This window comes from Pelophylax lessonae (assembly GCF_965119305.1).
Source record: "Pelophylax lessonae genome assembly, chromosome: 3".
Classification (NCBI taxonomy): Eukaryota; Metazoa; Chordata; class Amphibia; order Anura; family Ranidae; genus Pelophylax; species Pelophylax lessonae.
Window position 1 is genome coordinate 605,435,264 of NC_138770.1, and position 265,943 is coordinate 605,701,206.

General features: G+C 45.3%; 1 protein-coding gene across 1 annotated transcript; it reads right to left on the bottom strand.

Moving 5' to 3' along the window:
• Window positions 1–77,907: 77,907 nt before the first annotated feature.
• Window positions 77,908–192,318, bottom strand: DISP1 (dispatched RND transporter family member 1). Its single transcript, XM_082251466.1, has 8 exons — window positions 192,252–192,318; window positions 136,049–136,566; window positions 118,679–118,708; window positions 107,857–107,980; window positions 105,524–105,654; window positions 93,171–93,268; window positions 89,702–89,799; window positions 77,908–80,931 (listed from the first exon to the last, which is right to left on the bottom strand). Exons 2-8 carry the CDS (start codon window positions 136,531–136,533, stop codon window positions 78,298–78,300), a joined length of 3,600 nt encoding a protein of 1,199 aa, XP_082107592.1. The 5' UTR covers window positions 136,534–136,566; window positions 192,252–192,318; the 3' UTR covers window positions 77,908–78,297.
• Between the last annotated feature and the right edge of the window lie 73,625 nt (window positions 192,319–265,943).

Sequence of the window (265,943 nt, forward strand, 5' to 3'; positions counted from 1 at the left end):
GTCTCTCTGCATTGAAGGGGGGCACAGCATGCTGGTTTCTCTGCATTGAAGGGGGCACACTCTACCTTGATTACTGAAGGCCCCTTTCACACTTTTGTGACCTCAAAGTCACGCATTTTTTAACAGCGTTTTTTGCCGCAAAGCAATGCCTATTTTTCTGTTTGCGCCCCCCAAAAGGGGGTATTTGGGTTGGATGGAGCTGGGGTGGGCATTTGGAGTGTTTGGAGGTTGGATGGGTGTTTGGGATAGATAGTGCTAGGGAGGGCATTTGGGGTGGATGGAGCTAGGGTGGGCATTTGAGGTGGATAGAGCTGCTGGGGGCATTTGGGGTGGATGGGGGGGTGTATGGAGCTGGGGGGGCATTTGGAGTGTATAGAGCTGGGGGGGTGGATGGTGCAGAGTCTGACCCTTACATTCTGTACATTACATACTCCTGTCTCCTGCATTCTGTACATTACACACTCCTGTCTCCTGCATTCTGTACATTACATACTCCTGTCTCCTGCATTCTGTACATTACACTCTCCTGTCTCCTGCATTCTGTACATTACATACTCCTGTCTCCTGCATTCTGTACATTACATACTCCTGTCTCCTGCATTCTGTACATTACACTCTCCTGTCTCCTGCATTCTGTACATTACATACTGCTGTCTCCTGCATTGTGTACATTACATACTCCTGTCTCCTGCATTCTATACATTACATACTCCTGTCCCCTGCATTCTGTACATTACATACTCCTGTCTCCTGCATTCTGTACATTACACTCTCCTGTCTCCTGCATTCTGTACATTACATACTGCTGTCTCCTGCATTGTGTACATTACATACTCCTGTCTCCTGCATTCTATATATTACATACTCCTGTCCCCTGCATTCTGTACATTACATACTCCTGTCTCCTGCATTCTGTACATTACACTCTCCTGTCTCCTGCATTCTGTACATTACATACTGCTGTCTCCTGCATTGTGTACATTACATACTCCTGTCTCCTGCATTCTATACATTACATACTCCTGTCCCCTGCATTCTGTACATTACACTCTCCTACACTATATACACAATACTGTACATTATATACTTCTCACCAAAGTCTTCATTGTCCCAACAGTTGCTGGTTGCTATGCAGTCTCTGACTATTTTAATGAAGTTCTTCTTTAAGGTAGGCTGAGCAATCAAAGCATATTTTTGATATTTTTTTCATATTTTCAGTACTAGGAAGTCTGGGTTTTGTTTACCCTATCCCTTAAGCCCCTCCCACTGCTAAGCAATTGGCCACACCCATAATTTGCTGCGGCGCGCTGCGCGCGCCGCACGTTTGTTTCTCTTTCAGTGTCCCTCATTGCGAAGTTCAAAAGTTGGGAGGTATGTATGCTGTTTTACCAACATAGAAATACAAATCCACGAGGACTGTTTATGTGGAAAACTGGTATTGCTCTGATGATGTAACATCCATCACAAGGATGGAATTTGACATCAAACATAACCTAAATCTAAAGAATGGATGGTGTGCCTTCAGCCACAGGCTTTGTCATTATCTAATTGGTCACAATCAAGTCAAAATCAGTGTTAAGTAACACAACCCACAAGAATATGAAACATTCCCTACACAACTGGACCATGGAAAACTTCTGCCACAAAATGTTAAAAAATTACTTCAAAGAGTTTGAAAAAACACTTGTAAGCATTGTATCCTGCGGCATTTAATAAACTAAGGTATATGTTTTCCAAAGTTCAGTTTTGCGGTAGATTCTTCATATTCTTGGTATCAATCTGCTGGCAAAACAAACTGGACTAGTGCTAGGCTATATTGGATGGGCTTGAGGACATTCTCTGCATTAACCGTTTGCCGACCGCCGCACGACTATATACTGCGGCGGTCAGCCCCGGCCAGGCAGAGTGACGTATGGATACGTCACTCGCCTGTCACTGACTTGCGAGCCAATTGCGAGCGGGCGCGCCCCCGCCGAGGCTCGTTCACAGACAAGTCAGTGCGTGTGACCGGCGGACTCGATGTCCGCCAGTCACACTACGATCGCTCCTGTGAAGGGAGAAAGACAGAGCGGCTTATGTAAACAAGCCGCCCGTCATTCTCCCTGTGTAAAAGTGAAGATCAGACGGTTCTACTATGTAGAACCGTTGATCTTTGTTTTTACACCAATAGCAATGTCCCTGCACAGTTAGAAGCACGCCCCTAGGACACACTTAACCCCTCCCTGTCTAATAAAGTTAACCCCTTCCCTGCCAGTGTCATTTTTGCAGTAACAGTGCATATATATAGCACTGATTACTGCAGTAATGTCACTGGTACCCCCAAAAGTGTCAAAAATGTCAGTCAAGGGTCCGATCTGTCCGCCGCAATGTCGCAGTACCGAAAAAAAATCGCAGATCGCCGCCATTACGCGTTAAAAAAAAGAACACCAAAAATGACAAAAATCTTTCCCTTTGTTAGTAAACGCAATAACTTTTGCGCAAACCAATCAAAATACGCTTTTTGCGATTTTTTTTTACCAAACATATGTAGCATAAAACAAATTGGCCAAAAATGTTAAAAAATTTAGATTTTTACATTTTTTTGGGGGGGAATTTCATATAAAAAAATGTGAAAAATATTGTTATTTTTGCAAAATTGACGCTCTTTTTTTGTTTATAGCGCATGATCAAAAAATCGCACAGGTGATCAAATACCACCAAAAGAAAGCTCTGTTTGTGGGAAAAAAGGACATCAAATTCGTTTAGGTACAGCGTCGCACGACCGCGCAATTGTCCGTTAAAGTCACGCAGTAAAAAATCGCAAAAAAACCCCTGGTCTTTTAGCAGCCAAATCCTCCGGGGCTTAAGTGGTTAAGATAAAAAATCTCTCAAAAGTTGAACCCACCACTAGTGCCCAGCGTCTCATTAACACTTACCTGAGCCCGATCTTGATCCAGTGTTGTGCCTGTCTGCAGCTGCTCTTTTCCCCTCTCCCCTCTCAGGAGACTCAACAGCAATGGGAGACATTGGCTCCTTCCCCTTCTTTTGCCCTGTAGGGATGGGAACTATATCTTTTCAAACCTGTCGCTTTATCTTTTGCTATGGAAATGTCTGTGTCATGTGGTATAAACACGGTATGTTGTGATGACTGGACCAGTCAAGGCCAGGACAAAAATTTGAAAATGTATTTTATACCAACTAGACACCTGCGAAGCACAAGCAGAAGTAGAACATGAACAATACAAATTGGAGCCTTTTCCATCACAAAACTTGAGCACATCTTGACGGATGGTTTACAGAAAAACAGATTCTTAGACTTTTACTGTTCCTGTTCAATGGTCTGTGAAATCGCTCTTACACATAATTACTGTAGCATTTTACAGAAGGTTAAGGAACCAAGAGACATGCCTATTGAAAATTGAAACATTTTTTCTTTGGTCAATTAAATAAATACAAGTACCCCTATGCGGAATCATCCAATTACAGTTGACCTCTTTTAGCAAAGTGTCTAATGGAAGATTTGCTTTCTCCGTAAAAAAAAAAAAGTAAAATCAGTTTGTTTGAACGTAATAAACTTAAAGTGAATGTAAACCCCATTCATGAAATTTGACCTGGGCACATCTATCTGTAGTGTTTACTTATCTCTCTCCAAAGCTCTAAATCCTGTGTCTTTCTGCTGCTCCGTTCCTCTGTTATCAGCATGATAACTTCTGACAAATTCTCTGACACAGGAGATAAAAGCAGCTGGAAATTTGTGTCAGAATGAGATAGATTAGTAGAGAGCTGGTCTATTCACAGCATAGGTCTGCATGTTTCTTCCTTCCTCTGCCTATGTGTAGGTGGGGGGGGTGTGCCTTTCCTCCAATGAGCTGTCACACAGTGTATGCCAAGATTCCACACCAGTGGCGGCCTGTGCATAGGGGGCGCCAGGGCGCCGCCCCCCCCCTAAAAAAAGAAAAAAAGAAAAAAAAATTACAAAAAGAGCAATAAAGTTTCTAAAAAAAAAAATTGCGTTCGCCGGCCTATGTGGAGGCTGGGGGGGTGGGGTTTACGACCCAGAAGAGGCGCCGATTGGCTGCCTTCTGGGGGCGTAACCTGGGCGCAGGAAAGAGCGCTTGGCCACCCCCACCTTCGTGATATCCTGGCTGTGATTGGTCCAGTCTCCAGCCTGGACCAATCATCATCCAGGACATCCGATGCTGACCCCGCTGACGTGCGTCGCGTGCGTCAGTCACTGGAGTGGACGGTGGAGTCGGGTGGACGGACGGGACTGACGGCGGCACCGGCACTGCAGAGCGGAGAGGAGACCAGGATCCAGACGACCAATCACCTGACTGGAGTGGACCGTGGAGTCGGGTGGACGGACGGGAGTGACGGTGGCACCGGCACTGCAGAGCGGAGAGGAGACCAGGATCTAGACGACCAGTCACCTCACCAGGCCGCAGCGGCAGCGTCTCGAGGAGCGGAGGTCATCTGGAAGTGAAGACACGAACCAGTCAGTCGGGACTCAGTCACCACCGGTAAGTGAGTCCTCCTCTCAGTCCTGTCCTGTCAGTCCTCCTCTCCTCCAGTCTTCTCCTCACAAAAATCCTGGGCAGTGTGGGCAGCACTGTGGGCACTGGGCAGCCATTGCCATCCATTCCATGCCAAATTAGATTGCCATCCATGCCTTGTCAATTTTCCATCACCAATGCCATCCATGCCTGCTGTACCTACCTGTCCTGCCATGGGCTGGGTCCATCCATCATGGATGGTTGGATGGACCCAGGCCAGGCCAGAACAGGTAGGTACAGGCATGTGAGGTCACGGTGCAAGAAGACTCTGCAATCTCTGCACTCTGCAATCATTGGGGTACAATGCTGTGGGCACTCTGCAATCATTGGGGACAATGCTGTGGCACTCTGCAATCATTGGGTACAATGCTGTGGCACTCTGCAATCATTGGGGTACAATGCTGTGGGCACTCTGCAATCATTGGGGTACAATGCTGTGGGCACTCTGTAATCATTGGGGACAATGCTGTGGCACTCTGCAATCATTAGGGGAAAATGATGTGGGCACTCTGATATCATTGGGGTACAATGCTGTGGCACTCTGCAATCATTGGGGTACAATGCTGTGGGCACTCTGCAATCATTGGGGACAATGCTGTGGCACTCTGCAATCATTGGGGTACAATGCTGTGGGCACTCTGCAATCATTGGGGACAATGCTGTGGCACTCTGCAATCATTGGGGGACAATGCTGTGGCACTCTGCAATCATTGGGGGACAATGCTGTGGGCACTCTTCAATCATTGGGGACAATGCTGTGGGCACTCTGCAATCATTGGGGGACAATGCTGTGGCACTCTGCAATCATTGGGGGACAATGCTGTGGGCACTCTGCCATCATTGGGGACAATGCTGTGGCACTCTGCAATCATTGGGGGACAATGCTGTGGCACTCTGCAATCATTGGGGACAATGCTGTGGCACTCTGCAATCATTGGGGACAATGCTGGGGCACTCTGCAGTGATTGGGGACAATGCTGTGGTGCTCTGCAGTGATTGGGGACAATGCTGTGGCGCTCTGCATTGAAAGGGGCTCACACGCTGAACTCTGCATTGATGGGGGCACGGAACAGTGTTCATTGCATTGAAGGGGGCACAGCACAGTTGCATTGAAGGGGGCACGCACGCTGAACTCTGCATTGTGGGGGCACAGCACAGTGTTCATTGCATAGAAGGGGGCACAGAACAGTGTTTATTGCATTGAAGGGGGCACAGCACAGTGTTTATTGCATTGAAGGGGTCACAGCATAGTGTTTATTGCATTGAAGGGGGCACAGCACATTGTTCATTGCATTGAAGGGGGCACAGCACAGTTGCATTGAAGGGGGCATGCACGCTGAACTCTGCATTGTGGGGGCACAGCACAGTGTTCATTGCATTGAAGGGGGCACAGCACAGTGTTTATTGCATTGAAGGGGGCACAGCACAGTGTTTATTGCATTGAAGGGGGCATAACAGTGTTCATTGCATTGAAGGGGGCACAGCACAGTGCTCATTGCATTGAAGGGGGCACGCACGCTGATCTCTGCATTAAAGGGGGCACGCACGCTGGTCTCTGCATTGAAAGGGGGCATGTACACTGGTCTCTGCATTGAAAGGGGGCATGTACGCTGGTCTCTGCATTGAAAGGGGGCATATACCATCTCCTGTACCATGACCTGTGCCATGCCTATACCATATCTGTGCCATGCCTATACCATCTCCTGTACCATCACCTGTGCCATGCCTGTACCATCACCTGTGCCATGCCTGTACCATGACTTCAAAGTCACGCAATTTTTTACTGCGTTTTTTGACGCGAAGCAATACCTATTACATTTTACTTTTTGCGCCCCCCCAAAAATTTTGAGCACCAGCCGCCACTGCTCCACACCCAGTGCTGGAACAGGAACAAAACAATGTTCACTTTCTAAAGAGTGTAGAAAGAAGACAGCAGATATACAGATAAAACTTAGGTAGGGAGATTTGTTTCCTCTCTGTGTATCATCTGAGGCTGTTCACTTCACTGGATATAAGTGATGGTTTACATTCACTTTAAAGCTGACCTCCAGCTTTCTCTTCAGTCTTGCACTGTTGTGTAGGCTTCTGTCCTGTACTAAAAATGCTTACTCAGATTTCACTGCATGCTCTGTGCATTATAAATCAGAACCTGCTATATTTTCTGTCTGGAGGATGTCTAGTATCATCTAACCCTTTCCTCCCACCCTGACAGTATTTAACCCAGATCAAATGTATTCAAATCATGAAGGCTTTAGCATCATATGTGAATAATAAGTGTCTAATATATGTACATAGGGGCAGCCATATTTGCCCATTACATATGCAGGTGTTACTTCTTCCTTAGTAGTTCTGCATAGTGAAGGTACTTTATTTTCAATTGATTGCTCCAAGTTTTTAGTTTGCATTGTGCTTGCAACTTTATTAGATACCAGGGCCGGATCTAGCCTGTCTATTGTGGGGGTACAGTACAAAATGTCAGGGGGGCAGAGGATGGAAGGTCAGCAGGAAAAAATCAGTGGGTCAACAGGGCAGAGGATAGGATCAGGAGTTTGTAGGCCAGTGTACTGGTGTATTCGTTTTTAGGACATCGTACAGAGAATTTAATTTCAGCTATGTGTTGTGTGGGGAAGAGCTGAGGAGGAGATCTTGCTGCTTGTTCATTGGTGAATCACCGGGATATTTGTGCTGCATGTACAGAGAATAGGGATTAAAGTGTACCTAAAACTGAAGCCAACAATGTCATATATTGCATATTACTAGTTTTTCGATGTGATCGCTGCATTCATTTTTTTTTTTTTCAGGCTTTTTCCCTTTATTTGTGACCCTGCCAGTAATACACTTCCTGTCCTGAGATGACAATGTCCATCTATCACCCTAGTATAGGCAGTGTGTTAGGACTACAGAACACCTAACCCTCTCCTCATCTCCATAGGAGGTGTTCTGGAAGGTGAACTAGGTGTTTCGTTCCTGGACAGAGGCTGCCTGCATCTGGGGCTGATCATTCGCATGTGATCTCTGCATGAGAGATTACATGAGAGTGGCTTCGATTACCTGCGAGATCTGGCAGCCCCCATTGCTTTTACTGGGGCTGCAGCTCGCAGCTAATCCTGGGAACCCCCCCTGAGGTTCTCAAATATAAACAGAGGCGGAGTGTCTTTGCAGCTGTGAATGCACCCTTAAGCTGGCTGTAAATTGATAAAATTCCAAATGTAAATTCTTAGGAAAAGAATGTTCTAAGAAAGTTTGTTAGTTTTTCTAATCAGTGGGTCAAATTGACATTCATTTTCAACCGCAGCGACACAAATATTCAAAGGAGCAAGATGGAAAATCTTTCTCGAATGAACGAACTTCTAACAGAGTATGTGGTTTTCGTTTGGTAAAGCCCATTCATTCCAAAATCAAATGTTAAAAGCAAGCAAAAATCTTTTGAATGACAGCCAAATGCTCTGAGAATTTTTGTACAAATTTTCCTAAGAATTTCCTTTTCGAAATTCTATCCATCTAGGGTCATAATTAGCCCCAATCAAATCTGACATTCTGGAAAAAAAAAAACACGCAGGATCACCTCCTGAATAGGTGTGTAGTGATGGCTTCCTGGCGGGATTGCTTAGGTTGGTTATGACTACGATCCGAACACGCCTGAGCCCATCCTTACTCCTGAAAACCAGAACACAGCTGCTTAGCCACACTGAAAAGTGATCTTTTCAGGTTTTACTGACCCCATCCCCCCCCCCCCAAAACACACACACACTTTAAAAAGAAAAAAGAAATGTGGTCTGATGGTGTCCTTCTGTTTTCCCATCAGCAGTGGGCAGCCTTTACTGCTGCCCTGCAAGGCTCTAATGTAATGACCTATTAGTGCTGTTCAGTGCAATTATAAATTGAGCACAGGCCCACCTCCCCCCTCCATTTACCTAGGACACTGTGCTCCAGGGTTTGGCCATTCCCTGCACTGCACGCAGTCTTGCACAAGCCGCCAAGCTCCTCTTCCCACAGGCTGCTGATACCAGATGTGCACAGGGAGGGTGATTGGAGCGGTAAGGGGTGCAATTACAGAACTGATCCTCTGTGTGGTTCTCTTTCTTCTGATGGCTTTCAGTTGTTGCAGAGAGAGCCAGAGCTCTGTAATTGCCCCCATCGCCCCAATCAACCTCCCTGTCCACCATCCTCCTGTCCTTGCTACCCCCCCCCCCCCCCTGCATCCATACACCTGTCAAATAGGGACCTGCAGCTGTGTTTGTACAGCCACTGCATCCCATAGTGTTACATAGCCACAGCCATAATGAATCGCACAGTACAGGCCAGAGCACCCGTGTGAATGAGTCCCAAAACGTCAAACACACACAGAGCTTTATTTATTAACTCAGAAATACAGGTTTCGTTTTAAGATTTAGCAGAAACTTTGTATATTATGTTGTGTTTGTGTTAGCTAATAATGATTTTAGTGTATTTTTAGCAAAAATATAATTTTGATATTTGAGGGGGGTTCTCTCAGGTAACTGACCCGTCCTCTGCCCTGCTGACCCCTGTACACTGCCCTGCTGACCACTGTCCTCCACCTTGCCCTACCCTGTACACTGCCCTGCTTACCCCTGTCCTCCACCTTGCCCTCCCCTGTACACTGCCCTGCTGACCCCTGTCCACCGCCCTGCTGACCCCTGTCCACCACCCTGCTGACCCCTGTCTACTGCCCTGCTGACCCCTGTCCTCCACCCTGCTGACCCCTGTCCTCCACCCTGCTGACCCCTGTCCACTGCCCTGCTGACCCCTGTACACTGCCCTTCTGACCCCTGTTCTGCACTCTGCTGATTCCTGTCCATGCCATGCAAACCTCTGTATACTGCCCTGGTAACCCCTGTACTCTGCCCTGATGAACCCCTATCCTCTGCCTTACTGACCCCCTGTAAACTGCATTCCCAATACCTGTATACTCCCCTGCTGACCTACGATCCTTTGCCCTGCTGACCCCCTGTACACTGGTCTGCTGGCACTGGCCTGCTGCCCCTGTCCTCTTCCCTGCTGACATCCTGTGCACTGCCCTACAAACTAATAGCCTCTGTACACTGCTGTACAAACTGATAACCTTGTCCTCTGCCCTGCTGATCTTCCATCATGTGCCCCCTTGACATTTTTTTATCGCACCCCAACATCAAACAGGCTAGATCCGGCCCCAAATTACGGAAAAAGCACCTTTGTTTTTTTTTTACTTTTACTGGACTTTTTTTATCTGGAGTTCTACTCTAACAATATGTAGACATGGCCTATTTCAATATCTACAGAACCAAAGCAGACAAGCATGTGAAAAGAGGTTTGTTAAAGAGTAACTCCGCTTTTGTTGAGAAAAAAAACATTCCCCTCTGGGTGATCTCTGTACTGTACAAGGATTTTAACAACCTTTGTTGCGGATTCATACCGGTCATTGTAAAGAAATCACTGTTTGTTCTTCTGTGGCCATGTGGGAAAGTGAGTCTAATGGGAGTGGTTTCATAATTATCAATCAGCTGTGAACCTGCAGAGCACTAATGAGGAAATCTGCTGGGTCTGCATCCCTTTAGACATGTTTCTATTGGGAGTAACTCACCAAAAATGACATTTTTGTTGCAGGGGATGCCAGAAATCTGACATGTATCTTAGGGCAGACTTCTGGGAAAATTGGTGAGCCAATCACACAAGCAGGAAATTATGTTTCTGGGGTGTGGTCAGTACACATTCTGTGTACAGAACAGCTCCAGGTAGCCATATTGCATTGCCTTTTCAGAAAATTACAGTGGCTGCAGATTGACATTTTTTATCAAATTAAATTACAATATGACTTGTGTTTTCCCCCAGGAAAGTGGAGTTACCCTTTAAAATTCTTATATTGTATATAGCTGACCTGGAGGGGGTAATGTTTCCTCAAGATAAGTGGATTTTCATTGTGCGGGAGGCTGCAGGTGATCACTATTGCACAATCTGCTGAACACAGGACAACAATAAGCCTGCCCCCTTGGAACTCATCCAAAACCAGCTAAAATAATTTGTTACTGTAGTAGTTTTGTTATATTAATTTTGGTTGTGATTTTTTTAAGCCTTCCTGGATATTTTAACAAGTCGGATGTGTGTATTCTAGGATAACACTTAATTGAAACCACAGCGCTAAACTGTTTTACATAGCCTTTGTGTCCACAGCGAGCCATATATCCCGAACATGTGGAAAACATTTGCTGTCTTTAGTCATGATCAGCAAAGAATATTAAGGCAAAGCAGATTTACCCAAACTGCTAAAATTATCAAAACTTTGCTGTTTTTTCAGATCTCTTTTAAAGCCCAGCTGTGTAACTCAGCAGTTTAGGAAAGCCTAAGGTCTTGTTCACAGCAGGACTGAAAAATACACGCTTGGAAGATGAACAGCAAACAGCTAAATGCATAAATAGAATATAGAGTATATGGGAACAGTTTTAGCCATGGTTCAGGTACCCCTACCAGATAACATAACCAAGTCGGTGACCTTAGCTGCAATTATAAAATATAAACCTGCCCTTTAACTACTGGAGAATGAAGGCGCATCACCTCGCTAGGTCAACCTTATACATTGCAAGTTTTTGAGTAGGTGTGATGCAAGTGTCCACAAACATTTGGCTCTATAGGGAAGAAATAAAGGGTCCCTTGAGAAAGTCACATGTTTGAGTGATGCAATGCGTTGGTAGGAGCCAGGTGACGTCACTTCCGGTCTACAGCCGTGACCGGAAGTTCGGATTCTGCTACAACGCTATTGCGGGGACCGAGGATTATCGCTGCTCTACAATATTACTGCAACTTTACTGTAAGTTTTACTATATTTCCCTAATAAATTTTATCTGATATTGTTAGGAACGCTCCCTGAGCACACTGATGTGCTGTCATGAGTCTGCCATATAAAGGGTTAACCCAGTGCAGACTAATTGCAGTAATTGGCAACAGGCTGCCTTATTTAAACACCTCAGCAGCACTGTGTCTTTGCTGTCTTGTCTACAGCTCCTGCTGTTGTTCCTAAACCTGTGACCTGTTTCCTGCTGATTTCCTGTTGACCTTTTGGCTCGTCCCTGACTCCGCTTGTCTGCTGCCTGTCCTGACCCCGGCTTGTTTGACCATTCTCTCGGATCTTCCTTGTCTGTTTATCTGCCTTTGGACCTTGGCCGGCTCACCCTTGGTGGGACGACCCTGAGGACCGCGACCTGGTATTCACACCCAGCAAAGTCCATCCTCACCATCAGAGGCTCTGGCAAAAACCGGTGGATACTTAGATTTCGCACCTCAGGCTAGCCTGTGTCACTTACCTTGGGGGTTCCCGTCCAAGCTCCACCCTCTAGCGAACATCGGGGCCTTCCTCTGCCGTCAGGTTACCACCAGCAACCTAACAGATATACTGCACCATGAAGCCCTTTTTCTACTTTATCCTCATATGAGGAAACACCAAGGAAGATTTCTTTCATCCACATTTTGGGCTAGCGATTTATTACCTCTGATTAGCTGCCATAGTGCAACTGGAGCTATGTGGAGATGCTTGTGATTTATGAACAACGTTTGATTTATTCATTCCTGAGGTGAGCACTGCAGCCATTGCACTCAATGTTGGATTCCTTGGTTTGGGAATGCTCACATCAGTGACACGTTTGGATTGAAGTTTTTTTACTAAATTGTCAAGTTCACCATTGTCTGATATTTTCCTGCACTTGCACATGGACTTTTGATGAACTTTATATATTTATTGTCTCACAGTTTTTCATCATTTGCACTTGCATTTTATATGGACTTTATATATGAAGTTATTTTTTGCCTTTTGGCACTACATTATTTGATTTTTGCACATCATATTTGATATACATTTATTCATTTTATTATTTATTTTGTTTTATGAGATCATTTATCTGGAATTAGCGCCAATTTATTTGCATTATTTATTTTTTGGCCCTATAGGGTACCTTCTTTGCACTCTTGCTACTTTACCGCAAGACCTCTGGAAGACATACCCCTTTCCTGACCAGGACATTTTTTTGCGATATGGCACTGTTTTACTTTAACTGACAATTGCGCAGTCATGCGACACTGTACCCAAATACAATTTATGTCCAAAGAGAACAGAATATTTTTTCATAGAAGTACATGGTAAAGCAGCCACATATCAGGAATATGCAATGCTGGGGTAACAAACACAATGTGTTATTGCTGTGCTTTAAGAAAGCAAGAGTGGGAAGAAGGTACCCTATAGGGCCAAAAAATAAATAATGCAAATAAATTACTACAAAAAGTGCTTACAAATATATGATTTAAAATCTAGAAGAGATGTTGCATACAAAATTTCCAGATACAAGATGGTGAATAATTGTGCAAAAAATGCTGCGCTGCCCCTTAAAATGTTTGTAAACCCCCATCTCTGACTTGTACCTATAGGTAAACCTATAATAAGGCTTACCTACAGTATAGGTACTGTAAATATCTCCTAAACTTGCACCGTTTAGGATATTTTTACTGTATCGTGCACCAATGACGTCATTGGCGCATGAACTCTGAAGGGACGGTTGCCTGTGCTGTTCCTTCAGAGCCCTGTGCCGTTACCGGCGGCTCAGGTGGCGTCACGCGGCTAAGGCCTGTAGCACAGCCGGAGTCTGCGGACCCCGAAGAAAGACAGGTGAAGATGGATGCGGCCTCCAGCGGGGACAACGAGGGCTTCGTTTGGAGGTAAGTGTCACATAATGTGCTAATATGCGATGCATACTAACACATTATGCCTTTACTTTTCAGGTAACAAAAAAGAAAAAAAAAACACTGACTTTATTTCCTCTTTAACCACTTACCGCATACTAACGTAGGTCTACGTCAGTAAACTTTGCGGTAGTGTACCGGGATGATGCCTCTAGCTAGAGGCATCATTCCGGTACCGTGGTTTGAAGCCGACGGTTGGCTTTCCGTCGGTACCGACCGATGCGGCTCGGGAGCCGCTCGATCGGTACCCGGGGGGGCGGGAGGGGACGTCCCCCCCCCTCCCGCCGCCTTCCGTGGCTTTGCTCGGGGCTCCCGTCCCACCGGGAGCCCCGAGCACCCAGCCGGCGCGTCCGCCGGCTGGATGGAGTCCCGATGAATGCCGGAAACAGCATCGATCGGGGCTCCGTTGACGTAACCCGGAGGCGGCGTCCATGACGTCACTTCCGGGTTACTGTGCCGCAAAAGGCGGCAAATTTGAAAATCGGCTGTATGCAAAAACGCCGTTTTTGGCATTTTGCATACAGGGAAGTGTAGTGGAGGGGTCTAGGGTCTTTTAGACCCTCGATCCCTCCATAAAGTGTACCTGCCACGACATATTGCTGTCACAAGGGATGTTTACATTGCTTGTGACAGCAATAAAAGTGATCAGATTTTTTTTTTTTTTTTAAAACTGTAATAAAGTTAAAAAAATAAATAAAATAAATGGGAAAAAAAAAAAAAAAATTTAGCTGCCCCCGTCACCGTTAGCTCGCGCACAAAAAAAAACGTATATGCAAGTCGAGCCGCAAATGAAATCGCTGTTCAAACCACACATGTGAGGTATCGCCGCGATCGCCAGAGTGTGAGCAATAATTTAAAAAAAAGAGCTACACTCTACCTCTAAACTGGTAACCGTTAAATAAATTTAAAGCGTCGCAGATTGAGATCTCTATTGACCGTAGTTTGTCGACATCCCACGGGGGGGCGCAATTTTAAACCGTAACATGTTGGGTATCTATTTACTCGGCGTGACATGTTCTTTCACAATATACAAAAAAAATGGGCTAACTTTACTGTTTAGTATTTTTTAAATGCAGTGAAATGTGATTTTTCAAAATTTTTCCAAAAAAATGGCGCTTTATAGACCGCTGCGCAAATACCGCGTGACAAAAATTATTGCAATGACCGACATTTTATTCTCCAGAGTCTTTGCTAAAATAATATATATAATGTTTGGGGGTTCTAAGTTGTTTTCTAGGAAAAAATACTGATTTTAACTTGTGAACAAAATGTGTCAAAAATAGGCTCGGTCCTTAAGTGGTTAAAACTCTATGACCAAATGTGCAATACAATACAATACAAAAAGAGTAGATGGCACCTGTGTATCGCTACACATAAATCAACAAAATAACATGAAAAGTCCACATCCAATATAGGTCTTGACAAACAAAAATGACCCTGGCGGAAATATGGAACAAAATCTTGTGTGCCAGCTCCTGTTCACCACCACCAACAGATCCCTATGACCCCCCACTTACATGAGGTCATAAGCACATACAAAACTCAGAGGTCATCTCTGGGGTACTGGTAAACTGCTTCTGTCACATAAATGACTATTGGATACCTCAAACCATGTGACTCAACATGGACGATCAAACAGGGAAGAAAACACTCCACTTAGTGTAATCCAGTAAAATGATATTGGATGTATTAAAACTGATGCATACTCACAAACACAGAAGTATTCAAGCATTAAAATCCATGCTGCTTGCTCCAGCAGGCATGATGACAGCAGCTAGCTATCTCTGTTTGACGCGTTTCGTAACAATGTCATCAGCCCTGACCCAATTGTGATGAAAATTCTGTACTTCTGTGTTTGTGAGTATGCACCGTTTTTTTAATAAATCCCACACAATTTTATTGGATTATACTACGAGAAGTGTTTTCTTTCCTCTTTTATGGTCCATGTTAAGTCACATGTATTGTCCAGTAGTCCAGTAGTCCTTGGTGATCATCACAGGAGCGGTAAACCAGTACCCTAGAGATGACCTCTGAGTTTTGTATGTGCTTCTGACCTCATAGGGGGTATAAAATATCTGATAAGAGGCTTGATATTCTGTTGGTGGTGGTGCATAGGAACTGACACAAGATCTTTGTTCCATATTTTCACCAGACCAATTCTTATTTCAAAAACCTATTTTGGATGTAAACCTTTCACATTATTTTGTAAATTTACGCTGTTGAAATAGACAGGTGTCACCTATTTTTTTGTATTGTATTGTTTTGATTTGGGTTCTGGTGGCGTGGTCTAGTGCAATTGTCTCTAAACTTTTCAGTATATGGACCACACTGCATATTTTACAAATATTAGCTGGCTGAAAAAAAATGAGTTTTATCAATGAATGAAAATTTTAATAAAATTATTATGTTATGTCTTAAAGGAAAAGTACAGCCAAAGCTCCTTTGGCTGTATTTCCCCTGTGGATCACAGGAGTGCAGTTAGTTTTGCACTCCTGTGACGCGTTTTCATCACACAGTGGGCTGATGTCCGCTCTCTGCTGACGTCACAGAGCCAGTCAGAAGCTTGGGCGTCATCATGACCATAGAGTCAGGGACAGAGTCCACCCACATGCCTGGACCCGCACCCGGCTCAGCCTCTCAGCAAGCCGCTGAGAGCCTGAGTCCGCTGCTCCCATCGCCTCCACAGCCCAGTGCACCCGGGGGGAGGGGGGGGAAGAGCAGAGAGCTGCTGACTGACATTGGCGGTTTTTGATCACTCAGGATCTCGGTGTTAGAGGCGCCGGGGGACAGATGCAGCATCGGATCGAAATTTAAATACAGAAGTACCCATCAGAGTCCTCCCTTACATCAAGGAGTGCCCATCAGAGTCCCCCCTTACATCATAGAGTGCCCATCAGAGTCCCCACTTACATCAAGGAGTGCCCATCAGAGTCCCCCTTAAATCAAGGAGTTCCCATCAGATCCCCCTTACATCAAGGAGTTCCCATCAGAGCCCCCTCTTACATCAAAGAGTGCCCATCAGAGCTGGGGCGGATCCAGAGTCTAGTCTCTGGAGGGGCACTGCTAGAAAATAAAGTGTTGCTTACAGAACTGAATGTAGAACTGTGTTGCTGTAGAACGGCTGCAGCACACCTCTCCATCTGGGACTCATGCCCCTACAGCCCTCCTTCATTGGTTTTGCCGCGGTGAGGTGGCGGAGGCAGGGCCATCCTTAATAGTGACTGGACCCTGAGCAAACATTTTTTAGGTTCCCTCCCCCCCCCCATTTTGAGGCAAACAAAATAAATAGCAGGTAGATTTAAATCAGTTTACTGCAGCAGATCACACAGCGATTGCAATTGGTTGTCAAAGGTCACAGTCTGCCATTACCGCTCACTCACTGGTTGTTAGAGGTTACAACACATAATATCTGCTTGCTGATTGGTTGCTAGAGGTTACAACACATTATTAGTGCTTGCTTATTGGTTTCTAAAGGTTACAGCACATCATTACTGCTCACTGATTGGTTGCTAGAGGTTACAGCACATCATTACTGCTCACTGAGCAATCCCAAATAATTGAGCAAGTAAAGCGGCAAATTAATATACATACTACAGGAGATGATCAGAGACTGCAGACATAGTACAGGAGACGGTCAGAGGCTGTGGACATACTACAGGAGACTGTCAGAGATGGCAGACACAGTAGAGATGAAGGTCAGAGGCTGTGGACACACTCCAGGAGATGGTCAGAGGCTGTTGACACACTCCAGGAGATGGTCAGAGGCTATGGACACACTCCAGGAGATGGTCAGAGGCAGCGGACATACTACAGGAGGCGGTCAGAGGCTGCAGACATACTACAGGAGGCGGTCAGAGGCTGCAGACATGGTACAGGAGACAGAAAGAGATGGCAGACACAGTACAGGAGACGGTCAGAGACTGCAGGCACGGTACAGGAGATGGTCAGAGATGGCGGACACAGTACAGGAGATGGTCAGAGACTGCAGACATGGTACAGGAGATGTTCAGAGATGGGGGACACAGTACATTAGACAGTCAGAGATGGGGGACACAGTACATTAGACAGTCAGAGATATTGGAAACAGTACAGGACACAGTCAGAGATGGAGGACACAGTACTGGAGACGGTCAGAGATGTGGGACACACAGTACTGGAGATGGTCAGAGATGGGGCACACAGTACAGGAGATGGTCAGAGATGGGGGACACAGTACAGGAGACGGTCAGAGATGGGGACACAGTACAGGAGACAGTCAGAGATGGGGGACACAGTACAGGAGACAGTCAGAAATGGGGGACACAGTACAGGAGACAGCCAGAGACCTTTCAGAAATGCACAGATTGCACTTGAACAGCTCAGGGTTTCAGGATAGCAGTCATGCTGTCTATGGAGGGAAATACATACCTGGCCATCATGCACTTTTAGAGGTCTGGGGGCGGGGCATCCACTCAAATCTTCTCTCCTTCTACTCCATCTATCTCATTACCGAGTGCACAGGCTGAAAGGGGTGGAGTCAGAGCGTCAGTGGAGCTCCCGGCCCCACCCTCTCTCTGCTGGCTGTATAATACAGCGCTGCTTCCTGTGTCCCTGTCCCCAGTGAGCTCTGCGGTGCTATTATCAGGGCCACTATCAGGTTAACAAGTTCACTTATGTATTTATACATGTTGATCATATCCCCCCCTTAATCTCCTCTTCTCAAGAGAGAATAAATTCAGTTCCTCTAATCTTTTCTCATAGCTGAGGTCTTCCATGCCTCTTATCAGTTTGGTTGCCCTTCTATGCACTTTCTCCTGTTCCCCGATATCCTTTTTAAGAACTGGTGCCCAAAACTGAACTGCATATTCCAGATGAGGTCTTACTAATGATCTGTACAGGGGCAACATGATATCTCTTTCTCTGGAGTCCATGCCTCTGTTAATACAAGAAAGGACTTTGCTTGCTTTGGAAACAGCAGCTTGGCATTGCATGCTATTATTAAACTTATGATCTACCAGAACACCCAGATCCTTCTCCACTATGGATTCCCCCAGTTCTACTCCACCTAGTATGTATGATGCATGCATATTCTTAGCCCCCAAATGCATAACTTTACATTTATCAACATTGAACCTCATTTGCCACATTGTTGCCCAATGAAACAGTGCATTGAGGTAAGCTTGTAAGTTGGAGACATCCTGTAAAGAAGTTATTCCACTGCAAAGCTTGGTGTCATCTGCAAAGACTGAAATGCTACTTTTAATCCCAGACCCTATATCATTTATAAAGACATTAAAAAGTAAGGGTCCTTAACCTTGGAGTGCCCATCAGAGCCCCCCTTACATCTAGGAGTGCCCATTAGAGCCCCCTCTTACATCAAGGAGTGCCCATCAGAGCCCACCCTTCCATCCATGTGTGCCCAGCAAAGACCAGATGGCGGAGGTTTAGTCCTGGACTTGAAAATTCTATGAATTCCTATCTGTAAACATTGCACCGTTGGCATGGTGACACAGAAGTTAGCAGTTTTCAAAAATAATAGATGTTTGCAGGTTAAATGGAACTTTAAAATCTACTGAATTCCAAAATGTCTTTTCTTGCGGTTACATACTCAATATAATTTTATTTTTAAAGATAACTTTCCACCCGACTATTCGTTTCCAACAAAAATCTTTCCATTCGATTATATGTGCATTCAATGTAATTTATGAATGCTTTTTTACTTGTAAAAGCCCCCCCTTGTGTAGATTTCCAAAACCCCTAAGGCTGCTGCTTGGCCTTGCCATCCTGGATGTGATGTCAGCAGCCCCAGTGGACTCAGAGCTGCCATTTAAGCTTCATTACAAGCAGAACTCCAAGGAAAAGAAAAATCCTTTAATGCAAGTTGGTCTGCTTCTGTGCTGCAAGGGTTAAAGTGGTTGTAAACGATCACCTTGTAAAACAACCCATTCAGTTTGAAACATGAAAGGCAAAACATTTTTGTATAGATATAAAAAAAATTATAAATACCTTTTTTCCCTTTTTAATAAGTGATCACATTCCCTCTGTTCTCAGCTGCATAAGATCTGGGGGGGGGGGGGAGAAATAGCAGGGCACTGAGCTTCCCAGTGACAGTCTGAGAAGGAGGGGGGGACAAGTCTGATCATTGGAGGAGAGCATGGCTAGAGAACTGAACAAGTTGTGCTCTCCTGCTTGGTGTGGTCAGTTTTTAATAGGAAAGAAATGGGAATGGCAGGATTTTCACACAAAGGAAGCAATACAAAGAGAACAAGATATTTTCTTATAAAAGTACATGGTACAGCAGGCACATATCAAGATTATGAAATGTTGGGGTAACATAACAAACTCTTTAAATGTGCTGCAAAGCTTCAGTATACGGCACCAGAAAAAAACAAAACAAAAAACAAACAAGCAAAAAAACGATTTTGCTTAACTAGTCCTCCAGTCCCTCTGCACTATTATACTGGTCTCCGCAAACTCTTTTCCCCTACGCTCTAACGATCGCAGGTCCTCTGACATCATCAACTACAATGCAGGGCCCATAGCCTTGTATTAGATGTGAGGATGCAGAGGAACAGGCAACTGCCAGATTGTAGGCGAAAAGAGAATTATGGCTGCTGTGGGGGAGGGGATCAGGTAAGTAAAACTGCTTTTTCCAGTACCCTAGACATAAATTAGCAATTAACCCTTGCAGTGCAGGGGTTGCATTTTTCACACATCACTGCACTGCACACTGCTGTGTTGTGATGTGAAGAACATAGAAAACAATTGTTTTCTGTATGCCATAGCCGTAACATGCATTGTATTATGCAGAAAAACACAGGTAGCCATGTATAATCATGGGAGTCCGCAAGGGGGGGCAAGTGCCCCCCCCCCCCTGGAAATTTCCTGTCCTGCTCTAAGAGGGGAATATATGGGGACCCTGCTCTAAAGGGGGATCTATGGGGGACCCTGGCCTGCTATTAAGGGGGATTGTTGGGGACCCTGCTCTAAAGGGGATCTATGGGGGACCCTGGCCTGGTCCGCTTTAAAGGGGGATTTATGGGGACCCTGGCCTGCCCTAAAGGGGGATCTATGGGGACCCTGGCCTTCCCTAAGGGGATCTATTGGGATCCTGGCCTGCTCTAAAGGGGGTCATTTTGGCTATATATATATATATATATATATATATTCTTTGCAGGGAGTGCCTGGAGTACCTGGGGGGGGGGGGCAGGAAAACCTGGTAGCACGGGGAATATAGGTGAAAAGGTAAGACTAAAGAGGGATCTATGGGGACCTTGGCCTGCTCTAAAGGGTTATCTATGGGGACCCTGCTCCAAAGGGGATCTATGGGGGACCCTGGCCTGGCCTGCTCTAAAGGGGGATCTATGGGACAAAAAGGGGCGGAAGAAAGGGTGACCTTAAAATGATGCCCTGAAAAAAGTTCTGCGGACGCCCATGTATATAATGTGTATATAGAGGCTGGGTTTCTTTAAAATGTGTTTCCTTGAAATAACAAGGCAAATTTTCCTGGAAAAATGCAGAATGTTGAAGTCCATCTGTCTCTCTTATCAGTGATATGGGGGGAGTAGTAATGATTCCTTTGGGTGTTACAGCTAAGTTAAACTACTGGAATTCTTCCTTAATGAGGTGAGGGCTGAGTTTGGCCTGGTGAGACTGGATCATGGACAGAGAGAATTCCACAGACATGCAGAAATCAATCCAGGAGGATTTACATGTGGCAGGTAGGATGATAACCATCGACTCAGCAGATGGAGGAGGCTGTCACAGCCCAAATGTAGGAGGACCCGAGCCATGGATGGCCTGAAACACATTGGAAAAATGTGAGAACCTCTACCAATATCACAGGTGTTTAAATTTAGGGCTGCGGGATGAGCGCGCATATTTCACATATTGAATGGACTGGGGGAGAAAATAAACGTGTCATATAAATGAATACACAGGGGAATATTTGCTGAAATGCCAGTTGGAAAATATGCAAGCTTGAAAGAACGAGGGAGAAATTTAAGGTCTAAATTATTAGAGCACTTTCTGCAAAAAGGGACATAATATATATATATTTTTAAAGTGTATCTAAACCTACCAAAATATATTGCAGTTTACTGGTCCTTAGTGTTGGCTGCACTAGTTTTCTTTTTTTTTTTTTTTTTCAGGCTTTTTTTTCTTAATTTCACTTGGTGGAACTGTCAGTAACACACGTTCTATCATAGGGTCACAACCCTCCTGAGGCTCACTGTACAGTGAGGTCTCCCCACTCTGCACAGTCATGTTACAGAGCTTACAATCAGTCACATCACCGACACCCGCACAGAAATCACCTCTCTCTCTGCTCACATTGCCAGAGATACAGCCTGAAGAGGACATGGCTGACTGCCAGCAAGATTCTTTGCTGCTGCTGCCATCTCCTCAATAGCCTGCTCTCTGAGCCCTGACCGCATACACACTACATTCAGGTGTCAGATTATACAGTGCACTCAGGGGTAAGGTAACACAGCGCAGTCAGATGTCAGCTACAGTCAGGGGTCAGGTTAAAGAGTAAAGTCAGGGGTCAGGTTACACAGTACAGTCAGGGGTCAAGTTACATTGTACAGCCAGAGGTAAGGTTACACAGTACAGCCAGGGGTAAGGTTACACAGTACAGCCAGGGGTCAGGTTACACAGTACAGTCAGGGGTCAGGTTACATTGTACAGCCAGGGGTCAGGTTACATTGTACAGCCAGGGGTAAGGTTACACAGTACATCCAGGGGTCAGGTTACATTGTACAGCCAGGGGTAAGGTTACACAGTACATCCAGGGGTCAGGTTACATTGTACAGCCAGGGGTAAGGTTACACAGTACAGCCAGAGCTCAGGTTACATTGTACAGTCAGGGTACAGGTTACACAGTATAGCCAGGGGTAAGGTTACAGTACAGCCAGAGGTAATATTACACAGTACAGCCAGAGGTAATATTACACAGTACAGCCAGAGGTAATATTACACAGTACAGCCAGAGGTCAGGTTACATTGTACATTCAGGGGTCAGGTTACACAGTATCATAGGTGTGCGCAGCCTATTGCATTAGGGTGTGCACCTCAAAGCTCCAACACATGCATGTGTGACATATTTATTAGCCTCTTCCCCGCTCTCCATCATGAAACAATGGAGGGGGGGGGGGGGGAACAGGAGGACCCGGGCAGGAGAAAGAAGAGGAACAGGGACATGAGGGGTGGCATATGTTGGTACAGATCACCTGCATTTTCCTCCTGTAACAGTAACAGATGAATGTCGGCGACAGGGAGAGGAGGAGAAGGTTACTTTCTGCTGCTGTAGCAGGAAAATGCCCATCTGTTCCACTAAATTCAGCCCCCACCGCCTTTCCAGTCCAGGTTCTTGGGGACAGCAAGGAAGAATCACGGTTTACCTAACACCTGGCTGTGTTAGACGGGTAGATCGCGATTGACGAGTTGCCAACCTTAGGATTAGGGTACCTGGGTGTGCCTGGGCACACCTGGCACACCCCTTGCGCACGCCTATGCACAGTATAGTCAGAAGTCAGGCTACACAGTACAGCCAGAGGTCATGTTAAACAGTACAGTCAGAGGTCAAGTTACATTGTACAGTCAGGGGCCAGGTTACATTGTATAGTCAGGGGTCAGGTAAAACAGTAAAGTCAGAGGTCAGATTACACAGTACAGCCAAGGGTAAGGCTACACAGTACAGCAAGAGGTTAGGTTACATTGTACAGTCAGGGGTCAGGTTAAACAATAAAGTCAGGGGTCAGGTTACACAGTACAGCCAGGGGTAAGGTTACACAGTACAGCAAGAGGTTAGGTTACATTGTACAGTCAGGGGTCAGGTTAAACAATAAAGTCAGGGGTCAGGTTACACAGTACAGCCAGAGGTCAGGTTATATTGTACAGTCAGGGGTCAGGTTAAACAGTAAACTCAGGTGTCCGTTTACACAGTACAGCCATGGATAAGGTTACACAGTACAGCCAGGGGTCAGGTTACACAGTACAGCCAGGGGTAAGGTTACACAGTACAGCCAGAGGTCAGGTTACACAGTACAGCCAGAGGTCAGATTACATTGTAAAGTCAGGGGTCAGGTTAAACAGTAAAGTCAGGGGTCAGGTTACACAGTACAGCCAGGGGTAAGGTTACATTGTACAGTCAAGGGTCAGGTTACACAGTATAGTCAGAAGTCAGGCTACACAGTACAGCCAGAGGTCATGTTACACAGTACAGTCAGAGGTCAGGTTACATTGTAAGTCAGGGGTCAGGTTACATTGTACAATCAGGGGTCAGGTTAAACAGTAACGTCAGAGGTAAGGTTACACAGTACAGCCAGAGGTCAGGTTTCATTGTACAGTCAGGGGTCAGGTTAAACAGTAAAGTCAGAGGTCAGGTTGCACAGTACAGCCAGGGGTAAGGTTACACAGTACAGCAAGAGGCTAGGTTACATTGTACAGTCAGGGGTCAGGTTACACGGTACAGCCAGAGGTCAGGTTACACAGTACAGCCAGAGGTCAGGTTACATTGTACAGTCAGGGGTCAGGTTACACAGTATAGTTAGAAGTAAGGCTACACAGTACAGCTAGAGGTCAGGTTACATCGTACAGTCAGGGGTCAGGATACATGTTACAGTCAGGGTAAACAGTGTAGTCAGGGGTCAGGTTACTTGGTATAGTCAGGGGTTAGGTTAAACAGTATGGTCTGAAGTTAGGCTATACAGTACAGTCTGGATATACAGTACTGTCAGGTTACACAGTACAGTCAGAGGTTAGATTACACAGTACAGTAAGAGGTCAGATTACACAGTACAGTCAGGTGTCAGGTTAAACAGTAAAGTCAGGAGTTAGGTTATATGGTGTAGTCAAGGGTCAGGTTACAAGGTATATTAACACCTTCCCGCCTGGCATATAGCAGACTGACGGCCAGGCAGGACTTTCCTCCTTTGAAGTGGATGTCATGTGACGTCCTCTCAGAAGGTGTCGCTCGTGCAGCCATGGGGTCGCGCACCAGTGCAATCTGTCATTGGACACAGCCGATGACTGATCACTATACCAGCCCACTGCCAGTGTCATGTGATCGCTGTGATCAATCACAGCCGATCACATGACAGTTTTAAACAATGGATGGCTTCCTTTGATGCCATTCAATGTAAACATATGTGTTTCTAGCTGTGATTGGTCACAGTGATTACATGATACATACAGGGCCAAGTACAGGCCATCAGTACCATGTGATTGGCTTTGGCCAATCACAGCAAAAGACGCTGAATGAATCAGTTTCATTCACTAAAAATAGTTGCTTATACCAATGTAATTCACTGGTATAAGCGATCATAAATCGTAAAAAGAAAAAAAAAAAAAAAAGATTACATTTTTTTTTTTCCATGCGGTCACCAGTCAGTTTCCCTGATAACTGCTGCACGTTATATGATAACGCTGTACTGCACTGGTAACAGTATGTGAAAGATTTAAAAAAAATGTGAAAATATATTTTTTTTAATTTTCCAAAAAATTGTGACAAAAAATTACAACTTCAAAAAACCTGCCACTTACTAAATACCTTGGACTGTCTACTTTCCAAACAGGGGTTATTTAGGGGATTTTTGTACTCTCCTGGCGTTTGTAATCGATTTTCAGATATATAATGTATACCATATGTAGCACCCTTCTAGGTAGGTAGGTGCTAGGAAAAGCATATGTATGGCCCTGTCTGCTTATCAGGGGGGCCTGATCATCCAGTTAGGCTGTCATGTGTTCCCAGGTGTGGTCTGTTGAGTCTGGGGAGTCTCCCCGCTGTATCCAATGAGGGCTCTTGTTGGACAGTGGAGGAAACCTGGCCAATAGCACACCAGGGCTTATAGCTGTCTCAGTGGGCGGAGTTTGCCGCAAAGCACCCTGGGATTCGATATAAGCCTGAGGGGAGCATGTGACAGAGTGTCTTTGGCGGGAAACAGAGTCCCAGGAGGAGGCTGATGGCTGTCTCTCATCCTGTCAGAGCAAATGAGGGTGTCCTGGGCAGTCGGCCTAGAGGACGGAAGTTTAGCTGGGCTGCAGAAAAGGATCCAGAGTGCCGTGGACTGAGTAGAGCTGCTGAAGTTTCCAGGCAAAACAGTGTTGTGAGTATTTGAAACTGCCCAGGAGTCTGCCTATGAGAGGGGACCACTCCAGAAGGTCAAAGGGATCCAGGAGCCAGCTAAGCAGTAGTGGAGGCTTAGAAAGGGGGTGCCAGTGTCTAAGCCCTGAAGATAAGAGAGAGAAAGGGGGCGCCGGTGCAGGCCCTGAATTGTTCAGCAGTGCAGCAGTGTACACAAGTAGCTACCTCAGCGAGAGTGCTTAAGGGAGCTCAAAGAGGACTTCTTTAGTCAGAAAGCAGTCACAAGTCAGTTCAGCGTTAACCAGCATTTAGCCAGTGTTAACCAGCATCAAGTCAGCGTTGATAGGCATCCAGCCAGCGTCAAGTCAGCGCCAGACAGCATTTTTCAAGTGTCTCCGCAAAGTTGTGTATAGTTGAGCCAAAGAAGTATCCCACTCATTCCTTCTCCTATCCAAGTTAGATAATAAATACAAAACCCAAAGATACTGGACTGGTCATTGTCTCAGTGCTCACATTTGGAGAACATGCTTAACCACTTAAGCCCCGGAAGATTTTACCCCCTTCCTGACCAGGGCCTATTTTGCGATTCGGCACTGTGTGACTTTAACGGTAGCGGTAGTGCGACTCTGTGCCCAAATGAAATTGACGTCCTTTTTTTCCCACAAACAGAGCTTTCTTTTGGTGGTATTTGATCACCTGTGCGACTTTTTGATCATTCGCTATAAACAAAAAAAGAGCGACAATTTTGCAAAAATAACAATATTTTTCACATTTTTTTATATGAAATTCCCCATTTAGATTGGTTTGTGCAAAAGTTATAGCGTTTACTAACTAAGGGAAAGATTTTTGTAATTTTTAGTGTTTTTTTTTAACAAGTAATGGCGGCAATCTGCGATTTTTTTTGCGGGACTGCGACATTGCGGCGCCAGATCGGACCCTTGACTGACATTTTTGACACTTTTGGGGGTACCAGTGACATTACTACAGTAATCAGTGCTATACATATGCACTGTTACTGTAAAAATGACACTGGGAGGGAAGGGGGTTAACTTTATTGGAGAGGGAGGGGTTAAGTGTGTCCCTAGGGGCATGCTTCTAACTGTGGTTGGATGTGGCTTTGTGTGTAACAGGACAGATCAAGGGTCCTACATAGCAGGACCGTATGATCTGTGCTTTTACACAGGGAAGAATGACAGGCGGCTTTGTTTACATTAGACACCTTCCTTTCTCCCTCTCCACCCGAGGATCGCGAGTGACCGGCGGACATCGGGTCCACCGGTCACACGCGCGGGCTTCTTAGAGTACAAGCGGGGGCGGGAGCGCGCCTCCGGCGGCGCGCGCTCGTCCCCCTATTGGCTCCAAGGCTAGTGAATTACCGGTACGTCACTTTGCCTGGGAGGGGCTGACCACCGCCATATATAGTCGGGCGGCGGTCGACAAGTGGTTAAATGTGCTGTTGTTACTAGCGGTAGCCCAGGGGGACCCATATCCAGCAAAACAGCTGGGAATTGTGCTATATTTGAGTGCTCGTCCGGGATTTCACCCTGGGTTACTGGGTCAGTTGCCCATGGCAAAGGCCTAAGAAAAAGCTCAAAATCTCAATTTTTGTGTCCGGGACTTAACTCCAAAACTCAATCAATGGTGTGAGGTCAGCTCTGCAGGAGAGAGGGAGAGTGGGATGAAGATTGATGTGCACATGGAAGGTTGCCCGCGGCAACACCAGTGTTCCAGTCAGTACTGAAAAATGGCGGGAACCTTCCATTTCAGTTATGAAATGTACTTTGCTATCAAGTATTGGAGAGCAGGGAAGAGGTCTATGTCAATGAATAAAAGCTGCAGCTGCTTAACAGAAAACGGTCCAGGTGTGGACGAAGAAAATGGTGGCCAGGGGCACAAGAAGCAGGGTGCCAGGGGCTAAGTTTGTGTGCAGGCTATATGGACTGATGTTAACCGTGCATATGACAGTGGGACATTTGTTCTATACAGCAATTGCAGTGATACTGTGAAGATTGTAGTCGGCCATGCCAGGAGGGGCAGTGGAGCTATCTTCGGAGACAGTATGGTGGGCCTTACTTGCACGTGTGTCGGAGAGAGGACTGTTGCCTGTGCATGTGACAGCAGGACAATTTTCTTGCCTGGTAAAGAGGGACAGCTGGCTCAGGGAGAGGAAGGCACAACTGGGGCCCTGTTGCAAGTAAGAAGAGTGGATGCATGTCTGGCGAGGGACATGGTCCGCTTTGCAGTAACTTCCTTGCGGGCTAGAGAGAGAGAGCATGGCATTGGAAGAGTTACTGCACCGTGCGGGAAAGCGCAATCCAGAAAGCACTGCCCAGCAGGAGGAGCCACCACCAAACAAGGAGTATGGGTGGGGACATAGGTCACGCCCAGCCAATCAGGAGTGACTATGGGAGTCCATATAATACTCCCCCCTTTGGGTGTGGCTGAGAGGGAGACACGGCGAGGAGGAGCACTATGGAGTTTGTTGGAGAGCAGAAGTGCGCTACCTTGATCGCTTCACCGAATGGCGGAGAACCTGCTGGACAGATCAAGGAGCAGACCGGAAAGCCAAGCCAGACCTTTGCATGGGACATAGACATACGGATGGTGCCCGAGAGAGGACTGGCGCTGTGCACAGGAGGAGGCCTGGAGTACCTTGACACGGTATGTCCTCAGTGTGAAAGAGTCACAATGAAAGTGCAAGCGTGGAATCAGTGCAGGCATTGCGGCTACCTGCTGCTGCGGGGGGAGAAGAGTAAGGGCCGGCCCAGGCAGATGTGTGTGGCCTGGGAGTCCAGGCTCACTTGGGAAGTGACAGGCTCAGAGTCCAGGTTCCTTCACGGAGGCGGGAGGGGCATGATCAGAGTACTGATGAAGCTGGAGGCCATGCAGTCTGACAGTAGTCCAGCTTTGTCAATAAGAGGGACTCAGTCACTGGGAAGAGGGTGCATGCCAGTCCAGAGGGCTGGGAAGTGGCCAGAGGATGCACCAAGCTCCGCCGCAGCAGAAACAAAGTCTGCCCCTGTTCCTATATCTCAACGAAAATGGCCTGCGGCCATTGAGGCCTCAACAACCAGTGTCAGCAGTGAGGAAGAGGCCAGGGTCATTAATGTGGGGTCGCCTAGTTTGCAATACAAATATGGACCATAGAGTAGGGAATTGATGATTGGAGATCCGTAGATGAGATGGAATGGGACTGGGGTTCTGAAGCTGGGAGCAGCTCACCAGGTCCTGATGTTGTTACTGTGCCTGATAAGAGACTCAGGAGTCTATTGAGAGAGGAGAGCTGGCCCAAAAACTGGGGTCCTGTGAGGCCTACACAAAAAGGGTCCCAGATCTAACCCCACCCACAAACTATGCCCGGGCTCGGGATCAGAATGAGATGTACAGCTCCCTGATCAGAAGAGAGGAGACCCCTTTTTTTTTGCCTGGGAGAGGTAACAGGAAAACCCTCCCCAGGCTTTCAAGAATGAATAGATGGATGCAGCGTAAAGTGGCTATGGAGTATAGATATGATTATCCATATGCTCCCAGGAAGGTCATGTTGAATACTGAAGCAAAAAGAGACTTCTGGTGTGATGAAGCCATTTGGGATTTCCTTTTTGTCCCCAAGCCTTTTTGGGATTCACCTCAGGCTGACCTCCGGGAAAAGTTTGATGCTGTCAAAACACAGTGGTTGTATGGACGGTCTATTTACATTGATCAGGTGGAAGTTCGTCGTCCAGATGGGTTAGGCCAGGCTTGGTCCATCCGAGTTCTGGACAGCCAGGGAGCCCTTGTCAGGGTCCCCCACCCAGAGTACTATATTTAAAAGGAGTTCTTCACCTACAAGACTGTAACAGTAAGGCTGACTAGCCATCAAGAAAAAAAAATATAATGCTGAATTTTGAAGTTTACAGTTCAAGTTGTTACCCTTCTTTTGAAAGAGATTGTTATTCGGGCCAGGGTCCTAAAGAGGAACCTCAACCTCGCAGATCCCTTGGGCCAACAGGCCAGGATCTCTGGATTACAATTACCTGCCTAAATAAGAACTGGATCGCAACGGGTGGCCGTTGCAATAATGGGCGGTGCATTTAGGAAGTTTAGTGGAGGGTGCTCTAAAGACCCCCAAAGTTTCCCTGACTCAGCAGGACTGCAGGCCACTCAGGCTCCAGTGGTTTGCCCTGTTTCCAAAAGGAGAAGTGTCGTGAGTGACAGCAGGAAGATGCTGTAGTTGTCTTCTCCAAGGACTCTGCAAAAAAGGTAGTCAGTGGTAGGGCACAGATTCCCCCAGGAGGAAATCCAACATATATTGTATTATAAATATAAAAAATGTACTTACAAACAAGCAAGATAAACGTGCTCTCAGAGAGATATCGAAGCTGCCGGTCGGCTCAACTCGCCTGTAACTTCCTAGACGCTAGGAGTTGACGTCAGCACGCCGTGATCCGACACGTTTCGTCACAGATGACGTTGTCAAAGGTACGGGCGGCGTGCTGACGCCACCTATTTATACAAGTAACACAACTAGAGACGCCCAGACTTGATGGTCATTTTGCTGAAGGGAGATTATCACATTCAACTTAGGCCTAAGGAACACTATGTCAGAACCGGAAATCCCCCGTCAGCCATTATTGTGAAGGCAAAATAAACCACAAATGACCAGAAGTCAGCACGTTCACCGTGACAATTCAGGAGATCTCAAGATAACCAATTATATTTAAATGAGGTATATCCACGACATATATCTATGCCAAATAAATAACCAAAATCGTGTTAACTACATATATGGAAGATCCGATCATCAAGTCAGGGTACAATATATAGCAGAAGATCTAGAGTGATCAAGATATAAATTTGCCAAGCAGTTAACACATAATAATATTAATATTAAAAATTTAAATTAAATTTAAATGAAAATAAAAAATTACCCATAAAATAAAATTCAAGCATTATCAATAAAGGCATTGAGCTCGATATCAACATTAAGACCAAAGGGCGTGTATGTTTTAGCCAGGTATATCCAGGACATCTCTAATTTTGACAAACCCCTAATGAAGGGTTGGCCCCTCCAATGAGGTGTAAACTTGTCTATGCCCAAAAATAAAGTATTCTTGGGGTCTTTGTTATTAACTAGTGCATAGTGTTTTGATACAGAATGTTTTTGGAATCCCTTTCTAATATTTGCTACATGTTCATTTAATCTTACATGTAAGGGACGTTTGGTTCTCCCAATGTATTGGTAACCACACGAACACTGGAGCAGATATACTACCCCAGTATTCGTGCAAGAAATAAAGGGCTCAATAGTATAGGTTCTCCCTGTACTATGAGAAATAAAGTTTTGAGTATTATGTTGTCTGATGGTATTCAGAGAGCACATCTGACATCTGGTGCACCTATAAAACCCAGTTAATTGATGTAAGAAACAAGGTTTGGGTTGTGGTGGTTCCAAAACATTAGGAGCCAAACGATTCCTTAAGGAGGGAGCCCCTTTAAACACAACCCTAGGCCGATGAGGAAGAGATTTTCGAAGAACCGGGTCATTATTGAGAATGTGCCAATGGCGGCAAATCTAATTCTTGATAATCATGTGCTGTCTGGAGAAGTAATAAAAGGTAAAACGGGGGGGGGGGGGAGTTTCACAATTATTACGGTTTTGAGTGTCCAACAATTGAGCTCTAACGGTCTGACTCACTTCTAAAAGAATTTAGTGAAGGAATTCTTGATTATATCCCTTGTCCAAAAACCTGTCTGTCAGAGTCTGGGCCTGTGTCATAAAATCCTGAAAATTTGAACAGTTCCTTCTGATACGAAGGTACTGTCCCTTGAGTACCGCACGCAACCAAGCATAATGACAACTATCGACAGGAATATAGGAATTTCTGTATGTTACTTTGAAATAAGTGGAAGTAATAAATTGATTGTTTTTAATGGTTATAACGATATCCAAAAAATTAATGGTAGATTGACTACATTCATAATTCAGCTGTATACCCCTGGAGTTGGAATTAGGTAACTCCATAAAGGACAGCAAATCATGGTGATGACCATCCCAGAGGAGGAGGACATCATCTATGTACCTAGTCCACAGCAGAATTTGGGGTCTGCGGTGGGCATAGATGACGTCCTCCTCCCACTGGGCCATGAACAAATTGGCAAGGGACGGGGCATATTTCGCACCCATGGCCACACCGGCGACCTGGCGGAAAAAGTGCCCATTAAACCAAAAATAATTGTGATGAGTCGCATATTCAAGCAATTCCATAATAAAAGAAATTTGGGTTCTAGGGAACTGTAAGTCTCTATTGAGATACAGTGCCTTGCGAAAGTATTCAGCCCCCTTGAACTTTGCGTCCTTTTGCCACATTTCAGGCTTCAAACATAAAGATATAAAACTGTAATTTTTTGTGAAGAATCAACAACAAGTGGGACACAATCATGAAGTGGAACGAAATTTATTGGATATTTCAAACTTTTTTAACAAATAAAAAACTGAAAAATTGGGAGTGCAAAATTATTCAGCCCACTTAAGTTAATAATTTGTAGCGCCACCTTTTGCTGCGATTACAGCTGTAAGTCGCTTGGGGTATGTCTCTGTCAGTTTTGCACATCGAGAGACTGAAATTTTTGCCCATTCCTCCTTGCAAAACAGCTCAAGCTCAGTGAGGTTGGATGGAGAGCGTTTGTGAAGAGCAGTTTTCAGTTCTTTCTACAGATTCTCGATTGGATTCAGGTCTGGACTTTAACTTGGCCATTCTAACACCTGGATATGTTTATTTGTGAACCATTCCATTGTAGATTTTGCTTTATGTTTTGGATCATTGTCTTGTTGGAAGACAAATCTCCGTCCCAGTCTCAGGTCTTTTGCAGACTCCATCAGGTTTTCATCCAGAATGGTCCTATATTTGGCTCCATCCATCTTCCCATCAATTTTAACCATCTTCCCTGTCCCTGCTGAAGAAAATCAGGCCCAAACCATAATGCTGCCACCACCATGTTTGACAGTGGGGATGGTGTGTTCAGGGTGATGAGCTGTGTTGCTTTTACGCCAAACATAACGTTTTGCATTGTTGCCAAAAAGTTCGATTTTGGTTTCATCTGACCAGAGCACCTTCTTCCACATGTTTGGTGTTTCTCCCAGGTGGCTTGTGGCAAACTTTAAACTACACTTTTTATGGATATCTTTAAGAAATGGCTTTCTTCTTGCCACTCTTCCATAAAGGCCAGATTTGTGCAGTATACGACTGATTGTTGTCCTATGGACAGAGTCTCCCACCTCAGCTGTAGATCTCTGCAGTTCATCAAGAGTGATCATGGGCCTCTTGGCTGCAGCTCTGATCAGTCTTCTCCTTGTATGAGCTGAAAGCTTAGAGGGACGACCATGTCTTCGTAGATTTGCAGTGGTCTGATACTCCTTCCATTTCAATATTATCGCTTGCCCAGTGCTCCTTGGGATGTTTAAAGGTTGGGAAATCTTTTTGTATCCAAATCCGGCTTTAAACTTCTCCACAACAGTATCTCGGACCTGCCTGGTGTGTTCCTTGTTCTTCATGATGCTCTCTGCGCTTTAAACGGACCTCTGAGACTATCACAGTGCAGGTGCATTTATACGGAGACTTGATTACACACAGGTGGATTCTATTTATCATCATTAGTCATTTAGGTCAACATTGGATCATTCAGAGATCCTCACTGAACTTCTGGAGAGAGTTTGCTGCACTGAAAGTAAAGGACGCCCAATTTTTCAGTTTTTTATTTGTTAAAAAAGTTTGAAATATTCAATAATTTTCGTTCCACTTCATGATTGTGTCCCACTTGTTGTTGATTCTTCACAAAAAATTACAGTTTTATATCTTTATGTTTGAAGCCTGAAATGTGGCAAAAGGTCGAAAAATTTCAAGGGGGCCGAATACTTTCGCAAGGCACTGTAAATATTGACAGCATCCAAACCTACATCATGTGGTATAATGGTGTACAACGAGGACACATCTGCTGTCACCATTCACAAATTATCAGTCGGAGTCAGACCTGACAATAAATTAATAATATGTCTAGTGTCCTTGACATAAGAAGGTGTGTTCTGGACTATAGGTTGCAAATAAGAGTCAATGTACTTCCCCACCCGGGATGTCACAGAATCAATCCCACTGACGATGGGAGGACCCGGGGGGGAAATCAGACTCTCATGCAGTTTGGGGAGATAATATATGACAGGGGTACGAGGGCACTTGGGGAGTAAAATTGCCTTTTCTTTTTTATTAAGTATATTGAGCTTATAAACAAGCAAAAAGTTGGGGGAGCAAACCCTGAACATGTATTTCTAAAGCTGGTGCAGCTATGAACCAAGCGACATGCATATTAAAAAAGAATAGCGCGTACATGCAAACGAAATGAATATCAAATATGAAGACAATCCATAAATAAAAATGGGGATTTGGTCCCACCATATGGCCATATCGTGCTCAAGCCCACCACTACGTCAAAGTACCCCATTGTCAGTGGGTCCTACACTATCCATAAAAAAGGATGAATTGGGGAGATAATATATGACAGGGGTACGAGGGCACTTGGGGAGTAAAATTGCCTTTTCTTTTTTATTAAGTATATTGAGCTTATAACCCCTATCGACAATTTTAGGGTCCATAGGTAACAAAGTATAAGTTTGTCTGTCCCCCAGAATCCTTTTCATTTCAGTCATATAGAATAAAAAAAGCTACCTTTTGATAACGTCACAGGAAGTGACGAAACGCATCAAGGTATTGGAACGCACGCCGGCTCGCACGCTACGCACACGTGGAACGCAAGCCGGAACACTCCGCTCGCCACTCTGCCAGGAAGTGCTAGATAGCGATTGCCTGTATTCCGGAGCTATCTCTTTGCTCCTATTTTTAACTCTGCTTGAAAAATAAACTTTTACAAAACGGTATTATACTATCTGGAGCCTTTCTTTCTTAACCCCATAGCCTGAGGATTGAAACCAGATGAGGAGGGACCCGACCCGCATCCCACCAGGAGCATTCAAAAGGGGATCCCTTATTGGCCTGGAAGGCCTCCAAGCGCTGTAGGTTTTAGTGTTATACAGCACATAAGAGCCAATATTTCCGGTAAGTCATTCAATTTTACCACAAGCCACTGGAAAAAGGAATCCATGTCACGAAAGTCACAAACTTTTGTTTATTGAGCATGAAGCACTTTGCACCTGATCACCATTTGAAGAGACTTTATCTATTTACAATTTTCATAATTTATTCATTTTGGGACTATACAAGATATTCATTTTTTATTTTTATATGCTTTTAATTGCTTTGAATCTTCACTTTATATTGCACTGAATTATTGTCATTATTTGTATATTAATATTTATAAGTCATTTGATTAGTTTGGGGGCAAGCGCTGTATATAGCCTAGGCTATTTTTCTTGTCATTTCAGTCATATAGTCACCTCTATCAAGGACTGCTATTCCACCACCCTTGTCTGCTGGTCTAATGACCAGATTCTTATTGTTACATAAAGAGCATAAAGAGCCCAACCCTTTTTGCAGGTCATTAGACAAGGAGGTTTTATGTACTTGGATTTTATCCAAATCCAGATAGATTAAAAAGAGAAGCATTAATGCTTATTTATCAAATCTAAAAAAAGTCAAAACGTAGGGGGGGCTGGTATTTTTAATTTAAGCAAGGTTGTGTTGAATGATTCTGAAATACGAATTTTAGATAAAGGTCTCAAATTTGCTCCTCGGAAACGTCTAAACAAGTTTCAGACTTATATGGACGTTCATACGTTTGTAAGAAAAATGAACATTAAAAGATACCTAATGAGTAATCCTATCAAGGACAATCGCACTGGATCCACGGCATTTCACCATTCTGGGTTAACCAATGCTTCTCTTTTTAATCCATCTGGATCCCTGGCACCTTCTCTTAAGGGATGTTGTACTTAGAGAAGGGTGGTGGAATAGCAGTCCTTGATAGAGATGACTATATGACTGAAATGCAATGGATTCTGGGGGAAAGACAAACTTATACTTTGTTACCTATGGACCCTAAAATTAATTATAAAAAGGTATTGGAAGAGATTGTCAATAGGGGTTATAAGCTCAATATACTTAATAAAAAAGAAAAGGCATTTTTAGTCCCCAAGTGCCCTCGTACCCCTGTCATATATTATCTCCCCAAACTGCATAAGAGTCTGACTTCCCCCCCAGGTCGTCCCATCGTCAGTGGGATTGATTCTGTGACGTCCCGGGTGGGGAAAAACATTGACTCTTATTTGCAACCTATAGTCCAGAACACACCTTCTTATGTCAAGGACACTAGACATATTATTAATTTATTGTCAGGTCTGACTCCAACTGATAATTTGTGGATGGTGACAGCAGATGTGTCCTCGTTGTACACCATTATACCACACGATGTAGGTTTGGATGCTGTCAATATGTATCACAATAGAGACTTACAGATCCCTAGAACCCAAATTTCTTTTAATATGGAATTGCTTGAATATGCAACTCATCACAATTATTTTTGGTTAAATGGGCACTTTTTCCACCAGGTCACCGGTGTGGGCATGTTTGAAGCCTGAAATGTGGCAAAAGGATGCAAAGTTCAAGGGGGCCGAATACTTTAGCAAGGCACTGTATCTCAATAGAGACTTACAGTTCCCTAGAACCCAAATTTCTTTTATTATGGAATTGCTTGAATATGCGACTCATCACAATTATTTTTGGTTTAATGGGCACTTTTTCCGCCAGGTCACCGGTGTGGCCATGGGTGCGAAATATGCCCCGTCCCTTGCCAATTTGTTCATGGCCCAGTGGGAGGAGGACGTCATCTATGCCCACCGCAGACCCCAAATTCTGCTGTGGGCTAGTTACATAGATGACGTCCTCCTCCTCTGGGATGGTTATCACCATGATTTGCTGTCCTTCATGGAGTTACTTAATTCCAACTCCAGGGGTATACAGCTGAATCATGAATGTAGTCAATCTACCATTAATTTTTTGGATATCGTTATAACCATTAAAAACAATTACTTCCACTTATTTCAAAGCAACAGACAGAAATTCCTGTATTCCTGTCGATAGTTGTCATTATGCTTGGTTGCGTGCGGTACCCAAGGATCAGTACCTTCGTATCAGAAGAAACTGTTCAAATTTTCAGGATTTTATGACACAGGCCCAGACTCTGACTAATAGGTTTTTGGACAAGGGATATAATCAAGAATTCCTTCACTAAATTCTGTTAGAAGTGAGTCAGACCGATAGAGCTCAATTGTTGAACACGCAAAACCGTAATAATTGTGACACTTCCCCCCCCCCATTTTACCTTTTATTACTTCCTTCTCCAGTCAGCATATGATTATCAAGAATTAGATTTGCCGCCATTGGCACATTCTCAATAATGACCCGATTCTTCGAAAATCTGTTCCTGATCGGCCTAGGGTTGTGTTTAAAGGGGCTCCCTCCTTAAGGAATCATTTGGCTCCTAATGTTTTGGAACCACCACAACCCAAACCTTGTTTCTTACATCAATGTGACGAAATGCGTCGGGTCACGGCGTGCTGACGTCACCCCCTAGCATCTAGGAAGTTACAGGCGAGTTGAGCCGACCGGCCGGCGGCTTCGATATCTCTCTGAGAGCATGTTTATCTTGCTTGTTTGTAAGTGCATTTTTTATATTTATAATAAAATATATGTTGGATTTTATGCTATGGCGCCTTTCTCCATTTAATATTGCTGATACATGCCCGAGCCTGTTACCCCTTGAGTCTCTACCCGGAACCATCTGAGGCTTATCTGCCCCGATTGGGAGGTCACATTGTTCATCTGCTTACCTGGATACATGTGTAATTCCAGTTTGGATCTGGTAAGGAGCGTCTAGGTTGGTGGTGGATATCACTGGCCCCTGTTTGTTGGCTCTACCTTGGCATATCCTGATGTCATATTTCTATAAGCGGTGTTTATTTAACTTCTGGTAAGAAGTACCCACACATGTTTGATACACCCTTGATGTTTCTTATGCTATCATTGGTGAAGGTGTTACATTTTCAATTGTGAGTGCACTTCTCACCTACCTCCTTTTTGTTTGGTTTTACGCTATGGGGTTTATGTTTTTATTTCATGAATCTCAATGTACCATTGTCCCCTAAGAGTCTTCATTGCAACTTCGTTAGAGGCTTCCAGGCTTTCATCCTCAGTGGGACATCTTGATTTCTATTGGCACCATTATCACAGCTTTCTGGTAAGCACATTACTATAGGAATTCCAGTGTGGACATCTATATTCATCTGAATTTTTCACTACTATATGGACATTTATATGGTCACTCAATTTAGTTCATTTGTTACACATTTTTAGCGCGACTTAATTTATTTACATTGCTTCTGGGTGCGGTCACACTTGAAGTTGCTGCTATTTTGCACTAGCGCAGTTATTTTTTTGTTTTTTTTTCACAGTAGAGATAGTTAGTCAGGAATATGTGTATTTGCTTAAACCTTACCAAATTAAGTTTGTTTGGTGGGGGGTGCATCTTCCATGCACCTAAAAGAAATGTATATATGTGTACCATACAAAGATGTCTCTAAATATATTTTTGCACTTAATTTATTTATACATTTGTTTCTTTCCCCCTTTTCCAAGTTTGTGGGATACTCCTGATTTTTTGGCAGATTTTTTTGTAGGAGGTGGCTGCCTCAGAGCCAATGGGGACATGGCTCATTTTTGGTGGGGGTGGATGTAGCACCCTCCTAGGAAGGTGCTAGGAAAAGCATATGTATGGCCCTGTCTGCTTATCAGGGGGGCCTGATCATCCAGTTAGGCTGTCATGTGTTCCCAGGTGTGGTCTGTTGAGTCTGGGGAGTCTCCCCACTGTATCCAATGAGGGCTCTTGTTGGACAGTGGAGGAAAACTGGCTAATAGCACACCAGGGCTTATAACTGTCTCAGTGGGCGGAGTTTTCCGCAAAGCACCCTGGGATTGGATATAAGCCTGGGGGAGCATGTGACAGAGTGTCTTTGGCAGGAAGCAGAGTCCCAGGAGGAGGCTGACGGCTGTCTCTCCTCCTGTCAGGGCAAGTAAGGGTGTCCTGGGCAATCGGCCAAGAAGACAGATTTGCTGCGCAAATACTGTGTGACATAATAAATTGCAACACACACCATTTTATTCTATAGGATCTCTGCTAAAAAAAATCTATAATGTTTGGGGATTCTAAGTAATTTTCTAGCAAAAGAAAAGTAGATTTTTACATGTCGGAGTGAAGTTTCCGAATAGGCTTGAGAAGGAGGTGGTTAAAATGGTGTGGGCACCCCAAACTGCTCTATGTATTGCATAATTGCCCTACAAAAATTCCACATATCTGGTTCTTGTGAAAAGATTTGCAGTTCAGAGAATTAATCTGGAAAAAGGGATGTGCTAGTATCAAGCTCTCTACCCTAAAATACCCCAAAGATCAGGGAGGTATGGCAGTGCCTCATACACAATTTTTTTTTATGCAGCTCCACCTTAGCACTTGGTGAGTTAGGCTTTGCCTAACACCGCAGATCCATGCATAATCTGCTTATAGGTTCAGACACAGTCTATTCTGCTCTCTCACACTTAGAAATGGGTCTGTCAGCTGTCCCTCCCATTGTCCCACAATGAACCTGCTTCTCTATTTATGGAGAGTGGTTAAATGACAATTAGGGTTGATAGGGTTCCTCTGCTGTACCCCTGTTTGGAGAAATAGACTCTATGCCGAACTGTACAAATTGGCAGACACTCAACACTGGGCATTGGCCAGAATTACATTTTTATCTCAACTCTATCGGGGGGAAATGTCCTGAAATCCTTTGAACAGATGGAGGAAGAATACAATATTCCTAGACGCTCCTTTAACCAGTACATACAATTACGGCATGCGTTAAAAACGCAGGCTGGGGATTCGGCTCTCCCTTTGATTGAGTCTCATTTCTTGAGCTCTCTCATGTCAGAAACTGATAAAAGGGGTTCCATATCTAACATCTACTCACATATTCTGATGCAGACTCAGGACTCAGCTTTGCTGTGGAGTAGAGGGAAGTGGGAGGCTGATATAGGATCCATAGATGGAGAAAGTTGGGAAGCAGCCTTGGCGGCTGTACCATTGGTGTCAGTGTCAGCTGCACAAAAGCTGTCGCAGTTGTTAATTTTTCACAGCACTTATCGTACACTGAAACAGCTGTTCACCTGGGGAAGAAGAGAATCTCCTATTTGTCCCAAGTGTAAAGCCCATGCTGGAGACTTTATGATCTGAAAATGTCCTAAACTTGTACGTTATTGGGGAGAGATACTTACAGTAATTAACCAGACATATGATGTACGCCTCATTATGGAACCACTTATCTGCCTTTTAGGGGCACTTCATGTGGAACAATACACCCCAGGCACTTATATAGCTGTAGCACCCTCCTAGGTAAGTGCTAGGTAACCTATATGGGAGACCCTGTCTGCTTATCAGCAGGGTACAATTGTTCAGCTAGGCTGTCATGTGCTCTCAGGTGAGTCTGTTGTGTTGGGGAGTCTCCCCACTGCATCCAATGGGGGCTCTCATTGGACGGTGGAGGAAACCTGACCAATAGCACACCAAGGCTTGTATCTATCCCAGAGGGCAGATTCTGCCACAATGCATGCTGGGAGGGGGGTATAAGTCTGTGGGGAGCACATGACAGGATGTCTTTGGCGGGAAGCAGAGTCCCAGTAGGGAGGTGACAGCTGTCTCGACTCCTGTAGAGAAAGGATGGGTGTCCTAGGTGGCTGGCCTAAGAGGACAGAAGGCTGAGCTGGGCTGCAGAGAGGGATCCAGTGTGCTGAGGACCAAGCAGAGCTGTTGGGGCTGGAGTTTCCAGGAAAGCATTCCGAGTCGTGAGTACTGTAAACTGCTCCTGGGGTCTGCCTAGGAGAGGGGACCACTCCGAAAGGTCAGAGGGATCAAGGAGCTAGCTAGCCTGAGCGGAAGTGTCAGCAAAGGGGATGCCAGTGTTTAACCCTGAAGAGTAGAGAGGGCGCCAGCGGTTGGGCCCTGAAGAGTTAAGAGTTGCAGCAGAGTTTACAAGTAGCTACCTCAGCCAATGAAGGCTAAAGGGAGCAGTGCAAAGGACTTTTGAGTCACAAGGAAGTGTCAGAAGTCAGTTTAAGTTCACAGACAGCAAGTCAGTGTTAACCACTTGCCGACCGCCGCACGCCGATCTACGTCGGCGGTCAGCCCCTCACAGGCAAAGTGACGTAGGGCTACGTCACTAGCTTGTGAGGGTCTAGGAAACGAACGCGCGCCGCCGGAGGCGCGCTCCCGCTCCCGCGTGGTCACGGACCCCCCCGTGCGTGTGACCGGCGGACCCGATGTCCGCTGGCCACTCTGCGATCGGCGGGGGAGAGGGAGAAAGTCAGGCAGCTTGTGTAAACAAGCTGCCTGTCATTCTCCCCTCTGTATGAGAGCTGATCATATGGATCTACTATGTAGATCCGTTGATCACTCTGCATACAGCTGAAGCCACAGCCAATCACAGTAAGAATCACGCCCCTAGGGACACACACAGCCCCTCCCTCTCAAATAAAGTTAACCCCTTCACTACCAGTGTATTTTTACATCAACAGTGCATATATATAGCACTGATTACTGTAGAAATGTCACTGGTAACCCCAAAAGTGTCAAAAATGTCAGTCAAGGGTCCGATCTGTCCCCCCAATGTCGCAGTACCGCAAAAAAAAAATCGCAGATCGCCGCCATTACGCGTTAAAAAAAAAAACAACAAAAAAGACAAAAATCTTTCCCTTAGTCAGTAAACGCAATAACTTTTGCGCAAACCAATCAAAATACGCTTTTTGTGATTTTTTTTACCAAACATAGGTAGCATAAAACAAATTGGCCGAAAATGTTAAAAAATTTTGATTTTTACATTTTTTTTGGGGGAATTTCATATAAAAAAAAGGGAAAAATATTGCTATTTTTGCAAAATTGACGCTCTTTTTTTGTTTATAGCGCGTGATCAAAAAATCGCACAGGTGATCAAATACCGCCAAAAGAAAGCTCTGTTTGTGGGAAAAAAAGGACGCCAAATTCGTTTAGGTACAGCGTGGCACGACCGCGCAATTGTCCGTTAAAGTCACGCAGTGCCGAATCGCAAAATACCCCCTGGTCGTTTAGCAGCCAAATCCTCCGGGGCTTAAGTGGTTAACAAGCGCCAACGGGCGTTGACCGGCATTTAGCCAGCGTCAAGTCAGTATCAAGAGGCATTTTTCTCAGTGTCCCTTCCTATGTGTATAGTTGAGCCAGAGGAGTATCCCACTCATTCCCTTCTCCCATCCAAGTTCCTAAAATAAATATTAAAACTAAAGATGCCAGACTGTTTTATGTCTCAGTGCTCACACTTGGAGAACATGCTTAAATGTGCTGTTGTTGTTAGCAGTAACCCTGGCAGACCCACTTCCAGCAAAACGGCTGGGAATCCTGCTACATAGCAATTACCCATCTCCTGTATTTGGCTAGAAAGCGTGTTGCACACTTCTGGATCTCCTCCACCACGAGTCGCACACAATGGATTCAACAAGTAAACCATATCCTTATTAGGGGAAAGAACACAAATCAATATAGACGTTCACCCAAGGAATTCCAGTCCATATGGCAATGTTGGCTTGATGTCCCAGGTTTAGCCCCTAAACAACTTATTTTAGATAGACTATTGCAAATTTAAGTTCCACTGATGTCTTATGGTCATAACCGATTATGATTACACTTTTGTCACGTAGAATTGAATTCGCACCAAGGGCTTACTCCTTTTAAGCCAAAGGATAACTTTCTGAGAGCATTTTTGCTCCTTAATGCCACACTTCAACCGTTTGTTGCTCTATAGTATGTTAGTTGTTTTTTTTTTTTTCCCACAATTTGAAATGAGGGTTATTAGCTCTGATGTACATTCTTTATTGTATGACATGTAACATACTTCATGTATATTGTAACCCTTTATGATATCAATAATATCAATAAACCTTTTTTTATTGATTAAAAAGTAAATATACACCCTTGAGAAAAAAAAATATATTTCTGAAACGCGTCGGTATCTCTCCATGGTTGTCCGGCCGTGGTGTCATTCATGGCGGTAGCCTGTGGAATATATAGAATTTGTTTGCACCTATGTATTTTGTATTTTGTTTACCGGGTTGCACATCAGCCCTTAATTGATTTTAATACATTTTTTCTAATAAAACGTGTATTGAATTTTTAAAATGTCCTTGATAAATTACTTTCCACTATAATTTAAGTATTATTACAGTTAAGTCCCTCTAGGGAGTTTTCTTCCTTTTGTTCCTTCTGTAAATAGGGATGTTGGCCTGATCCACATATCGATCTTACCTTATTTTCCCATACTTTGTGTCAGATTTGTCACAGTCCCGCTCAAAATTGCTTATCGCTGCCATTACTATTAAAAAAAAAAAAAGATCCATAAATCTGTCCCATAATTTGTAGATGCTATAAATTTTGTGCAAACCAATCAATATACGCCTATTGGGATTTTTTTTAACAAAAAATATGTAGCAGAATACATTATTGGCCTAAATTAATGAATAAATTAATTTTTTTTTTAAATCTTCAAAAAAATGTATTATTTTTTTAAATTTAAATTTTTTGTTTATAGCACAAAAAATAAAAACCGCAGAGGTGATCAAATACCACCAAAATAAAGCTCTATTTTTTTTTGGAGAAAAAGGACGTCAATTTTATTTGGGTACAGTGTTGCTTGACCGCGCAATTGTGAGTTAAATTAACGCAGTGCCGTATCACAAAACATGGCCTAGTCGTGAAGGGGGTAAAACCTTCCAGGGCTGAAGAGGTAAACAACCAATGACTCATCCCGGTTGTTGATAGCAGGGATAAGTTACTAGTTGTTAGGACGCCAACGGGTGCTGGATCCTAACAACCAGTGCAAAAATGGGCAGTTTGTCTGTTTATGTTCATTTAGGTCTGCTTCCTTTATTTTAAATGGACCAAAAATGGAGACATGTTCTGTTTAAAAATACGGACCTGAATGGATGCAGATGTAAACGGATGATGATCCCCTTATATCTGTTTTCCCATAGAAATGCATTGCGGTCCATTTTTCATCCGTCAACAAATGGATGAAAAACGGAGGGATGGCATGCTTGTGTGAAAGGGGCCTTAAAACAAACATTCTACAGTTGGTTTCAGTCATTCTAAAGCCCCGTACACACGTACCGATGGTCGGCTTACAAATGTTCCTCTTTTCTCCCCGGGATGTCGGTGTCTGCTGAAAAGTGCAAAGACAGCACAAGGACAGCACAAGAATTTTGTCCGCCGACTGCAGAAGTGATGTCATGTAATGGTTAACTTTCCCTGTGTTTTCTATTTTCTGAGCATGCCCAGTCTTGCAAATCTGCGGTCTGTCGGCCGAATTGTGTACTGACAGGCGAACAATCGTCCGTTCTGGTGTCGGCATACAAATATTTTCATGTTTGCACGAAAGACTTTTGTCCGCGGATTGTGCGCAGACATCTGTCGGAGGCACCATACTAACACGCGTACAATCGGCAGATCCTTCGTCCACCGACGTTTGTATGCCGACGATCGGTACGTGTGTACGGGCCTTTACAGTCAAACCATATCAAAATGTAACAAGGACTATTAGGGGAATCTTTAATAGGTTACTAACCACACGCTGTGTATTTACTGCGGCAGTATGGCTCCCCCAGGCAAACCAACGTAAGGCTACGTCTGTCACGAGCAGGGAGCTAGGGGGCGAGCGCGCACCGCCGGCGGCGCGCTCCTGCCCCCAGTTGGCAGCAGGAAAACTGATGCACGGGTCAGGCGGCTCCAATTGCCGCCTGACACCTGTGATCGTTCCCCGCTGAGAGAGAAGGACGGTTGGCTGTTGTAAACACAGCTGACCGTTCTTCTCCCTGAACTAATCACAGAGCCCCTGTGATCCTTCTATATAGGATCACAGATCTCTAAGGTCATTTCAGAAGCCACACCCCCCCCACAGTTAGACTCACTCCCCTAGGCTCACATTTAATCCCTTGATCACCCACAATGTTAACCCCTTCCCTGCCAGTGTCATTATTACAGTAACAGTGCATATTTTTAGCACTGATTACTGTAGTAATGTCACTGGTCCCCCAAAAGTGTCAGAAAATGTCAGTTAGGGGTCCGATCTGTCCGCCGCAATGTCGCAGCCCCGCTAAAAATCGCAGATCGCTGCCATTACTAGTAAAAAAAATGACATAAATCTTTCCCGTAGTAAGTAGATGCTATAACTTTTGCGCAAAACCAATCAAACTACGCCTATTGCAATTTTTTTTACCAAAAATATGTAGCAGAAAACAAATTGGCCTAAAATGTTAAAAAATTTAGATTTTTTTTTTTTTGAGAATGTTATATAGCAGAATATGAAAAATATAGTTTTTTTTTTTCCAGAATTGTCACTCTTTTTTTGTTTATAGCACAAAAAATAACAATCGCACAGGTGATCAAATAGAACCAAAAGAAAGCTCTATTTGGACATCAATTTTATTTAGGCTCCGTTCACATGTCAGCGTATGGGTCGCGGGCAGAACCGCCGCGGTTCCGCCCGCGATCCGGAGATTATTGCAAATCGCGGGACGCCTGTGCGTTGCCCGTTGATTTGCAATAGCCCCCCAAACGCTGAGCGATGTTGCCTCGATTTCCGCCTGCCGAATCGCGGTAACATCGCGCAAAAAAAATCGCGGGACGCAATACGCTCCAAAGAAGCTCTTGTACTTTTTTGGCCGTAATGCGTCCGGCAGGCGGAAATCGCGGCAACATCGCTCAGCGTTTGGGGGGCTATTGCAAATCAACGGGCAACGCACAGACGTCCCGCGATTTGCAATAATCTCCGGATCGTGGGCGGAACCGCGGCGGTTCTGCCCGCGATCCATACGCTGACATGTGAACTGAGCCTTAGGTACAGCGTCGCACGATCGCGCAATGGTCCATTAAAGTAATGCAGTGCCGAATGGCAAAATATGGCCTGGTCATTAAGGGGGAAAATCTTCCAGTCCAGAAGTGGTTAAAGGTGAATATCACAGCAGAAGCTGGTTTTATTTTATCTTTGAACTGGCTATTTGTTTTTATTTTGCTAGTTTTGGCTGAAGCTGTGCTTTAAACCCTGAGAAAAAAAAATAAGTTGCATACACTTTGTCTTTTTTCAATAGCTAGAATTCAGACTTCAGTAAATCGTCTTTTTTTATGTAAAACATTTTTGTTCTGGTCTTGCCATATATATTTTCATGACGCCACAGGGATCTGGGTCACATCCAGTTCAGTACAAGTGTGTTAATATAACTCGTTGACGCGAGTAGATTCTGGGAGGAAATTTATCATCTCCTGCTGGGTAACATCAGCCTGAAAGGAATGTGGGGCCGGATAAACAGTTACTGGTAACATCTCCACTCCTAGATGTTTTATGTGGCCTCCATAATGGAGGCGCTGCTTGGCCAGGCTTTTAAATGAGACCGGTCACCTCCTTTATGACCGCATTAAGGTCTTGAGTATATCAAGAATAGATTTGTCTAAATGATTGGATGAATAAGAAAGGAATCTGGGTAAATATTACAATTACAGCATCATCCCTCTTCCCAAAGTTCCAGCAGACGGGAGAGGTTTTCATTCCACGCAGCTTCTGCAGAATTCTGTCCTCATGGTGAGTGCACTATTTTTGGGGAATTCTAGCCAATCAGCTAAAGGCCTAGTAAAATATTTATCGCTAATTGTTAGTTGTATTTCTAATTCGGATCAGCCAGTTTTGTGATTCAATAAAGCACAAGAAAAAAAAGAAGATAAATAGATAGATGTTATGCTGGGAAGTTTTTGTATTTGTCAGTATTGTGATTTATTGTATAGACAAGGGGGTGACACCATAATCCTGGTACATCAGTTTTTACTCCTGGAAGTCTGGCACTGTTAGATCACAGGGCAGGTCTTCAACCATGAAAAGTAAGTATTAAACAATATGTTTGTCTAAGTCCCGATTCACACTACCGCGACTTGTCAGGCTACTGGTCAGCCTGACAAGTCGCGGTCCATTCTGTGCTACGGGAACCGTTCTAATAGGAGCTCCGACTTAGAAAATAGTTCCTGTACTACTTCGGGGCGACATCGGAGCGACTTGCATTGACTTCCATTATGTGAAGTCCGTGCAAGTCGCGCTGAAGTCGCGGTGCACGCGACTTCACAGGTCGCCCCCGAAGTCGGATCGCCATAGTGTGAACCGACACTAACACTTCTACCAGACACTTGTTAACTTGAACCCAACACTGAAAGTGATTGTAAATGTAGCAATATTTCCAGGCATTGGGCATGATGTGGGTCTGCCATGGTCACCGGTAACACCAACAGCACATTTAAGCTGATTGCCCAAGTGTGAGATCTGAGACAAGAATAGTCCGGCATCTTTGGTTTGTTTTGTTTATTTTATATGGGGATGAGAGAAGGGAATGAGTGGGATACTCCTCTGGCTCAACTAGGTACAAATTGGGACAACTTGAAAAATGCCTTTCAGCGCTGACTTGACGCGGGCTGGATGCCGACCAACGCTTGCTGGTGCTTTAAATCACTGACTTGCTGTACTGTATTGAAAACTGTCTTCTGACACTCTGGTTAGCTCAAAAGTCCTTGACTGTACAGAAGACTGACTTCTGACGCTCTGGTTAGCTCAAAAGTCTTCAACACTGCTCCCTCCAGTCCTCCCTGACTGTGTTAGCCTTTTGTAACACTGCTGCAACTCTCAACACTGTACACTGCACACTGTACACTTCCACTGTACACTTAATACTTCAGGGCCCAACCCCTGGCACCCCCTTTACTCTTCAGGGTCAACACTGGCACCCCCTTTCCTTTGCTCCTGCACCAGCTAGCTGGCTCCCGGATCTCTCTGACCTTCTCCGGAGTGGTCCCCTCTCACTAGGCAGACCCCCAGGGGAAGTTTGCAGTACTCACCACTGGGAATGCTTTCCTGAAATTGGACCCCTCTCAGCTCCGCTGGTCCTCGGCACACCGGATCCTCTCTGCAGCTCAGCTCAGCCCTCTGTCCCCTCAGGCAAGCCACCCGGGACACCCGATTCCTCTGACAGGAGGAGAGACAGCCGTACTCTCCCTCCTGGGACTCTGCTTCTCACCAAAGACGCTGTGTCATGTGCTCCTCTCAAACTTGTACCCACTCCCAGAATGCTGTGCGGCAGAATCTGCCTTTCTGGGGTAGATACAGGCCTGAGTGACCCATTGGCTGAGTTTCCTCCACTGCCCAATGAGAGCCCTCACTGAGCACAGTGGGAGACTCCCCAGTCTCAACAGCCACACCTGGAAACCATGACAGAACAGCTGAAAATATGGCCCTGCTGATAAGCAGACAAGGCCCACTATACTTTTACCTAGCATCTACCTTGTAGGGTGCTACATAAACAATACATTTTTTTGTTTAAAATAAAAAAGATGTTAAACCTGCTCTGCACAATGATAAGGCACAGTGGTCCCTTACCTCTTCGTCTGGAGTCATGCACCTGTGCAGTCTGCTCCTTCTCCTTACAAGTGCCCCCTCAGCTAAGGGGGCACCTGTGTGGGTTCGGTCCGGATCCAGGCTGTGTGTATCCATAAATACACACAGCAAAGCTTGACTACACCCCCTCTCCTCACAAGACCTGACTGAAAGCAACTGGAGCCTATGGCTTCTGCTGCTGCCTTTGTCTCTTGTGAATAGAGAAAGAGAGGAGAGCAGTGCTGCAGACAGGAGTGTGCTGGATCGTTGGAGGAGTCAGGTGAGGGTTTAGGGATGGGGAAGACAGGTATCTTATTGCATAGAATGCAAAGCACCTTTTCCCAATGTTGATGAGACAAGGGCTTCTTCCCCAAAACGCTAGCCCAGTGGTTGTTGGGGTGCAGGGGGTAGCTTATCGCAATCTGGAAGCCTCCCAGAGCCCGGTCCTCATATGTGAATGAATAGGGGGTCCATAATACCCCTATTCATTCACCATAAGGCTTCTTGCACACAATACTCCTGTTTGAGCATCTACTTTTTCCAGACTTTTTTTTTTTTTTTTTTATGTATTTGCGTGCATTGAGGCTTAAATTACTGACCAAAAATGCAGATTTTTCTATTTTGTTATTACTGAAGATTGCTCAGCGCTTGTTTACGTGCCTGTGTGCACAGGCACATTACAATTAATGGGCTGTATTTTAGCTCAGAAAAAAAAAAAAAGCTGTACGGAGCTTTTTCAAACTGCGAGATGCTCAAACAGGAGTATCGTGTGCAAGAGGCCTAAAAAGTCAAAAGTAAATAAAAAACACAAATAGTTTTTGACAAGTCCTTTATTAAACAAAATTTAGTCCCATCAAAGTAAATCTATTGAATCATGAACGCTGGCCACTGACCTGCACGGAAAACACTGTTTTTTCCTGTCACTTGATACACTCTGACTGACGGGGGACCACTAAATAAACAAAGGGGCAGGGTCACCCTATTCCACCCCCCTGTGACGACACATGCCCTCCCAGAGGCCCCACCCTTTGAATTCATAGGGTGCAGAATCACCGGTTGACCCTGCCCTCTATGCCATCATGGGGTGGGGAAATTTGTCATCCCAGGGGGCAGAGCCACAGTGATGTCACAAGTGACCCCACCTTCTATGACGCCATGGAGCAAGGTCCCGAGTAACATCGTGGGGGGAGTGACCCTGCCTGTTTTTACTTACCTTAGCGTGGGGAAGAGGCCCATGTCTTCATCAACACAGTGCCCCCCTATAAGGGCATGTGGCCTGGTATGGTTCAGGAAGGAGGGCAGTCACACAAGTGTGGTGTAAACTGGCCCTCAAGAAGAACGCCATCTTTCTTTAGGCATCATCTAGGGTCAGCACCAATGTCCTGTCTTACACCTGGACGAATCCAGGAACTTGCACAACATTTTAAAATAAATGCATTCATTTTGCATCGATTGGCATTTTTGTATGTGTCTGCCCAGAGTTCAGCTTTTAAAGGAAGGCTTGATGCATCCAGGCTGTTTTGATGTATTTATAAAGCCATGATCTGACATTTCCAGAAAAGGCAAGTCACAAACATCCACTAGAAAAGCAAGTTCTTCCTAACTGCGGACCTTTGGAAGTTTCTGTTAACCACAGTTGGGCGTTAATTGTCCGGTGTGGTTCTGGAAGTGGTGGTGCAGAGACTGGAGGCTCCTGTGCTTGGCGAGGAAGACGAGGCGACTGCTAAAGGTTGCAGCACAATAGAGCTCAGTGTCACCTCCAAAGCTCAGCACACACTGCTTATTCAGACATGCCAAAAATGCCAGAGCTCCAAAATATCCCGCTTCTGTACCGAGCTGTAAACAGGACGTGGGAGACACATTCATGGGAGACACATTCATTTACAGCCAACAGATCTGATGGCTTGTAAGAAAACATGGTGACCACAATGTGCCTTCCCCACCGCTCTTCTCATCACACTGATGTACTCCTCCAGAGGAGAGAAATCCCCCTTAATATACCTGAATTACTGGGGAATTATGCCTTTAGACCCCTCTTCTACGCTCACATGTATTTCACATGTAAATACGTGTTGGCCCAGCTCCTCACCTCCCTACATAATCTTTTATGTAGCTGCCAGAAGACAAGCAAAGGGGAATAGAGTGAAAGCTCTGAGTCTGCTGACATCACATCCAGCAAAAGCAAACTGAAGGAAACCTACATTTTTTTTTCAATTTTGAACTCTACAAACTTAACTTTGTGGTGTGCGGCAGCACAGGTTCATCAGCACCTTATTTACTTGTTTGTGGGGTGGCAATCTAACCGGGATTGCATAGTGCAGTGTACCATGTGTTACTACATGTTGTAGTAACGTGTTACCACAATCATATACACAATATTGTCAAAAGTATTGGGACATCTGTCTTTACATGCATGTGATTTTTAATGGCATCCCAGTCTTAGCCCGTAGGGTTCAATATTGAGCTGGCCCACCCTTTGCAGCTATAACAGCTTCAACTCTTTTGCAAAGGCTTTCCACAAGGTTTAGGAGTGTGTCTATGGGAATGTTTGACCATTCTTCCAGAAGCACTTTTGTGAGGTCAGGCACTGATGTGGACAAGAAGGCCTGGGTCACAGTGTCCGCTCTAAATCATCCCAAAGGTGTTCTATCAGGTTGAAGTCAGGACTCTGTGCAGGCCAGTCAAGTTCCTCCACCCCAAACTGGTGCGCAGTCATGTTGGAACAGGAAGGGGCCATCCCCAAATCGTTCCCACAAAGTTGAGAGCATGAAAAATGTCTTGGTATGCTGAGGCCTTAAGAGTTCCCTTCACTGGAACTAAGGGGCCAAGCCCAACCCCTGAAAAACAACCCCACGCCATAATCCCCCCTCTACTAAATGATTTGGTCCAGTGCACAAAACAAGGTCTATAAAGACATGGATGAGTGAGTTTGGGGTGGGGGAACTTGATTGGCCTGCACAGAATCCTGACCTCAACCCTATAGAACACCTTTGGGAGGAATTAGAGCGTGGACTGCGAGCCAGGCCTTCAGCCCATCATCAGTGCCTGGCCTCACAAATGCGTTCTGGAAGAATGGTCAAACATTCCCATAGACACAAAACCTAAAGCCTCGTACACATGTACCGATCGTCGGCCGAACGATCGGCCGTCTTTTGTCCAGGGCTGTCGTGTCTGTTGAAAACTGCAAAAGACTGCACACGAATTTAGTCGGCCAACAACAGCCGACTGCAGAAGTGATGTCATGTGATGGTTAACTTTACTTGTCTTTTTTCTTTTCTGAGCATGTCCAGTCTTGCTCATCTGCTGTCTGTCGGCCGAAATCTGTACTGACTGGCGAACAATCGGCCGTTCTGGTGACGGCCAACAAAAATTTTAATGCCTGCACGACAGATTCTGTTCGGCCGAAAATGCGCTGTCGGCTGTCGGAAGCATCATACTAACAAGCCTACAATCGGCCGATTGGTCGTCGGCCGAATATTTACGGCCGACAATCGGTACGTGTGTACAGGGCTTTAAACCTCTTCAACCTTGTGGACAGCCTTCCCAGAAGAGTTGAAGCTGTTATAGCTGCAAAGGGTGGTCCAAATCTATATTGAACCCTACGAACTAAAACTGGGATGCCATTGAAATTAATGTGTGTGTAAAGGCAGGCGCCCCAAAACTTTTGACAATATAGTGTAGTATGACCAGATCCTTAAAGGAAACCTGTCATGAAGGAAATCAGAAGGCTGCCATTACTTTCTCATTTCTCAACTTTCTCTCATGAAAATTCCAGTTCCCTGGATGACTCTGGATTACACCCAGTTCACATTGAATGTGGCTTTGAAATCTGGTTTGGTTTTTTTGGTTTTCTTTAGGCTAGATTCGCATGTGTGCATGAGCAGTTGATGCAGGTGTGTCGTGTTTTGCATTTTTTCGTGAGCATATTTGATTTTGCTAGAAGGAGGTGTCTGCTGTCATGCAGTTTTTCATGTATTTTTGTTGCAATTCCATTGAAGTTAATGCAGCTGAAAACCCACCATGCTGCGTGTAAAAAAAAAAAAAAAAAGAGGGGGGAAAAAAAAAAAAAAAAAAGGAGGAGGAAAAAAAAAAAAAAGAAATCCCTGCACCTTTCCAAAAAAATGGATTGTAGAAAACTGCATAGATATAAACGGGACCTATAGGAAATAAGGCTAAATTGATTGTAGTGCATATGTAAAAAAAAAAAAAAATGCTTAGATGTGAACCTAGCCTTAGTGTTGACACTTCACAGCAGTCCTTCACAACTCTTATTAGCCACCACCATTACCATCATCTTCTCCAGGTCTTCTTCTGAATTTGTGCTTTCAGCCATTGGGCAGCCACTGAATATCTATCTCCGGTTATAGCGTCCTCGACACCCAGCTCCATTCTCAGCATCTTCCAGTGCACACTAGAAGAAATACATTGCTAGAAGCGAGGAAAAAGGGTTTGTCTTTAAAGAAATGTAGAAATGTTTTCAAACTGAAGTTCTGCTTTAAATCAGGCTTCATGTGCACCCTGCCTACATTTACTGCGGCAAAACGTGGCAAAATTCATGCAGTGGTTTTGCCACATTTTGCACTTTCCTGCGGCTGGCGGTCAAAACGTTCCTATCCTGAATGAGATTCTTCTGTGTTCAGGACTCAGGAGAGAGGTTGAAGCTGCCCAAACTGCGGTAGCTCCTAAACTCTGCTATAAGCCTATGTATACAGACACAGGCTTTTATGGAGTTGAGTTTAGGAACACAAAAAGCTCCTAAATTCAGGTTTAGGAGCTGCCAGTGTACACGAAGCCTTAGGCAGCCCAGAAAAGTGTATTTTCAACATCAATCTTTCTGTGAGATTCTATGTGCATTTAAGATATTTTCTGCATGTTATTTACCTATAAAAGGCTCTCTGGTGTAGGCAGCCAAAAGCCCAGAACCCTGCCAAAGGGTGTGGTGTCAGCAGCCCCGGGAGAGTTACCTGCTATTGTACTTTCCTTCACACCTCCTCTGGCTGCTAGCTCCACAAAAGGTAATGTAGGGGCGTGGGTTGGGGGGCAAAAGACCTGGGTCAGCACAAAGGGCAATTAGGCACCAGATGAGGAGAGGACCACACTGTGGAAAAAAGAAAGGAGCTGTGCTAGAGATTCAAAAAAGCTCTTCTGGCCCTACTTCTGTAGGTCACAGGAGTGCACTTAGTTTTGCACTCCTGTGACCCATATTCAGCCGATGTCACTCAGCTGGTCCAGGCTCTGGAGCGATCGCAACTTTAATGTTGGAATGCACGCAGATGTCTGACTGGCAGCTGACTCAGCTTCTAAGCACACAGCTGGGAGACTGATCCACTCCCACCCCCTCCACAGCCCCGCACTCTAGTGAGCGCTGGAGGGGCAGAGCAGAGAGCCAGCAACTGATGGTCACTACTCTCTGCTCACTGAAGACTGAGAACTGGGCAATCAGCATTCATGCGATTGCTCAGTTCTTGGGTCTTCAAGGAGGTGGGGGACCGATGCTGCATCCACCTAGGTGAGTATAATTTCCCATACTTCTCTTTTAAAGGTGTAGTAAAGGCAATCAGCATACTTAAAAATGATACCCCCTTTTTCTTCTTATTTCCTATTGCTGCATAGCAGTGTTAATTTTGGCAGCAAATTTCAATTTAGTTTTAGTCTTAGTCTTAGGACTAAAATGGCATTTTAGTTTTAGTCCCATTTTAGTCTTCTGCAAGTGTTTTAGTTTTAGTCGTATTTAGTCGACTAAAACTCCAGTATATTTTAGTCGACTAAAACGCCCTACATTTTAGTCGACTAAAACTCATTTTAGTCATCTATAATCAAATGGGTGTAGTTCAATTGTAATTTGTAATGCATTATTTAAGCATTTCTCTACAATTTCCAAACTCATTATATACTACTGCTGGTCCTGGAGTGAAAAATCTAATATGTTATTATTTATGCTTTGAGCATGCACCAGTGTTAATTTTTGGCAGCAAATTTCGATTCAGTTTTAGTTATAGTCTTTTGACTAAAATGCCATTTTAGTTTTAGTCATATTTTAGGCTAAAGACTAAAATGCCATTTTAGTTTTAGTCATATTTTAGTCATCTGAATTGTGTTAGTCGACGAAAACGTTTTAGTCAGTTTTAGTCGACGAAATTAACACTGCTGCATAGCATGTATTAAAAAAAGATCTGTATACTTACTTTTTTTTAAAATCTGCTGTGGTGCAGTCAAATGGTCCAGCAGCTCTGCCTCCCCTGTGTAAGGAATCACTTGACAATGGTTCTGAACTCCCAGAGCCGTGATGTCACCAACCAGCTCCCATTGCCCCTCTGTGGTCAGTGCTCCTTCCTCTCCACTGCAGCAGCCGCACTCTGATACATGGGAGACAGAGCTGCTGGATTAGGTGACCAGACCGGAGAGGATTGAAAAAGGCATTTACATTGATCTTTTTTTTATAAAGGCAAATGTAGAATGGGTAGGAGAAGGGAGAGGCAGCATTTTTAGGCTGGGTTCACACTGATGCGAATTGGATGTGGGTTTCCCCGCATCAAATTTGCATGATAGGAGAGTAGGCCCGGCTCTCACTGAAGCAGGTTCACACATCTCCGGGGCGGCTGCGGAGTGGATTGAACAGGGGTCCTGTGCATCTTTGGCTCCATTTCAGGTCCAAATTCGGGCAAATATTTGGGCCCGATTCTCTTTCTACTCTGCGGCATGCCTGTGTAAGATAGAAAAGTGCTACCTACACACTGATGTAGGTTTGTGTCAGTGAATGATATATAAAGGGGCAACGAAAACTGAGTTGGACGAGGCATGATGTGAAGGGAAAAGTGGTGGACACTGCTATGAGGAGGGGGGAGGAGGACACTATAGTGAGAGGGTGATGTGAAAAGACACTACTGTATGGGTGGTGGGGGGGGGGGGGGAGGCAAAGGGCACTAATGTAAGGGTGACAAAAGACACTTCTGTGTGCTGGTGGGGATGACGTGAGTAAGGGAAACAGGCCACTACTATGGGGAAATGTGAGGGAGGGCATGGGGCACCACTGTGATACACTATGTGTTCTTCCTACCATCCTTTTATTGGGGGCTTTTTTTTTTTTTTTTTTTTTTTAAGGTTGCCTACCCCTGCTATAAGGGCCCTCCTGTTCATCTTTCTCTCTTGTTTTTGTTCCATGAGTTCCTCTTATACTGTTGTAACAGGAGGCTACGAGCCTGTAGCATCTTTTACAATGAATAGCTAAACCTCCATGTTCCACGCCTCCCCCTTCTGCATTTTCTCTTCCATCTCTTCCTCCTTCCAGCTTCCTCTTTTGGTTGCTAATGCTGTCCATCACAGTGATTGGTCAATTTTGAGGCACTGGACTTTGGTGTTGACAGTCTGCAACTTCCCAGTCTAGCAAGGCATGTAGATAGATTTTCCACTTTCTGTCTATAATTTTCAAAGGTGGCTCAAGGCATCTTTACCAGCACATTATGTTAATCTTTTTATCTTATGCTGCCATTTATAAGAAGAAAAAAAAAAAAAAGCGTTATTTTATTTTTAGCACTTAGATTTTACTGTTGTGGTAATACTTTATCTATAGATGAAGAATGGGATGCTGGTTATACTCACTGTGAAACTTATGTGATTATTTTCTGCATTGTGTACAAAAGGCTGTGTGATCCTGTATGCAAGGATCCTCCACCTCCTGCAAGTTCACTCTGGACAAGTCCATATAAGCACAGTAAGTGTAGTTCAGCTGCACATGCTCAGTTTGGTCTCCATTGCTCAGAGAACACTTCCTGGTTTTAGCTGAGCTATTCAAGTCACATGGTATTACCATCACACATGTGGGCGTGTATACAGATCCTAAATGACAGCCCAGACCCTCCCTCCTCCTCCCATAACTAAAAAAAGAACAGTAACTGGGATGTCACATCTTGATTGATGGATGGCCTAGGCTATAATAAGATTGCCAAAACCCTGAAACTGAGCTGCAACACAGTGGCCAAGACCATACAGCAGTTTAACAGGTCAGGTTCCACTCAGAACAGGCCTCGCCATCGTCGACCAAAGAAGTTGAGCGCACGTGCTCAGCGTCATATCCAGAGGTTATTTTTGGGAAACAGATGTAGGAGTGCTGCCAGCATTGCTGCAGACTTTGAAGGGGGGGGGGGGGGGTCAGCCTGTCAGTACTCAGACCATACGCCACACACTGCATCAAATTGGTCTGCATGGCTGTTGTTCAAGAAGGATGCCTCCTCTAAAGATGATGCAGGACATGGATTACTGGAACCATGTCCTGTGGTCTGATGAGACCAAGATAAGCTTATTTGGTTCAGAAAGTGTCAAGAGCATGTGGTGACAAGCAAGTGAGGAGTACAAAGACAACTGTGTCTTGCCAACAGTAAAGCACGGTAGTGGGAGTGTCATGGTCGGGGGCTGCATGAGTGCTTCCGGCACTGGGGAGCTAAAGTTCATTGAGGGAACCATGAATGCCAACATTGGGCAATACTGGGTTGGAATACTGGGCCGCATAATATGGACCCCAAACACACCTCCACGATTACAACTGCCTTGCTAAAGAAGCTGAGGGTAAAGGTGACAGACTGGCCAAGCATGGCTCCAGACCTAAACACTATTGAGCATCTGTGGGGCATCCTCAAATGGAAGGTGGAGGAGCGCAAGGTCTCTAACATCCACCAGCTCCATGATGTCATTATGGAGAAGTGAAGGAGGACTCCAGTGACAACCTGTGAAGCTCTGGTGAACTCCCATACCCAAGAGGGTTAAGGCAGTACTGGAAAATAATGGTGGCCACACAAATTATTGACACTTTGGGCCCAATTTGTACATTTTCACTTAGGGGTGTACTCACTTTTGTTGCCAGCGGTTTAGACATTAATGGCTGTGTGTTGAGTTATTTTGAGGGAACAGCAAATTTACACTGTTATACAAGCTGTACACTCACTACTTTATATTGCAGCAAAGTGTCATTTCTTCAGTGCTGTCACACAAAAAGATGTAATAAAATATTTACAAAAATGTGAGGGATGTACTCACTTTTGTGACATACTGTAGCTTAATAATTATTAATGTAGCACCCTACAAGGTAGGTGCTAGGCAAAGTATACTGGGCCTTGGCTGCCTAACAGCAGGACCATGATTTCAGCTGGGCTGTCATGTCTCCCAGGTGTTGCTATTGAGACTGGGGAGTCTCCCCACAGGCTCCATGAGAAGGGTTCTCATCAGGCAGTGGAGGAAACCCAATCAGTGGCACATTCAGGCCTGTATTTACCCCAGAAAGGTAGATTCTGCCACACAGGATTGTGGGAGTGGGTATAAGTTTTAGGGGAACACATGACGCAGCGTCTTTGGCACAAAGCAGAGTCCTGTACGGCTGTCTCCTCTCCTGTCAGAAGGATTGGGTGTTCACGGCAGCTTGCCTGAGAGTACAGAGAGAGCTGAGCTGCAGAGAGGATCCAGTGTGCCGAGGACCAGCGGAGTTGAGGGGGCCCAGTTTCAGGAAAGCATTCCAAGTTTGTAAATAATGTAAACGGCCCCTGGGGTCTGCCTAGCTGAAAGGGGAACGCTCCGGTGAAGTTCCAAGGGATCCAGGAGCTATCTAGCGGTAAAGAGGGTGCCAGTGTGACCCTGAAGTGTCAGAGGGGGTGCCTAGTGAGAGGACCCTGAAAGTGTAAAGGGGGCGCCAGCGGTTGGGCCCTGAAGAGTTAAGTGTACAGTGTGCAGTGTGCGGTGTACGGTGTTGAGAGTTGCAGCAGCACAAGCAGTTACAAGGAGCTACCTCAGTCAGTGAAGGGCTGAAGGGAGTTGTTCACAGGACTTTTGAGCTAAACGCAGTGTCAAGAATCAATTCTTACTACAGTCCAGGATCTTTTGAGTTAACCAGAGGGTTAAAAGCCAAGTTCTAGCACAGTCCAGCAAGACAGCATTTTTTAAGCGCCAGTAAGCATTGGTCGGCATTCAAGACAGGCATTTTTCTGCAAAGTGTCCCAGTTTACCTAGTTGAGCGGAGGAGTATCCCACTCATTCCCTTCTCCCATCCCCAATATAAAATAAACAAAACAAACCAAAGATGCCGGACTGGTCTTTGACTTAAATATCACACTTGGGTATTCAGCTTAAATGTGCTGAAGGTGTTACCGGTGACAATGACAGACCCACATCAGGCCTAATGCCTGGAAATCCTGCTACACTAATCTCAGTATTTTATTACATAACAAAAATGAGCTGAAATATTCTCCATTTTGTTTCTTTAAAAAGACCAAAAACGTGGACATCTTAACTGCAGTTTATATACAAAAATGTCAGCAGACATACTGCCTCCGGGCTTGGATAGGTGTGGTGAGGTGGGTAATATTTTCCCAATGCACACCGCTCACTTTTACCTGAGGGAGTTAGTAAACAGTTTAAAAACTTGTTGGAATACCCACCACTACTCACTGTGAATTTTAAGGGTTAATCTTCCACATCGTGTAAAAAGGCTGCCTGATCCTGTCTTCTCTGATCCTCCCCTTCTTCCACTGTCCCCAATGCATATCCTGATATTACAGAGTCAGGGGACAAGCTGCACATGCTGTTTGGTGTGATTTGATAGTTTCTTTTTTCCCTTGGGAGGGTGCATGTGATCGACAAAGGGCCAATCAACACTGTCCAGACAGAGGTTCAGGGCTCCTGCTCACTCACAGAACAATAAGAGAATGAAAACCCCTCCTACAGGCTTTAACCAGACATTGATAGAAGTGACAAGACTGCTACAGTTGTGTTCAAAATATTAGCAATCCAACATCACTAACCAGATCAATCACTGTTTTTGATATACAGTACATTATTTTTCTACATGGCAAATCATTTACTAGTAGGTGGAGTAAAAGAAAACCAACAGACGCAACCATCATGACATGCATGCTGCTGATTCTGTGTACAAACAAGTGGGTACTGCCCTCACCTGTAACTGGTCAACGCATCAAGGAGCATTGGAAAAAACAAAGACATTTCCAAGCTCAGCTTATCGACCAGCCTGCGACCAACCGAACTGACCTGTCCAACAATTTGCGTTAAAAACAGGGATTTAGTTTCACGCATTTGCAAATACATGCGTAAGCCACAGAGCCCCAGCAAGGCACCCCATTTTCTGTAGGGCTAACTCTAATTTCTGAATCTCCAACAATGGAAGCACATGCATTTAAATGGACAGGTGTAGGGCAGATATACCTGAAGGGAGCCCACCCCTTCTTAAAGGCACAATGAAAACCCTGCTCAAAGCACTGTGGCAACAAAGGGGTCAGTGCGTTGCCTGGCCAATATCGTTCATACCGTAGTACAAACGTTCAGTAATAATTCTGTGTAATTGAAAGGGGTGTGTTCAAAATAAGAGCAGTGTGGAATTCAATAAGTGAGGTCATTCAGTCTGTGAAAAAACAGGTGGCCCTTATTTAAGGACGAAAGCAACAAATGTTGTACATGCTGGATCTCGTGCATTTCTCTCTGAAAATCTGGGTCGTTCCAGACATTGTTCAGAGGAACAGCTTATTTTAAATAAAACGATGAAAAACAAAGAAGTGCAGAAACTGATATGCTGATCAGTTAAAATGATCTCAAATGGCAACAAAACCAGAAAGATATGGAAGAAAATTGAAAACTACCATTCGAATGGATTGAAGAATAGCTAAAATGGCAAAGATTCAGTCAATGATCAGCTCCAGGGTGATCAAAGAAGATCTAAAGTTACCAGTGCGTACTTTAACAATTAGAAGACGCCTATGTGAAGCCACGCGATCAGTGGAAAGCCCTTGCAAAGTCTCATTGTGGAAAGGATGACGTGCTAAAGAGGTTACAATTTGCCAAAGAACACATTGACTAACCTAAAGAGAAATGGCGCAACATTTTGTGGACTGATGGAAGCAAGATTGTTCTTTTTTGGGTCTGGGGGGCTGCAGACAGTTTGTCAGACGACCCCCAAACCCTGAATTCAAGCCACAGTACACTGAAGACATTGAAGCATGGTGACGCACAGGGGTTGACTGGAAATTTTCGGCCCAGGGGGCAAGTACAAACCAGAGGCCCATGGTGCAGCAACTTGGCCCTCCTCCTACTCTCCCTCTTCTCAGCCTCGTCCTGACCCCCCATTCCAGGCTGAAGCTCCACTCCTGGTTTTCTCTACTCACTGGCCGAACTCAGGGCTGGCTGGGAGAAGAGAGTCTCCAGTGGGTGGGGAACCGGCCTCTGCTTAGACACAGTTTACACCATTCATGCCTGTGCTCTGTCCTTGTCTTCAACCCACACTCAGCAGGTTAGCAAGCAGGTTAGCAGTGGGGAATTTTTACTTCTCTTCACCAGGAATACTTTAGGCATGTCTGTGGCAGAAGTGGTGCAGCCTTTTTATGGGGCATCAGAGCAGCCTGGGGGGAAACTGCCCCCCTGGCCCAGTCCTCCCCTGTGACCCAAGCATCATGATCTTGGGATGTTTCTCATATTATGGTTTTAGGCCTATTTATTACATAACAGGGATCATGGATCAGTTCAAAATACTGGAAGAGGTCATGTTTAAACAAGACAACCACACCGGTAAGCGAGCAGCATCTTGGCTCCAGACCAACAATAATAATGTTATGGAGTGGCCAGCCAAATGCTTGGACCTTAATCCAATAGAAAACTTGTTTGGTGACATCAAAAATGCTGTTTCTGGGGTAAAATCAAGAAATGCAGAGAAATTGTGAAATGTAGTGCAATTGTCCTCGGCTGGAATACCTGTTCACAGGTGCCAGAAGTTGGTCGACTCCATACAATAGCGATGTGAAGCAGGTCTCAGAAAGCATGGTTATACAACTAAATATTAGTTCAGCGATTCACAGGAAAGCAAATTCTTCAAGCATTTTTCAGTTTACACAGTAAATGAGTTTGTAAAGAAACATGCAGACATTGCTATTTTTTTTGTAGAAAAGCCTACTATTCCTTTTTCTTCACTCTCTGTAAAGTAATAACAAATTTGAAAAGTTTCTCTTCAAACTTTGATTTGGAAAAGACTGTGCAGTGTTTCCAATGCATTTGTGTGTATGGAAATAAAAGCTATTATAAGGATTTTGAGCTTTACTCACTTTTTCGAACACAACTGTATATACTGCTGATGAGAAAATGTATTTAGCAGTTTATATTTACTAAAACTATTGCATTTCCCTGTTCTGTGGGAGACCAGATATAGTGAATGCAGGGTCCTAGGTTTAGTAACACTAACTTTAAAGCGCTTGTATACCCCGCTTTCCTATTTATACCTACAGGTAAGCCTATAATAGGGCTTACGTGTAGGTAAAATGAATATCTCCTAAACCTGCACAGTTTAGTAGATATTCACCCTGCATGCAGCCGCTAACATCAGCAGCACATGCGCTCTGAAAGTCTGGCGTGCCGGAATTTCAGAGCTTCTTGCCGGAACAGAGGGCTCCCACACACATGCGCGAGAGTGATGTCATTGCGGCTCCGGTCATTCATAGCGCCAGAGCCCACGATCCTGGAAGAAAGGATGGGAGAAGATGTCAGCCCTCTTAGTGGTGACCAGGTGCCGCTGGGATGGCTTAGTTCTAAGGGGAGTATTTCATAATGTGCTAGTATGCGATGCATATTAGCACATTATGCCTTGATCTTGCAGTTTTTTTTTTCTCCCGCAGGTTTGCAACCGCTTTAAAGTACCTTCTATGCAGTCATATTTGAGACAGTGGGGATTTTTTTATATACAGTTATATAATAAAGTACTTGGAGTTTTACACAAAATATTTTTATCTTGAGGCAGCCGTTTTTTGCGAAATGCATTGACAAGAATGGAATGTATGTAATCTGTAGTTGATATGTCCATCTTCTTGGTCAGTTTAAAGAAACAACATGGAGCAAGTTTGCGGCTCTTCTGTAATAAAATCATTACAGAGATTTGTTTTTAGTGATGACTCAAATACTCCATTTTAAAGTTCCTTGTGGACTGGGATTTTTTTTTTTTTATGGGGTTTTATTTTTAGCATGTTAGTCACCTCTCTAAACATGACGGGTAGAGTGCCAATAGCACAGAGTTGACCACCAGCCTCAAAATACCACAGTTCTGTTCCATCAGTATATCCGATTGTGGAAATAACCTTCCCAGTGTTCTAAATTCTTCCTTGGACAGCTGGGATGTTTCTGATATAACTATACTCAGGTACTATGATATAAGTGAAGATCCATCTATTGCTAAAAAACAATCCAACTAGGTCAGATTTGCCCCCTCTCTTTATAGAACAGTTGGCCAAAAATAAAAGCTATAGGACAAGCCCCAAAATTTTCCAGGCAGAAGAAAAGTGGCAACCACCTCAAACTATAAATAACCATTTGTAATTCTATATAGAAACTGGCTAAATATCTAGTATATTCAGTAAATATCTATTGGTCTAAACATATATACCTCCTAGACTATAAGTGTAGATGGAAATATCCAAGCATATTAGAAAACCTTTTGATAGTAGTTTACAAAAAAAAAAAATGCATTTTTTCTAAAGAAGTGCTGATCACTGGAGGAGAGTAGACCAGTGATGGCGAACCTTGGTACCCCAGATGTTTTGGAACTACATTTCCCATGATGCTCAACTACACTGCAGAGTGCATGAGCCTCATGGGAATTGTAGTTCCAAAACATCTGCAGTGCCAAGGTTCACCATCACTGGCTTAGACAAAGTCACTGGCCCAGGAACAGTCATGCTGGGGGGGGGGGGGGGAGATAGATCATAGTGGACAGTCGCCAGCAGGAGTTGAGGTGAGACTATCGGACTTGCTGCATTTTCTAATGCACATTGTGAAATGAGCACAGTGTGCAGTGAATTCAGAGTGAGAAATTTCAGTACAGAAGAGAAACCTAAAAAAAAAAAAATGTAGCCACATCTGAGGACTGGTACGCTGCTATGCATGACATTTTTGTTTTTGTGGTAGATCTCCTGTAAACCAGGCTGAAAAGCCAACAGCAGCTCCCATATCTCCGTCCTGACGCGTACACTTGGAACAAAAATTCATAGTTATTTCATAGAAAAAAAAAATCCATATTGGACAGATTCCTATGACATCAGAGCAATTTCCTTTCAGGCCCTTATGGAAATGGCATTGGAAGTGCATTGACATGGCGCAGTCAGAGAGAAATATTATTTCCTGGTTTTAGATGTGAGCCGTCTCCTTCAGCCGGTAATCAGACAATGACAGCGGAAGGAAGGCTCTCTGTAATAACCCGCACAGCAAGCTCAGAATGGGAGTTTGAGCATCGACGCCGCAGCAGGATCAAGATATTATCTGTAGCATATTTACACCCAACAGGAAACCCTAATGATGGGTATAAATAGCAAATATAGGATAAGAGACTCTGCCATGCCCGATTTCCTTTTGTGGCAACATGACCATGCACAAACAAATCTGTATGTTAAAGAAAAACCCCAGTCTAAAATGAATATAAATTTATAATGGCAATTAAAAAAGAATTTCAGGAAATTAAACTTTCCCCATTGAGTGTGGCTGTGCCCGCACTGCATGTGTTAATGGCTTGTTTTTGTCTAGGGGTGAGGAGAGAGGCGATATACTTCCATATTTCGCCAATCCTCTGAGTGCAAGACTGACCCCTGCCCCCTTTTACAGTAATGGCCTTGTGCATAGACTGTTCCTGACATCATCACACCCATAAATCCGCTCTCGATGGGAGGACGGCAAGAAAAGCCCACCACTGAGTGTGTGTGTGTGTGTGTGTGTGTGGGGTGGGGGTGCTGTTTTCCAAAGGTAAGTATAGAATTTTATGTGTGCCCCTGGACCAAACCAGCAGTTAACCCACGCAGTTCTGCTTTAAAGACCTTGTAATGATGTCTCAGGACCACACAGGGACCCTTCATCAGTCATCACATGCCTGATGAAGGATCACTACATAAGTGCCTGTTTTTTTTTTTTTTTTAAGTGATCATGCAATAAAGAAGAGATTTGAAATAAGCCTGTCTGTGTTCTAATCACACATCCATGACCAAATCTTAAACCTTTGCAGCAAACTTTTAACCATGTGGTTCATTCCAGGATGGCATACAAAAGATATATACTCCATGACTCCCCCCCCCCCCCCCGCCACCTTTGGTCCCGGAGTGGTCATGTCAAGTGAACAGGGCTGTGCTGTTGCACAGTGATGCAGGTTTTTAGAGGTTAAAAACAGGCGGTGAGGTGGTGCGACATAACATCTCCTCGCCAGCTGCCAAACACCCTCTCAAAAGGGCCAAAGAGAAGTGTAAACAAGCTTATTGGAGCTTTCATTTGGTAGCCAAGATGGGACATATTTTTATTTCCTAGTTTTTAATTTAGAAGAAATACAACTAAAGAAAAATTAGACAAAAAAAAATTCTTTACTGTACTTTTTCCCCAAGTAGTATTTTATAATCCCAGATAAAATTTACCCAGCACTCATTGCAGTTGGGTCCAGCTACAGTCAACAAGACCGGGTATGGTTTTAAAATGACATTGGGACAAATAACCACTAACCCAACACTGTAAAAGCATTTGGGACACAAGTTAAGAAAACCTGATTTTAGACCTCCTGTAACTAATAAAACATTACATTTTAGGCAAATTAACCTTTAAAAAAATAAAAATGCAGTTTTAAGATTACTCAAAATGATAAAAAGCAAGTCAGCCTTAACTTATATAATAATGGCCAGCCCAACAGTTTTGCTGTGTAAGGGAATCTGAAGTAGAAATGCAGATGAGATTTTCAATTTTCTAAATTGCTTAACCACTTAAGCCGCGGAGGATTTGGCTGCTAAAAGACCAGGGGGTATTTTGCGATTCGGCACTACGTGACTTTAACGGACAATTGCGCGGTCGTGCGACGCTGTACCTAAACGAATTTGAAGTCCTTTTTTTTTCCACAAACAGAGCTTTCTTTTGGTGGTATTTGATCACCTGTGCGATTTTTTGATCATGCGCTATAAACAAAAAAAGAGCGTCAATTTTGCAAAAATAACAATATTTTTCACATTTTTTTATCTGAAATTCCCCAAAATTGCGGTACTGCGACATTGGGGCGGACAGATCGGACCCTTGACTGACATTTTTGGGGTTACCAGTGACATTTCTACCGTAATCAGTGCTATATATATGCACTGTTACTGTAAAATTACACTGGCAGTGAAGGGGTTAACTTTATTTGAGAGGGAGGGGCTGTGTGTGTCCCTAGGGGCGTGATTCTAACTGTGATTGGCTGTGACTTGAGCTGTAGGAACACTGATCAATGGTCCTACATAGTAGAACCGTATGATCAGTGCTTCTACACAGGGGAGTATGACAGGCAGCTTGTTTACACAAGCTGCCTGCCTTTCTCCCTCTCCCCCGACGATCGCAGAGTGAGCAGCGGACATCGGCGGCGCGCGCTCGCTCCCCAGAGCCTCACAGGCTAGTGACGTATATATACGTCACTTTTCCTGTGAGGGGCTGACCGCCGCAGTATATCTACTTGCAGCGGTCGGCAAGCGGTTAAAAGAAAATAAAACTCTATATGAAATGCCTCATGCACATTAGACGTTTAACCCGTGATGCACAAGACTCTGGGGCTTAGGTAAGGGTGGAAGGTACAGGTGCACCATCAAGCCCCGCTGTCGGCAGCCAATAAAAGTCTGTGCACTGTCTAGCCTCATCAGCTGTCAGCCTCTCAAACATTTTTGGGGAGTATGTGCCCAGGGATAAATGCCTAGAAGGCAGATGGCATGTGCTCCAGGCATTCTGCCCTAAATGTTAATAACTCACCAAGTGTTAGGCTGGGTTCCCACATATGTGGCCGCAAGTTCATGCCTGGGGTTCGGTGCGTCCCAGTTCAGGTTCAAATCCGGTCAGAATTTTTGCTTGAATTTGCACCTGATTTGGACCCAAAGACGTACCCTGATTTCGCACCTGATTTGGACCAAAAGACGCACCCTGAATTTGCACCTGATTTGGACCTTTTCTGAATGCAGACCCCGGCCGCCCCGGACCTCTGTGAACCGGCTCCATTGAGAGACGGTTGCACCTTGCCCGTCATGCGAATTCCATGCGGGGAAACCCAGATCCAATTTTCATATGTGTGAACCCAACCTTATGGAAGCAGTCAGCCTTCTCAGGCTTTTAAAGGCTGCCAGCAACGGACTGGGTGGTGCACCGGTCTCCTGCCTGCACTTAACACCAGAGTCTCATGCACCAGGAATAAGAGCCCAGTGTACATAAGGCATAACACAGCTTGTATTAACAAAAAACCAGCATATATATGAATAAATGGAGGGCTGCATTAATTTGTACATTTTATATAGGGAGTTCCACTTTAATGGAAATGTCAATGATCAATCATGACACAGAAAATGGACAGAAATCATCAAGGCATAAAGCACAGGAAATACACAATACTCTATATAGCTTTATTGACTTAAACTTTGATATCTCTCTCAATACAGCAGGCACGTTGGCGTCAATGTTTGGCATAAGACAATCAAAAGAATTGCACTTGAAACCTACATAGCTCACATCATTAAAGGGTTCTGTGGTTTATCGTTTGCCTCTCACCATTATGGGCTAATGCAGGGTTGGGCTGCCTTCAGCTACTCTAGCTGCTGAGAAACCACAACTCCCAGCAAGCCCAGTCAGGCAGCAGTTTCTCAGCAGCAGAAAGAGACAAAGCACAATTGACACAAATGACATTCATATGGGAGTTCTGAGGGACAATATTAACATTTTAAGGTGGAAAGAGTCTCTGGAAGTGCTATTTGTTCCACTCACACAGATCAGCAATCAAACAACTTCAGCATTATGGTTTTCATACACTTTTTGGGGATGAAAAAAAATAAATAAAAAGGGTTTCATACAATCCTATTATATTGGGTCATAGTCAGTCTCTGGAATGACCAGTCAAATTTCCCCTTCCATTCTTCTCCATACTGCACCGGAAAAAGCCAAGAACCACCATGCCCGTCCCTTCTTCATAGATGCTCATGAATCAAGACCTGTTTTATGTTACACTAAGATGCTGAATTAGGCTCGTTTTTTTTGCAGCCATGTACTACAGTATATTTAACATGGGTTCCTATGAGACATGTTCACATCCAGGTTTTTTTTTTCCAGCCGCTGCGTTTTTTAGAAAGGGTCAGGGATTTTTTTTTTTTTAAACACAAAGCGATGCTATTTTTACTTTCCTGACAGACTCCATGGCAGCATACGTTCGGGTAGGCCCCGCCTCCTCTCCTACCTCATAGGACCCCACTCCCATAAATCTTTGCTCCCTTTCAGCATCAGTGTTCTTTTTTCGTCCTCCTCATTCATACATGTGATGTTCCTACTAGATACGGTCCTATATACACGGAAGCAGGATTGGGTCTTGGAGCCTCCGCTAAGCCCTGGCTATTAGCAGGGTATGGAGGGGGCAATAGAAGAGACCCTTTGCAGGGAGCTCTGTGGTCTGGCCGAGAGAGCCCTGCTGCGGTGGGTGGCCCATCATTGCCCGAAGTTTCAGCTGGTGGTGCGTCTCTGGACCCGTCTCTGCTCCGGGCAGGGTGGTAAGCCCTGTTATGGGACCATTTTCTATCTTTATTATGTGTTTTTACTGACCGTGTACTATTTACTTTCCTTCCCCTGTCAGGCATTTTTTTGTTTCAGCCCATTTTGTAGGTGTGTTTTGTAGCTATCTTCTCTTTTGTTTGGTCGCCGGGAGTATTCCGTTTTACCTTATCCCTCCGGTATCGGCAGCGGCCGCCATCCTGGCCGTCTCTTCCGGGTTGCGCCGTCGTCTGCGCATGCGCAGTAGCTGCCGGCGGGTTAGGACGGCGCGCGTGCGCGGGATGACGCGTGACGTCACTCGCGCATGCGCAGTGCCGCTCACGGACCGCAGAGCGGTCTATTTAAACAGCAGAAGTGTCAGAAACTGGTGGGACGGTCGGTTCGGTTGTTATAGCCTCCCCCAGTTTCTGGCTTTGTCATTTTAGGTGAGTTATCATGCATATAATGATTTTTTATTCATGTTGTCTGCTAGGATTCTATAGCCTATAGCCTGCCTTTCTTTTACATGCTAGCTGATAGAGCCCTGTCTGTTGAAGAGTATGGATTCTTCTCCGCCCCCTAGTGGCCAGCCCGCTCATACAAGGTATGTGCTGGGCAATTTTTGGGGGTAGGGAAACTGCAGGTTCCTTTAGCTGATGTCTTTCCCTGTCCTGTGTGTCTGTCTCCAGCTCTTCTAGGTCTGACCAGCAGCCTCATGCACGCACTGAAGACAGACATTCTAAGTCGCACCACCGGCGCTCCTCGTCTAGGTCCAGACGCAGCTCTCCCCACGATAAGGGACGCAGTGGTCAGTCATCTTCCAAACATCATGGCCACTCAGAGCGTCCACATGGGAAGAAGTGCTGGGGGTGTAGTACCCTAATAACAGATGGATCCTCGTTGTGTAAACCCTGCTATGCCCAAGCTACGGGTGAACGGGAAAAGTCGGACCAACATATCGAGGAAGTTGTGCGTAGAGTCCTGAAAGACTCTCTGGCTGAGCTACACAGACCAAGTACTGCTGCAAGGCCATCCCGCTCTCCTGAAAGGGATTTTTTATTGCAGGATCCGTCTGATTCTCCTCAACCCATCCATCCTTCCATTCTTCCTTCGGATTCTGAATCTGATTCGGATGACTCCGGTACTGGGTTTGAGTTCAACCTTGTCTCTCCTTTGGTCAAGGCAGTGAGAGAGGCCCTTGAATGGGAAGATCCGGCTGTTTCCTCCCCGAAGCAGAAAAAATTCTTTAAACAGTTGTGCAAAGAGCGTTTGAACTTTCCCTTTTTAGGGGAACTGGGAGATATAATTTCCGAAGAGTGGAGCAAGGTGGAGAAGAAAAATTCCTTGACCACGAAAATGGCAAAGCTGTATCCATTCAAACAGGAGGAGGTAAAACACCTCGAGTCCCCTCCTTTGGTGGACGCAGCGGTGATGCGACTAGTTAAGCATGTCACTCTCCCATTGGAGGATACGGTATCTTTTAGAGATCCTTTGGATAGAAGGATTGACGCCGATCTCAAACGGGCGTATCTTTCAGCTGGTATGGCCTGCAAACCAGCATTGGCTCTGGCTACAATTTCGAAGGCCATGGAAGTTTGGATCAACGCCCTGGATGACACTCTTAGAGGTATCTCGGAGGAAACTCTTCAACGTTCTCCGATACAGGAGTTGAAGATGGCTGCGGGCTTCTTGGGGGAGGCGTCTATAGACACCATTCGCCTCTTGGCCCGAGTTATGCTGTCTTCAGTTACGGCTAAACGAGCTCTTTGGCTTCGTTCTTGGGTAGCCGACGCTGCATCAAAACAGGCGTGGTGCCGGATTCCCTTTGAGGGTTCTTCCCTCTTTGGGAATAAATTGGATGCAGCTATAACTCGGGCCACGGGTGGAAAATCTGGGTTCCTCCCTCAGGATAAACGCCCAGGCGCTCAGAAGCGCTCTTTCCCGAGAAGACAAACTACCAATCGTGCCAGGGAAGCACGCAGCTACAGACCAGGAAAGTCCTACGGAAGAGGCTGGAAGTCAAGGCAGTCCACATTCCAGAAAGGCTCTAAGGGCTCTTCGTCTGGTGACCGGGAGGCCACCAAATCCTTTTGAGGTTGGGCCCGTCCAGGCCGTCCCGGTAGGGGCCAGGTTGCTCCAATTTCGGGAGGTCTGGGCGGCCTCGATCCAGGATCCCTGGGTGATAAACATCGTGTCCCAGGGACATTCGTGGGCGTTCGACAAGGTTCCCAAACCCAGGTTTGTCGCAACATCACTTCCTCCTTCAGCAGAGAAAAAGGAGGTTCTTCTCGCCTATGTGGACACTCTACTGGCTCAGCGAGCTGTTGTGCCAGTTCCCGATGCAGAACGAGGTCTAGGAGTCTATTCACCTCTATTCCTCGTTCAGAAGAAAAACGGCACATGGCGCCCGGTAATAGACCTTACATATCTCAACAGGTCTATACATCAAGAGAGATTCAAAATGGAGTCCCTAGTCACAATACAACACTCAATTCTCCCAGGAGATTGGTTGGCATCGATCGATCTAAAAGACGCATACTTCCACGTTCCTGTGGCAAGAGAGTATCATCAGTTCCTCCGGTTTGCTGTAGGTCCTGCCCACATGCAATTTACGTGTCTTCCCTTCGGGCTCTCAACTTCGCCTCGCACGTTCTCCAAGACCTTGCTGGCAGTTGTAGCCTTCATCAGGACCAAAGGAGTCAGATTGCATCATTATCTGGACGATCTCCTCCTTCTGTCTCTAGACAGACGTCAGTTAATCTTGCATCTGGACCTAGTGATCTCTACACTTCAGGGATTCGGTTGGATTCTGAATCTAGAAAAGAGCCATCTGGTGCCTACACAGTCGCTGGTGTTTCTTGGGGCACTATTCAACACGGTGGAGTGCACCATTTCCCTGCCAGAAGAGAAAATTCCAGTAGTCCAGAGCAGGGTGGCTTGCGCTCTAGCTGCCTCTCGTCTCACTGCTCGTCAGTGTCTAAAGGTAGTAGGGACGCTTGTGGCTACCTCACCCATGGTGAAGTGGGCTATGTGGAAGCTGAGACCCTTCCAGAGGGGGTTTCTCCAACAGTGGACGACGGAGAATCTGTCTCAAGTTATTCACCTGACCCCGTTCATGAAGGGATGCCTTCCCTGGTGGTTACGCCGTACAAATCTGTCCAACTGCCACTCAATCGCTCCGATTTCCTGGATAACGATAACCTCCGATGCCAGCAGTACCGGTTGGGGAGCCCACTGTCTGTCCGAAGTGGCACAAGGCAGATGGAACTTTCCCGGTCATGGAGTGGTGTCCAACATTCTAGAGCTTCGGGCTGCCTTCAAAGCCCTTCAGGCGTTTCACCATCTAACGCAAGGGGCTTCAGTCCTGCTAAGGATGGACAACACCACGGCAGTGGCTTATGTCAAGAGGCAAGGAGGAACACGCAGCATGTCTCTTCTCCAAGAAACAGAGCCGATCATGACATGGGCCCAACATCATCTGGCCAATCTTTCAGCGGTCTTTGTTCCGGGAGTGTTGAATGTGGAAGCAGACTTCCTATCCCGTTTCCAACTAGACAACAACGAGTGGTCCCTCCATCAGGAGGTGTTCGACTGGGTCCTGTCCCTGGGGATTTCGCCAGAGGTGGATCTGTTTGCGAGTCCACGCAACAAGAAACTTCGGAAGTACTACACGAGGTTCAGAGATCCTCGAGCCTTCGGAGTGGATGCCCTCACGGACAGATGGAACTTCCAGTCGGCTTATGCTTTTCCACCAGTACCAATAGTACTCCAATTCCTGCGGAGATTGAAGATGGAGGAAGTAGAGATTGTAGCAATAATCCCCTTCTGGCCCAACAGGCCATGGTTTCCCTTGCTGACCCTTCTCAGCTTCAGGGATCCAGTCCCTCTACCTCTCAGGCCGGACCTTCTATCTCAGGGTCCTACTCTGCACCCATGCCCTGCACGTCTGCACCTCAGGGCCTGGTTCTTGAGAGGGGGAGGTTGGAAGCTCTCGGATGTCCAGAAGAGGTGATTCCGACTCTCTTGAGTTCAAGAAGACCTAGCACCAACAGGGTATATGAGAGGATATGGGCCAGGTTCATGAGTCATCAGGCCCAGAGGTCAGGTCCAGTAGGTACGCCTACTATTCAGCAGATTCTAAGTTTTTTGCAATCTGGTCTGGATCTGCCCCTCTCAGTTAGTTCTCTCCGGGTGCAAGTTTCCGCCATTTCAGCCTTCACCGGAATTCAGTGGGCAAGCCATCATCTGATTCAGCAATTCTTTAAGGGCGCAGTCAGGCTCAGGCCTCAGAGAAAACCGAGATTCCCAAAATGGGATCTTCCATTAGTTTTGGACCTTTTTTCCTCAAAGGAAGTCGCCTCCATGTCAATCAAGGAGCTTACGATGAAGACAGCATTTTTGGTGGCCATTACCTCCGCTAAGAGGGTTTCTGAGATACACAATTTAGGTTACAAAGAGCCTTTTTTGACCTTCTTTCAAGACAGAGTAGTTCTAATCCCTATGCTGGGGTCAAATCCAAAAGTGACCTCTGTCTTCCATGAGAATGCTGAGATAGTTCTTCCCACCTTCAAAACTGATGAGGAATCTCCAGTCCATCCTCTAGACGTGGGCAACACTCTAAGTCAATATCTGGAGGCCACATCCTCCTTCCGCCAATCGGATTTCCTTTTTGTTCTTCTCCATGGCAAAAAGAAGGGTATGCGTGCATCTTCCAGAGCAGTGGCTGCGTGGATTGTCCAGGCTATCCAATGGGCGTATAGAGCAAAGGGCTTGGCTCCTCCAGAGGCGGTTACAGCTCACTCTACAAGAAGCGTCGCTACATCTTGGGCGGCTTCCAAACACGTCGCGCCCGACGTGATCTGCAAGGCAGCATCCTGGTCGTCTGTCAATACTTTCCTTTCCCATTATTGTATTGAGCCTGCTGCCTTATCTTCTGTTAATTTTGGCGTTCAAGTCTTGTCTGTTGACAATGCCAATTAAAGTTTTCTTTGTTCAGCATCTTCCCACCCGGGAGTGTATAGCGAGTTATTTCCCGAACGTATGCTGCCATGGAGTCTGTCAGGAAAATGGAAAATTGTTATCAAATACTTACCGTAATTTTCCTTTCCTGATGGACTCCATGGCAGCAGGAGTCCCCTCCCAATTCCTGAGTAGGCTAGTTACAGAACACTGATGCTGAAAGGGAGCAAAGATTTATGGGAGTGGGGTCCTATGAGGTAGGAGAGGAGGCGGGGCCTACCCGAACGTATGCTGCCATGGAGTCCATCAGGAAAGGAAAATTACGGTAAGTATTTGATAACAATTTTCCATTTTTATGGTTCAATAGACTTCAATGAAGAAGCATGTAATGCATTTTTGCTACGATTGACATTTTTTAATCTGCCCAAATTGTCCAAAAAAAACACCATAAAATTGCAAATCGCAGCAAAAAATAGCATGTGCACAAACTCACTGCAGAAACAGATCAAAAGCAAACTGCATAGATGTGAACCAAGCCTAAGGCCACGTTCACACTAAGTCCATTGAGCTGTGTTATTTCACACCGATTTCCCTATTCGTACCATACATGTGCATTGCAAAAAAAAAAAATAAAAATGCGTTGTGACAACACATCACACCACCATTACACATTGCATACCAGCGCGGCCTCATTATATGAAGGATAACCTGCTTAGGTTGGTGTGAACGCACCCTAAAAGTCAGTAAAACCAAAAAGCTATGGTGTTCCCATGAAACTATATTAATAGAACAGTTTGAAGAAACGGATATCTTGCACTACCAGTCAGATTTTCCCTTTCATTTTCTATGCAGGGGTGGGAAATCAGCCCATAGCATGTCCGTGTCTGCACATTTCTGTGCTCTCCATTTACAAATCTTGGTGCACCATTATGTAAATTTTACCCACCAGGCCCAGAGTTTTGTGGCACAAAGCTCCCTGTACTTTACAGTACACGTCTATGGGATTCAGGATGTGCCACAGCTCTAAATCCAGTCAAAATTGAAATACTGTAAGGTTTGGGTTTAACCGGTTGCCGACTGCGCACAGTATATTTACTGCAGCAGTCGGCCCCGGCCAGGCAGAGTGACGTAGGTCTACGTCGCTCGCCTGTCACTCCTTCTAGAGCCAATAGCGGGCGGGCGCGCGCCCGCTGAGGCGCGCGCCCGCCTCGGCTCGTTCACGGAGGAGTGCGGGAGTGTGACTAGCGGACCCGATGTCCGCCGGTCACACTACGATCGCCGGTACAGCGGGAGAAAGACAGAGCGGCTTATGTAAACAAGCCGCCTGTCAGTTCTCCCTGTGTAAGTTCTCCCTGTGTAAAAGTGAAGATCAGACAGTTCTACTATGTAGAACTGTTGATCTTTGTTTTTACACTAGTAGACCTGTCCCTGCACAGTTAGAATCACGCCCCTAGGACACACTTAACCCCTCCCTGTCCAATACTGTTAACCCCTTCCCTGCCAGTGTCATTTTTGCAGTAACAGTGCATATATATAGCACTGATTACTGCAGTAATGTCACTTGTACCCCCAAAAGTGTCAAAAATGTCAGTCAAGGGTCCGATCTGTCCGCCGCAATGTCGCAGTACCGCAAAAAAAAAAAATCGCAGATCGCCGCCATTACTCGTTAAAAAAAAAAACACCAAAAATGACAAAAATCTTTCCCTTTGTTAGTAAACGCGATAACTTTTGCGCAAACCAATTAAAATACGCTTTTTGCGATTTTTTTTACCAAACATAGGTAGCATAAAACAATTTGGCCGAAAATGTTAAAAAATTGATTTTTACATTTTTTTTTTGGGGTAATTTCATATAAAAAAAAAAAGTGAAAAATATTGTTGTTTTTGCAAAAACTACGCTCTTTTTTTGTTTATAGCGCGTGATCAAAAAATCGCACAGGTGATCAAATACCACCAAAAGAAAGCTCTGTTTGTGGGAAAAAAAGGACGTGAAATTCGTTTAGGTACAGCGTCGCACGACCGCGCAATTGTCCGTTAAAGTCACGCAGTAAAAAAAAAAAAAAAAATCGCAAAAAACCCCCTGGTCTTTTAGCAGGAAAATCCTCCGGTGGTAAAGTGGTTAAAAGAGCTTTGCAAAAGGGAAGTGGGTAACCCATAGCGTTTTAAAATGATAGATCTGGGCAAAAAAAATAAAAAAATAAAATCTGTACCTCTCTCCAATGCATGCATCACTTGACCAGGGCATTATTTGCTATTCAGCACTGTGCTAATTTAACTGGCATTTGCTTAGTCATGCAACACTGTACCCCAATTAAATTTATATATATTTTTTCACTTTTTTTGGTGGTATTAATTCAATACTAGCTTTATTTTTTGCTATATGAATAATGAAAAAAGGCTGAAAATTTCGAAAAAAAACAAAAAAAAAACACCCCGCATTCTTAGTTTTGGTTTTAAAATTTTGCAAACCAATAATCTTTCTTCATATATTTAGGCCAAATGTAAATGGTAAACATGTAAATGTATTTTGCTACATTTCTTTAGTAAAAATAATCCAAATCCGTATATCCTCATGTATAGCCTATCATTTGAGGCCCTAAATTGCCAAGACAATACAAATACCTCCAAAATAACCCCTTTTTGGAAGGCAGGCAGTTGAAGGCATTTAGTAAAACGCATAGCGAGTTTTTGGAAGTTGTACATTTTTGCCACCATTTTTTGGAAAATGAAAATAAATAAAGTTTGTTTTCTTCAAAACCTTTTTCTTTTCACATACAGTCATCAGTTAAGTACAGCGTTCCCATATGACTGCTGTGGCAGTGATCAGGGATAATGTCTAGTGATAGTAAGTAAAAAATTATTAAAAACATTTCAATCATTTTTTTATAACTTTTTTTCCTTTTAGGATTTTTTTTACCTTTTACACTGTACTACTCTGGAGGGGTCAATCAGGATTTTTTTTTAGATTTTTTTACACTGCTATTGCTTGTAACAGTGATGATTACTGTTACAAGCAATAGTTTTAATGGTCATGAATGGACTTCATTCATCACCGTTTGCTTACTTATGTGATGCTGTTGATGGCTAGAGCTAATCACATGGTACGGGGTGCTGTGATTGGCCCAGGTACCATGTGATAGCTGTGGGCCAATTACAGCTTTAAAATAGTAAGCAAGCTGTCATGAATGGAAGCCATTCATGACAGTTTTGCTTACATTTAATCATGTGATCGCTATGATTAATCATAGAGATCACATGATACAGTGGCCGGGTACCAAGTATCACAAGCTGCTGTGTCCACTAGAAACAGCTGACACTGGATCATGCTGCAGTAAAAAGTACTGTGGGTGGCCGGCGAATCGTTAAAAATTCACTGCAAGTTCACCTGTTGATGCTTCTAACTTCTTGTAGTGAACTAAAAATATGCCTCTGCTGTACTGGAGCCCTAAGTAGTATTAGTCAACCCTGCCTAAATTCTTCCCCCCTGGAAGATAAAACTATGCAATGGAGAAGAGGAGATGTTCTGTAGTTCAGCAGCAAAGAATGGGTCAGGGCTGACAACACTGGCTGGGGTGTCAGTGCAGCAGAGGCAGCATTGTCTGCTTAAAGTAGAAAACAGGAGCTCACTGGATTTCTGGCAGATTAACAGGAATTTATTTTTATTATTATGGTTTTGAAGGGATAAACCATGGGTAAATGTGCATGTATTGCAGAGATGTTCTGCATAGGTTTTTCTTTTATTTTGTCCAATAAAAAAAAAAAAAAAAAAAAAAAAAAAAAGATACACTAAAGTTAAGAACACCCAAAATTGGTATTCTAGGAGCGGATAGGCTGATTCACCCACCAGATTTGTACATTGTTCAGGGACATGGGTAACAAGCAGACCTGTTTGTAGTTGTCCTCCCCACCCCACCTCAGAGACCAATAGAGAGGGAGTCACATTCCATACAAGCTGGTTGAATGAAAGAAACAGGATTTTTATTACTCACCATAAAATCTCTTTCTTTGAGTTCATTGATAGACACAGCCTCTCTTCTTACTCTTGAAGAAACAGGGTTTAGAGTGCCACCTACAGGAGTAGGACACTAGGCTCAATAGAACTTGGCATATTCTATGGGCAGCCCTTTGGTATAAAACCCCCTCTCTGATCTAAGCAAGCCAGTTAGTCAAAGCATGATCAGAAATATAAACCCCAAAAGCGGGGTGGGTCCTGTGTCTGCCAATTAACGCAGAGAAAGGGATTTTACGGGATCAAAAATCCCGTTCTCGCTTATGTTTATTGACGGACATGGCCTTTCTTTTTAATCTTGACCAAACAGGGATGTCAAAAAACAGTGCCACAACAAGGGGTGTGCAAACCAAAAAACAACTGGAGCATCCAAGTGACATTTTGACAGTTCTCACAAAATGGTTCCTTGGAAAGTATGCAAAAGATAATTGGAATTTAAAGGTGGTTTTTAACTTTAAGCTAAAAGTCAGCTTTAGGCCCTGGAGTATATTTACACTTATGATGAGGAGCCACATTCTAAACCATACTTAAAAAATAAATAAAAAAATGTGAGTCATACCAGAAACCGTCACACCTATAGTTAAAGATTGTGTTAGACCTTAATGCCCAATAAATGGCCAGTATAATGGGTGCATCCAACGTTCAAGGCTGACAGACATCCCTCTCTGGGATTAAGGATGCTGTTGCACAAGGGTTGCTTGAGTGGGTGAATGCTATTCTTGGCCACCCACGTATTTGGTCCCTTGTCTATAAGTTGAACTGCAGGCAAACTGGTAAATACAGAGATAAAATACATACTGTATATTTAGGTGTTTATCGGCATTTTGGAGATACATTTCTTAGATTTACACAGCTCTGCCACTCAGCACAGTCCTGGCTAGCAAAGCAGGAGACCTGATTTTTCTCTTCTACAGTTTACTAACACTTTTAGATCCCCTTCCCTCCCCACCCCATGTCTCAAAACTGAGAGGCAGCAGACTGATTAATTTTTCGTTCTGTACACAATATCAATTTTTTTTTTTTTTTTGTTCAACCCAGCGGGCTGAACAAATAAAGACTTGAGGAGCTAGGGAGGAGCTTGCTGTGCTAAGTATCCAATATTAGTACAGTGATCTACCCTCTGAGCTATTATGTTCTGACAGAGGGACTGCCCACCACCAGAACACACCAGTCAGCACTCAGAACCCATGGCTGCCAGTGCTGATCGGATGCTGCTTTTCCAGCACGCTTGTTCGACAGAAGCCAGCCCTTTGGCTGGTTTTGGTTGGACAGGCTGGTGTACACACAGGCCGAATGTCAGACGGTTTCTGTAGAAATGGCAGATACTGGCCAATATTCAGCCGTGTGTACCAGGCTTAACTCTGCTGTGTCCCATTAGCATGTTCCTTATTAGCACGTGTCCTACAGTACAACTGATTCCTTGTGCCGCTTCTTTTCCTAAACTGAGTCCTGCTGCATAGGGAGCGTGTTCCAAGTTCAAATTCTGGAATTGCACTAATTGTATTGAAAAACAATTGCAATGTAATAATGAATACACAGCTGAACTAAATTGTTCCTTTTGAATCTGCCTGAAGTTTAACTTTAAAATTTGAGTTTTGGATCAGTATTGGACCCACACATTTATCAGATCCTTCTATTCCAGGACAGCCCACAGGTCTGCAACGTAATGGCAAGTTATGAAGACATGGAAGGGCAATAGGTGGACTTGGCTATCTGTAGACTGAAACAACATCCAATGAGAACCCAAATGTTTACACCTCATGCATTCAGAGATGCTGTCTCTTTGTGGCTGATTATACCGGTATACATATGGCCAACCTAAAAATAACCAGTTTGTTGGTCCCTGTCTTTATGTAAATAGCTGTAGAGAATGTTAAAATAACAATAATAATAATAAAAATAATAAGTTAGTGAATTTACACAGGGCAGTGAAGACACATCAGTTTTCTGTGCAGCCAATCTCTCACCATAACAAGAGAAATGATTTGCCAAAAATCCATTTGTCAAGATGTGCTAGAATTATGTGAAGCTAAAGGCTCCAATTCATAATGTTCATGTTCTATTTCTTCTTTTGCACCTCGAGTGTCTAACTGGTATTTGTTAACATGATTCATTTTGATCTGTCCTCTTTCTGAACTGTTTGAAGATAAGGCTTCAGAAAAGGCTTTGAACTGTAACTTTTTTGGCAACGGTATTTGGCCGCAGGTTCCCTGCGGGCCGAGACAACGGCACATGCATTGGAAGAAGAAGGTTGCAAAAGCCCAGCTAATGCACATAATTAACATCATGAAGGTACCCAGTTGGGTGTAAGCTAGAACTGTTGAAGGCATCATCATTGCTCCAGCAACAAAAGTAGTCAGGGCAGCCATGGCTATAGCAGATCCCATGCGACTTAGAGAGAAGACCACTTTCCCTTCTCTGTCTGGATCTGGAGCAAGGCGATAGGCAACGCCATAATGTACGGCAAAATCCACAGAGAGCCCCACAGCAACGGATATTGTTACAGACTCTAAAACATTTAGCTCCCATCCCAATAAGACAAGAGAACCGACGGTGACAAATATTGTGCCAGCTATGGAAATTATCGCATAGAAACTAATGATTATGTTCCATGTCGTCAGGAGCATGACACTAAAAGCTACAGCGACAGACAATCCCATAGCGATTAATGTCCCATCGGAAAGACTATCTTGCAAGTCATAAAACTCGAGACTGCTGACGAACCAGCCATTGCTGAGACCAGCTGGAGCAGTTTTCAGTTCCTCTGAGATCCAAGCATCCACCTCCCTGTAGAAATGGTGCATCTTCTCGTAGGCAAAAGTAAAAAGGTAAGTACTTTTGAATTCCAAAACGACAGCCCTGATTGTGTCATTGATGTCAAACCTTGGTCCTGGAGTCTTGCTGTCTAAGTGGTACCCGGTGCTTCTTTCCAGCTCCATAATGGCACGCTTAATGCAGAGCTCAAAGACTTCCTGTTTATAAGGAAAACCTGACTGGCTACAGCATGGATAAAGAGCAGGTTCGTCACAGTCCTGGTTTTCCATCCACTGTTTAAAGGTTTCTATGAAACAACTAGTAAAGTCCTGTTCATCGGTTTGGTAGAAGAATGTTTGGTTTTTTAACTTTTGGCAAAAGTTTAAAAGCCATCTTTGTGAGGAAGGGCTGGCAATATTAAAGCTACTGTCCAGTTTGAGTTTGCCCTTGCTCTTTGGATTGAGGGGATCCCCATTATCTTCCGCTGAGATCCCCCAAACGATTGTGATGGGCATGTGGAGCTCTTCACCATGGTGAACTCTCTCAAACATGAAAATCTTTTTGTACTCTGCATCATAACGCTCGAAAGGATGGGAAGACCGAAACACCTGGAATTCGGACAGTTCTAATGATGGGAGTTTCATCTTTGGATTAACACACACTATATAGGCCCCACCAATGGTCAATGCGAGGAAACCGAACACCCAAATAAATCTAAACTTGATAACAATACATGGCAATACTTTCTCAAAGAATATCCTCGATGCTTCCGAAATGGAAAAAAGCAGTTTCTTTAATTTCTGGCACGTTATGCTCCAACAGCTTTTCTTATTGTTGTAAGGCCGCTGTTGAGATCCTTTGAAGCATGTGAAGATGTTTAGTAGATAGCGTTCATGTAGAACAACTACAGCGGGCAGCCACGTGACCATGAGAAGATAGTTCACCAGTATGGCAGTACCAGCGTAGACCCCGAAACACCGGATGGCTGTAATATTACTGACGTAGTTAGCATAGAAGGCAGCGGCGGTGGTGAAGCTGGTGACGAACATTGAAAGAGCAGCATGTTGTAGTGTGATGCTGACCGTCTCTGAGGTCTCTGCATGGGGTTTGTCGAACTTTGTGTAATTCCAGACATCACATAAGACAAATGCGTCATCTGCTCCTATTCCGACCAGAATAATCAGTGCAGTGAGGTTCATGAAGGGAAAGAACTCAAAGTTAAATACTATGCGATACAAGAAATATGATACAATCAGCGAACTTATTATGGCAAACATGGTCATCAGCGTAATGAATATTGATCTTGTGTAGACACACATGACCAAAAGGACAATGACGATAGCAATGGCCGGATACACAGTATCCATTAAGAGATAGTCTTGAAACAGGCTATGTTTGATACCAAACTCAATTCCGGTGATGGTTGTCACGCCATCAGAACAATTCCAGTTCTCAAAATTGTCCAGATAAATGTTCATCATGGAGTCACCTTTCTCTGTTGGTGAGAAAAGCATGCTGTGCCGTAAAACTGGAGGACTGACGTCCACATTCTTTGGATTTAAGAAGTCTTTATCTACCAGGTAGTGAATAATTTGGTAGACGGCATTGTACTTGGTACATTTACGAGGCACATTCGTACACTTCAGCTGGTCCTTCCTCTTGGCCACCATATCCCAACAATCTGGTCCCAATGTCCCATTGTAATAGAACTTGGCACAGGTACGGATAAGCTTTAGTGTGTGCGAGACATCACGCTCTATTATCTTCTGGCATGAAGACCTATTGTTAAGGATGGCAATATAATTCCCTAAAGTCCAGCTTGGGCAACAGGAATCTGCAGTAGTGCGCTGGCAGAGGTCTGCAAACTGGTGGTGGGAGCGAATCTGTAAAACAGAACAAGTGTAATTATAACCAGAGCCTTTTAAAAATGATCTATAGCAAAAAGCTGACTTAGTAATATAACATCATCCTTTTAAAGTTCCTATGTCATGTCTGTTTCACTTTAATGTTTAAATTGTCACTAGAAGAAGTAAGGGAAAATTGACCAATGAAGACAATTGTTCTAGTGACAACTGTCTAAGGTCGGGTACACACAGGCCAGATATCTGTTGAACCAGCCAACATTCAGTCAGTGTGTACAGCTGCCTTTTAGACAGAAGCCCATTTAATGTTCAACTTTTGTCAAAATGGACATGCTGGAAAACCAGCATCCAATCAGCGCTTGGAGCCAATGGTTGTGAGCACTGATCAGTGTGTTCTGGTTAGGGGGACAGTACCACTGTCAGAACACAAAGGCACAGTGGGGGAGATCACCACACCAATAATACTTGTGTTAGTATAAGCTCTCATTCAGTCCACTGGGTTGACCAAAAAAAAAAAGAAACTTCTGGTGTGTACCCAGCTAAGTGTATTTTTGTTCATTGTGGGAACATTTTTTACCTTCCTTTTAGGTTTCAAAAATAGTAAGTGACAATAAATATTCCTAACAAAATGGGATTTTTGTACTTACTGTGAAATCCACTTCTCTTAGTTTGACAGACGCAGTACTGCATAAATCATAACTAGTGGGTTTTATTGCCTCCTCCAGGAGTAGGAACTAGGCAGAACAAAAAACATCTGGCTATGCCCATGGGCCGTCCCCAGCTGGTATACAACCCCCCACTCTGCTCTAGGTAATCAGTTTAGTAGCAAGCAGTATTAGAAGTATCAAAACTCCATAGAGGGGTGGGTGCTGTGTCCGTCGAACTCAGAAAAATGGATTTTACGGTAATTACAAAAATCCCTTTTTCTCTTTCGTTTATCGACGGACACATCGCTCCATAAATCATAACTACTGGGACGTCCAAAAGCAGTGCCAAAACAAAAATGAGGGGTGGGGAAAATAACACAAGGCTAAACATAACAGCCCTTAACACAGGAGCCTTAACCGGGTCACAGGAACCCAGTCTGAAAAATAAAAATTTAAAGAAAAAAAGACACCTCAAGAGGGAACAGCCCCCCTAAATAGCAGGCTGCAAAACTTTGCAGCCAAAAGAAGCATCCGCAGATGCCAAAGTATCTACCTTATAGAATTTTGTGAAAGTATCCACCGACGACCAAGTGGCCACATTGCAAACTTGCAATATTGATGCCCAATGATGGAAGGCCCAAGAAGCATTCAGTGCCCGAGTAGAATGCCCTGTGATAGGGAAAAGTGGAACCTGACCTTTAATGGAATAGGCTTGAGTCACCGGCTGTCTGATCCATCTGGAGATAGTAGCCGAAGAAGCGGCCAGCCCCGTTCTTGGTCCGTCCGTAACCACAAAAAGCGAGTTTGACCTCTGAAAGGACTCCGTAGCTGTCAGATACACCAGAATCGCACGTACCACATCCAGGGTATGCAAAGTGAATCCTTTGGATGAGCTGGCTTAGGACACAAGGAAGGCAACACAATGTCCTCATTCAAATGGAAATCAGAGACAACTTTGGGCAGGAATGAAGAACCACATTATCCCTATGGACCACTAAATCGAGACTGCAACAGGATAATGCCGCCAATTCCGATGTAATAGCCACCAAGAATATCACCTTCTGGGATAAAGTAGGCAAGGGAATTTCCCGAATATTCTCAAACGGAGGTTCTGGAGAACCGAAAGTACTTAATTTTAATCTCATGGCAGCAAAAGAGACCGCACAGGTGGAGCCACACGTCAAACCCCCTGAATGAAGCTACGAACTAAAGAGTGCATGGCTTGGGGTCACTGAAAGAAGATTGCCAAACTCAAAGGCAACTTCTGATCAACGCCCTGTTGAAGGAAGGTTAAGATCCAAGCCACAGAAAATGATCGAGGATGGAGCACCAATCAACTCACACCAAGAAATGTACGCTTTCCACGTACGATGGAATATCTTGCTGGAAGAGGACTTCCGCGCCTTCACCATAGTAGGGATCACTGATCCAGACAGACCTCTATCTCCCAGTACCTGCTTTCAATAGCTAAGCCAATAAAACCAGCGACTGTAAAAAGCAGGATGGTAAATCAGACCTTGGGACAACAGGTCTTCTCTGAGAGGAAGCCCCCAGGGGACATTTATGGCCACCAGACTGATTGAAGATCCTCAACCTTGATTCCTCACAGGAATTGCAGAAGAAGCCTGAGCCGAGAGGAACCCGTGATTTCGCCACAAACTTTGGTATTCTCCTGTGGAGCCGAACCTGCTAAAAGAGTTGCATATAGGACTGTGCAAACAGAACCGTTTTGAAGGTGGATACCACCAGATTTAGAAACTGTATGCAAAAATGAGAGAGAGAACTAGCTGTGTGACAGCAGCCGGTGAATCAATGTCTGTGGTTCCTGAAGTTTGTCCAGAGCAAGGACAACCCTGGTCAGAATTAGAATCCTACCTAGGTAAATCAATTCCTTGGACAGGGATAGGGGGGTACCCCCAAAATAATTTTGTGGATCCCCTTGATGCTCATGGAGGTCCACAAGGCCAAAAAACAGTGTATAAGTCCCCCACCCCAATAATGGGTGAGAGCAGATCTTCATGTTGAAGGGGTCTTGTCTGTGGGTCCAGAGAAGCTGGCTCTAGGCTCTGGGGTGCCAAGGTTCGCCATCACTGCTCTAGGCTTACCAGACCAAGGATGCTTGGAACCTCCTGGGGAAGATTTAAAAGATCTATTTCCCTTATTTTCCATCCCAGAAGTACAAAATAATATTCTATGTGCTGAGAAGGAGGGCCTCTGTCTGCAACAAGGCTCCTTCCCTTTCCTAGACTATGGCAGGGAGGTACTCTTCCCCCCCGCGATACCCTTAATGATGTCATCCAGGGTAGCGCCAAACAGGGTATCACCTTGAAAGGGCAGATCAATGAGAGCTTTCTTAGATGTTTGGTCTGCGGAAAAATTCTTAAGCCACAGCACGCACCTAACCACCACAGCAGAAACAGAAAGTTTGGACAGCACAGGAGCTGTATCCATAGCTCCATTACAAATAAACTGCAGCCCATGGACCAACTGGTCCGCTAAATCAGGACTAACCGAGGAGGAAGAGGAGAAGCTTCAGCTGTCTCCGGCATCTCCCAGACTAAGGGAAAATGGCCCCTAAGACATCATCGGGCAACACAAACATGGCCACCAACCAGAGACCAGCCAGACTAAGGGAAAATGCCCCCCTATGACATTGGGCTACACAAACCTGGCTGTCAACCGGAGACCAGCCAGACTAAGGGAAAATGCCCCCCTATGACATTGGGCTACACAAACCTGGCTGCCAACCGGAGACCAGCCAGACTAAGGGAAAATGGCCGCCAACAGCTACAGCATGCTGACAGGATCTTCTCTGTGCCCTCTGCAACACTGCAAGGGAACCTCCCCCCCGAAGGTAGGTAGGACACACGTTAGGGGAGACTCCGCTGCACACTCTGCGCCAGTCTTTTGCACTGGGACCCCCCTGCACTATACCCACACTGCAAACAGTGGGGCATGCACCTTGGGGTCTCCTACACTGGGACCCTTCCAGACTACCAGGGCAGGACACATCATCCCAGGACCCTTACAGAGTGGGGGATAGCTGGGGAGACCCCAGGGGTCTCCGCTGCATCCTCTGCCCCTGGACCCCCACCAGACTCCAGGTCCAGACGGGGGAAAGGGAGTGGGGGGGGGGGGAGCCCAGCTCACTTGAGGGATTTTTTAAGGATGGGAGGAGGGAACCTGCAGGCAGGTCTGACCGTCCCTGAAGGTTACACGCAGGTCTACCCCCCAAAAAAAAAACACCAAAGGGGGGGGGGGGGGGAGAAGGACTGTACTTACCCTTCCATGGTGCGGGTAACTCTCCAGACAGAATCCTCACCACCGAAGGAGGGAAGCTGTCGGCCAAGGGACCGCTGTGACTCAGACAAAAGCCCGGTCGTATGCGACCCTGCGAGACGTTTAACTCGCGGGCCAGCTTCTGTCTGTGAGACTATGTCGCGGGCGACCTATCGCTTAGCTGCGGTGTGCACGCGCTCGCTGACTGGGCTGGGGGGGGGGGCACTGGATGTAGATTATCCAGCCTGTCGCCCAGCCTGCCAGTTGATTTTAGATCGCCCAAGAGAAAAAACAAAAAAAGATGTAAGGAAAGAGAAAAAAATTACTAGGACCAGAGATCCTAGCCGGGAGCCTAGGTCTTTACTCCTGACTAGACAGATTAAAACGGATTACCTAGAGCAGAGAAGAGGGTTATATACCAAGCCGTGGACGGCCCATGGGCGTAGCCAGGTGTTTGTTCTGCCTAGTCCTACTCCTGGAGGAGGCAACATAACCCAGTAGTTATGATTTATGGAGCGCTGTGTCCGTCGAACGAAAGAGAAATATACATTAAGCTATCCCCAAATAATAAACCACCATCTCAGCTATCAGTCGGATACTTGGCACTGAATAATATCAATGCCTACAAGTTTCTCTCTCTCTCAACATAAGTCTATGGGTCAGGTCTGACCTAACTGAAAACAAAAAGCCTTTCTATATTGTGGAGTAGAGATGGGATCGGGCGTGTTCAAGTTTTCACGTGGCCGATCCCTCCAGGAAGCGGACGCTGCACTCTGCTAATCACAGGCAGTGACATTTACTGATCCACCGCTGCACAGATCGGGAAATGTCTCAGTGCCTGTGATTAGCGAAGTGCAGTTTTAGCTTCCTGGCGGCATTAGGCACAGGGGGAGTCGAACACGCCCATGCCTATCTCTATTGTGGAGATCTCAGCAGTCATTAACCCCTTCCCATCTGCCTCAGGCATCCCTTTAAACAGCTCGGAACGCCTGGGAGGCAGGATTGAGGATCATGTGACCAGTCACTGTGGTCACAGGATTAGTAGCCAGTCCCACCAGATACTGATCTTTAGCCCAGATAAAAAATGGTATTTGATAACTTGGTCTTTGTGCTGGGAGGACACTCTTATGGGCCACCCTGCAATGCGTAAGTGCACTGTCAAAGCCCACCCTCTTGCCACCACACGTGTTGGGTGGTTGTAAGTGGGTTAAGCAGACTTGGGAGATCTTGGCTGATCAGGGTAAAGTGACAGGTTCTCTTGTAAGAACCCCCACCTAGTGATGCCTGCCTCCCTCATTCCTCTGCTGCTAAACCTTGTAAAAGTTCTAGGAAGGAGAGGTTGTAGTCTACCACAAGAGAACTGGACAATGTTCAGTATTTCAGAGCAGTAGAGGCAACGCTGTCTGTTCTAACAGGAAGTTGGCAGCTCATTGGATTTCTGGCAGAAATAGTTTCTGTACCACAAAAATTGGGGAAAATGTGTGCATGTATTGCAGGCATGTACTACTTTTTATTATTTTTCCCAGCATACGCTTTAAGCAGGGATGGGAATTGCATTCCAAATAATTAGAAAGGGAAGTAGTTTCAAAGCTGCACATGAAATCATACAAACAAATAATGGAAGAAGCAAATCAAAAAGCGAAAGTAGTAACATAAAAGCTACTTTCAAAAAAATGTTAAACTAGGTCAGAATATGTGCTCACTGAAATGCACTACATTTTCATTGTAATATAGAAACAGATTACAGATAAATACTTCTAGTGTAGTATAGTAGCTTATTTTAATACATATTATAGCCTGTAATTTTCTTTTAACGGTAAAAAAAAAAAAAAAAAAATCGTAATCTCTACAATCTTTTCCTTCCGCAGTTCATTTTGCGTACAACCCAATACATCTCCTGCTGGCAGCACTGAGAGGATTTAAATGCCTACGCGTACTGGGTCTAAAGCTTTGCTTACCCAAATCATTAAGTCTTCCATAAACAGATTACAGCTCCATTTTTACAGCTTTAATGAGGCTGTTTTTACTGCTCGGCGTGAACCGTAACCAAAGGGCTCCAACAGTTTGTATTTCATGTTTAATTGTCTTCGTGCCCTACAGTGATTAAACCGTAGGATGAGAAAACTCCTGCCATATGAAATTCATTAGTTGGCCGGCCACAATTACCCTGGATATAAAAGGAGAGAGAGTATTTCCTCATGCTGACATCAAACCCTGCAAAGCGTAATAGCCACAGAACACGGGCAGGAAATCCTGAATGATCACGTCTAAGAATGTAATATTAATGAGGAAAAAAAAAAAAAGAAATAAAGACCTGCAAACCCCATAATCCACTATCATGAGCTATAAATTAAAGTGGACAAAATTAAAAAAATAACATGAGATCCGTTGTATGAAGACAGTGGTTTTTGTTTTTCTGCGCCTCTAGAAAAGTTTGATTTCCTGTTGGTCCTGCCAGTAAATCTGTCATAGTTATGCTTCCTGTAACAGCAGTGGTGCTTACAATGGTCAGTTGTTATTCATTTGGTTTAAACCAAGAAGAAAAAAAAAAGGTGTTAGCTGGAGTTGTTCGAAAAGGGTTTATAAACTCTTATTTAAAAGTCCACTTAAAGCGACGCATACATCTAAAACTATTTTATCCACAGGATGACAACACTGCTGTGCAATTTCATGGAACAACAAAGCCTTCTCCGATAAAGAAAGCAGAAAAATAACACTTACTGGCAGGATCAACAGATAATACAATTATCTTATGGGGTAATAAAAATCTAATGTGTTAATGCTGGTGACAGACTGCATTATTTATGTATTTTTAATATTTTTCCCATAGTTTCACTTTAAAAGAGAAGTTAGGTTTTTTTTTTTGTATAAGGTTGTTGGTACCTCAAACCAATGTTGGGTGGGACTTTTAAGGCAAGTATAGAAAGATTCAACAAAGAATGTATAAGAAATAAAAATAGTATAACATTTAATGATAGGAATAACATGTACAGGGTAAGTACAAAGGTGATGGGGTTATAGACCCTTGTGAAGGGGTAAAATAGATAGAAAGTTGTGACACATGGTTAAGGTGACTATTAGGATAGCTCTCCGTTATTCAAGGCCTTCTGCTTGGATTTTCACTCCCATCTCGGACGAGGAGCAGAGAGGACAGAGAGCGGCGATCACCAGGAAGCCTAACTGGGCCAATCTATGAAAACAGGGATCTCACTGAAAGGGAACCTTCTGGTCACCTTCCAGGAAATACGCTTAACCCGATCTTACTGAAAGGGAAACCTCTGGTCACCCTCCAAGAAACACGGGCAACCCGGGAAAAGACAAGAAAGGGGCTGAACCTACTGACCTTCTCATCAGAGTGGTATAAACCCTACTATGAGGGACAAATCCAGGATTATGACCTGACCTATACCACCGCTTGATGAGACTTGCAGTACCTACTCCTCCCCCATAGAACCATATGTATATATAGCCGCATGGATTCTCGTTGTGCTAAGAAGGGAACCACCCCAACACTTTAGGATTTAAAAATACAAATATATAACTGGTGACTGACACCCTTGAGAAAGACCCTATATGAGCCGAAACGCGTTGGGAATATAGTAAAACACTCTCTGAAAATCCAAGCAGAAGGCCTTGAATAACAGAGAGATATCCTAATAGTCACCTTAACCACGTGTCACAACTTTCTATCTATTTCACCCCTTCACAAGGGTCTATAACCCCATCACCTTTGTACTTACCCTGTACATGTTATTCCTATCATTAAATGTTATACTATTTTTATTTCTTATACATTCTTTGTTGAATCTTTCTATACTTGCCTTAAAAGTCCCACCCAACATTGGTTTGAGGTACCAACAACCTTGTACAATAATTACCCAGGGACGACGGCAAAACCCTACTATGACAGGATAATAGAGATCAAATCTTTTCCAGGTTTTTTTTTTTTAACCATTCCTGCCTAGGTGGATGCAGCATCAGTCCCCCGCCGGCTCTAAGACTGAGAACTGAGCGGTCAAACACCGCTGATCGATTGTACACACTACAAGTTTTTTTTTTGTTTAACCCAGCAGGCTGAACGTAAAAAAAAAAAAAAACTGACAGCTCAAATCAGAGCAGCTGTACATCTGTAAATCCAGTGTTAGTACAGCAATCTCCCCGCTGTTCTATTGGTGTTCTGACAGGGGTGCGGCCCCCATGCCACAATAATCCGGTCAGTGCTCTCAGCCATTCTACAAGCATTATTCAAAAAGAAGGAAAATAATTTAAAACCGGGATATTGTTTTATAGGCCAATGCATAAAAAGTTTGACAGGTGTGATATTCCTCCTGGTGACACACTCTATACTAAACATTTGGGGTCAAGAACATGTGCTGCAACAGCATGAAAAGGGAGCCTAAAAAGTAACAACATATTTTGCCAACAAAACAAAACATCTCTGCATAGTATAGCAGGGGAAAAGCTAGCAATTTCCCAAAGTGATGCTCAGATCAAAAATTCTAATCGGTTTCATCACTGGTTTTGCCTGGGGGTGATTGCTATGGAATGTCACATCGCACTGGGAATTTACAATCTAAAAAGGAAGAGAGGCTTGGGCAGCACACGTTTCTGAAAAAGCAGCTGAATTTATGTCCTGGAGACATACTGCAGGACCAACAAAGGAAATTCCTCCAATTGTAACTTCCAATCATTCTGGTGATCCAGAAAAAGCATTGCCTGTCCAAACACCACACATCCATGAGACACCAATAATAGAGCTGTTTGTGGATGGTGACCTGGGTGTTGTCATGTTTGTTCAGTAGTGTCCAATCATTATTAAAAAGAATGTTAAGAATTTCAGAAATATTTGGTGTCGCTGCACTTACCCGGTTATGGTCTATATTACACATGGACTTGATGGCTTGCAAATTCCACAAGCTCTCTTCATTCACAGGGGTGAAGACCACTCGGGAGTAGTGCTCATCTGGAAACAAAAAATATGAAGGTTAAAATATTGTAACTGATTTGGAGACTTGTTCAGTTAGGGCCATGTTGCCCTGACAAATCTGCAGATTCACTAAAATGTTGTAAAAAGGATTTACATCTGTGTTCTGAGGCACTGCACAAAACCAAACTCACTGTGCCATTAATTTAATATAGCACCCCTAACGAACTTTGGACTTCTATCTTGGGCTCATTCCCCTCTACTTTCTCCACATCAAACACTTGCAAAGCTTCCCAATAAAATTTTAGCCCCAGTAAGGTAGCTGGTGATTTACATGGATGATACCCTGCTATAAATCGGGAGGATTGTGCTATAGCTATTCGAGCATCGCTTGATATTAATCAATTTGGGCTTTATTCTGGAGTGCACATAAATTGGGGGAAATAACTGCTCTTTCCTCTTGTCCCTTTTGCCCCAGTCTAGACTGTCTCTAAATTTAATTATCTGGGGGTGGAAGTGCAGCGTGACCTTAACGTGTGTGTGTGTGTTTCAGACAACCTTCTTCCCCTTTTGCAACTCATGCAGATTATGTGTACTGCTTGGACCTCTTTGCTCCTTAGCACCATTGGCCACAAATCTCCTCAAAATGATTTTCCTACCTAAATATCTATAATTTTTCCAACAGAGCCCTATTCATTTTCTGCGATCCTTCTTTCGTTGTATAGATTGTATTGTCTCTGGGTTGGGGATTAATCATGGAGGTCTGGTGTTGCCTAATTTCTTACTGTACTACTGGGCAGCTGTTTTAGTTACAGTACCTTGGTGGTTCTCCCAGCCTAGGGATAATGTGGCAGCGATCTCGGAGGCGGCTGTACTGGGCTCTTATGTTGAACTCCGTATCCTTGGTATAAAGGGGCCAGCATCCAATCCAGCTATTACAACCCCTGGGAGGACAATCCTGAGAGTTTGAAACAGGCCAGGGTCCAACATGGTATGAATTCTACCTATTCTCCCTATACTCCTCTATGGGGCAACCCTGCACTCCCTCGCCTGCTCACTGTGCTGGATCCTGTCATATGGGCTAGATATGGCATAAAAACATTGCAAAATATATATCACAGGAGACTTCCCTTTGATTAACTTAAAAGTAACTACAACCTACCCAATAGGACGATCTTCTATTTTCTACAACTGCAGCATGGGGTTGCTGCTCAATTCCAAAACATACCCAACCATTAAGACTGACCCTTTGGAAAGTGTGTTAATAGAAGAGGACCTACCTAAACCTCTGACCTATTTACTCCTTACCATCTCTTGACCACTCCCGAATTAGACTCCCTATATAATAAATGACATGTGGACATTCCATCCCTCTGGGAAGACTGAGAGGACTGCCTTCTGCAATATGCCCCTACCATTATATCTATCTGTCAGAGATCGCTTTATCCAACTGAAATGTATTCATAGAGTGCACTATACCCCTCAGCAATTGGCTGCAATTTATCCTGGCAGACTGACAGTTTGCCCTCGTTGGGATATGGCAGATGGCACGTTTGTACACGGTTGTGTATTTCTAGTCAGGGGTATTGAATACCATTAACACAGCAGACAACCTGTGTCCCTATGGACCCATTGGTGCTGCTGCTAGAACTCACTGATTTTGTGTAGGCCTCTAAACATGTCAAACTATTATTTTTTTGGCCTATTATGCCAGAAAGAAAATCCTGTGGAAATGGAAGCTGCCTACTACGGCAATGGTGTCCGGCTGAATGGTGGCAGTCGACGGAAATCTTCCCCTATATAAGCTTACGTACATCAGCCGAAACTTTCCTGCTAAATTTGACAAAACAGGCTGGCTGGATAGAGGTGCAGGGTATCACTGTTTAGGTGTTGATATCTCACGGTATATAACTGAGGGTTATGTAATGTAACTTGTGGTACCTATGGCATGGTACCTCCCGGTATGGTTCTATGGTATTCTACCTATTCACACTACTCCTTTTCCAGTGTCTCTCTCTGTCTCCCCCCCCCCCCCCCCCTCCTGCGATCCTCCCTTCCCTCCATTTTCCTCTTATTTACCATAGCCCTCCATTCTCTTTGTCCCTCTCTTTTTTTTTTTTTTTTTAAGCTCTGACCCAATTCATGGTAATGTCAGATTTTTGGTTGCCACATTTCCCTAGGCTGTTTCTCAGACTAAATCACAGAACTGTTTTGGATTAATGTTTGTATGACTTCTATGACCATTTATCTATGGTGTTTATTTTGTTGTTCACTGCTGGATTTGGTTTATGTGTACCTTTACTTGTTCATGCTGCTGATCACGTTAAATTAAGGGAACGGTTAGAAAACAAAAAAAAAAAAAAAAAAGTAGCTGGTGATGGCAGTGACACTTTCTGATGCATCCTTGGCTTTTTGTCATGTGATCTGACATGTCACCTAGGATGAGCCCAGCCACTGTCTGCTTGGTGGGAATTACAAGCAGATTACCCTCAATGCAGGAGAGGTACAGGACAAATCTTGCACCCCAAGTCTATACTGTGTATTTGGTTAAAGTTCACTAAATTAAGGTCTATTACCGCAGGTTCACACTTGTACAGAAAACAAACCAACACACACAAATTACAACAGCTGCAAACCCGCGTATAACCCATGTAGGGCAAAGTAACAGGTTCACTCTAATGCCACCCTGCCCAAGCAACACATACCGTTCCCATTACTTCTCTGCACATCAGCTGCCGGAAGTCAGGAAAGGATGCCCTGTGTATGCTTCAAGTCACTCTAGTTTTGGGCTTGTATAGGACTTTGGCCCACCCCCATGTGGCAGTGCTAGTCCAATCACCAAGCTACAGAGCTATCACAGTATCAGTAGAAAGTGAGTGAGTCACATGCTTGGCAGAGGAACAAAGTAAAGCCAAAGTGCCGATCTCATTGCATTACACTGTTCACTTTTTTTTTAATGAACTTTATTGAAGTGTCATAGAGACAACAGCTGTTGGGGTGGTGCGAGGCAGTGAGTTGCCTCGAACCCTGCTGCGTTGTAAAAAAAAGCACTGCCCGCAATGTTTGAACTGGGCACACTGAAAACCAGGCATTTTACATTGTCATGTGATGGGTCGGTGCTGAAATAGCTGCCCAGCGCAGTCCCACCGCATCTGATGTAAATATACCCTTACCCTGCAAGGACACTGGTTTTCTTTAGAAATACTATTTTCCTTAAAAACACATGCATCGTTTACACACACTTTTTTCATCTTCAATACCTTGGGCCCTTTTTAGTCTATTAAGCAAAACTGGGCCATCATTATCAATGTTTTAATGTGAAAATGTACAATACTGGAACAGCAAACTAGTTTCGGTACAGCTCTCATGATCATAGCTAGCAGAAAACAAAGGAAGGGTAAAAAACTCACTTGGCACAGCACAGAAGAAACTGTCTTTGTGGAAGTCCCAGTCTGCTTGTCTTCTCTCCCTTTCATAGTGATCGTCTGACCATCTGTCAACCTGGTGGCTATGATAACAACACAATCCCATAATTACATTAAATGGCAGAGACACCTGATGGCTTCATTCACCAAGTCATTTTTGTGTCTTCTACAGCAGATAAAACAGAAATGGACTAATAGGGTAAAAGCTTAAATTAGTTAAGATATCAGGACTACTGGACAAAGCCCGCAGATGCCTGAAGATGGGAGAGATACTCTAATGGAAAAGCTGGGCAGAGGAACGGACAATCTTTTACAACAAGAGAGGAATGATGGTCTAAATGGTACAGGAAGCTAAAGAGATTTAGGTTTGCAGCAGTCACTTCAGCAAAGGAGAAACTATCTTTGGTTGCCATAGGCAGACAGATTCCCTTTCTTTCATTTCATGAGCTGATGGTTACAAACTCTCCTCTCCTGTACAAAAAAAGGCTTAATCCAATTTCAAAGCACACTGTGAGCTTGCATTAAAAATGGATTTTTGTAAAATCTTACCGTAAAATCCTTTTCTCTTAAGCTCATTGACAGACGTAGTCCTCCTTGATTAATATCAACTCGGGTTATACTGCCCTCTACAGGAGTAGGACTAGACAGGAAAGAAAACGTTCTGGCCACACCCTAGGGGCAGTCCCAGAGGGTGTATCCTCTCACTTCCTGCTACAGCAAATCAGTTATGTCACAAAGCAGTGTTTAGAGAATTTAACCCAACCCAACTCAAAAACAGAGGGGCGGGTACTACGTCTGTCAATGAGCTTAAGAGAAAAGGATTTTACGGTAAGATTTTACAAAAATCCATTTTTCTCGGTCGCTCATTGACAGACGTAGTCCTCCTTGATTACTATCAACTCGGGACGTCCCAAAGCAGTGCCACAAATGAAGGGTGGGAAAATGGAAATCAAAATCCAATCTAGAAGGCCCAACCGGTGCCAACTAGAAGTTTTAAAGGCTCATCAATCACACGATGAGACTCAACTGAAATTCCAACGGAAAAAAACCCTCGAGGTAGACCACCGGTCTCCTCAAATTGCGGCCTGCAAAACCTTGCGGCCAAATGAGGCATCCGCCGATGCCATCACATCAACTTTATAAAATTTTGTAAAGGTATGAACCGACGACCAGGTAGCCGCCTTGCACACCTGGACCACTGACGCCCGATGGCGGTAGGCCCAGGAAGTACTGAGCGCCCTAAGAGTGGAGGGTGCCTTAACAGGGAACGGAGGATTCCGGCCCTTAATAGAATAAGCCTGTACCACCGTCTGTCTAATCCATTTGGAGATAGTCGCGGCAGATGCAGGCAACCCCTTTCTGGGGCCATCCGTGATCACAAAAAGTGAATCCGTCTTACGGAACGATTCCGTAGTCTTCAGGTATACCCCGATTGCCCGAACCACATCCAAGGAATGCAACGCATATTCCTGAGGATAATTGGGCTTAGGACACAAGGAAGGTAGCACAATATCTTCATTCAGATGAAAATCTGAAACCACCTTAGGAAGAAAGGATGGCTTCGGATGAAGAACTACCTTATCCCTATGAACCACTAGATATGGGGAATGGCATGATAATGCAGCCAGTTCTGACACCCTGCGTGCAGAAGTGATAGCCACCAAGAAGGCCACCTTCTGGGATAATGTAAGCAAGGGAATCTCCCTGATATTTTCAAAGGGAGGTTTCTGAAGAACCGACAAAACCAAATTAAGATCCCAGGGCGGTAAGGGCGCGCGCACTGGCGGAGCCAAGTGCCGCACCCCCTGGACACCAAGGAATGAGTAGCCCAAGGCTTCTGAAAGAAGATTGCTAATGCTGAAACCTGACCCTTGATAATGCTCAAGGATAGTTTCTGCTCAACCCCCTTTTGCAGAAAAGCCAAGATTCGGGTCACCGAATAGGTACGTGGGGGAAATTCCAAAGATTCACACCACGCGATATAAGTCTTCCATGTGCGATAATAGACTTTGCTGGAAGTCGCTTTCCTTGCTTTAATTAGAGTAGGAATAACTGAAGCCGACACCCCTATGTCCTTCAGTACCTGGGTCTCAATAGCCAGGCCATTAAAAGCAGCGACTGTAAAGCACGATGGAAGATCGGTCCTTGAGACCGCAGATCCTCCCTGAAAGGAAGTCTCCAAGGAGCGTCCGTGACTAGCCTGTCCAAGTCGGCGTACCCGGCTTGACGAGGCCAGCTCGGAATTTCCAGGATAACTGGAGTTCCCTCCACCTCTATCCTGCGGAGAAATCTCAGCAGCAATTTGAGAGGGGGGAAGACATATAGTAGCTGATACTGCCTTTACAGGCCGTTCAGCGGGTCTGCTGCGTCCGCTAGAGGATCGCGGGTGCGAGCCCTGTTGAGCCAACCTACCAACAGATCCATATCCAGGGTGCCCCAATGAAGGGACAGCTGGTGAAATACCTCTGGATGAAGAGACTATTCCTCTTGATCCAGAATCTGACGGCTGAAATAATCTGCCTGTCCACCCCCGTGATAAATATCGGAGAGAACTGGAACAACTGTTCCCCCAATAAGAATGTTGGCCACTTCTATGGCCGCCAGGGCACTCTTGGTGCCCCTTGGTGATCGACCTAAGTCATGACCGTGGCATAGTCCGATTGGATCCGAACCGGGCTGCCCTGGAGCTGCTCGGTCCAGTAAATCAGACAAAGTCTGATCGCTCTCAGTTCCAACACATTTATCGATAACCTGGAATTTATCAGAAGAAATGACTTCCCCTGGCTGAGCATCGGAGACCGAAGCCACCAGACCAGAGCCTCCCTGGTCCGCTCACTCAATCGGATCAGATTGTCCAGGGAATCGGGATTCCGATTCCATATGAGAAGAATCTCCTCTTTGGAGAATTCGGGTATGAGACTGGGCAAACGGTACTTCCTCTAAGGAGGCGACCATCAATCCCAGCCAGTTGACGGACAGCAACATCCGAATCATTGACTGAATCTTCTGGAGTTTCTCCGCATGGAGAAACACTCTTGCCAAGGATGTATCCAAAATTAGGCCCAGATAGTTCAGTCTCCTGGTGGGAACCAGGGATGATCTTTGGGAAAAGCAACGAAAACGCTGATGTCCTGCGAAGATGGGGATATAAGGATAGGCATCCTAAATGTCTATGGACGCCAGGAAATCCCCCTGATGCAGGGAGGCCACCACTGTATGGATGGACTCCATCTCTTCCAAGACCAGAATTGGACGCACCTAGCCCTTTTTCCTGGGCATTGTGAACAAGTTCGACTAGAACTCCTCCAAGGAATGGGAACTACCACTGCTTGTTGTATCAAGCTGTCCCCCGCAAAGCTTTTAAGCGACCCGGGGATGTCGACTATTGGAAGGGAAGAATCGCACCGGTGGAAGTGATCGAAACTCGATCTTGTATCCCGACCATATGACCTTGCGAACCCCTTTATCCGGGATTCTGGAAAGCCCTGGATCCGGAAACCGGTGAAGACGTCCCCCCACCCTAGAGATGGGTGGGGCCCATTCTGTCAATCCAACGGGATAACAGTGGCTTTATTTAGTCTGGAAATCGGTGAGTCCACTATTGGTGGTACCATCCATCTTTGTAATGAGGGATTCCTCAAAATTATAGCGCCTAGCCATGCGTTTGGAAATAGCAGGGCTCATTTACGGACCACCCTATTTGTGCAAGGGAAACCCTTCTCCATTTTGGTAGGCTTGCTAGTACCAAAAAAGGAATATGAGTCTCAGCTACCTCTGCCAGTGTAACCTCAAGATTTAAGGTTTCCCGGACAGACACAACTAGTGCTTCCACCAACGCTTCTTGTGCTGTGGCGGAGGCAGAAGCGTCCTCCTTACTGTCTGAGGAGACCGTACCTGAGACAACAACCCCAGAAAAGGGACTGCAATGACCAGCTCAGAATCCGTATCTGAGGTATCAGATGACATAGGGGTAGGCGGGGGTCGCTCTTCTTGACCCCCGTCCCTGACAGGCTACCTCCACCCGGGATACCAAAGACTCCAAAACTGCTGATAATGCATCATCACAAGTGGGGTACTGGAGGGTCCTGCGGCCACCCTGAGGGGATCAGGTGGGGATACATGTGTGGCAGGGTTCATGTAACAAGACACTTGCCAGCAAACGCAAAAAAATTAATTGCAAGAAAAAAACATTTTTTTTTTTTTTTTTAACTTAGTCCCCCAGCGCAGTAGCGCCCCTCAGTCTACCTGCTTGGACCCCTCAGAAAGAGAGAGAGAGAGACCCCAAGGCTCACCTGATGCACAGAAGTTTCTTATCAACCTGCTTCCAGCACTGTCTGTTACAGACAGGAAGTCTTTGGCTTGCTTTCCCTGGGCCAAGGAGGCGGCTCCGCCCCTTTACACGCCTTCCGGCGCCTCCCAATTACTCCACGAGGTATTTGGTCACCTCAAACATGGCCGCCCCCATGCTGGAGACACGAGGCTACGCCAATATGGCGGCCTCGTGCGATCTGCAGGAAAATGGCGGCGGCCTGTGTAGGATAGCGGCGGCTTGCAAGTTAGCAGCAGCCTGCGGGATGTGTGCATTCGGCCTGTGCGGCCTGCGGAAGTGCCTCGGCCTGCGGGAGGTGTCCTCAGCCTGCGGGAGGCTGTGCGGCCTGTGGAAGTGACCGGCTTTCTGGAGGGATGGCGATCTGTGGCTGCAGTAACTCAGGCATAGGCATCGGCCTGTGTACACACTAGACAGGTAGGATACCTCTATACCTCAATAGTAATGCCTTTTAGTAGTCTGCCACTGACTTTAGTCACCCTTACAGTCATATAGTGACTTTAGATAGTCAGCTCCCAAACCAAGCCTCTTGGTTTCTATTCACAAAAATCACACTCAAATTGGGGGATCTGTGACCTGTTATAGGATAGAGGGGAGACCCAGAAACTGAGTGTCCGACCATCCCAGAGAGGGGCCCGCGTCCACCAACAAACCCGACAGGGGGAGAGGGGGAACATTCTACTCACCATACCGGAACCAGGCGGGCGCCAACTCCTGACAGAACCCCTCTCCACCGGGGTGGGGGGGGGGGGCTGTCGACCAATACGGACGCCGTGACTCTGTTGGTCATTGGCGTCCAGGCGAGACGTTTAACTCGCAGGGTCAGTCCCCGTCCAGTGGGACTATGTTGCGGCCGACCCAGCGCGGAGCTATGGCCTGCACATGCTCGTAGGCTGAACTGGGGTGACCACTGGATCTCAACATCCAGCCCGTTGCCCAGTTTCAGCGGACTTGCTTGAAGATCTCACAGGAACACTGGAGAAAAAAAGCTGTCTAAAAAAAGTATTTCTAAAAAAATCCTGCCAGGACTGAAGATCCTAGCAAGGAATCTAGGTCCTTACTCCTAACTAGACAGAAAAAAACTGATTTGCTGTGGCAGGAAGTGAGAGGATATACCCTCTGGGACTTCCCCTAGGGTGTGGCCAGAACGTTTTCTTTCCTGTCTAGTCCTACTCCTGTAGAGGGCAGTATAACCCGAGTTGATATTAATCAAGGAGGACTACGTCTGTCAATGAGCGACAGAGAAAAAGTACATTAGAAGCTGCAGCAAGTTAGGAAGAGCCCACCTCATTTCCTGTGTAGAGGAAATCCAGCATCATCTAGCTAGCTCATGGATGCTCAACCTGTGGCCCTACAGCTGTTGCGGAACTACAATTCACATCATGCCTCTGTCTGTGGAAATAATGCTTGTAACTGTCAGCAGTTGTGAAATCGAGGGGCTGCAGGAGTGGGAGCAGGTTACATGTTCCAACCTTGAAATGGGGGTGGAACATGTAACATGTTCCCAAAGGTCAACTTATCCTCTAAACTTCAGCTTTAGGTTGGCCAAACACATGGTAGTTTGATAAAGTAGTCAAATTTTTGATACTTTGCAAAACAATCGAAGAAATAAAATTTTGGTTTTATCTGACTAAAGGCAGCAGAAGAATCAAAATCACTTTCCACCTACAGTATTTTATTTCCTGTTTAGATCTTAAGTTGCATCTTTCCATTAACTGCATTAAAGCTGTTCCATTTATTGCACAGTTTTGACTTTACATTCTACCAAATTCTGCTTTGCAGGAACACAGAGTCCATTCCTTTCCCCCTGTCAGAAATTAGACATAATAAAAACTAGAACATATAAGCTAAAAGTCATACAGTAAAAAGTGAAAAAGCAGTCAGCATAAACTCTGTTGATTACAAAATACAAATAACATATAAAGTCCATATGCAGCGCTAAATAGGAAAGGAATCAATAGTCCACATCCAGAGTGGGAGGATGAGATCCCATCACCAGCATCAGTGAAGGTGGACAGCACACATCACCACAGATATATTGAGCTTGTAATAGGAAGATTACTTACCAATCGTATTTGCAACTGGTGGTGGCTGAATTTTTTTTAAAACGGACAATTGGCATTGTGTATGGCCAGCTTTAGGCTGGTGCTACATTTAAGACATTTTTAGTAGCTCAATTGTGCCACTAACATCCGTAATGATAGTCATCCCCACTAGTCACAGGTTTATAAACCGATGACAGAAAGAGCTTCCTATGGAGTAAGCTACAGTGATAGCAAGTAGAAGCGCTCAATCTAGAGCAAGTGCAAAATGCTCATATAATGTGTGGATGATCGCTACTGCATATTACCTGTTTAGCTTACTCCATAGGGAGACATTAGTTCTGTTTAGTAGTGAATTTTTACTCCTGGTTATTACTAGCCATTTTAGTATTTTGATTATTAAGCTAGTAGTGCTAGCTTTAGAATTATAGGCCATAATTCTCTCCAGCTGAAAGCTCAAAGCTCTAGGGTGTTTCTGAAGTTACCCCACCTTTCTGTTCTGGCCCTGTCCCTCACAGTGGGACAGGTCTGGCACAGCCTAGGAGTTCTGAGTCTTCTAGATGACATCTATAAAGCATGCCCAAACTACCTCAATGGCACCCCTCAGTTTGAAGGCACAGCGGCTCTGCTCAAAGACTCTACTGGATCACTTCACTCTTGGGAGTAAGCCCCACAATCAAGTAGAGAACTCTCATTCTTTTGGGCTTACCTCCAAGCTCAGGACCACAGCTGATGAGCACAATGCAAGCCTTGTCTGAAGGCTCATAGAAAATAATGGATGTGGTTGTACAAAACAGCTGTTTTAATGGGAACTGGAAAGACATTCCAGAGGCAAAGTAACACTTTTAGAGACACTGAACACTTATAAATATTATCCAAAAGGAGGGAGAGAACAAAAAAAAAAAAAATGGGATTTTTGAATTAACGTTAAATCCATTTCTCTGATGTTCATCAACGGAGCTTCAGATCTTCAAAACCGTTGGGTTATACTGCCCCCTACAGGAGTAGGACACTAGGTAGAGAAAAAGTCTAATGGGCAGTCCTAGGAGGTAAACTCCCTCTCCGCTATAGGCACTCAGTTTAGCTACAAGCAGTTTCAGAAGAATTACAACTTCAGAGAGGGATGGGTGCTGTATCCGTCAATGAAAATCAGACAAATGAATTTTACGGCTAGTCAAAAATTGAATTTTCTCTTTCGTTCATTGACGGACACAGCTTCAGATCTTCATAACCGTTGGGACGTCCCAAATCAGTGTTAAACATGAGGGGTGGGAACAGCAAAAAAATTCCCAAGGCTAAACCGTAGCCAACCAGGCAACAGGAGCTCAACAAAAACAACTAGAGTCCACCTGAAAAAATACAATACACCCTCAAAGAGGATCATATCCTCTCAATAGCAGCCTGCAAAACCTTGCGGCCAAAAGAAGCATCCGCAGATGCCAACACATCCACTTTATAAAAATTTGTGAAAGTGTGCATCGACGACCAGGTGGCTGCCTTGCAAACCTGCATCACTGACGCCTGATGACGGAAGGCCCAGAAGGCACTAAGCGCCTAGTAGAGTGCACCTTAACAGGAAAAGAAGGAACCTGACACTTGATGGGATAGGCCTGAATCACTGTCTGTCTGATCCATCTGGAAATGGTCGCAGAGGAAGCTAACAACCCTTTACGAGGTCTAACCGTGAGCACAAATAGTGAGTCTGACTTCATGAAAGACTCCACAGCTGCCAGGTACACCCTAATTGTCCAGAACACATCCAAGGCATGCAAGACAATTACCTTCAGATGTTTAGGCCTGGGACACAGGGAAGGCAACACAATTTCTTCATTCAAATGAAAATCAGACACAAACTTTGGAGGAACGACGAACCGGGGCGAAGAACTACCTTATCTCTGAATAACCAGGTAAGGTGAACAACAGGATAACGCCGCCAGTTCCGACACCCTGCACGCAGAAGTGATAGCCACCAAAAAGGCCACCTTCTGGGATAGCGTAATCTCCCGAAGATTCTCAAAAAAGTGAGGCTTTTGGAGGGCCAAAAGCACCAAATTGAGGTTCCAATGCAGCAACGGAGACCGCACTGGAGGAACCAAATGTCAGACACACTGAAGAAAGGTACGCACCAGGGAGTATGTGGTCAAAGGTCTTTGGAAGAAGACCGCCAAAGCCGACACCTGGCCCTTGATGGTACTCAAGGCCAATTTCTGTTCAACCCCCCCCCCCCTTTAAAGGAAGGTCAAGACCTGAGCCACCGAGAAGGAGCAAGGATGAACCCCAAGAGACTCACACCACGCAATGTACATCTTCCACGTACGATGGTAGATCTTTCCAGAAGTAGATTTCCTAGCTTTTAACAGTGTAGGAATCACAGACTCGGGTAAACCTCTATCCATCAGCACCTGGCGTTCAACAGCCAAGTCGTCAAAGCCAGCAACTGTAAAGCAGGATGGAAGATCGGTCCTTGGGACAGCAGATCCTCCCTGAGAGGAAGCTTCCAAGGAACGTCGGCGACTAGCCGCACCAGATTAGCGTACCAAGCCCGGTAAGGCCAGTCCGGAGCCACTAAGATGACCAGAATCCCTTCTGCCTCGATCCTGCGTAGAAGTCTTGGCAGAAGCTGAGAGGAGGGAAGACATAAATCAGATGATACTGACCCCACAGGGCCACCAACACGTCTGTGGCGTCCACCTGATGATCCCTTGACCGAGCCACAAACCTCTGCACCTTTCTGTTGAGCCGAGATGCCAACAGATCCATTCTGGGGGGTGCCCCACTGGAGACACAACTTATGAAACACCTCCGGATAAAGGGACAACTCCCCTTGTTCCAACGCCTGCCGACTGAGGTAACCCATCTACCAGTTTTCCGCTCATATTGCGGGCCACAGCTTCAGCCTTCCTGTCAGCCGGATCCTTAAAGGCCGGGGGCTCTTCAAGCATAATCATGGTTGCCTTGTTCAATCAGGAACCACCAGTGGAAAAGTCCACTTCTGAAGAAGGGACTCCTAATAGAAGTAACGCCTAATAAAGCGCTTTGGGACCCCAAGGGGACACATTGGTTGTCCCCACTCTTTAGCGACATTTCTGTCAAACTAGGTGGGGAAAGGAAACACCTCTGCCGCCCTGGATGTCTGGTGAGTGCCAAAGGGAACCTGCGCCTCTGTTGCAGCTGCAGTCTTAATCTTCAAGGTCTCATGCAGATATAATCAGTGCTTTCACCAGTGCCTTTTTGTACGCGGTTGCAGACGTAGAGGAATCATCCTCGCTATCAGAGGATTCCGGGCACGTGGTTGCAGAACCAGCAGGGTGACCCACGTCCACGGCGGCCGAATCAGATTCAGGATCTGATGAGATAGGGAAAGGCAGGGGGCGCTTTTTGCTAGCCCGTTGCCCGAAGACCATCTCCACCCAGGACACAAAGGACTCCAGGACCACCGTCAGTGCATTGATGGATGGTTGGGACCAGGAAGGCCCAGCAGCTCACTGCGTTGGCAGCACCACCCGGTCGCCAGGCACAAGCACCAAGCGATCCTCAGCAGCAAGGGAGAGAATCCCACCAGACTCACCACCCAGCAGAAACAGGCACTTGCAGCCACCAGGATCATCTGCAATCTACGCCCGGCGACTAGGAAGTGAAAAGATCCAGGAGTCAGCACCAGGGGATGAGGAGTAGCTCCCACTGCCGAAAGCACCGCCCACAGGGCTCCACTGTAATGCCCGCCACTATTTTCAATGGCAAACCACCGAAAAATGGCCGCCGGACTACACAAACATGGCCGCCATGTATAGAAACACAGGCTACAACAAAATGGCAGCCCGCGTGGCACCACAAGGCTTACAGGGACCTAGGAGAGAACTTAGGCCTCAAGGACAGACACCGGCAGAACGGGAGGCCCTGGGAGGAGCCCCCACCAGGTACAACCCACCCGCACAGTCGATCGTCTGGTCGCTGGCGGTGCACCCCCCCCCGGCCCCCATCACCAGTATAGCGCCCTGCCCCCCACCCCAGGACATGGATCAGAACACTCAAACAGCCCCAACATATGTGGAGGGGGGGTGGGATGGGGGACAGATGACAAGGGGGGGTGACTGATGGAAAGGAGGAGAACCCGGGGGTCCGGCCGTCTCAAGGAGGGGCCCATGTCCACCCCCAAACCCTCTAGGGGGAGAGGGGGGGGGGACAGCTACTCACCATACCAGGAACCAGACGGGCATCGCTTCAGACAGAATCCCTCTCCATTGAAAAGGGGGGGGGGGGCTGTCAGCCAGGAGGAAAGCTGCGACTCAGTCTGAAACCCTGTAATATGCGACCTCGCGAGGCGTTGTAGGCCATCCCCAGTCCAGTGGGGCTATGTTGTGGCCGCTTAGGTCTGCAAGCTTTCGCTGGCCAGACTGGGGTAACCACTAGATTATCCAGCCCGTCGCCCAGTCCAGCAGTTGATAGTAGATCTTACAGGAAAAATCCAGGAGAAAAAAAAAAAAAAAGAAAGAAAAAAATTGCCAGGACCAAAGATCCCAGCAAGGAACTAGGTCCTTACTCCTGACTAGGCAGAAAAAAAAACTGAGTGCCTATAGCAGAGAGAGGGAGTATACCCCCTGGGACTGCCCATGGGCATAGCCAGGCACTTTTTTCCTAGTGTCCTACTCCTGAAGGGGGCAGTATAACCCAACAGTTATGAAGATCTGAAGCTGTGTCTGTCAATGCACAAAAGAAAAACACAGTCCAGCTGATCTGATGGACACAGTATGCAGAACAAAAATCAAAGACAAACACTGAAATATACTGAGAGTCAAAGGAGTGCTTTATTTTGTTTAAGATTTGACACTTTACTCACTCAGGGCAAAAGGGACAGGTTCTCTAGTAAAGAACAACCTACCAACCACTGTACGCCAACTACCCATCCCAGCACTTCCCCACTTCCTCCGCTGAATCCTAACTCTGTATAAAACTGTCAACTTTGTGTCAGTGCTTACACTGGGTCAACTTAACCTGGCATTTGGCTGCTCAGACCTGAGGAGGTTGCATGCTCCTTCATATATTGAAAGAGGAGACATTGAGAAAGAGCTCTGACAGAACAGCAGCTGAGTGAGGCAGAGGTAAGCATCAGCAGGCATGGGCAAAAATCAGATACTGAGTGCATACTCCAAGCTACCAAATTGTGCAGCCAGGGCTGTCCCTACCATGGGTCCCGCTGGGTCCATTGGACCCAGGCAGCACTTGGAGAGGGGCAGAAATACGACTCCCAAGATTTGTTTTTTTTTGTTTTTTACAGCAGTTTTGAGTGTCATCAGTTAGCTGCACGTTACGGGTGGCATTTCCCCCATCTCAAACTGCCGCCCATTGCGCAAACTGATAAACATGAGGAGGCAGAGTGTCTCCTCTGGATAACTTCCCTCATGTGATTGTGGTGTGCGCAATCATCTCAGACATCATCGCACTCCATCTCCCACAGGGCAGGCTTTATTTTCTAGGGCGGTGGGCACTGTAGACACAGGAGTGACAGGAGGACTGATGACAGACAGTGGGTGTTTGGTGAACTAGTCCGGTAGGGAGTTATGGAACAAGATAATAGTATACACAATATTCTAAAGGTTATATTTTAAAATAATGGATGTGGGGGCATTTTTTTTTTTGGGGGGGGGGGGGTGGCAGCAGCATTTAATTCTTAGACCCAGGAAGCACAATGTCTTGGGCAAGCCCTATGTGCAGCTAAAATAATTTTGAAGGGAAGGAAAGGGTCTTTTTTTTTAAATGTATCCATACAAGATTCACACAACTTTATTGGATTCATTAGGGGGGGGGGGGGGGGGAGAGATAATTGTGAATCCTGCATGAAAGTTGTGTGAAAGCATAAAAAAAAAAAAAAAAAAAACTCAGAATAAATAATTTTACAGTTAAAGAAATGAAGAGTAAACCAGGGCTTTAAAGTGGCATAGAAGCAAAAGAAAACATAAAAACGACTTAACTACTTTTTGGCTTGCTCGTCTGCATATTTAAATGGATAATTGGCCAATGTTGCCTTGTATCCAGTGTTCTCCACCATGTTGTTCCACGTCACCAGTCTCTGGCCAATGGCGGTCCCTCTGGGCTCAAACCCCTGTAAGGGAAAATAAATGGAATGTCATCAATCACTGTGCTCTAACAGGAGGAGTATCTGCAACAAACACACCGCAAACAAGTTAATACGCAGCGCCCTACTACAAAGGGAGGTCAGAGCACAGAGGTCAGAGGTCACTGGCTAATAACAGGTGAATGACAACTAACAGCTCCAGGCTAAGAAAGACTGCTCTCTGTATTACATGTCCTCAGGACAGGGATGACACTCGCTCATCATCTCACACTCTTATTAAATGCTCTTGATGGGCCTTTAACATTTAAACACAATTTAGTCATACTACCCAAGTAACTAAAGGTCTTGAGATCCAAAACGCTTGTGTTTTTTTCAACATAATGAGCAGTTGGATGTTGGGCTGCCTATCAGGTCCAATGACCAACTGAAGGCACTCACTTAGTCGGCTGACAATGCTGCTGCTAATGGGGAGGCAGAGGTTTCATGATTATAAAAGTGTTGTTACTTGCAGGATCTCCTGGCAAGTAAATATGCAACAGATTCACAAAAAAAAACAGGTACCTATTTTACTTATCTGATGCCAGTGTTTCATGTTAAACCTTTTCTTTCTGGGGTCCTTCTTTAGGTGTCACACTACCTGCATGATACAGACACCTCCTATTGGTAGAGGCAACACTTTCAGCAACCTGGTCCTCTCTCATAGGCTCTAGAGACAGGAAAACTCACGGGTGGCCAATGAGGAGACCAGTATCCAAAATAGGCAGGGAAAAAATGCTTGGTCCCCAGGGCAGAAGATTAGCTTTGCTCATAGGAGGAAGCTGCAAATTAGATCCATTATACTGCAGGATGGCTTAAAGGGGTTGTTAAGGCAGTGCACACAATCCCTGCCAGCCAAGCAGTGCAAACATTACTGCTCACAGTCACTGCCAGCTCCTCTGCTAGTATAACCTGTAGTATATACTGCATGCCGTTTTTTTAAATTTCATATTCTAAATACCTTATTTATTCTCCCCGATCAGCGGCCACGTGACCGCCCGTCGCTCTCTCCCTCCGATGTATACACTACAGAGGGAGGGGCCAAGATCTCCCTCTGATGTCTGCCAGGCGGTCACATGACTTCCCTCTGTAGCATATACACTGGAGGGAGAGAAAGATGGGCGGTCATGTGACCGCTGATCGAGGAGAATAGGCATTTAGAAGATAAAGAAAAAAAAAGAAAAAAAATCGGCATGCAGTATATACTACAGGTTATACTAGCAGAAGGGCTGGCAGTGACTGAGCAGTAATGTTTGCACTGCTCAGAACAGTGCTACAAAGGGGAGGGGAGGGGCGGCTTACACACACAGCTGACAGGCAGGGAGGGGAGGGTGAAGGGGACGGGGGAGAGGAGGACAGAGGAGAGACAGAAGAAACGGGAGAGCTGCGGATGATGAATGCAGGTAAACTGACCACAATGTCACGGCTCAGCACCCATGATTAACCGTGGTCAGAGAGGGTAGGGCAGAAACTGGTAGGATCAGCCAGTTTTTTTATATGATACAGGGGGGCAAATTACACAGCACAAGCACTGCATGGTTATTCATGCTTTAGGGAACAGGATCTTTTTTTTTTTTAAAGTTAAAAGAAAAACGCTTGAAGAGTTGTTTGCAATTAAGAATGAGTAGTAAAGGTAATTGAAGCACAATGCACTATTTAAAATGTTTTTTTTTTTTTTCCCTGGAGTTGGGCTTTAATACAATTGCATTCAATGAGGCATGATGCCACGATGTAAAAACAGATTGCTAACCTCAGACTTCTTCCCTTTAGTTTCCTGTGCCTGCATTATATTTTTTTAGTGAGAAACTGCAGCTGGGGGGGGGGGGGGGGCTAGTTCCTATAAATCATAGACACACCACCAGAACTATATCTCCCAAAAGCCCTTTCCCTACACAATTTGTGAACACATTCTTTAGAGTCAAGGCAGCAGCATTGTTTCACTGGAAAAGATATCAATGAATACATGTGCAGAGGGGCAAAGATCTGTAGTCCAGCAATCAGGGCCAATAACGCTTCTTGAAAATTTAACACAGAAAAGACACCATATTGTCAGCTCAAACAGGAAGAACACACTGGATCTGGATCACACTGGAAGAACACAAAAATCGCCAAGAGTTTCATTACTTAAAACATTTTTTTGCCCATACATATTTTGTGTCCAATTTATGGAATTGAAAAAAAATTAAAACTTACCAGAAGTGGATCTGAAAAGTCCGGCAGATCAGGCACCAAGATACCAATCAGGGCGCAGACGACAATAAGCACAGTGCACATCCCTAGGACCACCACAGGCCAGTCTGCTATTAACGCAGCATAACTAGGATAAAAATAAAAGTTGGTTAGGATGGAAAAGCCCTCTTAAAATATTGCCAAATACGTAAAACCCAAGCATTATTATTATTATATTTTCCAGCCTCACAAACCTGCAAAATTATGAATTCAGAAAGGTGGCCACACACCTTACAATATGATTATACAGTCACAATCGCCTTTCGTTTTTCCCATTTCTGTAATACGAGAACCTACCTAAACAATTCAATCTCTTTTCATTGATATACAGGCCTATAATTGCAGTAGATCTAGATTTGTAAAAAAAAAAAAAAGATTGTAAAAACTGAATGTACCTTCATGACCAGGTTAAAAGGTGCCTACAGACACCAGCTGGCAACTAGCTGCGTCTGCACAATGAACTCATTCAATGATTCTAGCATAAGAAAATTCATCAATGTTACAAATGAACAAGCCCAACTCATACAGGTGCAGCTCAAAAAATTTGAATAATCATCAAAAACTGAATTTCAGTAATTCAATTAAAAAACAAACTCATATTTTATAGGATTTATTACGCACAATGTGATATATCTCAAGCATTTCTTTCTTTTAATTTTGACTATTTTGGCTGGCTAGAGAAAACCTAAGATTCAGGATCTCAGAAAATGTGAATATTGTGAAAAAAGTCAATATTGTAGATTTATGCTGTGACACTCTAATTACCTAACTAACTCAAAAGGTTGTAACCTGTAAAAGGTTTCCTGAGCCTTTAAATGGTCTCTGGTTCCATAGGTTACACAATCATGGGGAAGATGGCTGACTTGACAGTTGTCCAGAAGACAGTCATTGACACCCTTCACCAGGGGCGTAACTACAGGGGTTGCAATTTCAACCTGGCCCTATGCTCCAGGGGGCCTGTGCAGCTCCCCTGTACACCTGGATAGGCGGGGGCAGCAATAACAGGAACTAATGTACTACATTTTCCTTTAGTTTTCCTGTAGCTGCAGGACATTGGTTCTTCTATATACTGCCCCCACCAACCCTCCTATCCAGTTTACTTGTCTTCTGCTGTCTCTGGGCCTGTGTGCTCCCTGGTTCCCCCCTACAGCGCTGCTGGCTTCCCCTCTTCCCTCAGCTGCTGCATGGGATGTGTCACAATGGAGAGTTGGGAAGGGGTACGTAAATATGTCATTTCTTTTTCTGAATGAATGAAATTGCAAAAAAACAAAAACAAATTGTAAAAAAAGATAAATAAAATGAAGATAACAAAATAAAAAAAAACTGACACCAGTGGGTGAACTACCAGCATCGCAGAGGTGGCACTTGCAATCCACCACCATGAGGAGGCCCCAAGATGGCACGAAAGAGGCCCACTGCAGAATTTGTGAAAGGGTTCTGCTGCGGGACCTTAATAATGGGCCCTGCGACAAGAGTAAAGGGCCCCAGGATCAGTGGAAAGAGCCCTGGGCTTGAAGAAAAGGGTCCCGGCCAGGGGGTCATTCATGGCCGGGGTTTCTTGCACCAGGGCCCTGAAGGTTCTAGTTACGCCTCTGCCCTCCACAAGAAGGGTAAGTCACAAAAGGTCATTGCTAAAGAATCTGGCTGCTGCTGTATCCAAGCATATAAATGGAAAGTTGAGTGGAAGGAAAAAGTGTGGTAGAAAAAGGTGCAAAGCAACAGGGATAAACGCTACCTAGAGAGGATTGTGAAGCAAAGGCCATTTAATAATTAGGGGAAGATTCACAAGGTGGACTACGGCTGGTGCCAGTGCTTCAAGAGCCACCACACACAGAAGTATCCAGGACATGGGCTACAACTGTTGCATTCCTTTTTCAAGCCACTCCTTAACAAGAGAATGTCAGTAGGGGAAAAAAAAAAAAAAAGGACTGGAATGTTGCTCAGTGGTCCAAAGTGCTCTTTTCGGATGAAAGTAAAATTTTGCATTTCATTTGTAAATTAAGGTCCCGGAATCTGGAGGAAGAGTAAAGAGGCACAGAATACAAGTTGCATGAGGTCCAGTGTGAAGTTTACATAGTCAGATATGATTTGGGGAGCTATGTCATCTACTGGTGTTGGTCCACTGTGTTTTATCAAGTCTAAAGTCAGCGCAGCCCTCTACCAGGAAATTCTAGAGCTCTTCATGCTTCCCTCTGCTGACCAGCTTTGTGGAGATGCTGATTTCATTTTCCAGCAGGACTTGGCACCTTCCCACACCGCCAAAAGTACCAATATCTGGTTTAATGATCATGGCATCACTGTGCTTCATTGGCCAGAAAACTCGCCTGACCTAAACCCCATAAAGAATCTATGGGGTACTGTCAAGAGGAAGATGAGAGACTCCAGACCCAACAAAGCAGAGGTGCTGAAAGCCACTATCGAAAGCAACCTGGGCTTCAATAACACCTCAGCAGTACCACGGGTTGATCATCTCAATGCCACGCCGCATTGGTCAATACTTGGTCAGGAGCCCTGACCAAGTATCGAGTGCATACTATACTGTTCATGGATATACTTTTCAGTAGGCCAACATTTCAGTATTAAAATTCTAATTTTCTGAGATACTAAATTTTGGGTTTTCATTAGCTGTATTCCATAATCCTCAAAATTAAAAGAAAGAAATGCTTGAAATAGATCTGTGTGTAATGAATCTATATAATATGTGGAGTTTCACTTTTTGAATTGAATTACTGAAATAAATTCACTTTTTGATGATGCCACAGAAACCTATTTGTTATTTTATGTTAGTACATTGGTCTTTTTCCCTGCTCCTCTCAATTGCTATCAATTAGTGCAGTTTCTAGTAAGACATTGCCAGTTTCCCCATGCTCTCTAGTTTTGGCTTTCACTTTTAAAGTGGTTGTGTTAAGCGGTCCCTCTAGAACAGGGGTCTCCAAACCATCTAAACACTAGGCCAATTTACTGTCAATCAACCTTAGGGGGTGCTGAACTGTGGCCAGTGGGTGTAGAAAATGTAACGGCATCAGTGAGAGTTGACAATGTCCCAGAATTGGTGGTCAGTGGAAATCAAATAAAATTACATGGCATTTGTGATCAGTAGGAGGAATGGTGCCCAATCATTGGTATTGTTGGTGTCAGTGGGAGGTATTATGCTCACTGGCATTGTTGGTGGGAATGGTGCCCCATCATTGGCATCAGTGGGAGGAACAGACCCCCAAGGGCTGGGTAAAGGCCAGCAAAGGGCTGTATCTGGCACAAACCACTGCTCTAAAAAGTCAGTAGGTTTTTGATCAATTGTAACTTGCCAGCCTAGAATAAACTACATTGAATCTCACTCTTAGTGAGTGTCTGTGGATTATTCTGGATTAGCAGGCTACCATAATGTCAGCAATGTCTGGGTCTTAGGACTTTTTCTTAGGTCTTTTGCATTAATCAACACGTAAAACAGAACACAAACCTTTAGTATGAATTAAAGCAAGTCATCAACACTAGGGGACAAAGCCCCATCCTGCTATACAGACTTGCAGATCCAAAAAAATAATAACTTGCAAGTTTATGTTAGATTGCCCAGGAAAAGTGATATTTCTTGCTGGATAGTTTGGGAGATTCTGATCAATATATATTAGGAACTAGGATCTGTTTTTTTCTGTGCAACAGAATTAAAGCAATCCGGGAGCGCCTTGCACCTGCTACTTCTTGCTAGGACCGATGTGGTTTAAATCGTTTAACACAATTCCTCTTGGAATGATCCCATTGGAGTTGTGCCCAGAAAGTCCAGGTGGAAGGAGGAGGTCCCGGAAAAAGCTGAAGGGATTACATGGCCTTGAAACACCTTAGGATCCCCAAGGACATACTCGAGTCTGTATCCAGACAAAACAGAAGTCTGGTATCCCCTATAAAACTTGTTCCCTTGTGGGCTACTAGGAGCAGAACAGAAGATGAACATTTTTTGGCACTCCCAAGTTCAACAGAATCTGCTTTCCTGTAGGAAACATTCCACATCTTTCAGTCTAGTATGTAAAAACGGCAAAGGACTCGCAACTATGGAAGAACTTGTCGCGTGTAGTAGCCAAGCAATATTTTTAAATCTGGAAAAAGACCAATAATCTAAACGGGTAGCCAAAAGGCAACAAAGAGAGTAGTCTTCTCTGACGCATCAATAAATGAGGTCCAATGTGTAGCGAGAGTTAAAAGAAAATTGGATTTTTGAATTACCGTAAAATCAATTTCTCTGATGTTAATTGACGGACACAGCTCCTGATCCTAACCATTGGGTTATACTAACCCCTACAGGAGTAGGACACTAGGCAGAAAAAAGTCTGGCTACGCCTATGGGCAATCCCAGGGGGTATACTCCCTCTCTGTGCTAAAGGTTTGTTACAAGCAGTGTCAGAAGAATTACAACTCCACAGAAGGGTGGGTGCTGTGTCAGTCAATGAGCATCAGAGAAATGGATTTTATGGTAAGTCAAAAATCCCATTTTCTCTTTCATTTATTGACGGACACCGCTCCTGATCTTCTTAACCATTGGGACGTCCCAAAGCAGAGTTAAACATGAGGGTTGGGAACAGTGAAAAAGAAATTCCCATGGCTAACTATAGCCAACCAGGTAAACAGGAGCTCAACAAAAACAACTGGAGCCCACCTGAAAAAAACAATACACCCTCAAAGAGGACAGGTCCTCTAAACAGCAGCCTGCAAAACCTTGTGGCCAAAGGAAGCATCCGCAAATGCCAACACATCCACTTTGTAGAACTCTGTGTGCACCGACGACTAGGTGGCCGCCTTGCAAAGCTGCGTCACTGACACCTGATGACGGAAGGCCCAGGAGGCACTGAGTGCCCGAGTAGAGTGCATCTTGACAGGGAAAGGAGTAACTAGACCCTTGATGGAATAGGCCTGAAACACTGTCTGATCCTTCTGGAAATGGTCAAAGAAGAAGTGGACAAAGCTTTCCGAGGCCCATCCGTAAGCACAAATAGTGGGTCTGATTTCCTAAGAGCCTCCATAGCTGCCAGGTACATCCTAATCGCCCAAACCAGATCTAAAAGGCATGCAAAGCAATTTCCTTCGGATGTTTTGTCCTGGGACATAGGGAAGGCCACACAATGACTTCTTTCAAATGGAAATCAGAGACAACCTTTGGGAGGAATGATGGACAGGGACGAAGAACCATCTTATCACGGAACCACCAAGTAAGGTGAACCACAGGGTAATGCCGCCAACTCCGACATCCTGCACACAGAGGTGAATGCCACCAAAAAGGCCACCTTCTGGGACAGCGTAAGCAGGGGAATTGAGGTCCCAAGGCAGCATTAGAGACGGCACTGGAGGGTCAAGTGCCTAACTCCCTGAAGAAAAGTACGTAAGGAGTATGTGGCCAAGGACAGTTGAAAGAAGACCGATAAGGCAGACACCTGACCCTTGATAGTACTCAAGGCCAGTTTCTGCTCAACCCCTCATTGAAGGAAGGTCAAGATCCGAGCCACCGAAAAAAGTGCAAGAATGAACCCCAAGAGACTCACACCACGCAATGTACGTACTCCACGTACGACGGTAGATCTTCCTAGAAGTAGATTTCCTAGCTTTTAACAGCGTTGGAATCACAGACTCAGACAAACCTAACCATCAGCACCTGGCGTTCAACAGCCAACCCATCAAAGCCAACGACTGTAAAGCAGGTCGGAAGATTGGTCCTTGAGACAGCTGATCCTCACTAAAGAGGAAGCTTCCAAGGAACGTTCGCGACCAGCAGCACCAGATCAGCGTACCAAGCCCGGCGAGGCCAGAGCGGAATCCTTTCTGCCTTGATCCTGCGTAGAAGTCTTGGCAGAAGCTTGAGAGGAGGGAAGACTTCAATCAAGTGATACTGACCCCACGGGCCACCAGCGCATCTGTGGCATCCGCTAGAGGATCTCATGACAGAGCCTTAAACCTTTGCACCTTTCTGTTGAGCCGGGACACCAACAGATCCACCTCAGGGATACCCCAATGGAGACACAACTGATGAATGCCTGCCGACTGAGGTAATCCGCGTGCCAGGTTTCCACCCCAGGAATGTGTACGGCAGAGAGGGCTGGAACGAACCGTTCTGCCCACCTTAAAATGCCGGCTACCTCCAGAGTCACCAGGACACTTCACTGCAGTTTCTGGGAGTTTGTCCAGAGGAAGGAGCACCCTGGCTAAGATAGACCCAGATAGTCAAGCTTTGTGGACGGAACCAGAGCAGACTTCTGAAAGTTCAGAATCCAGCCAAACACCCTCAAACTTGCATGGTGATTTCCAGGTTTTCCACCAGAGTAGTAGGAGACTCTACTCACAGAAGGGAGGTCATTCAAGTAGCCCAGTACCGCAATCCCCCAATGCTAGCACCAGGGCCAACACTTTTGTGAAGACCCGAGGAGCAGACGCGAGACCAAAGGGTAACGCCACAAACTGATAATGCTTCTCTTCAATGGCAAAGCGGAGGAAGCGCTGGAGACTGACACACATTAAAAAATGAAGGTAAGCGTCCTTGATGTCGATGGAGGCAAGAAAAAATCCCCTTGATGCAGGGAAGCCACCACCCTGCTAACGGACTAAATTCTGAACTTCTGCACCCACACAAAACAGTTCAGCGCCTTGAGGTCCAGAATTGGACGCACCTTGCCTTCCTTCCTGGGACTGTAAACAGGTTTGTAAAAAAAGAAAAAAAAAAAAAACCCTGAAAACATCCCGAAGTCAGAACAGAGACAATCACCCTTTAAAGTAAAAGGTCATGCACCGCCCCAAAAAGAGCCTGTAAGCGGACTGGGAACAGTGGCACGTTGGAAGGAAAAATCTTACCGGAGGGTAAGAACAAAACCTCAAGCTTGTAGCCAGACTGAATGACCGCGTGGACCCACCTGACTCGTACCAGGGGAGGCCACAGGTCTGCGAACCAGTGAAAACGCCCCCCCCACCCCAGATACGGGTGACTGCATACCATCATGCTAAGGGGGCTTTGTCTGCAGGTCTGGAGAAGCCCGCTCTTGACTTGCCAGACCAAGTTCACTTGGATCCTCCAGAGGAGGCCCCGAAGGGCTTTGATCCTTCATCAGTTGACCCTGAGGGACGAAAAAACTTCTTATGAGCCGAGGAGGGGGGCCCACGTCTACAATAAGAGTCCTTTACCTTTCTTTCGCAGGCTACTTAGGGCCTCTTCCCCCCTGTGAGACCTATAATGATGTGATCCAGGGTAGCACCAAACAGGCAATCTCCTTGAAAGGGAAGATCAGTCTAGGCCTTTTTAGAAGTCTGGTCTGCAGAACAGCATTTGAGCCAAAAGGCACGCCGAAGGATGACTCCTGAAACAGAGCTGAGCCACTAGTGGTGCCGCATCCAAAGAGACATCTTAAACTGCAGCCAGTGGACCAGCTGGTCCGCCAGCTCAGCAAAGGCAGGGGGAGCTAGTCCCCCTTCCAGGTCACGGCACAAAAGCTTAGACCATTCGGTGAGAGTCTGCGACACCAGGGCAATGGTGAATAACGTCCTCCGTGCCGAAACAGCCAAGGTAAACATATTGCAACCACTGTCTCCGCCTTCCTGTCAGCCGGGTCCTTAAAGGCCGGGGACTCTTCAACTAGAATCATGGGTGCCTTGTTCAAACTGGAAACTGGAGGGTCCACCGCCGGTGGAACAGTCCACTTCTTAAGAAGGGAGGACTCCTCATAGGGGTATCGCCTAGCAAAATTGCTTTGGGACCCCACAGGGACGCTTTGGTCATCCCCACTATTCAGTGACAATTCTGTCAACATAGGAGGGGAAAGAACACCTTTTCCGCTCTGGATGGCTTGTGAATCACAAAGGGAACCTGCGCCTCCGCTGCAGCTTCAGCTGCATCCTCCATCTTCAAGGTCTCATGCACAGCTATCAGTGCGTCCACCAGCGCCTTTCCATACGTGGTTACAGAAGTGGAGGAATCTGGGCACAAATGGTGATCAGGAAATGAAAAGATCCGGGAGTCAACACTAGGGCTCCACTGAAAAATGGCCGTCTGACTACACAAATTTGGCCGCCGTGCATTAGGCACATAAGCTACAAGTAAACGGCGGCACCACAAGGCTCCCAGGGACCTAGGAGGGATCCCTAGGCCTCCGAAAATGGCACAGGCCGGGGCGGGGGTCCTGGCAGGAGCCCCCACCAGATACAGCCCCCCACAGCCGATTGCCCGGTTGCCGGCGACGCACCCCCCCAGCCCTCATCGCCAGCACAGCACGATGCCCCAACCCTAGGCGGTGGACCAGACTACCTCACAGCCCCAGCGTCAGTGAAGGGGGGGGCCAGATGGCCCACAGGGACCACCAGACTGATGAGGGTGGTGCCTATCGGGAAGGAGGGGAACCCAGTGGTCCGACTTTCCCATGGAGGGGCCCACGTGCACCCCAAAACCCTCCAGGGGGAGAGGGGGGGGGGTCAGTTACATACCACACCAGGTGGGCACCGCTCCAGACGGAACTTTATCGAAATTGGGGACGGTCGACCAGAAGAAAAGCTGCAACTCGGGCCGAGACCCGGTCGTATGCGAGCTCGCAAGGCGTTTAACTCACAGGCCAGCCCCAGTCCAGAGGGGCTATGTCGTGGCCGACCTAGCGCAGAGCTGAGGTCTGCGCGCGCCCACTGGCCAGACTGGGGTAACCACTGGATCTAGATTATCCAGCCCGTCGCCCAGTCCGGCGGTTGATTTTTTTTTTTTCTCCTGGATTTTTTCCTGTGAGAGCTACAATCTATCTAAAAAGAAAAAATTACCAGGACCAGAGATCCCATCAAGGAACTAGGTCCTTACGCCTGTCTAGGAAGAGAAAAAAAAACTGAGTACCTATAGCAGAGAGAGGGAATATACCCCCTGGGACTGCCCATAGGCCTAACCAGACTTTTTTCTGCCTAGTGTCCTACTCCTGTAGGGGGCAGTATAACCCAATGGTTAAGAAGATCAGGAGCTGCGCCATGAATGCATGAAAGAGAAAAGGGCATTTTAGGTGAGGGACTGATTATTTTTCCAAAACTCTGTGACCTTTATGAAGAGATTTGTCTATTTCTAGAGTGTTCAGCGCGTTCTGCTGAGACTTGGCAGACAAAATTCAGCAACATCATCATTCTGTCATCCTCCACAGTGTGAGCCGAGACAGAAATATGTTCAAAATGCCAAAGAACTTTGTTAAAGCGAACCTGACCTGGCCTAAAACATTTCCAAGGTAATGCAACTTTGTGGTCCTGGCAAATTTGCAATTTAGTCATCCCCCTCATCCCCGTTAATTTTAGGCTCCCTTGGATCCTAAATCCAGGTAGTACATGGGGCCCTGATAAGTCCAAGTCAAGATGAAAGTGGAACTATGGGCAAAAATCAAAAAACGGCAGCCTGTCAGTGTTAGAACCACGGATTCAGATTTTCTGAGACACCCTCAATAGTGGTGCACCGAAATGAAAATTCTGGACTGAACTCGAAATAGCAGGATGCATGTGGTCGAAAAAAAAAAAAAATAATATATAATAATTATATATATATATAAATACATTTTTGTCCGACAGGCTGCTTTCACACTAAAAATGCAAGAAAAGCTCAATAAAAATGAATCCCTGTAAATTTTATGTATGTCATCCCACTGGTCCTTTGCACTTAAGACGTGGTGTTAAAAATCCTGCTTGCCACATTTTTTGTGCAGATTGGGTAAAAAAAAAAAAGAAGAAAATCCACCTTCCCTTTGAAATGCATTGAAATCGTGGCAAAAACAATTAAAAAAAACGTACCTGTATTGCGTTTTTCTAATCACATGCTCTTTGAAAAACGCACAGAAAAAGGTGGTAAAATCGTGGCAAAATCATGCGAGTTTTCGGTGGACATTATCAGCACCTTTTTTTCCTATCAGCTAAATGCCAAAAACCCTAATACTAGCAGTGTTTTAAGTATTTATTTTTTTTCATTTTTACAATGCTTGGTCGATATTCTAATGGTTAAGGTGGTCCAATGAGCATTTTCTTCAATCGCAGTTTTGGATCAAAAAAAAAATTCTAAACTATGAATGTGGTTTTCTTTGGGAAAAACTACATATTTTAATGAAAGCTGTTTAATACATCAGATATTACATTTACTTAGCAGATCTGAAATTAATTTTCAGGGCTTTTGAAGCACTCTGTTCTAAGAAAGCTCTGATGAGAAGGTTTGTACAAATGTTTGTACAATTCTCAGTGTACGGGCAGTTTTAGATGAACATTTAGTTTCAAATACAGTTGACTATTAGAGACAAAAGACGAACTCCAGAAAACTACTGTTAGGCAGGCCAGAGTTTATGCAGTGTTCCTGTGCAATTCTGGTGTGAAAAACAACAAACTGCTGTGTGATTGCTACTGAAAGACTACAACCTTCACTTTCTGTTTGGAAGCAGCAGCCTCTCTGCAGCAGTTTAAAACACCTCCATCTGACTCAGAGCTACAGCATGAAAGTGTTGAAAGAGCTTCAGGTCTAACCTCACTGGGATAGGAAATGAGGGGAAAGCTACCAAATGAGGTCACAAACCGAAATAAATTAATTAAAAAATTCACTTCCTGAATGTATTCATATTTTGGCCTAAGTTTAGGATAAAAAGTGACTATTGCTAATAAAAAAAAAAAAAGATTTAAAAAATAACCACCTACAAAAGAAAAGCTATGGACTTCTAGCAGGATCTTCACTTCTGACACACTTTAAGAGGTTCCAATCTACCAAGCCCTCAATCACTAGACACAATATAACAGTATTGCTAGATATTAGCAATTTGTGATTGGTTCTTACCTTTTAGGTAACTGGAATGGCTTTGTAGCTCTGCAAAAATAAAAAATAAAAAAATTATAAAAAACATTCCTATGTATATGAAGCAAAAGAAATATCAAAATGGAAAAGAAAAAGCTACAATTGCTACTCAGTACAAAGAGAATCTTTAAACAAAATCAATATTTCCATTTCTGCATGGGTGCAAGAGTTCAGTCACTTCTTATACATTTCTTGAGGGCTCCACTGTTGAGGCTTGGAGTTCAGCTTCAGGGAAAAAATAAAAAACACCCTTTCATTTAAATATATTTCTCAATAGCCACAAAGCAGATAAAGCCCATTTGTGAGAATCAAATGCCTTTAAAAACCCAGAAATCACCTTGTAAAATTAGCAATGACATCTTCACTGTGCTGTACATAGCCTGTGCAGAGAGGAGAGCTGTGGGAGGGACCCAGCAGCCCCACCCACTAAAGGTCACCTGTAGAAAACTATAGGAAGGGGCGGATACAAGACCAGTCAACCTGCACAAGGAGAGAGAGCAGCAGTGACCGGTCTTTATTACAGGAAGCTCCTGCACAAAGGAAAGCTCCATGCTAGATTACTGCAAAGATCCAGAAAGAATACAATACACAAATCATACCAAGTAAGAATGCACGTCTCTTGTATACAGACCATGTTTATCCCAGAGTTCAGCTTTTAGGGATAATTTTGATTACAGATCTCCCAGAAGTGGGATTATTCCTGCAAACAATAAGACAATGTTTTCTAAAAGAGTGTGGCCACGTGACCCCGCAACATATGGAAGATGCAACACTTCAGAAAGCCATATTTTTTCCCCCAGAATTACCTGGAAACTTCCCATCATGCCTCATCCCTAATCTATATGGGCAGCACATCAGAAAACTAGGCTTCGGCTTCTCGTTACACAGGTAATAAAACACAGCACATATGAGAATCATAAGAGCACAAACCCTGCAGAGATTGCTTTGAAGATATAAAGGAATGTGCCAACAGATGTTAAACAGCTTTTAGCGGAGGCTGAAGATCTAGTTTCGGCTAATCATTTTTGTTCCCTCAACTTAAAATACTTTGCTGCTACTTTTCCACAAGCCATTTCGTAAGTTAGGAGGCCGATGCATTGTCAAATAATGAGGGAACTGAAAGAGCATGACATGAACATTTGCAAGAGGGGAAAGCTACACTAACCAAATCAGCAGGAAGGCTTTTTTTTTTTTTTTTTTTTTTTTTTTTTTTTTATAAAGCAAGTTGGGCAATAAATGTGAACTCCAAAGGGAACCATACACCATAATTTGTAAAATCGAGATCCACTCATCACTATGTAGTGCAAAGGTCTGCCTGATTGGATGAAAATTTAATATGTTAAATTTAGTTTAGCACCGAAATTTCAGCTGCCAAAAATTATTGGCCGAAAATATAAGCAGATTACAAATATTTAAAGGATGTCTGTATGTTTTTTTTTCAACCTTTATGCATTCTATGCAAGAAGGTAAAAAACCTGCAGGCTGGGTTCACATATATGCGAATTGGATGCAGGTTTCCCCACATCACTTGACAGGAGAGTGACCGGCTCTCCATGCAGCCGGTTCACACAGCTCCAGGGCGGCTGTGGTCTGCATTTGGAAAGGGTTCTGTGATTCTATGGTTTAAATTAAGAGCCGGTTCCACACTAGCGCGACTTGTCAGGCGACTTGTCAGCGACTTGCGACTTCCATTATGTGAAGTCCCTGCAAGTCGCTCCGAAGTCGTGGTGCATGGAAATGCACAAGTCGCCCCCGAAGTAGTAAGGAGTCGTGTCGCCTTGGTGTGAACCGACTCTTAAGCAATAGTAAAGCCTCCGTTTTTAAAAACAAATGTTATACTTACCCGTTCTGTGCAGCGGTTTTGCACAGTGACCCGGATTTTCCTCTTCTCTGGTTCCTCGTCTGTGCCCCTGGCCTCTCCTTCCAGTTTAGTGCCCCCACAGCAAGCAGCTTGCTATAGGGACACCCCAGCAAAGTCTGTCACACCACCTTGTGTCCATTCTGACACAGAGCCGACCCATCTCTAAGCCGATTGGCTGACTGACCTTGATTGACAGCAATGGGATCCAACAAGGAGGGGAGTCCCAGGCAGCTGAGAATCTCCTGCAACACCGCTGCACCGCTGCATAACGATGGAACAAAGGTAAGTATCAGGGGGCTGCTCCACACAGAAGGTTTTTTTTTTTCTTCTTATTCCATAGAATGCATTAAGATAAAAAAACCTTCTGCCTTTACAACCCCTTTAAGGAGCGAATTCAGGCAAAAATTTGGAACGGATTCGCACCTATATCAGTGAACAGGGACGCTCTGCTGTGAGCTGCAGCATGTGTGAACCCAGCCAAAGTGTGCAGCTGTCTCCTCACCAACCCCCCCCCCCCCCCCCCAAATCCTGACCTACGCCTGATCTCAATCCAGCAATGTGCACAAAAGCAAAGTTTCTCCCGGGTCCCTCCCTCCTGATTGGCTGAGATGCAGCAGCAGGAGCCATTGGCTCCCGGTATGGTCAATCACAGCCAGTGAAGTGGGGTGGGGGCAGAGCTGAGCCACAGAGCAGCCTCGATCCTCCTCTTCTTGGGTCCCTCTTCAGTGCTCCTGGATCCTCCCTCCTGTTGAGTGCCCCCACAGCAAGCAGCTTGCTATGAAGGTACCAGAGCAGAGCCACAGCTCCCTGTGTTCATTCAGCCCGGCCCCCTTTCTCCTCATTGGCTGACTGATTTTGATTGACAGCAGCAGGAGCCAATGGCGCCGCACTACTGTCTCAGCCAATGAGGGGAGTCCTGGACAGCTGAGTCTCTCGTGCAACATCGCTGGATTTAGATGGACCTCAGGTAAGTATTAGGGGGGCTGCTGCGCACAGGAGGCTTTTAATTAAGAAAAAAAACCTTCTGCCTTCTACATCCTCTTTAAGCAGAAAGAGAGAAAAGTAATACTTTACGTGAACTGATCTCAAAAACAAGGCATATTCACATCCACGTGGGGAAAAACACATTTCATATCAGGCAAGAGGGTTAGCGGTCTTAGGAAGTATTTAGCAAGATTAATGATTATTATGTATTTGATACACTTGTCTTTGTATCCAAAACCTTCAAAGCGCAAAATAGATTAAACGCTTACTGAATGACATTTAGTTTGCCAATACACTGTGCACCATACAACTACTAGAATTTTTAAAATAAAATAAAACAGTTTTTACCTTGTTTTTAGCCTCTTTGCAGTCACTTCCTGTCTACATGCAACCGCATCGCTGGCTGCATGGCATTTCCCAAATGCAACAGGACAGGAGCCACCTGGTTTCTTGGACTTGTCAAGCCTTGGAAACGAGGGCAAACTGAACCTCAGTTCCCACACTGATAAAACCTCAGTAACTTATTTTTGGATTCTAACCTGCAGATTTTATGGAGTAAAACAAGCCTTGACACTGAGCGGAGGGTCAAAGGTCACACCTGCTATCATTAAATATTTTTGCTTCAAAAAGCGTGTGTAACAATGTGCATCCACCAAAGGCATTCCGGCTGTGTAAGCCACACCACGCAGCTGTTCCTGCGAAGGGCTTTATTATGCTGCTCAATTCAGAATATTATCCCCAGAAACCAATGGCAGAAATTACTTTGCCATGCTACTAAGATGAGAAATGCATAGCCGTCCCGTCTTCCCATCCAATGGGAGAACCACAAGCCTGGAGATTAGGAGGGAGCCTCCAGCTCAGCAGAAGTATCGGCACCCAGCAATTAGGACACAGGGCTGTAATTTTGCCATTAGCACCTCTGCGCTAACTTGTTCAGGGAGATCCTATTCAGACATGGCGGAGATGGGAAGACAGGGAGACGTTTCAAAGGAACACCAGAAAATGTTTTTTAACAATCAGGAAGCAAATGACTGTATTAGGGGATAAGGGTAAAACATTTATTGAATCCACAGTGCCTGAGCGATGGCCGCTCTACTGACCTCTGTATCTGACATCACAAATCAGACTCCGGGTCTCTGCTGTTGAATTAAGACTTTCCCATAAGGGAAGGCAGAAATTCCACAGTCCAATGGAGAGGTTCTCATACGGGAAGACAGCAATTTATGGCCATCAAATAGCCCATGAACATTCTCCCAAGGCCCTTTTTCTTGGGCACTACCACCTGGATTTTCAATTGCATTACCGAGCGCACTGCTGCAAGTGTATTTAAAACCAATATATAATACACGTGGTGGCTGCATTTGTTTTCTTCTTTCCTTTTTGTTTATCTGGTGATCCTGCCAGTACTACTGTACTGTTCATATGTAATCCAAGTTGGTCAAGCACACGGCAGGATCTTTATACAAAGACGACTTTATTGAGGCATTGGGTTAAAATCCATGTCTGTAGACTCACAACCTTGGTCATAGTTATGACCAAGGCTTAAGAGTGAAACGCATTAGTGGGTCTATAGACACGGATTTTAACCCAATTCCTTAATAAAGTCTTTTATGCATTTAGATTCTGCCGTGCACACAGACTTTCCTTGATTTCTTGGTTATAATGTGGTCTACAGGAGCCGAAGTCTGAGCAACAGCACCTCATCACCACCTGATTGGAACCCGTGTTCCACGTGTGATTTATACTTGGAGGACCATTTCCATGTAGGAGTTGCATTGTCAACCTTGTAATGGACAGCACTACAGAAACAACCTCCCCCTCACCAGTTCTCCATAGCCATTCTTGATAAGGGGAGGCGTTTTCTATCCAGAGAATACTTGGACAATGTTAGTGATAACCGAGGGGCAGGATCAACTTTTAAAAAAAAAAAAATCAATTAGATATAACAACGTTTTCAGGTGGTATATTTAATATACCAAAGGAGTCAATAAGAGACGATTATGGTTAGCGCTTACCCTTTAAAGCCCAACTTCAGACAAAGCTTTGGATTTGAACAGGGCGAATACATAGATCAGGCTTTTAGTACGGTCCTTTCCCCTATTGACAAGGCTTCCCCTCATTTCCTGTTAGGACAGCTGAGTCAGGACAGGTTGCTTCAATAAACTACCGAGAGTTCAACATTTTTTTATTCAGGCTTTCTTTGAGAAACAGAAAGGTGGCTATATAGCATCTCAAGCAGACCCATTCCAGGATCATCTGATCACAGACAGAAGAGGATGGGTAGAACTGGCCACTACATCCATACTCGGGGGAAGAACTAGTCTAATCTGTACGTAGGTCATGCTTGCGGCATGAATCTCAAGGTTACTTTTACCCTAAGTGTACTGTATAGCTGCCAAACTTCACATACATAAATCTCAAAAAAATAAAAGCGGAGTTTTTCACTCTAACCATATGATCATTAAAGAAAGTGGCTCTGGAAAACATCAGTTTATCCCATTAAGCCCTTGAAGGGTTCTGGTGGAATTCTGGATTTTAGCTATTTGTCTTCTATTCCTCTTTAGTCATTCTCTGGCTTGCTGCATTGCAGGGGATTTAGGCGCACAGCAGCCTGTTATCGAGCTCTCATTTAAATTGGAGATTTTAGGAGGAAGCCAAAAGCTGAATCCCTGAGTACACTATGTCGGATCTGCTTTCTGCAACATTTCTGTAAATGAGGAATGTCTATTTCAAGACTGAAAGTAGAAGATGGATTTCTGCTTCAAACAGGAAGAGAAAAAAAATTCCAGCATAAAAAGTTTAAAATGAGAAATTGGAGTATTTTCAGTGACTTAACATTTTGGGTTTTTTATTTATTTATTTTTTTACCCGAAAGTCAATTTTTATTTTACTTCGTTTAGTTTCATTTCCCGGCTTACACCAGCACAAATTTAATTTCCACCTTCCCCTTTTCTATACAATATTGGATATATTTGCAGAGGCAAGGCAGTGCAGGGAAGGAGATTTATGGGGACGGGGAAATAAATTGGATGGCAGACACCGGTGCACAGGTCATAAGGCAAACTTGAAGATACCTAAAGTGTAGGAGAGAATTTTTTTTACATTTTTTTAGTCCTGACCTTATCATAGTAAAAAGAAAATATGTTCAAAGTCCCTATAGCTTTTCTTAATGGTATACCCATTTTGTAGCTGCAGAGACTGCTGGTACTATATAAATCCTGCATTTAAAATAATAATAATAATAATAATAATAATAATAACAACCTTTACAACGTGTTAATTTTGGATTAGGAATTACTGCTAGTATTTTCCCAGGGTTTAAAACAGTCCTATCAACAGTATCAATGTACATTTATTTTCCATTTTACAGGTTTAAGTGCTGGAATAAGAATTATTGTTTTGAAAATATATTCTCTCTATTTGCTACAAATGAAATGCTGTACAGTATATAAATCTCCCATGTTTAGCCATTTCTAGCCAAAAGGTAAAACTTATTTTCACATTTACCTGGCCATATTTAGCCTTTCTTGCAGAAAAAAAAAAAAAGGTTTACAAAGTTCAATAGCTCAAGCTCATATTTTCCTTAAGGCTAGTATACACAGGCCGAATATCAGTCAGTTTAAGAGAAATTGGACCACATTCAGCCTGTGCATACAGCAGATTGTTCAAAAGAAGTCCATCTAATGACTGGTATGCTGAAAAAAAAAAAAAAAAAAGCATCTGATTAATGTATGAAACCAATAGCTGTGAACCCTGATGAATGATAAGCTGGGTTGGAACGGTAAAAAAAAAAAAAAAAACTGTGTGTACCAAGCATTAGGATTGACTTTCATCCTCCTTTCTGTTCAAAGGGAGACACAGTCTAAAACCAACAGCTACTTTTGTTCTTTCTTACGAAAACTTAGTGCTCTGTCATTAATGCATTCAAACCTTTAAAGAAAAAAAAAAATTATATATTTATATTTATATATATATATATATATATATATATATATATATATATATATATATTTATTTATTTATTAAGAAAAAAAACTTTAAAAAAAACTACAAAATAGAAAAATTGTCAGCTGGTTTCCCTTTAATAAAAACCTTTTAAAACATGTAGATGGTTGCGTGAGTGCTCTCCAATTACTGTGGCAAAGTAATGCAAGATGTTACAACTTGCATTTTATGTGGAGTGTTCGCAGCTCATAAAAATGTGTGAGATGTCGCAGTGCAATCTAACAGGAGGTGGCGGGGACTTGGCACTGCAGTCCCAGATGACATCATTCCTACTAGGTGTGCATTATCCGATATGAAATCATCACGACTCACTCAGGGACCTGCAAATGTTTGGCTGATCTGTAGTCTAGATATTCTGAAGATGACCACTGCTCGATAAATGGGTTACATGGAGCAGAGATAACTCAGAATGCCACAACTGATCTTGGGTATTATTTGTTTGCTGGACATAAAGCAATTATTTGACAGTTGGAAATTCTCTACAATCGCTCTGTTTTACATAGAGGAAAAAAAGATTTGAAAGAGAACCTAAACTGAAAGACATGTTTACCTCTCCCAGCATCAGGTCTCATTTTAGGTGTGTGGCCACCAGAACTTCCAGGTTTCACCAAGAGCGCCAGCTATGCACTGGATTTAAATGGACCGGCTTACCTGCGCCGCTGTGAACTGAGCTCAAAGTTCGGCTCCCTTCCTTCCCCCGCAGGCTTCTGGGACACATCACAGAATAGGAAACAGGCTGTGAAGCCACAAGGTTTCACGTCCTATTTCCCTTACTAGAGATGCTGGCGCCAGCTACCGGAGCCAATTGAAGAATTGGCTTGGATGAGGACATTGCGGGATTACTGGACAGGTAAGTGTCCTAATATTAAAAGTCAGCAGCTACAGTAGTATTTGTAGCTGTGGACTTAAATTTATTTTTGTCTGAAGGACCCTGGAGCTCCTCTTTAAGGACAGTAAAACCCTGGATTTCTTCTCATTTTCCCATCTTGGCGACTATGGTAACCAGGACAAATAGAGGGGGCAAATGTCCCCAATGGGTACACAGACTGCAATAAAAAAACAAAAAAAAACAAAAAAAAAAAAAACTTAGAGAATGCAACCTTTCCTGAAATATTTAAAATAAAAAAAATGCATGCCTTCACATAGAGTTAAATAATTTCTCCATTATTTCCTGTCTACATGCACTCCCTCCAACGTCGGCTATAGAGATTTCACCATCATTTCCTGTCCATATGCAGTGTGGTCCCACTTCCTTAAAGTGATAACAGTGGACCATGCCTGTACAATGTGTGTGTGTCAGAATGGCCCCTTGCAGTCTCTACCAAAGGCACTTGCGAGTGACAAAAACGCAGAAACACATATTTAGGGCTCTTTCACGTTCCTAATCAGTTGCGCCTGTCAGTTATAATGCATAGATCTAAATGGAAGCTCAATATCAGTTATGGTTGGATGTAAATAATCTACATCTAGTTACCTCAAAAAGAAAAAAAAACACATGTGGCAGATTTTCCAGGCCTGTGGCCTGATGTGGGTCTGCCATCGGTACTGGTTACCCCTCCAGCCCATGTGAGCTGCGACCCTGGGTGTGAGCACTGAGACATTGACAACTAAAGGATCTTTGTTTTGTGGTTTTATTGTAGATAAGGGGATGGGAGAAGGGAATGAGTGGGATACTCCTTAGGCTCAACTAAATACACTTGGGACTTTATCCAGGAAAGAGGTCTGTTAATGCTGCCTTGACGCCAGCCAACGCTCACTGACTCTAGGCAGACCCCCAGGGGCAATCCTCAGTACTCACAACCTGTGTAGGCTTTCCTGGGACTGGACCCCTCTCGCTCTCCGCAGGTTCTCGGCACACCGGATCCCCTCAGCTCAACTCAGCACTCTCTGGATTCCCAGGTGACACCTCGAGACATCCGCCTTCCTCAGACAGGAGGAGAGCCGTTCTCTCCCTCCTGGGACTCTGCTCCCGCCAAAGACGCTGAATCATGCACTCCCCTCAGACTTATACCCACTCCCAGAATCCTCAGCGGCAGAATCTGCCTTCTGGGGTAGTTACAAGCCTGAATGCATCTCCGATTGGGTTTCCTCCACTGCCCAATGAGAGGCCTCTAACAGGGCCAGTGAGGAGACTCCCCTCTCAGCAGACACACTTGGTAGCCATGACAATCTACCTGCACAAAGAAAACATGTCTCTGCTGTTAGGCAGACAAAGCCCACTATATTTTACCTAGCACCTACCTGAAGGGTGCTACACAAAGAGAAAAAACACACAAGCGCCCAAAGAGGCAAGTGCCTTTTCATTTTTTAGACTAAACCCTGATGGATCTTGGTAAAAGGATGTAAACTAAAGCACCATGAGTCCTATAAGCTCTGTGTATGAGGAGGAAAAAAAACGAAGCAGACATGTATATCACAAATGCGACATGGATTCCATTCGGATTCAGCTAGGGATCTGTCCTTGGATCAGCTGCAGATTGGAACTAGCCTGTGGAAGGGGCCTTAGAAGATCACTGTCATCCTATAAGAAGAAGTGACAGAATAAGGATCTTCATGGTAGTATAACTAGATAAAAAAGTTGAAGTCGCATTAACGTGTATTAATTCCATTTTAAGGAATAAATTTAATAACATAACATCTAATATTATGTTACAGGAAAACTTACAACTTTTGATTCATTACAACACCACCACAAAATGTCTATTCACTCAGAAGGAGCTGTAGTTCCTCTTTAATGGCAGTATGCCAGGTATGAACAAATCTCCTTCTACATGACATTCGGTAACAAGTGTTACAAGCGCCCCATTGTTTCCTCTCCACCAGCCGGAACAAATCACAAGTACCCTATGAGGACACCGATACAACAAAGTGCAAAAGATTAAGGAAACTGACATTTGCTTCTTGTCACCGCTGAAGCCTCACGTCACTTCGTGGTAAGCGCGCACAGAAATCTCCCCCTTCCAGAAACACTTTGATTTCACCGGAACGCTGCCTACTGCTCTGGAAGTCAAATAAAAGCTTTTTGAAGTAGCAATAATGCAGCTTTTTAAAATGCCTCCGTGACTCACTTTTTGAAAGCGAGCCAAAACCAAGGGGACGGGAAAGCAAACGATGTGCGGGATCTTTCATGGCTATAAGTAAACTTTACTTATCAAACTTCTCCAAAAGCAATAAAAAACATTTACGAAGACCTGTACTTGCTTGAAAGTGTTGAAACTGGCTGCGGATATTAATGCAGAGCTCCAGGCAAACCACTAAAACACACAGTAGAACTACATATTAGGTTTACGGTTTTGACTGCCAAGTATGTAATTCTGCTCAGGCAGTGTTTAGGTGTACATGCACACAGATGTATACAGGCATTAACCACTTAAGCCCCGGAGGATTTGGCTGCTTAAAGACCAGGGCCTATTTTGCGATTCGGCACTTGCGCGGTCGTGCGACGCTGTACCCAAATTAAATTGACTTCCTTTTTTTTCCCCCACAAACAGAGCTTTCTTTTGGTGGCATTTGATCACCTGTGCGATTTTTACTTTTTGCGCTATAAACAAAAAAATAGCTACAATTTTGAAAAAATAACAATATTTTCCACATTTAATTATATGAAATCCCCCCCCCCCCCCAAAAAAAATGTAAAATCAAATTTTTTTTTAACATTTTAGGCCAATTTATTTTCTGCTACATATTTTTGGTAAATTAAATCGCAATAAGCATATTTTGATTGGTTTGTGCAAAAGTGATTGCGTTTACTAACTACGGGAAAGATTTGTCATTTTTAAAACTAGTAATAGCGGCGATCTGCGTTTTTTTTTGCGGGACTGCGACATTGCGGCGGACAGATTGGACCCTTGACTGACATTTTTGACACTTTTGGGGGTACCAGTGACATTACTACAGTAATCAGTGCTATACATACGCACTGTTACTGTAAAAATGACATTGGCAGGGAAGGGGTTAACTTTATTGGTGATCAGTGGGTTAAATGTATCCCTAGGGGTGTGATTCTAACTGTGGGGGGGGCGTGGCTTGTGATGTAACCACAGAGACATACGATCCTACATAGCAGGATCGTATGGTCTCTGCAGTTACATCAGGGAGAATGACAGACGGCTTTATTTACATCAGCCGCCTGCCTTTCTCCCTCTCCAGCGGGAGATCGCGAGTGACCGGCGGACATCAGAGCCGCTGGTCACTCGCACGGGGATGTCTGGGAAAGAGCGGGGGTGCGCGCTCGCCCCCTAGAGGCTCGTGGGCGAGTGACGTACCAGTACGTCACTTTGCCCAGGAGGGGCTGACCGCCGCAGTATATAGTCGTGCGGCGGTCGGCAAGTGATTAAATATGCCCAGTGTAAAAAAAGCTGCATTGTCCCGTGGCTAGGGAGCAGCGGCTGTAATAGAAGTGAATAGAGGGCCGTACAGCCATTCACTTCTATAGCAGGATGTATGGTCCACCTGCAGCTCACCAGCCAAGGGAAAATTCAAAAAGAAAAAAAAAGGTAATACAATGCACTAAATATAACAAATTGCAGCTTACAAAAAGAAAAAAAAAATCTATAAGTATATAGCCAGCCTTAAAGTGGTTGTAAACCTCAGACATGAAGTATGAACAAAGCATATCTCCCTATAGCGTGTACTTGTCTCAAGAGCAATCAGCATGAGTTACTTCGGACAAGTTTTCTTGACACCAAGAGAAAAATGGTGACAGGGGAGGCTTATTGACAGCCTTTAAGCTGCATATACACCGTTTTTATTGTTCAGCTACAGCCACACAAATGAGCAGTGAGTACAAAGCCGGAAACCAGCCGGCGCGAGGATGAAAGGACTCTGCTGTAGTTCCGTAGCGGTGACATCAGCCGGACAGGCGCCACTTGCGGGGAAATACCAGGAACCAGGGTGGAACACAAGCTATATGGTTGCCATGACTACATGTTTCGCGCTATGCGCTTTATCAAGTCATGATGACTTGATCAGCTGGTTTCCGGATTTGTGCACACACACACTCGTGTTGCTTGCTGCCAGGTGCCCTTGTCCACTCCAGCCCAGGGGGATGCAAGCATTTTATGTACTTTGTTTTTTTTGGTGAGGTCTGTCCGTGAGCACAAAGAGTCTGACTTCCTAAAATACCCCGTAGCTGCCAGGTACACCCTAACTGCCCATACCACATCCAAGGCATGCAAGGTAATGTCCTTCGGATGTTCAGCCTGGGACACAGGGAGGGCAACAAAATGTCTTCATTCAAATGACAGTCTGAGACCACCTTAGGAAGGAATGACAGACAGGGGTGAAGCACCACCTTATCCTTGTGAATCACCATAAGGTGAACGACAGGATAACGCCACCATTTCCGAATCCCTGCGCAGAGGTGATAGCCACCAAAAAAGGCCACCTTCCGGGGCAGTGCAAGCAGGGAAACCTCCCGAATATTTTCAAAGGGAGGCTTTTGTAGAGCTGAAAGCACCACATTAAGATCCCAGGACAGCAACGGAGCCTGCACTGAAGGAACCAAATGTCGGACACCCTGAAGAAAAAGTACACACTAGGGAGTGTGGAGCCAAAAGGTTGTTGGAAAAAAAGACTGCCATAGCCAATACCTGGCCCTTGATGATACTCAAGGCCAATTTCTGTTCAACTCCCCATTAAAGGAAGGTAAAATCACGCAATGTACGTCTTCCACATACGATGGTAGATCTTGCTAGAAGTAGATTTCCTAGATTTCAACAGCGTAAGAATCACCGACTCAAGACCGGCAAGATCAGTCTGGACGGAATTCCTTCTGCTTGGATTCTGCACCAGAGTCGTGGCAGAAATTTGAGAGGGCTGGAACAAAAAAAAAAAAAAAAAAAAAAAAAAAAATCGGTCAGCGCACCTTACAATGCCAGCTACTTACCGAGCCGCCAGGACACTATTTGTGCCTCCTTGGTGATTGACATAGACCACGGCCGTGGCATTGTCCAAATTAATTCGTATCGGACACCCCTGAAGACGAATTGTCCAATGAGACAGAAAAAGGCTGATTGCTCGGAGTTCCAGAACAGAGTCCAGACCCCTGAGCACATGTGCTGAGGACGCCTCACCACTCGTACAGGCTGGCATCCATGGTGACAATCATCCAGTACAGAGGGAGAAAGAATTTTCCCTTTAGAAGTACTAGAGAATGAAGCCACCTCTGGAGACCATGGATCCTTGCCCAATTTCACCAGAATCTCTTTAGCAGAGATATTGTGTGGAACTGTGCAATCAGAGCGCCTCGAGGGTGGACACCATCAGGCCCTGCACCCAAATGCAAGCCCAGAGGGATGACTGTCTGATGAACAACAGAAGCTGAATTGCCTCCTGCAATGTCTTGAGTTTTTCCAGAGGAAGAAACACTCTGGCTGAGGCAGAGTCCAGAGTCAGACCCAGATAGTCCAGTTTTTAGGGACAGACTCAAAAGCAGACTCCTGAAGGTTCAGAATCCCACCAAACTCATTAAGAGTTCCCAGAGCAATCTCCAGTTGGCCATCAGAGCAGTCGGAGACTCCACTCGCAGAAGATCGTCCAGGTACACCAGTACTGCAATCCCTCACTGACTCAAAACAATGCCAGCACCAGGGCCAACACTTTTGTGAAGACCTGAGGAGCGGAGGTGAGACCAAAAGGTCCACGCCACAAACAGATGATGCTCCTCGCCCAGGGAAAAACGGAGGATACGTTGCTGGCCGGCACATATTAGAATGTGCAGGTAGCCGTCCTTGAGGTTGATAGAAGCGAGAAGAAATCCTCCTGACGTAGGGATGCCACTACTGTGTGAATGGACTCCACGCAGAACTTCTGTACTTACACCAGCAGTATGGCGCCTTGAGGTCCAGGATTGGATGTACCTTGCCTTCCTTCCTAGGAACTGTAAAGTGGTTTGAGAAAAAACCCCTGAAAAAGTTCAGAAATCAGAGCATTCAGAAATCAGAGCAATCACCTCTTGAAGGAACAAGTCTTGCACTACCCCAAAGAGACCCGTAAGTGATCTGGGGACAAGTTCAGGTTGGAAGGGAAGGGAAGAACCTTTCCGGAGGTTAAGACAGAACTTTTATCTCGTAGCTTGAACAAATAACTTTGTGGACCCACGTGTCCTATACCAGGGAGGTCCATAAATACAGAAACCAGGGAAGACGTCCCCCCCACCACAAATACAGGTGAGAGCACCCCTTCATGCAGAGGCAGCCTTATTTGCATGTTTGGAAGAGCCTGCTCATGGCTTGCCAAACCAGACCCTCTTGGAACCTCGGGAGGAGGCCCTGACTTTTATTCTCTTGTCTCGAGACTCCGAGGGACGAAAAACCCCTCTTCTGAGCCGAGGAGATTGGCCCACGTCTACGATGAGGCTCTATACCCTTGGTAGCCTGCAGAAGAAGAGTAGGCTTCCCCCCTTTGAGACGCTTAACAAGGTCATCCAAGGAAGCTCCAAACAGGCAATCCCCTACAAGGGGGGGGGGGGATCAGATAAGACAATCTTAGAAGTCTGGTCCGCAGACCAGTATTTCAGCCAGATAATACGCTGAAGGACCACTGCTGATACAGAGAGCCTCAGCCACCACAGCGCATATACGTAGTTTCCGATTAGTAGGCCGCAAAACCGCGGCCTAAAATTTTGGCCAGATCAAGCCTCGTGAGGCGCTACCTGCAGATGCTAAACTATCTGCTCCCCCAGCCCAACAACCACCACAGGAAGCCCACAGGACATCCCTGCCCTAGTCACCAACCCCCAGGGTGGCACCAGGAAAAACCCGGTCAGCAGCAACTCTAACCAACCCCCCTTAAAAGCATGTGGCAACGGGGGGGGCTAAAAGACCCAAAGTACTAACCAAAATTTAAGAGGGTCGGGGGGGAGCCCAGGGGTCCCACAGTCCCAGGGTGGGGCCCACGTCCAGCAAAAAAACCCTCCAGGAGTAAGGGGGGGAGCTACATCTAATTACCATACCAAGAGCAGGGCGGGCACCGCTCCGGACAGACCACCGCTGCATCGTAACATGGGTGCTGTCGGACAGGAGGAAACTCTGGGACTCGGGCTGAGTTTAACTCACAGGCCAGCCCCTGTCCAGTGGGACTATGTCACGGCCGACCTAGCACAGAGCTGCATTCTGCACGTGCTCACTGGTCAGACTGGGGGGGACCCTAAGGATCTAGATTATCCAGTTGGTCGCAGACCACACAGGAACAAAATATTAAAAAAGGAAAAAATATATATATTTTAAAAAGAATTGCCAGGACCAGAGATCCCAGCAAGGAACTAGTTAATTACTCCTGACTAGGCAGAAAAGAAAAAAAAACCCTTACTGTAAATTCCATTTCTCTGATGTTTGACGGACACAGCACCCACCCCTCTGTGGAGTTGGCTTCCTTCTGATCCTGCTTGTTACAAACCTGAGTGGCTAAAGTTAACAGTGGGTGTATACCACCTGGGACTGCCCATGGGTGTAGTCAAGCTTTTTTCTGCCTAGTGACCTACTCCTTTAGCGGGCAGTATAACCTAATGGTTAAGAAGAATCAGGAGCTGTGTCCGCCAATGAACGAAAGATAAATTTTGTATTACTTAAAATTGCCTCCCTGAATAAAAACATTGATAATTTACTGTAGATTACATTCCTTTCTTTTTTTTTTTTTAGACTGGTTATAGTCCTGAATGCGGTCAGAAAAAGCAGCTATCAGCCAAAAGAGCATTCGAGACACAACCTGTCATCATGTTCTGTACAACGTAATGAAGGGGAAAATAGGATTCCACCTAACACTCCTCTCCAATGGGCCTCAGAACTCCTCCGAGTGAAAGAAAATCTAATTTCCAACAACAAAACCTGCGAGGAGAGAATAAAAGTCTCATCCACAATGGGGCCACCTCACTGACCTCCGCCACAGCGCTGCAAGATCGAATGACAATAAAGTTCTGTTGTGTTGTAATGAAGTGAAATCGGACTTTGTCATGTGTGCTGCAGAGGGGTCTGGCCCCAATTACCTCTGATAATGAAGGACATTTGGAGGAGGGATGATCGGGAGAGACACCAGTGCCTGGCTTAGTGCTATTATATTCCAGACACAAAGAACACAAGAGATTTGTAAAATTTCCAATGCTATTTACAGGTTTTTATGCCATTTATTTAAAAGGACTATTTAAGGAAGAATTCCAGGCATGGTACATTTTCACGTAGTTACATGTCCAGCTTGGACACACACACACATATATATATATATATATATATATATATATATATATATATATATATATATATATATATATATATATATATATATATATATATATATATATATATATACATACATACATATATATATATATATATATATACACACACACACATATACATACATACATAGACACACAAAAAATATGTCTCACAAGATTCCACCCCTAAATTTTTCCATGTGACAACACTACAGAAATGACACTTTGCAACAATGTAAAAGTAGTGAGTGTACAGCTTGTATAACAGTGTAAATTTGCTGTCCCCTCAAAATAACAACACACAGCCATTAATGTCTAAACCGCTGGCAACAAAAGTGAGTACACCCCTAAGTGAAAATGTCCACATTGGGCCCAATTAGCCATTTTCCCTCCCCAGTGTCATGTGACTCGTTAGTGTTACAAGGTCTCAGGTGTGAACAGGGCAGCTGATAGAAATCACGGGGCCCCCTACAGCCTGACGGGGCCCCCTTTAGCCCAACCCTCAACCCCGCCCCTGGCCCCTCCCCAGACCCCGCCCTGAAACAATAATTGCATGTAAAAATCAGACAGGCTGGTTGTACCCGAGTCGATCTATCACTTGAGTACAATCAGCCATTTTCCAGGCGGACCTGATCTGATCCCGCATTCACTATAAAAGAGCGATGGATCTAAACTGACTTTTTACACCCGCCTACCTCCAATCCGATCTGCTAAGCAAAACAGAAAGGGATCTGTTCCCCTCTGTTTAGTGGATCCGACTGGAGGGAAGTCAGATGTAAACAGACAATTGGTTTACACCAGATGCCCTTCGAGCAGAGTGGGCTGTGTCCTGGGCTGATGACCAGTCATCTGCCCAATCTGCTCAGCAGGGGGATCAGTGGACAGATCCCGCCCTAAGAAGCCTTAATAACAGCAACACAGGCGTTATAAAATCATCAGGATTATGATAACACACAGGCAGGTGCTCTATCATGGCTGGCTCTGTCACAGTGTTTTAGGCTGCAGCAGGGACTGATCTATGAGACAATTTGTAAACCTAGCCCAAGAACTGAACAAGCAGAAGTATTATGTGACTGTGTCATCACTGAGATGGCATGCTGACCCAAAGGGTGTCAAAACAAAGATGGCCCTATTTCTGGGGGAGTAAAGCAGGTAAAGGCATGGTCAGTGGAAGAACTGTGATTTCTAGGAGAGGTAATAAATATCTGGAAGTGTTGCATCACTTAGCAATTGTGGACAAGTCCACTTTAAAGACGGAGGAGTACCATAATGAAAAGAACACGACACTGACCTCATGTTGACCAGATGTGGCGGCACCTGTTGGTGCTGGAAGTGGTCCCTCCATTGGTGAATACAAAAGGACTGTGATGGCTGCACACAGCAGACCGGGTGATAAACAGGTGGATGATTGGGACACACCGAGGTTGGGGACAGTTCTCGTTGAAGCTGTGAACACTCGGTGTTCAGCAGAGGTGAAGTCCCAACAGTGTGGGAAACGTGGTCCTGCTGGTTGCTCGGGGGTGGGTGATAGCAGCAGTGGTGGCAGCACTGGGAGATGACTGGAGTTCTCTGGTGCTCCAGATACATGGAACAAGGTTTGGCGGCACCATTCTGAGGAAGGCATCCATTAGGACTGGCTTTAACTTGGGGCTCCTCGGAGCCTGGGGGCGGTTGGTCTACATCGCAGGCTGTGGGGTGGCCTGTGCAGGAAGGTTTGGATGGGAGGCTGCCATTACTGTGTGCTGTACAGTCGCTGTTCCTGCTGTCCACAGCCATCCTCTTCCCAGCGCCTTACAGTCATCGAAGGGTCTGTAAAAGGAACAGAATATGTTAGACTGTGAAAATCAACACTGTACATTCTAGAATGACCAAAGCAAAAAAAAAAACAAAAAAACTCTACTCCAGCCAAAATCTTTTTTTTCTTTTCAGGCGGGTAATATCAGAAGGTCTGGTAAAATGTATTTGGGTCCCTATTGGGGGGACTGTCTTTACTTCCTGCCCTAGTGACACTAGGACAAGAAATGAGGGGGGTCTGGATGTCCCATCAAACGGATAGCTCATCACTTTCTATCTTCCCTTTTCTGGGAGAGAAGGTTAGGGTAGGTCTCTCTAACGGACAAAAAAAAACTAATTTCAAATGAAACTGCACTTGGAACCAGTGATTGACAAAAGAAGGTAAAAGTCATAATATAGAAGGCATTCTTAAAGCAGAACTAAAACTATATCTGAGCACCACCCACTGAAAATGTTATTGAATTTATTTAATATTCAAAACAAACTCCATCCAGGTCTCCATGTTTTATTTTGTTGGGAAGTCCCATTTTTTAGCTGCGGCCATCTTGAATAAAGGCAGATGATTCATGTAGCATCTACTGCCGGAATCCATCTGCCCTTAGCTCAGGTATGCAGACAGGAGGGTGTGCTTAGCTGAGAAAGTCTCTCCTCCATAGAAAAAGGAAGAAAAGATGCCCATAAAGACTTTTGGGTTTTGGCCTAGGCCAGAAATTAGGAAGCAACTGAAGGAATGTAAAAAAAAAAAAAAAAAAAGTAAAATATAAAATTTACCTTCCAGTATAATTTACTAAATCTAGCAGCATAATTCAAAATAGTTAAAATGTTGAGAGAGTTTAGTTCTGCTTCAACACAAAATATAAAATAAGTCACAGCTGATCTATATATTCATAAGCATTGATACATTCATTTTAAATCCTGCTAGTGCAAGCACATAAAACCTGCCATTATATTAGCTTCACCACCTTCTGTGCACCAGAACTGGGAAAGACCATTGCATGGTGCAGCGCTGTCTGCCTAACACAGGGAGCTTGATTATAAGAGCACATGGGAAAGGGATGGAGGTGACCAAGGAAGCTATACTATGGCAATCATGTTTTCCTAAAGGTCTTTCATCTTCCTGCCCCCCTTTTCCGTCCCTTCTCCTCCTCCCCCTGCCTGCCCCCTTTTCCTTCCCTTCTCCTACTACCCCTGCCCGCCCCTTTTTCCTTCCTTTCTCCCCCTTCTTCCTTCCTTCTCCTCCTCCCCCACCTGCCTGCCCCCTTTTCCTTTCCTTCTCCTCCTCCCCCACCTGCCACCTTCTCCTTCCCTTCTCCCCCCCTGCATGCCCCCTTTTCCTTCCCTTCTCCTTCACCCCCCCTGCCTACCCCCTTTTCCTTCCCTTCTCCCCCCTGCATGCCCCCTTTTCCTTCCCTTCTCCTCCTCCCCCACCTGCCTGCCCCCTTTTCCTTCCCTTCTCCTCCTCCCCCCCCTGCCTGCCCCCTTTTCCTTCCCTTCTCCCCCCCCTCCCCCGCCTGCCCCCTTATCCTTTCCTTCTCCTCCTCCCCCCGCATGCCCCCTTTTCCTTCCCTTTTTCTCCTCCTCCCCCCCTGCCTGCCCCCTTTTCTTTCCCTTCTCCTCCTCCCCCTGCCCCCTTTTCTTTCCCTTCTCCTCCTCCCCCTGCCCCCTTTTCCTTCCCTTCTCCTCCCCCCCCCCCTGCCCCCTTTTCCTTCCCTTCTCCTTCTCCCCCCCCCTGCCCCCTTTTCCTTCCCTTCTCCTCCCCCCCCTGCCCCCTTTTCCTTTTTTCCTCCTACCCTTATACAAAAGGTAGAATTTATAAACAAATTCTATGAGAGTAGGCAAGTGATTTACTGTAAAGGCTCATTGGCTTCTACAATCTCAATTTTTAAAATATCTTTAAATACTTTTAAAGCAAAAAATAAATGATAACATTGGTAAAGGGTGTAAGGTGCAGGGTGTTAACTTTGCCTGGGAAATAAAGGGTTACGGGGGGGGGGGGGGGTTAATAAATCAGCTGATTGGTTACTATGCACAGCTGCACCAGATTCTCTGTGCACCTATCCGTAAAGGTTTGCAGTAAATTACTTTTTTGCCAGCTAGCAAGCGATCGTAAGCAAAAAAGAGAGACCACACCATAAAAAAAAAAAAAAAGAGAGAGTTAAGAAATTTAAATAGAACCCCAACACAACGAGTTTCTGGGAATTCAGTGCCTGCATTAAGGGCAAAAACAGAAACATTCGGGGAATCTGGATATACACAACATTCCTTAAAAATGGCATTATAACTTTCTATCGGCTAAGCCAGCAGCCAAGACCAGGCACCACCTGTTAGCACCATGAACTTTAATGGGTGGAGGAGTAACAATGAAAGTAAAGCAAGCTCTTAGACAAAAAATATATTTCCAGAGGACTCTTAACACTGCAAAAATGTAAACGGGGCCCCCGAAGGGCACTCCAACATACCTGCCTACTGACATGCAGAGAGTAACCTAACATGTTTTACAGTGCACTGCCAAAAAAAGGTGCCTGCACTTTAGTGTGCGGCAATACATGTCCATCAAGGGGTGCTATTCAGAATGAACAGCCCCACATAGCACCAATGCTGAGGACATGCCTTGCCGCGCATTACTGCAGCAACATGTTAAAGGGGCTCTTGGGGCCCATCTACATCCATGTGATGCATCAACAAATTTTGAAAGACACCATAGCACGCCACAGGCTCGGTAACACTTACTTTAGTCTCTGAAGAGAGATGTGTTAGAATCTCTCTTCAGGGAGCATTTGACATAAAAAAGGGGAGGTGTTGGGTCGCCTCCTCACCACCTGCTTCAACCCCTTGATATTTGCAGTTGCGGAGTGCGTGCAGAGCGGCCACGTTTGCTGGTTTGCGTTTGGCAGGTTCTGCGACAGAGGGAATAATTGCTGCTGCACGATGTGTACACTCGCTGCCTCTGCAACTAAAAGCGCGGCTCAACCACAGGGTTTAACTGCCCCCAAACCACTAGTGTGAATGAGCCCTAAGGGAATTCATGGTACCACAGGTACAGCAGGAGCGCTGCTTATAGTAACTTGCAGTAGTGTATGAATATTAGCACACACTGCTACGACACACAAGTGTGAATTAGATCTGAAGCATTGCTTAGGCAATGTACCCCAATTTACGTTGTCGTAACATTTTCACGTCAGGAAGTTTTGATGCCCATTGAACGTTCTGATAACTGCAATGAACAAGAGAAACCACGACCCTCTCATCCACCAGAGTGTTGGAAATGCAGCCACCTCACATTTTTTGGTTCTTTCTGGTTATCTCCAGATTTTGGTCACGAGTGTTAGCTGTACTCAACACTGTGGCAGTAACCAAAATACCTTCCTCCATTGAAATCTGTATCCTGGGTTTGATAGAAAACCTGATTCCTACTGTTGGCCGCCTTCTTTTCTATGCTAGAAAAGCGATCGCACTCTACTGGAAGAAGCAGGTTCTCCCCCTCCATCTCCTTTTGGAGAACCTTGGTCTTCCGCTCTATAAGGAAACCTACTTAAATTGGGATTGCACTGCAAAATATGACAAAGTACAGTCTAAGTGGTTAGCCGACCCTACCATAGCTATGCCATTATAGCTTATTAAACCGCAACGCGTTTGTTTCCCTTGAGTTTCTCATACTCCAACTAGAATGTGACCACCCTTGGAATGCTTGCTCTTGCTAACGGTTGCTGTTATTTTGATGTATTCATTTCTGTTTGTTGTAGCAATTCCTTTTAACCACACCTTGTTAATCCATGTGCCACCCGTGCAAGCAATGGTTACTCATACGTTTATTTCGCTCCAGCACCCCTGCGTGGGTAGCACACATTTCTCTTTCTGGTTTGTTTGTTTTATTTTTTAAGTTTTCTATTGTTTGTGAAAACTTCTTATATTTAAAAAAAAAAAAAAAAAATTGAAGTGCAACAAATTGTTCATTAACACATCACAAAAATGTAAACCAGCTCTTCGTGTCCACAAGAATGCTGCAGTGTAACCATAAATTCCCTGTGGACACCCATTTACATTGCTCATAACTCCTGAATCTCTACCACTCTACAATTACAAAAACAGCCCAAGAGTTCATTAAAATTGTGTGATTTCTCAAGGCTGGTACCTCACCAAGAGCGGAAAGAATTAAAAAAAAAAAAAAACACTATTTATTTTCAACCTGCTTTACAACACTGCGATCTTGTTTAAAAAATTACAAGTACATAAAATACAACACATTTTTGCTCTAAAAAGGTGCACTTCTGATTTATGACTAAGGCCGCATGCACGCTGCTGCTAAACTGACCTTTTTGGGGCTTTTGCCGTTTTGCCTAGGCCCCTGAACGCACCTCAATAAAAGCCTGTGTGTCCATGCATACAAAGGTTTTTTTTTTTAGAGGAATAAAGGAGCAGCAGAGGCAGTCAAAGCTCATTCTGAACACCGAAGAATCAGGTTCAGGAGAGGAGCTTTTGGTCATCAAAACACTAAAAGGACGCCTAAACCAATGAAACAACACCTTAACACCAAATGAGGCTAAACTCAATTAAACTGGGTTTGAAGAAAAAAAAAAAAAAAATGCAGCTTAGACGAGTTTTTAAACGTAGGGCAACAAACGCACACAAACTTAGGGCTCTTTCACACGGGCGGTCCGATCAGATCCGCCTGTCAGTTTTTTAGGCGGATCTGATCGGATGCCCCATTCAGCCCTATGGAGCAGCGGATGTCAGCGGTGACGTGTCCGCTGACACCCGCTGCCATCCGCATACGATCCTGTCCGTGAAATCCGGACGGATGGAAACCCTATTTTCCATCCGTCCAGGGGATCGGAGCGGATGGGATCGGATGAGAGCGGACAGGCGGTCCGCTCTCATCCGATTCCCCATAGAGAACAGCGGGAGCTGTGACACCTCCCTCTCCGCACTGCAAGCGGAGACGGAGCTGTCATCCGCCGGGTCAGCGGGGATCGGCGGATTGATCCCCGCTGAGCAGCACGGATCCACCTACGGAGGCGGACCGTGTGAAAGAGCCCTAAATTACCAAAAGTATTGGGACGCCTGCCTTTACACGCAAATGAACTTTAATGCCATCCCAGACTTAGTCCAGACTTCAATATTGAATTGGCCCACTCTTTACAGCTACAACAGCTTCAAATCTTCTGGGAAGGCTGTCCACAAGGTTTAGGAGTGTGTATATGGGAATGTTTGACCATTCTTCCAAAAGCACTGGACTTTGGACAAAAAGTCTTGGCTTGCAGTCTCCGCCCAAATTCAACCCAGAGGTGTTCTATGGGGGTGAAGTCAGGACTCCGTGCAGATCAGTCAAGTTCCTCCACCCCAAACTCTCTTATCTATGTCTTTATGGACCTTGATTTGTGCACTGGTGCGCAGTCATGTTGGAACAGGAAGGGGCCATCCCAAAACTGTTCCCACAAACTTGGGAGCTTTAAATTTTCCTAAATGTCTTAGGACATAAGTTTTCCCTTCACTGGAACTAAGGGGCCAAGCCCAACCCCTAAAAATACAACTTGATACCATACCACACCCCCCCCCCCCCACTCCAAATGATTTGGACCAGTGCCCCAAGCAAGGTCCATAAAGACATGGATGAGTGAGTTGGGGGTGGAAAAACTTGACTGGTCTGCGCAGAGTCCTGACCTAAACCTGACAAACACCTTTGGGGTGAATTTGAGTGGACACTGCGAGCCAGGCCTTCTTGTCCAACAACACTCCTAAACCTTGTGGACAGCCTTCCCAAAAGAGTTGAAGCCATTATCGCTGCAAGGGGTGGGCCAACCCAATATTGAACCCTATAGACTAAGACTGGGATGCCATTAAAGTTCATGTGTGTGTAAAGGCAGGCGTCCCAATACTTTTCATAATATAATGTATATAACCGTGGTAAACATGCGCAGTTTACACTGCAATAATGTTATGGGTGAATAGGCCCAAAGACTGAAATGCATTTAAAAACAGCAAGGTAGTTTGTGTCCACTTAAGTCAAATGAGGGGAATCAGGGGGGGGGGTTAGGAGAATTTGAAGTCTCTGCTTTTTGAATGAGCCCACAAGTGGCGATATTATAAGTCGTGCCCTGCGAACACGGCAACGATGAATGCGAGGAAGTGTGAAGTTGTTTCACTGCGCGCTGTGTGTTTGTCTGAGGAGCGTGTGTTTGTTCTGTGCACAGAGAGGCCTGAATACCAGGCCCGGCCATGAATGGGCCTTTCTGTCAGGAAATGTATGAGTGAACTCTAGCCGAGAGTCAGGGCTCTTTCATCCCGCAGAATCCGCGCGCAGAACACGGCCCGGACAGACGTATAGAAAAGTTACCTCAGAGCTCACATCTCCAGGCGGCAACCCGCCAGCAGCTCTCACACTTTAAAATGATTTAATTTCCTTCGCGAGCAGCCAGAGAAGGAGAGCCAAATTCTGACGGGAGGTTTCCGCACCTTGGATGGGGGGGGGGGGGGGGTTTAAGAAAAAAAAAAAAAAAAAAAAAAACTGTACAAATTAACCGTTTCATGCCCTTTTATATAAAATATTCCTTTTATTGCGGTCAGTCATACAATTTCCAGGAAACTGGCAAAAGGCTTACAAAAAAAAATTGACCACCTAAATTTCAGCCTTTGATTGTCAAGAGGAACGTGTGCTGAGAGAAGTATGTAGCCCCCACTCATTGATGACCACCTTCTGAAAATGCCAGTTGCCTGCCTAACGCCAACTTCAATTGTTTAAGATGCTGCCCCGAAACAAGCATGCAGACCAAAAAGTCTGAGCTCTTTATATGAATTTTTTTTAGGTCAGTGCCTTCAAAGTGCCAAAGCCACTGAATAAGCATGACAGCCAGGAAACTGATATAGCACCCTCCTAGATAGGTGCTAGGTAGGTAAAGCCTAGTTGCTCCTTTTGCTTATTAGGGGAGCCTGATAGTTAGTTAGGCCTGCTCATGTGTTCCATGTGTGATTCATGTGGGCTGAGGGAGTGTCCCCACTGTATCCAATGGAGAGGTATGTTGGACAGTGGAGGAAACCCAGCCAATGACACACAGGCTTAGATACTGTCCCATGGGTTTGGCACAGGAAGGGATGCATCATGGGATAGGGTATAAAAGCCAGGAGCACATGAGGCAAGAGGTCTTCGGGTTAAGAAGCCAGGTCCTGGAAGGAGGGTGACGGCTGTCTCTCCTCCTGTAGTTATTAATGGTGGTCACAGGCAGTCGGCCTGGTGAACCAGACAGTGGGGCTGAACCTGGAGTTGCTGACTGTAGGAGTTGGGGCTGAAGTAAATCTGGAAAAACAGTGCCCGTGAATACAGAGGAACTTGACGAGGGATCTGCCTGGGAAGGGGAACACTCTGGAGAGTAGAGTCAGTGGACGGGTGTCAGCACACAGAGAGAGAGAGAGAGAGAGAGAGAGAGAGAGAGAGAGAGAGAGAGTGAAAGGAGGTGCCAAATTTAAAGCCATGAAGAGAAATTCAAGCAGGAACACTTAAAATACCTTCACCTTAGGGCAGGGTGAAGCAGTGGCTTTGCCGCACTCTAAAAGTCAGTTGTCCTCAATATTGTAAATAGCTGTCAGTTGGAGTATCCCACTCATCCCTTCTCCTATCCAAGTTCTCAATAAAAACACAAAACAACATCCCCTGGACTGATCATTGACTGAGCCAGGGACTTAAGTACTAATTTTCTGCTATCAGTTGCTAAGGGTAACCAAGAGGAATCCAGAAAGTGTCATATACAGCAGTCCCCTAGGGGGCAGTGCTACACTATTATACTCTGAGGGAGAGGTCAGTGGCCACTTAGCAAGTATGTAGGTAATTCCCAGATAGAGTGTTACCATAATCCCTTGATAAATTGTAAAGAAGCAAAGACCCCCAAAAAGGGTGGGACTTTAAGGGTAACTAGTAAGAATCTCTCTTGAGAGGGATAGAATTAAGTAAAATATGCAGTTTATTGAAACAAGTGTGATTGTAAAAAGATCAAACAGATTAATTGTGATACATCCTGAATATTGGTACAATACAGTTACATATACAGAGCAGAATCCAACGCGTTTCGAAATTGTGTAGTACAAGGATCTTCCTCAGGGAATCTGCATGTCTTCCTGGAATGCACAATCATATGCCACAAATAATTCCAAGAAAACAAAACAAAATATAATAACATACATTTTTTATATCAAATCATCCATATCAGAATTTCTTGCAATTGCGACAACATATTATTTCACCTTATAAGAATATGCCACTTAATTGGTTGGATGTAAATATACCAAAAATAACATTTTCCACCCCATGGAAAGTGCTGAAATCAGGAAAAAAAAAAAAAAAAAAAAAAAAAAGGGAGAAGAAAAGAAAAAGAAAAAGGCAAAAGAAAAAGAAAAAGAAATTAAAATAAAATAAATGAAACAGATAAATAAATAATTAGAAGTGAATAAAAGAGAGAGAACACAGGATACCACTCGGTAAGGGTTCACATACCCGCAGATATTCGGAGCCACTCATATTGTCCAAAGGGGGATATATTGAAATCCCGCACGGTAGGAGCTAGAGTCAGGTATTTTTATTAGTTACGTATCTTCTTTACCTGCATTTATCTGTTTAATTTATTTTATTTTAATTTATTTTTATTTTTCTTTTGCCTTTTTCTTTTTCTTTTCCCCTTTTTTTTTTTCCTGATTTCAGCACTTTCCATGGGGTGGAAAATGTTATTTTTGGTATATTTACATCCAACCAATTAAGTGGCATATTCTTATAAGGTGAAATAATATGTTGTCGCAATTGCAAGAAATTCTGATATGGATGATTTGATATACAAAATGTATGTTATTATATTTTGTTTTGTTTTCTTGGATTTATTTGTGGCATATGATTGTGCTTTCCAGGAAGACATGCAGATTCCCTGAGGAAGATCCTTGTACTACACAATTTCGAAACGCGTTGGATTCTGCTCTGTATATGTAACTGTATTGTACCAATATTCAGGATGTATCACAATTAATCTGTTTGATCTTTTTACAATCACACTTGTTTCAATAAACTGCATATTTTACTTAATTCTATCCCTCTCAAGAGAGATTCTTACTAGTTACCCTTAAAGTCCCACCCTTTTTGGGGGTCTTTCCTTCTTTACAAGTGGCCACTTACTTTTCCACTACTGTAGTTCTCTGCTCTGATTGCTACATTCGATCACAACACAGTTTCCAAAAACGTCATACTCCCTGCACCTTTCTGCAACAAAGGTCGAGGTCTTAAAGAAATCACACACAGAAATCACACGTACGATAGTGGATCTTCCTAGAAGTAGATTTCCTAGCTTTTAAAAGCATTGGAATCACCAACTCAGACAAAACCTCTATCCCTCAGCACCTGCCATTCAACAGCCAAGCCGTCAAAGCCAGCAATTGTAAAGCAGGATGGAAGATTGGCCCTTGGGACAGCAGATCCTCCGTGAGAAGACGCTTCCAAGGAACGTTAGCGACCAGCCGCACCAGATCGGCGTACCAAGCCTGGTGAGGCCAGTCCGGGGCCACCAATATGACTGGAATCCCTTCTGCCTCGATCCTGCGTAGAAGTCTTGGCAGGAGTTTGAAAGGAGGGAAGGAGTAAATCAGACGATACTGACCCCACTCCCCTTGTCCAACACCTGCCAAATGAGGAAATCTGCCTGCCAGTTTTCCACCCCTGGAATGTGAACGATGGAGAGGGCTAGAAAGAACAGTTCTGCCCATCTTAGAATGCCAGCTACCTCCAAAGCCACCAGGACACCTTGTGCCTCCCTGGTGAATGACATAAGCCACGGTCCGATTGAATGCGCACTGGAAATCCCTGAAGGACGATCCGTCCAATGTTCCAGGCCCAGTTTGATTGCTCAGAGTTCCAAGAAATTGATCGGTAGTCTGGACTCTTAGTTTTCAGATCCCCTGAGCAGAATTTTAGCAGAGGATGCCTCCCCAGCCAGACAGGTTGGCATCCGTGGTGACCACTGTCCAATACAAGGGGAGGATTTTGCCCAGCCAAAGCGCTGGAGAACGAAGCCACCATATCAAGGGCTCTTTTGTTCCCTAGCTCAGCCGGATCGGATTGTCCAGAGACCGCCGATTCTTTCCCCGTTTGGCTAGAATATCCCTTGCAGGGACCTTATATGGAACTGTGCAAACGGAACCGCCTTGAAGGTAGACACCATCAGGCCCAGCATCTGCATTCAAGTCAGGAGGGACTACCATCTGCTGGACAGCAGAAGACGAATTGCAGCCTGCAGTTTGTGGAGTTTGTCCAGAGGAACGAGCACCCTGGCTAAGGCAGAGTCAGACCCAGATAGTCCAGGTTTTGTGGATGGAACTAGAGCAGACTTCTGAAAATTGACAATCCACCAAACTCCCTCAAAAGGTCTTATAGTGATTTCCAGGTTTTCCGCCAGAGCAGTAGGGGACTCCGCTCGCAAGAGGATTATGTTCAAGTAGCCCAGTACGCAATCCCCCATTGGCGCAACAATGCTAGCACTGGGGCCAACACTTTTGTGAAGACCCGAGGAGCTGAGGAGAGACCAAAGGTTAACGCCACATAAGGAAAATGCTCCTCTCCCATGGCAAAGCAGAGGAAGCACTGGTGACCGACACATATTGGAAAGTGAAGGCAAGCGCCCTTGATGTCGATGGAGGGGAGAAAATCCCAGATGCAGGGAAGCCACCACTGTGCGAATGGACTCTATTCTGAACTTCTGCACCTGCACAAAGCAGTTCAGTGCCTTGAGGTCCAGAATTGCAAGCACCTTGCCTTCCTTCCTGGGGACTGTAAACAGGTTTGGAACGTTTTTTTTTCAAAGTCGAAAACGGGTCAACCACCCTTTGAAGAAAAAGGTCTTGCACCGCCCCAAAAAAAAGCCTGTAAGCAGATTGGGGACAGTCACACTTTAAAAGGAAGAACTTCACAGGAGGATAAGAACGAAACTCAATCTTGTAGCCGGACCGTATGACCTTGTGGATCCACTTGTCTTGTACCAGGGAAGTCCACAGGTCTGGGAACCAGCGAAGATGTCCCCCCCCCCCCCAACCCAGATACAGGTAAGGGCGCACCTTCCTGCTTAAGGTGCCTTGTCCGAGGGGAGGATTCAGGGAACGTGGTCACAGATCCAGCAGGGTGACCCGCGTCTGAGGCGGCCAAATCAGATTCAGGATCTGAGGAGACAGATGAGGCAGTGGAAGGCGGGGGCACTTTATGCCAACCTGTCGCCCAAAAGCCTCCTCCACCCGGGACACAAAGGTCTCCAGGATCGCTATACTTGTGATGGGTGCGAGGGGGGTGCACCACTGTCGACCGATCGGCTGTCCATGTGAATGTTCTAAATCTTTTACTGTAATAAACCGGTGTATAGCAAGCCCCACAAAGTGTCTGCTTTATAGAGCTGTGCTAAAACAGTTGCTAAACTCGAGGGGAACGAGTAACCCTTGAGAGGCTGTTGTGACTACTAGGAGCCGTGCCTGGAGAAAGCCTTAAGGAGAATGGAGTGAAGGATTAACTACTGTGGGGTATATGGCTTATGCGACTACCTGCAATTTAAGAGGTCCAATATTCCAGGTAAGAGCACATCCAAAAGGCCACGATTGGTGGAAGGGTTTTACTGGTTGGTGCACATGCAGTTGTGTGAAGATTGCACTGTAGATGAAATGAGGACACAGAACTGTTGGATACATGTTATAGGATACTTTTGATTCACACTGATTGCACTTCATTCATTATGCACATTTAGCGATGTATTATACATGGGTGTTCTAGCATTATTTATGTATATGCATGTTCATTTTTGACGATATTCTATTGTTTTTTATAAATTTTTCTCACTTTATGCAACACATAACATTGCTGTAGCAACACTATACAGCGCATCACACCGCAACGCAAAAAAGTTTAATAAAAATAAATTAAAACAAACACACACACACTTCCCCTTCCTGCTGCCATCTTGTTTTTTCTACACTACACTCAATCACCGTTAAGGAAGGGATGTCACAGGAAATAAGATTACAACACACCAGAAGATAATGCAGCCCAACAAAAGTGCAAACTGCAAGTAAATGCATTGAAAATGCATCGGAGACGTGCATTAATGCATTAAAAGGAATGAACTTTAACACCTCCCAGTACAGATACCATAATGCCTGAGTTGTGAATTGCCCCTTAATCTCACTTCCTGTTGAGTCCCCAACAGGGAAAAAATGGCAAGATAATAAACTGACAGGGGTTTTACCCAAAACTGAATAAAGATTGGTTAAAACCAGCTGTGGACATTAAACACGCCACAAACACCCAATAAAACTGCACAGAAGTACACCCCATCCTTCTGCTGCTCCCCCATCATACTTGCTGAAAATTACCAGCTGCAAAAATGACAGCCAGCAATTGCTGTGTAAATACAGCAGCTGTCAAGAAATGGATCACCTGACATAGGGTTTATGGAGGATAGAAAGACAATGTAGCATTGTTACATTCATATCCACCGTTTCCATTATCTGCAGATCAAATAGATGGGCTCTAAACATGCATAGGACCTCAGTTAAAGCAACCTGACCAGCAAAAAATTATATAAAAAAATATATTCTTATTTAAAAAGGCCAGCTTTAAAATAATAAAAAAGGTAAAATGCACATTTGTTTCTGCTAATGTATGTGCGTCTATATATTTATTTTAAAGGTGGACTTCACCTTTAACCCCTTTTTAACCTTTACATATCCCTACTCAGCCCTTATTTAACCTTCACATATCCCTACTCAGCCCTTATTAAAACTCTTGTTTAAATTCACTTGCATTTTTTTTTTTTTTTTTTTTTTTTTACTTTAATTCCCTTGTTAAATTTTTTAGTTCAAAGAGAAAAAAAAAATTGCAAAAATGAAAAGCCTTTATTCAATTTGTAAATACGTCTGCAATGCTCTGTACCAGAAGTACCCTTTTAAACAGGATACACTATAAAATAAAATGTATACTCTCTATCCACACAAACTTTTATTCTTAAGACTTATGAAAGAATTTTTTTTTCTTGATTTTGAAGGTTCACACTGGGGCGACCTGTCAGGCAACCTGGTCGCCTGACAGGTCGCCTGCCATAGAGAAGCTGTGGACCCGTTCTAATAAGAGCGACACAAGTCGCTCTGACTTAGAAAAAGGGTCCGGAGCTTCTTTGGGGCGACACGGAGCGACCTGCATAGACTTCAATGTTATGAAGTCCGTGCCGGCCGCTCCGAGGTCGCGGTGCGAGCAGTGCGCCGCAACTTGTGAGGTCGCCCCAGCAAGTCGGATCGCTGTAATGTTAAATGTTGCAAGACAATATTATCAAAAGAATACCTTGTAAAAAAATGAATAAATAAAGCTCTAATGAGCAGGGCCCTCTAGTTCCTCCTGTTATGAATTGTATTGTAACTATTTTCTTCCCTCGCATTGTAAAGCGCTGCGCAAACTGTTGGCGCTATATAAATCCTGTATAATAATAATAATAAAAAAAAGGAAGAGCATTGCATCTGATGGACTGCTACACAACAGGATCCCACTTCACACATTGCGGATAATCACTGATGGCTTTGGACACCCTTCTGCGACCTCAGCAGGGCACTATTTATAAGCCACGTAAAGGAAAGGAGAAGAAAAGCGAGTTAAAGTTACAAAAACCAATAAAATGGATCATTTAGGCAATAGTAAATGTAGCAAGGTTTCGAAAAGATAACAAAATACACATTGATATGTAGTGTAAAACGTCGGTGCAGCCTGGAGTCCGAAACCCTAAACTCTTCAATAGGCACTAAAATTAACATAGTGCCCCGTCTTAGCTGTGATGACAGTAAGTAAATGCAACAAGAATATTTATTGGATGCATTTAATATTACCCTATAGAAGACCATTGGATTTTTGTGGCCTAAACTGGAAGAGAGCGGTTGCTTTTGGCTACTGCAGTTTGAACTGGTTTATAAAATAAGACATTTGGGGTCCCAGAATACGGCCCCACCACCCTGTCTAGGCTTTACAAATGACTAGTCAAGTAAGCTGGCAACCCTGCTACAAGTTTTCCTGGGACTGGGGGGAAAATGTCATGGGGGGTGTGGATTAACGCAATAAAAAAAAAAAAAAAAAATTGGCAGCTGCAGAGCAGACAGCGATAACTCAAATGGTTGAGTTCTGGTGGTGGAATCAAAAGTTTATTTTATGCATTTTATTCATTTACTACTGCACTGGCAACGGCCCATTAATGGCTTTCCATTAGAACATTGTATGCGCATTTTCATCTATGCAAGCGCCAATATTCCAGTATTTCTTCACAGTAATGCAGATTTTTATGCACATTGATGTATCTTATGTCTGGAAACATCAAGAACATCCATGAAAGTACAATGCATGAATTTCTGTGTTACCATTTGCTTCTACAGAGTTGGAAAGTCATTGCATTATGAAAAGAGCGAGTTTTCCCCACGTGCTGCGTTTTGCATGTAGCAAGAGGTTTAATTTACTGCTGGAGACTGAAAAAGTATGAACAGGACCTACGTCAGCGACATTTATCTCTTCAATTTGCCCGAGCCGGACTCCTCAAACAGGTCTGCAAACATTACAACAAAGAAGGTACAGAAAAGATCCTCAATGCCCCACTCTGGGCACCAGAAATAAAACAAAAAAGAGCATTTAACCCTTGTGGTGAGGGGGGAGGGGCACTGCAAGGGTATTTTTTTATTTTCTTAACCTCAGACTTTAGCTTTGAGTGTTATTGGGACCATATACCCAGCAATTTCTGATTGATCCAAGCAGGATCACAGTAGAGATCGCTCATCAATTTAAATTGTGAACAAAGCATTACACACGGTACTAATCTGCATGTTGTGATCAAGTGAAAATATTGATCACAATCATAAGCATTATTGTATTCAGATCTGACACACATTCAATTGCTCAGAAATGGATAAAACCCCAGCATGGCCGTTAGGCTTGAAACTAATCAAGAATTCGCCAGATCCACCAAATGGATTGATCTACATTTGCAATGTATTTTTATTCAATTTGATCCATTTGGTTGCAAAGAAACATCAAATGAATGATCCCATCTATACACCATTAGAACAATTCTAATATCCAAGGCCCCATTCACACCTGAGCGATTGGAAACGCTCAGCTCTGAGGCACCAAAACGCCCAACACGCAAAATTCCATTCATTTCTATGGTCCCTGTTCAAATCTGAGTGTTTTTGGCTAAGTCCTGGTTCACACTTGTGCGATGTGGGAAGGATGCAAATTTGCAGCCTGTTCCCGCATTGCAATGGCACATCTGGCAGTTCACACTGCCATATGAGATACGCAGGGGGTGTCAATTAAATGTTAATGACACCCCCAGTTTGATCGCATATCGCAGTGCGATCTGACAGTTCGCACAGGATTGGATCGCACAAGTGTGAACCACTATGCGATCCGATCCTGATGCGGCTGGAAAAAAGGGCCCTGTGCGTCTTGTGCGGGTGCAGTGCGAATTTCAGCCATACAAAGTGTACGGCTGAATTCGCACCGCACATCCGATTGCATGTAATAAGGGCCAGTTCACACTCTTGCGAGTGCGGCGATCGCATGTAATATCGGAGCGCACTGCTCCTTCATTACATGCGATCGGATGTGCAGTGCGAATTCAGCCATGCACTTTGTATGGCTGAAATTCGCACTGCACCCACACAAAAGACGCACAGGACCCTTTTTTCCAGCCGCATCAGGATCGGATTGCACAGTGGTTCACACTTGTGCGATCCGATTCTGTGCAAACTGTCAGATCGCACTGCGATATGCGATCAAACTGGGGGTGTCGTTAACATTTAATTGACACCCCCTGCGTATCGCATATGGCAGTGTGAACTGCCAGATGTGCGTTTGCGATGCGGGAATAGGCTGCGAATTCGCAGCCTTCCCGCATCGCACAAGTGTGAACCGGGACTGAAGGAGCAGTGCGCTCCGATATTACATGCGATCGCCGCACTCGCAAGAGTGTGAACCGGCCCTTAAGCAAAACGCCTGAAGCTTAAATTAGTACAAGGGCTTTTTTGGCAGATTAGAAGCGTTTTTGGCCCCATAGACTTAGTAAATGCCAGACTTGACCAGAAAAACGCTTGTAAAACACTCGAAACACAGCTCTCCATCCCTAATTGACTCTCCCTCTCCTCCCCCTAGTGCTTTCTATAGGCTAAACAAAAACGCCCGAAGCTGTAAAACGCTTGTAATACACTTCTAAAAAACACTTTGAAAAAGCTTGTAAAAAGCTACAAAAAGCTTACAAAACAAAAACAAAAAAAAAAAAAAAAAAACACAAAAACAAAAAAACGCAAGTAATTCGATACGCTCAGGTGCGAATAGAGCCTTAAAAAGGTGGCCATAGCCTGTTCAGAATTTGGCCGATTCCTGCTGGATGAGCTGTGGGCAAACCTCTACTTGATCAATAGATCCGCTTTAAATAAATATAGGGAGTTGATTGGAAAATTTTGCAGCACACAATAGCTGTCAGTGGGGATTCCTCTATTCTCGGCGTTTAGCATGGATGAAGGAGTCAATCAATTTCTTTCATTCATCCCAGGGGGGCTAAAGGAGAAATCTACACGTGTACAGCCAGCTTTAATCTACCATGTCCAAAGCAAACCGCACTAACCAACAACTGTAACTCATTGTTCCAACTGCTCTACGTCTTATATCCATCATTCCATCCATTTCTGCATCTCTTATCTCCCAGTCTATGGTATCAATCCAAAAATCTATGCAATCTATGGGGTTGGTTTATTAGAACCGGAGTGCGCAAAATCTGGCACAGCTTTTGCATGATAGCTAATCAGCTTCTAACTTCAATAATGAAAACTGATTGGTTTCTATACAAAGCTGCACTAGATTTTGCACTCTCCAGTTTTAGTAAATGAACCCCAATATCTCACACACCCCTACATACACTGCAAACCAGCTGACTACCGATCTTTCCTGTTCTCATCCACCTCTCATCTAAATAGACCGAGATTACATTTCACAAATGAGAATCAAGTTACATCAATGGTTAACTATAGCAAAAGAACATCAACGGTCCAGCAAAGGACGCATAAAAAGCTTAATACATTTTTTTTCCTTAGGTTGAACTCCATCTTTTCTCAACCCATGTAACTAACATCAATATAGCAGTTGCACAATAAAAAACAAATAAATAAAAAATAAATAAAACAAACCACTACACACTACCTATAAGACGAGTACATAATCAGCCTCCATATATGATTTCTGAGACATCATAATGACAAATCTGAGTATACTGGTGGAACGATCGCTCAGTCTGCATGGATTCAGAGACCTGACCTGCATCTCTCAATGCAAAGATTGAAGAAACAAATAAATACATAAAGCAGCTGTACCTTCAGAGTCAGGAAGGGCTCATCAGCCTGCCCAGCACAGTGTTATCCTATGGGGCATTTCCCTGGCATGGTCACAGCTGCACATGGATGAGTCCCTCCAAGGCTGCACTCTGTGCACTGAATGACAAGAACACACTGGATCCCAGGACTGGGCATGGAAGGAGGGAGGGAGGGGGGTCCTCTGATCTGAGCCAGCCAATCACAGAGCGGAGAGACGCCTCCTTTCTTGTCTCCCCCAGGGGCCATGTGTTTAGTGGTAACAGCTGGAGTGGCAGGACTGGAGCACAAGGTCACCAAGTCAGGATAGAGAGGTGACAAGCCATTGCCTGACTCTTCCTGCTTCCATAGAGCTGCTTTGTGTTCTTTTCTGCCTTTTATGTGAGAGCAGTTCATAATTCTCCCAGGGCTGGGAGGACGGTGACGCCGCTGATCCAATCCCAGCTCTCTAAACTTGCGGCGGCCAAAGTCTGCCGTCTATTTACTAAAGCAGCCATAGTCATCACAGACCTTAAAGAGGAAGTCAATTTCCATCTTTAAGGCTTACCTATAGGTAGTGCAAATATCTCCTTAGGTGATATTTACTGAGCTAGCAGCCAGTTACGTCACTGGCGCCTGCGCTCTGAAGAACGGCCACCAATGCGCCGTGATTGGTGGTCCCTGCGTGCATGCTCGGGAGTGACATAACCGCGGCTCCGGCCAATCACAGAGCTGGAGTCGCGAACCCGGAAGGAAGACTGGGTAGAGATAGATGCTGCATCCAGCGATGGCATCACATCGCTGAACGCTTCGTTTTCAGGTAAGTCTTAATAATGTGCTAGTATGCCATGCATACTAGTACATTATGCCTTTGCCTCGCAGGTAAGAAAAAAAAATGCAGCAGTTTACAAATTGCTTTAAAGGGTTACAAAACCCACAATAAAATCAGTCTTTATATGCAGTAAAGCATGCTTCTTATACACAATGTGGAACCTAAGGTGTTAATCCTCTGCATTATGTAAAAAGGCTGTTTGATCCTGTCTTCTCTGATCCTCCCTTTCTTTCATAGTCCCCAAGCCATCTCCTGATAAGACAGAGCATTCTGAGTCACTCTGCACATGCTCAGTTTGGTGTGTATTGCTAAGGGTTTTTTTTTGGGGGGGGGGGGGGGGGGGTTGTGCATGTGATTGGCACTGGGCCAATCAGCACTGTCCAGAGAGAGAGTCATGCAGTCTCATAGGACAGTCAGAGGAGAATGTAAATGCCTCCTACAAACTTTAACCACTTTACCACCGGAGGATTTTGCGGTCTTACGTCCAGGCCACTTTTTGCGATTCGGCACTGCGTTATTTTAACGGACAATTGCGCGGTCGTGCGATGCTGTACCCAAATTAAATTTATGTCATTTTTTCCCCACAAACAGAGCTTTCTTTTGGTGGTATTTGATCACCTGTGCGATTTTTACTTTTTGCGCTATATACAAAAAAAAGAGCGACAATTTTGAAAAAATACAATTTTTTACATTTTTTATATGAAATTCCCCAAAAAAGAAGTAAAATCGCAATAAGCATATTTTGATTGGTTTGCGCAAAAGTTATCGCAGCTACTAAGGTACATTTGTGTCATTTTTATAGTTTTTTTTTTTTTAACTAGTAATGGCGGCAATCTGCGATTTTTTTGCGGGACTGCGACATTGCGGCGGACAGATCGGACCCTTGACTGACATTTTTGACACTTTTGGGGGTATCCGTGACATTACTACAGTAATCAGTGCTATAAATATGCACTGTTACTGTAAAAATGACACTGGCAGGGAAGGGGTTAATTTTTATTGGTGATCAAGGGGTTAATGTATGCCTGGTGCTTACTGACATGTGTGGGGGGAGGGGACTGTGTGACACAGGGACAGATCGCAGGTTCAGCTATGCTGAATCCTGCAGTCTGACCCTGCCTGTCACTTAGGAGATACGGCCGCTTTGTTTACACAAGCGGGCGGATATCCACACTCGATCACCAACAATCGGGGGAAGAGCGGTGGTGATCACCGCCTCTCCTCCCCTGGCCCGACTCCCACTGTGACTGAATACAGCGGGAGCGAGCCTCCGGCGGCGCGTGCGCGCCGCCAACAGGGGGAGGAGTCTAGCGACGTAGGTCTAGGTCGCTGGATGATAATGAGCCACTTTGCCACAGTAGCAGCAATGTGAGCGGGGGTAAAGTGGGTAAACTGGAGCTCCAGCCCCCACCAAAAAATTAAAAGTCAGCAGCTACAAATACTGTAGCTGCTGACTTATTAGGCACTTCCTTATCCTGGGATCCCACAGTGTCCTCACCCAGGCCGATTCTTGAATCCACTCTAGGGAGCTGGCGCCGCCATCTTCGGTAAAGGGAACCGGCAGTGAAGCCTTGCAGCTTCAAAGCCGGTTTCCTACTGCGCATGCATGAATCGCGCTGTGCCTTCTCTCAATGGGCCAGCTGCGAAGAGGGCCTAATTCCTGGCTGAGTTTTCTGTGGCAAACTCCTCAGGAAGTGGGAGCCGGTACCGGGGTGATGCCTCTAGCCGCAGGCATCATTCTGGTTCAGCACTTTCCTGAAATATCGCCAATATCAGTCACCTTGGTGGCAGATTCCAATATATCGGGGAAAGTGCATATTGGCCCTCGATATATCGGCTTTGCCGATAATCGGTCGATCACTAGTGTGAATATTGGTAGGGGGAGGCGTCTTGTCATGCAGGAAAATGTACAGGCGGCATTTTTGGTGCGTTTACATTGAAGTCTATGGAAACAAAAACACAACCTGCTGCTGCAGGGCAAAAAAAGTTCCCAACCCTTTCAAAAAAGCACAGATGTGACCCATAGGAAATCGTGTTAGAACCGACTGTAGTGCGATTTTGCCAATCTGAAAACACACTGCAAAGCCCAGCCAGACAGGGTACCAGAACAGGTGTCCCCAATAGGAGATTTCCCCTTACCTCCTGTTCTGGAGGCAACAGTAACATTTTAGATTCACCAGCATTAATAGAGAGGATGAATCTAAACAAACAATAAAAGGGCGTCTAACCCTTTTGCACTAGTAAAATAATACACACAGTACTGAACCAATATAAAAACCAGACACATGTATTCAGAGAAATCCTCAGCCTGATTTGGCATCACAGCCCCCGGCTGGTCTTCATGCTACTGTGCAGAGAATTTATAATGACTTGGCTAATGGCGGTCCTTAGCCCCGGCGGATGGAGTGAAGAGTGCTTGTGAAGCCTTCCACCTGGCAGTGTCAGATTCCAATTTATGACAATTAAGCCAGAGAGATAGTTAGCACTGCTCTGCACAGACCTCAAGGTGGGGGGTGAGGTTTTCTCCCCAGGGAGTCTCCAGCAGAGGTGCCCCCCCCCCCCATGTGCTTACAGGGAGAACTGAGCTGTATCTCGACTATGGAAGCGCAACATGGGGGGGGCACGGAAGGTCCTGTCCCCACGGAGTCCCCAGGCTCCATAAGAGGTGCCCCCCCCCCATGTGCTTACAGGGAGAACTGAGTTGTATCTCGCCTATGGGAGCGCAACATGGGGGGGGGGGCACGGAAGGCCCTGTCCCCCCGGAGTCCCCAGGCTCCATAAGAGGTGCCCCCCCCCATGTGCTTACAGGGAGAACTGAGCTGTATCTCGCCTATGGGAGCACAACATGGGGGGAGGGCACGGAAGGCCCTGTCCCCACGGAGTCCCCAGGCTCCATAAGAGGTGTCCCCCCCCCCCCCCCCCCCATGTGCTTACAGGGCTAACTGAGTTGTATTGCCTATGGAGGGTGACTTTTGGGAGGTGAGGTTCTCTCCGCAGGGAGTCCTCCATCTCCAGAAGAGGTGCCCGCCATGTGTTTACAGGGAGAACACCTAAGGGAGGGCAACTTCGGGGGTCAAGAGGGACAAAGCTGGAGAAACCTGAAGAGTCATCATTTTGAGTCAGCTAGAGCCCACCTCATTTCCTGGCTGGAGGATGTCCAGCATCATCTAGCTCTTTCCTCCCCTGCCTGACTATTGCAAACCTCCCCCCCCCCCCCTTTTATTTATTGCATTTCAGTTATTTCCATCATGGAGGCTCTGCATCACAGGCAGGCGTCATCTTGAATGGTCTGCACACAAATACAGCCTGTCTAATATAGTCCTCTCCTCCGGACTGACATCCACCCAACCAATGTATTTTCTTTTTTTGCATAACTTCTCCAAAGTCTACTGCTTGCATCAGGGCTGAGGGCTCGGGTACAGAGACAGGGTGCAGTCAGGGACGGTGCTAGACTATTTTGCACCCTAGGCAAGACCAGCTACTTGCACAACCCCCCCAAAATATAAAAATAACTGTACACATTGCCCCCTCTCCTGTACATAATGCCCCCCTTTTAACACTACACTCTGCTACACCCCCTTCCTGTACACACTGCCCCTCTTTAACCCTATACCCCCCGCCCCCCTTTAACCCTACCCACCCCTTCATATACAAAGTGCCCCCCTCTCTAGAGGTGACATCCATCGGGGATGAGGAGACTGCGCCCTAGGTGGTAGTGTGCCCTAGGCGGCCGCCTAGTTTGCCTAGTGGTAGCACCGGCCCTGGGTGCTACCACTAGGCAAACACCCCCTAGTCATGATCTGCCTGCACTGCATAGAGAAGCACAGAGACCCAGTGATGACATCTACAGGTTTCCTATTGAAATGCCTAAATATTATTTAAGTGTTACTAAACCCAGATCCTGCATTCACTATATCTGGTCTCCTACAGTACACAGAACATGGAAATGCAATTATTTTAGTAAATATAAACTGATCAATACCTTTTCCCATCAGCTGTATATAGCAATTAGAGCAATCTTGTGACTTATATCAGTGAGTGCTGATTGATTGTGGGAGGAGTTTCCATTTCACCCACAATTGTCCTATCAGGCTTCAAAACCCTTAATTCTCTGTCTGAACATGTCTGGACAGTGCTGATTGGCCCTGTGCTGATCACATGTACCCTCCCAAGAACAAAAAAAAAAATCATCAAGATGTGACCTCCCACCCACTGTGTTCTTTAGTTACTATGCATGGAGGAGGAGGGAGGGACAGGGCTGTCATTTAGGCTCTCTATACACGCCCACATATGTGATGGTATTACCATGTGACCTGAATAGCTCAGCTAAAACCAGGAAATGTTCTCTCCAGCAATAGAGACCAAACTGAGCATGTGCAGCTGAACTACACTTAGGGCTCTTTCACACGGGCGTTCCTTTTTTTTTTGCCCGATCAGGTCCTTTTTTTTTTTTTTTTGTAACGGACACGGATGACACTTGTGTCATCCGGTCCGTATGTCCGTTTTTCATCCCATCCGTTTGCGGATGAAAAACTGACATAATGCATGTCTATGTAAATACGGATGTCTGCGGATGACACCACTGACATCCGTTTTTGCTTCCGTTCCGTTTTTTGAAAGGAAAGAACTGACAAAAATCGGATGTCAGAGGATGATCATCCGATGACATCCGTATTTACATAGAGATACATTATGTCCGTTTTTCATCCGCAAACGGATGGGATGAAAAACGGACATACGGAACGCCCGTGTGAAAGAGCCCTTACTGTGTTTTATCTGGACTTGTCCAGAGAGAACATGCAGGAGGGGGAGGATCTGTGCCTACAGGATCACATAGTCTTTTTACACAATGCAGAGGATTAATCACTTAAATTACACAGCGAGTATAACCAGCATGCTTTACTGCATCTATAGACAGATTTTACTGTTGTGGTTTTAGGAACACTTTAAGTGTTCCTAAAACCACAGCAGTAAAATCAGTCTGTATTTGCAGTAAAGCATGCTGGTTATACTCCTTAAGGAACCTAAGGGGTTAATCCTCTGCACTGTGTAAAAAGGCTGTTTGATCCTGTCTTCTCTGATCCTCCCCTTCTTCCACTGTCCCTAATCCACCTCATGATAGAACAGAGGCTTGGAGTCACTCTGCACAGTTTTTTTTTTCTTGGGATAGTGCATGTGATCAGCACAGGGCCAATCAGCACTGTCCAGATGACGGCCCTGATAATCAGAACATTTGTAGCCCCTGGGGGTGATCGGTAGACTTGACTACCCCCTACAGTCCTCCAGCAGAGATCAGCATTTGCTGTGAAGACGTCCTAGGCGTGAACTACATGAAAACAACAATGAGCCTCCGATCCTTTCTTGTACTGACATCTCCAACCGAGCGACATGTGTCCGAAAACAAGGCATTCCTCCATCCCCACCATTGTGTCCGGGGTAAATATTGACTCTCCCAGATCACAGGCTGATCGACCACGACACTATTCACATTCTCACGCCTTCCACCAACATGCGGATCTGAGCAAAACAGCTTCAAACTCATCAAATCCAGCCTGTCACTGCGAAATACCACCAACGCCAGACGGTGAGAGTGCCTCTATTATAAGGGGGGCTGTGTGCATCCTCCATTATAAGGGGGGCTGTGTGCATCCTCCATTATAAGGGGGGCTGTGTGCATCCTCCATTATAAGGGGGGCTGTGTGCATCCTCCATTATAAGGGGGGCTGTGTGCATCCTCCATTATAAGGGGGGCTGTGTGCATCCTCCATTATAAGGGGGGCTGTGTGCATCCTCCATTATAAGGGGGGCTGTGTGCATCCTCCATTATAAGGGGGGCTGTGTGCATCCTCCATTATAAGGGGGGCTGTGTGCATCCTCCATTATAAGGGGGGCTGTGTGCATCCTCCATTATAAGGGGGGCTGTGTGCATCCTCCATTATAAGGGGGGCTGTGTGCATCCTCCATTATAAGGGGGGCTGTGTGCATCCTCCATTATAAGGGGGGCTGTGTGCATCCTCCATTATAAGGGGGGCTGTGTGCATCCTCCATTATAAGGGGGGCTGTGTGCATCCTCCATTATAAGGGGGGCTGTGTGCATCCTCCATTATAAGGGGGGCTGTGTGCATCCTCCATTATAAGGGGGGCTGTGTGCATCCTCCATTATAAGGGGGGCTGTGTGCATCCTCCATTATAAGGGGGGCTGTGTGCATCCTCCATTATAAGGGGGGCTGTGTGCATCCTCCATTATAAGGGGGGCTGTGTGCATCCTCCATTATAAGGGGGGCTGTGTGCATCCTCCATTATAAGGGGGGCTGTGTGCATCCTCCATTATAAGGGGGGCTGTGTGCATCCTCCATTATAAGGGGGGCTGTGTGCATCCTCCATTATAAGGGGGGCTGTGTGCATCCTCCATTATAAGGGGGGCTGTGTGCATCCTCCATTATAAGGGGGGCTGTGTGCATCCTCCATTATAAGGGGGGCTGTGTGCATCCTCCATTATAAGGGGGGCTGTGTGCATCCTCCATTATAAGGGGGGCTGTGTGCATCCTCCATTATAAGGGGGGCTGTGTGCATCCTCCATTATAAGGGGGGCTGTGTGCATCCTCCATTATAAGGGGGGCTGTGTGCATCCTCCATTATAAGGGGGGCTGTGTGCATCCTCCATTATAAGGGGGGCTGTGTGCATCCTCCATTATAAGGGGGGCTGTGTGCATCCTCCATTATAAGGGGGGCTGTGTGCATCCTCCATTATAAGGGGGGCTGTGTGCATCCTCTATTATAAGGGGGGCTGTGTGCATCCTCTATTATAAGGGGGGCTGTGTGCATCCTCTATTATAAGGGGGGCTGTGTGCATCCTCTATTATAAGGGGGGCTGTGTGCATCCTCTATTATAAGGGGGGCTGTGTGCATCCTCTATTATAAGGGGGGCTGTGTGCATCCTCTATTATAAGGGGGGCTGTGTGCATCCTCTATTATAAGGGGGGCTGTGTGCATCCTCTATTATAAGGGGGGCTGTGTGCATCCTCTATTATAAGGGGGGCTGTGTGCATCCTCTATTATAAGGGGGGCTGTGTGCATCCTCTATTATAAGGGGGGCTGTGTGCATCCTCTATTATAAGGGGGGCTGTGTGCATCCTCTATTATAAGGGGGGCTGTGTGCATCCTCTATTATAAGGGGGGCTGTGTGCATCCTCTATTATAAGGGGGGCTGTGTGCATCCTCTATTATAAGGGGGGCTGTGTGCATCCTCTATTATAAGGGGGGCTGTGTGCATCCTCTATTATAAGGGGGGCTGTGTGCATCCTCTATTATAAGGGGGGCTGTGTGCATCCTGAGAGGTCAGCCTTGACAGCCTTCCAAGGGAAGTGGTACTGTGCAGAATCCATACATACAGAAGAACTCATACTAAGAATTACACTCTGCATACAAGAGAAGAGAAGTTCTACTATGCATAGACCATACATAGAGAATAGGAACATATACTGAAAATTACATTCAGCATACAGGACAAGAGAAGTGTTGCAGTACACAGTACATACATACAGAACAGGAACAGATACTGAGAATTACACTCCACAAGTCTGCATACAGGACAAGAGAAGCGGTACGGTGCAGAGTCCATAAAGAATAAGAACAGATACAGAGAATTACACTCCGCATACAAGACAAGAGAAGTTCTACTATGCATAGACCACATAGAGACTGGGAACATATACAGAGAACTCCACTCTGCATACAGGACAAGAGAAATGCTACTGTGCAGAGACTAGTGCGTCGAAATGTAAAATTTCAGGATGCACTTGGCCGAAAATCAAAAAAAAAAAATAAATAAATAAATAAAAACAAAATTAAAAAAAAAAAAAAAGTTAAATTTTTTTATATTCAACTTTAAATATGAATTGAAATGAATACAAAATGTATTTCAACCAATAGACTGCTTTTACATGGAGCAGTTTTTAAAACGCTTTTGCGTTAAACAAAGCGCAAGAGAAGCTCAAGAAAAAATACAACCCTTTAAAAGTCTATGTATGTCTTCACACTGGTACATTGTGCTTCTGTTGAGGTGTTAAAAATCCTACTTGCCGCATTTTTGGTGTATATTTCGTCAGTTTAGAAGAATAAAAAAAAAAAAAAAAAAAAAAAAAACGCACCAAAAACGCACCTCCCCATAGAAATTAATTGAAAGCACGACAAAAACACATAGAAAAACGCACCCATGTTACATGAGCTATAAAAACCCACACTCTAATTTGCACGCATTTTTCTGGCAGAGACCTAGAGAATGAGAATTTCGGACGAGGAGGAGGAAGGGACGACGAGGGGGAGGAGGAGGAAGGGACGAGGGGGAGGAGGAGGAGGAGGAAGGGACGAGGGGGAGGAGGAGGAGGAGGAGGAAGGGACGAGGGGGAGGAGGAGGAGGAGGAGGAGGAGGAAGGGACGAGGGGGAGGAGGAGGAGGAAGGGACGAGGGGGAGGAGGAGGAGGAAGGGACGAGGGGGAGGAGGAGGAGGAAGGGACGAGGGGGAGGAGGAGGAGGAAGGGACGAGGGGGAGGAGGAGGAGGAGGAGGAGGAAGGGACGAGGGGGAGGAGGAGGAGGAGGAGGAGGAAGGGACGAGGGGGAGGAGGAGGAGGAGGAGGAGGAAGGGACGAGGGGGAGGAGGAGGAGGAGGAGGAGGAGGAGGAGGAAGGGACGACGAGGGGGAGGAGGAGGAGGAGGAGGAAGGGACGACGAGGGGGAGGAGGAGGAGGAGGAAGGGACGACGAGGGGGAGGAGGAGGAAGGGACGACGAGGGGGAGGAGGAGGAGGAGGAAGGGACGACGAGGGGGAGGAGGAGGAAGGGACGACGAGGGGGAGGAGGAGGAGGAGGAAGGGACGACGAGGGGGAGGAGGAGGAGGAGGAAGGGACGACGAGGGGGAGGAAGGGACGACGAGGGGGAGGAGGAAGGGACGACGAGGGGAAGGAGGGGAAGGAGGAGGAAGGGACGACGAGGGGGAGGAGGAGGAGGGGGGAGGAGGAGGAGGAAGGGACGACGAGGGGAAGGAGGGGGAAGGAGGAGGAGGAAGGGACGACGAGGGGGAGGAGGAGGAGGGGGGGGAGGAGGAGGAGGAAGGGACGACGAGGAGGAGGAGGAGGAGGAGGAGGATGGGACGAGGGGGAGGAGGATGTGACGAGGATGGGACGAGGGGGAGGAGGATGGGACGAGGATAGGACGAGGGGGAGGAGGATGGGACGAGGATGGGACGAGGGGGAGGAGGATGGGACGAGGATGGGACGAGGGGGAGGAGGATGGGACGAGGATGGGACGAGGGGGAGGAGGATGGGACGAGGATGGGACGAGGGGGAGGAGGATGGGACGAGGATGGGACGAGGGGGAGGAGGATGGGACGAGGATGGGACGAGGGGGAGGAGGATGGGACGAGGATGGGACGAGGGGGAGGAGGATGGGACGAGGATGGGACGAGGGGGAGGAGGATGGGACGAGGATGGGACGAGGGGGAGGAGGAGGAGGAGGAGGATGGGACGAGGGGGAGGAGGGGGAGGAGGAGGATGGGACAAGGGGGAGGAGGGGGAGGAGGAGGATGGGACAAGGGGGAGGAGGGGGAGGAGGGGGAGGAGGAGGATGGGACGAGGAGGGGGAGGAGGAGGAAGGGACGAGGAGGATGGGAGGAGGAGGAAGGGACGAGGAGGATGGGAGGAGGAGGAAGGGACGAGGAGGATGGGAGGAGGGGGACGAGGAGGATGGGAGGAGGGGGACGAGGAGGATGGGAGGAGGGGGACGAGGAGGATGGGAGGAGGGGGACGAGGAGGATGGGAGGAGGGGGACGAGGAGGATGGGAGGAGGGGGACGAGGAGGATGGGAGGAGGGGGACGAGGAGGATGGGAGGAGGGGGGACGAGGAGGAGGAGGGAGGAGGGGGACGAGGAGGAGGAGGGACGAGGAGGGACGAGGAGGAGGAGGGAGGAGGGACGAGGAGGAACGAGGAGGAAGGAGAGGGACGAGGAGGAGGAGGGAGGAGGGACGAGAAGGAGGAGGGAGGAAGGACGAGGAGGAGGAGGGAGGAGGGACGAGGAGGAGGAGGGAGGAGGGACGAGGAGGAGGAGGGAGGAGGGACGAGGAGGAGGAGGGAGGAGGGACGAGGAGGAGGAGGAGGGAGGAGGGACGAGGAGGAGGAGGGAGGAGGGACGAGGAGGAGGCACAACGACGGACGAGGAGAAGAAGAACTAGGCAATGTGAACATTCCAATGTAGCCTTTTAGAAGCAGTAACCACAGCAGAAACACATCTACTGTATTGTATACATGTGAACTTACCAGGACTGTCTTGCAAAATACACATCGCCTGGTAACTATACAGGAAATAGGGTAGGTACCTCAGTAATTTCATTTTATGCTCTCATCAGATAGTGAGAAAAGCAGTGAGCCAATCATCACAGTACAGTTGCCATGGCTGCAAGAAAGAGAAGTCTGGCTTTTTGGTTTGTAAACAGTGGCTTCCTATGATTATTCTATGGATTCTTCTACCGAAGAAGCAGGATAGTGGATAACAATCAATAGAAAGAAATCTTCCAACTGCTACTGCAGCCCCCTCCATTTTTGAAGTTCATAGCCCTCTTCTTTAAATTGGAAAAGTCAAATTACTCTGTGTTGGCCCAGCTCCCCTGCCCCTCCCTACATCATCTTTTCTGCTGGGGTAGGAACAAAAAGGTAAATACTATAAAGCATCACTTTAGTGACAGCTCTGGATATGTACACAAGGGAGGCTTTTACAGGTAAAGTTCATGCCTATAATACATAAAATATAACACATATAAGCTTAGAAGAACTTTGCGGGTTTCTTTAGCCAGGCAACTAGCATTTTCAGGAGATCACCCTACATGTTCCCATACAGATTTCTGAATTTTCAGTAAAATTCATAACTAAAATCTTCAGCTGTGAAGCAGGAAATGATCCCCCAACTTCAGGGATTGACTTAAGTTAAAAAAAAAAAAAAAAGTAAAATCCATAAAACAAAAATGGCAGCTTGCAAATAGCGTAGCCCGTCACAGCAATACCCTCTTAAAGATGAAATACGACATCTCGCGGTTCAGAAGCGGGGGAACCCTATGGATATGATGAGGTGTCACCAGACGCAATTACCGCCGTCGCTGGATCAAACGCTGCCCTGTAACCTTCAAGAACAGACGGTGCTCAGATACTTATCACCTATTACCCAGGTGCTCATTATGGTGCCTCCGACTGGCCTCTCCCCCACCCCCACCCCGGGGATTACCATTTCCCTAGGCTGAATTACTTACAGAATTCATTCCCCTTTTCAATGGTCATCCTTCTCATTTTTTTTTTGTTTCCTCTGTAAACTGACAACTGATGTACGGCATCTCACTGAACCTTTGGCTGGAGAATAATGTTCGGGAACATTTTGCTTGAAATAAAGAATCGCACTACACATTGGTGCGGCTATATATGGCACAGTTTGGGGAAGTCAATAGAAGAGAAAAGGTGATCCCACCCCAGATTATATAGAGACCCTCAAACTGTCTGGTGCGGGATGTGCAGTCACTCAGCTGCTAACAAAGTAAATAGAAGACAATCCACAACTCCATACATATATTTATATATATATATATATATATATATATATATATATATATATATATATATATATATATATATATATATATATATATATACACACATATACACACACACATCTATATACTCGCTCTTCAATAAGTCCAAATTTATTGTAACTCCATAAAAAATTATAAATATGTACAGCAGAGGTTAATGCATTTTTATGGAGTTACAATAAATTTGGACTTATTGAAGAGCATGTATGGAGTTGTGGATTGTCTTCTATACCATCTGGGGAAGATTCTTAGAATACAATGGCTTAGCGGTTAGAACTTTCGCATTGCAGCACCGGAGTCCTCGGTTCAAATCCCGGCCAGGACACTATCTGCATGAAGTTGAAATGTTCTCCTTTTGCTTCTCTGCATTTCCTCCCACATTTCAAAGACATGCTGGTAGGTAACTGGCCCTAGTATGTGTGTGCGGGTGGGTGTGAATTAGGGACTTTAGATTTGGCAGCAGGGATGTGATTGTACAGCATGTAAACAGTGTTAGCGGTAACACCAATAACACCGCAGAATTCTGTACAAAAAAAACCACAAAAATGGGAGAGGAGATCGTAAAAAGGTTAAAAAAAAACACACACACACACACACACACACACACACACACACACACACACACACACATACACACACTATCTTGCAAAAGTGAGTACACCCCTCACATATGTAAATATTTTATTAGATCTTTTCATGTGACAACACTGAAGAAATGACACTTTGCTACAATATAAAGTAGTGAGTGTACAGCTTGTATAACAGTGTAAATGTGCTGTCCCCCTCAAAATAACTCAACACACAGCCATTAATGTCTAAACCGTTGGCAACAAAAGTGAGTACACCCCTAAGTTACTGGGCCCAAAATGTCAATGTTGTGTGGCCACCATTATTTTCCAGCACTCCCTTAACCCTCTTGGGCATGGAGTTCTCCAGAGCGTCACAGGTTGCCACTGGATTCCTCTTCCACTCCTCCATGACAACATCACTAAGCTGGTGGATGTTAGAGACCTTGAGCTCCTCCACCTTCCGTTTGAGGATGCCCCACAGATGCTCAATAGGGTTTAGGTCTGGAGACATGCTTGGCCAGTCCATCAGCAGGTATGTTAAATTTGTATGTCACTCTTATACTGGGCACTGGAAGTTCAACATGGCACCTCATGGCAAAGAACTTTGAGGATCTGAAAAAAATAATTCATTGTTGCTCTACATAAAGATGGCCTAGGCTATAAGAAGATTGCCAAGACCCTGAAACTGAGCTGCAGCATGGTAGCCAAGACCATACAATGGTTTAACAGGACAGGTTTCACTCAGAACAGGCCTCGCCATGGTCGACCAAAGAAGTTGAGTGCACGTGCTCAGCGTCATATCTAGAGGTTGTCTTTCGGAAATAGACGTATGAGTGCTGCCAGCATTGCTGCAGAAGTTGAAGGGGTGGGGGGGAGGGGTCAGCCTGTCAGTGCTCAGACCATACGCCGCACACTGCATCAAATTTGTCTGCATGGCTGCCGTCCCAGAAGGAAGCCTCTTCTAAAGATGATGCACAAGAAAGCCCACCAACAGTTTGCTGAAGACAAGGCTAAGAACATGGATTACTGGAACCATGTCCTGCGGTCTGATGAGACCAAGATAAACTTATTTGGTTCAGATGGTGTCAAGCGTGTGTGGCAGCAACCAGGTAAGGAGAAGAAAAACAAGTGTGTCTTGCTTACAGTCAAGCATGGTGGTGGGAGTGTCATGGTCTGGGGCTGCATGAGTGCTGCTGGCATTGGGAATCTACAGTTCATTGAGGGAACCATGAATGCAGACATGTACTGTGACATACTGAAGCAGGGCATGATCCCCTAATGTGAGGGGTGTACACACACGCCTGTGTAATATGTGTTTAAATGACCACATGTATTCTGTGTGACAGCGCAGAAGATCATTTAGAAGTCCGGGACACAGCGCTGTCACTCTATAAGGAGCTGAAGAACAAGGACCATTGTTATCAGGTATTATTTTAATAAAACATACCATTTTAGAAATGAACAAATAATTAAAATGAATGAGCTGCCTACACACAGACTGCAGGTCACACTAGTGTGAACAGAGCCTAAAAAGGTGAAAAATCATGGTGTTGGTTCATCCAACAAACATCTACAATAAACATAAACCCCAAAACGAAGATAGAGATGAGCAAAACACCAATCTCATATCATTACAAAACATACAAAATATGACTTTATTTGGTTACATAGAAAACATTTTGTATTTCATCTTCTGCAAAGAACATCTAAATGTAAACACACTACTCAATACGGCCATCTACAGTGTACTGGGGGGGTCATTAAAGCAGCATTATACCCAAAAAGTAATACATTGCAGCCTACCAGTCATTAGATGTGGTGGCTGCATCAGATTTAACCCCTTAGCACCTGCACATCCCAGCCTATTAAGGGGTTTCAAATGCTGGGGGGCTTATGATCACGTGACCACCGTGATTGGATGTCACAGCTGTCACATGATCCGTTAGTGGCCAGTAACTGTGCTGGGAGTGCGCAGGACACGCGCTATCAGCACAGCTGTATTTACATTCTGGTATGTAAATATGTGGTCGCTAGATGTCAAGGCACACCCACCAAGAGGCCGCATATTTGTGTAACGTCGGCGCCAAGAGATTAAAGGAGGAGAAGTAGATCCAAAGCTCGTTTGCCTGTACTTCTGTGGATCACAGGAGTGCAGTTCGTTCTGCACCCCTGTGACCCGTTTTCAGCACACAGCGGGCTAAATTCGACTCTCTGCTGACCTCACAGAGCCGGTCCAGGCTCCGGCATCAAGACCAGAGTCCAGATCCGCCCACATGCCTAGACTGGCACCAGGCTCAGCAAGCTGCTGAGAGGCTGAGCCGGCCACTCCTGCCCCCTCCACAGCTCCTGTTAGCGAGGAGGGGCAGAGCAGAGAGCTGTTTATTAACAGTCAGCAGGTCTTTGCTCGGGGAGCTGTGAGAACTGAGCGATCGGCGGTGTTTGATCGCTCTGTTCTCAGTGTTAAAAATATGCACAGATTACTGTAGTAATGTCACTGGTCCCCCCAAAAGTGTCAAAAATGTCAGTTAGGGGTCCAATCTGTCCGCTGCAATGTCGCAGTCCTGCAAAAAAAAAAAAAAAAAAAAAAAAAAAAAATCGCAGATTGCCGCCATTATTAGTACAAAAAAAAAAAAAGAAAATTAAAAAAAAAAAATGGATTCCGTACTTAGTAGATGCGATAACTTTTGTGCAAACCAATCAAAATACGCTTATTGCGATTTTTTTTTTTACCAAAAATATGTAGCAGAAAACAAAATCGGCCTAAAATGTTAAAAAAAAAAAAAACTGATTTTTTACATTTTTTTTTGGAATGTTATATAGCAGAATATGAAAAATAGTTTTCAGAATTGTCGCTTTTTTTTGTTTATAGCGCAAAAAAAAAAAAAAAAAAAAAAAAGGTGATCAAACATCACCAAAAGAAAGCTCTATTTAAGGAAAATAAAAAAACATTAATTGTATTTAGGTACAGCGTCGCACGACCGCGCAATTGTCAGTTAAAGTAACGCAGTCTCGAATCGCAAAAAATGGTCTGGTCATTAAGGAGGCAAATCCTTCTGGTCCAGAAGTGGTTAAATAAACAACTTGAAGCCAAACTCCAGCAGTTACAGCAAATATTTTATTTGTCCTTTTAGGATAAAGGTTTTACATAAAGAAAAAAAAAAAAAAAAAGCTGATTATTGTAAGCACCATTGTCAGTGGTAGATGATTTGTCTCATCGCTCTAACTGCTACAGCTTCAGGACAGCTTGTTCTTTTAATAAACAGTTCTAATGGCTGGATCACCAGGTAAAAATAAAGGAAAGAAAGCCAAAAAAAGAAAAAAAAATACAGGTGTGTTACTGGCCAGATATCCAGGTGAAAAACAGGCATAGGTGTGCGCAGCCTATGGCATTAGGGTGGGCACCCCAAAGCTCAAACACACGTGTGTGTGTGTGTGTGCATGTTTATATATACTGACAGTGTCCGTAGGTAGATTTTGGTGTTAGTAGGGCAGTGGATGGTGACTGTAGTTTTTTTTATTAATTTTTTTGTTTTATTTTACAATATTTTTAGGGTCTAAACAGGGGGAATCTGCGCCACATAGGATTAGGGTGTGCCCAGGCACACCTGGCACACCCTGTGCACACACACCTATGAAAACAGGGGGTGTGTGTGTGTGGGGAGGATCATAATGATTGGTAAAGATGCAATATATTATATTATATTTTTGGTTTTGGGGTTAATAAACTGCATTGTGGGTAACAGTGTGTTTACATTTAGCTTTTTTTTCTTTACAAAAGCAGAAATTATACAAATTTTTTTCTATGTAGCCAAATAAAGTAATATTGTGTTTGTACTGATAAGAGATTGGCGTTTTGCTCATCGCTATCCTCATTTTAGGGTTTGTTTATATTTAATGTAGAAGGTTGGTTACCAGGAAAAAGGGTCTACGACTTTATTTTTTTCCTTTTTTTTTTTTTTTCCTTTTTTTTTTATTCCTGCTTCATATGCAATGCGGGAACCCTGCAAATCCACTGGGTTAACGACACCCCCAGATCAGTTCACATATTGCAGTGCCAACTGTCAGTTTGGACAAGAATCGGATCGCATAGGTGTGAACACCCATGCGATCCAATTCTTTTGCAGACTCAAAAAAAGGGTCCTGTGCGAGTTGTGTCCAAATCCAGCCATACAATATATATGGCTGAATTTGCATCGCACAGACATCGCATGTGATTTGCAGAGCAGTGCCCTCTGAATCACATGCAATATCTGTCATCGCATATGTGTGAACCAGGACTTAATCACAATGCCACAGCACCATGCGATTTAAAAAATGTGCCACTTTATTAGGGGGGTGCCATGAAGTAGTTATGGCACCCACTATGCATCTGCTAAGAAGCAGCGAGTTCTACCTTCAGAACAGAATAAACGTTCGAATTTTATGAGCGTTTCCAACCCACTCAAATGTAGATCCACACTCAAGGCCGTACACACGATCAGAAAATTGTACGACCGCTTTCTCATACGATAATCTGATCGTTTGTACACAGGTTCTGAGAGCCAATCACGTCAGTTCATCCAATATTATCTAATGGGACAAAAATGAACATTTTTCTCGTATGATACCAGATCTTTAAATTTAAATTTTATACCAATACATTATATTTCAGATTTTTTATTCCGTCATTTGAGAATTTTCTGAACTTTAGTAACCTTTTCATTTTTAAAATTGAGAGCAGCACAAGAAGAAAAAATAAAAAAAGGACGGCAATTCGTCCGATAAACTCGTGTGTACCATTCATTAGAAAAGCTGATATCCCTTTCTGGTTATGGAACAATTTTTAAAATGCTGAAAGTTGCAGCTAGGAAAAAAAAAAAAAAAACACTTTTAAAAAAAGGACATTACACATTAAAGTTTGCGATTGGGAGATATTTATTTATATATATATATATATATATATATATATATATATATATATATATATATATATATATATATACACACACATACATACATACATACACACACACACACACACACTTTTAGGCCCCTTTCACACAGGCGGACTGTTCAGATCCGCCTGTCAGTTTTTCAGGCGGATCTGAACAGATGCCCCATGCATCTCTATGGGGCATCGGATGTCAGTGGAGACATGTCCGCTGACATCCGATCCATCAAATCTGGACGGATGGAAACACTATTTTCCATCCATCCAGCGGATTGGATGAGAACGGACAGGCGGTCCGTTCCCATCCGATTCCCCCATAGAGAACAGCGGGGACCTGACAGCTATGTCTCCACACAGCGCAGAGAAAGAGCTGCCATCCGCCTGCTCAGCGAGGGATTAGCGGATCGATTCCCCCCCGCTAAGAAAAACGGAGTCCGCCGACGGACTCTACAGTGTGAAAAGGGGCCTAATGCCTCGTACACACGCACCGATTGTTGGCCGAACGATCGGCCGTCTTTTGTCCAGTGTTGTTGTGTCGGTTGAAATGTGCTCTAGACTGCACACGAATTTTGTCAGCCAACAACAACCAACTTCAGAAGTGATGTCATGTTCTGGTTTACTTTTCGTGTGTTTTTTCTTCTCTGAGCATGCCCAGTCTTGCTCATCTTGCTTTTGTCGGCCGAAATCTGTACTGACTGACGAACAATCGGCCGTTGTGGTGACGGCCAACAAAAATTTTATAGCCTGCACACCAGATTTTGTTCGGCTGAAAAGTCGCAGTCGGTTGTCGGAAGCATCATACTAACAAGCCGACAATCGGCCGATCGGACATTGGCCAAACATTTACGGCCAACAATCGGTGCGTGTGTACGGGGCTTAAGACTGACTTCTGGGATAAGCGGGTATTGTCTAATTACAACAGGTGTGTGTATTCTTATACAATCTTAGTGTGCTTTGTGCGTTTCTTCCGGATCTATGAAGTAATCCACTGCGATCATTTTCCAGGACTTTCCTGCAATAAAGACTGATCGAAGATCGAACTTGTTGCTCTCTCTCCTTGTGCAGGGTGACAGGTCTTGTCTCCGCCTCCTCTTGTACTTTTCTGCAGGCAGCCTGTATTGGGTGGGCCCTGCTGGGCCCCTCCCACAGCTCTGCTCTATGCTCAGGCTATATACAGCACAGTGATGTCACTGCTTCTTTTACAAACTAATACCTGGGTTTGCAGAGGCATTTGGCGCACACATGTAGTTATAGCCACAAATTGCTATTAAAGAATATATCTAAAAAGGAAAGCTTGTGCCCGTAGTTCAGTTTTAAAAAATATGTGTTTTTCCTTTTAATCTCTGTATTTTTTATCAAACATTCATGTATAGAATTCCCTCTGCTATCCTAAGCAAAAAAATCTCACTAGCTGCTAAACCATTTATATAAACCGTATAGCATGAAATTATATGCAGCTGTGAGCCAAGAAAACCCTGTATTGTGAATTTTTGCTTTATTCTCAATTATTTACAGCTTGCAAAATTTCCAAAACACTCCCAATGGGCAGGAGGGGGAGGGGGGGGGGGGGTCCGGGGTACTTTGCTACATTCTGTACGTTGTATTTCATTAACATTCCCTACGGTGGCTCATTGACCTCACTAGTGACTAGGGAAGCTCACCAATAATAGATTAAGTATGTCCGTCCAAAACCCATAGAAAATAAAAGTAAACCAGCTGACAGTTGTCAAATCTTAAAGTACAACAGAATAGATCGATATCTCTATCTCCTTGAAAAAGTATTCACACCCCCTTGACATTTTCCAATTTTTTTTGTCATGTTACAACCAAAAACGTAAAATGTATTTTATTAGAATTTTATGTATCAGACCAACACAAAGTGACACGCAATTGTGAAGTGGAAGGAAAATGATAAAATGGTTTTCAACATTTTTTACAAATAAATATCTGAAAAGTGTGGTGTGCATTTGTATTCAGCCCCCTTTACTCTGATACCCCTAACTAAGATCTAATGGAACCAAATGCCTTCAGAAGTCACCTAATTAGTAAATAGAGTCCACCTGTGTGTAATTTAATCTCAGTATAAATACGCATGTGCTGTGAAGCCCTCAGGCCCCGTTCACATAGGGGCGACGCTACTTCGCACCGCGACCTCCGAGGTCGCGGTGCGAGCAGCGCGCCGCGACCTCTGAGCGGCCGCCACGGACTTCATAACATTGAAGTCTATGGCGGTCGCCTCCTGGTCGCCCCAAAGAAGCTCCGGACCCTTTTTCTAAGTCGGAGCGACTTGTGTCGCTCCTATTAGAACAGGTCAGCAGCTTCCCTATGGGAGGCGACCTACGGCGACCTGTGAGGCGACCAGGTCGCCTCACAGGTCGCCTCAGTGTGAACCGGGACTTAGAGGTTTGTTAGAGAACCTTAGGCTGGCCATACATTATACAATTTTCTGTACAATTTTCTTGATATTTACCTTCAACTATGTAGTACAAAGACCTGCCTAATTGGATACAAGTGAAAGTGTTGCTTAGCTTTGACCTCATTATGTGGTAAATCTAACAGAAAATTGTACAAGAAAATTGAACATGTATGGCCAGCTTTAGTGAACCAACAGCATCATGAAGGCCAAGGAACACAATTTTAAAGCAGGGTTAGGTTATATAAAAATGATATCTCACAGAGCACTGTTCAATCCATCACTTGAAAATGGAAAGAGTATGGTACAACTGCAAACCTACCAAGACATGGCCGTCCACCTAAACTGACAGGCCGGCAAGGAGAGCATTAATCAGAGAAGCAGCCAAGAGGCCCATGGTAAATCTGGAGGAGCCGCAGAGATCCACAGCTCAGGCAGGAGAATCTGTCCTCAGGACAATTATTAGTCGTGCACTCCACAAATCTGCCCTTTATTAACCACTTTAACCCCGGAAGATTTTGCTGCTTAATGACCAGGCCACTTTTTTCAACTTCGCACTGCGCGACTTTAACGGACAATTGCGCAATCATGAGACGCTGTACAAAAATAAAATTAGCGTCCTTTTTTTTTCCCCACAAACAGAGCTTTCCTTTTGGTGGTATTTTTATTTTTTGCGATATTAATAAAAAAAATAAAAAAAAAAAAAAAGAGAGAGAAAGGTTTGTGAAAAATTTACATTTTCTACTTTGACTGTTAAAAAATATCCAATATATTCAATTTTTGTCATATATTTAGGCCAAAATGTATTTAGCTACATGTCTTTGACAAAAAAAAAATTCTCAATGGAGCGTATTTTTATCTGTTTTAAGACCCGAAGATTTTACCCCCTTCCTGACCGGGCCAAATATTGCGATTCGGCACTGCGTTATTTTAGCGGACAATTGCGCGGTCGTGCGACACTGTACCCAAATTAAATTTACATCCTTTTTTTCCCACAAAGAGAGCTTTCTTTTGGTGGTATTTAATCACCTGTGCGATTTTAAATTTTTGAAAAAAAAAAAAAACAATATTTTTCACATTCTGATATAGAACATTTCCCCCCCCCCCCCCCCCAAAAAAAAATTAAAAAAATCATTTAACATTTTAGGACAATTTTTTTCTGCTACAAATTTTTGAAAAAAAAAAAACGCAATAAGCGTATTTTGATTGGTTTGCGCAAAAGTTATCACATTTACTAACTACGGGAAAGATTTATGTCATTTTTTTTTTTTTTTTTTTTTTTACTAGTAATGGCAGCGATCTGCTTTTTTTGCGGGACTGACATTGCGGCGGACAGATCGGACCCCTGACATTTTTTACACTTTTCGGGAGACCAGTGACATTACTACAGTAATCAGTGCTATAAATATGCACTGTTACTGTAATAATGACACTGGCAGGGAAGGGGTTAACACTGTTGGTGATCAAGGGGTTAAATGTATGCCTCATGCTTACTGACGTGTGTGGGGGGAGGGGGTTCTGTGACAGAGACAGAGATCGCAGGTTCAGCTATGCTGAATCCTGTGATCTCTCCCTGTCTGTCACAGAGAAGATCCGCCTGCTTTGCTTACACAAGCGGGCGGATCTTCTCACACTTTCCCCAACAATCGGGGAAGAGAGGCATTTAAAAACAGTTTGCGCGTGCAGCAACGGCAGGTAAGTCGCATGGTGCAAAAGAAGGATGGATTTCATGGCCACTGCATTTTTTTTAAATTCTGCATGCACCTTTTTTCAGCTGAAAACGCAGGCATAGCAGCTCAAGCCCATTCACATCAATGGGCTGCTATGCCTGTGCAAATGTGGGCCCCCAACCCGCATACATGTGAACCAGGCCTAAAGCAATAGTAAAGTCATTAATAGATAAAAGCCCTGGTCCTCCTGCAGGTTTAACCACTTCTGGATCGCAAGGATTTGCCCCTTTAAAGACCAGGCCATTGGATCAGAGTGCCAGGACCAGTCATCACCAGGTAGGCCAGACACTGCTCGATGGCTATATAATAATGTAATGTGGGCTGCTATGCGTGTGTGTGTATATATATATATATATACACACACACACACACACACACACACACACATACACATATATATATATATATATATATATATGATATGCCCATGTATGTATGTATGTATGTATGTATGTATGTATGTATGTATATCTCTATCTATATATAAATATATATATATATATATATATATATATATATAATATCTATCCAATTCTATCTATCTACAGGCGGTCCCCTGGTTACGAACACAATAGGGACTGTAGGTTTGTTCTTAAGTCGAATTTGTTTGCAAGTCGGAACATGTACTTTTTTAAGTGTAACTCCAGGCCAAAAAATTCATAAGGATACAGACAGCAGTACAAACCTCATTGTGGCTCTAACCCCACACCATACAGTACTGTACTAGCCAAAACTAAAAGGCTAAAAGAGACCCAGAAGGATAGTTACATTCAACATAGCTAGAAGTACAAGTACAATACAGTGGTCCTGCTCCCAATACAGAGTAATGTAATCTCACCAGTTTCCAGACAGTTCCACCAGCTTCTGCCTGTGCAGTGGGATGCTTCTGGGCAGTGTGGGGCAATCAGTACATGTAGTACATGCAGCGTGCATTGTGGCCGGCACTAAGATGGATGCTATCCAGCACAGGAGCGAGAAGAAGCCGGAAGAAGCCAGCAGTGACGTCACGCGGGCGCCGCCACCGTTCGTAAGTAGGAGTCGTTCGTCACGGGGGCCCCGTTCGCAACTCGGATGTTCGTAAGTTGGGGACTGCCTGTAATTCTATCTATCTGCAGAAACTTGCTTGTATTAGCAGTGTTTCTGTGTCTGAGCCCTGGAAAAAGCATGTGGGTGTGTGCTGAGTGGGAGCCATCTGATTGGTTACAGGGAGGAGCTAAGTCTCTCACTCTAGGATCATATTACCAGAGCTGTTTTCTATTGAGTGAGTGAACTGCTGAGTGAGGAATGAGTCATCCAAATGTATCAATTCACAAGTCAGACCCAGGAGCAGAGAAACTCTGTATTTTAAAAATGCCACAATAACAATACCGTGGCTATGCAATACCGCGATATATCGAATTACCGAAAACCGGCATATGTCTAATATATACATATATACACACACACACACACACACACACACACACACACACACACACACACACACACACACACTGCAAGCAAGCAGATAATGACTTACGGCAGAGTGTTGTACATGGCTTCCAGAAAACATCACAGCACCCTGCACAGTACTGCTCTCAAGAGCCCTCAGTCCTGATGAATCAGTGGGCTGATTTTTGGGAGGAAATACCTCAATATCAAAATGTTGTGATGGGCAGGCGCCAATCTGGAGGAGCGGGCATTCCTAGACGGGCTGCATGTCCATGTATATTCTAGCCCATCGGCATGTTTTCTTAAATAGAATTCAGTCTTCATTATTTTTAAATCCCCCCCTTCCAATCTCAGTGCTGCTATCTCCTTCAGTCTCTTTCAACCACTTCCTGTCTAGATGTACTCTTTCCAGGTTGAATCATGGTTGTTTGGGATGGACTTTCAACTCCCTCAGTTTGACAGCAGCGGTCTACCCTTGTGCAATGGACAGCAACCAGGGGAGCATCTGAAAGGTTGACAACGCAAAAGCATAAATGGGAAACCGTGATCACCCTATAACAGGAAATGCCTGGACAAGAACCTTCATGGCAGGATCACCACGCAGTATTTTAATGAAAGCCGCAGTTACAAAACAGCCAAAATGGCATTAATATGTTAAGGCTTATATGACATCTTAGCGACTGGGTTTAGATCTAAACAGATGATTAAATAAGGACAAAAATTTCATACTTAGCAATTCTTCTGAATTACAGCCAATGCACTGGAATGGCCAATCAAAAGATTTTAATTAAAAGCAAGCAGGGGGATGTATGAAATTAATGCAATGTACATAGTTATCCTAAGTGGAGATTTTTTTTTTCACCTTCTCAACAAAATCTCAACAAAATGGGAGTTTCACTTTAAGTATTGAGCAGAATAAAATTCTAAGATCCTGCCAAAGTCTACCAAGTGATTTTAAACCAGATCCCCCAGCTAAAAGCCCATTCTGGATTCACTTATTAGATTGATTCCAAACACAAGAGAGACCAGAGCCGAGATTCAATACACAGCAGTGACGGGACATGTCTCAGCAGCTCTCGCCCCACCGTAACAAATTGACATCGCTCCTTTTTTTTTTTTTATCATTATTATTATGACAACCATTTGATAAATGGAATCCGGAACAAAGCTGGCACATTTCTTGCTCTTGTAACTTAATCTCCTTGCCTTAGAGCAATCCAGAACAAAAACACGGTAAAAAATGAAAACACATTAAAACCTAGTCTACAAGTCTTTATTAATGCCACCGAGAGCCGCAAAAAAAAATAAGAACACCACATTCTAAAGAAAAGCAGGATATACTTTAAGGATGGAAAAAAAATATATAGGAATTACCTGTGATAATTACCACTATCTAGTGGCTAAAAGTATGTGATTTTCTTTGAAATAAAAGCCAAAAAACTTGATTCAAATTTGGTTTGAGCCCCTGCTGGATTTTTACTACTATCTGAGGCTCCCAAAAAAGATTTATTGCCAACTTCCTACCCTGCTGGAAACATTTACAAATAGGAAGTGAGGGGAGGAAATTAAAAACTCTTTTGGAGTCCTAGATAGAAGTCTAAACCAGACAAGGATTCCTATTACTACCCCCCCCCCCCCCACTGCCATTCTGCTCTAGGCCGGGCAGGAAGAATAGAATAGTGAGGTGTTGAGCCTTGTAAGCTAACAGCTTTAGTCGGAGACCCTGTACTAACTATGCAATGTTAGTACAGCGATCTCCCCTGCTATTCTATTGCGTTCTGATAGGGTGATGCCCTCCCTCCGTCAGAACGCTCCGGTTAGCGCTCTCAGCCATTGGCTGAGAATGCTGATCGGGAGCCAGTCGGCAGGCCTTTTCGGTCATGAGCCTTTGACAGAATCCAGCTGTCGGACTGGCTTGAGTACACAAGGGCCAAACGTCTGCCGGTTTCTATTCTAGATCTAGTATAATGTACTAGGCTTTAGAATGGCTGTCATGACTTTATTACATTCTGTGGGATGATAATCTCTATTTGTTCTGGTGACCACTTTCTTTGGAAAAGGTAGGGGTAGCAAAGTCAAGGTTTTCAGGCATCACTAGGACAGAAATGGAGGGGAAATCCTCCACTGGGGACACATTTTTAGCCAGAAGCACCAGTGGGGGATCCAAGAAGAGGAGAATCGGAATTGCACTGTGTATAACCACTGCACAGAGCAGGCAAGTATAGCAGGTTTGTTATTTTAAAGATAAAAATTACACTAAGGGCTCTTTCAAACAGGCGGTCCGATCAGATCCGCCTGTCAGTTTTTTTAGGCGTATCTGATCGGATGCCCCATTCAGCCCTATGGAGCAGCGGATGTCAGCGGTGACATGTCCGCTGACACCCGCTGCCATCCGCATCCGATCCTGTCAGTGAAATCCGGACGGATGGAAACCCTATTTTCTATCCATCCTGGGGATCAGATGAGAGCAGACAGGCGGTCCGCTCTCATCCGATTCCCCATAGAGAGCAGCGGGGGCTGTGACAGCTCCCTCTCCGCACTGCAAGCGGAGACGGAGCTGTCATCCGCCGGCTCAGCGGGGATCGCGGATCGATCCCCGCTGAGCAGCACGGATCCGCCTACGGAGGCGGACCGTGTGAAAGAGCCCTATCACTGTAAAAGGAAAAGTACAGCCAAAGCTCCTTTGGCTGTGCATCTATGGATCACAGGAGTACAGTTCGCTCTGCACTCCTTCGACCAGTCTTCATCAGACACCGGGCTGAAGCCTGCTGTCGGCTGACATCACAAAGCTGATCTAGGCTTAGGATCTGCCCACATGGCTGGACCAGCACCCGTCTCAACCTCCCGCTGAGAGCCTGAGTCAGCCGCCCCCTCCACAGTGAAGCGCTCCAGTGAGCACGGGGGGGGGGGGGGGGGTTGTAGAGAAGGAGAAAGCTTGACAGTTACCAGCCCTTTGCTCAGGGACCTCTGAGAATCAGCGTGGTTTGATCGCTCTCGTTTCCCAGTGTTAGAGCCAGCAGGGTGGGAGTGGGAGGACAGATGCTGCATCCACCTAGGCAAGTAAGATTTAAAAAAAAAAAAAAATAAAAATCCCACACTTAAAAAGGGGGAAAAAAAAAAATGTTTAAACCTTATAACATTTGATATTGAGCAAACTAAAGTCAGCCCTCCACAGCAGTTCCAGTTTCCTGTGTGGCCCCTCTGGGGAAATAATTGCCCACCCTCAGTATAGATCTATTGTTGCCCCACGCATGTTTGTATCCACTTACTGTTGACTAACTCACCTCTGCTGGAAGTTTGTTTTAAGCATCAACTATTGTAATAAAAGTAGAATTTTGAAAATATACAAAAAAATAATTGTGAAAACAAGTCTCCATCTTGTCCCTTGGTTTAGGCAGATGACAAAATCAAACTGTTCTGAAAAGCATCTCCAAGCATCTAGCAAAGTTTGATATAATGATTTCTGTAACAGGAACAATTGCTAACATGTGGCAGTAGTTTACAGTACATAAGAAACATAGCGAATACTAACCAATTGCCTGATTGTCTTCATAGGGTCTCTTGAAACCATTGCTTGATAAAACCAATGTTATTTATTTAACCACTTGCCGACCGCCGCACGACTATTTACTGCGGCGGTCAGCCCCTCAAAGGCAGAGCGACGTAGTACTACGTCGCTAGCCTGTGAGGGTCTAGGGAGCGAGCGCGCGCCCCCGGAGGCGCGCTCCCGCGCGTGTGACCGGTGGACCCGATCGTCGGTGCAGAGGGAGAAAGGCAGGCGGCTAATGTAAACAAGCCGCCTGTCATTCTCCCCTGTGTATGAATGGTGATCATACAGTTCTACTATGTAGGACCATTGATCACTGTTCATACACCTCAAGCCACAGCCAATCACAGTTAGAATCTAGGGACACACACAACCCCTCCCTCTCAAAAAAAAGTTAACCCCTTCACTGCCAATGTAATTTTACAGTAACAGTGCATATGTATAGCACTGATTACTGTAGAAATGTCACTGGTAACCCCAAAAGTGTCAAAAATGTCAGTCAAGGGTCCGATCTGTCCGCCGCAATGTCACAAAAAAAAAAAAAAACGCAGATCGCCGCCATTACGCGTAAAAAAAAAAAACACCAAAAATTACAAAAATCTTTCCCTTTGTTAGTAAACGCGATAACTTTTGCGCAAACCAATCAAAATACGCTTTTTGCGATTTTTTTTGTACCAAACATATGTAGCATAAAACAAATTGGCAGAAAATGTTAAAAAAATTTTGATTTTTACATTTTTTTGGGGGGGAATTTCATATAAAAAAAAAAAGTGAAAAATATTGTTATTTTTGTAAAATTGTCGCTCTTTTTTTGTTTATAGTGCATAGTCAAAAAATCGCACAGGTGATCAAATACCACCAAAAGAAAGCTCCGTTTGTGGGAAAAAAAAGGACGTCAAATTCGTTTAGGTACAGCGTCGCACGACCGCGCAATTGTCCGTTAAACTCACACAGTGCCGAATCGCAAAATAGGCCCTGGTCAGGAAGGGGGTAAAATCTTCCGGGGCTTAAGTGGTTAAGAAATACACTAATCATGAGTGAATGTTGTTTACCAGGCAGATACTTTTCTGTCCTTATCAGTTATTGACTAATGGGTGATCTATTTCTAAAGAATGTACAAAACACCAGCTACACTTGCAATTAAACCAGAAATATTCACGGAAATATTTTTCTGCAATTGCATTCACAGGCTTCTCTAAGAAACCCCCCCTTTGTGTCCAGCAGGTCCCAGTCAATGATTCATGGCTGAGACCTGCTGATCAGCTGTGTCCAAACACAGCAACACAGCCCAGAGCCCTGTGTTGACTAACAACACAGGGCTCTGCACAGAGGGAATGCAGGGAGAAGGAATAAATAGATTTTTAGTAAAAAGCAGCACAAATCACACTTGTTAGGCACACACCTAACCCCTTGATTGCCCCTAGATGTTAACCCCCTTCCCAGCCAGTGTCATTAGTATAGTGACAGTGTACAGTATTATCACTGTATTTGTGTCACTGGTAATGTCAGTGTCAGTTCCTGCCCAGCGTCCGTTAAATGTCAGATTGCCCACCACACTACCACAGGCCCACTAGAAGTCAAGGATCTCTACCATTACAAGAAGGGGGAAAAAAATGGATTGATCTATATATCTATCTATATCCATCTCTCTATATATATAGCTAAAGCAATCAATATACACTTACTGGGATTTTTTTTTTTTTTTTTTACCAAAAGACATAATAGAATATATTATGGTCTAAATTTATGAAGTTAGATTTTTATTGGATTTATTTTATAGCAAAAAAAAAAAAAAAAAACTGGGATTTTTGTCTTACTGTAAAATCCTTTTCTCTGATGTTCATTGACGGACACAGCTCCATATCTTCTTTGACCCCTGGGTTATGCTGCTTTCCATAGTAGAAGGACTAGGCGGAAACAAATTAGACTATGCCCCTAGGGCAGTCCTAGGGGGTATACTTCCTACTATAGGACTTCAGTTTTGTAAGAAGTAGTGTCAGAAGAATACATAACCCAACTCAGGGGGGTGGGTGCTGTGTCCATCAATGAACATCAGAGAAAAGGATTTTACGGTAAGACAAAAATCCAGTTGCCTTTTGTTCATTGACGGACACAGCTCCATATCTTCTTTGAACCTTGGGACGTCCTAAAGCAGTGTCAACATGAGGGGGTGGGAAAACACGGCAGTGGATATAATTCCCAAAAGAGGCTAAACATAGCCAACCAGGTAAACTAGGAGCTCAACCAGGAACAACTGGAGCTCACCAACCAGGAAAACAAATATACCTTCAAGAGGTAGGAGCCTCTGCAACGGCAACCTGCAAAACTTTGCGGCCGAATGCAGCATTCGCAGATGAGAGTACATCCACCTTGTAAAACCTTGTGAATGTATGCACAGACGACCATGTGGCCGTACACCTGGACCACTGACGCCTGATGACAGAAGGCCCTGGAGGCACCAAGCGCCCTTGTAGAATGCGCCTTAACAGGAAAGGAGGAACCTGAGCCCTAATGGAATAGGCCTGCCCCACCTTCTGCCTGATCCATCTGTAAATGTTCGCCGCAGATGCAGCCTGCCCCTTACAAGATCCATCTGCAAGGACAAACAAGGAATCCGATTTACGAATCAACTAAGTCGCTGCCAGGTGCACCCCGATTGCCTGAACCACATTCAGGGAATGTAAAGCAATTTCTTTAGGATGTTCTTCCCTTTCAACTTGCGCCTGTCCCTGGGATTGGCTGCAGGGCCTTTATGGGGCGGTAAAGTATCTGCTATCACAGGGAGTAATTGTGCTGGTTCCAGAGTGGGAACGTTTTCAGGGATTTTAATCAAATCTATTAACGGTTCCCAGGAAGGAAGGCGAGGTCCGCCCAATCTTGGACCTCAAGGCCCTGAATCGCTTCGTGCGGGTTCAGAAATTTCAGATGGAGTCCATTCGCACGGTGGTGGCATCCCTTCATTAAGGGGATTTTCTGGCCTCTATCGATATCAAGGACACTTCCCTTCATAACCCAATATATGTCGGGCTCCAGCTTTTTGTTCGCCGTGGGAGAGAAGCGTTAAAAGACAGACGGAGACAGACATCACTGTGCGAACTCTGCAAGAGTTCAGCTGGAAACTGAATTTTCAGAAAATCAGGGCTGACTCCGTCCAACAACCTGGGACTACCTGGGCCTGACTTTGGATTCAGCCTCAGCAAGGGTGTTTCCAGAGGCAAAACTGCTGAAGTTGCAGCATGCAATTCGGCTCCTGTTGACCAACTATCGGTCGTCTCTCAGGACTTGCATGCAGGTGCTGGGCTTGATGGTCTCCACCTTCAAGGCAGTTCCGTTTGCTCAGTTCCATACCAAGCCTCTGCAAAAGGAGATTCTTGCCAAAAGGGACAAGAATCCCTAACCTCTGGACAATCTGATCCTGTTGAGCCGGGGAGCGAGAGGATTCTTGATTTGGTGGCTCCGTTCCCTGGCGCTTCGACAGGGGAAGTCCTTTTTCCCCCTGTACTGGCCAGTGGTTTCCACGGACGCCAGCCTGTGCAGGTGGGGAGGTGTCTTGGGCACAGATTCGGCTCAAGGGGTTTGGATTTGGGAGGAGTCCAGTCTGCCAATCAAAATTCTGGAGATTTGGGCGATCAGGCTTTGCCTGTCCCTGTGGCTGGATCGTCTGAATGGCTGCCAGGTAAGGATAAGGTAAACATTCAATTGGACAATGCCAAGGCTGTGGCATATGTCAATCAAGGGGGCACCAAAAGTGCCCTCGCGGCCAGAGAAGTAGCCAGCATTCGATGGTGGGCAGAATAATAGGTTCCAGCCCTCTCTGCCGTGCAAATTTCAGAGGTGGAAAATTGGCAGGCAGACTACCTCAGTCGACAGGCGTTGGCCAGACTGAGAAGACCGTAAGGATCTAGGATATCCAGTGCGTCGCCCAGTCCGGCAGTTGATTGTACAGGCCAGGGGCTAAAGAAAAAAAAAAGTCTGATCTGCTGATCACAGCTGCAATGCTTTGAAGGCTCAAATGCAAAAAATAAACTAACATTTTCCCTTTTTGCAATATGGGAGGCATAAATAATATTTTTGCAAAAAAGTGGAATTACCCTTTAATATGATATGGTTTGTGTGGTTATGCATCCCAAGATGTACCACCTGAATTCACGAGATAGAAGTGAAATTATGTCTGTTGGTATTCAAGGGAGGCAATGGTAATTATTTATAAAACTGAAATGTGTGCTCTGTATTTTATCTTTTGACCAACTTGCGTGTGCATAATTTTTTTTTTTTTTTTTTAAAGAAAAGCAAACGCTTTCTTCTTTTCCCCTATACTACTACTTACACATACCTGTCAAGATACGATTGTGCTCAGTGTATGAGATATCATGTATACTCTGTCTGTTGATCTATAACTCACCTACTTATGTCAACACTCATACAAATGCTGTGCAATAATGATCTTGTAACTTTGAACCTTTAGGAATTATTGTGGGCAATACCATAGGGAAGGCAGGGGTCTGTTGGCTGCGGAGAAAACCATGTCACCCAGCCTCTCTAAGATCTGGCCTCGGGTGATCTGTTTTGAAATGGGAGTCACCACCCCCCACCCCTTATCTAGCATAAGAAGAAATAGCTCTAGCTTCCCCTCATCCGAGTCTCGGAGATTGCTTCCCATGAGATCAGGAAATCTCTGCCCATCCTGCAGAAGAGTCAGGAAAGACACAAACCAGATGATGGAGCGTTTAACGAGGAGAGAGGGGGGATGAGAATTGCGTGGGAAAACTAAAAACCAGAAAATTCCACATAGAGATACAGCCAGAAAGACCGATATAAAAACCATTTTATTCAAATGCTGTTCACACAGGCATCAAGATGGGGTGCTTAGCGGACATTTCTAACTTCCGTGGCCAGGAGCAAAAAGTGTGTGTGGGTTGAAACGAGAATTCACACACAGGCTTCAATGCATGCTGGGTGGTGCTGAAGATGCTTAAAAGGCATTGGAGAACATTCAGAGCCCTGGGCAGGAACAGATCACCGCCTTAATCACTGTCTTAATGCCAACCCCCTATTCTACTCACCTAGCCCGCCCCCCCTATATACAGCTAAAAGTTTACAGACACCTCAACATCATACCTATATGACCTTGCTGGACAACCTGATCCAAAAGTAAGGCCATTGATATGGAATTGATCCTTTCTGTGGCTAGAAGAGCCTCCATTGTTCTGGAACAGCTTTCCACCAGATTTAGGAGTGTGTCTGTGGGAATTTGTGCCAATTTAACTAAAGACCATTTGTGAGCTCAGGTACTAATATTGACTTGGCTTTCAATCAGTGTTCCAACTGATCCCAAAAGGTGTTCAATAGGATTGAGGTCAGGGCTCTGTGCAGGACTCTCAAGTCTAGGTCTTTAGTGCCGGTTCACACTCTTGCGGCTGCGGCGATCGCATGTAATATCGGAGCGCACTGCTCCTTCATTACATGCGATCGGCTGTGCGAATTCAGCGATAAACTTTGTATGGCTAAATTCGCACTGCACCCGCACAAAAGTCACACATGACCCTTTTTTTCAGCCACATCAGGATCGGATCGCACAGTGGTTCACACTTGAGCAATCTGATCCTGTGCGAACTGTAAAGATCGCACTGCGATATGCGATCAAACTGGGGTGTCATTAACATTTCATTGACACCCCCAGCGTATCGCATATGGCAGTGTGAACTGCCAAGGGTGCGTTTGCGATGCGGGAACAGGCTGCGAATTTGCAGCCTTCCCGCATCGCATAAGTGTGACCCAGCACTAATGGAGCTGACACAGATGTACACAGGAAACAGTAATGCTGGAACAGAAAAGAACCTGCCCCAAACTGTTACCACAACGTTGGCGGTACACAATTATGTACAAAGTCTTTGCATAATGTAGTATTAACAGTACCCCTCACTGGAAAGATCTGAACTCAATTTGGAGGGACGTTCACAGGCCTTCAGCCGCAGAGTTTAAGCCACACGGTTTTTAGGTGCTTAGCATCCCATTAGGCTTTTCATCACGTAGTGTAGACTTTATTAACAGCACATATAAAAAGTTAAAATGCACACACATTAAAAAAGGAAAAAAAGGCACAGCAGGTAGTCCTGTGGACATCTGTAGAGTTCATCAGGGAGGCAGTCAGGTGTTGCAGAGTAGATTAAGAAAGGGCATTCATGTGTAATGAATGCGGAAGATTCTTGGGTATATGTATGAATTGGGCCAAGTCAACAATCTTTCCCTTTTTACATATTCCTGGGCAGCTGTCCTTGCAACGGTCCAGAGGTGGTTTACGCTCTCGCGGACTAATGCAGCGGTGTGCCTGGAGGCGGCTACCTTGGGTTCCCTTCATGGGCTAGGATGTACTTTTACTTGTCTTTTGTAGAATATTGTGATTTTACTATTGGTGCCTAAAAATGTCCATGTTGCTCTAGTTTCTATCTAACCTCAATGATGGGATGTGGCACAGATTATCACGGTATATGCACTGGTGGTACCACCCCACGGTAGTGTACAATATCCTTCTCTCCATGTTTACACCAGACAGAAAAACCTTCAATAAAATAGAGCATGAAACAATTCTGCCCTCACCCATCTTGCTAAGAGAGCCCTGGTGTAGTACCGCAAGCAGTTGTAACAGCACAGAGGACGCTGTGGTTTGGCGCCCAGCTGCGTGTACCGCGGACAAGATTTTTATTTTCCGTGTCTGTCCTCCGACATGCTGGGGAGACCCCTAATGTAGTCAGTCTGTCTGCACATACACGCACAGGCCCGGCTCCGCTTATATTACGCTCAGTGTAACATAAAACACACATTTGTCATCCACCTGCAGGGAAGGAAACCGCCTCTGGAATGCACAACCGTTCCTGTTATAGCGCCAAAGTGTTTGTTTAGAATATATATATTGTACGCTTAACATCAAACAAAGCTTCCACTTCCAGCATAGGTAATGAGTCAGTCAACAGTAAGTGAACGTGCTTGGGAGAAACCTTCATCTACTGAGACTAATTGTTTAACCCCTTCTGCCCTGGAAGGTTTTACTCCCTTAATGACTAAGCCATTTTTAGCGATACGGCACAGCGTAACTTTAACTGAATATTGCGATGCTGTACCTAACAGCAAAAAATACCAAAATAAATAAATACATTTTTTCTTTCTGCTATAAAACATATCCAAAAAAAAGAAATAAAAAAAAAACCTAACATTTCTCAATCTATTTAGGCCAATATGTATTCTGCTAGATATTTTTGGTAAAAAAATCCCAATAAGGGTATATTGATTGGTTTGCACAAAAGTTATTGCGTCTACAAACTATGGGACATTTTTATGGCAACAATCAGCGATTTTTAGTGGGACTGCGACATTGAAGCGGACAAATCGGACACCTGGCAATATTTGGGGACCAGTGATATTACAGTAATCAGTGCTAAAAACACACACTGGTACTGTACTAATGACACTGGCAGGGAGGGGGGGGGGGTTAACATCAGGGGCGATCAAAGGGTTAAACCTTTAGACCTACTTCTCTTGTATGTCACAGGTGTGCACTTATTTTTCTTCTGTGACCCAGAATCCGCTGATAGTGGCCTATTGCCCGCTATCAGCCGAAATGGCAGAGCCGCACTAGGCTCTGGAAGGATACCAACAATATGGTCAGGATCCACCTGGCAGCCTGAGAGACAGCTGGCTTCACCTCTTAGCACACATTTGAGAGCCGGAACCAGCTGTGCCCACCCCTGCTAGGGGCTCCACTGAGCGCTGGAGGAGCAGAATGGAGAACAGTGACTGACCGTCATTGCTTTCTGCTTGGGACCGAGAACTGAGCAATAAGCAGTCATGTAATCCCTCAGTTCTTGGTCTTAGAGCTGAGACAGGACAAATGCAGCATGGATGTATATTTATTTTTTACCCCAAATTTAAAAAAGGAGACGTACAGCAAATGAGCTTTACCTGTACATATCCTATGGATCACAGGAGTGCAGTTCGCTCTGCGAGCCTGTGACCCGTTTTCAGCAGAGAGCGGTCTGAAGTCCGCTCTCTGCTGACATCACAGATGTCAGTCCAGGCTCCTCGTCATCATGACTACGGAGTTGGGATCTGCCAGCTGCCTGGACTGACACCCGGCTCAGCCTCTCAGTGAGCCGCTAAGTCTGAGCTGGCCGCTCCCCGCCCCTCCAAAGCTCAGCGCTCCAATGAGCGAGGAGGCGGCAGAGAAAAGAGCAGTGACTGACAGTCAGCAGCTCTCTGCTCAGGGAGCGGTCAGGATCGAGCGATCAGGGGTGTTCGATTACTCAGTTCAGAGGTGCCGGGGGACAGATGCCGCATGGGACCTAAGCTACATCCGCATAGGTAAGAATAAATGGGGGAAAACATCTAACCTCATACTTCTCTTCTAAACCAAAGAACAAAAAAAAAAAAAACAAATATTTCCGCTTAAGAGACCTACGATAAGGTGACTGTATGAGCTTTCCTTTTTTCAGGCCCTCTCATTTATATTTACCTGGTGATCCTGCCAGTAACACTTCCAGTCCTAGTGTGACAACGCTCACTCACTTTACCTTATCTATGGAGCAGCAGCAGCACTGTGATACTAGAATGGGAAATAGGTTAGGACAACGGAATACTTCTTCCTCTCCATAACATCGGGAGGGGGTTGGAGTTCTGCAGTTCTCAGAGAGAACAATGAACAATGCTAAATGTCAATACAGGAAGTTATCAACTCACTGGATTTCTGGCAGGATCAACAGGTTTTTTTCTTTTTCTTTTCCTTTTTAAATGAATACATCATGACAAAAAATGCTATATTTAAACAGGCTATAACAAAGAAAATCAGAGAAGTTAATTGATAAGGTTTATATACACCCTAAAGCAAGGCAGGTACAGACAACTTTAGGGACAAATACCCATTTAACCTGCTGAATCTATTCTATATCATACAGAATGCAACAGGATGGAATGGAGCAGAGGTAAGAACAAGGCAACACTAAGGACCCTTTTACACAGTTGTGCTGTGTGGAGACCCTCATTAAATGGGGGTACTGAGTATTTTACGTGCACTGCATTAAGAATCCCATTTATCGTGAACAAGCTGCAACACACCAATGTTGCATGACACTTTTTTTCTTAACATAACATGCAGATTAATCACATCTGTGTACTGTGGTGCATTACAGCACATGTGCGCTGCAGTGCGTTGTTTTACTACATTGGGGTACTACTCAAAATGAATGGTAGCAATGCAAAACACGTGATGTTATGCCTTTGCGGTAATGCAGGGTAAAGTGCATGTTTCAGTGCATTAATGCAACACACCAGTGTGATTCAGCCCTAAAGACTAAAGCCATCTAGAGACCATGGGCCCATTCACACTAGTGTGCTGTGATAACGCACTGTAAAAACATGTATTTTACTGTAAGTTACAAAAAAAAAAAAAAACGCTTATTCACACAAGGCACAGATGTGAACAATTAATGTGTTGTGGTTAGGCCCTTTTCACACTGGTGCGGCATACGCTCCGGCATACGCTCCAACTTTGACATGTTGCATGACATGTGTAAATCAAGGTTTCCCTATGAGAGCCATCTTAACTGATCCGACACAAGTCGGTTTGACTTTGAAAAAGGTTCCTGCACTACTTTAGTCCAATTTTGATACGCCATCAATGCCATAGAGTTGCAAAAATAAATAAATTGGACTGAAGTTGCACGGCAAAGTCAGATCGGTAGTCATACTAGTTTCGTGTTGGAGCAGTGTGAACAAAGCCTAAAATGTGGCATACAGCATCTTTAGTGCAGTGCTGCCCAATCAAAATAAGCATAAATGCAATTAACTAACGGTGTGCGTTACCGCAATGCGCCTGAGTGAAAGGACCCTTAGCTTACCGATCTCCAGCTGTAACTGAAATATTAGGCGACCGACCCTTTTTCTGCAATGTGTGGGAACATAACTCACAGTAATCTTCCCGTCCACCCATTCACAGAGCACTGCAGTCATTAGCAGTGTTCAATTTTAAATCAAATTTTGATTTAGTCATAGTCTTTTGACTTTAATGCCATTAGTCATCTGGTTTTATTTAGCCAACTAAAATCGAATGAGTTTAGTTCAATTGTAAATCGTTACTTTAGCATTTACCCCCTTTCATGACCAGGCCATTTTTTGTGATACGGCACAGCTTTACTTTAATTGACCATTGCACGGTCGTGCAACGCTTTACCCAAATAAAATTTGTATCCTTTTAGATAGAAAATAATTTTTTTTACTCTGCTATGAGGCTGAGTTCACACTGTGTGTGGATGCGGCTCACAGCAGGGGTTCGGTGCATCTCTGTTCTCCGTTTCAGGGATGAATCAGGCCCAAATTTTTGCCTGAATTTGGACCTGAAACAGAGCCAAAAAAGCACAGGACCCTTGCGCAATGCGCTCTACGGCCCAGAGATTTGTGAACCGGCTCCATTGATAGCTGGTCAGAGTCTCCTGTCAAGAGAATTGGATGCGGGGAAACCCGCATCAGTGTGAACCCAGCCTAAAACACATCCCCAAAAAAATCTAGGTCTTAAAAAAATGTATGCCAATATGTTTTCTGCTACATATTTAAAAAAAATAAAAATAAAAAATATCCCAAGCAGCGTATATTGGTTTGCGTAAAAAAAGTTTTAGCCTCTACAAAATATGGGATGTATACTGGAATTTCTATTTATTTATATTTTTTTGGACACCAACTGACACTCTGTAGGAACCAGTGCTAAAAATATGCATTGTCACTGTACTAATGACACTGGCTGGGAAGGGGTTAAACATCTAGGGCGATCAAAGGGTTAAATGGGTGCCTAGCCAGTGTTTTACTGTGTGCTGCTTTTACTAAAAAAAAAAAAAAAACTGTCAACTCTATTGTAGTGTGTTGTAATGTCATTGCACATACTACCTGAATATTTTACCAACATAATTATTAAGGAAAAAAAAAAAAAAATAAGCATTTTTCCTATTTTTTTGTCCTTTCAGCAGTTTAGTAGATGCCCCCTACCTATTGTAGTAGTATGTAGTAGTGCATTGTTCGGTTTGGACGCCACATTTCGATTTCGTTTTAGTCATAGTCTTGACTAAAATGCCATTTTAGTTTTAGTTGTTTAAAATATTGTTTGTTTAGTCGACAAAATTAACACTGGTCATGAGAGGGTTAAAGCAGCCAGTTTGTGCACACAGCCCAGATAGGGGGCGCTCTATCAGAAGAGAGCAGAACAACATACCTGTGAGGAATGCGCTGAGTGTATTTTCATCTAGGAGGTCAGGAATCTGCAGAAGAGATCGCTCCAACATTAGACAGCGCAGGCTCCTGGGGAACAAAGAGGAGAGATTTTACAGTGAGGCCGGGGGTACCATCCTCTCTTACATGGTGCAACCAGCGACCTGTCATGGCACCGCCAGGAAGACAGCCCAGAGCACATTCTGCTTCTATTTCATGAAAAACTAAAAAAAAAAAAAATAAATAAATGTATTAAAAAATTAAAGCCAAACTCCAGCAAACACTTTATAAGCAGTTACAGCAAACAGTTTTTTCCTAATGGGATAAAGATTTTGTATGAATAAATAAAAGCCAATCATTGTAAGCACCTCTGTCAGTGTTAAAGTATAACTAAAGGCAAAACTTTTTTTTTTTTCTTTTTTAGGGCTCTTTCACACGGGCGATCAGTTTTTTGGCTCGGTTCCTGTCCTTTTTTTTTTTTCACGGAGCGGATGACACATCCGCTAAGTATGTCCGCATATCATCCCCTCCATTTGTGGATGATATACGGACATAATGTAAGTCTATGGGCATTGTGGAAGTCAGCGGATGACACCGCTGACATCCGATTTTGCTTCCTTTCAGTTTTTTGAACGGAGGAAAAATAGGGTTCTGTTCCGTTCCAAAAAAACGGAACAGAACTGAAAGGAAGAAAATCAGATGTCAGCGGATGGTATTCCGCTGACATCCACAATGCCATTCACTTACATTATGTCCGCAAATCATCCGCAAAAAAATAGGATGATTTGCGGACATACGGAGCGCCCGTGTGAAAGAGCCCTAAAGTGATTGTAAAGTCTTTTTTTTTTTTTTTTTTAAATAACAAACATACTTAAATACTTACCTCCTCTGTGCAGTTGCTTTTGCACAGAGCAGCCCGGATCCTTCTCTTCTCGGGTTCCTCGTTGTTGCTCCTGGCCCCTCCCTCCTGTCGAGTCCCCCACAGCAAGCAGCTTGCTATGGGGGCACCCGAGCCGAGCTGCAGCTCTGTGTGTCCATTCAGACACGGAGCTGCTGTCTTGCCCCGCCCCCCCTCTCTCCTGATTGGTTGACTTTGACAGCCACGGGAGCCAATGGCGCTGTGTATCAGCCAATCAGGAGGGAAAGTCCCGGACTGCGGAGGGACTTATGGAAAAAAAAAAAGTTTTCATAGTTTGTTATAAAATTTTGCAAACCGGTAATTTTTCTCCTTTATTGATGTGGGCTAATGAGGCTGCACTGATGGGCACTGATAGGTGGCACTGATGGGCACTAATAGGCTGACAGTGCGAGAAAAAAAAAAAAAAAAACACTATTCAGCTGCTGTTTACATCACGTGATCAGCTGATCATGTGGTAAGGGGCTGGGATCTCATGGAGTCGCTGATCACACAGCGAGCCGCGGAGCACGCAGGCAGCTCATGCACAGGATGACGTACATGGACGCCCTTCTGGCAATTAAGGTCTGCGCTATAGCCATCTTTCAACTATAGCGCAGACGGGTAGTGGTTAACGTAAAAAGCCTGCCTTAGGGCAAGTTCACACCACATGCAGTCCAGTGCAGTTTTTCTCTGCATCAAAAATGCATGGATAGAAGGTTACATTGTTTTCACTGGCATAGTTCACGCCAGTGCGTTCCAGAAAAAAAAAAAAAAAAAAAAGTAGAACATGCTGCATTTTTTTCTGCATTGAACTGTACCGGAATGCAGTAAAGCACATCAACAAACACACTGGAACACATGTCCTTAAAGTGATTATTTAAATAACAAACATGTTATACTTCCCTCCTCTGTGCAGTTGGTTTTGCAAAGAGGATCCTCCTCTTCTCGGGTCCCATTTTGCTGCTCCTGGCCCATCCCTCCTGTCGAGTGCCCCCACAGCAAGCAGCTTGCTATGGGGGCACCTGAGCTGAGCTGCAGCTCTGTATGTCCATTCAGCCCTGCCCCCTCTCTCTTCTGATTGGCTGACTTTGATTAACAGCCGCGAGAGCCAATGGCGCCACAGCTGTGTCTCTGCCAATCAAGAGGGAGAGTCCCGGATGGCCAAGGGACTCGTGGACATCGCTGGATAGAGATGGGGCTCAGGTAAGTATTAGAGGGTTCTTGGGAGGCTGCTACCCCCAAAAGGCTTTTTGTCTTAATGCATAGAATGCAATAAGATAAAAAAAACCTTCTGCTTTTACAACTCCTTAATAGGGGAAAATGCACCATAATACATAAAGAAATAGCACTAGAACATGTCAAAAACACGCATGCAGAAAAGCATCCGGAACACATCAGGACACAAACACACTGCAGATCTGTTCAGGATGCATTTCTGCATGCGCGTTAATGCCGTTTTTTATGCCTTTCCAGGTGCATTCCAGATGTTTTACTTCATTAAACTGGGGTCTGGTGGGTTTTACCACGTTCCAGTACAGTCCAGTCCAGTACAGGAAAAAAGCATGTTCTACTTTTTCTGGAACTGGAAAGCCCTGGAACTGATTGCACTGGTGTGAACTGTCACTGGAAACCATATAACCTACTTGCCATGTGTTTTTGATCCAGAAAAAAACACACTGGACTGCATGTGGTGTGAACTGGCCCTTAGAACCACTTGGAGCCAAACTCCACTTTAATAATCAGTTACAGCATTTCCCCCCCCCCCCCCCCAAAGCTGCCATTCTAAGCACCCCTGCCAGTAGTAAATGGCTTGTCTCAAACCCGTAACTGCTACATGTGCAGGAGAGATTGTTCTGTTGAAAAAATAATAGACTTAGCCCCCATTCACATTAGCGCGACTTGTCAGGCAACTTGTCAGCCTGACAAGTCGCGCTCGGTCGCTCGCCATTGATTAGCACAGAACCCGTTCTAATAGGAGCGACACAAGTCGCTCCGACTTAGAAAAAGGGTCCTGTACTACTTCGGGGCGACCTGGGAGCGACTTGCATAGACTTCCATTATGTGAAGTCCCTGCAAGTCACGCCGAAGTCGCGGTGCACACAGGTCGCCCCTCGAAGTCGGATCGCCTTAGTGTGAACCGGCTCTAACTGGCTGAATCACCAGGTGAAAATAAAAGAAAGAAAGCCTAAAAAGGAAAAACAGAATGCAGCCATCACATCTAAGAATTAGTAATCAGCAATATAATAAATGTTTGCTTTGGGTTTAATACCGCTGTAAGTTAGAGACCATTCAGGATAAAATGAGAATCCCAATTTTTTTGCTTAGAATAAAGATCACGATTCTCTCACAAATCTCAGTGTAATTTACATTATACAAAAAAAAAATTGGGCTAACTTTACTGTTTTTTTTTTTTTTTTTTTTAAATTCATTAAAGTGTATTTTTTCCCCAAAAAACTGGAGTTTAAAAGACTTCTGCACAATACAGTGTGACAAAAAAGATTGCAAGTATCGCCATTTTATTCTCTAGGGTCTCTGCTTAAAAAAAAAATGATGTATACGTTTGGGGGTTCCAAGTAATTTTTTAGCAAAAAATCCTGATTTTAACTTGTAAGCAACAAGTGTTAAAAAAAAGGCTTAGTGCCGGTTCACACTACGTCGCTCCGACTTAGGGGGGCGACCTGTGAAGTCGCGTGCACCGCGACTTCGGCACGACTTGCACGGACTTCATAAAATTAATGTCTATGCAAGTTGCTCCAGGTCGCCCCGAAGTAGTACAGGACCCTTTTTCTAAGTCAGAGCGACTTGAGTCGCTCCTATTAGAACCGGTCCTGTACTACTCAATGGACCGCGACGGTGCGCGATTTGCTAGGCTGACCAAGTCGCCTGACAAGTCGTAATAGTGTGAATCGGCACTTAGTCTTTAAGAGGTTAAGCTGCCCACATTTACAGACAGAAGTTCATTCCTTTGATCTAAAAGAAGGAAACGATACATTGTAAAACATTGTGTTTATAGTGATCTCCCAGCCTTAACAATGTTGATAAACATTTGCCAGAGGCTCGTTTTTAGACAGCTGTGAGTGAGCAGAGAACAGCTCTGCAAGAGCCGGTTCACACTACTCCGACTCAAAGTCACCCTGACTTCGGGCGACTTTAAAGTCACCCGTACGTCGCAACTTCATCACGGCTTGCAAACGACTTCTCATAATAGAAGTCAATGCAAGTCGCTCCGACTTCGCCCAAAAATAGTGCAGGAATCTTTTTCCAAGTCGGAGCGACTTGAGTCGTTCTGATTAGAACGGTTCCATTGCACAGCATGGAGCGCTACTTGTCAGGCGACCAAGTCGGAGTAGTGTGAACCGGCACTAAGAATAGAGGAAATGTCATTTTAAGATCGCGAGGGGGGTGAAGCGAGATCGCAATTTTTTTTTAACGATTATTGGTGCAGCTCTAACTTAAGGTGGTAGTAAACTGCAGTTGATGGAGGGGTAAAAAATAAAAAAATAATCCCCTGCATCGCATACTAGCACATTATGAGACTTACTTTAGAACCAAGCCCTCCAGCACTGCGCTGTCGCTGCTGACATCTTCCCCGGTCTTTCTTCCGGGTTCACATCCTCCGGCTACACGAGTGGCCGGGGGCGAGATGACGTCACGCCGCTGTTTACGGCACAGGCTCTGGAGGTACGGCACTGTATATTGGACCTTCAGAGCGGGGATGTCACCGGCTGCATGCACTCTGAATGTCCCCTGAACTGTGCAGGTATAGGAGATATACACAGTATGTATAGAGAACCCTTACCTGTGGGTACAAGTGGTAGTAGAGAGTTTACTAGCACTTTAAGGATCCTTCCATCCATGATGTCCTCCATGTGACTACAGATAGGAAGGTGGTGAGATGTGTAACCTGGAGCTGTGCACACCCCATACACACAGCACTGTTACTGCTCCACATAGGGAACTACAAGTCCCAGCCTGGCCCTGTCCTATGATTGGAGTACCTGCAGAGAGTGCCTCCAGTCCTCCTCATCCCAGTACAGCCGCCCAGCTCCTCCTCTGCTCCCAGTACAGGAAGCTCGGGATCGCTTCCTGTGTCCTCCTCTCCAGCTCTGCTCCCGGCTATGGCAGCGCCCCGCCCACCTCATTACACCTGCGAGCCGCACCAATAGGAAACCGGGGATAGCAAACTAATGGGAAAGATGAGGAATGTTCTATTAAGCCCCGGGGAGGTCAGACTCAGCACCTATGTGAACGGCTGATGACCTGATAACCCCTCTATAGAATAGAGAGCCATAGAGAAGTCTACAGACTGTCCGCTTACATAGTGATCACATGGGGCATAGAGCTAATGTGCGCTCATGTACTGCCATCTGGTGGTAGAAAGCGGAACAACCCCTACCATAATCTACCAGTTATGAGAGAGGAACTTCAGTCACTCTTTGGAGAAAAATTGGAAAAAAATACTTTTTTTTTTTTAATAGTTATTTTTTTTTAATAACCACTTGATCTCCAGAAGTTTTATCCCCTTCATGACCAGGCCATTTTTTGCAATACAGCACTTTAAAGTTTGCGCGGTTGTGCGACACTGTCCCCAAATACAAGTGATGTCATTTTATTCCACAAATAGGGCTTTTGGTTGTATCTGATCACCTCTGAGGTTTTTATTTTTTGCAATATAAACAAAAAAAAAAACAACAATTTTGAAAAAAAAATATATTTTTTACTTTCTGCTATAAAACTCATCCAATGAAATTTCTTCATCATTATTTTGCTACATAGTTTTGGTAAAAACAAACAAAACCACCCAAAAAGTGAATATTGATTGGTTTGTCCAAAAGTTATAGTGTCTACAAACTATGGGATATTTTTATTTATTTAATTTTGCTAGTAATGGCAGCGATCAGAGTCTTATAGCGGGACTGGAGTATTGCGGTGGATAATCTGACACTAATTGATACTTTTTTGGGGAGCAGTGACACTAATACAGTAATCAGTGCTAAAAATATGCACTGTCACTGTACTAATGACACTGGCTGGGAAGGAGCATAATATTAACAGTGTAACAGATGTGGGGAACCAGTATTTCTTATTCACTCAGTGTGGTTCTATACCACCAGTCCCAACTTGGAAAAAGCATCTGACAGATAGTCCAGAACCCTAGCATGTATTAACCACTTAAGAAGATTTTACCCCCTTCCTGACCAGGGCCTATTTTGCGATTCGGCACTGCGTGACTTTAATGGACAATTGCACGGTCGTGCGACGCTGTACCCAAACAAATTTGGGGTCCTTTTTTTCCCACAAACAGAGCTTTCTTTTGGTGGTATTTGATCACTTGTGCGATTTTTTGATCATGCGCTATAAACAAAAAAAAGCATAAATTTTGCAAAAATAACAATATTTTTCACATTTTTTTATATGAAATTCCCCCCCCAAAAAATGTAAAAAATCAAAAATTTTTAACACTTTTGGCCAATTTGTTTTATGCTACATATGTTTGGTAAAAGAAAATCGCAAAAAGCGTATTTTGATTGGTTTGCGCAAAAGTTATTGCGTTTACTAACTAAGGGAAAGATTTTTGGCATTTTTGTTGGGTTTTTTTTTAACGAGTAATGGCGGCAATCTGCGATTTTTTTTTTGCGGGACTGCGACATTGTGGGGGACAGATCGGACCCTTGACTGACATTTTTGACACTTTTGGGGTTACCAGTGACATTACTGCAGTAATCAGTGCCATACATATGCACTGTTACTGTAAAAATGACACTTGCAGTGAAGGAGTACATAGTAGAACCGTCTGATCTCCATTCTTACACAGGGAAGAATGACAGGCGGCTTTGTTTACATTAGCCGCCTGCCTTTCTTCCGGTGTAACGGACAATCGCGAGTGCCCGGCAGACATCGGGTCCGCCGGGCACACGCACGGGGGTGTCCGTGACTGCGCGGGAGCGGGAGTGCTCCTCCGGCGGCGCGCGCTTGCTCCCTAGAGCCTCACAGGCTAGCGACGTATCCTTACGTCGCTTTGCCTGTGAGGGGCTGACCGCCGCAGTAAATAGTCGTGCGGCGGTCGGCAAGCGGTTAAGCTGTTATTAGATCAGGATGATTAACCGCCTGCTGACCAGCCACCATAGTTTTACTGTGTCATGTCAGCTCTGTCCCACGAAATGACGCACCTGTACGTCACTCCACGGGGGCACCTGGGTGCGCCCATTCGCCACAGGGGAAGCTAATCAGCGGGTCCGGTTGGCCGCTATCACTCCCTCTGGAGACAGTAAACACGGCAGACAGCTGTTCTGTCAGTCATGAATACAGAGATCCTGTGTTCATTCGGCAAGTCCATCCCCGCACAGTTAGAAAGCACCCCCTAGGCACACATTTAACCCTTTGATCGCCCATGGTGTTAACACCTTCCCTGCCAGTGTCATTACAGTAACAGTGCATATTTTTAGCACTGATTACTGTAGTAATGTCACTGGTCCCCCCAAAAGTGTCAAAAATGTCAGTTAGGTGTCCGATCTGTCCGCCACAATGTCGCAGTCCCGCTAAAAATCGCTGATCGCCTCCATTACTAGTAAAAAATAAATAAATAAAAATGACAAAGCTTTCCCCTAGTTTGTAGACACAATAACTTTTGTGAAAACAAATCAATATACACTTATTGGGATTTTTTTACCAAAAATATGTAGCAGAATATAAATTGGCCTAAAATTATGAAAAAATGAAAAAAATCGATTTTTAAATTTTTTTTTAGTGGGAATGTTATATACCAGAAAGTAAAACATATTGTTTTTTTTTAGAATTGTCACTCAAGTGATCAAATACCACCAAAAGAAAGCTCTATTTGTGGGGAAAAAAAGACATCAATTTTATTTGTGTAACTGTGTTACTTTAACTGACAATTGCGCAGTCGTGCGACACTGTACCCAAAAAAAATGGATGTCTTTTTGGGTACAGTGTCGCATGACTACACAATGGTCAGTTAAAGTAACAGAGTGCCGTATTGCAAAAAATGGCCCGGTCATTAAGGGATAAATCCTTCTGGTCCAGAAGTGGTTAAACAAAACCTGTGCCCCCCTTATATCAGATGTCCTTATCAGTGTCCCCTTACATCAGAGTACATCCTTTACATAAATTGTCCCCATCAGAGTGCATTATGGATCAGTTGAACCACTTGCCTACCGCCTAACTGGGAATGTACGTCATGATTTTGACATTAAAGACCGTTGTTATGGCAGCAGCTCGCTGCCATACCCCTGTATCCTTTTTTTTCCCCTAAGTTGGTCGATATCTTTTCAGATAAAAGTGATCGCAATAGCGGATTCGCCGTAAGATCACTTTTATAGGCGGCGGGAGAGGTACCCCTTCCCGTGGCTTCCCAGTCCTTTCGTAGCTTAGCTGAGTCATCAGCAGTGGCGGCCCGTGCATAGGGGGCGCCAGGGCGCCGCCCCCCTACCCCTAAAAAAAACGAAAAAAAAAAAAAAAAAAAAAACCAAAACGAACAAATAAAGTTGTATAAAAAAAAAAATTGGGTTCGCCGGCCTGAACCCAAGGAACTGGTGGCTAGGGGGGGGTGGGGTTACGTCCCAGAAGAGGCGCCGATTGGCTGCCTTCTGGGGGGTAGGGGGGTATCCTGGGCGCAAGTCTTTGCGGTTGGACACCCCCACTTTCTGATATCCTGGCTGTGATTGGTCCAGTCTACAGCCTGGACCAATCATCATCCAGGATATCGCTGACGTCGCAATGGGGGCGGTGCCGGTGCGTGCGTCAGTCACTCACCGTCACCGCCGCTCAGAGAAAAGGAGAGGCCGCCCGCCGGTTCCCGCTGCCGAGACGAGGGAGGAGGACCCGCCGCAGAAGAGGAGGAAGAAGCTGAGCCGCACCGCCGCCAGGTAAGTTTGAACGGAGCATGCACGCTGGTCTCTGCATCGATTGGGGGACAATGCTGGCGCTCTGCAATCATTGGGGGACAATGCTGTGGCGCTCTGCAATCATTGGGGGACAATGCTGGCACTCTGCAATCATTGGGGGACAATGCTGGCACTCTGCAATCATTGGGGGACAATGCTGGCACTCTGCAATCATTGGGGGACAAAGCTGGCACTCTGCAATCATTGGGGGACAAAGCTGGCGCTCTGCAATCATTGGGGGACAATGCTGTGGCGCTCTGCAATCATTGGGGTACAATGCTGTGGCGCTCTGCAGTGATTGGGGACAATGCTGTGGCGCTCTGCAGTGATTGGGGACAATGCTGTGGCGCTCTGCATTGAAAGTGGCTCGCACGCTGAACTCTGCATTGATGGGGGCACGGAACAGTTGCATTGAAGGGGGCACGCACGCTGAACTCTGCACAGTGTTTATTGCAATGAAGGGGGCACAGCACAGTTGCATTGAAGGGGGCATGCACGCTGAACTCTGCATTGTGGGGGCACAGCACAGTGTTCATTGCATTGAAGGGGGCACAGCACAGTTGCATTGAAGGGGGCATGCACGCTGAACTCTGCATTGTTGGGGCACAGCACAGAGTTCATTGCATTGAAGGGGGCACAGTGTTTATTGCATTGAAGGGGGCACAGCACAGTGTTTATTGCATTGAAGGGGGCACAGCACAGTGTTTATTGCATTGAAGGGGGCACAGCACAGTGTTCATTGCATTGTGGGGGCATAGCACAGTGTTCATTGCATTGAAGGGGGCACAGCACAGTGTTTATTGCATTGAAGGGGGCACAGCACAGTGTTTATTGCATTGAAGGGGGCACAGCACAGTGTTTATTGCATTGAAGGGGGCATGCACGCTGAACTCTGCATTGTTGGGGCACAGCACAGTGTTCATTGCATTGAAGGGGGCATAGCACAGTGTTCATTGCATTGAAGGGGGCACAGAACAGTGTTTATTGCATTGAAGGGGGCACAGCACAGTGTTTATTGCATTGAAGGGGGCACAGCACAGTGTTTATTGCATTAAAGGGGGCACAGCACAGTGTTTATTGCATTGAAGGGGGCACAGCACAGTGTTTATTGCATTGAAGGGGGCACGCACGCTGAACTCTGCATTGTTGGGGCACAGCACAGTGTTCATTGCATTGAAGGGGGCATAGCACAGTGTTCATTGCATTGAAGGGGGCACAGAACAGTGTGTATTGCATTGAAGGGGGCACAGCACAGTGTTTATTGCATTGAAGGGGGCACAGCACATTGTTCATTGCATTGAAGGGGGCACAGCACAGTTGCATTGAAGGGGGCATGCACGCTGAACTCTGCATTGTGGGGGCACAGCACAGTGTTCATTGCATTGAAGGGGGCATAGCACAGTGTTCATTGCATTGAAGGGGGCATAGCACAGTGTTCATTGCATTGAAGGGGGCACAGCACAATGTTCATTGCATTGAAGGGGGCACGCACGCTGAACTCTGCATTGAAGGGGGCATGTACACTGGTCTCTGCATTGAAAGGGGGCATGTACGCTGGTCACTGCATTGAAAGGGGGCATATACCATCTCCTGCACCATGACCTGTGACATGCCTATACCATATCTGTGCCATGCCTATACCATCACCTGTGCCATGCCTGTACCATCACCTATGCCATGCCTGTACCATCACCTATGCCATGCCTATACCATCACCTGTGCCATGCCTGTACCATGACTTCAAAGTCACGCAATTTTTTACTGCGTTTTTTGACGTGAAGCAATACCTATTACATTTTTCTTTTTGCGCCCCCCCAAAAATTTTGAGCACCAGCCGCCACTGGTCATCAGTAAGCCCAGAACCGATCCGATGCAGCCAATGGCTAGGCAGAAAAGTCGAGATAGTGCAAGATGGTCCCCAGTTGGCTCTATGCCCTTGGAGGACTCGAGCGACCTCTGAGGTCACTTCTGTTTCTCGGACTTTAAGACATGAGTCAAAGTGTCCAAAACTTTTTTTCTTTTGCTTTTAAGGGAAAATGAGAGATCTGGGGTCTTTTTTGACCCCAGATCTCTCTATAAGGAAGACCTGTAATGCTTATTTCTATTACAAGGGAGGTTTACATTCCTTGTAATAGGAATAAAAGTGATTAAAAAAATAAATAAAGGGACAGTGTAAAAATAAAAAATAGAAAAAAAAATTAAAGCGCCCCATCCCTCTGTACTTCTGTGTATCAGCGAATGCATTCGTAAGTCGTGCCCACAATAATAGATGGCACTGATGGGCACTGAAAGACAGCACTGACTGTCATCACCAATGGGCACTGATTGGTGTCACTGATGGGCACTGCTGGGGCTGTACTGTAATCAGGGCACTGATCAGTGCCATAATTACCTGTACAGGTCTCCCCTGCGAGGAGACACTGCTCATTGGCTCTCCTCTCCTCACAATCTGTCAGTGTGAGGCGAGGAGAGTCGATAAGAGCCTTGTCATTAGCTCTTTACCGAGACTGGGTTCGCGCCTAGGGTTGTGGCAGATTAAGGGGGTAATTAAACTCACTTGGTGCCTTATGTGCATTATATTAGTCTCAGAACTTGTGTAATTCATATACGTCTTGGTTTAAAGGGATGAGGTGACAAATCTAGACACGGCGTGTCCTAGGAACACACCTGCGGGCGCACGAGAGCGGCGGTTCTGGGGCCCCTTCATATGACCTGGTCTCAGAATGAGAGTGCATCCCACGCTACGGCGGGCAGGAAGTGGTTAACGTGTATTTTGTTTTCTAAAAGTTTGCAATTAAAGGCCACTGCACAAATATTGCATAAAGTATTGTGATGCCATTTTATTCTCTAGGGCAGTGATGGCGAACCTTGGCACCCCAGATGTTTTGGAACTACATTTCCCATGATGCTCAACTACATTGCAGAGTGCATGAGCATCATGGGAAATGTAGTTCCAAAACATCTGGGGTGCCAAGGTTTGCCATCACTGCTCTAGGGTCTCAGCTAAAAAAAAAAAAATTATATATATATATATATATATATATATATATATATATATATATAATGTTTGGGGGTTCTAAGTACTTTTCCAGCAAAAAATACTGATTTTAACTTGTAAACAACAATTGTCAGAAAACGACCTGGTCTTTGAGTTGTTTAAAGAAGATGTACAGCCAAAGTCTATGGATCACGGGAGTGCAGTTCGTTCTGCACTCCCGTGACCCGTTTTCCCGTTTTCAGCAGAGAGCGGGCTGAAGTCTGCTCTCTGCTGACGTCAAAGAAGTCAATCCAGGCTCTCCATCATCATGGCCACGGAGTCGGGATCTGCAAGATTCCTGGACCAACACCCGACTGAGCCGGCCACTCCCCGCCCCCTACAGCCCAGCTCCCCACCTCTTGGTGGTGTTTGATTGCTCGGTTCTCAGTGTAGGGGCGCCGGGGGACGGATGCAGCATGCACCTAGGTAAGCATGATTGTGGAAAAAAAGAGAAACCCATACATCTCTTTTAAAGACAGAGGATAAAGGAGATATGGGCACTACTAAAATCGTGGGGTGATGAAAATCCACCCCAGCACCCCCCCCCCCCCCTAGATCCAGGCCTGGAGAGAAGGGGGATTAGAACAGCAAGTTTTTATAAGGGCTCATGCAAACTGCAGCTCTAAAAAAAAAACTGCTTGTACAGGCATTTGAGCTTTTATTTCAACTTGAAGAAGCTTGTACTTTTTTGGGCTCTTTTGCACGTTTTTATTGAGCTTCTTTGAGCTTTTGTGAGCGTAATGCTCTAGAAGAACTTAGATTGTCAGCAGACTTTGTTGGGGAAACGACCATTGATACAATTCGCTGCATTCAGTTATGGCCAAGAGAGCCTTATGGCTGAAGCCCTGGGCGGCCGACCTCGCATTAAAACAGAACTGGTGCAAGATCTCATTTGATGGAAAAGCATTGTTCAGAGACAAGGCTATTTCCAGAGTAACAGGGAGCAAATATGGCTTGCTACCACAAGACAGAAAGGTGCAGAGGTCAAGAGTCTATTCGTTTAGATTTCGTCAGTCAAACTCAAGAGACTTCAGACAGTCAAGGCAATTAGGGACAACAGAAGATCCTGGAGGGTCACCCAGGCCTCCTTCTTGAACACCCCTAAGAGTAAGACTCTCACCGCTTCCGAGGAGGCAAAAAAACCCTTTTGACACCAGGAGAGCTCATACACTTCCAGTAGGGACCAAGCTAAGGTATTATATGCCAATCTCGGTTACCTGTTGCCAGGACCCTTGGGTTCTGTCAACAATTCAGTTAGGACACTTTTGAGATTTCTCTCATCCTCCCCCTCGAACATCATTCAAAAGGACAGAGATTACAACCTCTCCGCAAAAAGCCCTGGCATTATCACAGTTCATGACATCACTGCAGCTCCAAGGGGCAGCCATGTCAGTCCCCTTAGCAGAACGCTTCACAGGTTTCTATTCCACCTTATTTCTGGTTCAGAAAAAGACGGGTGGGTGAAGACCTGTGATAGGTCTGAAGAAGCTCAACCCGTACATCAGCCTCAAGAGTTTCAAGATGGAATCCCTGCAGACAATCATTCAGGTAGTCCAACCAGGGATTGGTTAATCTCAGTCGATCTGCAAGACGCCTACCTGCACGTCCCAATCTACCCTTCATTCCAGAAGGACTTGAGGTTTGCGGTAGGCCAGGACATAAAGGGCCACAGGCCCTCCTAATGTCTGCACCCACCCAGTACCCCAAACAAATTGTCCGGGACAGAACGTCACTCACCCAGCCAACCTCTGCCACTCTTGTAAAACATCCCTGCCATGGAGAAGAAGCATGAACTGGCCTTTCTCCCAGGATTTCTTTCAGCTGCTGGAGAGAGGACAGGGTGGATGGGCTTACTTCCTCATGCTTTTGGGGATCTTGGCCGACTGTCCAGCATCCCTGGGGTGTAAAAATGAGGACTGTAGCTTTTGTGGGTGCTGGGCAGAGGTTGGTAATACTCTGCCCTGTTGCCAGCTCTTCTGCTGGGTTGGGGTTGGCGAATACTACCCCCAGGACCTGGTTGGGGGTCTGCTGTAGAGAGGAGGGATCGCCTACCTCCTCCTCCTGGTATTCCTGCGGAGCAGGTTGGGGATCTGGACCGGCCGTCCAGCATCCCTGTAGGTCTGGTGCAGAGACCGTGTTCCCATCTGTACCATTGGGGTCAGGGCTGTTATCTCCCTGTGGTTGGGGAAAAGGAATAGTTGTCTCCTCTCCCTGGAATGTACACTGCTGTTTGGAAGGAAGGACGACACCTTCGGCTCCCTGTAACTCCTGCTGTAGCTGGGGATCTGGGCCGGCTGCCCAGCCTCCCTGTAAGGCCGGTAGAGAGACCTCGGTCCCATCTCCACCTGCCATCGGTGGGTCTTCACAGTACCCCCAGTCTGTACTGTCTCTCCAACTGAAGGGTTGTGGGTCTGGATCTGCCACCCAGGACTCTGCTTGCAGGGTAGATTGGGGTGGAACGGAGCAGAGCAGACGTAGGTAGTCCTGCTCCAGTTCCCACTCCATTGTGACCAGATGAATCAGGTCTGACCCCAGGTCATCCGCTTTGGGGAGACCCAGTAGGGCAGGACTTGACAAATTTTCCTGAAATCTAGGAGCCAGCTAAAAAAGTTAGGAGCCAGTTTTTTTTTTTTTTTAAACTTAACAACCAAGCTTTATTTAATAAAACGGATACTAAATTTACACATAAATACGACTAGAACCCCACTCTCCTCTATAGCACAATTGGATGAAAACAGACTGTCTGTCTCTTTCCATCCGATGCCATCTGATCCGATCCACGGGATGGATAGAAAATAGAACCACCATCCGTCTGCTTTTGGTGGACAGGATCAGATGGCAGCAGATTACTGCTTCATAGAGGAGAATCAAGGGTCCGATCAGGTCTGCCTGAAAAACTGACAGGCGGACCTGATCAGACAGCCCGTGTGAGAGGGGCCTTCGGCTGTGGCATGGCGATGAGGAAAAAAAAAAAAAGTATATATATATTTTATATATATATATATTTTTTTTTTTTTTTTTTTTTAATAATTGGAAAAAAAAGATTTTTTTTTATTTTTTTAATAATTAAAAAAAAAGAAAAAAATATTTTTTTTTTTTTTTTTTTACATTTAAAAAATTAAATAAATAATAACCACACTCCCTGTCAAAGGTAACTAACTGGACAGGGATATGGTAATGAATTGAGAACAAAAAGGCAGTGGAAACAGTCATTACAACAGTCATTACTCCCGGCCTCCACAAGAGGGCGCCAGTTCCCCATTGGAAGCCTGTCATCTCAAGTAGGCCGAAAAGCCGGGGCCTCAATTTTCGGACGGCCCGGAAGTCCGTGCACTCCGTGCGCGGAAGTCCGGGCAAAAATTACAGGACACCTTCTGCAGGGCACCCCCAGGCGCCAGGTCGCTAATTCTAGTCGCAAATGCGACCTGGCGCCCGGGGATTGTCGAGCCCTGCAGTAGGGCTTCCCTGGTGTCCTGGATTTCCCAGCGCCGAAACTCTGCTGGACATCCAAAGTCCCTCTCCTCAAAGGCCTCCCACAGCAAGCCCGGGCCACTATAGTCCTCACCTTCCGGCATATTGTCATCAGCCATCCAATGGTCGTGCCGGGTGGCGTACCACTTTAGTGCCCGGTAAGCTTTATCCAGCCAAAACTCCTTCCAAATCAGGTTCCACAGCTCCGTCACCCACTCATCCAGGGGTTGTTCTCCTAGGAAAGGTAACCGCAGGGCAACGTATACCTGTTACCGCTGTTCTTCGCTGGGAAGGTTCTCTCTCCGCCTCCACTGCACATCCTCTAAGGCCTCATACCACATTTCCTTTCTAGTGGCATCTCTCCAGTTCAATATGGCTTCTTCTGATACAGGCCCATCCTGTTGGACCAAGTGTTGCTGCAACCTCCAGATAAACTCCTCCTCATATGGGGAAGCTGCACGGGTGTTAGCTTGCTCCATAACGTTACCGGTGTCTCCGAGCTGCTTCTCCTCACACTAGGACGCCATCCCACCGCTTGCCACCAATGTAACGGAACAGGGCACCCCTGAGCGGGTACCTCCGTTGACAGATGCTCCTAGTGCTTCCCGAGGGCCCCAAGCACTCCACCAGACACCGTAAGCACTTCAGACTCCACGAACCGCCGCAGCTTGGTTAGGGTCTTGGCATCTCCTACCCACCCTGGACCTACGGCAAGGCTCCAGGTTCCTGTGGGTGAACCTCTTTTTCCCCAGAGAGTGCAGCATGAACAAGCTCTTACAAGAGCTCAGTGATTATCCAAGGGAGTATGGAGGACATAGCAATCCCTTGCAGCAGATTCTCCCAATAAGAGACAGGACTCTAGATTGAGGTGAAGGAACTCTACAACAACTTTATTGAACAAGACTTATATACAGAATTTGGAACATCCCGCCCCCAACAACCGCTTTCCTATTGGTCAATTGTAAAGTACCTGCAGTTCCCCTTCAGGTCCTCCTTAGCCATGCAAATGAGGACTTGAAAATGAGTCAGCAATGATTGGTCCGATAGCTTGAACAGAAGGACTGTTATGTGTAATGAGACAGAAGCCCCCAGGGGGCAATCAATGTACACAATAGCCAGACACAGAACAATGGGAGGTCATTAGCACTTACAATGAGACAGGGCAATCCACATTTCCAATACACAAACAAAAGGAAAACCTTGCTGACATTGAAAGATATTTAATATACACAGCATTTAGGAATTACAGATTTCATGGCAAATGGGAATAAATCTTAATATTTCTATATGGAGATATTGCTGCCAAATATGAAGCAATCCAAACCATTAATTATCTGTCTTTAAATTCCAGTGATGGTGAATACCGTCACAATGTATATCACAAGACATACGATAAAAACTTTATGCTCACCGACAGTCCACATTGTATTGTTACTGTCTCCTAACGGTATGGCATGATCTCGGCCAGATGGTAACCAACTGACAACTGGTAATGAACCAGGGTCAGGTCTGGGGAATATCAGACCGCACTCAGTCCGTGTAACGATTTTCTCCAGACTACTGAAATGTATGGGTTTAAACATGTCAGGGTGGGGCTGTGTGCTAGGACCCACCTATCACACCATATATCCGATCAAACTGTCCATACAAGCTATGATCTCTAACAAACCACACAGACCCCACCTAAATCAAACAAAAGGATACATCCACATGTGTAACAACCCCCAACACATACACCATCACACACCTAGACATATGAGGACATACATACAAATACATAACCCACACACATACATACGCCTACGTCACCCCGGTGGTGCCTGTGCTGCCCAACACCACCATCCATCCACCTTCCCAATATAGAATTGCATATGCTAATCTATAGCTAAATCAGCCCTGCAAACACTCCCCCTCCCTCGGTGAGGGCAGAACAAGGAGTGAGGGCGCGCTGCCTCTCCTGTCTCGCCGCCCCATAGGGAGTATACAAAGATAAGATGAACACGGCTAATGGGGAGGGATACATTGCCAGTTATACCGTACAATTGTACGTCAGTATCTGGAGACGATTTTTGGAGGTGGATGGGGCCGGTATGGGCTTCGAGGGAGGAGGAGTGTTTGCTGGGCTGATTTAGCTACAGATTTGCATATGTAATTTTATATTGGGAAGGTGGATGGATGGTGGTGTTGGGCAGCATGGGCACCCTGGGGGTGACTGAGGAGTATGTATGTGTGTGGGTTATGTATTTGTATGTATGTTCTCATATGTCTAGGTGTGTGATGGTGTATGTGTGGGGGGGGATGTTACACATGTGGATGTATCTATGGTAATGTTATGTATGGTTCTCCTTTTGTTTGATTTAGGCGGGGTCTATGTGGTTTGTTAGAGATCCTAGGTTGTATATCGAGCTGTGCTGCCTCAGCTGCCAATATATTTTTATTGTATTGATGGCTTTTATATTTTTGAATATGAATAAAACCTTTAAATTTTAAAATTTTGTTGTATATGCTCACCTCAATGACAGCAACACTCTCTTTAAAGTCCCCCATATTCTAGAGATATATTTATATATTCTCTATTTGTTGTGGAAACTTTTACGACTTGGGATATGGGAGTGACATTCGTCTCCAGAACTGGTATAACCTATGCAATATATCATACTTACCGTATATTTTCTTTCCCGGTGCCTACCCATGGCAGCATACGTTCCCACCCTTGGTATTCTATATTACGAAGAATGATGGATGGGGGCTATGCCTTTCTTCTATGCTATTCACTAGTCCTGAGGGAGGAGTCGAAGCGGAGCTCTATCACCTGTATGCTGCCATAGATAGGCAACAGGAAATGAAAATTACGGTAAGTATAATACAATTTTCCATTTTTTTTTTTTTGATAGAATAAGGGAGGGCTATAACCCCATTCGTTTTTCTTTTTTTTTTTGCCACCTGTGTCCCATTGGGGAGATTTCATCAGAAGTCATCTCCCCATTTGAAGATTTCCCCTCTATTCCTACTCTGGAGACAACTCAAAACTTAAGATTTTCTTACAATTTCACTCTCGGTGATAATGGTAAACACGACAAAGAGAAGCAAATCTCTTAATGGAGACACAGACAGCCATAAAAACTGATCTCCAAATCCCCCGCCACTCTATGCAGAAATAAAGAAAATGTTTTGCATTTAGTTATACTTGAAGGCAAAACTTTTTTCTATATTTTCTTTTTTAGATTAGGAGTGGAGAGAGTTTTTTTTATTGCTGACTCTGTGAGATTCACCCTTTCTGTGTGTCCTGGTGGCAGATTTTACTGAAAATGAAAGAAAATTCCAAATTACCAAATGAGTTGTGATCAGAACAGGAACGGGGGGGGGGGGGGGGGGCATTTTCCAAAGGGGGCCCTGGTTGGACCCTCAGGCTGAATTTACACTGACTTGTGATCAAATGCAGGAAAAATGTACATTTCCATCAATTTTATGCACATTTTAATGGTCGTTGATGTGTGTTTTAGCATGTGTGAAAATGCGCTGCATTTTGCAGGATTTCCTCTGACATTACGTCCCGTGGGTCGCAAAATAAATCACAACGCAAACGTTTATTTTTCTTTACTTGCGTTGACCTGCATTATACGTGCGTTGACTTGCGCTGCGTTAAAATGTGTACATGTTGCATTTTAAGGCAATGCAACGCAGGTCAACGCAGCGTTGTAGTGTGAAAAGGAAACATTAAAAACACATTTTTATTTTTTTTGTGTCCTTGCATTGACCTGTGATTTTACAGCTGCACCAAAACAAAGGTCAATGCACTAATGTGAATTCGTATTCGTACTCACTTTGGAGAGATTTAATCCCACTTCCTGTTGTGGTTATGGGTCAGGAATTATAGGGAAATTTGCCAAAAAAAAACCAAAAAAAAAAAAAAAACAGAAAATTGTATTATACTTACCGTAATTTTACTTTCCTGGTGCCTATTCATGGCAGCAAACATGTGGCAATAGCCCCGCCCACTTCCGCCCACAGGACCAGTGCATAGCTATAAAGAGTTAGCACCCACACAACAGCCCATCTCCTGTACTTTGCTAGGAATAAACTGGGTGGGTTCAGTATGCTGCCATGGATAGTCACCAGAAAAGGAAAATTAAGGTAAGTATAATACAGTTTTCTGTTTTCCTGGTGCCTCCATTGCAGCATACATGTGGAAGATCAATAACTAGCTACCAGGGTGGAAAGCTTTAGCAAATTCTATCATAAGAAAGTTAGTAAGTTACTGGCTTTCTGCCAAAGACAGCTGTAGTGAAGACTTCTAAACCCATCAGTAGAGCTGAAAGAACGTGCCATAATAGAACCTTATTGGCTCTTCTGCCTGTTGTGTTGGCTGACATCTCTGTATAAGTTGCCCAAGATGTCCAGATGCTGCTGGAGTAACGTACAGCAATTACAGTTGCAGCCCAGCCATATAGTGGGACTTTAGAATTACCTTTAGGAACCGCAAGGCGATTGTGCACTGGAGCCCTGAACCATTGTTGGTTTCTAAGAAAAAACAATTGAGCACCATCTGGGATACCCTCCCCATCCACACAAACACCCAAATCCCCAAGACAGGCCTCTGAAGCGCACCCCCTCAAGGGGGCATGCTCTGAAAGCCTGCCCCAAAAATGCCAGTGCAAACAGAAAAAAGACGATGGACAGCACCCACTGCCCCCATAGCAGGTGCGCTAATCTGGCTACAATCACCTCAACCCCCAGTTAAACACAGGGAAAGTGGGGATAGAAGAAGCCTAGGTGGCAGCCTTGCTAATCGGAGAAAGAGTAGTCTGCAGCCCAAAGCTCAGCATAGCACGCACTCATTTAGTAGAGTGAATCTTGTCAGGACAGGATGGAACCTGAACTTTAGACCATGGAGTTGGTTGATGGTCTTGCTGAGTCGACTACTTGACATTATGGAGCTAGAAATTGGAGCATCAGTACAGGGTCTATCTTGAAAAACAAGAGGAAAGTAAAGTTTGAGAGATAAACTTTCCATCCTGACCACAGTCAACCAAGAGACAGAAACTTCCTTTCAGTTAACTGGATGCAGACCAAAGAACTGAATAAGGATTTCCTATTTGAGGAGACAGATAGAAGCAACCCCATGCAAGATGGAGAACTGGGTTCTAACTACCTTGTCTTATGTTAAACCTGTGAAAGGTTCCATGCCAGACATAGCCACCAGTCTTGAACAGTCCCCTCCCCAAGTGAAGGCTAGGAGTGAAATACTTAAGATCCCACAAAGTCACATGGGCAGCAATATTAAGAGCTAAATGCTGACCTAGAAACAGCCGAAAGAGAGGACTTGTCCAGTGAAGAAGCTCCTGGGGAGAAAGTACTGAGGCTTACACCAAGATAAGCATGCATCACATGTCCAGCGATAGATTTAACATAAAGAAGTAGACCTCCCCGCTTAGCATCAAGGGATTTCTAGACCCCACGATGCGCTGTCTCTCAGAATTTGAGCTTCAATCATCAAGCTGTCAAAGGCAACTTGAAGCTGAATGGCAAAACACATTCCTTGGGAACAGATTATCCTGATCCAGTCGATCTCTCGGAGCAACTGTTCCAGCGTCCCTTTAGGTTGGCATACCACATCTGCCTGGATCAGCCAGGAACAATGAGGAACACCGGCATTGTTTCCATTCCGAACACGTGAGACAAACGAGGTAAGGAAATACTGAGAGTCACCGGAGCATCCTTCCAAAGGGCCACTGCACCTGAGACAAAACTGCTTAGTCTTTAGTCTTTTGACCTCAGGGGCCAGGTAGCCAATATCTGAAGTTGCCTACCTAGGACATAACTCCAGGAATAGCTCCAGGGGTAGAAACCAATCTCACAGGTTTAGGCACGGGTGTCAAATGCCGTCTGCCTACCACTATGTATACCTGGAATGCTCATGCCTGACAAAGCTGAAGCCTGATGTCTTGCCAAGGATACCAATCTATCTTTTGGCAAAACTCTGAATCAATCTGAAAATTGATGTGCGCCACCTTCATTGGATTCTCTGCTTGGATCTAGATTATATACCCTTCCAATAAGGAGGTCTAATACTTTAGGGACAGCCAAACAGCCTAGAACTTCTGGATGTTACCTTGGGAAACAAAGACGCCAAGCCAACCAAGCCCCTTTATATCAAAGGCGTCTAGGTCTCTTCCCCAGTATGATCCGCTGTCTGTGGTGTCCTGCCATGGGGGTATCTTAACAACAGGAAGAGAAGACCTCCTTGCTCCAGTAAAAGACCCCTGAGCATTAGAAATAGGGAAATCACCTGACAAAAGACTGAGTCAACTTTGTCAGCCTGAAGAACAAAGGCCTGTAAAGGCCTGGGGTGAAATTAGGGCAAAAAAATTGCTTCACATGAGGCTACCATCAGTTCAAGGCCTCTCGTACAAAAGTGGAGATCACTCCTGGTCCAAGATAGCCTGAATCTAGGACCAGAGCGTGTGAAGTTATCAATTAGATAAATAACTCGGTCCTGAGCTGTGAGCAGGACCATCCAGTTATTCTCAAGGCTATTCAGTTCCAGCAATGGTTTCTGAAGGCTCTGAACCTATCCAAATGTATGGGATATCATAAAGGACCATGTCAGATAGCTCGAAAGCCCGCACCAATTGTTCCCCATGTAAGGATCTCCATGAGAATATTTCAGGAAGGCAATGAAGCTAGTACTGGGTCCAGCATCCTAAAACACGAGGTGCTGACTAATGGACGAGGAGCAAGATCCCAGATTGGTAGTGCACGGGTCCTATAGCAAGGCACAGAAATTGCTGAAGGGATGGGAACATTAATTATCTTTGAAGCCAACCAAAGCCAGAAATTGTTCCAGGCAAAGGGAGGCAATGCAAATTTTGTATTTTTCTATGGAAAACTTGCATCTGAAACCAGTCCTTTAAAGCTTCATCCAAAAAAATGAAAAAACATGCTTGTCTTGGAAATGCAGTGTCACATTTCCAAGGATCCACTCACTTCTGGGAGGCAGGCTCCAGACATAGACTGAGAAACAATAGCCCTGGCTGCACTGCTTATGTTGGGCTAGTTAGCACCCGATTTATCACCCCAAAAGATCCACACAAGGGGTTCCCTGCCTTATCAGAGCATTTAGCATCCTAAGGTCAAAGACTGCACTACAGAAGAGGCTGAACCTGCGCGGAAAACCACCAAAGGTGGCAGGTAAGGGTTTCTTCTTAAAAAGGACAAAAAAGGGAATTGTGTGGGTGTTAGCTCTTTATAGCTATGCACTGGTCCTGTTGGCTGAAGTAGGCAGGGCTACGACCACATGTATGGAGGCACCAAGAAAAAAAACTGCCAGTGTTTTGCCACCATTCCTTCTTTAACCTCCCTGGCGGTATTCCCGAGTGTGGGTCAGGGTGGGATTTCACTGCCATAAGCGGTAACCCCGAGCCACACTCGGGGTGGGGAGGAGTCCAGCGACGTAGGTCTATGTCGCTGGACGATAACGAGCCACATTGCTGCAGTAGCAGCAATGTGAGCGGTCGTAAAGTGGTTAAAGGTTTGTTTTTGTATTTTTTTTGTTAATTAATAAACATGGTATACTTACCTGCTCTGTGTAGTGGTTTTGCACAGAGCAGCCCAGATCCTCCTCTTCTCGGGTTCGTCGCCGGTGCACTTGACCCCTCCCTCCTGCCTAGAGCCACCATAGCAAGCAGCTTGCTCCCTGTGTCCATTTACGCACAGAGCGCAGCTTGGCCCAGCCTTGAGCCTTCAAACACTTCAAGGTAACACAAATCCATGCAGGTCCTTAGGTTCCAGACCCCAATGGGAACCCCAGCTCCCCCTAGGTGTGATTCACTCTGACAGAGCCCCCTAAACTCCCTGAGCATCAATGAGCTCTTAATTATATGGTATGACCTGTAGGGGGGTGGCAACCTTTCTGAAAATAGTGAGAACACCTGTCCAGCAGTGTTAACCCTTCCTTCCCAGGAATCACCAGCACAGCAGGTCAACCTAAGGACACAACAAGCAAATATACATTGTAACACTTTGCAACATAGTTGACCTGGTTAACCCCAGAGCATGTACGCAGCAAAAGAAAACTCTTAAGAACCGTCTTGGAATCACCTGCTTACAGACACACACAGCCTGGCTCAGGGTCAAGCCTGCAGGTGTGCTCCCATAGCAAGTGGTTTGCTTTTAGGGCACACAAGAAAGAGGAGGAGCACAGAGCGCTGATGGAGGAACCCCCGGAAGAGCATTTCTAGGGCAACTCTGTGCAAAACCATTGCACAGAACAGGTAAGTATAACATGTTTGTACAAACGGCAACTGTCCCAACCTATAACTGGCCGTAACAGCACGGACCCCACGGAAAGGGAAGGGCGACACATGTCAAACAAAAAGAAAGAAAAACTCCCAGCTCAACTTACCAGCCAGTCTGCAACAAATCAAACTGTCCTGTCTAACATTGGCAGTGGTATAATCATTCTAATAGTGGTACAGTAACCCTATAAAGTAGGAGATAGAATGTTATGCACCTTTGTGAGCTGAGATCTGATGTTTGAGTTATGGCATGATATCAAAGATAAAATAATCAAACAAGAAGAACAAAAAAAGCTGTCTAATTTGAGCCCCTTATACAGTATCTCCCAAATATTTGGAAACCCCAATTTATGGTCTCGCGCAACTATGGTAATGGTCTCTATATAGGATTTCCAGACAATGTTAACCAGCCAACCTCAGCATGTTCTCATAACAATAATTCTTCACCGGTGAAGTGAGAACCACTTGTCAAAATGGTCAGTATATCCAGAGATAGAATATAGGGCCAAAAGTATGCTGACACCCTCTAAATGGAGTTCTGTTTCCAGTGAACGATACTGCCACTTGCCGACTGCCCGCTGTATATATAGCCATACCTGTACAGCGGTTTGTGGGGGGGCGCTCCAGGGGGTGAGCCCTCACTAGGCAGCAGGGATGCAGACCCATGGGGTTGGCGACCACGTTTGCCGCCAGGCACCCGCGATCGTTCCCCGCTGAGAGAGAAGGATGGTCAGCTGTTGTAAACACAGCAGATCCTTGTTCTCTCTGAATTGATCAAATAGCGCCTGTGATCCTTCTATATAGGATCACAGGTCTCTGTGTTCATTTCACAAGTCCCTCCCCCATACAGTTAGAAAACACTCCCCTAGGCTCACACTTAACCCTTTGATCCCCCCTGGGTTAACCCCTTCCCTACCAGAGTCATTATTACAGTAACAGTGCATATTTTTAGCACGGATTACTGTAGTAATGTCACTGGTCCCCCCAAAAGTGTCAAAAATGTCAGTTAGGGGTCCGATCTGTCCGCTGCAATATCACAGTCCCACTAAAAATCGCAGATTGCCGCCATTACTAGTAACAAAATATAAATAAAAAATAAAAATGACATAAATCTTTCCCCTAGTTTGTAGACACGATAACTTTTGTGCAAACCAATCTAAAATAAGCTTATTGGGATTTTTTTTTTTACCAAAAATATGTAGCATAATAAAAAAAAATGGCCTAAAAGGATTTAAAAAAATAGATTTTTACATTTTTTGGGGAATGTTATATAGCAGAAAGTGAAAAATATTGTTTTTTTTTTTAATTGTCTCTATTTTTTTTGTTTATAGCGCACAAAATAAAAATCGCACAGGTGATCAAATACCACTAAAAGAAAGCTCTAATTGTGGGGGAAAAAAAGGACATCAATTTCATTTAGGTACAGCATTGCACGACAGCGCAATTGTTCGTTAAAGTAACGCAGTGCCGAATCGCAAAAAATGGCCTGGTCATTAAGGGGGGCAAATCCTTCCAGTCCAAAAGTGGTTAATAATACATCATACAAAATACATTTTATAACAATGATATACAAAGTATGAATGCAGTATAAGGTACAGTGTAGTGACAATAAATCAACACTGGAGGGAGACATTTCCCATGTAGCGTGAAGACCAAAAGTTAGCAATATGAGACTGGTTGGTTACCCATGGATGTTCTACCAAATGGTAATCATACACCTAATATTATCTAACCCAAACCGCAATCCTAACTCATTTATTCCAAAAAAAAAAAAAAAATGCTGATAGGTAGAATTTATTTGGTGAATGAGATTTTGTATGTTTTTTTCCACCAAAAATTTCTTTCCTATTATACCAGAATTTTTTTTTTTTGGTATTTGCTGCTTGTGGTCCAGGAGAATCAAGTTGCAGGATAGTGCAACTCCTACATTCACGCAGATGGCAGTGGTAGCAAAGAAAAGACTCTGGGAAAAAAGTTAATCTAAGGTTTAGGTACACAGTGCACATTATATCAACAGATGCCATGTTTGTTCCAGCTCACTTCTTTTTTAAAGCACAACTTTAAAAAAAAAAAAAAAAACATAAAAAAAGTCCAAAAAAGCTAAAATAAAAAATCAATTTTTGCAATACTCAATCTAAATACTGTACTGAGCTGCCACTGCAGTACTTCTTTTCTGCCACTAGATGCCCTCTGTTTTAGGGGTTGAATGATGTCCAACATTATTCAATCTATTTAACCTGAGCCCAGGCTATCATGTGACCAGACAGTACAGTAAGGAGAAGCAGTCCATTGATGAGCTCATATCTCTGTCACTCTGCTTTCTCTTCCTATCAACATGCTTCCTGTTAACTCATAAACTTCCTTTTTAAAGAATATGTAAACCCAACATTTCATACTCCTGATATGGGCCTGCTGTACCATGTACTTGTATGAGAAAGTATCCTGTTCTCTTTGTATTGCTTTATGTGAAATCCCTGGTGTTCCTGCCAGTTCCTCTGCTGTCCTATCAAGGCATGCGAGCACAGCGTGGTCAGTTTTCTAGCTGTGCTGGGATATCAGCCTGCTCTCCTTTAATGATCAGACTTATGCTGACAGGCCTCCCCCTGCCCAGCCATTCAGTGGGAAGATCAGCGTACTGCTGTTTCTCCTCCTCCAGCTCTCTGAGCTCCTTATGCAGCTGAGAACAGAAGATACGTTATCACTAATTAAAAAAAAAAAAAAAAAAAGGGGAAAATTATATTTATACTGTATACACACACACGTTTTGCCTTTCATTTCTATTTTAAACCGAATGGGATGTTTTACAAGGTGAGGGTTTACATATACTTTGGGTTTTTTGGATTGTCATGGAAACAAAGGACCTGGTTTTAATATGTGAAACCTGTAAAATGCACCAACACCCTAGTGAGTTCATCTCAATTATATCTTCTAGTTTTGATCATCTATATGAGATAAGATTATATTAGAGCTATTTATTCCATGTTTTATTTATGTCAGAAGAAAACTGTTTAGCATGAAAAATATGCAGGAAAAAGTCAGTTAGACAGGCCCAGGCCTACTGCATCTGATGGTAAATCTGTCAATGATTCTTCAAGCTGCATCGATCACCAGTTCATATTAGTGTCATTCTGCTGTATAATACAAACATTTCAACTCCAGCAATACCATCTATGGCCATGAGAGGGCAGTACAGTAACACAAATTGCATCAATTAATTTCATTATTGCTGCTGTTTAGATATCTATACAGATACTGTGGCTGTTTGAAGCTATGTAAAATTATCATAAAAATTAAAAATACATTTTCCACTTTTTATATTATTTTAGCCATTGTGAGATTGGGGTGATTAAACTCAATCGATAGGTGGGTTTCCAATGAGTTGCACCAGTTTTTTAGGGCATGGCAGCAAACTTTTATTCAATAAATGGAAAAGTTCACTTGTACATCAGTTGCCCACGCAGGGGTTTCTTCCACATAACATGCATGAATGAAAATACCAAGCCACCTGGCTCACTTGTTGGCAGCACTACAGCTCCTCTTACCAGTCCCTTTGACTGTGATGTCCAGCTCTCCTGGAACACTTGGCTTGCTTAGCCGTTAGTTGCAGTGCCCTGCTACATGGCCCACCTTTGGCCCAAGGATTGGGGTTCTTCTGACACCCCTGATAGGAGCTGACCTGACTCCTGGAACTGAGACCTGCTGTCTCTTCACTTCTGGCTGGGCCCTCTGACCCCTGGATGAGACCTATGTCTCATGGCTGGGCCCTCTAACCTCTCAATGAAACCTTTGTCTCTAGGCTTCTGGCTGGGCCCTCCGACCCCTTGATAAAACTCCTGTCTCATGAGTTTTATGAGAAGCCATGGCTTCTGGCTGGGCCCTCTGACCCCTCAATGAGACCTCTATCTCATGGTTTCTGGCTGGGCCCTCCGACCCCTCGATGAAACCTCTGTCTAGTGGCTTCTGACTGTGCCCTCTAACCCCTCGATGAGACCTCTGTCTAGTGGCTTCCGGCTGGGCCCTCTGACCCCTCAATGAGACCTCTATCTCATGGCTTCTGGCTGGGCCCTCTGACCCCTCGATGAGACCTCTGTCTAGTGGCTTCTGGCTGTGCCCTCTAACCCCTCGATGAGACCTCTGTCTCGTGGCTTCTGGCTGGGCCTTCTGACCCCTCGATGAGACCTCTGTCTCATGGCTTCTGGCTGGGCCCTCCGTCCCCTCAATGAGACCTCTGTCTCGTGGCTTCTGGCTGGGCCCTCTAACCCCTCAATGGGACCTCTGTCTCTTGGCTTCTTGCTGGGGCCCCCTGACCCCTCAATGAGACCTCTGTCTCTTGGCTTCTTGCTGGGGCCCCCTGACCCCAGATGAGACCTTCCATCATCCACACTGTGAAAAGTCTCCAAACTGGAGGCTGTCTCCAAAATGGAAGCTCTAAGACCTGAGTATAATAATGACCCTACACACCTGTGTAGTCAGCCAGGTTGCAGATGTCTAGCAAAACCCAGGCACAGTATTGAATGTTCTGATTCAGAACTACAGAATCTGGAGAAAACCAAAAACACAGCTTTCTCCACTCAGAAATGATAGTTTTGAACCTTGCATTAACCCTTAAAGTGAATCCTGTCACACTTTTCTACATTTTTACATTGACAGAGCCTCCCTCTGTCACACCATCTATTGTATATGTCCATAATTGTCCTCATAGTGACCCAACCAACTTTATTGGTATTTATTTAAGTAAATTCTTCACATTTCTTGTTTAAAAATCATGTAAAAGCTGAACGCCAGGTTTGATCTTACTTGCTTAGTTGCTTTGTACCAGCTTTGACCAATGTAAGTATACATATCTCATACCTGAGGGGGTGCTGAAGAAGCTCAGCAGTACATGTGGGCATTACTTAGGATGCTTCAAAAGTGTTTTGTAACAAGTTTTATTAAAAAAAAAAAAAAAAAAAACTAGCTTTACAAACAAAAAATTCATGCAGGGTACAATAATGCTTAGGTTATTAAAGCCCAAAGCTCTGTTCCTAATTGTTTTTCAAATGGACTCCTATCCTGCATAAATAAAATTCAATAGAAGATAGAAAAAAGGTAAAAAAATAAAATAAAAAAAAAGGATCCAACTGCCTTGCAGTACCTATTCTTCACCATAAGATGTCCTCAGTTTTCCAGGTTATTAAAGCATCATCCAACCCAGAAGACTGAGGACATACTATACGCCAGGTTTGATCTTACTTGCTTAGTTGCTATGTACCAGCTTTGACCAATGTAAGTATGCATATCTCATACCTGAGGGGGTGCTGAAGAAGCTCAGCAGTACATGTGGGCATTACTTAGAATGGTCTGCAAGCAAATACAGCCACTCCTCCAGACTGAAATCTACATGTCAAGGCATCTTGCAAATATAACTTTGCCCACTTCTTCCATCAGATCTAGGAGTTCTGAAGAGAAGTGAGGCAGGGTGATACCCAGGTTCTATGTAGAGCACCCTGCTGGTTCCTCCCACCAGCTATAATCTGCCTGCATTGCATAGAGAAGCACAGAGACCCAATGGTGCCATTACTGGTTCTATAATAGGGTTTGTAATTCAATCTGAAAGGTTTTATATAAAAATGTAAGTAGCATGTGTTGATGATGGCTGAAAGCAGCAACCAGGCACGGCAAAATAGAAGCAGATTAAACTTCAGCTTTAAGAGCATAGATGGAGGCAGTGGAGAGATTAGCTAGTAAAATTCTATTTTGGTGAAATTGTTTTTCAATGCGTCATTTCCCTTTGTGGATAAATTTGGCCAGGGCTTACCTCACACTGCGCTACTGGGACCGCGCTGACATTCCACCCCGAGATGTGAAGTCATTATCGCTGTAACTATTCCACATGTCTGAGTGCCAAACACAGAATGTTCCTGACCCTTCACTTAGGACACGGCAGCGGTGGCTGAGTTCCTGGGTCTAAATCGCTGGTCCAGCATCAAATCAGATTTCTTCAGCATGAGAGATTTTCGCACGCTGAGCCGTGTATTTGGGGTCACTATGGTCCTTGTGAATGTGTGTTTATTATTTCTGCAGCTTATAAACCGTTTACAAGCCACATGTATACGGCTGATTGGAAAATTTCTAAGTTCTAAGTTAGAAGGCTTTTATTTAGTTGCTGTAAACTTGTGCATACAGTGGGGAATGTGTACTTCTTGGTGCAGATTCTGAGAATATGATAAATCCCTTTTCTCAATAAACACTAACCTAAATCCATTACATGAATCCACACTCCAAGTTAGATTCTGGCCTAAAATGACCCCTTGCATGAAAAAAAATCAGCCAGCACTCAATTAATAAATTTTTCCCAGACGTAGGAGAATAAGATACACTGTGGCTTAGTTATATGTCTGGTTGGCAGCGCTGGGGTCCATGGTTCAAATCCTAGCTATAAAGGATGTTATCTGCATGGAGTTTGCATTTTCTCCCTGTGCTTGCATGAGTGAGTTGTCTCTGGTTACTCCAAAAAAATGCTGGAAGGTTATTTGGCTCCTGTCTAAATTGGTCCTAGTACAGTATGTGTATATATATATATATGCAGGAGAAATGAGGACCTTAAAGTGTTACTAAACCCTGGACCATGCATTCACTATATCTGGTCTCCCACAGTACACAGAACATGGAAATGCAATTATTTTAGTAAATATAAACTGCCAAACACCTTTTCTCATCAGCAGTATATAGCAGTCTTATGACTTCTATTAGTGTGTGGTTAAAGCTTTTAAGAGGAGTTTTCATTCTCCTCTGACTGTCCTATGAGGCTGCATGACCCCTGATCCTCTGTCTGGACAGTGCTGATTGGCCATATGTCAATCACATGCACTCTCCCAAAAAAAAAAAAAACTCTCTAAAAATAAACACCAAACTGAGCATGTGCAGAGTGCCCCCAAGGCTCTGTGCTGTCATCAGATGAATTGAGGACTGTGGAAGAAGGGGAGGCTCAGAGATGACAGCCTTTTTACACTGCGCAGGATTAACCTCTTAGGATCCACAGTGAATGTAACAAGCATGCTTTACTACATATACAGACTGATTTTTCTATTGTGGGTTTAGTAACACTTTTAAGTGGAGCTTTAGCCTCCCCCCACAAAAAGTAAAAGTCAGTAGCTACAAATACTGCCGTAGCTGCTGACTTTTAATATAAGTACATTTACCTGCCCCTGGATCCAGCCATGTCCTCACCTGAGCCGATTCTTCACAGCCGGCTTCTAACTACTCATGCTCGAGCCCAGAAGTGTCCCAGAAGGCTGAGGAAGAAGGGGGGGACAAACTTGCGCTTGGATCGCTGTGGCGATCTGACCAGAAGTGTGAGATCGGGTACCTGTCAAAATCAGGTGTCTGTTCCCCTGCAATAGAAATAATGTGCTAAATGTAAAGGAGGAGCAGAACTTACCCCTTTTGAGTGAAGTTCTGTTTTAAATCGTAAGCTCCTTGAGGACAGGGCCTGATGTGAATGTACAATATGAAAGTGTCATGTAAATTGTTGGTACTATAAAAATAATTGCACTATAAATGCTCACTTGTCGTTTGTCCAGGGGAGGATAAAAAAAAAAAAAGTATTACTGACCCTAAAGTGTATGCAAATCCTACAAATAAACTTCTCTTATTTGCTTCCCTTTGGGTTGTTTAATATACCACTAGAAGTGTTTTTATTATATCCAGGGCTTTTTTTCTTGAAGAATAGGTGCAGGAACTCCCCCTTTCTGACTCACTCCTTTTCTCCGCCCCTACCCACCTCCGAGGACCGTTCCCCGATTCCACCCCCTGCCCAACTCCCAGTACTGCCCTTTATAGAGAATGCAAAACTATTTTTGGTACCAAGTACTGTAAGTATGGAATTTGTTAATGATTGTTAATGATAACAAGAAAATCTGTAAAATAGATCTCCTGGAGCCAGCAACATCAATACACCCTCTAGCAACAATAGATCCCCCCAACAACAATGCACCACCCACAACAAAATATCCCACAGTACAACAATAAAGCCCTGGCAGAAACAACAGGTTTCCCTACAGCCAGCATAAATAGACCCTCCTTAACAGTAGATCTCTCCCAGCAACAACTGACCCCCCCCCCCAGCAACATAAGACAAACCCCAGCAACAATAGATCCCCCTCCAGTAACAATAGACTTCCCCAGCAAGAACAAACCCCCCTGCAGTGCAAATATGGATCCCTTGCAGCTACAATACATCCCCTAGCAGCCAGCATCAGTAGACCCTTCAGCACACCCCAGCACCCCTTGCATACATTCAGTGCTGGAGGTACCGGCACTGCGTTCCCCCACGTTCCTGCTGAAAAAAGCCCTCATTATATCTGTTTAAGTGCAAAAAACCTCTTGATCATGTCAGCAATTCAGATCTGTCCTGTGTCTTCTCCATGCTTCCTGCTTCATCTCAAACAGCCCTCCAAGTTTTTTATCTTGGACTACAGAATGATTACCCCCTATGTAGTAGAGATCTGAGTGTGGGAGCATCTGTGTAGATTAGGAAAAGACAACTAGGCAGGGCTGACACCATTCAGTCCACTAAAATGCTGTGTGTTGTCAGCCCACAACAGCTGAGTTCAGTTCTGGCAGATTATTAGATATTCTTCTGTACAATAATACTTAGGTTATTAAAGCCCAAAGCTCTGTTCCTAATTGTTTTTCAAATGGACTCCTATCTGGCATAAATAAAATTAAATAGAAGATAGAAAAAAGTTAAAAAAAAAAAAAGAAGGATCCAACTGCCTTGCAGTACCTATTCTTCACCATAAGATGTCCTCAGTTTTCCAGGTTATTAAAGCCTCATCCAACCCAGAAGATTGAGGACATACTGTACATCAGTGGTTCTCAACTCCGTTCCTCCGTTAAAATCCGGCCTGTTAGTGGGCCCCGAGGACCGGAGTTGAGGACCACTGCTGTACATGACTTCGTAAATGTTAAGAATGTTTGTTCAATTTTCTAATCATTAGTGGGGTCAAATTGATGTTTGTTTTTGACTGCAGTGACAAGAAAATTCAAAGAACAAGATGAAAAAATGTTCTTGAATTATCAGATTGCTAACAGTAAACAGAAGAAGAACTTGTGTTCTAAATTTAAGCCAGAAGAAATCCCTTCACCGTGTGGAGTCACCAACATCAAAAGTCAAGATGTACTCCTACCACAGAATATGGACTTGCTATTATGGAAGGTCACATAAGCTTAAGTATATCCTCCACTAGTGATCCGCCATGGGAGACAAAAATGAACCGCACCCAGCAGGTTTGTAGGCAACTTCAGCTCTTTAAAAATTGGATCCTCCACCTTGGTAGATTGAGGTAACTAAAATCCGTCACATCAGGGTAGTCCTGCATGGATGAGTCACTATGCACGCTGGTCTACGCAGTGTTCCTCCATGTGTCCTGTCTGAGTCGTCCGCCAGCTCTGTGTGTTGATTGGACCAGGGAGGAGGGCTGGAACGCAGGTGGACCACAGCAGCAGGCGTGTGACATCATCGGAAATGACGGCAACGCGTTTCTGAGCATGCGCACTGGCGATGACAAGGACAGGCGCACTCCTTTCTTAAGCTTGAAGGGTGAAGGGATTTCTTCTGGCTTGAATTCAGAATGTAAGTCCTTCTGTTTTCTGTTACCCCATTTTGGACTTTATGAGTTTATGAGTTGTTTCACGTGCGAAATACACAAGATTCACCTGGACAGTGTTTTTTTGGTGAAGCGCAACATATTTATCACATCATTCCTGTTTTTTGTGCAAAATGTCTTACAATAAATGTTGCAGCTCTGCCTTAATTGGGTTTAGATTTATGTTTACATTTTTGCTGTTCACAAGCGCAAGATATTTTTCTTTAGATTTCTAACAGTGTATGTGATTTTCATTCAGGAAAGTCCAATAATTCCAAAATAAGATTTTAAATGCAAACTTTTTAAAATATTTTAGAACAACATTCGCCAAGTCATCAAACGTACTGATGAGAAATTTTGGATGAATTTTCGTACGAATATTTATATGAACGTTCCTTTGAAGATCCACTTGTGTATGGCCAGCTTAATGCAGCCATCCCATCTAAGGACTGGCAAGCTGCAAAATATTTCATTTTTATGTTTTGATTTCTTTAATAAATTAAAGAAAGTACAAAACAACTACACTGCAAGAATAAACTAAGAATATATATATATATATATATATATATATATATATATATATATATATATATATACACAATGTATATATATATACACATATATATATACACAATGTATATATATATATATATATATATATATATATATATATATATACACTTGCCTGCAGTTCTACTTGAAGCCTTGAGTCTGGGCATAACATGTTGATGGGTTGTATTTATAGAAGCACACAGCTGTAGAGAACAGAACTTCCCCTGGAGAGCAGGTGGAGGAGACAGCCGTCCTTCGTTCAGTGACAACTGTCTGGGCTCCGGGGACAGCTGTGTACACACACAGTCCTGGGGGGATACATATGCTGCCAGCACTACGACAATGAGGGGGACTTTCACTGTCAAGGGGCACATAGTGCTCGTGTTTCTGCAACTGACACTGCTTCCAATGCATTATACTTCCTTCTCCTGCTGTCTGCAGACTCATTATAGGTCTGCAAGAGATCAGTAGGACAGTACAAGTAAAATCTGATATTATCCACACGCAGAACACCAAATACATACACAGTGGTGGGACAGGGTTCTTTAACAGCCAATGTTAAAAGGCCAATGTGCCCCCCATCCCCAGCATGAGTAGCCAACTTCTTCAGCAGCATAGGTTGGAGATCCTGCCTGTTATTTTCACCCTAAGGCCCCTTTCACATGGGTGGACCGATTGGACCATTCATTGCCCTCCATGGAGCTGCGGATGTAAACTGACGTGTCACATTTGATCTGATCCTATCCGCTAAACACAGATGGAAGGGGAATCCGTTACTCATCCGTCTGGCAGATCGGATGACACAGACACAGCCCCTTTATGTCTGACCGCCCATAGAGAAGAGCAGGCTGATTATGTGTCTGCTCTGCATAAGTGAAGCAGACACGGACCATCCATCCACCTACTCAGCGGGGACCAGCAGATAGATTTCCCGCTGTGCAGGTGGACTCCAATGGAGTCTGCTATGTGTGGAAGGGACTTAAAGCCAGGGCCTGGACTGGGAATAAAAACCAGCCCTGGAAATTTCATACCAGCCACATAGTATTATTAAACCGACCCAACAGCAGAACGTCATTATTTACTTGTTCATAAAAGGGAAAACCATGCATTTTAAAGCACATTTGAAAAGTGTATTATATATAGATAAGACAGATATGTTCTGGCAATATATGCTACAGCATAGCAACACAGGACAGATGGTCAGAGGCTGCATATTGGATGGAACAGGAGACTTCTTAGGCTGGGTGGACATGGTACAAGAGATGTCAATGGCTGTGTGGACATGGTACAGGAGATGTCATAGGCTGTGCGGACATGGTACAGGAGATGTCATAGGCTGTGCGGACATGGTACAGGAGATGTCATAGGCTGTGCGGACATGGTACAGGAGATGTCATAGGCTGTGCGGACATGGTACAGGAGATGTCAGAGGCTGTGCGGACATGGCACAGGAGATGTCAGGGGCTGTGCGGACATGGTACAGGAGATGTCATAGGATGTGCGGACATGGTACAGGAGATGTCAGGGGCTGTGCGGACATGGTACAGGAGATGTCATAGGATGTGCGGACATGGTACAGGAGATGTCAGGGGCTGTGCGGACATGGTACAGGAGTTGTCAGAGGCTGTGCGGACATGGTGCAGGAGATGTCAGAGGCTGTGCGGACATGGCACAGGAGATGTCAGAGGCTGTGCGGACATGGTACAGGAGATGTCAGAGGCTGTGCGGACATGGCACAGGAGATGTCATAGGATGTGCGGACATGGTACAGGAGATGTCAGGGGCTGTGCGGACATGGTACAGGAGTTGTCAGAGGCTGTGCGGACATGGTACAGGAGATGTTAGAGGCTGTGCGGACATGGCACAGGAGATGTCAGAGGCTGTGCGGACATGGCACAGGAGATGTCAGAGGCTGTGCGGACATGGCACAGGAGATGTCAGGGGCTGTGCGGACATGGTACAGGAGTTGTCAGAGGCTGTGCGGACATGGCACAGGAGATGTCAGAGGATGTGCGGACATGGCACAGGAGATGTCAGGGGCTGTGCGGACATGGTACAGGAGATGTCAGGGGCTGTGCGGACATGGTACAGGAGATGTCAGAGGATGTGCGGACATGGCACAGGAGATGTCAGAGGATGTGCGGACATGGTACAGGAGATGTCAGGGGCTGTGCAGACATGGTACAGGAGATGTCAGGGGCTGTGCGGACATGGTACAGGAGAGGTCAGGGGCTGTGCGGACATGGTGCAGGAGATGTCTTAGGCTGCGGACATGGTACAGGAGAGGTCAGGGGCTGTGCGGACATGGTACAGGAGATGTCAGAGGCTGCGGACATGGTACAGGAGATGTCAGGGGCTGTTCGGACATGGTATAGGAGATGTCAGGGGCTGTGCGGGCATGGTACAGGAGATGTCAGAGGATGTGCGGACATGGTACAGGAGATGTCAGGGGCTGTGCGGACATGGTACAGGAGTTGTCAGAGGCTGTGCGGACATGGTGCAGGAGATGTCAGAGGCTGTGCGGACATGGCACAGGAGATGTCAGAGGCTGTGCGGACATGGTACAGGAGATGTCAGAGGCTGTGCGGACATGGCACAGGAGATGTCATAGGATGTGCGGACATGGTACAGGAGATGTCAGGGGCTGTGCGGACATGGTACAGGAGTTGTCAGAGGCTGTGCGGACATGGTACAGGAGATGTTAGAGGCTGTGCGGACATGGCACAGGAGATGTCAGAGGCTGTGCGGACATGGCACAGGAGATGTCAGAGGCTGTGCGGACATGGCACAGGAGATGTCAGGGGCTGTGCGGACATGGTACAGGAGTTGTCAGAGGCTGTGCGGACATGGCACAGGAGATGTCAGAGGATGTGCGGACATGGCACAGGAGATGTCAGGGGCTGTGCGGACATGGTACAGGAGATGTCAGGGGCTGTGCGGACATGGTACAGGAGATGTCAGAGGATGTGCGGACATGGCACAGGAGATGTCAGAGGATGTGCGGACATGGTACAGGAGATGTCAGGGGCTGTGCAGACATGGTACAGGAGATGTCAGGGGCTGTGCGGACATGGTACAGGAGAGGTCAGGGGCTGTGCGGACATGGTGCAGGAGATGTCTTAGGCTGCGGACATGGTACAGGAGAGGTCAGGGGCTGTGCGGACATGGTACAGGAGATGTCAGAGGCTGCGGACATGGTACAGGAGATGTCAGGGGCTGTTCGGACATGGTATAGGAGATGTCAGGGGCTGTGCGGGCATGGTACAGGAGATGTCAGAGGCTGCGGACATGGTACAGGAGAATCCAGGGGCTGCGGACATGGTACAGGAGAGGTCAGAGGCTGTGCGGACATGGTACAGGAGAGGTCAGGGACTGTGCGGACATGGTACAGGAGATGTCAGAGGCTGCGGACATGGTACAGGAGATGTCAGGGGCTGTGCGGACATGGTACAGGAGATGTCAGGGGCTGTGCGGACATGGTACAGGAGATGTCAGGGGCTGTGCGGACATAGTACAGGAGATGTCAGGGGCTGTGCGAACATGGTACAGGAGATGTCAGGAGCTGTGTGAACATGGTACAGGATAGAAACACAGGATAGGTGGTCAGAGGCTGTGCATTGGATGGGACAGGAGAGCAAAGTATGACAGGTGGTCAGAGGCTGTGCAATGGATGGTAGAGAACAGGTGATCACTGAGCAGAGGCTGCAGAGGCCAGAGGTGTCCAGTCCTATTGCCCGGCCGGCGGGCTGGCGCGCGCCACCATGGAGACCAGTGGAAATACATTTAAAAATGGCGCCGTCCGGCACCATTACGTCACTGGATCTGCGCATGCGCTGTATGGCCGAAAAAGCCGGGCTGGGAGACATGTTGTTTATGGGCGCCGCTGCCCTCAAAGTGGCCCCAGGACAGGCGGACTTGCCAGCCTACTGGGAAAATTCCAGGTATTCCGGTAGGCCAGTCTGGCCCTGCTTAAAGCATCCAAGGCCTCTTCTCTCTACCCCTTCATTCTGGACCTGGTTATACGCTGAGGTTATTCCTTTCTGATTCTCGCACAAAAAATGTTTTCATTACATTTTTTTGGGGTTTAGAGGGAGTGCAGAAGGGTTAGATCCCCTGTTATGCTTTTATTGCTGTCTGTGGTTCTGAGAGGGAGATTGCCCCTCTCTATTTGTCTTTTTCACCAATGTCACCGGGATGGAAAGTCAAGGAAAAATCCAAAATTTTTAGTTCAAACTGGAATTAGCCTGCGCTCACATCAGGTGTGATTTAAAGTAGTGCGATTTAAAGTTCGACTTTAATACCACTTCAGCACTACTTCTGTAAGATTTGTAATGATTTGATAAGACTTCAGTGCTACTTCAGTGAGGTTTTTAACGATTTGATAAGACTTCAGTGCTACTTCTTCTGTAAGATTTGTAATGATTTGATAAGACTTCAGCACTACTTCAGTGAGAGGGGCTGTCCATGACACATTGAGGAACAGGGATGTTATGAACAAAAGTTTAACTAGCAAAAGGTTAATTTTGACCTTCTTTCAGGCTCAAGTAGTGCTGATGTAGACACTGGTACAATTTGCAGCACGATTTACATTATAGTCTATGGCAGTGAAATTGTGCTGAAGCCCTCGTTCACATTAAAGCGTTTTGTTGCAGCCTATTGCTGGCAATGACACCGTTCCACTCCGTTCCAGTTCCTGCACTAAGTTTGCAGATTTTGAGTGCGACTTCAATAGACATGTGTGCATGAAGCCACAAAGATGTCTTTCAAGTCACAGCCAAAGTCGCGGCTTTGAAATTGTGCGATTTCAGATGAAGTTGCGCAAATTCAAAGCTGTGTTCTGTGAGAACGAGGGCAAAATCCTGAAAAAGTAATACATGAACTACCAGTACTTCTCAAATCGCACTACTTGAAATCGTATCTATTAAGAATAGGAACACATTTGATGCTACTTCAGGTGCGATTTGTAAATTGTATGTCGTGCCTAAAGTTGTATTGGTGTGTGTGGTACCGAGGGCTAAGGCCCCCTTTCTTACAGATTGGATCTGGGTTTGCTCAGCAGGGGATCAGTGGGAGAATCTGAGCAGAGCAGTCGGATGACAGGTCTATGTCCGCTCCACTTATGCAAAGCATACACAGAAACAGCCTGCTCTGCTCTATGGGCAGTCGAAAGTAAACGGACCGACTGTCCATTTACACCTGACTGCCCTCCAGTCCAATCCGGCCAGATGGGGGGGAACAGATCCCCCTTTTTTTTTGTTTTTGCCAGATCAGATCAGAAGTAGCCAAGTGTAAATGGACACAAGGCCGTTTACATCCAACTGCCCATAGAGGAGAATGGAAGGTCCTATCGGATCCGCCTTGACTTATTCGGACCTCTCGTGTAAAAGGGGAGGTGTTTGAGGGGAAATGCTCCAGTGAGAACACCTATTTTAGTGACAACTAAAAGAGGATTTCTTTCACTTTCTACTGTGTTTCCCAGACAATGGGGCACAGAAGGTAAAAAAAAAACACTGATCGGGGTTTTAATTTGCAGGCATTTGCAATATATATATATATATATATATATATATATACGTTACATAATTTAACTGATAATATAAAGTGTAAGTCCACCCTAACACTAAAATCCCTGCATCTAAAGACCTCCATGATCTAACACTAACCTATCTAGCCCTGTAAAGAAGAAATCCGTATACTTACCTTTTTTGAAGACGATCCGACCCGATCCCATGCTGAGCTGTCAGCCGTGGCTTCGCTGTGGAGGCGGGTGCAGAGGACACAGCAGACACTGGAAGCCCCATAGTAAGTCTATGGGTGACGTCACTTCCAATTTATTTGACAGCCATTGTTGCCCGTGTCCTCTGCAGAGCTTCCACTGCTGGATACCGGAACGTATCGCCTTCAAAAAAGGTAAGTATACTGATTTCTTCTTTACAGGGCTAGATAGGTTAGTGTTAGATCGTGGAGGTCTATAGATGCAGGGGTTTTAGATTTAGGGTGGACTTATGCCTCGTACACACGATCAGATAATCGGACGACTTATCGTTTGCATTTTGCTGGTATCAAATTCAACAATGCGTACTAAACATATGTTTATTTTTTGGTACGATTATCTGATCGCGTGTACGAAGCACTACACTTTAACAGTTACACTGATTTTTCTTTTTACACTGCTAAATGTTAACTAAGCTGACTTTGCCACAGCTTGTATCAGATTACAGACTTTCTGTTTCGCCGACTCTGCAAAAATTGAACATGCTATTTATGTTTGTCTGACGATAATTACAGGGTCGCACACAATTAGAGCTCAAGCGGTTTAAAGGCCAGGATGTCTGAAACAAATACTTTTTAACTTAAAGCGGTTTCATAGTTCTGAATTCTAATATTTCCCAGCTAGGTATGACATTTTATTAAATACTTGACTAAGGTATTAAATATGGCTTGTGATGAAACTTCTATACCAATACCCCCACCCTTTAATATAATAACCACATACAACAGATTGTAGTTAATTGGCTATAGCAGCCTTTATTAACCAAACATAAATCACAAATAATAACGATAAATAACATAATATGAACACATAGTGCATAAAGAATGGAGCCACAAGCAGGGGCCGACTGGCAACTTTCAGCCCAGGGGGCAAGTACAAACCAGAGGCCCATAGTGCAGCGACTCGGCCCCCCTCTCACTCTCCCTCTTCCCGTCCTCCTCCTGACCCCGCATTCCAAGCTGAAGCTCCGCTCCAGATAATCTCCACTTACCGCCTGAATCCGGGTTCCCGACTTGGCCAGCAGGGGGCGGTTGGGGGGAGCTGGGACAGCTCGGTCGGGCTGGCCGGGGAAGAAGAGTCTCCAGTGGGGCATGGAACTGGTCTCTGCTCAGACACAGTTTACACCATCCATGCTGGGGGGGAGGCCTACGCTCTGTCCTTGTCTTCAACCCGCACTCAGTAGGTCAGCAGTGGGGACTTTTTGCTTCTCTTCAGCAGGAATCCTTTAGGCATGTCTGTGGCAGAAGCAGTGCAGCCTTTTTACAGGGCATCAGAGTGGCCCAGGGGGAAATTGCCCCCCTGCCCCCTGGCACACTCCTCCCCTGGCCACAAGGTCCTAATAGGCATCAAAAACAAAGGACAGTACCTCCGTGCCACTTCTCAGGCCTCCAGCTGCAAAACCACCAGCTCGGAGACAACTTGCAGATACACATCCCACCACCAGGGAGCCGTACCTCAGACGGGTCCCTACACCGTACCTTTTTGAGCCCATATGAACCTAAAAGGACCTTGCACCCTGCCAAACTTCATACCTGACTTCTCACCACCTCAGATACCCAACATGGCATATCAACAACCAAATTCAGGGCGGGAGGGTGGGAAGATGTTCCTTGCTGTCTGCCCTACAGCTGAAGACCACCCCCTTAGTTAGCACAATACTTCCTCACAAACTCCTTTCTTCCCAAACCTTTCCCCCAATCCGATTAATTCTTTTTCCCTAAATAAATTATAGCCTTAACTTTTCTGACCCCCTCCTATGCCCAAGCCCCTTTCAACCTTGTCATGCTGGCCCTTTGTCTATTGTTTCACTTATTTAACTCTGGGCTTTCTTTATTTGTAGTTTTAACATACAGACAGGAGTAAGATGGCATTGGTACATAATGGCACAGAAAAGAAGCCTGCAATTGAAACCATGAAGTAAAAATATAGAAGTGAATATAAAAAAGAAGAATGCCCAAGGGACTTTGTAAGACACAAACCACAAGGTATAAAAATGTACAAAATGTATTAAATTTCAAACACTTTAGTACAAATATAAACATAGGTACATAGATATATGCATGAGTTACCATAGTTACATAAATCAAAAGATGACTGACAATCCAAGGTGTAAATGTATATATGGTAAAATTCCTCTACGCGTTTCGCGAGACCATGCTCGCTTCCTCAGGAGATACATGTATAAATGCCTGAAGTTAGAGACAGTTGTTAGGCCTCAGAGCAGAAAGGGAGGATAAGAAAGGAAAAGAGGGGGGGGACAGGTAAAAAAGGGAGAGGGAAGACCAAAACTTACAATGTGTATTGTGACAGGAAGTCAGGTAAATCTGTGGGTGTTGTCACAGACGGGAGATATATTTCTGTCTTGTTTATACAATTCACCAATTACTATCAGGTGTCGGCTGCGGAGATAGCCAGAAAGGTTTAAGGACGTTGGAAAGCTTCAGCTATTCAGAATGAGGCAATTAAGGCCTCTATAAGTTATCCAGAGGATGACTACTGATTGCTGCATCATGAGGCTTTGTGCGTTAAGGAGAGCAGTGAGCTGAGAGAGACTTCTAAAGGTGAGGTGGTGTTGACTTTTTCTGTGTGAAAAGAAAACAAATAGACTATTGGTCTTTTGCTGTATGACCAGCAGTGTCTGCCCAGCAGTAGGTTGGGACAGACTCCATAGGTAGGTTCCTGTGCTGTGAAGGTAGACGCCCCAAGTGGCCAGGGTTTATTTTATGTTGTAAAATGGTGTCGCGCTAGTCCATATCCAACAATGCTGATAAACAAACAGATATATAAGAGTAAGTCCCAAAAGTGTTGGCAGGGTCCACATCCACTGTAACGATGGAGAAATGTGAAGCAGGAAAAACCACCACCAAGCAAAATAATAGGGTACTCTTACCAACTGTACAGACCCCTACGGGTCAAGACAAGCCCAAATTGTATTGCTGACACTGGCAGGAAGGGACCAAACAATTTCCAGAAGCCTCTTTCCAATACTGATAAAACTGGGTTCCCCCAACTCCTCCTTCAGGCACTCCGAAAATATAGAAAACAGAATCCCCTCATGGTGTAGCATTTCAATACAGCATTTATTTGAAAGATAAAAAGCAGCTTACATTTCCATAGAGGTGTACTTGCACATCGGTAGCGTGGGTTTCTAACCTACAAGATGGCCGCCGCGTCCCTCGTCTGTGCATGCGTCTCGGCGCCAGCCAGTCCCGACGCGTTTCGTCATAGAGTGACGTCGTCAGGGGTGTGGCTTGGCCCGAGACACTCGCCAATAAATAGCCGAGGGAGGCGGGATCGTCAGGCCAGGTCCGGATGTCCGCCCATCATAGGCGCCCTATGTAGACCGGACGTGACATCTAGCCCGGAAGTATACGCCCCTCACGGGCATCATAGAGACCGGACCTCACTTATAACTGTCTGCAATTGCTGTATACCCACGAAGCACAGACAGATATGAGTAAATGGTAAAAAACCCGATGGAAGCAACTCAGCATACAACGGGCCTCTAAAATCATATTTAATGATAAAAACTAATCCCAAATTAAATTAAGAATAGTTATTTTGATACAGAGGCACAAACTGGGAAGCAGCTCCATCTTGTGGCCAAGAAACCCATTACATCTCTACACTGGAAGCCAATATACATATTTCACATACAATTCACATATTATAAAATTATAACAAACAACATCCCAATGGCTAAAAAACTTTTGGATGGTAGGTTTAAACGGCTCTGCGACTAACGAAATCCATGGCCGTAGTGTCATAATAATCACCTTAAATAACACACAAAACATTACATAAAATGGTAATATATATAAATAAAAACAAGATAAGGAGGTACTGAAAAAAACTGAAGAGTGGATGATACTATGAATTGTTAATGAAAGCGTTTAAGTCCCAATCAATATTTAAACCGAAAGGGACATAACATTTCATCCTGTAGATCCAGGAGGTTTCAAGCTTAGAAACACCTCTCGTCTTGTTACCTCCTCTCCAGCTACCCTCAAAGTGGTCTATGCCCAAAAGCAAAGTGCCACTAGGATCCCAATTATGACATAAGTCATAATGACGGGATACACTGTGTTTTGGGAACCCTTTTACAATGTTCGCAACATGCTCTTGTAGGCGAACATGGAGCTGGCGAATAGTACGGCCTACATAATCCTTGCCGCATGGACACCTTAATAGGTATACTACATGCGTAGTGCAACAGGTGATAAACGGCCGTATCCTATGGGGTTTATTTTATGTTTTGTTTGATTTATGCTGTTTGGATGCTTGCAAGGCCACTACCTATAGTCAAGGTAGGCGCAGGCCTAGAGCGCACATCATTCAGGAGCGCTGCTCTGGCATCCTGCTGGCTGCATGCGGCGGTGAGGAGTGAGCATTTCAGCTGTGCTGCCAGACGGACTGCCTGAGATGACACAGAGAACTCTCTCTCCCGCCCCAGCCCGCCCTGATCAGATACGAGAGGTTGGGGGGGGGGGGGAGGGGAGTATGTGCAGGTGACAAGCGCGCTGTGGTATCTCTACATGGCAGACTGCCTATGTGTCCTCTCCTCTCCTGTGTGACTCCTCCTTCCCCCACCGCCAGTTTCATCCTTACATAGCATGTAGAAGACAGAATGTCCGAGCAGAAGGCGGGAGCTGTCCAACTTTTCAAGTTAAAAAGCTTGTGATTTGTTAGTATGGGCGGTCCTATCAACCAATCATCTGCCTGGTAAATGGAAAGTTTCACAGCTTCTGCCCTCTGCTCGGACATGCTACAGCCTCTGTCTTCTACCTGCTATGTAAGGTAAGGGACTCAGAAAACCCATTCACCTGCTCCTCTCCTCCCCTCCTTTGATGGCCTCTCCATTCTCTGCTTTGTGTGTCACTGTGCTCAGGTGGGAAGTGTAACTGTCCTAGGTGGAGAGGATCCATTCTCCTCTGTTCTGTCCTCTCCACCTCCAGCATGCCTGCAGCCTCAATAACATCCCTTCTCCAGCCCCACCAATGTGCTCTGTCTGGGAAGGAGAGGTGGGTGGGAAGATTAAAAGCCACACTGAGCACCTGGGACCATTCCAAGTGAGTGAGCACTTTGACTGACCAGATCCTGCTCTCTCTCTCCCCCTGTGCCCAGCCCCCCCCCCTCTCCTGTCCACCTGGCTCTGTCCTACCCCCACCTGGCTGCACCCTCCTCTCCTGTCCACATCCCCCCTCCACTTTCTGTAGCTGCAACCCCCCTCTCATATCCACCTGGCTCTGAAACCCCCCCACCTGGCTGTACCCTCCCCCCTCTCCGGTCCACATCCCCCCTCCACTTTCTGTAGCTGCAACCCCCCTCTCCTGTCCACCTGGCTCTGTCCCCCCCCCCCCCCACCTGGCTGTACCCTCCCCCCCTCTCCTCTCCACCTGGCTGCACCCCCCTGTCTTGTCCCCCCCCACCTGGCTGTAACCTCCCCCTCCCCTGTCCACCTGGCTGCATCTCCCCCCTCCACCTGGCTGCACCCCCTTCTCTTGTCCACCTGGCTCTGTCCACCCCCCACCTGGCTGCATCCCCCCCCTCTCCTGTTCACCCAGCTCTGTCCTCTCCCCCACCTGGCTGCACCCCGCTCTCCCCTCCACCTGGCTGCTACCCCCTCTCCTGTCCACCTGGCTGCTACCCCCCTCTCCTGTCCACCTGGCTGCTCCCCCCCCTCCTGTCCACCTGGCTGCTCCCCCCCCTCTCCTGTACACCTGGCTGCTCCCCCCATCTCCTTTCCATCTGGCTGCTACCCCCCCCCTTCCCCCTCTCCACCTGGCTCTGCCCTCCCCAAACTGGCCGCACACCCTCTCTCCTGTCCACCTGGCTCTGCCCCCCCCCCCACCTGGCTGCATCCCCCTCCACCAGACTGCACTCCCCCTCTCCTGTCCACCTGGCTCTGTCTCTGTTTACCGGGCTCAGCTATCCCACCTGTGGACCAAGGGCGGTCATGGGGGCCCCTGGGAAGGATGGTGGGAGCTCCACGGACATCCATCCGCTGAGCCTCCCTCCTAGGCAAAGACCAGGAAGTGACGGGCGTATATGACGTCACTTACTAGACTGGCGCTTTCATTGTACAGGAGCTGTGCTCAGGAAGCAGCTGATGGAACACCATCTGTATTCCATCAGCTGTAGAGGAGTAGAGAGGAGACATCCAGAGACTAATAGACCCCGAATGTCTAATTAAGAGTACCTGTCACCTATATGCTACCACATAGGGGGCTATTGGTCCTCTGTCGAATAGCAATAAAAGTTTTATGTAAAAAAAATAAAAAATAAAGAACAAAAAAAAAAGTTTTAAACATTTAAAGAGACACATATAAAAGCAAAACATTTTAGAGACCACCCCCCCCCCCCCCAAGACACACACAAAAGATTAATGCGATTACCGTGCACATGTTATGCATCACCGCGCACGCCAGAGTGACAGCAATATTTCTAGCATCAGAACTACTGCATAACACTTATGGGCCATACACACTATACAATTGTCTTTAGATTTTTTCCTTTGGATTTACCAAAACCATATAATATGAGGTCAAATCTAAACACTTTCAATTTGTATGCAACCAGACAGGTCCATCTAAAGAATGGTAAATCTAAAGAAAATCTAACAACAAAAGTTGTATAGTGTGTATCCAGCTTAACCTGATGTCCTGTAGGGGCTTTTTGAGCGTTGCCTATGAAAAAAGGGTACTGAAGTTTTTTCGCTGTTTCATGGGTGCACACACGAAAAGACCCTATATGTCATCAGTTTAACGTTATGCAGGAGTTTTGGTGCTAGAATTAGTGAATTTATTTAGATTTTTGCTTTTTTTTTTTTTTGTGGGGGGGGGGGGGGGCGCAAGTAGCTGGTCTTGCCTAGGGCGCAAAAAAGTCTAGCACCGGCCCTGTGACCAGCGTGCCCCCCTTTCAATGCACAGTGACCAGCGTACCCCCTTTCAATGCACAGTGACCAGCGTGCCCCCTTTTCAATGCAGAGAGACCAGCGTGCCCCCCTTTAAATACACAGTGACCAGCCTGCCCCCCTTTCAATGCACAGTGAGTGACCAGCGTGCCCCCCTTTCAATGCACAGTGACCAGCGTGCCCCCCTTTCAATACACAGTGACCAGCGTGCAACCCTTTCAATGCAGAGAGACCAGCGTGCCCCCTTTCAATGCACAATGACCAGCGTGCCCCCCTTTCAATGCATAGTGACCAGCACGCCCCCCTTTCAATGCACAGTGACCAGTGTGCCCCCTATCAGTGCAGAGAGACCAGCGTGCCCCCTTTCAATGCACAGTGACCAGCGTGCCCCCTTTCAATGCACAGTGACCAGCGTGCCCCCCTTTCAATGCACCGAGACCAGCATGTCCCCTTTCAATGCAGAGATCATCGTGCTTGTGCCCCCTTCAATGCAGACATCATCGTGCCCCCTTCAATGCAGAGTGAACAGCATGCCAACTTGCCAAGACCCCAGACCAGTGACTGTCACTTACCTGTTGTAGACTTGTAGGCAGCGGCCTCTGCTCTTCATTCCCCGCGTCTCCTCGAGTCCTCCCGTGTCCCTGTAACGCTCCTGCGTTTTATGTATGATGTGGATTTTCAGCTGCAGAAATATTCCACTTCAGTAGAGAAATGCTGAGACACCAATCCCAACTCCCAATGACTCATCATGTGTGGATGATCTCAATTCAGCAAGTAAATACACACACTCAATAAGATGTTTCCTAGAGTGACTTATGTATATAGTAACACAGTGATGATAGGCTGAAGAGACAGGTTGGGTAGAGATGGTAGATGACAGACACTTGAAAGGAAATGTTCTTGAAAGTAAGATAGTAGCAGATGGGATGCAGATAGGTTTAGCAATCATGTATGGTAGCAGATGACAGAGTAGCAGGTGGACATACAAGAGAGATCAACCCAGTGCAAGAACAGGTGGTAGTAGGCTCAAGAGCTAGCAATCTTAGATAATGCAGATGTAGTAATAGTCCTTAGTATGCAGAGCTAGATAGTGTAAGCTTTAGTATGAAAGTTATAGAGGTTTCTCCTGTGGGGTACTTATCACTAATAGCAATGTAGCAGAGGAGAGGTTCGGCAAGAGCGGATGATCCGGTAGCGGGATACAGGGATCAGCGCAGCGTGGTTCCGACAGCGAGGTATGCTTGCAAGCATGAGAGCTTCAAGACAGGTTAGCATCAAGGCACAAAGCAGTTTGAACGAACACATGTGAGTGAGAGCCGGCGATCTAAATAGCCATCCAGTCCGGCGCTCAGTGATGACAGCATCAGTCTTAAAGGTGTATGCGCACCTTACCAAAAGAGAATGGTGGGGCGCATACACTTATGAAAGAGTAATTAGGGTACCCAAAGGTACCAGAACATTACAGTACCCCCCCTTAAGGCCGGCTCCTGAAGGCCTCTGGAGCTGGTTTGTCTGGGTACTTCGCATGAAAATTGCGAATTAATCTAGAGGCATGTATGTCAGAGGTGTTTAGCCAGGTGTCGTCTTGGGGCCCATAGTTCTTCCATCGAACCAAGTACTGAAGTCTTCCTCTGTGGATACGAGAATCCAGAATCTCTTTTATCTCATATTCTTCTCCACCTTCAACTTGTACAGGAGGAGGAGGTGGGATAGTAGGCCTTATTCCTTGGTCAGGAACATGGGGCTTCAGTAGTGACACATGGAAAATGGGATGTATTTTGAGGTCTATTGGCAATGTAAGCTGTACTGCAGCTTTTCCAATAAGTTTCTTGATTGGGAAAGGTCCCAAGAACAGAGGTCCAAGCATTTTGCTAGGGATTTTCAGTCTTAAATTTTTTGTTGAGAGCCAAACGAGGTCCCCGATAGCGTACTGAGGAGAAGGTCTTCTGCGAAGATCATAGTACTTCTTTTGTTGACTATGAGCGTGTGCAATGGTAGTATTAAGCAAACCCAGAGAGTCCTTTATTTGGGTAAGATAGTCTGAAGCTACTGGGTTATTTGAAGGAAGGATGCGTGGTGGAAGAATAGAGGGATGAAACCCATAGTTCAAGTAGAACGGACTCTGCTTGGTCGTACTGTGGGTTGCGTTGTTGTAGGCAAATTCTGCCAGAGGGAGAAGATCCACCCAATCATCCTGTTGGTAAGAAGTGTAACAACGTAAATATTGCTCGATGCATTGGTTGACTCTTTCAGTCTGTCCGTTGGTCTGCGGATGGTAAGGAGAAGTGAGCTTCCGCTCGATTCGTAGTATGTGACATAGTTCTTGCCAGAACTTGGAAATAAATTGTGATCCACGGTCAGACAGAAGAGTTTTTGGGATACCATGTAACTTAAAGACATGTTTCATCAGGAGTTCTGCCGTTTGTTTGGACGAAGGTAGTCTGCGAATAGCAATGAAATGTGCCATTTTTGTCAGATGGTCCACTGACACTAAGATGGTATTAAATCCTTTGGAAGGAGGCAATTCCGCTATAAAGTCCAAGGACACAACTTCCCATGGAGTTTGGGGTATTGGTAGACTGCATAGTAGACCGGAAGGTCTCGTAGTGTAAATTTTGGACCTGGCACAGACATTGCATGAAGAGACGAATTTTTGTATAGATGTTTTCATGTCAGGCCACCAGAATTGCCTGGTAATCAGATTAAGAGTCTTTGTCATACCCATATGTCCTGCCATAGGCACATCATGCGATAATTCCAAGATCTTGGTGCGTATGGTAGGTGGTATGTAAAGTTTGTCGTTGTAGTAGAGGAAGCCTTCTGCATCAGTATTTAGTTGTGGTGGGGGTGAATCCAAACTTATACCATGCAAAACCTCTTCCTTCAAGGAACGGACAACTCCAATAATGCGTTTGTGAGGTATTATAGGAACGTAAGGGATTTCGAAGTAGTTTTCTTCAGTTAGTCGTGATAGTGCATTCGCCTTTTTGTTCTTATCTGCAGGTGTGTAGGTCACTAGGAAGTTAAACCTTAGAAAGAATAGTGACCATCGTACCTGTCGGTGCGAGAGAGTTTTGTTAGTCTGAAGATATTGGAGATTTTTATGGTCCGTGTATATAAGCATTGGTAATTGGGTGCCTTCGAGTAGATGTCGCCAATTCTCCAGAGCCAATTTTATAGCAAGCAGTTCCTTTTCACCCACGGGGTAATTTATCTCTGGACTGCTTAGGGATTTAGAAAAAAAGGCGACTGGATAAAGTGTGAGTTGGTCGTTGGGAGAGTATTGCTCCTACTGCCATGTTTGACGCATCTACTTCCAGAATGTATTGGAGGGATGGGTCTGGATGGCGTAGTATGGGAGCAGAAGTAAACCTTGTCTTTAACAGGTGAAAAGCTTTATTTGCTTCATCTGACCATTTGAATGTTTTTTTAATGCTAGTGAGCTGTGTGAGGGGTCTCACAATGGCAGAGAAGTTTCTAATGAACTTCCTGTAGAAATTCGAAAATCCAAGGAATCGCTGTAGCGCCTTGCGTGTGGTTGGTGTAGGCCAATCCTGAATGCAGGATATCTTACTCATGTCCATCTCGATTCCTGTTTTGGATATGATGTAGCCTAGAAACAGTACCTCTTCTTTATGAAACAAGCATTTTTTCAGTTTCACATAAAGGTTGTGTGCAAGCAATCTCGATAATACTAGTCTTACATGTCTTATGTGTTCAGACAGGGATCGTGAATATATAAGTATATCGTCCAGATATACCACAACACAGACATCTAGTAAGTCTCTGAAAATATCGTTTATAAATCGTTGAAAAACTGCAGGGGCGTTGCATAGCCCGAATGGCATTACAAGATATTCGAACAATCCGTATCTGGTTCTGAATGCAGTCTTCCACTCGTGTCCATCACGGATTCGAATGAGATTGTATGCTCCTTTCAGGTCCAATTTTGAAAAATAGGTAGCTCCATGCACCTGCTCAATGAGCTCAGGGATAAGCGGTAGAGGATAGCGATCTTTTATTGTAATAGCATTCAATTGCCTATAGTCGATGATAGGCCTGAGACTTGAGTCCTTATTGCGGACAAAAAAGAGTCCTGCTGCTGTGGAAGAAGTGGAAGGTCTAATAAAACCTTTTTCCAAATTCTCATCCAAATAGTCTTTGAGATGGGAAAGTTCATCCTGTGAAAGAGGATAAACATGACCGAACGGCAATTGGGAGTAGATCAATGCTACAATCATAGTCTCGATGAGGAGGTAATGCTTGAGCATTTTTCTCAAGAAAAACCTCAGAGAGATCCTGATAACATAGTGGTGCAATCTCATCTGTCACCACAGACAGGATCTTCCCGAAAGACGGGAGGTTACACGTACCCTCGCAATAGCAAGAGAGGAAGGTCAGGGTCCGTTCCTTCCAATCTATGGTTGGCTGATGTGTATGCAACCAGGGAAGTCCCAAAACAATGGGAAAGTGGGGTGAAGGTATTAGATCGAAGGTAGTGGTCTCCATATGAGACCCGTTAGTAGTGACAAGGAGTGCCTGTGTCTGATCAGTGATCGGACCAGAGGATAAAGGAACACCGTTAATAAGACTCACTGAGACAGGTTTAAGTTTAGAAATAATAGGAACTTTATTTAAAGCAGCAAAACGTATGTCAATATAATTTCCACAAGATCCTGTGTCAATCATGGCCTTAGTAGTAATCCTGTTCTGGTCCCACTGTAATGTTAAGCAAACAGAAAGATAAGGGTTAGTGATTGAAGTTGTCAATCCCCCTAGGAGGACATGTGAACACTCACCCTTCTTTTTGTAGACTAGGGGACAGACGTTTATCTTGTGATCCGGGGATGCACAGTACAAGCAGAGATTACCAGATCGTCTTCTGGCTCTTTCCATAATTGATAGAGGTGGGCGTATGGTTCCTACCTCCATAGGAACGGGGTCAACGGCCGAAATCCGAGAAGAACTGGATAATGGCATTCCCATTTTCTCAGCCTTTCTTTCTCGTAGTCTTCTATCTATGGTGATACTGAGTTGTATCAATGCATCCAGGGTTTTTGGCAGATCCGCTCGGGCGAGCTCGTCTTTAACGGCCTCTGATAGGCCAAGCCTAAATTGGGTTTTCAGAGATGCATCATTCCATTCTGAATCAAGGGTCCATCTCTTGAATTCTGCGACAAAGTCTTCTACAGGTCTCCCACCTTGTTTCAAGGATCTTAATTGAAGATCGGCAGTACTCTGCCTATTGGGATCATCATATAGGCTAGTGAGTTCTGCTAGGAACAAGGCATAGAAGTTGAGAAGCTGATCGCTTTTCTCAAAAAGAGAGTCTGCACAGGCCTGAGGATCGCCTGTTAGGTAAGAAATAATAGTACAAACCTTAATGTGATCAGTAAGGTAGGTACGGGGTTTTAGCAAGAAAAGTAACTCACATGCGTTTTTAAATTCGCGAAATTTTTTGCGATCGCCTGTAAATACCAAAGGAGGATTTATTTTGGGTTCAGGGGACTGAGCAGTGGTAAGTTGTGTCAGTCTAATTACCTGCTGCGACAGAGCCTGATTGTCTTCTTTTAATTCAGCAAGTGCGTGTATTAACGCAGTTACTTGCTGTTTTAATTGTGTCATCTGAGTGGTTATTTCTGCTGAATCCATTTGTGGTTCGTTCAATCTGTAACACTCCTGCGTTTTATGTATGATGTGGATTTTCAGCTGCAGAAATATTCCACTTCAGTAGTCATGTAGAGAAACGCTGAGACACCAATCCCAACTCCCAATGACTCATCATGTGTGGATGATCTCAATTCAGCAAGTAAATACACACACTCAATAAGATGTTTCCTAGAGTGACTTATGTATATAGTAACACAGTGATGATAGGCTGAAGAGACAGGTTGGGTAGAGATGGTAGATGACAGACACTTGAAAGGAAATGTTCTTGAAAGTAAGATAGTAGCAGATGGGATGCAGATAGGTTTAGCAACCATGTATGGTAGCAGATGACAGAGTAGCAGGTGGACATACAAGAGAGATCAACCCAGTGCAAGAACAGGTGGTAGTAGGCTCAAGAGCTAGCAATCTTAGATAATGCAGATGTAGTAATAGTCCTTAGTATGCAGAGCTAGATAGTGTAAGCTTTAGTATGAAAGTTATAGAGGTTTCCCCTGTGGGGTACTTATCACTAATAGCAATGTAGCAGAGGAGAGGTTCGGCAAGAGCGGATGATTGTAACGCTCCTGCGTTTTATGTATGATGTGGATTTTTAGCTGCAGAAATATTCCACTTCAGTAGTCATGTAGAGAAACGCTGAGACACTATTCCCAACTCTCAATGACTCATCATGTTTGGAGGATCTCAATTCAGCAAGTAAATACACACACTCAATAAGATGTTTCCTAGAGTGGCTTATGTATATAGTAACACAGTGATGATAGGCTGAAGAGACAGGTTGGGTAGAGATGGTAGATGACAGACACTTGAAAGGAAATGTTCTTGAAAGTAAGATAGTAGCAGATGAGATGCAGATAGGTTTAGCAATCATGTATGGTAGCAGATGACAGAGTAGCAGGTGGACATACAAGAGAGATCAACCCAGTGCAAGAACAGGTGGTAGTAGGCTCAAGAGCTAGCAATCTTAGATAATGCAGATGTAGTAATAGTCCTTAGTATGCAGAGCTAGATAGTGTAAGCTTTAGTATGAAAGTTATAGAGGTTTCCCCTACGGGGTACTTATCACTAATAGCAATGTAGCAGAGGAGAGGTTCGGCAAGAGCGGATGATCCGGTAGCGGGATACAGGGATCAGCGCAGCGTGGTTCCGACAGCGAGGTAAGCTTGCAAGCATGAGAGCTTCAAGACAGGTTAGCATCAAGGCACAAAGCAGTTTGAATGAACACATGTGAGTGAGAGCCGGCGATCTAAATAGCCATCAGTCCGGCGCTCAGTGATGACAGCATCAGTCTTAAAGGTGTATGCGCACCTTACCAAAAGAGAATGGTGGGGCGCATACACTTATGAAAGAGTAATTAGGGTACCCAAAGGTACCAGAACACTACAGTACCCCCCCTTTAAGGCCGGCTCCTGAAGGCCTCTGGAGCTGGTTTGTCTGGGTACTTCGCATGAAAATTGCGGATTAATCTAGAGGCATGTATGTCAGAGGTGTTTAGCCAGGTGTCGTCTTGGGGCCCATAGTTCTTCCATCGAACCAAGTACTGAAGTCTTCCTCTGTGGATACGAGAATCCAGAATCTCTTTTATCTCATATTCTTCTCCACCTTCAACTTGTACAGGAGGAGGAGGTGGGATAGTAGGCCTTATTCCTTGGTCAGGAACATGGGGCTTCAGTAGCGACACATGGAAAATGGGATGTATTTTGAGGTCTATTGGCAATGTAAGCTGTACTGCAGCTTTTCCAATAAGTTTCTTGATTGGGAAAGGTCACAAGAACAGAGGTCCAAGCTTTTTGCTAGGGATTTTCAGTCTTAAATTTTTTGTTGAGAGCCAAACGAGGTCCCCGATAGCGTACTGAGGAGAAGGTCTTCTGCGAAGATCATAGTATTTCTTTTGTTGACTATGAGCGTGTGCAATGGTAGTATTAAGCAAACCCAGAGAGTCCTTTATTTGGGTAAGATAGTCTGAAGCTACTGGGTTATTTGAAGGAAGGATGCGTGGTGGAAGAATAGAGGGATGAAACCCATAGTTCAAGTAGAACGGACTCTGCTTGGTCGTACTGTGGGTTGCGTTGTTGTAGGCAAATTCTGCCAGAGGGAGAAGATCCACCCAATCATCCTGTTGGTAAGAAGTGTAACAACGTAAATATTGCTCGATGCATTGGTTGACTCTTTCAGTCTGTCCGTTGGTCTGCGGATGGTAAGGAGAAGTGAGCTTCCGCTCGATCCGTAGTATGTGACATAGTTCTTGCCAGAACTTGGAAATAAATTGTGATCCACGGTCAGACAGAAGAGTTTTTGGGATACCATGTAACTGAAAGACATGTTTCATCAGGAGTTCTGCCGTTTGTTTAGACGAAGGTAGTTTGCGAATAGCAATGAAATGTGCCATTTTTGTCAGATGGTCCACTGATACTAAGATGGTGTTAAATCCTTTGGAAGGAGGCAATTCCACTATAAAGTCCAAGGACACAACTTCCCATGGAGTTTGGGGTATTGGTAGACTGCATAGTAGACCGGATGGTCTCGTAGTGTCAATTTTGGACCTGGCACAGACATTGCATGAAGAGACGAATTTTTGTATAGATGTTTTCATGTCAGGCCACCAGAATTGCCTGGCAATCAGATTAATAGTCTTTGTCATACCCATATGTCCTGCCATTGGCACATCATGCGATAATTCCAAGATCTTGGTGCGTATGGTAGGTGGTATGTAAAGTTTGTCGTTGTAGTAGAGGAAGCCTTCTGCATCAGTATTTAGTTGTGGTGGGGGTGAATCCAAACTTATACCATGCAAAACCTCTTCCTTCAAGGAACGGACAACTCTAATAATGCGTTTGTGAGGTATTATAGGAACGGAAGGGATTTCGAAGTAGTTTTCTTCAGTTAGTCGTGATAGTGCATCCGCCTTTTTGTTCTTAGCTGCTGTGGAAGAAGTGGAAGGTCTAATAAAACCTTTTTCCAAATTCTCATCCAAATAGTCTTTGAGATGGGAAAGTTCATCCTGTGAAAGAGGATAAACATGACCGAACGGCAATTTGCTATTTGGGAGTAGATCAATGCTGCAATCATAGTCTCGATGGGGAGGTAGTGCTTGAGCATTTTTCTCAAGAAAAACCTCAGAGAGATCCTGATAACATAGTGGTGCAATCTCATCTGTCACCACAGACAGGATCTTCCCGAAAGACGGGAGGTTACACTTACCCTCGCAATAGCAAGAGAGGAAGGTCAGGGTCCGTTCCTTCCAATCTATGGTTGGTTGATGTGTGTGCAACCAGGGAAGTCCCAAAACAATGGGAAAGTGGGGTGAAGATATTAGATCGAAGGTAGTGGTCTCCATATGAGACCCGTTAGTAGTGACTAGGAGTGCCTGTGTCTGATCAGTGATCGGACCAGAGGATAAAGGAACACCGTTAATAAGACTCACTGAGACAGGTTTAAGTTTAGAAATAATAGGAACTTTATTTAAAGCAGCAAAACGTATGTCAATATAATTTCCACAAGATCCTGTGTCAATCATGGCCTTAGTAGTAATCCTGTTCTGGTCCCACTGTAATGTCAAGCAAACAGAAAGGTAAGGGTTAGTGATTGAAGTTGTCAATCCCCCTAGGAGGACATGTGAACACTCACCCTTCTTTTTGTAGACTAGGGGACAGACGTTTATCTTGTGATCCGGGGATGCACAGTACAAGCAGAGATTACCAGATCGTCTTCTGGCTCTTTCCATAGTTGATAGAGGTGGGCGTATGGTTCCTATCTCCATAGGAACGGGGTCAACGGCCGAAATCCGAGAAGAACTGGATAATGGCATTCCCATTTTCTCAGCCTTTCTTTCTCGTAGTCTTCTATCTATGGTGATACTGAGTTGTATCAATGCATCCAGGGTTTTTGGCAGATCCGCTCGGGCGAGCTCGTCTTTAACGGCCTCTGATAGGCCAAGCATAAATTGGGTTTTCAGAGATGCATCATTCCATTCTGAATCAAGGGTCCATCTCTTGAATTCTGCGACAAAGTCTTCTACAGGTCTCCCACCCTGTTTCAAGGATCTTAATTGAAGATCGGCAGTACTCTGCCTATTGGGATCATCATATAGGCTAGTGAGTTCTGCTAGGAACAAGGCATAGGAGTTGAGAAGCTGATCGCTTTTCTCAAAAAGAGAGTCTGCCCAGGCCCGAGGATCGCCTGTTAGGTAAGAAATAATAGTACAAACCTTAATGTGATCAGTAAGGTAGGTACGGGGTTTTAGCAAGAAAAGTAACTCACATGCGTTTTTAAATTCGCGAAATTTTTTGCGATCGCCTGTAAATACCAAAGGAGGATTTATTTTGGGTTCAGGGGACTAAGCAGTGGTAAGTTGTGTCAGTCTAATTACCTGCTGCGACAGAGCCTGATTGTCTTCTTTTAATTCAGCAAATGCGTGTATTAACGCAGTTTCTTGCTGTTTTAATTGTGTCATCTGAGTGGTTATTTCTGCTGAATCCATTTGTGGTTCGTTCAATCTGTAACGCTCCTGTGTTTTATGTATGATGTGGATTTTCAGCTGCAGAAATATTCCACTTCAGTAGTCATGTAGAGAAACGCTGAGACACTATTCCCAACTCTCAATGACTCATCATGTGTGGAGGATCTCAATTCAGCAAGTAAATACACACACTCAATAAGATGTTTCCTAGAGTGGCTTATGTATATAGTAACACAGTGATGATAGGCTGAAGAGACAGGTTGGGTAGAGATGGTAGATGACAGACACTTGAAAGGAAATGTTCTTGAAAGTAAGATAGTAGCAGATGAGATGCAGATAGGTTTAGCAATCATGTATGGTAGCAGATGACAGAGTAGCAGGTGGACATACAAGAGAGATCAACCCAGTGCAAGAACAGGTGGTAGTAGGCTCAAGAGCTAGCAATCTTAGATAATGCAGATGTAGTAATAGTCCTTAGTATGCAGAGCTAGATAGTGTAAGCTTTAGTATGAAAGTTATAGAGGTTTCCCCTGTGGGGTACTTATCACTAATAGCAATGTAGCAGAGGAGAGGTTCGGCAAGAGCGGATGATCCGGTAGCGCGATACAGGGATCAGCGCAGCGTGGTTCCGACAGCGAGGTAAGCTTGCAAGCATGAGAGCTTCAAGACAGGTTAGCATCAAGGCACAAAGCAGTTTGAACAAACACATGTGAGTGAGAGCCGGCGATCTAAATAGCCATCAGTCCGGCGCTCAGTGATGACAGCATCAGTCTTAAAGGTGTATGCGCACCTTACCAAAAGAGAATGGTGGGGCGCATACACTTATGAAAGAGTAATTAGGGTACCCAAAGGTACCAGAACATTACAATGATCCGGTAGCGGGATACAGGGATCAGCGCAGCGTGGTTCCGACAGCGAGGTATGCTTGCAAGCATGAGAGCTTCAAGACAGGTTAGCATCAAGGCACAAAGCAGTTTGAACGAACACATGTGAGTGAGAGCCGGCGATCTAAATAGCCATCCAGTCCGGCGCTCAGTGATGACAGCATCAATCAATCATCAGTCTTAAAGGTGTATGCGCACCTTACCAAAAGAGAATGGTGGGGCGCATACACTTATGAAAGAGTAATTAGGGTACCCAAAGGTACCAGAACATTACAGTCCCGCTTCCTCCTGGCCAATGGCATTGGCCGAGGAGGATCCGTGTGACAATAGCGAATTTTCATTCGATATTGTCACACAATGGGTGGGCTCGGGGCGCACACTGGTGTGCCCCCCGGGTCCACCCTTTCCTACTAGAGCCAATAGGCGGGGAGTCGGGGACTGTCTGGGAGGCGGCGGCCTTCAGGAGAAATGGGTGACGTCACTGGTTGCTAGACGCTAAGCGGCTCTAGCCTAGCAACCAGTGACTGTGTGTGGGCTCCGGCCGCCTCCCTGCAGAGAGACAGCGCCGACAGGGGAGGGAGCAGCAGAGCGGTCATCAGCATGGTCAAACTCAAACGGTTCTGCGAACTTGCAAAAAGATAGTAACCGGTTCTATGGAACCGGTGCAAACCGGCTGAATCCCACCACTGTATTAACAAGGGGCCCCATATCCCAGCCCCCCTAAACATTCAGCCCAAAAAAAGGCAGTGTAGTGTAAACAAAAACAAGAGACGGTTTTGACAAGTCCTTTATTAAAAATCTTCCTCCATTTACAAGCAGTAACATGCATTTGGCGTTTGAAATGCCGGTAAACTACAGTCCAGAACGCGATTTATCTGCTTTCAAAAAAGCGTCAGTAAACTCAACTGCCTCTAAACTACTATACAGGACTGAGTGTACATGATTGTACACATGAGATAACATTGAGGAGAGTTCATGGGCTGCTGAAAAAATGCCCAACTTCTCCTAAACATGATCTACTAGTGATCTGCTCTGAGCCAAAGAGCAGACATTTCTTTAGTGTCTTCAAATGTCTTTTTTATATCTTTTTGGCAAATATTTTCTGTACTATTTTTCTTTTTTTAAAAAAGAATATTCAAAACCTATTAAACTGATCCTAAAGGTACAATTTTTATTTTAAAAATAACAACGTGTTACAGTATACTTACCTGCTCTGTGTATTCGTTTTGCACAGAGCAGCCCTGATCCTCCTCTTCTCAGGGTCCCTGCCGGCGCTCCTGGCTCATCCCCTCCTGCCACGTGCCCCCATAGTAAGCCGCTTGCTATGGGGGCACTCGTGTGTATTCGCAACCAAGCCCTGCTCTGTGTGTCTATAAGACACACAGAACGGGGCTCAGCCCTGCTCCCTCCTCACTGGCTTTGATTGACTGCAGCGAGAACCAATGAGGAGGCCTAGAACTTGGAGAGCAGCTGCTCTCATGCACATCGCTGGATTGAGATCGGGCTCAGGTAAGTATTGGAGGGGGGATCTGGGGGGAAGCTGCACATATAAGCTTTTTTACCTTCATGCATAGAATGCATAAAGGTAAAAATCCTTAAAGTGATTCTAAAGGCTTTCTTTAAAAAAAACAACAAACATTTCATACTTACCTGCTCTGTGCAATGGTTTTGCACAGTGACAGAACAGCCTCGATCCTCCTCTTCTCAGGTCCCTCGCCGGTGCTCTTTGCCCCTCCCTCCTGCCCCCAGAGCAAGCAGCTTGCAATGGGGGCACCCAAGCAGGACTGTTCCCAAGCCGCTGCTTTGCGTGTCCATTCACACACCGGCTGGGGCTTGGCTTTACCCCTCTCTCTCCTCATTGGTTTACTGGCTGTGTTTGACAGCAGTGGGAGCCAATGGCTCCCTCTGCTGTCTCAGTCACTAAAGAGGGAGAGTCTCTGGACAGCCGAGGTTCTCTTGCACATCACTGTATCGAGATGGTGATCAGGTAAGTATTTGGGGGGGGGGGGGGGCTGCTGCACAGAGGAGGTTTTTTTTACCTTCATGTATAGAATGCATGAAGGTAAAAAAACTTGAGAATTTAGAACCACTTTAAGCCTTTAGAAACTTGGAATTAAAGAACCTTGCCTCTTTGAAGAGATATCGTTGTACAGACTCTGTTAAATTCCTGTCTGGGCGTGTCAGCAAGTGATATAGACACATTTTATTTTAAAGGTCAGAATTACAACAGCAGATGCTGTGAACAGTCTCTGAGTTCCTTTTAAAACACAAAGTGGCGGCTACCATGTATGTGTGTGTAAAATGTTACCTGTTTAAAATGATTGTAAAGTCTCATTTTTTTTTAAAATAACAAACATGTTATACTTACCTCCTCTGTGCAGTTCATTTTGCACAGGGCAGTCTGGATCCTCCTCTTCTCGGGTCCCTTTTCGCTCCTCCTAGCCCCTCCCTCCTATCGAGTGCCCCCACAGCAAGCAGCTTGCTATGGGGGCACCCAAGCCAAGCTGCAGCTTTGTGTGTCCATTCAGACACGGAGCTGCGGTTCAGCTCCGTCCCCTTTCTCTCAGTCCCAGATGGCCGAGGACATTAGTGGACATCGCTGGACAGAGATGGGGCTCAGGTAAGTATTAGGGGGTGCTGGGGAGGCTGCCACACACAGAAGGCTTTTTATCTTCTGCCTTTACAACTCCTTTAATTACCCTGCCCTAGTGACAATACCTCTCATTCTGGTGAGGCTGAATATGTAATCATCATGTGTGATCTGATCTCTAATGCAATTCAAATTTAGTTTAATATTATTGTAATTGTTCTACAATATTGAAAGAGTTTAATAACTGTGAATATCTTCTCTTTTACTAAACGTTTGGTCAATATTAAAACGCTAGTTATTAGTATTAGGAAGAATAAGGCCTCTTTCACACAGAGCGGACCGTATTGCGATCCGCTCCGGCACTTTTTTTTTTTTTTTCGGACACGGATGACACTTGTGTCATCCGGTCCGTATGTCCACATATCATCCCATCCGTTTGCGGATGATATACTGACATAATGTATGTCTATGGGATTGCGGATGTCAGCGGATGACATCACTGACATCCGATTTTGCGTCCTTTCCGTTTTTTAAACTGAAGAAAAATAGGGTTCTGTTCCGTTCCAAAAAACGGAACAGAACTGAAAGGACGCAAATCGGATGTCAACGGATGGTCATCCGTTGACATCCGCAATCCCATTGACATGCATTATGTCCATATATCACCCACAAATGGATGGGGTGATATACGGACATACGGAACGCCATGTGAAAGAGGCTTTAATTTGTTTAAAATTTAAAATTTTAGTACTGAACAAAATAAGTAAAAAAAAATAAATAAATACAATTCCTTTAGGCCCCTTTCAGACAGGGCAAATCCACTTGGACGGACTCCGCTTGCTCTGCGGAGATCTCTCCGTTGATCTCCCCTGAGCAGGCAGATGACAGGTCCGTCTCCGCTACAGGTCCGTCTCCGCTCACTGTGCAGAGATGGACCTTTTAGAGTCCCACTCTTCTCTATGGGGAGATCAGATGAAAACTTACAGCCTGTCCGTTTTCATCCCATCCGACCCGCTGGACAGATGGCGAATGTATCGCCATACGTCTGTTTTCAGGGGATCTTGTCGGATTGGATGCCAGGCGGGTGTCAGCAGACATAAGTCTGCTGATATCCCCCTCCCCATAGAGGTCAATGGGTGGCCTGATCGGGTCTGCCTGAAAAATGGACATGCGGACCTGATCAGTCTGATCGTGTGAAAGGGGCCTTAAGTTGTAGAACCCAGCTTTATGGCCCATACACACCATCAGAAAATAGAACGGAAAAAAAAACGCTTTTGAAGTGATCGTATGATAATCTGAACGTTTGTACACAGCTTTTAAGAGCCGATCAAGACAGTTTATCTGATATTATCTGAGGGGACAAGCACAAAACCTTTCTCGTATGATACCAGATCATACGATTTCAGTTTAATCAGTATAGTTGTCGTTCGAAAATACAATACAAATACATTACAACACATTACATCACACATTTTTATTCTGTCGTAGGAGAATTTTTGTAACTTTAGTAAACTCTTCATTTTCGATATAAGACTAGCATGCAAAAAAAAACAAAAACGGACGATTGTTCATCCGATAATCTCTTTTTGTGTACCAGGCATAAATCTGATGGTCACTGTACCTCAGCTATTTAGATTACAGTGTATAAAGGGTCAGGCCCTATATATCGGGTGATGTAGAGGACAGTTTAGAGCTGTTTGGTGCTGCAGCTGCTCTTAGAGCTGGATGAGCAGACTGTAGAGACTGCGCAGCCTCCAGTTACAGTAAATGAAAGAGGAGAAGGCCATGCAGTGCCATATGCTTGACAATTAGCAAGATCCAGGTCAGATTAAGTCATAAAGCTGAGAATGTGTCTATTGTACTCTGCTCTATGCTACACTGACCCGGACTACGGCACAGGGGGGAGAAGAACAGCTGCTGCCATGCACAGCCAGTTACTGGTTGTACTGGAGCCTGCTGGGGTTAAACACAACAGGTGTATCATGAGGGATGGCCCCATATGTCACTGGATTATGGTGATCTAATAATTGTCATCTCCAATATGTAAGTAAACATGTGGCAGTGTACAACAATCCCTGCAAATGTCAGACTGGGCTAAGCAGAGGGAACCCGAGCAAGGGTATACTGTACAGCCTGCATAACCAGAGCAGACAATTCGGAGTAGAGGGGGCCAATACTGTGTGAGTAAATAATAATTTATCCAAGCTGGAAAAATGATGTATGCGTCCAGTCTATAGTCAAGTTCTGAAACCCCTGAAAGAAGAAGCTATTGTCCAAATCCTAGGCTGTATACCACCTGGCTTGTTTGCCAGCTAGTATCATGGAGAGATATTGGGGTGCCATGCAGTGCTCTATTTTGGCCTAGGCCAACAAGGCCCAGGCCTAGGGCGGCACTTTGCAGGGGGGCAGCAAAAAAGCTGCCCCCCCTCCACATGAAACTCTATTGGCCACTGGTTGCTAGAGCCGCCTCTCTCACCCCCTCTCTCTCTCTCTCATCCCCCTCTCTCATTGCCCCCTCTCTCTCTCTCACCCCTCCTCTCTCTCCAGCTCTCTTTCTCTCTCATCCCCCTCTCTCTCTCTCTCTCATCCCCCTCTCTCTCTCATTCCCCCCTCTCTCTCTCTCTCATCCCCCTCTCTCTCGCTCTCTCTCTCACTCTCTCCCCCCCTCTCTCATCCCCTCTCTCTCTCTTTGATCACCCCCTCTCTCTCTCTTCCACCCTCTCTCTCCCTCACCCCCTCTCTCTCATCCCCCCCTCTCTCCCTCCCTCACCCACCCCCCTCTCTCTCTTCCTCACCCACCCCCCTCTCCCACCCCCTCCCCTCTCGTGAGATCTCAGGGGTTCATGCTGGGACTTGTAGTCCTTCAATTTTGGAGGGAGTTACATCGGTTAAAAAAAGAATGGGCAAATTTACATAGGAGGGGGGGCGCCCAATTTTAGTCTTGCCTAGGGCAGCACAAAACCAAAATACACCACTGGTGCCATGTGTCCAGTTGATCTTTCCCACCACCCCATCCTTTCCCCAAAGCTTGTCAGTGTGTTGCCATCTATAATCCTTCAGATCCCTTGTAGGCTGCAGAGCAGTGCCCTGCTACTCCCTGCAGGCTCTTTTAGCTGTGATCAATGCGAAGGACTTGTTTGCTGCTCAGGGGTGGAACTCTACAACCCACGTTCAACCCCTAACTCTGCATTGTTCATCTCAACAAACATGCTTTTAAGCCACCTTTTATTGAGAAAAAAATACCAATCTCACTCTTTTTTACCTAGGAAACAAGTCCAGTTGTTACAACCCAGGTGGAAACCCTAGCTGTCTCCTTCACATGATGCTTAGCGTTGGCCCAGCATAAAGGCAACCGCAATAGGCAGCACAGTTAGTCCTATGACAAACTAGTTGCCATCAGTGACAGGATCTCTAGAGAGGGCAAGAAAACGACCTGTTTTTCTGGTGTCACACCCTTGTTGGCTATACCAGCAGGAATACTTTTTCTCACTGGCTGAAATATTGCAGAATCTTCGTCACCTGTTAGATGGTCTGGCCAATAAGTGACCCCATAGAAGCAAGTGTTCCCTAGCCCTCTATAATGATCCTGTCACTGCAGAGTTGCCACCAGTGACAGGATCACTAGTGTGTCATATTCTTTAGCACACAGCAGCACAGTTAGTATTAAATTTGAACCATGACTGTGGGTCACAAAGGGTGTTTTTCTTTGTTTTTGTACTGTAAACATGCAATTGTCCAAATGACAGCAGGCAGTGACAGATGGCAGGACTGAAATGAAAACTCGGATGAAGCGGCTCAAATCAGAATCATTCTACTGCCTTAATCATTTTGTGCTATTAGCTTGAGCTACTGAGCAATGTAACAAAAGGAGCAAAGAAGACAGAAAAACAACATGTAAAAAGGAGCATAAACCTTCCACCTAGTGGTTGGTTAGAGAACTACATAGTAGACTAAAAAATATTTGTATAATGTTGATTGTTGTTTTTAGACCTGACCATGGTATATTAGGAGGTTTAACTAAGTGGCTTCAGTACTTTTTGAAGCATTGATCTAGGAGCAGGTATGCGGATCAGGAGTTCTATCATGCTAATCCGCATGCTTGTGCCAGGTCAGTGACCAGAGACAGCCAAGCATTTGGCATTTTCAGGGGAGGTATTCTCTTGGAAGAGATTTCCTTTAAAATGAAAACTAGTTTCAGCCTCAAAGCATTACAGAGAATGGCATGCAGAATTTGACAAAAGAGTGGAGGATAAGGTTAAACATTTGGGGTAATTTGAGCTGTGCTGTATACAGAACTCGGAATTTAATCATCGTCTTTCTGCATGTGTTTAGACGTTTGCAGGCTGGTGCATTGCCAAGCTGGAGACCAGGTCAGTGATTACATTAAAGGGGAAATATACTCTGTTTATAATTAACATTCAGTTTTCCCTTAAATGGTCATTACATGAGGAAAACATTCTGCTCTGCATTAATCTTGTAACATTCATATAAGCACCATGTGTTATTCATGCTTAAAGGACAACTTTACTTCTATTGAAGCAGTATTTTAAATATTCCTCACCCCGCAGAGAGGCAGCCACCTACCAAAATACTTATCTTTAGACCCACTCCTAGGTTTTTTTTTTTTTTCTGTGCGGCGCTGTGTGGTGCAGCATGGCCCTTGTAGGCATGGCTGGTCTATATTCATGGCAGCCCCCAGCCAACCAGATCAGTACAGCTTCAGCCCTTGAAATGGTGCAAGCAGCCCTAGCAGGACCTAGGAGGGGGCCAGAATTGTTGTCTGCAAAGGCTGTGTGATGCCAGACAGGATCACCAGACTTTACTATGACATTCCTGGTTGTCTCTGAAAGTACTGAAGCCAAAGAAGGCTAGGCACGGGGCTGGGCCCAGGGATATAGATGAATGAAAGCTGGCAGCTCAATCTCCTGCAATGAATGAGTTTATTAATCTGGGTGAAGTACAATAAAATACAGGGCTTACGCTTTTCAGTGTGTAGCCCTAATCAAAGCTAGCTATAGAGTAAGGCTACATGCCTAAACGCGTAAGCCCTGTATTATTTTGTACTACACCTGAATAAATAACCTCGTTCATTGCAGAAGATCAAGCTGTCGGCTTTCTTTCACCTATATGTTTGCTTGGGTGCTAGGAGGACACTATAAGCCAGTAAACTGGGCGCTCACTACCTCAGGGGAATTACAGCAGGTGTTCTCTACTATAATTAAGCTGGGCCCAGTGATGGACAGAAAAGGCCGCCACCTTGGGCACTTCAGCGGGAATGGGGGGGCACTTTGGCCTTTCAGCATCAAGTGGTGTGAGACCTTGATCTCTGCTCATGCCATGTTACTCGGCACCGTAGGCAAGGACAAAGGGCATTTGGAAACAGCATGCCCTCAGTCACTGCACTGCAAATAGCACTCTCCCCTCAGTGCTTTGACAGGGCCTCCCATATTGCATTATCTTGCAAGCTGACTACACGCATCAAAAACTGATCTACTTCTACCAGCATTGCCAGGGGCAACAGCATGCCTTTCCTCTTTAACTGGGTTCCTGCTGCCAATAGGTCTTGGCACCACTCCACAGAATCCTCAGAAACATGCTGACTCTTTTGTCATACAGTAATGTCCTTTTTCTCTAAATGCCTCATCCTCGCAGTCCCTCCACAACACTTCTGCACAGGCCAGCAACAAAATGAAGCAATGTCTCTTTAATGCTAGTTTCTCTCCTCTTGCAGGTTCTCCCCACCTGCACACACACATTGGGTTGTCTCATGCACATTTAGCACCCTCTAGTGTGCTAGATGTAAATAGGTTTGTAAGCCCCTGTTCACATTGAGTGCAGCTTTGAAATTGTGCGATTTCACCTAAGATCGCACAATTTCAAAGAATCATCTCAGTACGACTTTGGGTGCAACTTTAAAGACATCTGTGCAGCTTCATGTACAAATGTCTATTGAAGTCACACTGGCAATTGCCAAAAGTAGTGCACGCACTACTTTTTAAAATCGATGTGGTACCGCAAAGTCGGCGTTGCATCAATTTGAACTCTGCCATTGCTGGTAATAGGATGTGACTTGTCATGCGATTTGACCTGTAGGAAACCTGGGTTGAGTGACTCAGAGAGGTTTAATAACTCAGCAGACAGCTCTTCTGGTGCCTGCCCCTGCTTTCTAGAACCTTGGAGAAGCTTCCAGATGCAGTGGGTGGAAGCTAGGATGAGCTGTTTGGAATATTTAGGAGAGCCCCAGCCAATCCCAAGCAGAAAGGGGATAGAAGAGGCCAGATAACTTCATATAGCTATGAGTCATGCCAGCAGGAGCAGTTGGGTGGAAAATAGGAGATGGAGTGCTAAGAAGGCTGTTGAAGGCCCTTGCAGGGTGCCCCTTAGTCGGGGGGATGACCTCAGGCTCAGGTGCTGAAAGGATCCCCCACAACACAAGGAGGAATTCTTTCTGGAGGCACAGGAGCAAATAGAGGACAGCAGGGGCAGGTTGGCACATCTGGGCAATATCCTGAGAAGTCAGCCAGGTGGGCTGGTGAGTGTTCAGTCTGGGAGGACTGTGGGGAGAAGTTAGCCAGGAGGGCTAGTGAAAGGGGCAGCTGCAACCAGGCAGACTGGCAGTGCCTGAAGAGGTGGTGCTGGGATCAGTGACTGACCACGGGAGGAAGTGCTGGGAAACTGTAATCTGTGTCACCCTATCTTCAAGTATAGGGGCTGCGAGTCCATGCCTGTAATGGGTCTTGGCTACCAAATTGCAACAAGGTGACACAGCTGGAGCTCTGCAAGTGTGGAGTGTATATAGACTGTATATAGGAAAAGTTGTCTCTGAAGTTTTTCTAAAGTAAAGTGGGCATCCCATATAATCCAGTCCCTATCAAAGTTTATTACCCTCAATAAAACAAAAAAAAAAGTAATGAACTGTTCTCTGACTCTGACTGTGAAGATTTGGCGTGCCTGGCTGTGCAGGGTGGGGGGATCCCATTATACTTGTGGCTCCTTAAAGTGGAGTTCCGGCCTCAAAACGAAAATTTGACATCCTCTTGCTCTAAGTAACCTGAAAAAGGATTGGAAAAATATACTTACCTTCCTTCCAACTCCCTCTGCGGCCGCAGCCAGCACTGTCTCTTCCTGCTTGCATTGACTCCTGGGAGCTGAACGTCATCGCTCTTAGGAGTCAATTCCCTGCTAAACAGCTTCTGGGCATGCCCAGAAGCTGTGCAGGGATGACGCGCCTGCACCGGAAGTGACGAGCAGGGACGGTGCAGGGCATTCTCGGACTCCGACGTCACCGAAGAGGACGCTCTGGCTTCAGCTGCCCACACCTGAGATGGCAGCGCTGGACAAGACATTTTCAAGGTAAGTATTTCTTCTAAAAGGTAAGTGAACTCGAGGACAGTTCAGAGGCTGAAATGCACTATCCCTGACTGTTCCGGGGTTTTTTTTATCGAAAACATTTTTTGAGGCTGGAACTCCGCTTTAAGAGGTGCGCTTCACACATAACACAGTTCATATAACAGATTTACCTTACTTCTTTTGCAGGGAACTCCAATTCTGCCCACTGCATCCTCCACTATATGTGAGAACTCACTTCAATTCATAGAGCCTTAAGGATTCAGCCACTCACTTACTTCTTTTTTAAGGGCTTTTCTTGCCCAGTTTTATTTAAAAAAGGATTCAACACAGTTCCAGACATCAAAATCAAAGAGTTTCCCTCTCAGGGGTTTTCAGCATTTCTCTCTTGCAAAGAAAAGTACACTTAGCCTCCTGGCTTACATCTGAAGCACATCTGCTGTTGGTCTTCTCTTTAGGGTAGGGGTACTGAATTAAAAATGATGGAGATCCAGTCAGTGAAATATTCTTCCAGCAGACATCGGAATCGCATGTTCATGTGGTGATGTATATCCTTTGCATCGTAGGCCTCTCTCCTCTTTGGCTAGGTTCACATCTTGTGGCGGGCGAATGTGCGCAAATTTTAACGCGTTCCTGATGCACAGAAAAGTGTGCTGCACTTTAGCAGATGTGCAATGGTGCCATCATTTTTTCTTAAAGGCACCCCCACACATCGCCACCTATGGCACATTTTCGCATTCACCAAACCATATGGTGCTAAAGCACAGTGCAGCTTGATGCAGCGCATTTAAAAAAAAGGGACCTCTTTTCCTGTCTTTCTCACTAGTAGAGCAGCCGTTTAAAATTAATAGGCTTCCCTACCTGCGACATGAGTGTGTGCAAATATGCATGCACATATCTGAACTGAGCCTCATATCACAGTCCCTCACTTTACATCACAGTTCCCTCCCCCTAACATAATTGTTCTCAGCCCCCCCCCCCCTCACATTACTGTCCACAGCCCCCCCATTACTGCCCTAGGCCCCCCTGCCCACATTACTGTCCTCAGCTCCCCCATAATTGTCCTCAGCCCTCCCCCCATTACTGTCATCAGCCCCCCCCCCCATTACTGTCCTCAGCTTCTCCCCCATGACTGTCATAAGCTCCCCCCATAATTGCATTAGCCCCCTAATTACTGTCCTCAGTCCCCCCGTATGATTGTCCTCAGCTCCCCCATAATTGCCCTCAGCCCCCAAATTACTGTCCTAAGCCACCCATAACTGTCCTAAACTCCCCCCTTACTGTCATAAGCTCCCCCTTACTGTCCCAAGCCTCCCCATATTTGTCCTCAGCTCCTCCATTACTCTAAAACAAAAAGGCTGGCGACTGGGCGTGCTCTGAAAAAAGTAATCTATTGCTGCAAGGTACAGAGTATATGATAAATTAATAGATGACGTGTTTTGGCTAAAGTACTTTTATTCAAGAACATGCTGAGTCGCTAGTCTTTCTGTTTGAGTATTCATCCATGGAAGTTGAATGCCCTGGCTAGAGCACCGGACTTCAGTCTATGGACTTTCATATTAGCAGTAGAGCTGGGGGTAATTCTTTTGCTTTTCCCTTGCTGCTCCATTACTGTCTTAGGCACCCCCATAATTGTCCTCAGCCCTCAATTACTGTCCTTAGCCCCCCCCCCTTAACTGTCCTAAGCTCCTCCTTACTGTCTTAAGCTCCCCCCTTACTGTCTTCAGCCCCCCATAATTTCCTTAGTTTCCCCATGATTGTCCTCAGCCCCCTCTCCCTGATTACTGCCCTCAGCCCCCCCCCTATACCTGTCCTGAGCTCCCCCTTACTGTTCTAGGCTCCCCCTTACTGTCCACAGCCCCCCATAACTGTACTCAGTTTACCCATAATTGTCCTCAGCCCCCCCCCCCCCAATTACTGGCCTCAGCCCCTCCATAACTGTCCTAAGCTCTCCCCCATAACAATCCTAAGCTCTCCCTCACTGTCCTTAGCCCCCATTACTGTCTTAAGCAGCCTTTCTTCACATTGACCCCCCCTCCATCCTACCTTAGACAGGGTGGAGAGCGGGAGGCACAGTGGATCTGGACAGAGGGTGGAAGCTGAAAGCTGGTAATTGGACCTCCCCAGCAACCAATCACCTGCCTGTGAACTCAAGAAGCAAACCCTCCATCCAGAACTGACCTGCCTCCAGCTGTAGGCTAAGAGGATGACAGCGGTGATGGCTGCAGGGCACAACAGGCTTCCAAATGGTGGGACTGTGGTGGTCCAGACAGGACAGTGAGTCGGTCTGGATGTGGACTGCGGTCTTCTATTTAGTGATACCTGCTTTAGGCCCTTGTCTGTCTCTTACTGTCTTCACGCCCAGGTTCAGTTCATACACCTGGCAACCCCTTGCTGCTCTGGCTACCACCTATTTCCTACGGTGAATATCGTCCTCAGTGCCGAAGCAGCCAGAGGTACAATTTGCAGGCCACAGCTTCCGCCCTCCTGTCAGCCGGGTCCTTAAAGGCGGGGGATTCTTCACCTGGAATCATGGTTGCCTTGTTTAACCTGGAAACCGGAGGGTTCACCACTGGTGGAAACAGTCCACTTCTAAAGAAGGAACTTCTTATAAGGGTATCGCCTAGCAACTCGCTTGGGGACCCCAAGGGGGACGCCCTTTGTCGTCCCCACTCTTCAATGACAATTCTTTCAAAATAGGAGGGGAAAGGGAACTCCTTTGCCGCTCTGGATGGCTTGTGAATGCCAAAGGGAACCTGCACCTCCGTTGCAGTCGCATCTGTGTCCTCCAACTTAAACTCCCAAGCACAGTAACAATCAGTGCGTCCTCCAGCGCCTTTTTGTGCGCAGTTGCAGAAGAGAAGAAATCATCCTCACTATCTGAGGATTCAGGGCGTGTGGCCGAAGACCCAACAGGGTGACCCACATCCGCGGCGGCCGAATCAGATTCAGGATCTGAGGAGACAGATAGGACAGAGGAAAGCGGGTGGCGCTTTTATGCCAGCCCCTTGCCCAAAAACCACCTCCACCCAGGACACGAGGGACTCCAGGACCGCCGTCAGTGCATCGATACATGGAAGGGACCCAGAGCGTCCCACAGCCCAAGAGAGGGGGATCAGGTGGGTAGATGTGCTCCAAAGACTCAATGAGTCACCAGGGGGACCACACAAAAAAGTGTAAAACACTGCTAAGGTAAATCGCCAAAACTGCTGCCCAGAAGGCTCCACTGTCATGGCCACTGCTATTTTCAATGGCAAACCACCGCAAAATGGCCGCCGGACTACACAAACATGACCGTACATTGAAGCATGAAGGCTACAAGAAAATAGCGGCCCTGCACGGCACCACGAGGCTCCCAAGGATTCAGGAGGGATCCCTAGGCTTGGAGGCAGGATGGGGGCAGGAGCCCCCACCAGGTACAACCCCCCCCCCACGCAGCCGATCGTCTGTCACCTGCGGCATACACCCTCACCCCCATCGCCCGCATAGCGCATTGCCTCCACCCCAAGAGGTGGCCAGACCACCCACACAGTCCCAGCCTAAGGGGAGGGGGGTAGGATGGGGGGATAGATGAAGGGGGGTGCCTGATGGGAAGGAGGGGAACCTGGGGATCCGACTGTCCCAAGGAGTGCTTACTATACCAGGAACCAGGCGGGCAATGCTGCAGACAAGACCCCTTGCCATCGGAATGGGGGGCTGTCGGCCAGGAGGAACACTGCGACTCGGCCCGAGACCCGGTCATATGCGACCTCGCGAGGTGTTTAGCTTGCAAGCCAGCCCCCGTCTGGTGGAGCTATGTAACGGCGACCCAACGCAGAGCTGAGGTCTGCCCGCACTCACTGGCCAGACTGGGGTGACCACTGGATCTAGATTATCCAGTCCGTCACCCAGCCCGGCAGTTTATTGGAGATCTCACAGGAACAAACCAGGAAAAAAAAATCTATCTAAAAAGTAAAAATTGCCAGGACCAGAAATCCCAGCAAGGAACTAGGTCCTTACTCCTGACTAGTCAGAAGTACCTATAGCAGAGAGAGGGAGTATACCCCCTGGGACTGTCCATAGGAGTAGCCAGACTTTTTTTCTGCCTAGTGTCCTACTCCTGTAGGGGGGAATATAACCCAATGGTTGTGAAAATCAGGAGCTGTGTCCGTCAATGAACGAAAGAGAAAAGCAGTTTTGCTTGCACATAATTGGATGATGGAAATCAACAGTGCTTTACTACATTTGCTGGGGAAAATGAGTGCAGCTGTACTTGCAAAGTGCACATTTTTTTGTCTTTAGTAAATCAATCCTAGTATGTCTAATACAAGCTTATTATTATTTTTTTTTTTTAATGAACAGGTTTCCATATGTGATACAGTGTAAATAGTCACAAGTGTTTTGCAGCACATGCTAACATTTTTTATTGACTTTATGAGCTGGATTACAACCCTTAAAATATCTGCATGTTGACATATCCAAGTGCTGATTCTGGTTCTAAACAGAATGGACACTAGATGGCATAAGGTCCTCTGTAACCAAAGCAGTCTATATGGGCAGAATCTATACACAGATTGATATTGGCATCCGTTAATGTTAAAAAAAAGTCTGCGACCTTAAGGCTAGGTTCACATTAGTGCGAGCCATGCATCCCACATTTGCTTGGGCACGGCAGCCTATTCATTTGAATGGGCTGCTTTGTCACGTGAACCACACAAAAAAGGTGCATGAACCTTTTTAAAAACAAGTCTTTTTGACCATGCGGTTTCAGTGCGGTTCCAGCACCCACGATCGCGCTGTGGGCTGAGATGTGTGGGGGTGAATGGCAGAATAAATGGCAGCCCCGCACGTCTCGAAAGAGCAGTGCAATTTGGCTGCAGGGGGTTGAGGGTGTGGATGCGCACCCACAACCAGAATGCACAGTGCAGGCTAGTGTGAACCTAGCCTAAATCCCAACTCTGGGCTTGTGGCCAGAAATAATTTAACGCCATCAGTTCGCCCACCAGGGGCACATATGACAGCGGGACAACACAGAAGCACAGTTGGGAGTCAAGGACAGTGCGCTGTCACTCCATAACAGAAGTGCCTGACCAAAGATCTTTATGGCAGGATCACCAGGCATTATTTTAATGGACGCTGCATACTGTATGTAAAAAAAGTTTAAAAAAAATACTGAAATTCAGTGGCGGCTGGTGCTCAAATTTTTTTTTGGGGGGGGGGGGGGGGCGCAAACAGAAAAATGTAATAGGCATTGCCTTGCGGCAAAAAAACGCGGCAAAAAATTGCATGACTTTGAGGTCACAAAAGTGTGAAAGGGGCCTTCAGTAATCAAAGTATAGTGTGCACCCATTCAATGCAGAGTTACCACAGCGAGCCCCCATTCAATGCAGAGTTAACACAGCGTGCCCCCTTTCAATGCAGAGTTACCACAGTGTGCCCCCATTCAATGCAGAGTTACCACAGCCCGCCCCCATTTAATGCAGAGTTACCACAGCCTGCCCCCCATTCAACGCAGAGTTACCACAGCATGCCCCCATTCAATTCAGAGTTACCACAGCATGCCCCCATTCAATGCAGAGTTACAACAGCGTGCCCCCTTTCAATGCAGAGTAACGACAGTGTGACCCCATTCAATGCAAAGTTACCACAACGTGCCCCCATTCAATGCAGAGTTACCACATCATGCCCCCATTCAATGCAGAGTGACCACAGCCTGCCCCCATTCAATGCAGAGTTACCAGAGTGTGCCCCCATTCAATGCAGAGTTACCACAGCGTGCCCCCTTTCAATGCAGTTACCACAGCGTGCCCCCTTCAATGCACAGATAGCACAGCGTGCCCCCATTCAATGCAGAGTTAGCACAGCGTGCAGAGAGACCAGTGCACTTACCTGATGCAGCGGCGGCTTCTCCTCTCAGTCCCCTGCGTCTCCCTCCTCCTCCTCCTCCTCTTTGCAATCGCAAGAATTTTCCTTTCGGCCAATCAGGAAACGGGTCTCGAACTCGCTTCTTGATTGGCCAGGAGGAGGATCCATGTGACAATAGCGAATATTCTTTCGTTTTGTCACACAATGGATGGGCCCGGGGAGCACTGCTCTGCGCCCCGGGTCCACCCTTTTCTGAAGCCTATTAGAGCCTTTGGCTCTAATCACGTGCTTCAGAAGAAAAAAAAACCCATTGAACTCCATGCATCCCGCATGCAGATTAGGGGGCCGGACGCATGGATGGGGGGGGGGGTGGCGCCCCTGCGCTCCCAACGCACCGGCCGCCACTGCTGAAATTACATTTACACATTAAA

Bases quoted from the DNA above. Each gene is read 5' to 3' on its own strand.
- DISP1 (XM_082251466.1), bottom strand. From the start codon at position 136,533: ATGGCTGTGGACAGCAGGAACAGCGACTGTACAGCACACAGTAATGGC. The intron at 107,981-118,678 runs GTAAGAACCAAT...TTTTTATCCTAG, and splicing joins CCATTCCAGTTACCTAAAAG to TTATGCTGCGTTAATAGCAG. The intron at 89,800-93,170 runs GTGAGTTTTTTA...TTTTGTTTCCAG, and splicing joins TTTCTTCTGTGCTGTGCCAA to ATGAGCACTACTCCCGAGTG.